The 243793-nt window shown below is 45.5% G+C and overlaps 6 protein-coding genes across 8 annotated transcripts; 3 read left to right on the top strand and 3 right to left on the bottom strand.

The window, feature by feature from the left end:
- The first annotated feature begins 4903 nt into the window (after positions 1-4903).
- Positions 4904-113340, top strand: micall1a (MICAL-like 1a). Its single transcript, XM_073033538.1, has 16 exons — positions 4904-5096; positions 34067-34115; positions 60529-60670; positions 63222-63322; positions 67736-67872; positions 73363-74153; positions 84341-84425; positions 91858-92174; positions 94820-95325; positions 96722-96856; positions 101548-101674; positions 103874-103964; positions 104296-104369; positions 105420-105534; positions 108112-108158; positions 111551-113340. The coding sequence occupies exons 1-16, from the start codon at positions 4957-4959 to the stop codon at positions 111673-111675; spliced, it is 2982 nt and encodes a 993-aa protein (XP_072889639.1). The 5' UTR covers positions 4904-4956; the 3' UTR covers positions 111676-113340.
- Positions 113341-121941: 8601 nt separating this feature from the next.
- On the top strand, positions 121942-138507 carry c31h22orf23 (chromosome 31 C22orf23 homolog). 2 transcript variants are annotated; one of them, XM_073034028.1, is made up of 6 exons: positions 121942-122093; positions 129285-129347; positions 130891-131070; positions 135944-136075; positions 137439-137539; positions 138176-138507. In XM_073034028.1, the coding sequence occupies exons 1-6, from the start codon at positions 121994-121996 to the stop codon at positions 138266-138268; spliced, it is 669 nt and encodes a 222-aa protein (XP_072890129.1). In that variant the 5' UTR covers positions 121942-121993; the 3' UTR covers positions 138269-138507. The 2 variants fall into 2 exon arrangements, with proteins under 2 accessions (XP_072890129.1, XP_072890128.1); XM_073034027.1 differs by having other exon boundaries at positions 129252-129347.
- A 12293-nt stretch (positions 138508-150800) lies between these two features.
- On the top strand, positions 150801-179487 carry slc16a8 (solute carrier family 16 member 8). The gene is made up of 5 exons (XM_073033953.1): positions 150801-150949; positions 165644-165881; positions 168184-168327; positions 173894-174724; positions 178767-179487. Exons 2-5 carry the CDS (start codon positions 165662-165664, stop codon positions 179162-179164), a joined length of 1593 nt encoding a protein of 530 aa, XP_072890054.1. The 5' UTR covers positions 150801-150949; positions 165644-165661; the 3' UTR covers positions 179165-179487.
- Positions 179488-188279: 8792 nt separating this feature from the next.
- pick1 (protein interacting with prkca 1) lies at positions 188280-211198 on the bottom strand. 2 transcript variants are annotated; one of them, XM_073033955.1, is made up of 13 exons: positions 211115-211198; positions 208364-208447; positions 205748-205859; positions 204136-204264; positions 202427-202493; positions 200560-200649; positions 199358-199411; positions 198101-198163; positions 197288-197421; positions 197032-197124; positions 191679-191729; positions 191089-191233; positions 188280-190006 (listed from the first exon to the last, which is right to left on the bottom strand). In XM_073033955.1, exons 2-13 carry the CDS (start codon positions 208402-208404, stop codon positions 189801-189803), a joined length of 1185 nt encoding a protein of 394 aa, XP_072890056.1. In that variant the 5' UTR covers positions 208405-208447; positions 211115-211198; the 3' UTR covers positions 188280-189800. The 2 variants fall into 2 exon arrangements, with proteins under 2 accessions (XP_072890056.1, XP_072890058.1); XM_073033957.1 differs by lacking the exon at positions 211115-211198 and adding an exon at positions 210973-211108.
- Positions 211199-212178: 980 nt separating this feature from the next.
- Positions 212179-230998, bottom strand: adsl (adenylosuccinate lyase). The gene is made up of 13 exons (XM_073033954.1): positions 230787-230998; positions 228148-228351; positions 225249-225293; positions 225082-225161; positions 224483-224654; positions 222746-222792; positions 221517-221607; positions 220744-220813; positions 219970-220117; positions 219773-219863; positions 215863-215952; positions 214205-214381; positions 212179-213206 (listed from the first exon to the last, which is right to left on the bottom strand). The coding sequence occupies exons 1-13, from the start codon at positions 230949-230951 to the stop codon at positions 213120-213122; spliced, it is 1467 nt and encodes a 488-aa protein (XP_072890055.1). The 5' UTR covers positions 230952-230998; the 3' UTR covers positions 212179-213119.
- A 2181-nt stretch (positions 230999-233179) lies between these two features.
- On the bottom strand, positions 233180-239523 carry tomm22 (translocase of outer mitochondrial membrane 22 homolog (yeast)). The gene is made up of 4 exons (XM_073033937.1): positions 239290-239523; positions 238171-238289; positions 235627-235744; positions 233180-234205 (listed from the first exon to the last, which is right to left on the bottom strand). The coding sequence occupies exons 1-4, from the start codon at positions 239506-239508 to the stop codon at positions 234128-234130; spliced, it is 534 nt and encodes a 177-aa protein (XP_072890038.1). The 5' UTR covers positions 239509-239523; the 3' UTR covers positions 233180-234127.
- Positions 239524-243793: the final 4270 nt, after the last annotated feature.

Genomic DNA, 243793 nt, shown 5'->3' with positions numbered 1-243793 from the left:
TTTTAAACTCGTTGATTGTACTTGCCTCTTCAACCTCCTCTGGAAGCTTGTTCCACGTCCCCACCACCCTCCCTGTGAGAAAAATCAGCGCAGAGATCTCCATCAGATCTCCCAGCAACGTTTCTCCTCACGCCGTTAATTTGTGTTTAGACGCCCCCCCCCCCCTGCCGTTGGATAAAGAGTGTGGCCGCCTATTCTCCCTACGCTCTTCAGAATTGTCTAAGGTCACTCCTCAGCCCCGTGAAAGCGATCCCTGCCGATCCAATCTCTCCTGCCGCTGTCTGTGAGGAGTTTGCACGTTCTCCGCGTGGCCGCGCGGGTTTCCTCCCACAGTCCAAAGACGTACCAGTTGGTAGGTCATTATAAATTGTCCCGCCATGAGACCAGGATTAAATCGGGTGTTGCCGGGTGGCGTGGCAATTGTGAGCTGTATCTCAATCAATTGATAAATCCGCCCAACATCTAGTAAATTTCTTTTAGTGCACCAACATCCTTTCCAGAGTGTGGTCACCAGAAATACATACAGTATTCCATTCCTGGTCTTGTACAGCTGCAACACATCTTATACTCAATACCTACCCTACCTATACAAAGGCAAGCAAGTTAAATGCCTCTGCAACACAGACAAAATGCTGGAGGAACTCAGCGGGCCAGGCAGCATCTGTGGAAAAGAGTGAACTGTCGGCGTTTCGGGCCCAGACCCCCTTTTCTGACCCGCTGAGTTCCTTGCTTTGGGTTTCCCGCATCTGCAGATTCTCTCCTGAAAGCTAAATGCCAGTGGCCGCGCAATCCGCTGCCCTGCCATTTCACCAGGGCCTGGCGACCAATGCACAAAACGCCAGGGGATCTCGGCGGGTCGGGCAGCATCTGTGGAGGAAAATGAACAGTCGATGTTTAGGGTCGGGACCCTGCATCGGGACTGGGAGTATTTAAATTCAAACACCCCCTGTTTGAGACACGCACCTCCCCAAACTCTCCAGCCTGCCTGTTTCCTTCTCGCTGGCGAATACTGACACCACGTGTTCATTCAGAACAACGCACGCATCCCCAATTCCACCTTTTATCCCTCGCTGCCCTCTTGCTTCTAATGTAATAATTATAAAACATTTTGTTCTTTTCCCCGAGTTTCTCTGTTCAATGTTACCACATCTCACCACATTTGCCTCTTTACCGAACCTGAACCCTTACTGATTTTAAATGGCGGCGGTTGTCCGAGGTTTCCGCCGATGGCGGAACTGTGCTGGAGTTCTTTAGTCCCGGTGAATGAATTCTTTATCTCTTACTTCCTTCTCAAACACGAGGAGTAAAAATCTATACGTTACGTCTCCGTCTAAACCTGCCATTTTTGTAGTCATTTGCAGTAAATAGTATGTACAACAGGACGGGCAATATAGCATAGAAATACATTTGTATCGGCGTGAATTTCTCAGTCTGGTGGAAGAAGCTGTCCCGGAGACCGGCTTTGATGTTGCGGTGACGTTTTAAAGGGGAAGAAGCCGTCACCCTGTGGGGCAGTTCCACTCTCCCGACCTCAGAAGCCCGGGTCCAGTGGGACGAGCAATCGGTCGCCGTGGCTGACCCTTCGCTCTCCACAGCACCGCCGTCCCATCCGCCCACTGACTTCGCATGCTGGGGCAGGCGTGTCCACATCTCACCGGGTCAGGAGGCCGCCGGCTGCCCCCACCTGGGTCTACCCCGGGCTGTGGCTGCCGTCGCCTTGGAGCCACAGGTGAGAGCTGAGTGTCCTCTGGGGACCAAAAGTGAGCCGGCTGCCCCGGAAGGGAGACGGGAAGCCCTTTCACCAGAGATGCTACCCCCCCCCCCCACCCCCCGGACAACCCATGTACCCCAATTAATTTTAAACTTAGAAAGTCAAGCAGCACTCCCCCCCGCCGCCCCGCGGAATCATTCACACAGCCAACTCAAAGTGGTCGCAGATACTCACCGATCTGCGAACCCACCGTGGATCCAAGCAGACTACCCGAAAGCTTGCGGATTGACCTGTGCTCACGGTTCCCAAAAGGTTCCGCCACCTGCCCATCTTCATTTTCCTACAGTAAGCCCCCCGCCCCCGTAAGACTCTGTATACACAACGTTTTAAAAAGAAACCTTCCTGGATGCATTTAAGAACAAGCACCCCATCTAAACATCTTCAAAGCTCAAGTTCAAAGTAAATTTATTATCAAAGTACATCTGTCACCAAATACAAACCCCGAGATTCATTTTTTGCGGGCATTCACAGTAAGTACTAAGAAACAAAATAGGACCAATGAAAGTCGGCACGTTAACAGGACGGACAACCAATGTGTAAAGGACGACAAACTGCAAATACTAAAAGAAATGACAGTAATTAATAAACAAACAAACAAACAATAAATATCGAGAACGTGAGATGAAGAGTCTCTGACAGTGATGTGCACACATTGTGGGAACATTTTAGGAAAATTATAGGAAAGATGTCAACAAAATAGAGAGAGTGCAGAGCAGATTTACTAGAATGTTACCTGGGTTTCAGCACCTAAGAGAAAGGTTGAACAAGTTAGGTCTTTATTCTTTGAAGGTTGAGGGGGGACTTGATAGAGGTATTTAAAATTATGAGGGGGATAGATAGAGTTGGCGTGGATAGGCTTTTTCCATTGGGAGTAGGGGAGATTCAAACAAGAGGACATGAGTTGAGAGTTAGGGGGCAAAAGTTTAGGGGTAACATGAGGGGAACTTATTTACTCAGAGAGTGGTAGCTGTGTGGAACGAGCTTCCAGTAGAAGTGGTAGAGGCAGGTTTGGTATTGTCATTTAAAGTAAAATTGGATAGGTATATGGACAGGAAAGGAATGGAGGGTTATGGGCTGAGTGCAGGTCAGTAGGACTAGGTGAGAGTAAGCGTTCGGCACTGGCTAGAAGGGCCGAGATGGCCTGTTTCCGTGCTGGAATTTCAGTGTTTCAGTGTTTGCTGTTGTGTGCTGGGGCAGCAGGCTGAGGGTAGCAGACACCAACAGAATCAACAAACTCATTCGAAAGGCCAGTGATGTTGTGGGGGTGGAACTGGACTCTCTGACGGTGGTGTATGAAAAGAGGATGCTGCCCAAGTTGCATGCCATCTTGGACAATGACTCCCATCCACTCCATAATGTACTGGTTAGGCACAGGAGTACATTCAACCAGAGACTCATTCCACCGAGATGCAACACTGAGCGTCATAGGAAGTCATTCCTGCCTGTGGCCATCAAACTTTACAACTCCTCCCTCAGAGTGTCAGACACCCTGAGCCAATAGGCTGGTCCTGAACTTATTTCCACTGGGCATGATTAACTTATTGTTATTATTTATGGTTTTATATTGCTGTATTTCTACACTATTCTTGGTTGGTGCGGCTGTAACGAAACCCAATTTCCCTCGGGATCAATAAAGTATGTCTGTCTAATTGTTATATGGTTATTTCAATGAGCGGTGGGTGAAGCAGAGTAAAGTTATCCCCTCTAGTTTGAGTCTGATGGCCAAGATCTCTGAGGATCTAACCTGGTCCCAGCATATCCATGTAGTTATAAAGAAGGCAAGACAGCAGCTAGACTTCATTAGGAGTTTGAAGAGAATTGACGTGTTAACAAATACGGTCAAAAACTTCTATTGACGCACCGTGGAAAGCATTTTGTCAGGCTGAATCACTGTCTGGTACGGAGGGGCTACCGCACAGGACCGAAAGAAGCTGCAGAGGGTTGTAAATCTAGTCTGCTCCATCTTGGGCACTAGCCTACAAAGTACCCAGGACATCTTCAGGGAGCAGTGTCTCAGAAAGGCAGCGTCCATTATTAAGGACCCCCGGCACCTTTTTTCACTGTTACCATCAGGTAGGAGGTACAGAAGCCTGAAGACACACACTCAACGATTCAGGAACAGCTTCTTCCCTTCTGCATTCCGATTCCAAAATGGACCCTTGAACACTACCGCACTTTTTTAACATACATTATTAATGTTTTTGCACGTTTAAATAAATTCAATATACGTAATTGATTTACTTGTTTATTTATTATTATGCTTTATTTTATTTATTATTTTTTCTCTCTCTGCTAGATTATGTATTGCATTGAACTGCTGCTGCTAAGTTAACAAATTTCACGTCACATGCCGGTGATAATAAACCTGATTCTGATTCTGAGGGGTAAATAACTGTTCCTGAACCAGGTGGTGTGGGACTTTAGGTTCCTGTACCTTCCTCCCGATGGCAGCAGCGAGAAGAGAGCTTGTCCTGGGTGGTGGATGCTGCTTTCCTGCGGCGGGCTCCGTGTAGATTGCGCTCAATCCCAGCCATTCTGGGGGGGGGGGAATTAAAATCACGGCATATCCCTATTACAGCCACATATTTGTTCTCAAACCCGTGTCATATTCCCACTTCACCAGCCGTACCACGTGATGCCAGGGGCGGCACCGGTGCTGTAGTACCACAGGATACCTGAGGCGGCGCTGGCGCTGTAGTACAGGAGATGTCAGGAGGTCTGTGGTGCTGCAGTACCGCGGGTTACCGAGGGGTGACGCTGCTGCTGCAGAATCGCGGATTCCCGAGGGCGATGGCTCTCCAGTACCGCGGAATGCCGGGGGGCGGCGCTGCTGCTGCAGACTCGCGGATTCCCGAGGGCGATGGTGCTCCAGTACCGCGGAATGCCGGGGGGCGGCGCTGCTGCTGCAGACTCGCGGATTCCCGAGGGCGATGGTGCTCCAGTACCGCGGAATGCCGGGGGGCGGCGCTGCTGCTGCAGACTCGCGGATTCCCGAGGGCGATGGTGCTCCAGTACCGCGGAATGCCGGGGGGCGGCGCTGCTGCTGCAGCCTCGCGGATTCCCGAGGGCGATGGTGCTCCAGTACCGCGGAATGCCGGGGGGCGGCGCTGCTGCAGTACCACGTGATACAGCGGGGGAACCGGAAGTGGTGCCAGGCGCTGCCGAGAGGCTCCGGAGCCGCTCCCATGGCGACCCGTGCGCTACAGGAATGGGCCCGGCGACAGGTCGACGGCTACCCCGGCGTGGAAGTGAAGAACATGACCTCGAGCTTCAGGGACGGCCTCGCCTTCTGTGCCATCATCCACCGGCACCGGCCCGACCTCATGTGAGTGTCCGAGGTGGGGATACAGGGAGCCTGGGGTCTTTCGGGTGATGAGGGGCCAGCGGGAGGCTGGGGGGATCAGGCGGACAACGAGGGGTCAGCGGCAAGGAAGTCATCCCGACCGGCGCTGTTTTCTTTCAGCCGGGGGGTGGTCAGGCTAAGCGGCTGGTTCTGTGACGGTGGAAGAAGTCATTCATTGCCAGTGTCTCTGCCGCAGGCGAGGTCTCTTGGCTGGAGTTCTGTCTGGGCAAAATGAACTGATTCAGCTGGCCACAGTCGTAGTTTGGAAGGTTCCAGTAGAGTGGGCGACCACAGCTTCTGCACCCGTCTGACCCGTGTTTTCCTTACTGTTAACTAAACCCTGGGTTGATCGGTGTTGCCATTAATTTGTTTTCGTTGTGTTATTGTGGCTGTAGAATTTCGGACAGGGGCGCAGGTTTTTACGGTGTTTTGCTGAGAGCGTCAGTTGGCGGAATGTTCTCCCTGCGATGCAGTGTAGAACTCCTGGGATGGTTATTGCTGTGGAGACTTCAGAGTCAGATGAGCATGTCAACACCGTGCTGTTGGTGTCGCTGCCATTTTCCGTGCAAGATTCACTCTTACCTGGAATCTGATGTTCTGGGAGTATTGGCACTGTTGCCAAGTTATTCTGATGTTGGAGCCGGGTGGCTAGCCAACACAGACTGGATGTGATATGACCCTTGTTTCTGGTTATTCATCTAAAACAATCGGCTGGAGAGTGTTAGTTGAAGTAAAATTCCAGGGTATTTTTCAACATCCTATAATTTGTTACCTTGGTAACCTAAGGCCAGGCCTTTAGCAGATTTAAGTGTGCAGGAGAGAAGTTAGTTTAAGAGGGCCAGTTCCAGGGCTGATCTCTGTGATAGTATTCAGATGGCTGATTTGATCACCAATGTTCTCAGGGAACTGTTCTATAGCCACACTCACACACGCACGCACACACTCTCTCTCTCTCTATCTCTCTATCTCTCTCTATCTCTATCTCTATCTCTAAATAAAAACAAACAGTTGAAGTTCCGGGCTGCGACCCTTCATCAGGACCCATGAAGAAGAATCTCGGCCCAAAACGTTGGCTGTTTACTCCTTTCCATGGTTGCTGCCTGGCCTGCTGAGTTCCTCCAGCATTTTGTATGTGTGGTGCTTTGGATTTCCAGCATCTGCAGATTTTCTCATGCTTGTGACTGTTGTGTAGCTGACTGTAAAATTAATTATAGGGTGTTCACACAGAAGGTGATGTAGGGGGAACTTCGGCAACCTGACTGTATGCTGCAGTAGGGTACAGACACATGTGAATTCCGTGCACAATACTTCCAGTGTTTCTACAATCTAGTCCCTGAGTGATCAGGACCAGGGCCAGTTTGGGACAATTGTGCCTTCTGTGAAAATACCTTTTGTGAGGGTATTTGCAGCTGCTTGGTCGGGTTCAGTCAGGTTAGCAGTGTCACCCCAGGGGCTTCTGTGTCACTGAGAACAAGGTGAAGGTACAATAACTACCTCACTACCCTGGTTGTCAATGACAGCTATCTTGGAATTGAGCCCGAGTGTTTGTGATGGTGTCGGTGTGGATGTTGGGTAACAGGTTTACGAGTTATTTACATCTGTGTGGTTTGAGGCTCTACAGCAACTCTGGGTCGATTTTGTCGGCTCCTGCTGGCTCACCCTGATCTGGCTGCCCTCAGAGAGTTTCTCAGTTGCTCTTGCAGTGCTGAGGAGAAGGTGCCTGGTCCGTTTAACCATATAACAATTACAGCACGGAAACAGGCCATCTCAGCTCTTCTAGTCCGTGCGGAACGCTTACTCTCACCTAGTCCCACAGGCCCGCACTCAGCCCATAACCCTCCATTCCTTTCCTGTCCAAATACCTATCCAATTTTACTTTAAATGACGAAACCGAACCTGCCTCTACCACTTCTACTGGAAGCTCATTTGTCAAGATTTGAAAGAGATGAGTACTCTTCCGGGGTCACTGCTCTTGGGTGGTCGGATTGTCAGGAAGTTATGAAGGTTAGAGATAAAAAGTAAGGTTATTTCAAAGAAACATTCTAGCACCCCCCATATTCCCAAACCTGGAAAATTGCATGCAGTTCTGTGCAAAAGTCTTAGTTAGGCACATATCTACAGCTGGGGTGCCTGAGACTCTTGCACAGTACTGTGTTTGTTAACTTGGAACAGGGAGCGAGTTTGTAAATAAAGGATGTTGGGAATGGTGAGGGCGGAGTGCCAAAGCAGGAATGTGGGCAGAGAAGGAGGGCCAGTGTCGGAGGTGCTGGAGTGGCTACAGGCACACCGAGCCCTGAGACAGCCGGCGAGGCAATTTGATCCCTAACAATTGGTTTATTGATCATTACAGTGTGTCTCTCTGGTGCTTCCCGCTCCCTCCCCTCTCCATTCCCCTTTTCTCAACCGTGATTTCCCTTCCCCCTGCCCCTTTCCCACTCTCAGTCCACAATAGAGACCTGTATCAGAATCAGGTTTATCATCGCTCACAGATGTCTTGAAATTTGTTTGTTTTTTTCTGTGGCAGCTGTACATAAAATTACTACAGTACTGTGTGAAAGTCACCACTTTAGCTATATATATGTGCCTACGATTCTTGCACAGTGCTGTATATTTTTAGATCTGTTTACAGCCTTGATTTATTACACAATTCTGAACATGGGACTGAATGTGACGTTAGGGATTTCAAAGGAAGAGAGCCATTCTGTCTCTGACATTAGTATGACTGTTGTTTCATTGACACTTTGATCTGGGAATAAAAAGGTAACCGTTTCCAAGTCCGGCCATTGAAAAGGGTGAATGTAGTCTGTCTGCCTGCCTGTGAGGCTCTGTATTTCACTTGCACCGCCTGGGTCATTCTCACTTGCACTGAGGTGGTTCTTTCTCACATGCCTCTATTTTTGTGCCCTGCACTTACAGTTGTCTCCACTGTTCCACATCGGAGCAGCTTCTCTTTACCTGCCGTACCTAAACCAGGTATAATCTTGCTCGCCTCTATCAAATCTCCCTTCAACCTTCGTCACTACATGGAGAACAACCCCAGCTTCTCTAGCCTGAACTTGTAGCGCCAATTCCTCATCCCTGGAACCTGTCTGGTAAATCTCTCAAGGACCCTCTAATCATTTCTAAAGTTTATCTATTTACATTTGTTGCTGAATCAGCCAAATAAAGTTTCTGCATAACTTCCTTACCTTTGTATTTGAGATCTCTCTTCGTGAAATCCGTGCTTCTTCAAGCCTTGCTGACTCCTTTCCCAGTATTTCCTGACACTTTATGTGACAGTAGAAGTCTTGGGCACATGTGTATTGTTAGGATGTCCAAAACTTTTGCTCAGTCCTGTATTTGTGGAGTGGAGGGCGAGTTTGTAAATCAGGCGGGAGCAAAGGATGTTGGGAATGACACCGCGGGAGGGGTGTGGGTCAGAGGAGTGCTGGGGTGAGGGGGTGGTGCGGGTGCATGCATACTTGACTTTGAGACACCAGGCACAATTGGTTTTATTGATCATTATAGTGTGTCCCCCTGGTGCTTCCCAATCCCTCCCCTCTCCCTTTCCCTTTTCCCAACCATGATTTCCCTCTCCCTGTCCCCTTCCCACTCTCAGTCCACAATAGAGACCCACATCAGAATCAGGTTTATCATCACTCACATATATCATGAAACTTACTTGTTTTTGCATCAGCAGTACAGTGCAACATATGAAATTACTACAGCACTGTGTAAAAGTCTTAGCTGTATATACGTGCCTAAAACTTTTACACAGTTCTGTATGAACATGACACCTCAGTCCACCTGCAGTGGGCTATTAAGCCTGTTTTGCTTCTCCACATCCCTTCTAGCAAAATGTGATGATGGTTTATTGTTGGCACAAGTGTCAAGGTTCATTGAAAATGTGTCAAATCATTACACAGTGCATTGACGTAGTATGAGGTAAAACAATAACAGAATGCAGAATATAGTGTTACAGTTGCAGAGAAAAGTGCCCTCTAGTAGACAAAAAGTGCAAGGTCATAACCAGATAGATTGAGGTCAAGGGCATAATCCTCTTTTACTAGAGAACTGTCCAATAGTCTGATAGCTGCAGGGTAGAAGCTGTCCTTGAGCCTGGTGGAGCATGACTCCTGATTGTATCTTTTGCCCTATCAGAGGGGAGAGATGAGAGTATATCCAGGGCGGGTGGGGTATTTGAGATGATAGTTGCTTTGCTGAGGCAGCGAGAAGTTTAGACAAAGTCCATGGATGGGAGGCTGTTTTCTGTGATGTTCTGAGCTCTGACTGCAACTCTACAGTTTCTCGTAGTTGTTGGCAGATCCGTTGTCATAGGATGCATCTGGGTTGGATGCTTTCTACAGTGCATTGATAAAAATTTTCCTTTGTGGGATGGGAGGCTGTCACTGTGCAGAACCTTGATGAAGGGTCTCGGCCCGAAACATTGACTGTTTTTATTCCCTTCCATAGATGCTGCCTGACCTGCTGAGCTCCTCCAGCACATTGTGTGCATTGCTCTAGATCTCCAGCGTCTGCAGTACCTCTTGTGTCTAAAGTTAGAAGTAAAACTGTTAAATATATTCTGCAGATCAGGTTATATCCGAAGGTTACACATTTACCTTGATGTTTCACCAGGGCTGGTTGAAAAGTTATCAACCCAGATCCTTAACTCTTTCTTTCCTCAGACACTGATTTAGTTGTTTCCAGAACTTCCTTGCTTCAACTTCAGATTTCTGTCTGGTATGGGTGGTATTTTGTAGTTACGGAGAAGATCAAGTTAATGAGGCAGTGAGTAGCTGACGCCTAGTGTTGGTTATTAAGGTTTGCACGTTGTAGCTGAAGGGAAGGGAGCAGTACCATTAATTTGATCCAGGTTAGACCAGATTCCAATGTGCTGAGTCTAGACGAGGGGTAACCTGCAAAGAGGAGCACTTTGTCTCTTCAGAGGACTAAGAAAGCTTAGATGAACAAGGGACTGCCTGTGATATAATTTATAAAGGCTGCTTGGGTTTGCCAAATGCTGTGGGAGGGGTTGAGGAAAGGAGGCTTTGGAAATGATGGAGCATTCAGAATTGTTTGATTTTGTATAAAACCCAAGCGGAAGGGAATTACATTAGTGCAGTTTTACCGGACACAGTTATGGAAATTGAAGTTTGTCTGTTTCAGACAGAATTGGGATTAAGTGCATTAACAGGCAAGAAGAGGAAAACATTCATGGGACATGCTGAAGAAAGAACATGGCATGAGCAGTGTTAAACTAAAGGTTTACATCTTTTACATATCTCCTTCTGAAATCCACATCCATGCTTTTGTTAATTTCAAACATTGCTTTCTCGGCCAGAATTCCACCACTTTCTGCCTGTTATGCCACTGGTGTTTAGGGCAGCAGTGAAAGTCCTCCATCTCTGGCAGTGTTCAGGGCTTCTCTCATTATGTCAGTAACTTCCACTCGAGTTTTCACTACTGTCAGTCATACAAGTGCCAGGTAGAGACTCAGGAATACCATCGTACTCAGATGTAGAAGGATTTGCCATTGCCATTTCTGTAACAATTGTCCTTTTGACCAGTTTGGCATGGGTGACACTACTGAAAGTCAAAGCATAAAGCCCTGATTCCAGCTAACTTGGCTTGCTGAGTCATTGAGGAACGGAAGCCTCCAAACCCTACAACAAGTTTGAGGTCCTCTTGGAGGCTCTAAAATTCAGCTCACATGAAAATCTATCTGTGTCACAATGTCTACCGAGTCTTGTCCATCAGTCTTTAATTTGGTGATTTCTGATCTACCAACAAATAACATATGCATTCTCACATCCTTTTCTATCCCTTTCTCTATAATAATCTTCAGACTCCCCAGCAATGCTAGATTCTTCAACACTGAATTTTCATACATGTCCTGCAGTCCCTACCACTGTTGGCTGCTTGACTGTAGTATCCACTGTGAAGTTTAAATCTTTCATCTCTTTCTCCTCTGATTATCACATTTTGCCCCCTCCCCACCTTCTTCAGATATCTGTGAAATATTTCTTTGAAACCATCTAACATTTCATTGGATTCTGACCGAAGAAACCATTCCTCCATTTTTCTCAAATTGTCTCCAGCCCTTAACATTATTAACTTTATCAGAATCAGGTTTAATATCACCGGCATATGTCATGAAATTTGTTAACTTAATAGCAGTACAATGCAATAAATGATAAATATGGAAAAAACATTACAGTAGTATATGTATGTATGTTAAATAGTTCAACTAACTAAATAGTACAAAACATAAATTTTAAAAGAAGTAGTGAGGTAGTGTTCATGGGTTCAATGTCCATTCAGAAATTGGATGGGAGAGAGGAAGAAGCTGTTCCTGAATCACTGAGTGTGTGCCTTCAGGCTTCTGTACCTCCTGCCTGATAGCAACAATGAGAAGAGAACATGTACGAGGAAATCTGCAGATGCTGGAAATTCAAGCAACACACACAAAATGCTGGTGGAACACAGCAGGCCAAGCAGCATCTATAGGGAGAAGCACTGTCGACGTTTCGGGCCGAGACCCTTCATCAGGACATGTCCTGGATGTTGGGAGTTTTTAGTGATGGATGACACCTTCCTAAGGCACTGCTCGTTGAAGATGCCTGTGATTGAGCTGAATAATTTTACATCTCTGCAGCTTACTTCAATTCTGTGCGGTAGCCACCCCCCCCCCCCCCAATACCTTTGGTGATGCAGCTTGTTAGAATGCTGTCCGTGGTACATCTGTAGACATTTTCCAAGTGTTTTAGGTGACAAACCAAATCTCCTCAAACTCCTAATGAAATATATCTGCATCGATATGTTGGGACCAGATTAGGTCCTCAGAGATATTGACACCCAGGAATTTGAAACTGCTCACTCTCTCCACTTCTGAACCCTCTATGAGGATTGGTTTGTGTTCCCTCATCCTACCCTTTCTAAAGTCCACAATCAGCTCTTTGGTCATTGAGTGAAACATTGTCAACTTTATCACCTTCTCATAATAGTTCTGCTGGGGTAACTACACCTGTCTGGTTTCATTATTAACTATCCAGCAAACTGCTTGCAATGGACTTCCCTTCGTATTCTCTTAACTTTGCTGCTATTGTCTTCCCAGGGCTGATCCTTGACTCCCTTAATTTTATACTGCCCCTTGGGAATATCATTGGAAACCACTTTGACTTCCACATGTATGTTGATGACCACTGCCCCCTGATACATCGTCCAGTTTTAGATGCACGTCATATTCCTCCAGCTCGTTATCGGGAAAATCAAAGTTAAGTTAGTCAGTTGGCTTATTAATGCATGTATCAAGGTACAATGAAAACTTGTCTTGCATGCCATCTGTACATTCCAACTGTTAAAACACAACAGCAGAGTATGGAATAACCGTACAGTTGCTGAGGGAGTGCAGTGCAGGTAGACAATAAGGTGCAAGGCCACATCAAAATTGATAGTGCACTCAAGCGTCCATTTAATCTTATAACAGCAGGATAGAAGCTGTCCTTGAGCCTGGCGGGACGTATTTGGTTCTTCCGTTTTTTCAGTCCAGTGGGAGGGGGAGCAGGAGGGAAGGTCCAGGTGGGAGTAATTTTTGATTGTTATCTGCTTTACTGGGGCAGCCACAAGTGTAGCCAGAGTCCGTTGAGGGGAGGCTGGTTTCCGTGATGTGCTGAGCTGTGCGTACACCTCTCGGCAATTCCTTGCAGTCACGGGCAGAACTGTTACCATACCAAGCTGCAAGGCACCAGCTAATTAATGTCTTTGATTCCTGGCAAAAATCCTCCGCAATTGTTCCAGTGCTTTCCTTGTTTTTTTTCCAGAAAACTGAGCCAGACTGTTCACAATGCTGGTGTAACATTTGATCACAAAATGAGTGTCTGTCTGCATGTATGCACTGTCATTAAGAATGCAGACTTCCTTCTCTGTAATTGTATCTGACTCATACCTACCTCAGACTGATCAGATGCTGAAAACCTTATCTTTGCATTTTTTCATTCGACATTTCCAAAAGTGCCTCTTACCAGCTTCCCATTGTCTATCTACCACAAAGTAACAGCTGTGCACGATGTCCCCTTGGCCCAAATGCAATTCACACAGAATCCAAATCAGGTTTAATGTCACCAACGTATGTACAGTCGGCCCTTCTTATCCGCGTGTAACACTCACGCAACAGGCTGGTATATGTCTAGGGGAAAAGGAAGATCCAATCACACACCACCCCACCTCCCGTACACGCAGGTGCTGTGAGAATCAAGTTTATGCCTCGCGCGCACACACAGTATCAAACTCACACCAGATACCGTTATGAAATACACTCTAAAGATTTTACTAAAACTAAAAGAGTACTATGCAATGCAGTATATATGAAAGAAAAGAAAAAGTAAAAGGCGCCAACTTATCAAAGTTCAGTCAGTTTAGTGCACATCGTTGGAGCTCAACCATCGAACCATTCGACCCCTCGTCGCTTGCCTCCGACCTCCACGTCTTCGCACCTGGGACCACCCCCGGTGGTCAACCAAGCAGTGCAGCGCACGTCCACCTTCCTTGGCGTCTTCTTCCTGACTCCCCTGAAAACCCGCGAAAACCCCCCAAGCTCCCAGCCTCACAAGACAAAATAACATTCCCCATTGGTTAACAAATGAATACAATCCCCATATCAGCAAGTCTAAAGCTAAACAACTGCGAGAGAAACACTTATCAGACAAAGAAGCATTCCTACTCTTAACAAACCAAAGAAGCTATCTTGAGTAACATACACAGGACATTGTACACGCGGATTCAACCAACCGCGGATCGGGAAAACCCGGAAGTTCTCTCTCCAGCACTCGTTGCTTGAGCATGTACAGACTTTTTTCTTGTCATTATTCCCTAAACAATACAGTATAACAACTATTTACATAGCATTTACATTGTATTAGATATTATAAGGAATCTAGAAATGACTTAAAAGTACAGCCAGTCCCCGGGTTATGAATGGGTTCCGTTCCTGAGTCCGTCTTTAAGTTGGATTTGAAGTCGGAACAGGTACATCAGATATTATTTAGTGTCAGTCAGTCAAACGTTTTTCTTAGTATATAGGACATAGTTTACCTTTCTATGCATATAAAACACTTAAGAAGCATACGTATTTCAATAATTTAACCACTGCGTTGCTTAGTAATAATTGTAGCTTTCATCGGGGCAGGGCCTTTCATATGCTCCATTAAAATTGTTCCAATCGTTGACTGACTGTAGCCTAATGCTTTTCCAATGACCGATGGCGTTTCACCTCTTTCTGATTGCTTTATTACTTCCACCTTATTTTCTATCGCGATTGTGATTATTTTCGTGAACAGAAACACCGCGGATTCAGAGCTGCACCGCCAGGTCCTAATGTCCACCACACGGAGACGCATTAAATAAAGTCCGGGGTTCCGCTGGGTCCTAAAGACCACCGCATTATACATGTTAAATAAGGGACTTGAGCATCCGTAAATTTTGGTATCCGTGGGGGTGGGGGGGGGGGGGGGAGTTCCTGGAACCAATCCCCCATGGATAAGGAGGGCTGACTGTATTAGAATTTGTTGTCTGGTGGCAGCAGTACAGTGCATTAGATAAAATTCAATAAGAAATATATTAAAAATAAATTTTAAAAGTAGTGCAAAAATAGTGAGGTAATGTTCATGCAACACCCATAAACTGCTGGAGGAGCTCAGCAGGTAATGTTCATGGATTGGTTCATTGTTCATTCAAAATTTGATGGCGGAGGGGAAGAAGCTATTCTGAAAATGTTGAATGTGTGTTTTCAGGTTCTGATTGTGGTAATGAGGAGAGTCCTGGATGATGAAAGGGTTGGGGGGTGGGACCTTAAAGATGGATGCCACCTTTTGAGGCATTGTCTTTTGAAGATGTCTACAATACTGGGGACGCAATTGGCCACGACGGAGCTGGCTGAGCTTGCAACTTTCTGCAGATTTTTCCATTCCTGTGCAGTGGCCCCTCCACACCAGATGGTGATGCAGCCAATTAGAATACTCTCCACGGTACATCTGTAGAACTTTGTGAGTGTCTGGGACATACCAAATCTCCTCAAACTCCTATTGAAATATAGCTGCTATCATGCCTTCTTCAGATTTTTTTTCAGTATTTTGAGCCCAGGATAGATCTTCAGAGTTGTTGACACCCAGGAACTTGAAACTATTCACCTCTTTCACTGCTGACCCCTTGAGTATGATTGGTGTGTCTTCCTTTGACCTACCCTTCCTGAAGTCCACAGTCAATTCCTTGGTCTTATTGTTGTTCAGTGCAAGGTGGTTGTTGTGACGTCACTCAACCAGCTGATCTGTCTCACTCCTGTACGCCTCTTCGTCACCAGCTGAACTTCTGCCAACAATGGTTGTGTCACTGGCAAATTTATAGATGGTGTTTGAGCTGTGCCGAGCTGCACAGTCATGGGTTTAGAGAGAGAGCAGAGGTTTAAGCACACATCTTTGAGGTGTGCCCGTGTTGATTGTCAGTGAGGAGGAGGCGTTATTTCTGATTCACACTGACTGTTTCTCTCAGTGAAGTCAGGATCCAATTGTAGAGGGAGGCGCAGAGGCCCAAGTTTTGAAGCTTGTTAGTACTGAGGGGGTGATGGTGTTGAATGCTGAGTGCCTTCTTGCTGCTCACTGACCTGATTTGGCTCCTGGTAAAGCGATAAATTTATTCCAGAATTCCCATCCCTTTTTCCAAGTGGACTCCTGACTTTAATTGCTCTTCTGTACAGCAATATCTCCTGCTGGTGGTGCTTGGAAATCTGTACCTGCCTCCCTAAGCAGCTCTTCCATCCTTAAAACCCTCCTTTTGCTGATCCCTTTTTGATTTAAGCTTGTTGTCACCTTATTTTCTCCTCTGGATTGGTTCCAATTTTTATCTCATTACTTTCAAGATGTGTGGAACTTTTTCTGCTGTTTAAGATGCTAAATAAAACCCCGCAGATAAAGAAAAATGTGCGAGTGATGTTTTTCAAATGTTATACCATAGTTGTTTGCAGCGTATATAAATGACTTGGGTGAGAATGCGGATCTGAATAGTAATTGTGTAGATGAGATCCTCCAAGAGGACCACAACCTTGTCATTAGGTTTGGAGGCTTACATTGCTCAATGACCCAGAGAGCTATGTTGGCTAGAGTCAGGGCTTTATGTTTTGGCTCTTGGTAGGGTCACCTATGTTAAACAGGTCAAAGGACAGAGGATAGACTCAGAGTGGCCCACTGATCCTCCAGGTTCAGGGGTTCAGCTCAGGGCCAACAAACTTGACCGGTAAAACAGAAACTGTTTTGGAAACAGCAATGAAGAACCCTTCTACATCTTTGAGCAGCAGTATTCCTGAGTCTCCACCCAAGACTTGCATGGCTGACAGTAAACCGAGAGGAAGCTACTTACACGGTGACAGAAGCTGTGAATGCCGCCAGAGATGGAGGATGTTCATTGCTGCCCTAAGCGCCAGCGGTGTTACAGGCAGAAGAAGAAGAGATGAATGGTGCAGCTATGGATAGTGAAGGAGCATAGTGGGACGTAGATCAGCTGGGAAGTTGGTTGGAATGGTGGCAGTTAGAGCTTAACTCAGACAAGGGTGAGCTAATGCATTTTGTGAGGTCGAATTCGAGTAAAGCATGGAGTAAATATCAGGAAGTCTTGGCGTACGGAGAGACCTTGAGGTGCACGTCCATAGCTCCCTGAAGATTGACGGGGTAATGTGAAAAGCATTGGCGGATCATGTTGCAGGCGTACAAAACACAGGTTGATCCGCACTGGAGGCGTGTATGGTTCTGAAAGCCACACAAAAGGATGCGGTAGCAGGTAGTGAGGGTGCAGAAGAGATGGAACCTGGAATGGAGGGCTATGATTATTGGATTGACTGGGTTTATTCTCACTTGAATGTGGGAGTCTGCCCCCCCCCCCATTCACCTACACACCTGGAATTTGATACTATCCACAAATTTAGAAATGAATCCCAAGTTTAGGTAGGCACCACTGCCCATCACCATCCACAGCATATGTGTATAACACCATGGATAGGATGAATTCACTCAGTCTCTTTCCCAGGGTTGGGGAATCAAGGACTAGAGCTCATAGGATTGAGGTGAGAAGGGAACATTTTTAAACAAAATGTGGTATATGTGGAATGGGCTACCGGAGGAGGTGATTGAGGCAGATGGAATAAAAACTTTTTATTAGTTTTTTTTATACATTTTCTACATAACTACAGATAAAAAAAAAACCCAGATCAAAATGAAGAACCTTGATACAGTGCAAAAATAAACATACAATAATAATATGATACAAAGAAAGATAATTGAGAAAGCACCCAAATTGAAGACATGTAAAATTAGTATCCTCCCCAAGCCCTGCAACAAAAAAAAACTCCAGACCAACCACAACACAATATAGAGAATATAAATCAGGACAATCAAACCCCCAAAACTGTAAATACACTTAGCAACAGAAGATATTAATGCCTACTACCAAAAAAAAAGAAAAAGGAGCTGAAAGCAAGGGACCGAAAAAAAACCCTAGCTAAGAGGAAGGTTATGAAAGTACTCAATAAAAGGTCCCCAGACCTTGTGGAACTTTAAGTCCGAATTAAGAACTGAATAATGAATTTTTTCAAGGTCTAAACAGGCCATAATATCGTTAAGCCATTGAGCATGCATGGGCGGGGCAACATCTCTCCATCTAAGGAGGATTAAACGTCTAGCCAGGAGAGAGGCAAAAGATAATATTCGACACTTAGTCGAACTCAAAAACGTAAATCTGTCTCACCCCAGAAACCGAACAAAGCAATTAAAGGGTTAGGTTCTAGGTGGTGATTCAGAATATATGATAACGTTATGAAGACATCTTTCCAAAATTTCTCCAAGCTAGGACAAAACCAGTACATATGAATGAGAGAGGCCTCGCCCCTTTTGTATTTATCACAAAGCGGACTGATGTTAGGGTAAAATCGAGATAATTTAGATTTAGACATATGGGCTCTATGAACAATCTTAAACTGTAAAAGGCAATGGCGAGCACAAAGAGAGGTTGAATTAACCGATTTGAGAATCGAGTCCCAAGTCTCATCAGATAAGGAGGTATTTAAATCATGCTCCCATGCCATTTTAATTTTATCCACAGGGGCACGTTGTAAGGCAGCTAATTTATCACGAATAAATGATATTAAACCTTTACCTAGTGGACTAATAGAAAGAAATAAGTCCGTAACATTTTTTTCAGGCATTTCAGGGAAGTTAGGGATTAAAGGAGTAATAAAGTGTCTAATTTGGAGATATCTAAAAAAATGAGCATTGGGCAGATTGAACTTAGCAGAGAGCTGTTGAAAAGAAGCGAAGATCAATAAAAAGATCTTCAAAATGTCTAGTGCCCTTCCTATACCAATCATGGAATGCTGAGTCATACGTAGTAGGTAAAAAAAAAGGTGGTTATGTAAGATAGGGCTAGAAAAGGAGAAACCATGGAAACCATAAAATTTCCTAAACTGAACCATATACGCAAAGTGTGTTTAACAAGAGGATTAACTATTAATCTGGACAAACTACTAGGGAGTACAGAGCCGAGAAGTGCAGAGATAGATAATTCTTTAGTGGAGCTCAACTCCATTGCCACCCAATTAGGGCACTCGGGTTGGCCATGAAAAAAAGACCAAAAGGTAGCACAACGTATATTGGCTGCCCAATAATATAAACGAAAGTTAGGTAAAGCCATGCCACCCTCCTTTTTAGATTTTTGGAGATAACCTTTATTAATTCTAGAGCGCTTATTCTTCCACAGATATGACAAAATAATAGAGTAAGGAATCAAAAAAAGATTTAGGAATAAAAATTGGGATTGGTTGAAATAAATATAAAGGTTTAGGGAGAACATACATTTTAACAACATTAATACGACCTACCAAAGACATAGATAAAGGTGACCGTTGTAACAGACTCTGTTTAATAGTATATGAAAAATTGGCAAAATTTTCATGAAAGAGATCTTTAAACTTCCTTGTGACTGTAATCCCAAGATAAGTAAATTGATTGTGGACTACTTTAAAAGGGAGATCACGAAATGTTAATTCTTGTGCTTCTTTATTAATTGGGAAAAGTTCACTCTTATGTAAATTAAGTTTATATCCAGAGAACTGGCTAAACTGATGAAGAAGTGAAAACATTGGAGGTAAGGATGTAGACGGATTTGAAAGAAAAAGTAATAAGTCATCAGCATAAAGAGAAACTTTATGCTCAACACCCCCTCTCCAAATCCCGGTCAGTTCAGGACAATTTCGAAAAGCTATCGCCAAAGGTTCTATAACCAAATCAAAGAGAAAGGGACTTAAAGGGCATCCCTGACGGGTGCCACGTTTGAGGTTAAATAACTGGGATTTCTGAAAATTAGTTAAAACAGAGGCAGTAGGACACAAATACAGCAATTTGATCCAAGAGATAAAACTTTGACCGAAGTCAAATTTTTCTAAAACTGCAAAAAGGTAGTTCCACTCTATACGACCAAATGCTTTCTCCGCATCGAGGGAAATAACACATTCAGGAATCCCAGTTGGAGGTGAATATAAAATGTTAAATAAACGCCGAATGTTAAAAAAAGGAAGATGGTTTTTAATAAAACCAGTTTGGTCATCAGAAATAATAGAGGGAATAACAGTTTCTAATCTATAAGCCAAAACTTTGGCCAAGATTTTAACATCAACATTAAGCAAAGAAATCGGCCTATACGAGGAACACTCTGTTGGGTCTTTACCCTTTTTTAATAAAAGAATAATAGATGCCTCATTAAAAGAGGGTGGCAATTTGCCGTAGTTAAACAAGTCAGATAATACCGAGAGTAACTGAGGAGAAAGAAGTGAAGAGAATGATTTATAAAATTCTACGGGGAACCCATCAGGTCCAGGAGATTTCCCTGAAGACAATGCAGAAATTGCAAGAGATATTTCTTCTGATGATATAGGCGCATTAAGTTTGGCTTTAAAATCAGATGAAAGCGAAGGAATATTCAGATTATTTAAAAAATGATCGATAGAGATATTGTCATTCAAAGATTCAGAGGAATAAAATTGAGAATAGAAATTTTTAAATGCGTCATTGATTTCTAAGTGATCCGATGTAAAGTCTCCATTCTCCTTCCGGATCTTTGTAATATGTTGTTTGGCTTTGGAACACCTCAGCTGATTGGCTAGAAATTTACCAGATTTGTCACCATGAATGTAAAAGTGATTCTTACTTTCAAGAAGTTGGGATTCGACACGTTGAGTAGACAGAAGATTAAATTTAGTTTGAAGTTCTACACGTTTCTTGTATAGTTCAGGATTCTTAGTTTGAGCATACAGTTGATCCAATTCTTTAATCTGATTAATGAGGTCTAATCGATCTGCACAGGACTTTCTATTAAGATTTGCTGTATAGGAGATTATTTGACCCCTTAAATATGCTTTCATGGCATCCCAGACAATCTGGGATGACACTTCAGGTGATGTATTGGTGTTAAAATAAAAGGTTATCTGATCCTTGATAAATTTTAGAAAATCATCATCCGATAATAAAGTCAAATCAAACCGCCAGTGTTTATTCCTCTGAGGGAGGCCACGAAAATTTAAAGACAGAGTAATTGGGGCATGGTCAGAAATCAGTATACTCTGATAATCACAAGAATAGACAAATGGAATGAGCTGATTATCGAGTAAGAAGTAGTCAATTCTAGTAAAGGTATGATGAACATGTGAAAAAAAAAGAATAATCTCTCTCAGTAGGATGAAGGAAACGCCATATATCAGAGATACCATAATTAGAGAGAAACGATTGAATAGCTAAGGCAGATTTAGTAGGTGGTCTAGTAACAGAGGACGATCGATCCAAACTAGGATCTAACCAACAATTGAAATCACCACCCAGTATAAGAGAGTATGAGTTTAAGTCTGGTAGTGAGGAGAAAAAACGTTCAAAAAAATTAACATCATCAAAATTGGGGGCATACAGGTTTGCTAGTACAACTTTAGTATTATATAGTTTACCAGAAACAATAATAAAACGGCCATTTGTATCAGATATCTTATTATGAAGTTCAAAAGGAATATTTGAATTAATAAGGATGGAGACCCCCCCCTAGCTTTGGCGACAAAGGATGAATGAAAATGCTGACCCGCCCACTTTGACAAAAGCCGGGAGTTATCAAAACAACGAATATGAGTTTCTTGAAGGAAAGCAATGTCAGCTTTGAGTTGTTTGATATGTGAGAAGACCTTCCTTCTTTTAACAGGGTGATTCAATCCCTTTACGTTCCAGCTCACAAATTTAAGTGTATTAACCATTATCAATTGTTAGTGCGTAGAAGGCAGCAGGCATATAAAAAGTCAAGCAGTACAATAACAGTCTGGGAGCAAAAATGTAAACATAGATTCGTAGAATCAAAACAGAAACATGTCCTGAGTAACAAAGGAAAGCAAAAGAAACAGTGAGTAGTGTTGGAACTGGAGAACCCACCCCACCCTCAGAATCCACCCCACCCTCGCAACCCAAAACTAGACGGCTACCTGAAAGAGCAGCTAGCTCTACCAAAAAAATTAACCCAAGTATGACTTCCAGTTCTGTGTCGTTAACAACAGCTCCGTATAAATAGTATAGCAAATGGTAACTAGTTTATGCACTAGAAAACATAATTACAAATAGGAACAACTTCAACAGAAGTATAAAACTTAATACGAAGAAAATCAGAAGAAAACCAAAACTAACCTACCCGCGAAAGATTATAGAAGATTAAAAGAGGAAAAAAAGGGGAGGGAGAAAAGGGGGAAATTATAGATTCGAAGAGAGTACTTATCAACCATTTACAGAAAAAAAAGGCAAAACTTAAACCATGAATCAACCAACAGGGAGGCCTTCAATAAAAACTCCAAACCTCCAAAACAAGTTAGAGTCAGTTGTAGATCTCTATAAATAAAGTTATACAAGAATAAAATAGATTACACATGTACAGTCTAAACGTCCGAACTCGGATTATCTGTTTAGAAAAAACGCACCAAGTCCAGGGAGAGATTGTCTACAGCACTTAGAGTTTCGATAGATAATGACTGAATTGTTCAAGTAAAGCCTGAGTCCGGAAAAAATATCTTTACTATGAGAGGTACTTATCCACCATTTTAGAGGTTCAGACCGGGTTCCGAAGGAGACGGAATGGCCGGAAGACTTCCAACAAATGCCTCAGCCTCCTTCACTGATTTAAACCACTTAAATTCTCCAGTAGCAAGCGTAATTCGAAGGTCGGCTGGGTTTCGAAGGGAGGGTCTAAGTCCACGATCAAAAAGCACTTTCATTACACCTTTAAACTCAGCACACATCTTCAGAACCTGGGGGGCAAAATCCTCCACAAAACGAATGACTGTATTTTGAAGAGCAAAAGTACTTCTGCAGCGTGCCTCCATAATCAAGCGGTTTTTCACCTGGTATTGATGAAAGCACAAAATTACCGGCCGTGGGAGGGAACCCAGAGTTGCACGGGGAATGTAGATCCTGTGTGCCCTTTCAAGCTCAGGTGGAGTCGGAAGAAGTTCTTTCCCAAAAATCTCACAGAGAAAATCGGAAAAAAACTTCACAGGAGAGCCCTGTTAGGTGGCCTCTGGCAAACCAAGAATTCGTAGATTGCAACGTCTGCTCCGGTTTTCAAAATCCACCATTTTGGGAAAAATGTTTACAATTCTGCTCCTGTAGGCTGGAGCAGAGGGTTTCCAGATATTGGACACGGCGTTTTAAATCTTCAGAAGTTGAGTCGATGCGAGATAAATGTTCAGCATGTTTGTCCACTCTTGCGATCCAATCCAATCCGATCCAATTTGACATCCAGCCGGTTGAAAGAAGTTCAAAATTCCTCTAAAATATCTTGTCGATGCTGTTCCAAAGCAGCGAGAATGTCAGCCGGCAGAGCCGTAGAAGTTTCCTTTTTCCCGGTTTTAGTACTTTTGTTAGACATTATAAGATAGATGTGTTCGCAGGCAAGTAAAAGAAACCTAATAAAATACCTAACTAAGATTTAAGAGTGGAGACATATAGTGCAAAGATAGGGAGAATGACGGAGCAAAGGTTCGGAGCAGCTAAACAGTCGCCATCTTACCGGAAGTCCCCCGGAATAAAAACTTTTAAAGACACTTGGACAGGTACATGGATAGGAAGAGTTTAGGTTATGGGCTAAATGGGACTGTCTTGGGTGGGGCATCTTGGTCAGCCTGGACCAGTTGGCCCAAAGGATCTGTTTTGATGCTTTATAACTTTATGACTGTATTTCATTAGGAGCTTGAGAGGAATTCGTTTGTCACCAAAGGCACTTGCAAATTTCTACATGGAGAGCACTCTAATTGGCTGCATCACTGTCTGGGGTTGGTCTGCTACACAGGGTTGAAATAAGCTGCAAAAAGTTGTAAACTTGGTCAACTCCATCCATGGGCACTAGCCTCCATAGTATTCAGGGAGTGATGCTTCAAATATGTGGCGTCCATCATTAAAGATGCCCATCACCTAGGACATTCTCAGTCCTGACGAAGGGTCTCGGCCCGAAACATCGACAGCGCTTCTCCCTATAGATGCTACCTGGCCTGCTGCGTTCCACCAGCATTTTGTGTGTGTTGCTTGAATTTCCAGCACCTACAGATTTCCTCGTGTTTGCATTCTCTGTTCTCATTGCTACAATTAGGAAGGAGGTTCAGGAGCCTGAAGGCGCACACTCCACAATTCAGGAACAGCTTCTTCCCCTCTGCCATCTGATTTCTGAATGGCCATTGAATCCATGAACGCACTACTTATATAACTGTATAATTATATATACTTACTGTAATTCACATGTTTTCTCTATTATCATGTATTGCATTGTACTGCTACCACAAAGGCAACAAATTTCAGGACATAAGCTGGTGATATTAAACCTGATTCTGATGACAGACATCTCAGCACCCACTCGGTTTTCTGTCCCGTTATTTACACGCTTTTCCAATCTGAAGCCAGCTGGCTGTCTCATTCTTCTTGCATTCTCCAAACTTACTCATTAATCGACTCTGAGGTTCCTCGTCAAAGACCTTCTGAAAGTAGACACATTACACCTGAACATTTGCTCTTCTCTTCGCCCTTCTCACTCAGTCTCTTGGTTATTGTTTCAATAAAGTTCAATCAGATTGATCGAACAAGGTGCAGTCTTTTGAAATCCGTGAATGGGAGTAGTATGGCAGGCTATGGCCCAGATGCTGGTGGTTCAGCATGGACTAGATGGGCCGAAAAGCTTGTTTTTGTGCTGTATGATGCTTTGGAATATCATTAATCTGAGAAGTTCTCTTTGTTTTACTGGGAATGTTATTACTTTCCTAGTACTGATTTGATCTTAACTTCCTTGCTATGTTTATTTCCTTTCTGAAATGTAAGTGTTACTTTAGCTGTCCTAACATTCTCAGGTATCACATTATATCTAAATACCTTTGTTATCCTCCCTGGATCTAAACCTAGAAATTTCCCTTATAGAGAGTTTTACATGTTGTTTACTGGATAGGAACAGCACCCTCTTGTCCTTTCACCCCTTCATCCTGTTTAATTAATATTAGGTTATTAAAATCTCTCACTATTTTCTGTCTCTATTTATTTCCCTAATTGGTCTGCATCTTTCTCTTCTCCCCTACTGTTAGGTGTTTCTAGACTGTGTTACAATTGATCCTTCCCTCTGCTGCTATTACATGATGCCAAATAAGTTCTGCCACTCCAGCTCCCACTGTATCCTTTCTAAACATGTTTACCCTGTAATTAATTCAGAATCCTGAATACTCCCTGGACATAGGTCAGTATCGTGGGTTTTTCCAGTCCATGGTCGCCTGCTTATTACAGACACTATTGCTGTTTAGTCAGAGAAGCTCATATTTAATAGGATTTCCTCTCACTTCATGGTTAGATGTCGTTTTGGGCTTCCAGTCTATTTGTTACCTAGCTGTCATTGTTCTCTTGTTCATTCCAATGGTGTTTTTCCTGTTGTATTTATATTCTGTCTGCATCTGTTTCTTGTTGATCCTTTGCATTTCTTGCTGGTTGAGAGCCTTTGCTACCTTCCTGTTTACTTTTTCTACTGAGACAGACATCCTTTGCTATTTCTGTGTGGATTCCCTTTCTTTAATTTTCTCCTAGTGCATATCAGTTACTTCCCTGGTTGTCTCAAAGCTTGCCCGTTAATCAATTTGACCTCTCCATGCGCCCTTTGTGTAAAAGGGCGTCACAGTTGAACCTCTCTTCCACCTGGTGAGGTTTGGAAATTATTTCACACCCTTCTGTATCAGAGGTGGCACTGAATTAATCTTAGACAAGCGGATTCCCTTGTAGTCAAAAGATATCTCCTTCAGCTATAAATTTCATTTAAATCTACAATCACTCAAACATGAGAAGGTCTGCAGACAGTTGAAATCCAGAGTGACACACACACAACGCTGGAGGAACTCAGCAGGTCAGGCAGCGCCTATGGAAAAGAGTAAACAGTTGACATTTTGGGCTGGGCACTTCTTCAGGACTGGAAAGGAGAGGGGAAGATACCTGAATAAAAAGCTGGGGATTGGGGGAGCTATCTAGAAGATGATAGGTAAAGCCAGGTGGGTGGGGAAGGTCAAGAGCTGGAATTACTCAACGTCACAGTATTCTACAAGAAAGAATTCCAGAAATTTCCAACCCTGAGAGAAATAATATCTCCTTATTTAATTGGCAGGGAGATAGCTCTACCCCTAGTTTTAGACACCTCCACCAGGGCACATATTCTTGCAACATCTTTCCTATCAACCCTACCAGACTTCAAAATGTTGTGCATCTCACTGAGATTTCTCATTCATCTAAGCCAGGAGTTCCCATCCTGGGGTCCGTGGCATAAAAAAGACAGGGAACCCTTGATCTAAGCACTAAGAGAGTATGTTTTTATTCGACGGAAATGCCTTTCATCCTAATATTGTGAATCTTTAATCGTTATCCCCAAAGCATACAAATAAAGGAAGAAACTAAAGGTGGTATAAGATCAGCCCTTGCTGCTACCGCATGTTTGGAATGACTGTGGAATAATCTCATTTACTCAGTGGCTGTAAGGGTTTGCCAGGTGAAAACAATAGTACTGAGAGCTAGTTGTCCTCTCATCACGGCACGTTGGCCACAATTAACACTCTCTCTGTGGTGTTCTCTGCTTTTAGATATCTGTAGCCCGGCTGTATTCAACTTCTGCTGTGAATACATGTAGAGTGCTTGTGATCCTCTTGCAGGGCCAAAATTCTGCGTGCTTTTTGATTTAAGTGCTATTAGCATTACACTCATAAGCAAACAGCTGGAGGAATCTTGAGGTCAAGTGGCATCTTTGGAGACAAAAGAGATGGTCAGTGATTCAATTTAATATCAGAGAATGTATATAGTATACAGCCTTAAATTCTTACTCGTCAGAGACAACCACAAAACAGGGAGAAAGAATGAATGACAGAAGAACATTAGGACCCCAAAGCCCCCCTTCCCCACCCCTAATTATTCCAGCAAAAGCATCAGCCCCATTATCACCCACCATGCAAAAGCAAGCCCCCATGATCAAAAACTACTGTCCATCCCAACACTTCAACATCTCAACTGCCCCTCCCCGTAACAAGGGAAAAAGAGCTATCACTTGGCCACAGGTTGCTGTTTCGATGTTACAACCTGCAGTATCGCTCATTCGCGATCCCCCAACTCAAGAATCAGCAAACTTGTTCTCACCATAGAGAAAGGGGGAAAGACTGACTGACAGCCCCACCCGCTGTTGAGATGGTTCGGTCCCCTGTGACGCTTCAGTCGGCAACATTGGCAAGGAATCGGTTGTCTACAGGGCACAGGCTGTTCCTGGAGATTCCAACACGCCAGACTGCTCGACAAGTTCTGAAGAGCGAAAGCTCACGGTCTGTGAAGAGCATAGTTTAAGCACAGCTGTAGGTCATGGACTTTGACATGATCCCAGCTCCCTCAAAAAAGGAGAAAGAGACATGAGAACAAGAGATTTAAACTGTTTCACAGATGAACTGGAAATCGCCCAGGTCCACAAAAGCCTCTGGCACCACCTTCAGCTCCTTCCACTCCATTCTCGATGTTTCAGGTACCGACACAGGGAGTCAACCCGAAGCATCAACTGTTGCTTTGTTTCCACAGATGCTGCTTGGTCCACTGTGTTCCTCCAGTAGTTTTTATTTTGCTCCAGGTTACTTGCATTGTGCCATCACTTGACTCCGTAGCCCTACGGTGGCATAATCATGCATACGGAGAAGCAAAATAGAAGTTTAAGCCAGAATGGAAAGAACGTTTTGTGTTTGTTTAAAAATAGCCGTCTGTTACCTTTTCTACAAAGCACAAAAAGAATCAGATTTTTTTCATTAGAAATGAGTAGAAACAAAGTAATAACGTCAGGCATCTATATTCCTGCCTCTAGTACACTTACTGCCTGTTACTCCGCTGGCGTTTAGGACAGCAATGAAGGTCCTCCATCTCTGGTGGTGTTCAGGGCTTCCTTCATCATGTCAGTAGCTTCATCTACTGTCAGTCACACAAGTCTCTGGTGGAGACTCAGGAATACCGTTGCACTCAGATGTAGAAGGATTCTTCATTGCTGTGTCCGTAACAATTCTGTTTTACCTGAGCTGAATCCACAAACCTGGAGGACCAGTGAACCACTCTTAGTCTGCCCTCCACCCTTTGAGCTGTTTGGCATGGGTGACCCTACCAAGAGCCAAAGCATAAAGCCCTGACTCCAGCCAACATAGCTCTCTGGGTCATTGAGGCACGCAAGCCTCCAAACCACAAGGTTGTGGTCCTCTTGGAGGTGTCTTTAGTATGGAATTTATCGGAAGGAGATGTTATTATTTCATGGAATATCACTTGTATGAGACATTAGTAGCGACATTTGAGACATATGAGTATGAGACATTTGGTAGCGAATTCTAGAATAATATTGCAGAAGTAAAGGCATTTTAATATAATAAACATAAAACCAACCAATAAAGCAAATCTAAATGTGTGTTCCACAGTACAGAGAGGCTTATCTCCCAGATCAGTGCTTGCAGAATGCAAAAAAAACTGAAATAATACTGTAGCTTGTAATCTCGCTCTTGACAAATCGAAGGCAATAAGCCTCAACTGGAATTGTGTCTTCATGAGTGAAACTGAAAGAACAAATGGTGGATCTTAAAAAAGAAACTAGTTGCAATATTGACGTTAAAGTGCACCAGACACAGGTTTGAAAATGATTGTGCACTGTTGCATAAACCTTTTGTTCTTTGAATAGATGCAGAAACTTCTGTGGCAGGCTGTTCAAATGTCCCAGATTTCTCCTGCCTACTACATCCTCAGTGAACATCTTACTGACAGATATCTGAATTACTTACTTGATCTTGAAATTATCAGTTTCACCTGTTCAATTGAGAAAGTTCATTGACAGTTCAAAAACAAACCCTAAAAAAGCTGACGCTTAAAGCCACAAATGCTGTGACATATTGTCAGATGATTATCAGCCAGCAGTGTTCTAAATAACTTTGTACCACTGTTGGAGCCTGTCGGTGCTTTCCTTAAAGAACGAGGCAAGTTTCATTGGCAGTTTGAAGATAAACAATAGATGCAGGGGCATACTTTTCTACTGATACTGTGAATCAACCTAGAACCTTCAAGTTGGGACTCCTAGGCATGAGAAAGATCAGAATCGGGTTTAACATTCCCGGCATGTGTCATGAAATTAGTTAACTATGCAGAAGCAGTACAATGCGATAATAACAGAGAAAATAACTGAAATGCAGTTTGAATATATACTAAATAGTTAAATTAGTGCAAAAAAATAGAAACAAAGTAGTGAGGTAGTGTTAGTGTGTTTAATGTCCATTCAGAAATCGGATGGCAGAGGGGAAGAAGCTATTCCTGAATCATTGAGTGGATGCCTTCAGGCTTCTGTACCTCCTTCCTGATGGTAGCAATGAGAAGAGGGGATGTCCTGGGTGATGGGGGTCCTTAATGATTGAGGCATTGCTCCTTGAAGGTGTCCTGGATACTACAGAGGCTAGTGCCCGTGATTGAGTTGGATAAGTTTTCAACTCTGGAGCTTACTTTGATCCTGTGTAGTAGCCCTTCCCCCACCATCTCCCAATACCAGGAAGTGATTACAGGTCCTCCCCAGGTAATGAACGCCAGACTTATGTCCACTGTTCGTACAAACAAATGAACTAGCAGGGTGGAGTTGCATGGCTGCAGGCATCTTTTGTCATGCGGAAGCCTGGTTTATGGCAGTAACTGAAAGGCTGAGTTAAACACCCTAGTGGTTGCCTCTCGTATTTAAATGTATTGCTGAGCATCTGCATTTCCGACTTGTAAACTGTTCCACTTACAAGATGTTCTTAGGTACAGAGCCCTGCTTATCTGATTTTTAACTCTGCCTTCACTTTCCAGGGCAAGTTATGGCAGCGTAGCAGTTTGCGTAACGCTCTACAGTGCCAGAGATCGAGATTCAATTCCCACAGTCTGGAAGGAGCTTGTGTAATTTCTCCGTGACCACGTGGGTTTCCTTTGCGTGCTTCGTTTCGTCCCAGGTTCCAATGATGTATGGGCTAGGGTTAGCAAGTTGTGAGCGGTCTGTGTTGGTGCTGCAAGAATGGTGACACTTGCAGGCGCATGACACAAAATGACGCGTTTCACTGTATGTCTTGATGCTTCGATGTACTTGTGACAAGTGAAGCTAATCTTGTCTTTAAAATGTCAAGAGGCTTCAATAACTTTGTCTGTCTCAATGAAAGCATTAATGAATTGCCGGAAAAAAATCAGAAACTTGAGGAAAAATCACAATCACTGCTTGATGCCTTTCAGGCCATTTTTGAAGAATTGGAGGTCCTGGGTTAATTTTAACTCTAAACCCATTCAGAGTTGATATATTAACGGAAGCGGCCTAATTTTCAAAATGTTCGGAATTCCAGAAAGTCCAGGCTCTAAAGATGATGCAAAGTCACACTACCTTTATATTGTGCAAGAAATGGTGCAGAATATAGTATCCCAACTGAAGTAAACAAATAAGCACAGCTTATTGTTGTCAATTGCTGAAGGTTATCAATAAAAACTTTGTGGATTCCTTGCAAAGTGTCACCTGAGCCACTTTCAATCAGATTGTTAAAGGTTTATGAATAGATTGGAGAGTAACAGCTCCAGCAGGCAACTGTAATTCTGTAGGGGAGGGTGAGGGAAGTTCAGATCTCTTTAAGGCACAGGATTGTGAATTATGAGGTAGGTTACTTAAGTGGTAACATTTATTGGGCTGAAGGAAAGAATTGAGGATTCAGTGACTGCAGAGAATCATAACCGTTTTTGAATTTTAAAAAAAGCTAGAAATGGTCACCACGTTAGGTCACATTTACAGAAAAGAGAACTCATTCATGATCTTTCATCCACTGAAAAATGGACTTTAAATTTGGAGAATTGGGAGGGAAGGGCAAACAGAAAAATCAGTGAAAGGTGGGGGGTAGAGACAAATTTGTTAAAGTAAAAGTTACCAAACCCTTAAAAAAATGAAAATAAAGAACAATTTTCGAATTTTCTAATCAGAGTTCTGATCATCTCAAATAAAGGTGCTAGAATTAATAACTGAATTGCTAGATATGCTAAGCCCAAAATTTTCCAGCAGGAAGATTTGTCCAAACTGTTCCTTCTACTTAAAACAAGTTTGCAGTGTCACTTCAGGGGACAGTAGCTGAAAGAAGAGTGGAGCAGAGAATTACAGCGACAGGAAGCTCAGGGTCGTATTTGTAGGCTGAATAGGATTTCTCTGCAAAGTATTCATCCAGTTCATGAATCCCCATTGGAGAGCAGATCATATCATACACCGATCATGTTAGTGTATTAAACTGAAAGGTGGCTGGCTCACCTGAGTGGTTTCTGGATGATGGGAGGCTTAAAGGGCAAGTGTTTTATCCAGTCTGTTAGGAAGGAATAATGATGCATAGTTCCCTGAAGGTGCAATCTCATGTGGATAGGGTGGTGAAGAAAGCTTTTGGTATGCTGGCCTTTATAAATCAGAGCATTGAGTATAGGAGTTGTGATGTAATGTTAAAACTGTACAAGGCATTGGTAAGGCTGAATTTGGAGTATTGTATACAGTTCTGGTCACCAAATTATAGGAAATAGAGAGAGTACAGAGGAGATTTACTAGGATGTTACCTGGATTTCAGCACCTAAGTTACAGGGAAAGGTTGAACAAGTCAGGTCTTTATTCTTTGGAGCGTAGAAGGTTGAGGGGGGACTTGATAGAGGTATTTAAAATTATGAGGGGGATAGATAGAGTTGACATGGATAGGCTTTTTCCATTGAGAGTAGGGGAGATTCAAACAAGAGGACATGAGTTGAAAGTTAGGGGGCAAAAATTTAGGGGTGACACGAGGGGGAACTTCTTTACTCAGAGAGTGGTAGCTGTGTGGAACAAGCTTCCAGTAGAAGTGGTAGAGGCAGGTTCGATATTGTCATTTTAAAAAAAGTTGGATAGGTGTATGGACAGGAAAGGAATGGAGGGTTATGGGCTGAGTGCGGGTCAGTGGGACTAGGTGAGAGTACGTGTTCGGCACGGACTAGAAGGGCCGACCGAGATGGCCTGTTTCTGTGCTGTCATTGTTATATGGTTATAAGGTACAAGTAGGGGAATGTGGCTGGTGGTGGATAAAGGAAGAATCAACCAAAGCGTTGGAGAATCAGTCCCTACTGAAGAGAAGAGAAATTGTGTCTGGTTGGTGGCACTGGTAGAGAGGGGTCAGAAGGTGAGGAGCGTGAGGGGAACTGGGGAAATGGAATAGTCTTTGCAGGAGGATGTTTTGAATGCAACTACAGGTAGAGTTGGGGATTTGGCTCTGTCCTTGCCCTCCCCCTCGTCCCTCAGCCTTGTCTCTGACAGTATCCACTCTCCCACACAGCTATTAGCCACCCTTTGTATCTTTCCGCACCTGTCCCTCACTTGTGATTCTCGCTCCTGTCCCATACAGCTTTCTGCCTCTCCTTTCCCCCTCCCCCTGGATCTGTCTGTCCTCCCCAACCTTCCTGACTGTGCCCACACCCCAAGTTAATCTAACCCTCTGCTTTACTTCTTTGGCTTCCGGCAAAGAAGGGGTGAGTTCACATTTTTGCATTAGTTGTCAGAAGTAGCTGTTGACAGAAATAGTATGACCTTGAGCTGTTGTAGTGCAGGTTAGCTTTGTGCAGAGCTGGTTCTGGAGGTGGGCTGTTGCAAAGGAATTTGTAGTATTGCTTCATACGGTGAATGCTGATCATGACATTCCTGATCGTATTTACTGTAAATAGTCTAAATGAAGTATATTTTTGAGGAGAAAAAAATACCATTAGCTGAGGTACCAAACTTTTGAGTGCATTTCAATCAGAAAGAAACTTCTTTTGGGTTAATTTGGTTTCTTGTGATCTTTTTGTGCTGTTTATATATTAAGCATGAACTATTTACAGTGTAATGGGCTGGTTTGGTCAGACCCAAAACACCCAAACCAATTTGAGTGTCCAGAAGATATGGTAATAAAGCGTACAAGCACAACAAAATAATAAGCTTCCTTTATTATCAGAAAACAGGAAGCACAAATAAACCACTCTAAATACAGTCAGCCCTCCTTAACCATGAGGGATTGGTTCCGGGATCAAATGTGAATAGTAAAGCGATCGGAAAGAGGTGAAACACCATCGGTCATTGGAAAAGTGTTAGGCTACAGTCGGTCAATAATCGGAATAATTTTAAAAGATAAATTGAGAAAGGCCCTGCCCCGATGAAAGCTACAATTATTACTAAACAACACAGTGGTTTAATTATTTAAATGTAATACGTTCTTAAGTGTTTTATATGCATAGGAAGGTAAAATATATACTAAGACAAATGTTTGACTGATGCTAAATAATACCGGATGTTCCGACTTACTTAGCAAGAGAACTTACGGTTTTTTTCGATCCCGATCCCTGATAACCTATGCAAATCCTCCCATATACTTTAAATCATCTCTAGATTAGTTATAATACCTAATACAATGTAAATGCTATGTAAATAGTTGTTATACTGCATTGTTTAGGGGAAAATGACAAGAGAAAAAGTCTGTACATGCTCGAACAACAAGTGCTGGAAGAGCACTTCCGGGTTTCCTCAATTTACAGTTGGTTGAATTCCCGCATGCGGAACTCGCGGATAAGGAGGGCCAACTGTACATAGTAAATTACAAAGATTTCCACAAAGATTTCAGGGCTCGTGATTCTTAGCCACCATTTGATTGCCACTGTGTCGGGGGAATTTTGAATCCTGGCTCATGAAATCATCCTTGGTCCTTCCTAGGCACCTATTTGATTGCAATTCTTCGGTCAAGATGAAGTCCCAAGAACCAAGGGAAAGGTGCTTCAATAAATAGGGTTTTGATCCAGAAGCATTGAGAGAGCCAGAGACAGATACATTTTTTGGTCTTTTGTTCTCATGCTACTAGCGCCTGAGGCTGTAAAGAATCCAGCCACTATTAGCAAACATGTAACAAATGTTTAACTTGTTTAGACACCTGACATGTTGCAAGCTCACAAAGAGTTAAAGTGCCACTTAGGATTGTTCAGACTTTCATCTGATATTTTCATAAAGTTTAATCCACCACAACACACACAGTGTGCTTCCTTTGCACTCTACCAAATTTTTCATGTTTAAATCATGTTGAAATGCTGCCGGGTACCGTCCAGTCCAAAGCTCCCAGTACAGAGTCAGAATCTCCTTTGTGAAATCCAAGCCACTGCTATGAAACTGAGTGGGACATATTGATTCTCTACATTGTACATCTAACCCACTACCTCCCTTCATCGCTGTCATTTCTACCAATTTCCCTCACCCTTCTCTAATGTCTTCAGATCATCTTCTTGTGTTTCAACTGTTACAAGGTATATGATGTCTGACATCTTTATCTCTTTCTGCAGAGACTTTGATTCGCTTTCTAAAGAAAATGTCTATGAAAACAATCGCCTGGTAAGTGTTATATTATCTTAACTATCGATGTTTTTATTGTTGGAGCTTCTGTTAGCCATTACTTTGAGTGGCATTTCTTAGATTATCACTGCTGTCCTCCTCCTAAAAGGAGGTGAAACAGTAAGTGATGGAAACATAGAAAACCTGCAGCTCAAATACAGGCCCTTCGGCCCACAATGCTGTGCCAAACATGTATTTACTTCAGAAATTACTGAGGGTTACCCACAGCCCTCTATTTTTCTACGCTCCATGTACCTATCTAGGAGTCTCTTAAAAGACCCTATTGTATCCGCCTCCACCACCTTTGCCGGCAGCCCATTCCACGCACTCACCACTCTCTGCGTAAAAAAAAAATACTTACCCCTGAATCTCCTCTGTACCTCCTTACAAGCACATTAAAACTGTGAAGAGAAAAGTTATTACCCAGGAACTTCATGTTCCCAATCTCCACATGTCCATGGGGTCCTCCTTATCTGCAATGGTTGGTCTCTGGCTGCTGGAGAGTTACCGCCCCTGCGTATTTGGAGCTCCTGAGTCTTGTACTGTTCCTTTTCAGTTGAACTCTAGGATCTCCATCCCATTGGCTCAGGGTCACCTTCTTACTGGTCATTGTACAGGGCTACAACCAACATTGTTTCATGGCTCTGCCCACCCCAGCCTTGTGTATTTGCGCCTTTACACGCTGACTGGTCCAGACCAGTTAAATGAGACAATCCAGACAGAGTCTAACGAGATTACAGATTGCTTCTTTGGTAGGTCCGGCATTTTACATAACAAGTGCTACTCTTCAGAGAATGGTCTCGGATTCAGCAGGTCATTGCAAGAATCAGTTCAGAGTCTGCAAAATGGGAGGAAATGAAGACAACTGGTTTGTCTGCTTTCCCTGTCCTTGATTAGATTGTAGTTTATGAGACATTTATGAATCACATTGCTCAGTGCTGAGGTGTGAGTCAGTGCGAGGTACACAGTGACTGCTCTGACCCTGATGATTACTGAGAGCAATTCTTAAAATCTTTCTCAATATTCAAGTTGCTTTACCGTAGGTTAAATCCAGCTTCTCCATTGAACTTAAAAAGATTTGTCATTCATTGTGACCTCAGATGCCATTGCCATTTCCTCATTAGACTAGGCCGGTGGTAACAGTTTTCCCTCATCGCTCCCATAACTGAAGGGGACATTGCTGCATCTAGTTCTGAAGAGTGAAATGTGTTGCCTGTCAGTGAGATACCAGTTAGGGAGTGGTGATTGTCAGATCGTGAGTGTTAGATTCATAATGGAAAGGAACAAGGAGCAATCGAAAGAAGAACGTGGATGGCTTGGATAAATGGGACCAAGTATTGAGAAAAAGTGGTCGCTGAGGCTCTGGCAGAATATGGCGCACACAAACAAAGATTGACGAGTAAGTCTATAATAGAGTGGGTGACTTTTAAAGTGGAGAGTTTTACAGTTCCAAAAGGGGAGAGAGAAAGATTTGGACTTATTTACCACTTGCACAGTACATGGAAACACACAGTGAAATGAGTCTTATGTGTTAACAACCAACACGCCACGCACTCCACCACGTAGTATGCTCACAATGCTCGGCAGAGCAACACCAAACAGAACGCAACAAGGCAACACCAGCCCCTTCCCCCCCCCCCCCACACACAAACAATACACCAACTCTAGGACAGGACTCCAGCGCCCAGCTTTCGCCCATCAGGCTTCGACCTTCTGCCTGCTGCTTGACCTTCAGGCTTTGATCCTCGGTATTGATCACTGGATCAGCTAATTACAGGGTCCCAAACTCCAGGCTCAAGCTCTGGGCTCACGATCTGACTGGCTGTCATTCCCCCTCGTGCACGAGGGCTGGTCAGAGGGCGGGCCCAGAGTTTGGATCACACAGACATAGGGAACAAAAGCTGGACGTGCCTGGAAGACAAACCTGGTAAAGTCATGAAGCAGAAGTAAATTAGTTGTGTAATGAATGATGTGTAGTTAAGAAGCAAGATTAATTATGTAAATTCAAGTTCCACCAAAGCCACTATAGAATTTACATTCATTTAAAATAGCTCTTGGTAATGGTGACCTCAAAACTCTTAAAACGCAGTCTCGTTGATTAATGCCCATGAGGGGAGTAAATCTGCCACCTCTATCTGGTCAGGCCTGTGGATGGTTCTGGGCCTTCCAGCTGGTTGAATGGGATGCCCTGCTGGGCAATCTTCAGTTCCAGGGCAGTCAGAGGTGGGCAATAATGCTTGGTGGGCAATGAGCCCAGATGTTGAAAAATGATTTATAAAAAAGATGAGGGAAAATCAGGCTGAACCTAGTAGCCTGAGAAAGAAGGTAAAAAGGAGAAAGTTCAAAGTAAATTTTAATATCAAACTACATATCTGTCAACATAAAGAACCCTGAAATTCACTTTCCTGTAGGCAGACTCAGCAAATCTATAGAATAGTAACTATAACAGGGTTAATGAAAGATCAACCAGAATGCAGAAGAAAATAAACTGTGCCAATGCAAATATTAATATCTCACAATAAATAACAACAACATGAGATAAAGAGTCCCTGAAGTGAGATCATTGGTTGTGGGAAAATCTCAATGGATGGGCAAATGAGGGTAGTTATCCCCTTTATTTTTCAAGAACCTGATGTTTGAGGGGTAGCAACTGTTTTTAAACCTAGTGGTGCGAGTCCTGAGGCTCTTGTACCTTCTACCTGATGGCAGCAGCGAGAAAAGAGCATGCCCTTGGTGGTGAGGATCTCTGATGGTAGATTCTTCTTTCCTAAGACAGCATTAATGCATTAAGACTGCGTCTCAATGTCACCAAGACCAAGGAGATGGTGGTGGACTTTAGGAGATCTAGGCCTCATATGGAGCCAGTGATCATTAATGGAGAATGTGTGGAGCAGGTTAAGACCTACAAGTATCTGGGAGTACAGTTGGACGAGAAGCTAGACTGGACTGCCAACACAGATGCCTTGTGCAGGAAGGCACAGAGTCGACTGTACTTCCTTAGAAGGTTGGCGTCATTCAATGTCTGCAGTGAGATGCTGAAGATGTTCTATAGGTCAGTTGTTGAGAGCGCCCTCTTCTTTGTGGTGGCGTGTTGGGGTGTTGGGGAGGAAGCATTAAGAAGAAGGACGCCTCACGTCTTAATAAGCTGATAAGGAAGGCGGGCTCTGTCGTGGGCAAAGTACTGGAGAGTGTAACATCGGTAGCTGAGCGAAGGGCGCTGAGTAGGCTACGGTCAATTATGGAAAACCCTGAACATCCTCTACATAGCACCATCCAGAGACAGAGAAGCAGTTTCAGCGACAGGTTACTGTCGATGCAATGCTCCTCAGACAGGATGAAGAGGTCAATACTCCCCAATGCCATTAGGCTTTACAATTCAACTGCCAGGACTTAAGAACTTTTTTTTAAAGCTATTATTAATGCTTTTTGAGTTATTGATTTAGATGCATATCATATTATTACTGAGTTAAGTATTGTATGTAATGAGTTTTTGCTACAACAAGTGTATGGGACATTGGAAAAAATGTTGAATTTCCCCATGGGGATGAATAAAATATCTATCTATCTATCTATCTATTTCATGTAGAGAGTATGAGATATTGAAGGGTTCTATTGTCAAGTAAATAGTGCAATGAGGGCTGAAGCTGATCAGGAATAAGGAGGTGATATAGCTAGAGCTAGCTTTCACAACAAAAGTTCAGGAAGAACCAGAAATAATGGGTGAAATTTGGCATGGATGAACTCTGCCATAGAACAGTCCCAAGCCCAACTACAAAACCCAGAGCTGCAGCAAACCCAACAGAATCTCCAAAGACCATCTCCCTGAGTGAGGAAGGATCTTTGCTGACAGCAAGAAACATAGAAACATGGAAAACCTTCAGCACAATATAGGCCTTTCGGCCCACAAACCTTAGAACTACCTAGGCTTACCCATAGCCATCTATTTTTCTAAGCTCCAACTTCTCAAGATATGCTATAAAGTATTCTAACAGTTTGCATTTCAGCCTGATATGGATCACCACAGAACTTGCAGACAATGTTAAACACTGCCCAGTCGCATCACAACCTTCCATTCAGTCCACCTTCGTGGTGCATTGCATCAGGAAGGTTAACTGCATTGTCAAGGATTAAGGCATACCCTGATCATTCCCTTTGCTCTCCAATACCTTCTCGAAATTAGAGGAGTTTGAGGACAGATTTGTGAACCAGTCACCTCTTTTCTTTTCAAATCTTTTTATTAGTTTTTTGAAAAAAAACAGAAGAAAAATATTGTTACAAGACATTTGAGAGTACATAATAGATTGATAAACATTCAAATATATATTGATCCATACATAGAATCTCTCAAACTCATATAATAATATAAATGATTAAGAAAAACCCCCCCCAAAACAAAAAAAAACAAAAAAACAACAACTAAATAGAAAAAGAAAACTAACCAACATGGGCAATCGCATAATGTTATATATATACAGTAGTGCCTATGACTCCCAACCTCCATCCACACAATTCAGGATAGTGACAATAAGGTTCAGGATCAGACCGTATAATTCATATGAAAATGCTGGATAAATGGTCTCCAAGTTTCCTCAAATTTAACTGAAGGATCGAAAACCACACTTCTAATTTTTTCTAAACTTAAACAGGAAATAGTTTGGGAAAACCACTGAGATACTGTTGGAGGATTGGCTTCTTTCCAATTCAGTAAAATGGATCTTCTAGCCATTAGTGTAATAAATGCAATCATTCGTTGGAATGAAGCGGATAAACACTTATTATCCATCATTGGTAGGCCAAAAATTGCAGTAAAAGGGTGTGGTTGGAGATTAATATTTAAAACTCTTGAAATAATATTAAAAATATCTTTCCAATAGTTATGTAAGCAAGGACAGGACCAAAACATATGAGTCAACGAAGCTATATCAGAATGACATCTATCACAGGTTGAATTAACATACGAGTAAAATCGAGCAAGTTTATCTTTAGACATATGAGCTCTGTGTACGACCTTAAATTGTATTAGAGTATGTTTAGCACATATAGAGGATGAGTTTACCAATAATAAAATTTTTTCCCATTGCTCAGTAGAAATAGGGCAATGCAGTTCTTCCTGCCATTCCTTCTTAATTTTTTCAGATATATCTGGTTGTAGATTCATAATCATATTATAAATGATAGCAACAAGACCCTTTTTACAAGGATTAAGAGCTAAAATTCTTTCTGTAATGTCCAATGGACATTCTTTCGAAAAAGACTTTAGTTCATTATATAAAAAATTTCTAATTTGTAGATATCTAAAAAAATGGGTTTTAGATAAATTATATTTATTAGATAATTGTTCGAAGGACATAATGTTATCATCCAAAAACAGATCACGAAAACATGTTATACCTTTTGTTTTCCATAAATAAAAGGCTTGATCTATGGAAGATGGTCGAAAAAAGTAATTAGCTGTTATAGGGCTTGACAGTATAAACTTATTCAAACCAAAAAATTTACGAAATTGAAACCAGATTCGTAATGTATACTTGACTATAGGATTAGTTATCTGTTTATTCATTTTAAATAACGAAAAGGGAAGTGAAGATCCTAAGATTGAAATCAATGAGAAATCTTGCACAGATTTACATTCCAAATTTACCCATTGTGGGCCAGCAACTGTAGTCGATTCTTGTGTCCAAAATATCAAATACCGTATATTAACTGCCCAATAGTAAAATCTTAAGTTTGGTAGAGCCAAACCGCCCTCCTTCTTAGGCTTCTGTAAATATTTTTTAGCTAACCTAGGATTTTTGTTCTGCCACAAATACGACGATATTTTAGAATCAACTGTATCAAAAAAAGATTTAGGAATAAAAATTGGTAATGCTTGAAATAGGTATAAAAATTTAGGTAGTATCATCATCTTAATGGCATTAATTCTACCTACCAAAGACATAGATAGTGGGGACCACCTATTAGCAAGTTGCTTAATTTGATCTATTAAAGGCAAAAAATTAGTTTTAAATAAATCTTTATGTTTTTTAGTAATTTTAATACCTAAATAAGTAAAATAGTCTGTAACAATTCTATATGGTACCCGATTATAAATTGGAGTATGCATATTTAATGGAAAAAGTTCACTCTTATTAAAATTCAATTTATACCCAGAGAAGTTACTAAATTGAGCAAGCAAAGAAGAAATAGCAGGAATAGATCTTTCAGGATCAGATATATATAATAACAAATCATCTGCATATAATGATACCTTATACATCGTCTCCCCGCGGGTAATACCTAAAATATTGGGTGATTCACGAATAGCTATAGCCAAGGGTTCCAAAGCAATGTCAAATAATAAAGGGCTTAAAGGACAACCTTGCCTTGTACCCCGAAATAGTTGAAAAAAAGGGGATCTTTGATTATTAGTGAAAACCGAAGCTAAAGGTTTCTGATATATTAATTTAATCCATGATATAAATTTTGAACTAAAATTAAAATGTTGCAAAGTATTAAATAAATATGACCATTCGACTCTATCAAATGCTTTTTCGGCATCTAAGGAGATGACACATTCTGGGATTTTAGATGAAGAAGTATAAGCAATATTAATTAATTTTCTAATATTAAAAGATGAATAACGATTTTTAATAAATCCAGTCTGATCCTCAGAAATAATCCGAGGCAATATATTTTCTAATCTAACAGCCAGGATTTTACTAAAAATCTTAAAGTCCATATTCAGCAAAGATATAGGCCGATAAGATGCACATTCAGTGGGATCTTTATCTTTTTTAAGAATTAAAGAAATAGAAGCTTCATAAAAAGATTGTGGTAGTTTACCTATACTTAATGCATCTTTAAAAATTTTACAAAGCCAAGGGGAAAGTATAGAAGAAAAGGATTTAAAAAATTCTGCAGAAAAACCATCTGGGCCCGAAGCTTTACCCGAGTTCATTAAAAAAATGGCCTTTTCTATTTCAGACTCCGTAATAGGTGTATCCAAAATTACACTATCCTCAGCAGTTACTTTTGGAATATTCAATTTCCTTAAAAATTCACTCATTATAGAAGAGTCTTTAGTACATTCTGATTGATATAAAGAATTATAAAAATCTTGAAAGGCTGTATTTATCTCTTTGTGATCAATCGTCAGAGTACCATCTTGTTTACGAATCTTAGTAATTTGTCGCTTATCCGAAACAATTTTCAATTGGTTAGCTAGTAATTTACCAGACTTATCTCCATATGTATAAAATTGAGCTTTCGATTTAATTAACTGACTTTCAATCGAAGAGGTTAACAATAAACTATGCTCCATTTGAAGTTCCACCCTTTCTTTATAAAGTTCTTTACTAGGGGTCAATGCATAAATCTTATCAATTGCCTTAATTTTATCAACTAATGTTGATATTTTAGAGTTAGTTCGTTTCCTAACTCCGGCAGAATATGAAATAATCTGTCCACGAATATATGCCTTAAAAGTATCCCAGAGAGTTCCACTGGAGATGTCTACTGTGGAATTTATTGAGAAAAACAAATCAATTTGCTGTTTAATAAAGTTAATAAAGTCAGAGTCCTGCAGTAAAACAGAATTAAACCTCCAACTTTTAGTACTAATATGTGAATCCGTCACCTTAATAGATAACTTCAAAGGTGCATGATCAGATATAACAATAGAGTCGTATTTGCAATCCATGACATCTGTAAGGAAGTGCTGATCAATGAAAAAGTAGTCAATCCTTGAATAATTATGATGCACATGGGAAAAGTATGAGAACTCTTTATCATTAGGGTGTAGAAAACGCCAGATTTCACAGATAGCTGAATCAATCATGAAAGAATTAATAAGAGAAGCCGATTTGTTCGGAAAAGTTTGAATGGGTTTGGATCTATCCATCAAAGGGTTTAAACAACAATTGAAATCCCCGCCCATTATCAATCTGTATTGATTCAGATTAGGAAAGGATGTAAATAAACATTTAAAAAATTCAGGACAGTCAGTATTTGGAGCATAAACATTAACTAAAACAACTTTTTGATTAAAAAGCAACCCAGTAATAAGCAAAAATCTACCTTGCGGGTCTGAAATTGTTTCATGATGTATAAAAGCAGTTGATGAGTCTATAAAAATAGAAACACCTCTCACTTTGGCTTGCGAATTTGAGTGATACTGTTGGCCCTTCCAAAACCTAAACAACCTCTGACTATCCACCTTCCTAACATGAGTCTCTTGTACAAAAATAACATTCGCATTCATTCTATGGAATACTTTGAATACTTTTTTCCGTTTAATCGGATGATTTAAACCATTAGTATTCCAAGAAACAAAGTTAATAGTCTTATCCATATTGACAATATATATTACAGTTAACATATAGGTTTAAAAGAAAAGTGAACTCATGAACTCGGAAGGGGAAAGTAAGTTCAAAGGGAAGCCGGAAGTCACAGCACCGCAGCCATTTTAGTAGTTTCATATAAGCCCATGAAGTAAAACTAAGCAAAAAGCAAGCAAAAAAAAGAAAAAAAAGAAAAATCTCCCTCCCACCACCCTCAAAACCCCAGGAAAAAAGCCAAACAGAGGCAAGCGAGCGATCTAATACTAAAATTACCCCCTTGTCTCAAGACGGCAACTCAGACGTAACAAAGTTAAAAAAAATACAAACAACCCACATTATAAAAAAAGGGTTGATATAGGAAAAATTAAAATATAAAATTAGTGTTATAAATGTATATTATCAAAAGGGTTAAAAAAATTAAAATAATAAATGAAGGTTTAACACTTTCGAACAAATCAAAACAGTTATGACGCTACAGACACTGGAGTCTGTCGGGAAGAAGAAACGCCATTTTATTCTTCCAAATCTTAATATTCAAATGCTAAAAATATAAAAAAAGAGCGTATATCGATTAAAAAAAGAAAAAAAAATAACCCTAATAGGTCATCTTCAACATTAATCGGTTAGTAATATATAAAAATATGAAATCGGAATAAACCCGGTAGAAAAAAGAGAGCTTTAATCATATATAAGAAATATATATGAACCGTATCAAAAAAGAACCCAAACGTCAATCTATACCAGATCCAAATCTATAGGCTAGATTACATTGATCAGCCCGATCAAATGTCATTGTTCCAGGAAACCTTGAGCATCCGCTGGCGATTTAAACAGCCGAAAAGATCCATCTTGAAGGGTGACTCTCAGGTGTGCTGGAAACAGCAACGCTTGCTTGTAGCCTTTCTGGTGAAAATTCGACATAACCGATCTGAAAGCCAGCCTAGCCCGTAGTACTTCGGGGCTATAGTCCTCCAGAATGCGAAAATTAAAATTTTGATAGGTTATCATACCTTTTTTACGAGCCGCACGAATCAGTCGTTCTTTGATGTGAGGATAATGGATCCTGAGAATTATGTGCCGTGGTTTCAGATTTGAATCTGCCCGATATCTAGAGACTCTGTGAGCCCGATCGATTAATGGGGGGTTATCCAGGACATCTTCGCCCAGGACATCCACTAGAAATTTGGAGAAGAAAACGGTCAGATCACCGCTTTCAAATTTTTCCGGGATTCCAATTAACCGAAGATTTTGTCTTCGAGAACGATTTTCCAAATCAGTAATTTTAGCTTTATAGCGTTCCATCTGTTGGGTCGTCGAAGTTTGCTCTTCTTGCATTTTTTCGATTATACGATCCTTCTTACGAGCAGCTTCTTCAAGAGCCAAAATGCTTGCTTGTTGTTCATTTGATTCCCGTGAAAAGGTCAGGAACTTTTCTTCGAGTGATCTCAAACGATTGTCATACTGTGCAAATCTTCCAAGTAATTTTTTCTCCAATTCATCAAATCTAGCGTCTATAAACTTCACAACTGTTTCTAAAGTTAACGGTTCTTTCGTCTGTTTCGGTTCTTTTGCTCTAGACATTTCAGCGGGTTGAGAGTAATTCAAATAGTTTTTAAAAAAATTCTATATGTTTAGACCCCTTTAAAATAAGTTTAAGGGGTGTTTGTAGGTTAAAAAAAACGTAAAAGGTTTGGAGCAAAGCCTAGATGCGGTTTACTCCATGAGCGCCATCTTGAGACTCCCCCAGTCACCTCTTTCACATCCCCTATTCAGTGGTGCTACCATGGGCTTCACTTGGGGACAACTTGAAAGACTGGCCCAGGATAGAGAATTCTGGTGAGCTGCTGTCAGCGGCCTATGCCCCAGTAGGGGTGATGGCCTGAAGTAAGCAAGTCAGCTAGTCTGCATGGGGTGCATCCTTGATGCTAAGACTGAGTGGGAATTGGTATTGTACTTGCCATAACATTATAAGAGATAAAAAAAAGGGGAATTTGCCAAGGACTGAATAACAGCAAGTATATTTATTGCCTTGTTCATAAACTTAAGCCAATCAACTCAGATTGGTCAGTTTTATAACCAATCAATGGAAAACACTATTAGGAACTTGAAAGAGATCAGGCATAGATTTAAGGCAAATTACATTTGACTTATCAGATAGATTTTACTGATGAGACAATTTTGATTGTCAATTGATATGGTTTACATAGTTTTTTTTTAAGACATTTGAGGAAATCTGGATTATATGCAGCTACCTAGATATACTCATGTAGATGGAGAGAGCAGTGGTAAAGAATGGTTTTATAGAATGGGAGGGTGGCACCTAATGCTGCTCCCTGGAGCATGGTATTGGAACCAGTGCTTTCTGAGTGTAGATGTGCAGGCTAGAATTTCCATATTTTGGGCTGACACCAAACATGGTAAGCTGTGAGGACAACAGTACACAGACATGGCGTGAATGTGCAGGGAGCATTGGCAGATGTGCTGCTGAAAGTTAAGGGAGAGAGAGATTGTCTGAGATGTCAAAGTGTTGAGATAGACAGTGTTTTTTTGATAAACTCTGGATCGTGGTCTCTGGTGGCTTTTGCTTGCATGGTGGGTGGCTGGGGTCAATGCCTTTGCTGGAGCAAGTGGGGAAGGAGGAGGACTGATGTGTGGGAGGGGGGCTGTGGGATTCTAAAGTTTTCTGTCATTCATTCTTTGGGTTTTTTTTCCTGTTTCGTGGATTTCTGCAAAGAGTAAGGATTTCAGGTTCTCAGATTCTCTGATATTAAGTGGAACCATTGAACCAGAGAAGAGTGAAATGATGCACTTTGGCAGAGAGAGAAAAAAAAACGATGGACATTCTGACAATTCAAAGGTGTGGCAGGTGTATATGTCTGAAAGATTTTTTTAATGTGGCAAAAGTGGTTGAAATGGTAAGTCATGTGTATGAGATCCTGGGATTGAGATTTAGAGGCACTGAGTACTAAAGCAATGGGGTTATAATATGGCCACTCCTCTCAGTGAATGCAAGCCTGGTCATACGGTTTAGGAAAGTGAAGGTCCTTGAGGGGATGAAGACAAGAGTCATTGGTCTGACTTGAATGAGAGCTATTCAGTCAGGGCATCAGTCAGCTTTGCTTTCCTGGTTGGATACAGAGACACATTGGGATTGATCTTCAAATCACTGTTCAGGAATTACCTCCTTGACCCCAGCTGTATTTCCCCACTATGTCTTCATGTTCCCTAGTCTGTAATCTTTCTCCTCATTTTATGAAATTTGGTTTATTCCTCTTGGTGTTTTAGACTGCAGTAGATGCTCAGCAGGTCGTGTTTAGTGTCTAATTCTGACCTTCGATACTGTTTTTGAACTTCTATTCCTATGTCTGGCTTGAAGTTTTTTATTTAATTGTGGTACATTTTTGAGGATTGGGGTGGGGAAGTTGTTAGTGTTGGCAAAAGTAGGTATTCTTTGTAATTTACTCAACTTCAATGAAGAAAAACAAATGTCAGTATCTCTAGACCGCGGTTAAATTGAACTCAGTAATAATAAGCATGTGAATAGTTTTAGCCAATTAATTTTTAAAATCTCTAATTACTATCCAGTACAGCAGTGCTGTAACATTTGGATTTGTAGAGGGTCAAGTCAATGTGATCCTGCAGTATTTCTTGATCATTATCCTGGATTGTGAGGCTGTCTGTTGGTCGGGGTTGACCATGGATATTGCGTCCCAGCTGTCTGTGTGATGCATGAGCCAGGGCAGTACGATATAGAGAGCAAGCTGTTGCCCATCCTGCAGGCTCTGCTCTGTACAGCTGCAGAGTCCAAAGGGATGGCAGAAACCAATACAGTGTGGTACCACAGCATCGCAGGAGTTGCCAGTCAGCGTTGAACTGCCTGAGGGACTCCAGCTTTGGATTTTTCCTCGGGGTGTACGCCCGAAGCCTTCTCCACGAGTGGATATAACTGCAAGGCAGCCGAGGTTTTCCTTTTAGATGAGCTGCCAGCTGCTACTGATGAGCCCCATCCGCCCAAAGGCACCAGTAACCCACCTTTGCCCCTTCTCCTGTCAATGGAAACGGTTCCACCGGGCTTAGTAGCAAAGCCACACGTGAAGGCCAGGAGCTGGACTTTGTTGTCGGAGGCTATTTGATATGCATGCATTTAATAAGAGCTTAACCTTAATACCACCCTGGATGTAACAACCTTAAGAGACCATCGTGGACTAAATCAGGGGTCGGCAACCTTTTTGCCTATGTGGGCCGGATCGCTATATTAATGAGCGGATGGTGAGCCAGATAAATGCCCTAAAAACTTGAAATATGGGAATTACCTACTTAAATACATCTAGTTATGTATTGCCTCAAATTAATGAATAACGCATGCTAGAAAATCATTTGTGCTTAAGGTTGCCTACCCCTAGACTAAATAGTTAAAAATTAAGCTGTCGTCATCGAACAACTGGAAAGATTGCTTCAAAGGATCTGTGACTTGCTTTATCTCAGAAATTGCACTGCCCAGTACTTTGTTTTGCCCTGCTATTTGGTAAATACATAATATAAAGGTTTGAAAATGTTCATACTGATTAGTTGGGAGTTTGGCAGAGCACAAGATCTATAGCCACCATTGGAATTTTAATTCTATTTTCAAGGGGTGTGGATATTACTTGTAACAAGTAACAGCAGAGGGAACACATATGTTCAGTAAATAGGTTTTAGCTCACAGAGCAACTTCACTGTGTCACTTGCGGATCAGTTCCTAGACAAATCATATTAGGCCCTAATGTTATGTGTTCAGAACCTCCCCATATAGTGTTGCTGGCGAGTAGGAATTCCTGCTTTCATTCTGCTTTTACAGAATATAAAAGGGACAGTCACCATTTATTTTAGGGTTTCCACCCAGGCAATGACTCTTTAATTAGCTTGCATGATATCAGCGCTAAATAAATCGTTCTCAAAAATCTCTGGCAAACATCTGCTGAGAAGCTGGTGTTCTTGTGGCAGTTTTCACCACAGCCCCTCTTCAGCAGCAGGCTCACTGGGGGGAAAGTTCTGTCGGTTCAGTGTTTTCCCAGATTGCACTCTTCCCCAGGGAAGTTGTGAGAGAGCCACCTCCACGTTTAAGGAGTTCCATTTACCCCTGGTGAATCTGTATGGCCGCAGATTCTTGCAGACGCTGGAATTTGGGGCAACGGGCAAACTGCGGGTCGAGCAGCATCTATGGGTGCGTGCTGATGGAATTGTCAATGTCTCAATCAAACCCCTGCATCAGATTCCCGAGTTGAGAATTCAAACTGAAACGTTGTCAATTCCTTACCTCCAGCAGGTGAGATACCTGCAAGATACGCACCTATTTTTTTTTATTCCAAATTCGCCTGCAAATTTCCAGCTTTTTTCCCCATCAATACCACACCACTACTTAACATATTCCACAAATAATTGTGGTTAATGAGTGGCCATTATGTACCTTTGAGAATTGCCTTTGGTATTCTTGAATGAAAATGGAAGTATTCCAATATTCTATGGACTTTCTGGCCAGAGGACTTCATCAGTGGTTTTAAGTAGGACTTTTTAGGTTGTTTTGAGATTTTATCAATTATAATTGCATAAATCCAAACCTAAATCAGAGTATTTTTTCTCAGATCTACAATAGTATCTTAATTAGTGCTGCTACTATTTTTGTTTTTTTTTCTCTCTCTCTTCTTTCAATATGCTGAGGTCAGGAATATTAATTTCCCATTCCTGCTCTTGTCGGAGCCAGAATTCAGTTACTGCCTCCGCAGCTTAATCCTATGTGGCAAGCTGAGTTTGCAAACTACCAACCCCTTTTTGTCATCGTGTTGGTAATGTATTCCTGACCAACATGTGCTTGGCATTCCTCCCTTGTCCGATCATTCCTCAATATTCCAACTGCTTATTTTTCCACTCCTCTGTTAGAATAGTGTACTTCCATACGTTCTATATTGTGATGCACAATTTTAGTAATGATTTTGTTTTAGCATTTCAGAGTCAGGTTTAATACCACCAGCAGATGTCATGGAATTTGTTAACTTTACAGCTGCAGTACTATGCAATACATGATAAGCATAGGGGAAAAAAAACAAATAATTTTGTTTTAAAGTAGTGAGGTAGTGTTCATGGGTTCAATGTCCATTTAGGAATCAGATAGCAGAGGGGAAGAGAGCTGTTCCTGAAAAACAGAGTGTGTGTCTTCAGGCTTCCTGTACCTCCTACCTGATGGTAACAATGAGAACCTGGTGGTGTGGGTCCTTAAAGATGGACATTGCCTTCCTGAGGCACCACTTTTGAAGATGTCTTGGGTACTATGGAGGCAGGTACCCATGATGGAGCTGACTAATTTTACAACCGTCTGCAATTTACTTCGATCCTGTGCAGTAGCCCTCCCCCCCATCCCCCCCATCCCGATCGGTGATGCGGTCAGTCAGAATGCTCTCCACAGTACATCTACAGAAGTTTTCGAGTCTTTTAGCTGACAAACCAAATCTCCTCACACTCCTAATGAAACATAGCCGCTGTCTTGCCTTCTTTGTAGCTGCATCAACATGCCAGAAAGTATTGACACCCAGGAACTTGAAATTTCTCACTCTCTCCACTTCTGATCCCTCTGGGAAGATTGGTTCGTGTTCCCTCGTTCTACCCTTTCTGAGGTCTACAATGAGCTCTTCAGTCTTACTAACATTGAGTGCAGGGTTGTTTGACGTAACAGCTAAATCGCCTATATTTGTTCCATTTAAACTGGGGTGTATCATGAAGCTGTTACCTGAAAAAGTTTCACTGATGCTTGAGATACAACCTGGGTTGCACTGGGACTCACCATCGGTGATGTAACCTGGAGTCACTGCGTGTTCCAGGTCTTTAAACATCAGGCACCCTCACCCAGGCTACCCAGCCAGGGTTGATCAGGTCCTGGCTTGTGACCCAGCAGCTTCGATCCATTGGTCACACCTCTTGATCAGTAGCCATCTAGAGACTCTGTGACGGTCCTGGTGGCTCTTTTCTTGGCAGCTCCCATAACACCAAGGAGAGAGTAGGTTCAGCACAGCGAGCAGCCAGCAAAACCTCTACCGGCTCAATCCGGCTCACATCGTGTCCTCCACCCGTCTCTATGGCACTGCTCCACCAGCTCCTAGTATTTGGCTTTCTTACTATTGTTGTGGTTTCTCGTGCCCCACAAACGACCAGGAGACGCAGAAGATTCTTACAGAAGTATTCAACTTTAATTTGCAAATCCAAAGCTGAGACAGTCATTGAGCTAGTTGCTGATTGCCCACCGATCCTTGTACATAGCATTTTTTATAGCAATCTCCTTCCTGGTTTAGTTGTATTAGCATATCCAATCGGTCTACAGTTGCGTATCACAAGTACATCCGCCACTATTGTTTCTACCCATTGACTTAATCATGTTCTAATCTGCATCTCTTAGCTACCTCATTAACACCCCATTATCTTCTACATTCTTAAGATTTCATTCTACTAAATTGGATACATGCATAGCAAATAGCAAGCTCAAAGCTGACTATATAGTTTTGGTTACACAGCAAACAATGCAACTTTTATACTCCAATACTATCAAGTAACCACTTCGTCTTCCCAAGGAACTGTCAGACTAGCATAACAGCATTGACCATAAGATTTGCTAAGAGCTGCATGCATCTGTTGGCTAATGTGCTAATGGTTTGCTTGCAGACATTGGGGCATACATCTTAAATGGATTAACTACAAATTAATTGGATTGAGTTAAGTGAGTTGGTAAAGACTTAATAAATAATCAGATAGAGTAGAATATGCTGACAGCAGACGAGTCAGGTGCATCCAGTTAACACCTAAGGTGAGAGAAGTTTCATTTCAATTTAAAAGTGACATTGAGACAGGTTAGCCATTTACCACATAACTAGTCAAGTGAACGAGAATTTGTTGAAATCAATTATGCTCCATGTACCCACATACAGCACAAACTCTCTGAGGTGCATTGAATAAGGTGTGTGACTGTATTTAATTATCCCACCTGTGATTTTATCATCATCAGTAGCGTTTTAGGGAGCTACTTAGTGAGGGGGTCAATGATGAGTCTAGCTTTTTCAGAACTGATGGTGTAAATGCTGTGGAAAGCATTGTCAACTTTCTACTCTTGAGAACTGGTTTGAGGAGAGCTTCCCACGCCGGACACAGTTGACAGGAACATCTAACTATTCCACCCTGGAATTTCAGTTACTTTTATCACCAACATTTTTCAGAGTGTTCCGTCGAATGTCTCCAGACAACCGCTGGATCAAATGGAGCTAATTTCCAGGATACATAGGGAATTGTTTAACCTGTGCCAAGTCCGCTCCAGAACTGAGGTCGCACCAACTTCAGTCATCGAGCTGCAGTATGCAGGTGACATTTGTATCAAGGGGGTTGGGCCTTGCATTGAATATGCACTAAGGTGGTCGACCAACCAAGGTGCAGAGTCTGGAACCCTGATCTAGAGTGGGTGTAATGTGCTTGCTGCTACACCATCCTAATCTGGCTCCTTCATGGCCAGTTTCAAAATCCTGAACTTCCCTCATTCCAGTTCAGTATCAGGATTAGGGTTATTATCACTGATATATGTTACAGAATTTGTTTGACATCAGCAGCACAGTGCAATGCATAAACATCGCTATAATTACAGAAATAATGTATTAAAATAGCACAAAAAGAGAGCAAAATATTGAGGAAGTGTATGAACTGTTCAGAAATCTGATGGTGGAGGGGAAGAGGCTATTCCTAAAGTGTTGAGTGTTCAGACTCCTGTACCATCTTCATGATAGTAGTAATGTGAAAAGGGCATTTCCTAGATGGTGAGGGTCCTTAATAATGGATTCTTGAGACACTTGCCTTTTGAGGATGTCGTCGGTTGTGGGGAGGCTAATACCCGTGCTGGGGCTGGCTGAGTTTACAACTCTCAGCAGCTTTTTTCAGATCCTGTGCATTAATGCCTTCGTACCAGTGATGCAACCAGTCAGAATACTCTCCTGTAGAAGATCTGCAATTTCCAAAATCTGTAGAAATTGTCACTGATTTGGTGGGAGTACTTTGACATAATTTGGGAGCACATAATTTCCCACTCGGGGTCGATAAAGTGCTTATTGTTATTATCATTATTGTGATGTTCTTTAGCAGTTCAAGAGAGCTGACTGACCGTGACCTTCTCTCAGACAGTTGGCACGAGCAGCTTCAAGAGTTGATCAGGGTGGGAATAGCACTGAATTAATGAGAAAATCCTGTTTGGAGAGTGGATATTCTTTTTTTAAAAAAGAGAAATCCTGATTGAGCATGCAACAAGAACTAGAATACAGCTGAAACTGAGGGGAATGTGTGGTGACGATTGGGAAATCTGGGAGTTCATCATCAGTTTTATAATCCAGGCCATTAATTATGGGTGAGGAGTGAGGTCATTGGAAAATTTGGCACTCTGTTCTCCATTGAGAAAATAAGTGACGGGCAGAGAACAGATTGTATTATGTTTTAATTGGAGTCAGGATTGAAAAAAGTCAGTGTTGGTTTTCACCGGATCGTTGGCCTTGATGTGTAGCTGAGGGATATTTCACACACGCCACCATTAGTTCTCCTGTCTGTTGAGTTAACGAATGGTTTGAATTTGTTTCGGTCCTGCTCACTAGTGTTGGAAGTGTTTTCAGGCACTGAACGAGCAGGGCTGTGTGCGACTTGCTGAGAGCAGCCGCTGCCAAACGGCCAGCCGTGCCAGGGAGCTCCAGCTTCTGACAGTGCTCACCACCCTCTTGGCAGCTGCGCAACTCATGACATCGGCCTTCTATTCCCCTTCACATCTATTTCTGAGAACAACGGCAACAGCAGCGTGCTTTGAATGTGGTTTTAAATAGGAACCATTATTTACAATCACGGGTTCATTTTGATTGATTGAAGTTGGTTCTATCTGGACTGAGGAAGGGACCAGTGTCAGTGTTCCTCTAAGAGATGGTAGTTAGTTTGACGCAATTGCTTACTGTTCGATGGGGTGCATTTCCCACTTCACTGCAACTGTCCCAGCTGTGATCCACTGGCCTGAATAAAACCAATCCCGCTCTCTTCTGCCCCCTCACATTTCTGCGGCCAAGTAGTGACTCAGTGGAGATGCAAAAAGCTCTTTATGTCACTGAATCTGTTTGCTATCCAGCAAAATATTGGCTGCTCGGTGACCTGACTCCACATATTTGGCTTTAGTGTTACTGGCTAACAAAAAATAAACTTGAGTTCCATATAAATTAATAGTGACTAGCACATCTGTTGCAGTTTGCGTAATAGTTTTTCAAATTAGCACTGTCCTCTCACATAGAAATGTTTCCTAATCACTCCTGATAGGATGGACTCTAATTTTTAAACAGTGCCCATTGTCTTACACTCACTACACAGGTGAACTATTCCAGGGGCTATAGCTCAAACTGGTGTTATTCAAATCCTTGTAGTCCAGGAATCCATTTTGTAATTGGATAAAGTGGATAACTTCACTCAACTTCATTTGGCCCATCACTGAAATGTTCCCACAACCAATGGACTCATTTTCAAGGACTCTTCTTCTCATGTTCTCAATATTTATTGCTTATTTATTATATACTTCTTCTTTGTGTGTGCACAGTTTGTTGTATTCTACAACATTATTGATTATGCCCACAAGAAAATGAATCCTGGGGTTGTATATGGTGATGTGTATGTACTTTGATATAAAAAATTACTTTGAACTTTAATTCAGTGAAACCCAGAACTGCTCGTCCTTTTGCGCTCGGTGTGATCTGTAAGTGAAGGCCAGAATTTCATCAGGCTTTTTCATAATGCCTGGACGTCAACACATTTTAACAATTGATGTGCATAAACCTCCAAGTCTTTTCAGATCTTTGCTGCCATTTAGAGAGAAAACTCTTTTATCCTTTTACAGGCTGAAATGGATGAGTTCACATTTGCCTGCACTGAGTTCCTTCTATTAATATCTCTTTATAGCTCTGAGCTTTTGTTTGGCTTCCATCTGCACTGCTTACAGCGTTGCATATCTTTGTCATTGGATCACGGGATAGAAAGTTACTTCTGAATATAGTCACCAGTTGTTCGCTCAACACAGTGTTGTGGCAAAGCACTTGTTACGTCCTGCCTTCCTACTGTCTTGATCAGCCACTTACCTAATCAATTAAATATTTTGCTTCAAATGAACAACTTTATGAAGTGGACTTGATCAGTTGAGTCCTGACGAAGGGTCTCGGCCCGAAACGTCGACAGTGCTTCTTCCTATAGATGCTGCCTGGCCTGCTGTGTTCCACCAGCATTTTGTGTGTGTTGTTTGATCAGATGCTTTCTGGTATCCATATCAATGACATTATAAACTCTTCCCCCACCTCAAAAACTTCAAGTACCTTGTATGATGACAGGTGCACACTACCTCTTACAGGTTATCTCTGCAATATCTAGGTGTTCATTTTCTCACTGTTTATTCTTAATTTTGTCGTGGTTTTTCGTGCCTCACAAATGACCAAGAGACGCAGAAGATTCTTCAAGAAGGGTTAAACTTTAATTTGCAAATCAAAGCTGAGACAGTCATTGAGCTAGTCGCTGATTGCCCACCGATCCTCGGACACAGCATTTTTTATAGCAATCTCCTGGTCCAGTTGCATTAGCATATGTAATCGATCTATAGTTGCATATTACACGTACCACACGTACATCATGTCCCTATTGTTTCTACCCATTGACTTAATTATGTTCTAATCTACATCTCTTTAGCTGCCTCTCATTAACCACCATTGTCTTCTACATTCTTAGGATTTCATTCTCTGGATTTCATTCTCCGACACATGCATATCAAATAGCAAGTTTCAAAACTGACTTCATAGTTTTAGTAAATTTATACTTTTATACTCCAATAGCTACAAGCTTAAAAAACTTGTTGGCAGCAGAAACTGTGACAGAAAATATTGTCAACGCTGAACAAGTCAGGCATTATCTATGGAAAGAGGAGTAGCTAATGTTTCAGCTTTAAGGTATGTTCATCAGAGGGGGAAAAGAAAAATGTTAATTGCCAGAAAGGTAAGGGAAGGGTGAGGTGGGAGAGATAACCCATTTCAGTTCCCGCTCCCATTCCGACATGTCAGTCCATGGCCTCTTCTACTGCCGTGATGAGGCCACACTCAGGTTAGAGGAGCAACGCCTTGCATTCTGTCCGGGTAGCCTCCAACCTGATGGCATGAACATCGATTTCTCAAACTTCTGGTAATTGCACCTCCCCCCCCCCCCTTCACCATTCCCCATTCCTATTTTCCTCCTCTCTCCTATCTCATTACCTATCCATCACCTCCCTCTTGTGTTCCTCCTCCTTTCCACGGTCTTCTATCCTCTCCTCTCAGACTCCCCCCTTCCCCAGCCCTTTCTCTCTTTCACCAATCAACTTCCCAGCCCTTTACTTCACCCCCCCAGTTTCTCCTTGTACTTCTTCCTCCCCTCCCCAACCTTCTTAATCTGACTTCTCATTTTTTTTCTTCAGTCCTGATGAAGGGTCTCAACCCTAAACGTCGACTACACTCTTTTCCATAGATGCTGCCTGGCGTGCTGAGTTCCTCCAGCGTTTTGTGTGTCTTGCCTTGAGATAACGTCCATGTTAGCTTAGGCCTGGGAAAGAAACTGAGAGAATTAGTTGGTAATGGGGACAATTAGAGGATGACAAAAGTCTGATGGGTTACTTACAACAGGTCGGTGTCCTAATGAGAGGTGGAGAAAGCAGAGTCCTCAGAACTTGGATAATTCTATATCAAGTCCAGTAGGCTACAGCGTCCTTTGATGGAACACATGAGTTGTGTTAGGCCTCATTATAACAGCGCAGGCCAGTGTGGGGTGGGGAGTTAACGTGGCAAGCAGCAGGAAGCTAGGGTTCTCCACAGAGTGGCCATTCAGTCTGCTTGTAGTTTCTCCAAATGTGAAGATCACATCGTGAACCGAATGTGGTGCACTAAATGAGAATTACACCTGAATTGTTGCTTCACCCTGAATGACAGATCCCTAGATGGCGGGGAGGTCAAGGGTGAAAGGTCATTGGCCACACTTGCTGTTACAGGGGAAGAGTGATCTGGGACACAAGTGGTTGGTGGTGATGGGGGAGTACTGGACCAGGACTCAAAGGGAATACCATTTCCAAAATGCTGAAGGTGTGTAGGAGTGAATATGTTCTGGTGGTGGAATGTTGGAAATCATTGAGGGTGATTCGCTGATGAATTAATCCGGTCTCGCAGTCCCATACTGACAAGTTGAAAAGGTCATGTGTAAGCTGTGGCTTAAAGCGCAGCCAGTTTCCTTGTTTAAGTTTACTTTTGGCAGCAGGGACCCACAGTCACAATTTCACAACCTCATCTTCCTGGAAGAGGAGAACATACCAGAAGATGTAAGAGGTGCTGATTTTCTGAAAGAAAGGAAAGAAATCTGATGTGTTAACCACAGAGAGGCCTTCAGGGAAAACCATTTGTAAGGATTCTCCTCCCAGAGGTTGAAGAGCTGCCCCTCTGGAGCATGGTGACTCATTGCAAGCTGCTCCCTGCAGAAATTCCTTCTATTATAATCGACCTCAGTGCACTGTGTAATGATTTTATCTGTCTGAACTGTATGCAAGACATGTGAGAATTATATCCCAAGACCATGAATCGCACTGCGAAACCTGTCTGTCTGGAGGCATGGACATGATGATCACTTTGTGACTACTCCAAAAAATAAAATACAGAGAGTGGCATCAACCACCATCCTGAGCTTTTTTTCCACACTCTCAGAGGACTTTGTCACTTAAGAGTCACTGTGATGAACCTCTCTCCAAAGTGGCAGTCTCTCAAAGATGTGTCCATCTCACGTCTACTGCACAACGCCATGCACGTAGTGATCCTGCCCAGTGGGTCCAAACAGACCACTGCAAGCTGGGACCGAGCAGGCTGCATTGCTAACTTTTCTCAATCTGTCTTGAAAGTCTCCTCTAACAAACTTCCTGCAGGGGTGAAGCTAAGGAACATGGTGAATGGCAAATTGCTAAATGAATGTCGTCACCACCACACCAGACCCATGCCCATTCCAACTCCAGTCAGCTGCAGGATGCTAATGATCACGTTCAGCAGCTCAGCTCCAAGTCAGTATCAGAATCAGGTTTAATATCACTGGCATATGTCGTGAAATTTGTTATTATGTGGCAGCAGTACTTTGTACTACATAAAAACTTAAATTGCAGCAAGAACTATATACACTAAAGATATATAGAGTTGATATATAGAGTTTATTAAGTAGTGCAAACAGAGGGGTTAAAAAATAGTGAGGTAGAGTTCATGGATTCAATGCCCATTCAGAAATCTGATTGCAGAGGGGAAGAAGCTGTTCCTGAATCGTTGAGTGTGTGCTTTCAGGCTCCTGTACCACCCCCCCCCCCCCCCCCATGGCAGCAATGAGAAGAGCACATGTTCTGAGCGATTGGGGTCCTTAATGGTGGATGCTGCCTTTTTGAAGCATCGCTCCTTGAAGATGTCCTGGATGCCGGGGAGGCTGGTGCCCATGATGATTGATTCATTCGTGGAAGCATACAGCAGGATGGGGCTTATAAAGTTCAGATTAATATCATTTTCATTTAACATGTGTGCATGGAAACGTTTTGTGAGATGTATACACAAACAAGAGGAAATCTGCAGATGCTGGAAATCCAAGCAACACACACAAAATACTGGAGGAACTCAGCAGGCCAGGTAACATCTATGGAGAAGAGTACAGTCGACATTTCGAGCCGAGATCCTTCAGCAGGACAAAGGGACTTCCACATCTACTGCACACCGTCCTGCTAGAGGCTGAAGTGCTGCCCCACTGGAGCATAGTGGCTCAGTGCAGGCTGCTCCCTCCATTATAATTGACCTCAGTGCACTGTGTAATGATTTTCTGTTTGAACTGTACACAAGGCATGTGATTTCTAGTCTATAAAAGTTCGTCAAAGTTTTAGATGGTGTGTCAAATCTTTTAAAACTTGTAAGAAAGTAGAGGCTTTGATACTGGAATAAAATGAAAGGCAAATTGGGCAAAGGCATCAGAGTTCCTTCCCTGAAGGATGCAGTAAACCAGGCTATGAAGTTCAGTCGGTGTCGTGGTCACCACAACTGAAACTGGCTTTTAGGAACAGGGTCTTAAGAGCTGGAGCATATTGGCGGAAAATCAGCTGTAAAGTTTGTTTAGTAAGCTTCAATCTAGCATGACTAATAAAAAGAGGAAGTACTTAAACAGTTAATGTTTCAGAGGTTGAACCAACTTTTCAGCATGAACAGATGCAAAGTTTAGCCTGAAGTTAGTAGACGAGCAGAGGACAAAAAAATATTAACAGAGTGGTATGCCAGAAACTCAATGATATTAGGAATGATACTGGAAGGAAAATGAAAATGGTTATGGGACGCATTAAGAACAAAAGATGAATTCAGCAAAGTTGTAAATGAGAATTTGCGAATCATCTGAACCTGAACTCTGAGCAGATTGTCCAAACAATCATTCACCAGCTCAACTAAATCTTAACAAGCATGCCAAAGTCCTGGCAGACTTCCATCTCTCCCACCAATGAATATTGCCCAATCGAGTGTGACTGTGTAACTTGGCTGATGACTCCGGTCTTCAAAATCAGGTTCTGTGATTATTAATTGGATCGATGGAGTGCACAGATAATCAATTGAATGTGGGGCTTTCTGCCAGCTGTAAATCCACCTGCACAGGGGTAATTGGGGGTGATTTGGTTTGCTACAGATGTACTTATTTGGGGGCACAAAGCTATTGGTGATGTAACCTGGAGCAGCAGTCAGTCCAGTGGAGGAACTCAGCAGCTTGAGCAATACCTGTGAGAGGAAAGGAATCATCAACACAGCATAGCAGTTAGCGTGATGTTATTACAGCTCAGGGTCGGAGTTCAAAGTTCAGTTCTGGCATCTTCTATAAGAAAAATTGTACAGTCTTCCTGTGAGCTTTTGGGTTTCCACCGGGTGCTCCAGGTTCCTCCCGCAATCTAAAGATGTGCCCAGTTAGTATGTTAATTGGCCATTGTAAATTGTCCTGTTTTTATAGGGTTTAATAGGTGGGTTGCTGGGCAGGGTGGCTCTTTGGGCCAGAATGGCCTCTTCCACTTTGTATCTCTTAATAAATTTCCACCCTGCATCGGGACAGTTCATCCTGAATGTTAACAGTTTCTTCCCCCACCCCCAGCAGATATTCATTCTGAACTTGGGGGTGGGTTGCTTTATATCATGAATTACAGGCACCATAAAAGCAGAGTACAGATGCTGTGAAAGGCTACTAGCAGATCAGTATCAAAGCAGGAGTGTGACTTTCAACAAAACAGGTTGAAACCAAACCCCTCAAAAAAAAGTTTTCAACAAATTGGAAGCACTATTTTTAAAGGAGCTGCAACTTAGAGGATGAAATTTTAAAAGCCACTGAGGCAAGAGACAGTACACATGTTTGCTACTAATAATGAAACATGTTTAATTCTGGAAACCTACAGATTGTAAAACTGGCACTCAGATATTCATTTGTAACTGTAGACCCCATGTTATTGTAATATTAACATTTTTCAATTGCCTTTGTGCTATTCTGAACATTCCCTTACAGCAAAGGTAATAAAGATGATTGAAAAGATCCAATATTACTGTGGAGTAATGATTACAATAACAAATGGAGATCTAAGGATTGGAGCTCTTTTTCTCATTGAAGTTGAAGATTGTGTTTACCTAAGAGGTTTTCAGCATTATAACTAAATGCAGTGGAGCAGTTATAACACTGCCTTCACTGGCTCAGGGAGATCACACACTCAAGAAAGTCAAAGCACATTTATTATTAAAGTAAGTTTGCAGTATACAATCCTGAGGTTTGTCTTCCCCACAGACAGCCAGAAAACAAAGAAAAAAACAAAGAAATCGTAGAAAAATGGCAACAAAAAAACGAACAAAAACACAATATAAAGCACAAGGAAAACCCGAATGGGGTCCATATTCAGTTCAGCTCAATGTTCATTATCCTGATTCATTCGCTCAAAAATAGCAGCAGCAAAAGGAGGAACCAGAAAACACGTCATAATGTGAACTATGGTCCAATCCACAAACCGTGTCGACTAAACCAACTCTGGTTTAAATAGTTTTTCAAAAATCTTTCCAAGTGAAGTACGATTAGAATTTAGAGCACTGTACCACCTAACTGCTAATATGGCACCTTTAAATTCTAAAGGAGAGCCCATGCTCTGAGAATGAGAACGGGGGGGCTAGTTGTTGGAGTTGAAGTTTATTGTTGTTATTGGCAGACTGTATGTAAACGGTATAAATGCCATGAGAGTTAGCTTTTTGCAACGGCAGCCAGTACATTGCAAAATGAGGGCATACGTGGGTTAGCATGAACTTAAATTAAGATGTACTTAACCAAACGTGTGTCGAATGATGAGAAAGTACTCTTAACACTTGGAAGATATAATTGGATAATAGTGAGTTTCCAAGTAAGCGCAGCCAGATTGAAGTAACTAAAGGAAACCTGAGAAGGGCTTCGGGCCCTTGAAGTTGACAATCTGATAACATTGAGAAAAAGGTCAAAGAAAAATGCCGGACAGACATAGGGTGAGATTTTGCCCTATACTGATCAAAGTGAGTTGTAAGACAGTTGGTACAGTTCCCCTCTATCCCTCCTGCCCTACCACACAGCCCCTCATAATATTAGAATTCTAGCTCCCAATCGGTCCCACACACTCAACTTGCCCAGTTTCCCTGTCATTCAGTAGTGTAGTGCACCGAAAAACTCTGTGGTCTATATAATTGCTACTGGAGGTGTGCCCCTAATGCAAAGACCAGGCGATTCCTTGCTCGATGCAACCAACAAGCAGGCAGTCATAACGTCTGTTTACTAGTGACTCGCAAGTGATTCTGACATGACTGCCCTCCTACCCTCTATTGAGTATGGGCTCTGATCTGCAGATGAGGTTCAGTTCCTCAGCTTTCTCAAGGTCCAGCAAGGTCAACTGACTTGTAGCGCTGAAAGAGTTCAATCCAAGCCGTTCCTGTAATGACTGAGCACCTTCACGAAGCATGTTTGTGTCTCCACAGGCATTTGAAGTGGCGGAGCAGGAGCTGGGAATTCCTGCGCTTTTGGACGCGGAAGACATGGTGGCGATGCGTGTTCCAGATCGGCTCAGCATTCTTACCTACGTGTCGCAACTGTACAATTACTTCACCAACCAGACCCACGGTACGGAGCCGCGGCACCTGCGCACACTTAGGAATGTCGATTCTTTTCTTAATTTATTCAGTTAGACCCTCAAAGATTAAGTCAATGAAATGAAGTAACTCAGCCCAAAGTTAAATAAAGACAAGTTACAAAGAATGGTTGCAGTGCTGTTCAAACTCTACAAGTTATGACAGGTTTAAGAAAAACAAACTTCAGAGATGTGATTACTAATCTTCTTGTTGAGCAATATCCAATATCCACTACAATACAGTACTGTGCAAAAGTCTCAGGCATTATATAGAGCTAGAGTGCCTAAGACTTTTGAAAAATACTGTATTTGTCAATGTGGAGTGGAGAGAGAGTTTGTAAATCTAGTGAGAGCAAAGGACGTCGGTAATGGTGAGGGTAGAGCACCCTGGGAGAGGTGTGGGACAGGTAGCAGTTAAGGAGTATCGAGACGGAGGGTGGCGCAAGTGCAGACACAAGAAGTCCCGAGACACCAGGCAAGGTCAATTGATTCAATTGGTTTATTAATCATTATGGAATGTCTCTCTGCTTCCTCTCCTCTCCCTTCCCATTTTCCCAACCATGATTCCCCTCTCCCTGCCCCCTTCCCACTCTCAGTCCACAACAGAGACCCATATCAGAATCGGGTTTATCATCACTCACATATGTCGTGATTTTTTTTTGTGGCAGCAGTACAATACAATGCATAAAATTATTATTGTACTGTACAAAAGTCTTAGCTTCTATACATGTGCCTAAGACCTTTACACAGCGCTGTGTAACAAGGCAAAGAAGTAGGGAAGAATCCTACTGAAATTAAAGGGATCCAAAGTTTTTGAAAGAAAGCTAGCAGCAGTGACACCAGTGTTAAAACTGGTCATGCAAGCTTTAAGGAGTTATTAATTTTATGAATGGGGGAATCCATGGACCCTATTACATTGAGGTTGTTGCTACACACTTTCTATCAGCTGGGTGGCTGGTTTCTGTGTCATTCTGCGGGTTAGGCTTACAGACCTCTGTTATGTTGTGTATTTTAGTGCGAACATCTATGTAAATAGTTTTCGCACTTTATGTCTACATTAAAATTCTACAGGTTGTTTGCACTGACATTCGTCTTCAACTTTGCATTTAAGATGTACTAGTTGATAGGGGAAAAGATAGGTTCATTTGTGGCTGTCTGCAGCAAAATGGATGAATGGCCAAAGGAGAAAGCATTGAGGGATGTGTTGTTTTTCAGGAGTGCCTGAGTGAATGGCCTCCTCCTGTCCTGAATTACTGCGCCTGTAGTTCAAGTTTAATTGTCGTTCAACCATGCATGAATACCACCAAATGAAACATTATTCCAGGACCAGGGTGTACAATGCAGTACCAATAGTCATACACAGCAGAAGGTAAAACACATATAAGGTGGTAGTAAAACACAATTACACAAAAATACAGTCCAGCTCCCTGAGTCCATGAACGTTGCAGCAGTCTGCAGTCAAGCTCAGTACAGTTTGACTTTTGCCAAGTGAACACTAGGGGGCAGCACTGACTGCAGCATGCCCCACTGGTGGTGTGCCCGACTCCACTGCCTCCCCCCAGGCTGCTGCAAACAGGTGGCACTGCAGCTTGAGGAATAGTCCTTGCTATGACCGAGGCCAGTAGCTCTCCGAATAGCGCAATAGAATCTTTTGGATCCTTCTGAAAAGCTAGGTGAAGCCTATGGTGAAGATTGACTCCTGGCTGTTCAGAGCTCACTTGTTCACCCAGCAACACAAGCGTCAGCCTAGAAAACATCCTGGACTTGAACCCATCTCCTGGAATTGTCACTGCCCTCCTGTGTAGTTTTACAATTTCCTGAAACTGTCAGTGAATCTTCTGAGGCAACAAATTGTTGAATAATATTGACATGTAATCATGTATTAATATATTAGACTGGAGACGAACAAATGAACCAGAATCAGGTTTATTATCACTGACATGTGATGTGAAATTTGTTAACTTAGCAGCAGCAGTTCAATACAATACATAATCTAGAATGGAGAGGAAAAAAGTAATAATAATAAAATAAAACATAATAAATAAACAAAGTAAATCAATTACATATATTGAATAGATTATTAAAAATGTGCAAAAACAGAAATACTGTATATTTTTAAAAAGTGAAGTAGTGTCCAAAGCTTCAATGTCCATTTAGGAATTGGATGGCAGAGGGGAAGGAGCTGTTCCTGAATCACTGAGTGTGTGCCTTCAGGCTCCTGTATCTCCTTCCTGATGGTAACAGTGAGAAAAGGGCATGCCCTGGGTGCTGGGGGTCCTTAATAATGGACGCTGCCTTTCTGAGACACCGCTCCCTAAAGATGACCTGGGTACTTTGTAGGCTAGTGCCCAAGATGGAGCTGACTAGATTTACAACCCTCTGCAGCTTCTTTCGGTCCTGTGCAGTAGCCCCTCCTGGATGACGGCATTTAGAAACCACTAGCCCGGCCAGGTGAATGTGAGACAGGATCCAGCACATGAGGCAAGAGATAATTATCCTGTCTGGATTTTGAAGACTCTCAGTAAAATCATTTTCTTTCCACAGCTGGTGTTCCCCCGACCATGAAGAGACCAGCTGCAACATCACCATCAGAACCATCCGTTAAGAAAGTGGTCACGGTGAACAAGCAAGTGCTCTCACCACATGTACGTCTGTTGGTAACGTGAAACCTGACTGGGTGACCTTAATTACCATTGAAATGACATTAACTGTGATGTTTTATTTTTGGCCGGGATTAGAGAACATGCCTTACGTGGAAAGGTTGAGTGAGCTAGGGCTTTTTCTCTTTGGAGCGAAAAAGAATGAGAGATGATGTGCTAGAGGTGCCTAACATTAGGAGAGGCGTAGGATAGAACAGAGAGTCAGCACCTTTCTACCCAGAGCAGCAGTGGCTAATATTAAATGAGTGGACGGGGGTTTAGGGGAGATGTCCGAGGTTGTTATTTATTAATGGGGTGGTGGTTGAGGCTGAACATTTAATTTTAAGTTAGATAAACACAGTGATGGAAGAAAAATGGAGGGTTATAGCTTGTGTAGGAGAAAGGGGTTAGATTGATCGTGATTTTTATAGATTGGTACACTGTCATAGGCGACGGGCCTGTACTGTACTGCACTGTTCTATTAGCAGCAATTTCTTTTGGAAAGTGTTTTATTATTTACTTATTGACGTAAAGCGTGGAAAGGCCCTTCGAGCTACGCTGCCCAGCAATCTCCGATTAAACTGTAGCCCAATCACAGGACAATCAACAATGACCAGTTCACCTACTTAGCATCTTTGGACTGTGGGAGGAAACCCACGTGACCACAGGGAGAACTCTTTACAGGCAACAGCAGGAATTGAACCCAGTTTTGTGTACTGTAAAGTGTTGTGCTAACCATGCTACACTACCGTGCTGCCCCAATCTAAATCTAAGTCTCTCAGCGATCTAAAAATCGCTGTCAGGGCCCTACCAATCTGTACCTTTAATCTGCCCCACCCACCCCATAGCAACTGTGTATACGCTTCAGGCCCCAAGGATTCATTCACCCTGAAGTTCACTCAGACATCTAATACTTCATTTTCAATAGTGACTTAGAACATTGAATAGCTTGGCACACGAATAGAATCTTTGGTCCACAATGTTCCGCCAAACTAATTAAATTGGTAATTCACTTCCTGAATCCCTTCCTCTCTGCCTAGGCAATGTCCAAATCCCTTCATTCTCTGCTCATTCATTTGCCTATCACCTACATCATACCGTTTTAGGAGGGGGAGATTTTCAAAAAGGCATCATGTTCCTAGAAGAAGTGCCGAGCTAAAGCAGGAGATCTCAGAATGGAAAAGGTTGGGTCCTGGTGAGGGAAGTGGTGAGGCTGAGGATAAGGATAAGCTGGGGAATTTCAGATGCGTGCAAATTATTTGCGCGATCTGATGCAAGAACACGAAGAAATGCTTGCCATTGATCGTGGCCAAATGTATAAGGCAACCAACAGTGAGGGACTGCTCCAAATCAACTCGACAGTGGTCTGTGGTGTCACATCTGTGTGCCTTCAGTACAATTCCAATGCTTCTTCACCAAATCTTACTGAGGCCTTGTTGTACACATGACTAGCATTTAAGTTTGTTCAGGAACCAAGGCCATTTATTGTCAGCCAGGATCACTTCTCACTGCTCTTAAAGAGCTATGCATGAATTGGAGCAGAATTGAGAATTGGTGAAAGTCCAACAGTGAATGGAGGTACTCAAAGCAGCTAAGACAATGCCATGGTATAGGAACTACAGAATCACCCTGAACAGAGCCATTGACAGTGAGCAATATATTGTATGATGCCCACCTGGAGACTTAGTAAAACACTGGAAATAAGGAATTTAGCAGACAATGTTTGAGATGATCAACAGATCAAGAAGCAGCTGTGGAAAGAGAATTACCATTTCATCAGAATTAATAAACTTTGAGTGCATTGTTGGTTCGATGAATGATGGAGGAGGGTAGGGTCAGAGTTGCAGGAATGTAACATTGATGAGGTTGTAATGTATTCTTAACAGAAGAGTGGGCAATGGCTTGTCATTCCGTAACCCACAGGTCAGATCGAAAGTCTGCCACGTTGAGTTGAGCGTCGAGTTACTCTAATCTCATTTGTGGCAGGGTCTAGCACGTGACACTAAAGGAAAGGCTGAAGCATTTGCAAGCATGGTCAGCCAGAACTGCCAGGTGGGGAGTCCCTCTCGGATTCCTCCTAAGATCCCAGACTCATACACAAGCCAGTCTTCAGCCAGTTCGAGGAAATCTGCAAATGCTGGAAATTCAAGCAACACGCACAAAATGCTGGTGGAACACAGCAGGCCAGGCAGCACCTATCGGAAGAAGCACTGTCGACGTTTCGGGCCGAGACCCTTCGTCAGGACTAACTGAAAGGAAAGATAGTAAGAGATTTGAAAGTAGAAGGGGGAAAGGGAAATGCGAAATGGTAGAAGACCAGAGGGGGTGGGGTGAAGCTATCTTTCCTTTCAGTTAGTCCTGACAAAGGGTCTCGGCCCAAAACGTCAACAGTGCTTCTTCCGATAGATGCTGCCTGGCCTGCTGTGTTCCACCAGCATTTTGTGTGTGTTGCTTCAGCCAATTCAGTGATAGGCGGAGAGCATTGTTATAGCAAATGCCATGAGATAATATAACATCCCACTTTGGGATTGCAACTCCAATGAAGCCAGTCCAAGACAGTTAGAACATTGGCAGCTCCCCAGCTATGTGGGGCATTATCCTAGTACATCTTGTTTATAAGGTACGGGATACCGCCCAGCCACCTCCTGTCCTCAGTAAAGTGACAGAAGCTATTACTGACAGTGCTATCAAGCAACACTCATGTTCCCTTTAAATATTTCACCTTTCATTGTTAACCCATGACCTCTAGTTCTCGTCTCACCCAACTTCAATAAAACAAGCCTGCTTCTATTTACTCTTGTGTATCTCCCTCATAATTTTGTATACCTTTATCAAATCTCCCCTCATTCTCCTGCCCTCCAGGGAATGAAGTCCTAACTTGTTAACTTGTCTTCACCTATAACTCAGGTCCTCAAGTCCCAGCAACCTGGTTGTAAATTTTCTCTGTACTTTTTCAGTTTTATTGACACCATTCCTGTAGGTAGGTGACCAGGACTGCACACAGCTTCTCGTAACATACCAACCCCGGTCCTCAATCCTCTGATTTGTGAATGTCACAAGCTCCTTTTATGACCCTGTGATGCCACGTTCAAGGAATTATGAATCTGTAATCCCAGATCCCTCTGTTCTGCTGCACTCTCGGTGCCCTAACGCTGGTCGTGAAAGACCCGCCCTGGCTTGGCCATCCAAAGTTCAACACTTTGCATATTGGACAGAACACAGTGCAACAATTTGTGCAGCCAGATTGTGTATTGGCACTATCATATCTGCAGGATTGATTTCCTTTAACTTGTGTAGTATTCACAAAATGTAACATTCATTGCTACGCAACAGAAGCCCATAGCCATTTCATATGATTACATTTTCATTGCTTTACAAGCTGCATAAAGCTGTAGTACTTACTGTGCGTCGTTCTGGCCTCTGCTATGAAAGGAATACAAAGACCAGGTGGGTTATACTTATGAGGACAAATTAAATGGATCTCTGGTCTCTTCTGAAAAAGCCTTGACTTTAATGGTGGGAGGAGCAGAAGGACCTGCTGGTTATCTATAAATGCTCTCAGTGGCCACTTTACTAGCTACAGGAGTGGAGCCCAGTGTGGTCTTCTGTAGCCTATCCACTTCAGGGTTTGACATCTTGTGCATTTAGGGATGCTCTTCTGCATGTCGTATGGTTATTTGACCTCCTATCAGCTTGAACCAGTCTGGCCATTCTCCTCTGACCTCTCTCATTAACAAGGTGTTTTTGCCCACACAACTGCCACTCACTGGATGTTTTTTTTTTCGTTTTTCACACTATTCTCTGTAAGGTCCAGAGACTGTTGTGTGTGAAAATCCCAGGAGATCAGTGGTTTCTGAGGTACTCAAACCACTCCATCGGCGCCAACAATCAAAGTCACTTGGATCCCATTTCTTTCCCATTCGGATGTTTGGTCTGAACAACAACTGAACCTCTTATCCATGTCTGCAGGCTTTTATGCACTGAGTTGTTGCAAATGATTGATTAGATATTTCCATTAATGAGCAAATATAAATATAAAAGTGACCATTGTGTGTATGTGAAAAGGTTAAGTGGGGTATCTTTGGAGAGGAAGTTACTAAATGTAATTGAGTATTACCCAGAGAGTAGTTAGAACATTGTACTCAATGCCACAAGTATTTGAAGCAGATATCACTGATAGAATTTAAGGGAAGGTCGATGAAGCACTTGATAGGTTACACATCAAGTCAAAAGGAAGTCACATGGGTCAAAAGGAAGTCTATGTGGTCATTAAATGTCAACAAAGCAGAATGAAGTCTGAATATTTGTACTTGTCCTGTGGTCAGTGTCCTGTTGCTGGCTGTCTGTTTGCTTCCTGCAGGATCTCTCTGAATTGTATCGTGTTGGCGTTTCTAACTTTCATGTTTTATTGCCCAGCAGAGTGACCCCCCAGTGGCAGCTGACGAGAGGCCCCAGCGGAACACCCTGAGCAGCACATGTGCAATTTGCAACAAGCACGTTCACTTGGTGCAACGATACTTGGTGGATGGAAAGCTTTACCATCGCAACTGCTTTAGGTAATGGGAAAGGACAGGAAACGTTGCAGTAACAGTAGTGCTTTTTGAGCATGTCTGCTTCCTGCAGTGAAGTTGGCCGCAATACCAATCCATTGTGAACAGTGTTTACAGATCCTAAACCTCACTGACATGTTACTGGAATAGAGCGGTGTTGGTGCAGCCATACTGGCCACCGCTTTGCTTTTCCTCTTATAGAAGGAGGTGGCATTTCTCCTTGAACCAGTCCAGTCTACGAGCTGATGTCATTGCCATAAAGTAGGCACATGAACTCCTAGGATTCCAGTCTAGCAACAATAGGGGATGGTGATAAGTCACCTGGTCAGGATGGTGGTGTGATTTGGAGCTGGTATTGCTTAATTGTTCCCCTCTTGGTGAATGTGGTGCTATTGGGAATCTCTGAAGAGTTGTAATTATGTCCTTTAAATTGTAGACCACAAGATATAGGAGCAAAGTTAGGCTATTTGGCCCATCAAGTCTGCTCTGCCATTTCATCATGGCTGATTCATTTTCCCTTTCAGCCCCAATTTCCTACCTTCTCCCCTATCCCTTCATGCCCTGACTAATTAAGAATCTATTCAATTCAATTCAATTTTTATTCAATTCAACATGAATACAGCCAAACGAGACAGAGTTACTCCAGGGTCAAGGTGCAAAACACAGTACCAACAGTCACACACGGCACAATGCACACATGGCACGTATAAGATAGCAAGCTCATAAAAATATCAGTAAGATGCAGCCATGCAATAAAGTCCAGACTTGAACCATGAATGGCGCAGCAATTGGCAGTCGACCACAATAGAGCTTGTCTTTTGCTGAGGGAACATGGTGGTGGGGGGGGAGGAGCGGAAGACAGCACCGGCTCCAGCGTGTCTCTCCTAGCGGCTGTAAACACACGACACCACGGCTTGAGGCTTAATCCTTGCACGTATAAGATAGCAAACAAATATAGGATATTGGTAAAATACAACCAAACTAAATATCAACCTCTGCCTTAAATATACCCAGTGCCACAGTCGCCTATGGCAACAACTTCCACAGATTCACCACTCGCTGGCTGAAGAAATTCTTCCTCATCTCTGTTCTAAAATGATGCCCCTTTATTCTGAGGCTGTATCCTCTGGTCTTAGACTCCCACGCCATAGGAGGCATCACACCAGTAGTGGAGGGGAAGGGTGAGAGTGGTACTGGAAGTCCAGCAGCAGCACTAGCCAATCTGCTGTGTTGTGTTTAGCATGGAGCTGCAGGAACATCAACTACACTTGCATCTGTGTGTCCTACAGCATTGACCCGTTTTGAGAAGTCACCTGATGAGCCACCTGTTTGAGAGCATGCAGCTTCTGATTGCTGTTGTGACTGGCGTTAATCTAGCTGGTCCAGTTAAAGTTCTGATTTTCGGGGGGGGGGGGGGGGGAATGTGCCCCCCCCCCCCCCCCCCGCTATATAGGTATTCATTCATATTGTGGCTCTTTTTTTTCTTGTTGAATCATAACTTTGCCAACAATGTTATCCAGGTCATGCCATAGATTATTATCAGTGAAATTGCAATTTGGGATGAATTGTAAGCTTACCTTATGAAACGCTGAAAATTGTAGAGTTGTGGACAGTGAGGAAGGTACAGCAGGAAAATATGGCAGAAACTTTTCAGATGGAGTTTAAGCTGGACATCTGTGAGTGTTACACTTTGGGGAGGCCACTGTAAAGGGAACGTGCACAGAAGATGGCAAAACCTTTAGGAACATCAATGTACAGAGGGGTCTCGGGGTACAAGTCAGTAGCCAACATTCCCAGTTTAAAAAAATTTTTTACAGCTACATGGACCAATCAATGCTCTAAGCAGGAAATTTTTCCATGGCCTGAAAACTACATGGCACTTACTCTTTTTTTGTAATATGCACATCAGACAAACTCAAGCCTCAACTCACAACACAAGTAAACAACATCAGCCTGTCAGAACACCTGACAGGCACAATTGCAAAAGTAGTATGTTTTGACTGGACGGTCTTGGCATTCAGCAAACTGGCAGTTTATTATCAATAAACTACCGACTTCCATTCTGTGTTTATTGTTACAATTTGTAACAATGTTGTAACTTGAAACAATGACAACATAAATACATTGAAGCTTTAAAATGTTTCAAAGTAAAGAATGTGGTATGTTTATTATTTAGAAAATTTATGGGGTATATTCATTAACGCAATTAATTACAAGGTATTTAACAATTATATTAACATGATTTCAAGATTATATTAACAATATATAAAAGAAATTTTCAGCTAAACGACAACAAAGGCAAGATGTGCAGCACCATTTTGGTTACTGCTCAGCCGTGCACCCGCACAGCTTAGAGGGAACAGTGTCCATAGCTCACTGAAAGTGACAGCATAAGTAGATCAGGTGGTAAAGGAGACTTACAGCATACTTGCCCTCATTGATCAGGGCATTGAGCTTAAGTTGGCAAGTCACGTGCAGCTGTATAAAAGTTTGATTATAAGATATAGGAGCAGAATTAGGCCATTTGGCCCAAAGCGTCTCCTCCGCCATTTCATCGTGGCTGATCCAATTTTCTTCTCATTCCCGGTCTCCTGCCTTCTCCCCGTAATCCCTCCATGCCCTGATCAATCAAGAGTCTGTCACCCTGTGTCTTAAATATACATAAAGACTTGGCCTCCACAGCTGCCTGTGGCAAAGAATTCCACAGATTCACCACTCCTTGGCTAAAGAAATTCCTCCTGATCGCCGCTCTAAAAGGGCATCCCTGTATTCTGAGGCTGTCTTAGACTCTTCCACCATAGGAAACATCCTCTCCACATCCACTCTATCAAGGCCTTTCACCGTTCGATAGGTTTCAGTGAGGTCACCCCTCATCTAAATCAGTTGCTCTTCAATCCTGGAGTCATTTTCATGAACCATGGTACGGCACATTTGGAGCAGCGTGTGCAGGAATGATCACCTTAATACAGGGAGGATCTGGGAACTCTGAAGGGGGTGCAGAGGGGTTCACCAGGATGTTGTCTGGATTAGAGAGTATCAGCTATGAGGAGAGGTTGCACAAACTGCATTGTCTTCTCTAAAACAGCAGAAGCCGAAGTGCAATCTGATAGAAGTGTATAAGTTTATGAAAGGCATAGAAAACATTTTTTTCCCTAGGGTGGAGACGTCAGGTACTAGGGGGATTAGCTTTATGGTGAGAGGGGAAAGTTTAAAGGAGATAAGTAAGTTTTTTTTACACTGTAGCTGGGGCAAGTGGTGAAAGCAACTGCTGTAGATGTCACCATCTCTGAGGTTCTATCCTAGTCCAACATATTGATGCAATCACAATTAAGGCATGCCAGTGGCTGTATTTTATTAGCGGGCTGAGGAGATTTGGTATGTCGCCAAAGACTAGCAAATTTTCTGCAGATGTGTGTGGAGGCCATTCTGACTGGTTGCATCACTGCCTCATTCGGGAAGTTCAACGCACAGGATCCAAATTTTAAAAATCTGCAGAGGGTTGTTAGCTCCATCGTGGGCAACAGCCTCTCCACCACTGAGGAAATCTTCAGTAGGCAATGCCTCAAGAAGACAGCATCCATCATTAATGACCTTCACCACCCAGGACATGCCATCCTCTCATTACTACCATCAGGGATGAGGTATGGAGCCTGAAGACACACACTCAACATTTCAGAAGTAGCTTTTTTCCCTCCATCATCATTTCTGAATGGTCTATGAACTCTACCTCACTATTTTGCCCTCCTTTCACACTATTTATTTGTTTGTTATATCTTATTGTAATCTACAGTAAATTTTTGTATCTTGCACCATACTTCCACTGCAAAACAAATTTAACGACATACACGTGATAATAAACTGGGTTCTTATTTGGATAACAAGATTTAAGAGGCACTTAGATACATGAGGTTGTGTATAGGAGGATGAGATTAGTTTAAGTTGGCATGGTCGACAAAGACGTTGTGGGCCGAAGGCTCGTTGCTATGCTGCACTGTTCCACGTTCTCTGTTGAATGGCTGGCTGGCTGAGATTGCATCACTGCAGCAGGATCCTCGTGCTGTGATGACTGGCCAATCAGTGCACTTTCTTTGATTGTGTCACGTGTATCCAACGCTGGACGAGTTGTCCTTTTGACCCACTCCACCAACCTGCTTGGTCTCAGCTTCGGACTGAATCCCAGACTCTACCATGTGTGTCCGTAATGAAATCAAGCAACCCCATTCTATCTCCTGATGCAGGATGAGAAAATGTGACCAAAGTCTCCTTGGAGTGCAAGTAGGCTGACTGAATAATGAGGTTATATTAACATTGATTTGGCCATTTTTCAAACAGTCTGAGGTGAAAACCTTCTACCTTTGATGCTTAGCTAAAGAAAAAATCAGGATTATTAGCTTGGGAATATTGGACACAAAGTTAACTCATCGGGGTGATTGATAAGTTTGTGGCCTAAGGTAGAAGGAGGTGCGTTATTAACTTCAAACTTTCTGCATAATCACTTAGAGTGGAACTGCATGTGCATGTAACGAGAGCTGTATAACTCATCTCCTTCAACCTTAGGCCACAAACTTATCAATCACCCTTGCTGTGAACACTTTCTGGAGGTCCAAGATCCGTATGCTCCATGACCACTGGACTAAGTGTGTAAATGTAGGAAGGGACTCTGCTGAAAAATAAATGTGCTAGGTTTTCTAAAATTGACTCCTTCTACCTTAGGCCATGAACATCAGTCACCCTCATACAGTCCCATCAAAAACTACTGTTTGTTCCAACAGTTTGACATCCCTCGGGCTCTCTCACCCTAGCTAACAAGGGAGAGAGAGCTATCTACTGCAAGAGGGGAGACCAACAGTCACTATTTCGATGTTACAGTCTGTAGCGCCACTTTTATTTCGAGTTCCCCGGACTTAATATTATTGTCTCACCATCGAGAGAGAGCGTGACCCCCGAGTACAGCCTCCGACAGCCCCACTTGCCGTCTCGATGTTCCGGCTCCCCACTACCGTTCAGTTCGTGAGACTGGCGAGAAATCGGGTCCACAGAGCCACCCTAGGCCACACCCCGAAGGCCCCCATCTTCCAGGCCGCTTCTGTAGACGTTGAAACCATGGCTGATCGGCAAGCACCAAGAACGGGAACATGCCGTTTGAGTGCAGCTGTAGATCACGGACTCCTCTGACAGGACCCCAGCCAGCTTGAAAAGGAAAATAGGGACATTAGAAGAAGAATTTAAACTGTTCCGCTGATGGGCTGGGGAAGATGCCCTCTGGCACCAATTTCAGCTCTGCCCACAGTTTCCTCAGCTTAAACCGTTCCTTCTGCCATTCTGGGACTGCTGTTAACTTTACTGACACATGATTTTAGTGGGGTAAAGTTCGAACCGCAATCAGATTCATTGATTTTGGAATAATTGTTTCTTTTCCAGAGTTATGTAATGTCCTACTTGCTCACCCTTGATCTGCCGTGTTAATTTGATTATTTCTGTCCTGTTTCTCTTCAGGTGTAAGGAATGTTCTAGCACTTTGCTCCCTGGAGCCTACAAGCCAGGTGCACATTCAGGAACTTTCGTATGCACACACCATCGCGGACGGGTCACTGGGCAGCCGCAGCGACCCGCGTCCGGTCCGAGCCTGCCGTCGTACCATGGATCTCTGCCAACTTCACCAGCTAGCCCACGGACACCGCATCATTCCCAGGTGCCGACAGAAGCATCCGAAGGCTATGGTCCCAGCCAGATGAAAAGAGCGGAGCTAAATGCGGAGGAAAGTAGTGAGAAATCATGCAGTCCAGGGAGCGGCCTTTCACCCTCAGTGCCTTCTGAGCACTATCGTCCCACTGCTGACAAAATCCCAAAACTTTCCAGCAGCACAGACTTAAAGGAAACATCAAAGCCTGGTGTGGAGTCTCAAATGCCAGAGTTAACGCAGAGGTCAGCGGACCATTCTGTTTGTAAAGATCAAACTGAGAATGGTATCAGTAAGCAGCCTGACCTGCTTGTTTCCCCGAATGAGCAGCGGCTGGCAGTAGTGATGGAGACGGACGTCGCTGCCGAGAACACCAACAGTTCAGAGCCTCCCGCCGGATGCAATGACGGAAGCCACACAGAAGCGAGCAAAGAAACTGCTGAAGAGCAGCTGAAAACTCTCCCTGTCCCCGTTCCGAGGAAAACCGTTGACTCTGCGACGTCGCCCGTGGCAACACCACGCCCCGTACCTCGGCCGCGGGTCAGCTTTGGCGGTGGAACGAGTGAAACCTCGGTCCAGAGATCGGAGACCGGTGAACTTGCAAATGGTACATAATGCTCCTGTATTAATGGCCAGGTGTGTTATTGCTGCACTGTTAGCGTGGGCTTCGTGCACCTTGGAGTGAGGTAAAGAAAGGGTGGCAGGCTGAAAGTTGAGTGATGGCTGTACACAAGCTCAGCAAAAGTGGCTTTGCAGGGGAGTTACAGTTAAAGTTGGGAGTGTTTAGGGGCTGGTTGAAAGAAGTCACCATTGCTAATGTTGTGAAGCAGGGAGTGCAAACATAAGGCACTGTAGTTAGATTTAATGTGGTGAGACTAATAAAGTTAATACATGCCAAGCCAGGGTAAATATAATGTCTGAAAGCCATCTAGGAGCTGAGGATGAAGGGGCAAACCTCCTCCCCTCCTTGCTCCATCAGTTTCTCAATTGCCTTCCATCTCCACCGCCCCCTCACCTTCCCTCCCCTAGCTGGTGCAAACAGTCCATCATCTTTCACTCTTCCTCAGCTCACCAATCACCTCAGGCTCCCGTCTCACCACTCCACTCTTCACTTTATGCTCACTGCCTCTGCTCTCTACGTCAGTCCTGATCCTGGGTTTCGGTCCAAGGTGTTAACAGTTCCACTCACCACCCCCACAAATGGTGCTTGACTCAGAGTTCCTCCAGTTGGTCCAGATTTTTGAGTCTGCAGTCCCTTGAGCCTCCAGCCTTTCACGTCAACCTGGAACAAGTTTTGCCCTTTATTGAACTTTTCACCGTTGCTGAAAGCACTGAGACTAATCTCCCAAACAGTGCTGAAGGAAGCTGCTGCAATCAAATCTGAAGAAAACAACTGGCAAGCGGCCATTCGGCCAAAAGGAAGTCCTCTAAATCTGGGGCTTGCTGACAGATGGCACCATGCCTGTCTCTATGCTTTGTTGCTATACTTCAGAGAGCAGTCTCGTTAAAGCTTTTTCATATTACACTGCAAAAATTACCTTGTAGAGGAGTGGATCCCTATGCATTTTAATCAGAATTTTTAGCCTGCAGATCAGGAGGCAAAGGGAAAAGCAAATTTTTCTATTAAAAAAAATTCTTAATGTCTTGATATGCTTACATTGCAGCCTGTGATGGGAGCCATAGTTCTACCTTTTGTCAAACCCTGTCAATGTATTTCCAGAGTAGAATGTCATTGCCTGAGGCCCAGTTGTCTAGACAATGTTGCACCCAATTCCAGCAGACACAGACGGTGAGATTGTTCCGTCTTATCGTTGAGTTAAGATGGCAGGCAGTGTTGGCTGCAGAAGAGTTGGTTCCTGATACACTAGATGATTTTGCAGTAATCCCAGCAAAGAAGTGGGACATTACGGCTGGATGGTCCTTGCTCTGGATACTGTTATCTCAGAGCAACTGTTTTCCAGATGATCCTGGCGGTTTCAGAAAGTACTGGTTTGTTAAGGTACAGTGAAAAGTTTGTGATGCCTGCAGTTTATACAGAACAAATCATCATACAGTGCATTGAGCTAGAATAAGATAAAACAATAGTTTTCCTATGCACGATGCGCCACTGGCGTTTAGAGCAGAAATAAAAGGTCTCCATCTCTGGTGGTGTTCAGGGCTTCCTTCATCATATCAGTAGTTTCCTCTCAGTTTTCACTCCTGTCAGCCATGATTGAGACTTCATTGCCGTCTCTGTAGCAATTTTGTCTTAACCACTCAGGGTTGTGAGCCCTGAGCTGAGCCCCTGAACCTGGAGGACCGGTGGACCTCTCTTAGTCTGGCCTCAACCGATTGCCCTGTTTGGCATGGGTGACCCTACCAAGAGCCAAAGCTTAAAGCCCTGACTCCAGCCAACATAGCTCTCCGGGTCACTGAGGCACACAAGCCTCCAAACTGAACAACAAGTCTGTAGTCCTCCTGGAGGAAAACAATAGCAGAACAGAATTACCGTAGTATGAAATCTACTGAAAAAGTGCAGTGCAGGTAAACGAAAATAGGCAAGATCATAGAGAGGTCCCTTGTGAGACCAAGAGTCCGTATTATTGTACAAAAGCTCCTTTCAAGAGTGGGATAGAAGCTGTCCTTGAACCTGGTGATACATGCTTTCAGACTTTTGAATCTGTTACCTGATGGGAGAGGGGAGAAGGGAGAATGTGTGGGTGGGTGGGGTCTTTGATTGTGCTGGCTGCATTACTGTAGCAGTGAGAATTTTAGACTGAGTCCATAGGGGAGAGGCCAGTTCCTGTGATATGCTGAGTGTGTCCACAACACTGCGGTTTCTTGCATTCAGCTGCCATACCGAGCCATTGTGAATCCAGACAGATATGGTGTGTCAATAAAAATTGGCATGAGCTGATGGAGACCTGCTGAATTCCTTTAGCCTCCTCAGGCTTCGCTGTGCTTTCTTGGCTGTGACATTGACTAGGACAGGTAATGTTCACGGCTAATATAGAAGAGTTGTTGAATTAATATGCTAGTTATTAATAACTAGGAATTGGTAATTTAACTAAATCATTAGCTATCTAGTGCATAGTTAGGAACTTAGTGGAATCTGTTAACAGTGGCACAATGACTGAGCAATTAAATTAAAGCAAAGTGCTGAAAATTTGTTAGGGGCAAATATAACATTACATAGTTAAGCACTTTAGTCACTGAGTGGATAAGGGAATTCCTATAGGTATTGTTTATCTGGATTTTTTTAGAAATCATTCAGCAGGATTCCATAGAATGAACATAATATTGCACAAATTGGAAGCAGTCTATTGGCTTGGACAGGGAGTTGGTTAGAAGGTATTGGAGAACATGGCCCAGTTGACATGATGCAGTCCTGATGAACGGTCTTGGCCAGAAACAACTGTTTATTCCTCTCTATAGATGAACATGGTCCAGTTGACATGATGCAGTCCTGATGAACGGTCTTGGCCAGAAACAACTGTTTATTCCTCTCTATAGATGAACATGGCCCAGTTGACATGATGCAGTCCTGATGAACGGTCTTGGCCAGAAACAACTGTTTATTCCTCTCTATAGATGCTGCCTGACTTGCTGAGTTTCTCCAGTGTTTCGTGTGTGTTTCTCAAGGTTTCCAGCATCTGCCAGATCTCTTATGTTAATGATGTAACTATCATTTTTTTAAAGCATTATTAAAGATTAATTCAGCTTTTTAGTCTTTCTACAAGTTATATAGTTGCTCCAGTGGACCTTGCTGTTGATGCATTAGGTGCATGATAAGCACCATGAAAGGGGAAGGTGGACAGGAAATGGGGAAGCTATGGCAGGTGCTGTTTTTTGCAGGGGAAAGTGCAAAGATATCTGTGATGGATCAGTCTGCTTCCTACAGGATAAAAGCTAGGAACTGTCCAGAAATCACTGAAAACTTAATGGACAGATACAAAATTAACTCTGAAAAATGTGTTTATTTCAAAAGGGGAGTTGTGTTGTAGCTGTACAGAATGTGGGTTAGACCACATCTTCAGCACTGAGCAGTCCTCGCCATTCTGTCAGCAAAGATACTTTAGTGTTATTAAAGGAACACGTAAGGAAACCTGTTTCAATTGTTTACCCCTTGCTTAATGATATTGGTCCCTGGCTTAAAAAAACTGGGAACCTCAGGTTTGGAGGGTTAACAATCAGGGGTATTAGTCTGAAGATTAGAGTCAAGCCAGTTAGGACTGAAGTTAGAAAGTTTTTCTTCTACACAGCAATCAATACCCAGTTAATTTACTCTAAATTAGATATTAAGCCTGTATAAACCAAAGGATAATGGCTTTGTAATACAATCTGGTGCTTGGCTTATTATGTCATTCTAAGTGACAGAATAGACTTAGAAGGTAAATGACCATTTTCATTTTTATCTCCTGGGAGGTTGGCTTTCAGCCCAGTAGTACTTAATGTAATTGATATGCCTGAAAAACTTGTTGGAATTGATAGGATGGATGGTGAGAAATTATTTCCTTAGTGGGGGAAGAAGGCATAATATTAGAGTTAGTTTAATCAGGGGCACTGGTAGGTAATGGCAATTGGGCACTCTTCAAAAAGTTGTTGAGGTTTGAGAACGATACCATATTTGAAAAAAATGAGATTGATTATTGTTTGTTAGCAGGCGTATCAAGGAGGGATGGGATACAATCAGCCTTTAGTTCCTTTACTACCTCAGGTTAATATCACAGCTGACTTTTTCCAAGGTAGTGTGTGAGGACAGAAGGACTAGACAGGGAATATCTTCACAGTTGAGAAGAATGAGATGAGACCTTTTTTTAAACATACAGTTCTTAAAAGACTTTAAGACAGGCCAGTTGCAGAGATGCTTTCCCCTGGCTGAGGAACCTAAGGAAGTAAGGAACCTGAGTGAACAAATTTCACGACACACCTGCCATGATAATAAAGACGTACAAACAAGCTGGATGAACTCAGCAGGTTGGGCAGCATCCGTTGAAAGGAGCAGTCAACGTTTCGGGTCGAGACTGTTCATCAGGACTAAAGGAGGGGGCAGGGGCCCTATAAAGAAGGTGGGGAGAGGGTGGAAAACCAATCAGGAAAACTAAAGAAGGAGGGGGCAGGGGCCCATTGGTTTTCCACCCTCCCCCCCACCTTCTTTATAGGGCCCCTGCCCCCTCCCTCTTCAGTCCTGACGAAAGGTTTGAAGAGGGTAATTGAGGAAAGGTGGTTTGTGGTAATTGTCAAATTACTATTGGATTGCAGTTTATTATCCATAGAATGAAGGAGGCTAGAAGGAATGTTTCTGCATAACATCTTCCTAGTACGGCTATTAAAGAGACAACAAGAGTATTTAAATGGCACAGTATAGGAATGGTAAAGGATGAATACTGAAGGGTCCAGGTAAATGGTGTTCACCAATGTCATAGCTAGTGCAGCCACTCACCGAGTCCCGAAGGAGGGCCTCGGCCAGAAGCGTCGACTGTTTATTCATTTCTGTAGGTGCTGCCTGATCTCCTGAGTTCCTCCAGCATTTTGTTGCTTTGAACTTCCAGCTTCTGCAAAATGTCTCATGTTACTGTGTTCTGAGTCTGTGAGATATTTCAATGCAATGAAGGTTTATGCCTTGGACAGACATTGGTTTTCTACGTGGGCGGTGAAGTTTCTGCACCCAAGCTACTCAGTCGGTCGTGTGATCCTATCATTAATGAGCTGGCAACTTGTTTTATGGAATGAGGTTATGAACAGAGAGAAATATGTGACTGGAGGCAAGGCCTTATATGGAATGGAACTCAGAAGACACCTGACCTCCAACTAGAACAAAGTGCTTGAAACAGCCTCGGTAATCTTCCCTGGGCGGTTCAGCAATTCAAAACCAACAGGGATCTCAGAGACAAGGCCAGAGAAGTGAACAATCTGTCATCAGCACTCAGTTTTGTAGGACAGATTACTTTTCTCTGTGTGGCCAACTTTTAAAAATTTGTTCTGAAGGGAATCTTGGAAAATATTTATTTTAAAACACTTAGTATTATTAAACTTTAGAGAAGAAAATTATATTCTAACTACATTAAATCATTTTAATATTGTAATTCTGTGACATCAGTTTACAATCTCAGGAGTTTCATTGGACTATTTGTAATATATAGTTGCTAAGATAATATAAACCCTGAAATAACCAATATACCTATGACAGAATTACGCATTAAAAGGGCCATTCAAACTTTATTTCCAGCATCTGCAGATTCACTCGTGTGGCCATTCAAACTGTTTATTTAATGAATGGTGAGGAGCAGGTTTTGAATCAAGATGTCAAGGAGAACTCCCCTACTCTTTGGAGCTGGAGTTGTGGGATCTCCACCTGAGGGAGTTAGACATGCAGTAATGCTTGTTCATATATTTAGGACAAGGTTCAACCTTGAGATACTGAGAAACCTGAAACTCAAAGTAGAAGATGCTAGAAATAGTCGAATCACTGTTTCTATAAAGCACAGGAACAGAATAACACCATTCATCCCATCAAGTCTGCTTCACTTTCGGGATGATGTTACTTCATAATTTCTGTTGCAGGGTCACTGAGCGTTGCTTTGCTTTAACAGTGTCATGTAGGCTGCAGCTTAGTAGCATCCTTTACCTCTGAGTCGGGTAAGAACTTGCATGTGAGAGCAGGAGCAGAACACTCAGCCCTCAGGCCTGCCCTGCCACTCAATGTGATCGTGGCTGATCTACCCCTAGACCTCAACTCCTCTCTCCCCAATGCCCATGACCCTCAATCCCCCTGATATTTCAGAAACTAATCTGCCTCCATTTTAAATGTTTCTAATGAGCTATAGCATCCACGACACCTGGGACAGAGAGCTCCAGAGATTTGTCATTCTCTACAGAAATTTCTACACACCCCTTTTAAATTAAACACCTTGAAACAGTGTCACCTTTTTTTGAGAATCGGGTCTTGTGAAAGCCCGAATGTCTATCTTGACACCACTGCAGTATTTGGGGAGTTGCGCACCACTGAAGGTAAGAAATAGAAGCAGGAGAAAGCCGTGAGAATCTTCTAGACTGCTCTGCTTTTCAAGGCAATTGTGGGTAATTCTCCATCTTGTCCTTTATCGCTTTTGAGCCTCAGATCTCTTGATTTTCTTGGTATCCAAAAATGTATTAGTCTCAGCTTTTAATGCAGTATATACTTAATTGAGAATACACAGAATTCCAAATATTTATAATCCTCTGGATGAAGTGATGAGGATCACCCTCAAATATTTCTCCTGAGATTGTGCCTTCCAGAATCCTGAACTGCAGGTAGCAGACTCTTGTCTTTTGCCCTGTGAGTCCCTCTCGGAATCTTGACCTTCCTTTTTTCCAAACTTAAGCTAGTGGAGGCCAGCTTCCCCTAATCTCTCCTCATGAGGAAACACTACAATCCATGAATCAATATAGTAGAACTCCAGTGGATCCTTCATAGGTATGAAGACCAGAGCCACATTCAGATCTTACTTCAAAAGCCCTGAATACTTTGTTTCCCCATACTTTTTCCTCAGTTCCTTATTTACATGTACCTTGTGAACATGTGAATAATTTGTTTCTCAGCATATGAATATTGTTATTCTTCAATTCATCTTGCCGAAGTGCATAACTCTATATTTTCCCACATTATACTGCTATGCCATATGTGTTTAAACTTAGCTGTCTTTTCATCTAACCCGTCGGTATAACTTGTTGGATAGCAAGTGAGGGTGGGTTTGGGTGGGGTGGTTGGTGAGGATGTGGAGAGGATATAATTAGTTAGGGTAGGGTTAGTATGAAAATTGGTGCTTAATAGGCAGCAGGGACGGTTTCCTTGCTATGCCTGTACAATTGTATTTCTGACTTGTGGTGGCTGGCATCCGTATGTCTTGAAGGACAATGGGTGATGATCATCATCACAAGCCTGGGCGGAAAGTATGGGGATCCTGAGATGGCCAGTCGTCCAGCTCCCCCTCTCGGCCTCACCAGTGTAGTCCAAAGGAAAGCTTATGAAGCAATACGTTTGGCACCAGCTTGGCTGCAGGAGCTGCTGGAAGGATGTTCAATGATGTCCAACCGCCTTAGGGGCTCCACTCCGGATTTGCTTTCTGGGTTTACTCCCATAGCCTTTGTCTCTCCCGAAGCTGCCCACAAGGCAGCGGGGCTATTTGCCCATAGCTGGGGACCTGGTTCACGAGCACCAGGGCGTGCCCACACACTGGTGGGCCTGTGTGTGGGCCAGACCTCCTCCCCACCCTCTGTAGCTCAGCCTGAGTCCAAAAGGAGTTCGGTTTCCATGTGTCACCAGCGAGGAAGCAGAACGCGAGGCTTGCTGTTGGAGAGGCTGTGTACTTGGCAGCGAGAAACTTAAACATTCAGCGCGCAAGACCGCAAGCCGGCAGTGGAAGCTGAAAGTGAGAACAACAAGCACTACCCCCTGCACTACCACACTAGACGCAGCACAACCACCATTTGACAACTCTATAATTAATGTCCAATCTGATCTTTATCCCTTTATCATTTGTAGCTGATCCCTAAAACTCATTTCTGAACTTGATTTTCTTGGCATCATTTAGACTTGTACTCTGCTTTACTTCCCTTCTCCTTCTGCTTCCCCTATAGAGTTACTCTTTTGCAATGGAATATGCAGGTTTTGTTAATCTGTTAGGTAATCCTTTAATTTAATTTCCTAATCTATCTTTGTCAAACTGCCTTTGTAATTGGATTTGTTTAGTCACGTTCTGATTGGACAGTGTTCTCAAACAGTGCGCAGAATTCTTTTTAAATTTGGTCATTTTCTTTACATGATTCCTACATCTAGATTGTAAACGAGCTTGCCTCATTACACAAGTTTAGGTCTAAGGTACTTGGTCTGTTCCATGGTGTATTACTCAAATCTCTCCTTTCATGATCCCCATGGGGCCCCTTGTATGTCTTAAAATAGTCTATTCAATCTTGCATAGTTATAAAAAGTTCTTAAAATAACATTGTTGTATTAAATAACTGTTATATTCAAGTCATGCCAGAATTTAGAAATACTTATTTTTAAATAGAACATAATCTCAAAATCTGTGTTTTCAGCAAAACATTTGTTTGTGGTTATCATTCCTGGGTGTCTTGGGTATTTCAGATCAATGATGCTAACACGTGAAATAATACATAAGAGTTCTGTACTCCCCAATTAACTGGCTGGCAAATGGTATACAATATAAATCTATCCTCGCAGCTAAAATTTAAGTGCTGTTATTATGGTGGCAAAGTGGAGCTATAGGTATCACAACAGCCTCTCAGCTCCAGTGACCAATCTCATGAAGATTAAGATTAAAATAATCCCTATTATCTTGACTACACACCATTCTAAAATTTTAGTTAATGCTTTCAACAAGTTATTGCTGCGGCTGGTGGGGGGAAATTTTTGTTTCATGTAACAATACTGGAGAAACTCAGCAGGTCAGGCAGCATCTATGGAAAGGAATAGAGAGTCGACATTTTGGGTCGAGATCCTGTGCCTTGTCGTTTTGTACCATAACAGCTCCTCACTATTCATGTGACAATTTGTTATGAAGGTTAACTCTCACTCACACACACACACACACACACACACACTCTCTCTCTCTCTCTCTCTCTCTCTCTCTCTCTCTCTCTCTCTCTCCCTCTTTCTTCTTCTTCTTCTTCCTTCTTCTTCCTTCTTCTTCCTTCTTTCTTTCTTTCTTTCTTCCCAATTTGGTTCATCCTTTCCAAATACTGGACTGTCAAAGAAAGGCACGCAAGTCTAAAATGTGAATCTAACTTTGAATTTACTTTAAGCGAGGTACTTAACACGTGGTAGCATGATGGCAAATGCAGTTCACATACTTTTACATATAAATCCTTAATTATTTAAACAAATGAGAATGCTTAATCAACAACATATTTACAAGATTGCTCAAATATTACTGAAATATTAAATACACAACCTGGGACAATCAGGAATATTTAATTAACCTTTGATCACCATGCTACTAATCTCTGAAACATCTATAAGATTAAACCCATTTTTCATTATTGGCGCTATCTTTAAGGTGACATACTTGTGAATCTTTAAGATGAAAAGCTTTGTGCTCCAAGGCAAGTGTAAAAGATCCCATAACTCAGTTTCAAAGAAGAGTGGTGGAATAATCCACAATCCTGGACAACATTAATCTCTCACGCTATATTTAAAACAGCAAGATTATTCTAGTCCTGATGAGGAGTCTCTGCTCGAAACATAGACTCTTATTCCTCCATAGATGCTGCCTGACCTGCTAAGTTCCTCCAGCATTTTGTATGTGTGTTGCCCTGGATTTCCAGCACCTGCAAAATCTCATATTTGATATTATTTTACTAATGTTTGTGGAAGCTTGTATTCTATTTCATCCATTTTATCAGTGGCTACACATAACAAGATCTTTAGTGACTGGAAATGAGCAGAGATACATCTATTTTTTTTGTATATTTTTGAAAGATTGGAACACATTATGACTACATCTGAGAGATTCAAGTACCTTGTTCCCCTAGAAAATTCACTGCTGACACCCATAAGAGACCTGATCACATTATATTGTGGATAATAGCAGTAAACTCTTTGAGAAACATTGATTTTACAGGAGTGATGCTGACCTGAGAGCTTCACTGGAGCAGGCGTATGCACAACCTGCACGAGGTGGCACTATTTAATGTTACACTGGTGACTATAAAGAGAAGCCTACAAGGGTTTTGTTGTACTTGTCAAAGAAACAAGTGTCACTGTTCATTGACTCTCCTGTGGAAGGTTCAGCAGTGTTTTTGCTGTTTGTTTAGGAGGCGTGACCGAGCAAACTACTCCAGTGCCGAAGCCCCGGGATCGGCCCCGGTCCCTGACAGAACGGTGCACTCCTGAGGCCAGGTACGTTGACCAGGGCCTTTATTTGTTTACTTAGAGACAGCATGGACTAGGCCCTTCCAGCCCTTCGAACCGCACCACCCAGCAACCACGATTTAACCCTAACCCAATCACAGGACAGTTTACAAAGACCAATTGGCCTACCCGCTACATCTTTGGACCGTGGGAGGAAACCAGAGCACCCGGAGAAAACCCACACATTCCGGGGGGGCGGACGTACAGACTCCTCACAGGGGATGCGGAATTGAACTCCCTGTAATAGCGTCACGTCAACTGCTCCACTACCGTGGAGAAGCAGAGTTTTTGAAGTGAATGTGACTTTGGGACCCCCGGGTAGGGTGCTAAGTGCATGTGGCTGGGGTGGGCTAGTTCTGCAGTTCGGTGGGATTTCTGCAGGCTGTGGGAGCATGCGACTGGGATGGGAGTGGTGGTCTTGTGATGATGTTTGTACAATATATGTACCACCACCTATGCACAGGGTTTTACAGGATTCCTGCAGGGGACAGGCATGTGTGGAAAGTTCAGGCTGTCTGAAACCGTCAGGGTGCCGACCCCAGGAGGATTTCTGCAGGATGACATTGGGATCCTGTTGTGGGTTACTGTGATGCCCCATATAAGCTCTGGTTTTATCTGTTAAATAGACACTCCAATGCCTTCTTCAGTGACTTGATGCGTTCACTCACACCGTTCAGCGGTAGTGCTCATGATACGAGCAAGGGTCAGCTGCTTGCCCAGGGCTTCACTGCTTTCTTTCTGGTTAAAAATGCTCCAGGTTCTACTCTTAGATGCTTGACTCAATAAGCAGCTACAATTTTTTTTATTTTTTTTAAATTTTTTTTATTAGTTTTTCAAAACATTTTACAAAATTAAAAACCCCAAATCCCAGTGAGGAGCATTAATACAGAGCAAGGTTAAGCATACAATAACAACATGCTACAAAGGAAGAGAATTTAACAAAAAAGCACCTAAATTAAAGACAAGTGAGCTTAGTGTCCTCCCCAAACCCCCACAACACAAGAAAAAAAAACAACAATTCCAGACCAACCACCACACAATATAGAGAGTATAAGTCCGGACAGTCAAACTCCCAGACTGTGAATACACTTAGCAACAGAGGATAATAATGCCTACTACCAGAAAAAAAAAGGGAGCTGAAAGCAAGGGACCGAAAAGAAAAAAAACCCTAGTCAAGAGGAAGGTTATGAAAGTACTCGATAAAAGGCCCCCAGCCCTTATGGAACTTTAAATCCGAATTGAGAACTGAATAATGAATTTTTTCGAGGTCCAAGCAGGCCATAATGTCGTTAAGCCATTGCGCATGAGTGGGCGGGGCAACATCTCTCCATCTAAGGAGGATCAAGCGTCTCGCCAGGAGAGAGGCAAAGGATAGTATTCGGCATTTGGTCGGACCCAGACATAAATCTGTCTCGCCCCAAAAACCGAACAGAGCAATTAAGGGGTTAGGTTCCAGGTGCTGATTCAGAATACCCGATAGTGTAGTGAAGACATCTTTCCAGAATTTCTCCAAGCTAGGACAGAGCCAGTACATATGGATGAGAGAGGCCACGCCCCTCTTACATTTATCACAGAGCGGACTAATGCCAGGGTAGAATCGAGATAGTTTAGATTTAGACATATGGGCTCTATGAACAATCTTAAACTGTAAGAGACAATGGCGAGCACAAAGAGAGGTTGAGTTAACCGACTTGAGAACTGAGTCCCAGCTCTCCTCGGATAAGGTGATATTTAAATCCTGCTCCCAGGCCATTTTAATTTTATCCACAGGGGCCCGTCGTAAGGCTGCTAGTTTATCTTGGATAATTGAAATTAAACCTTCACCTAGTGGATTAATGGAGAGAAATAGGTCCATAGCATTTTTCGCAGGCATTTCAGGAAAGTTAGGAATTAAAGGAGCAGTGAAGTGTCGGATTTGAAGATATCTGAAAAAGTGAGCATTAGGCAGGTTGAACTTAACAGAGAGCTGTTGAAAAGAAGCAAAGCGGTTATCAATGAAGAGATCTTCAAAATGTCTAATGCCCTTCCTGTACCAAACATGGAATGCTGAATCGAACGTGGTAGGTAAAAAAAGGTGATTGTGTGCGACAGGGCTAGAAATGGAAAACCCTTGGAAACCATAGCATTTCCTGAACTGAGCCCATATACGCAAAGTGTGTCTAACCAGAGGATTAGCTATTGATCTGGGCAGACTGCTAGGGAGTGCAGAGCCAAGAAGTGCAGATATAGATAATTCTTTAGTGGAGCTCAACTCCATTGCCACCCAGTTAGGGCACTCAGGTTGACCGTGGAAGAAAGACCAGAAGGCAGCACAACGTATATTAGCTGCCCAGTAATATAAGCAAAAGTTAGATAAAGCCATGCCACCCTCTTTTTTAGATTTTTGGAGGTGGATTTTATTAATTCTAGAGCGCTTATTCTGCCACAGATATGACAAAATAATAGAGTCTAAGGAATCAAAAAAGGATTTAGGAATAAAAATTGGGATAGATTGAAATAAGTATAAAAATTTGGGGAGAACATACATTTTGACAACATTGATACGACCTACCAAGGACATAGATAGAGGTGACCATTGTACCAGATTCTGTTTTGTAGCATATGAAAGATTGACAAAGTTTTCACGAAAGAGATCTTTAAACTTCCTTGTGACTGTAATTCCAAGATAAGTAAATTGATTATGGACTACTCTAAAAGGGAGATCACGAAATATTAGTTCTTGTGCTTCTTTATTAATTGGGAAAAGTTCACTCTTATGTAAGTTGAGTTTATAGCCAGAGATCTGGCTAAACTGGTCAAGAAGTGAAAACATTAGAGGTAAGGATGTAGACGGATATGAGAGAAAGAGTAGTAAGTCATCAGCATAGAGAGAGACTTTATGCTCAACACCCCCTCTCCAAATCCCGGTCAGTTCAGGACATTTTCGAAATGCTATCGCCAGAGGTTCTATAGCCAAATCAAAGAGAAAGGGACTTAAGGGGCATCCCTGACGGGTGCCACGTTTGAGATTGAATACTTGGGATTTCTGAAAGTTAGTTAGAACAGAAGCAGTAGGACACAGGTACAGCAATTGGATCCAAGAGATGAAACTTTGGCCGAGGTCAAATTTTTCTAAGACTGCAAAAAGGTAGTAAGCAGCTACAATTTGATGCTCTAAGTCAAGACTATGTGTCAGTAGACTGTTGGACAAAGAATCATAGGAAAATTCATAGCATAGGAGGAGACCTTTGGGCCCAGCATGGTGGAGAAAGAGTTAGTTAAACTGGTACATTTTCTAGCACTGAGCCTGTGGTCCTGCTCTGCATCTACAAAACCAAGCATATCTTAAGTGTTATAGGGATTCTCCCTCTACCAACCCTCTTATGCTCCCTCTCTCACTAATCCTGGCAATGACGTTGAATCTGTTTCCTAGTTTTTAGTTCCTCTGCTAAAGAAAACAGCCCTTTCCTATTTGCCCACACAAAATTACACATTCCAGATTAGCTCTCCTTCAGTTACCTCCGCTCCAAAGAAAACAGTCCTGGCTTATCTCAGCTTTTCCTTACAGTTGCACTTTTCCAGGCCTGTCAACATTGTTATAAATCTCCTCTACGCTCTTGTCAGTGAAATCACCTCTTCCCTGTAATGTGGTGATGGGAATTGTACTCAGCTTCTAACTTCTGTGTAGTAGCAGCGTAACCTCACTGTTCTGATGTCCTCCAGAGTGGTTCCAACAGCTGCCACAGCTCAACGAGATGACCTTCCTTTCCTGCAGCAAGCAAGTGAGAAGTTTGAAGCATCAATCAAAAAATTAACACTTCAGTTTCTGTGTTGTGAGGCTCTACTACTACATATAATCCTGCACCTTAGGGTGGCCGTTCTGCAGCCTTGGCTCTGCATAACTTCTGCCCTGGAACACTAGTACATTTCAGGCAGACCACTGTATCCATGGTTCTCCAACAGCAGCTGATATTTGTCTCAGTGTGTCCCTGGCAGTAGCCTGTTGAACAGTGTTTAGTGTTTGGGATGTACCTCAACAAATACTACTTCATCACTTCCTCGACCTTCCACCGCAGATGAGCAACAGTCTCACTTCCCCAGCAGTGTAGGTAATAATTCTGATCGTACTCAAGATCTGATCGAGGAAGCCTTCCTCACCACCAGCCACGCAGGTGTTAGTGCTTGTGTGAAGAGCTTTGGTGATGACGCATCCCCTTTGAGAGTCTGCTTGGGAAACCGCCATTCTCAGTCATCCATCTCCTTCCCCTGCAGGCCGCTGATGCCATTTCATGCCTGCAGTTGGCGCACGATCAAGAACGATGCTCTGGATCAGGGGTTCCCAATCTGGGGTCGACGGACCTCTCGGTTAATGGTAGGAGTCCATGGCATAAAGGAAGATGGGGACCCCCTGCTCTGGATGGTATTCTACGAGGACATTGAAGCTCAGCATCCGCCATCTGCATTAACAGGGTCCCTGCACAGCTTGCTGCAGCCAACAGATTGAGAGCCGTGTTTGATACATTTTCCCCCTTTTCTGTCACATTATACATTGAAGCTTGCAAACACTCTTCATTTCTGAAGTCTAGTTGAAGCTGGAAAGATCTCCGGCGATATCTGCAATGCAAGCCGATATCCATGTATTTAATGCCCCTTTGACCTACCTTCTGAGAATGTGGAGATACCGAGGACAGGGCTCACTCTTCCTCTTGCAGGACTGGAAGAGAGCCTCCACACTCGGCCATTTCCTTGCCGCCTCACCAAAGGATCACGGCATCCTTTTTCCCCAGAAGGTTATGTTGCTGTCCGCACTGTGAACATCCCCAGTCTGAAGCTGCATGCCCAAACAAGATTATTTACTGAATCTTCTTTGCTCTCATGGCGCTGCAGCTTCTCATCAACACCCAGGTGTTCTGCTCACATTACTGACTCATATTGTTGCACTATCTAATAATAGAATCTTGCCCTGCCCCCTAAAGAGCTGTCGACAGAACTATCCACTTCATGGCAAAACACACCTCCTTCCCTACCGAATGAATTGGGGTCTTGTCATTAACCTTCTCAAGTACAAAGTACACAATGACAACCAAAACCACCACAAACTTCAACTAAGTTGTAAAATTCACCCTTATGGAAAGCACAGTGTAAGTGTCTGTCAGTGTAGCCATACTGATCACGTCTAATGGCCCCTTGCACCAACTTTCTGTTGCCTGCCGTGTTAATGTTCCTGTCATTTCCTGGTTCTATTTAAATATTTCTATATTAGCTTCCCTACAGTTCCTAGGAATAATTCCTGTTTCCCAAAAAAAAGGCTGTTAATGTCTCAATTTCTAAATTAGATTTTGCAATGAAAAGCAGGGTGACAAAGGTGGATGATCTGAAAGCTGAGTCCAGACTTGCCTTTCGGGTGTTAACTTTCTTTGTCACATTTGCATCGAAACATATAGTGGAGTGTGTTGTTTGCTTCAAGTCAAATCAGCAAGGATTGTGTTGGGGGCAGCCCACAAGTGTCGCCACACTTCTGGTGCCAACATAGCAGGTGTACAACTTACTGACCCTAACTTGTATGTAATATGGGAGGAAACTGGAGCACTCGGAGGAAACCAACACAGTCACAGGGAGAATGTACAAGCTCCGTACAGACAACAGCGGGAACTGAATCCTGCTCAGTGATTGCTAGTACTATAATCGCATTATGCTAGCCATTACACCACCATGCTACCCCATTTGACAATGCTTATTTTCTTTTCTCATTTATCTAGTCATTTTCATCCAAATTCACAGGCCCTTTCCAGTAATCCTTTCAATAACATTTGCTTTATAAATATTCAGAGCCCAGGACTGTTGTGTGCATCCCGACCATTACTTGAGGCACACACCAGAATGAGACTTGTGCCTGTAATGCCACCTTATGCTCATAAGTGTTTACTACAGCGGCTCTACATCTCTCTGACTTTGGAGTATTGGTCTGGATTTTGCTGACATGGGTCCGTCACCTAGATTTGCTGCTGCTTTTTCCCCTTCAGTGTGTTTCCCTCTTCTGCCCCAACCCATATGAAAGCCTGAAAGTACATACAGCAAACGCTATCCTGCTCATATAAGACTATTAGACTATCCTTTAGTTGGAAAAGATTAACTCTTGACCTTTCAGTCCTCGTTATGACGCTACACTGTTACACCTGCATAAATTAAACACAAGTTTTACAAGAGCACAATTAGAACAAAAAAAACACAAGTCCATTTTAGTGAAGTCAAGTTTATTGACATTTAACTATATGCACGTATACCATTAAACAGGACAATGTTTCTCCAAACCAGGGTATAAAGCACTGTAGTACACATAACGCACAATAACCTGTGAAAGTAAGGATGAAATCTACAGATGGATTATACGTAAATAAACAAACTAAAGTTCATAAATTAAATATTGTAAGGTACAGGACAGTGATACTTTGAATACAACACAGCAAGGAGCTCAGAAACCTGATGGCCTGAGGGAAGAAACTGTTTCCCATCCTGATTGTTTATGCATCGGAGTCTCCTGCCTGATTGTAGAAAATCAGAGAGTGCTGGATGGATGGGTGGGATCCTTAATGATAAATGTCCCGACGGATGGTAGGGAGACCCCTATGTTCCTCTCAGCCATTCTCACAGTCCTTTGTAGGGACTTCTGGTCCGATGCTCAGCTGCTCCCAGACCAGATGGAGATGCAATTTGTCAGAATGCTCCTATGAAACACAGATAAGATGGAGGTGGGGGGGGTGGGGGCCTTGCTTGCCTCAATCTTCTTCGGAAGTGGAGACACCGCTGTGCCTTCTTGTTCAGGGAGGTGATATTGAGGGACCAGGTGAGGTCATCCGTGATGTGAACTCCCAGGAACTTGGTGCACTTAACTCTCTGTGAAGGAGCCATGTATTCGCTGAGAGGGATGGTTCGTCTGTTCCTTCCTGAAGTCCACAGTGATTTATTCGGTCTTCTCCACATTCAGACTTAGGTTGTTGTTCTCACACCAGTCGACCAGCTGCCCCACTTCCTCTCTGTACTCCGTCTCATCATGGTTGAAGAGGCCAACCACTGTTGTGTCACCCGCAAACTTTAGTTCAAATTGGTCACAAGGTAGTGAATAAAATTTACCGGTTGGTTCAAGAACCAAACAGTTAAAGAGAAGTAGCCATTCTTGAACATACTACACTGGTATTTATCGACAAGGATTAGAACTATATGCAGTGACCATTTTAGTTTTAAGATCTGTTTGGGTTTGTACTTCTGCCTTCTGCATTGCGTCACAAGACACATCCTGATCCTGTAGCTTCTCATATTTTTCACTTGTAATTATTAAAGTTAAGTTCCTTGAAAAGAATTTGCCTGCTGAAAGGAAGTGTGTTCAGTTTTAAAGGAGGTTCAGTTGCCTCCTAGTTCCTGATGCATTATTTGATTCAAACAGAAAAGGAGACACCAAGCCTAAGGACCCTCCTTGGCTCTCGTTGGTAAATTCTGAGCCAAAACGGAGGCCTGCTCCACCCCGGCCTGGAACGCGGCCCCAGCCCAGTAACACTCAGCAGGAGGCAGTCGAGACTCGCTCCTTAAACCCATTTGAGGTGGACGAGGAGGAGACAAACGACACATCTGAGCAAGTGCCCAGTGCAGCGTCGACTGAGACCGTTACCAAACCAAGCCACCCGTGGTACAGTATTCAGGTAACTAACAGCCCACGGAGCAAAAAGCGGCCAGCGCCTCCAGCACCGAACGCATCGCCGTCAGGTGAGCCTACTCACTCTGTGTGTTAACTCATGGAATACACTTGAGAAAGAATCTGTCCATAGAAGATAAATACTATTTCTCTGTTTATTTGAGGTTGACTTGCAGAGATATATATTTACTGATTGAATAATTATTTATTAAGTTTGTGATATTTGAAAAGCATCTTAATAAGCCATCATTATTCGGTTGATAAAATAACCATTTTTTCCTCTAGAACAGGAGTTTCCAACCTTTTTTATGCCATAGACCCCTACCGTTAACCAAGGGGTCTGTACACCCCAGGTTGCAACTCCTGCCCTGAAAGTTGTCAGCTCTGTATCTTTTTTATCACTGAATAGATGTGTCACATTTAGTAGGCACAATTCAGACACATCTATCCCCATGAGGTTGCAGCTGTTCCATAACTGAGCCAGGCAGTATGAACAAACTGCTTCAAATGCTGGAATTCCAACATAAAAACAGAGTGTAGATGCTATCCAATCTATTGGAAGTGCTCAACAGGTCTGATAGCATCTACGAAGAGAAATAGAGTTACACTTCAGGTAGACAACTTTTCGCCAAAAATTAGGAAAAGTTGGGGCAAAACAGGTGTAAAGTGACTACAGAGTCGGAGAGGGAGAACACACAATAAAAGAGTTGTCTACAATAGAGTGGTGTAAGATGTGGTGCTTCAGATTGTGGGGCTTTGGAACGAATTCAAGGGGAGGTGGGACTAATTGCATTCCAGCATGTCTTGGGAAGCTTCACCGGTGCCTTTAGGTGGGGTTTTAAATAATTTGGCTGAGATTTGGGCACTGGAAGTTGCCATTGAAAAGAAGAAAAAAGTGCAGAAGGGATTGGAAGAGATAAATAATTTTGGAACAAGAAATAAAAAGCTTTTTTGGAAAGGACTGCGTTAAGAGTATAAGCTAGTCTACAGTTTACAGTTTATGTAAGTACTGTAGGCTTATTAACCATGTAGGGTTATACTACAGGCTTCCAACTGGTGGGAACAAATTGGAGCAAATTTCAAGGAATACAAAAGCTGCAGTAGTGATAATAGGGGAATACCATTGTCTAATTGGATATGGATAACGAAGAAGAGTTTTTGATGGCTGTTCAGAAAAACTTGATCAGTGCATCTATGGCTCAACAAGTAAGAATTGGTGGACTTGACTTCAGGAAATGAGCCCGTCCAACTGGAGCAGTTATCAGGGGAACATCTAGGAAAGAGCAGTTGTAAATTTGGAATGGCAATGGGAAAGGAAATCTACCATTCCAAGATAAAAAATGGTCAATTAGAAACAAAGCTTGACAGGCAAAATTCTATTGAATCTTTTATTTATTATCAAAGTACATAAATGTCATCATATATAACCCTTGTAGATACACTCAATAAATCCATAATAGAATAATAACCATAATAGAGTCAATGAAAGGCCATCTCAATTTGGATGTTTAACTAGAGTGCAAAAGACAACAAATTGTGCAAGTACAAAAATAAATAAATAATAATAAATAAATAAACAAATAAGCAATAAATATCAAGAACATGAGATGAAGAGTCCCTGAAAGTGAGTCCATGGACTGTGGGAACATTTCAATGATGGGGCAAGTGAAGCTGAGTGATGTTATCCCCTTTGGTTCAAGAGCCTGATGGCTAGGGGGTAATAGCTGTTCCTGAACCTGACGATGTGAGTCCTGAGGCTCCTGTGCCTTCCTCCTGATGGTATCTGTGAGGAGAGAGCATGACCTGGGTGGTGCATGGATCCCTGATGATGGATGCTGCTTTCTTGTGACACACTTCTTGTAGATGTGCCCAATGGTGGGGAGGACCTTACCTGTGATGGACTAGGACACATCCACTATATTTTGTAGGATTTTCCATTCAGGGGCATTGGTGTTTCCACACATCTATAGAAGTTTGTCAAAGTTTTATGTCATGCCAAATCTTCGCAAACTCCTAAGGTGGTAGAGGGGCTGCTGTGCCTTCTTAATAATTGTACTCGTGTGGTGGTCCCAGGACAGGTCCTCTGAAATGATAACACCATTAAAGTTGATGACCCTCCCCATTTCTAATCCTCTGAAGAGGACTGGCTGATGGACATCATGGAGGGAAGTTGGGAACTTACAGCCAGAGTTCCCTTGATGACCAGTCCAGATGTTGCCTGTCTAACTCCTTCCATAAATGATCCCATCTTGAATACAGAAAAGATAAATGGTACTGCAGCACGAATGTATACAAATATGTTCAGAGCTCACAGTACCCTGCACCATTACTTATACCATTAAGGCATTGTGCTGGCTAAACTTTTGTAACTTAGGGTTTATTCAGGTAAACCCTGCAGATTGCATTTGGTGTTTATTTAATCCTTTGGTGTCATGCACATACAGTGTGGTAAAAGAAAAACCCTGTTTATTATTTTAAAGGTTTTTCCAGACTTCCTGCGGACTCTTCATAACTTATTGAGTGGTACCACATTGTGCATCTGGGATTACATACAGTGGAGAATGCTAATTATCACTTCTAACTGAATTACATTTGAAATTTAACAGCACATTGTGTTTATTATTTGGATAAATGAAAGTAGTGTTTATCTCCTTCTGGTATTTTTTAATTTCTTTCCTGAACATCAAAGACAAATTAAGTTCTCAATCTCTTTCAGCTCTTCGCTCAGCCCAGTCTCCAGCCCCCAAAACAAGCCCTTCCCCATCCCTTAGCATGGAAAGTATTACAGGGGACTCTGCAAAGTCTACTCCGGAACTACACAGAAAATTTGAAGATGGTCCTGCTATGGCTGCCAAGAGCCCAGAGGCAGCCTGCAAGACTCCAGTAGGAGTCGGTGGGGCTCCAGAGGTGGTCATTGAGACTGGTGGGAGCCCGGAATCGGCTAGCAGAAGCCCATCTGACACCAGCAGGATTCCAGAGACGGCCAACGAGAACCCAGTGATGGCCAGTGAGAGTCCAGAGTCAACTGGCGGGAGCGCGGAGGTGGCCAGTGGGAGCCCAGCGACCAAGGAGACTACCACAGCATCCAGTGAAAGTCCAGCACCATTCAGCTACCACCGACCTCCACCTAAGCCACCGTCAGCCCCTAGTCCTGTGCCGTCACTTTACCCATCCTTTGAATCAAGCAGAGTAAATGCTGCCAGCACAGATCCTCAGTCAAAGGTAGGTGTGGAGGTGTTGCACAACCTTGCGTACATTAAGTGAAAATGTTCAGCTCATGTGAGAGAGCCAGAGGGAATTTGTGAAGGAGGCGTCATGCCTGATGAAGCTGGTTTCGTTATTTACTTTGGGTGGAGAGATGACCAAAGGAATGTCAGTGAATGCAGAAAGTGTTCTGCTTAGTAAAATACTTGGCTACGGTGGACAGCACTGGTATGGTAAGCAAAATTATTGAACTGTCAGGCAGATGCTATGTGCCAGAAGGCAGTTGGGGTAATGAGCAGGATGTGACTCATGGTCTGCTGTAAGGATCTGTGTTGTACCTGTGTATTAACGCTCTAGTGGATGTAATTAAATTGCATCTAGGTTTGTTAATGATACAAAATTAATGGCATCGTAAAGGTGAACAGTTCTAAATTACAGAGGCACTGCTAGGTGAAGCAAATAGGGAAACTGTAGGAATTGGATTTTGCTAGCCGTGAGCTCAACTACATTCCTGTCACAGAATCCTCTTATTCCACTTCCATCTCTGCACTGTGTCTGCTCATCAACTGCTGAACCTTTGCTGCACCCACTGACTGTTCTACCACGTTCCTGGCCAGCCTTTGCTTGTCACATCCCAGCTAATACTGTACCTGAACCCCCACGTTCATAGACCCTGGATCCTGTCATTTATCAGAGGCAAGTTCCTTACTGAGTGTTGAGCTGTCTCACCACAGGTTCTTCAAAGTGAGATTAATAATTTGTTTTTAGCCAGTATGGACACAACAGTCTTTGTTTAAAAAAACTAATTCTGTGATCCATCGGTTGCTGCTAATCCATTCAAGATCTTGCTTCCATTCTATGCCTGTCTCCAAACTCATCCACTTCAGATCTGATGAGCAACGTTTTGGAAATTATTTATTGGTTGAATGACTCAGAAAATCAGATGCCTGATTGTCAGCCCAATCCAACACTATACATTTGGACTTGTTCTTAGTATCCAGGTGCCACTCCCTGTGCTACCTTTGCATGCAGCTTCTATATGTATGAAGGTAATGCTTAGAAGAAAGGATTGCTCTAGACAAGGGATTCCCATGCACTGGACTCCTACCATTAATCGAGAAGTCCGTGGACCTCAGGTTGGGAACCCCTCTCTATACTGAGTTCAGTTCCAACTATTCACTGAACCTCAGTGTGGTTTTTCTGGTGCTGGCTGGAAGTAACAAGTTTACTTGATGTGGTTCACCGTCGAGAATGTCAGAACATTGGAATGCCATGATGAGTGGTCTTAGCAGGTTTATGAGGCAAAAATCTATTGAAGCACTAATGGTAAACATCCAACACACAGCCAGAACTCTCTCTCCCTTACGTTATTCCCGCTAACTTTGATCAGGATTGATTTTTTTTTTTTTTGCAGTCATCTTGCAAAGAAAATCCATTCAATAGAAAATCTTCCCCCGCCGGAGGAACTGCCCCACACAGGCCACGGAAAGGGCCAAAGCCAGCTCGTCCACCAGCACCCGGCCATGGATTCCCACTGATTAAACGCAAGGTAGGTACCAAATCAGGAGTTTTCAGCCTGATGCCAATAAACCTTTCCCTTTATCTTTTCTTAATGAAGCCTGAGCAGATATTTCTTCGTGCTTGTCAAGTTTTATCAGTGTCATGTTCCTGGCAGTGGTTTGTGGAAGGTGTAAAACACTGACAAATGTTCTGTAATGTCAGCATATTAAAGCTTTTCAAAGTTTTTGTTTCATTATTCTTCACTGAATACCCACTACTAGTCATCCAGACTACAGCAAGCCAAACTGAGTGCAGGGTAATCACCATTAACTAACTAAATACTATCTGTGGCTTTGTGGTCATATACTTAGGAAGGTGCAAGTCACAGTGTGATAACAGTCGGGAAATAATCTCAATATACTTAAGCACATTTATCAGTTTGTGTACAGTACTGTGCAAAAATCTTAGGCACACATATATAGCTAGGGTGTCTTAAGACTTTTGCACAGCAATGTATTAATTTTATGTATTGCACTGTACTGCTGTTGCAAAAAAAACAAAATTTCCTGATGTATGTGAGTGATGATAAACCTGATTCTGATATGGGTTTCTATTGTGGACTGAGAGTGGGAAGGGGGCAGGGAGAGGGGAATCATGGTTGGGAAAAGGGGAGGGAGCAGGAAGCACTGGAGAGACGTTCTGTAATGATCAATAAACCAATTGTTTGGAATCAAATGACCTTGCCTGGTGTCTCAGGCTGGGCATATATGCACCTGTGCCACCCCCCTCCCCACCTCTGCCACCTGTCCCACACCCTTCCAATGACACTCCACCCTCACCAGTCCCAACATCCTTTGCTCCTGCCAGATTTACAAACACTCCACGTTGGCAAATACATCACTGTGCAAAAAGTCTTAGGGACCCTAGCTATATATATGTGCCTAAGACTTTTGCACAGTACTATACCAGCCTGATCCCTGACCTGAGAAGGCAGCACAATTATTAAAGCTACTGCCTCAGTAGCACTGACCAGGGTTCAATTATGATGATACAACCCTTATTGGTAGAATCTCAGGTGGTGACGAGAGGGCGTACAGGAGTGAGGAGTGAGATATGCCAACTAATGGAATGGTGCCGCAGCAACAAACTGGCACTCAACGTAAGTAAGCCGAAAGAGCTGATTGTGAACTTCAGGAAGGGTAAGACGAAGGAACACATACCAATCCTCACAGGGGGATCAGAAGTGGAGAGAGTGAGCAGCTTTAAGTTACTGGGTCTCAAGATCTCTGAGGATCTAACCTGGTCCCAGCATATTGATGTAGTCATAAAGAAGGCAAGACAGTGGCTGTACTTTAATAGAAGTTTGAAACGATATGGCATGTCAACAAATACACTCAAAAACTTCTATAGTTGTACCGTGGAGAGCATTCTAACAGTCTGTATCACTGTCTGGTATGGAGGGGCTACTGCACAGGACCGAAAGAAGCTGCAGAAGGTTGTAAGTCTAGTCAGCTCCGTCTTGGGTACTAGCCTACAAAGTAGCCAGGACATCTTCAGGGAGCAGTGTCTCAGAAAGGCAGCATCCATTATTAAAGACCTCCAGCACCCAGGGCGTGCCCTTTTCTCACTGTTACCATCAGGTAGGAGATACAGAAGCCTGAAGGCACACACTCAGCGATTCAGGGACAGCTTCCCCTCTGCCATCCGATTCCTAAATGGACTTTGAAGCTTTGGACACTACCTCACTTTTTTGAATATACAGTATTTCTATTTCTGCACATTTTTAAATAATCTATTCAATATACATAATTGATTTACTTGTTTATTTATAATTAAGTTTTATTTTATTTTTTTTCTCTCTGTGCTAGATTATGTATTGCATTGAACAAATTTCAAGTCACATGCCGGTGATAATAAACCTGATTCTGACCTCAGGTGCTGTCTGCATAGAGTTTACACATTGTCCTTGTGATGACTTGGGTTTCCTGAGTTCCAGATTCCATATGGTCCACTGTAGATTGCCCCAAGTGTGTAGGATGTGGGGAGAATGGACTGGGGTTGTGTAGATGGATACCTGATACGCAACGTAGATTCAGTGAGCTGAAGAGCTTATTCTTGTGCTCGATGACTCTGCATTTCTTTTTGGACAAGGCTGAGGTTCCTGTATTTGAGGTCTCTATGTTTTCCTGATTCAAAGTGACACTCTCCTGTTCCTAATTATTGACTTAATGTAAACCGCTGCCTACTTCACTGGCTATGACATCCCCCGATGCAAAGTGTGCAGCCTACACTTGCTGTCACCACTTTGTAATGCTACTGGAAGCTAGATTTAAGCTGTAGATACTGGAGAAAGACCTAATGGATCGTCTTCCACTCCCTTGTGAATGCCCAAGTTAGTGGGGTCTTTCATTCACTTTGTTGTTGTTGTTATTATTATTCTGTGCATTTATTGAGTATGTCCACAAGAGAATTGGGTCTCAGGATGTATATGGTGACATATATGTACTTTGATAATACATTTACTTTGAACTTTGAGTGACATGTGCAATCTTCCATTCCTCTGGAACTATTCCAGAATCCATGAATCTTGGTTGATCCCCTCTTTTAGAACAGTGGGGTGTAGTCCATCTGGTGCAGGTGATATATCTACCTTCAGACCTTTCTGCTTCCCAAGCACCTTCTCCTTAGTAATAGGAACAGCACTCACTTCTGCCCCATGACGTATTGCTGGTATCTTCCACAGTGAAGACTGATGCAAAATACTTAACTCCCTCCCTCTGCCATTTCTTTGTCTCCCCACACCCCCCCCCCCTTATTGCTACCTCTCTAGTGTCATTTTTCACTGGTCTGATAGTCACCCTTGCCTCTCTTCATCTTTGAGGCATATCTATCCTCCGCCTTTTGAATTGTCCCCACAAACTTCAGCTGTTATTTTTCTGCTGTCATCCCTGTTAGTGTCTCCTTTCAATCAACTTTTGCCAGCTCCTGTCTTATGCCTCTGTAATTCCCTTTACTCCACTGTAATACTGATACATCTGACTTTATCTTCTTCTCGAACTGCAGGGTGAATTCTATCATATTATGACCACTGCTTCCTTGGGGTTCCTTTACCTTAAGCTTCGTAATCAAATTTGGTTCATTGCACGACACCCAATCCAGAATTGCCTTTTCCCTAGTGGGCTCAACCACAAACTACTCTAAAGAGCCATTTAGTAGGCATTCTACAAATTGTCTTTTAGAATCCAGCACCAAACTGAATCCCAATCTTTTTGCAAATCGAAAACATCATAACATTGCCCTTTTTACATGCCTTTTCTAGCTCCTGTTATAATTTGTATCCCACTTCCTGGCTACTATTTGGAGGTCTGTATTTAACCCCCATCGGGGTCTTTTTACACTTTCAGTTTCTTAACTCTACCCACAAGGATTTGACATCTTTCAATCCTATGTCACCTCTTTCTGAGGATTTGATTTCATTTTTCACAGAGCCACCTCATCCATTCTGCCTACTTGCTTGTCCTTTTGATATAATGTGTATCTAAGATGTTTTGCTCCCAAGCCACACCATGATGCCCACAACGTCAAACCTGCCAATTTCTAATTGCACTACATCATCATCTACCTTATTCCATATATTGTGTAATTCAAACACAACCACACTTCTCAATTTTGCCCCATGTTGTACTCCAGCTTATCCCACTGACTGCAATTTTGTCCTATTATCTGTCTGCCCTTCCTCACAGTCTCACTACACACTGCATCTACTTGTGTACCAGCTGCCCTGTCACTCTGGTTACCATCCTCCTGCCCCCCCCCCCGCCCCCATGCACCCCCTCCAATTAGATATTGGTACACCCGCCCCACCCCACCCCACCCCGGGTTCAAGTGTAACCCATCCTTTTTGTACAGGTCATACCTTCCTCACAAGAGATCCCAATGATACAGAAATCTGAAACCCGGCCCCAATTCCTCAGCCACACATTCACCTGCCAAATCATCGTTTACTTACCCTCACTGGCATCTGGCACAGGCAGCAATCCAGAGATTACTACCCTGGAGGTCCTGCTTTTCAGCTTTTTGCCTAGTTCCCTATTCTCTCGCTTCAGGACCTCCTCCCATTTCCTACCTTTGTTGTTGATACCAATATATACCACAACTTTTGGCTGCTCACCCTCCCCCTTTACAATGCTGTGGACCCCATCCAAGACATCCCTGACCCTGGCACCTTGGAGGCAAGCACTTGGAAGTGTCTTTTTAAGTCCACATAATCTCCCGTCTGCTCTTCTGCTTATGGAATCCTCTATTACTGCACTCCTCTTCTCTTCTCCCCCTTTCCTTCTGAGCCACAGAGCCAGACTCAGTGCCAGAGACCTGCTCACTACAGCTTCTCCCTGGTAGGTCAAACTCCCCCCCTCCCCCCCCCCAAGCAGGATCCAAAGGATGTAAGAAACATCCTGTCCACGTCTATTCTAAATTCTATTGTATTTCTTTATTTTACTTTAAATGCCTGCAGGAAAATTAATCTCAAGTTGTATGTGGTGACGTATGTACTTTGATAATAAATTTACTTTGACTTTGAGATGGAGCCTCTTTGAAACTAATTTGAGAATGAATAAACTTTTCAACTGATCCACGACAAATGAGTAATGTTAACCTGTACTTCAGGGTAGGGATTCACCCTCCTCGAGATCTAATTTGTTGACTTTCCTGATCTATGGTCGTTGTCGTGTGATTTTTCAGGTACATGCTAATCAGTACATTCCAGAGGAGAGTATCCAAGGAGAGTTGGAACAACTGGAGCAGCAGCTTGACGAACTGGAACTCCGCGGAGTTGCTCTGGAGGAAAAACTGCGCAACTGTGAAAACGGTGAGTTCGGCAAACCCTCGTTGAACTAGGAAAGCTAGGAAAACTAGGAAAGTGCTTGTGTTTATTTGCACTTTGAAGGATAGTAGAGAGTCCACTAGAACGAAAGTTACTGCAAAGTAAGGGAATCTGGGCTGCTTGTTTCTACATGTCAATCTTGAGCAACATGATGACCAGACTTTATCTGATTTGAATTAGAGGACTTGCATTGGATCCGTCATGGGGATACATCCCCTGCTGTACTGTGACCTCATAGCCTGACGGGGCCTCAGTTTAACACTGCACAGAACAGTACGACGTTTTTTTTTGACCAGCACTGATTTAACAGCCTACATTTGTATGTTCGTTTGTGAATGGGGGGGGGGGGGGATCTCATTGAATCCGGTCAAATATTGAAAGTCCTATTAGATACAATGGATGTGGAGAGGATGTTTCTTACAGTGGGAGAGTCTAGGACCAGAGGGCACAGTCTGAATATAGAGGGACATCCATTTAGCACAAATTCAGAGGTAAGAAAACTGTCATGGCTGAGACCAAAAGGTGGCAGCAGTTTAGACCCCAGGTTAACTAGTTCCTACCCATTTCAAGCAGCTGGCACCACATGCCTGTGCTTCAGTTTTTGCTAAAACATCTCCACATGGAATTCTTTCAGATATCTTCTTGAAGCCACTTGAATAACATTCAAAGCCACTCCTGCAAAATAGGAATAAGTCTCATTGCGTGGAATACACAGGAGAAATTTATACAGCCCCTAGTTAATTATCAGCTCAAATACTTTGTCACTGCTTTCCCTCATAACAAACTCTATGAACTGATAGCAGACTAGAAGATCTTATTTAAAACTCTTAATTTAAAGTCATAGTGATGGTTCTGAAAGCCACAGGGAGATTTTCTGAGCTGAGTATTTTCAAAGATACAACCAGATCATTATTCAGTTCCTCAAAAGTGACTGGTAAGCATTGGTGCTGGAGATCGAACTGTGTTTAACCCCTGTCATTACGCCATTTTTTTCAACCTGCTTGGATGATAGCTTCCTCCTTTTCTTTAACTCTGGTGCTTCGTTTCAGTTGCCAGATCACCTGGGACTCTTGAAAGGGAAAACTGTCACAATCCATCGAGAACACACATGGGTTCTTCCCTCCTTCTCTTCCCCCCCCCCCCCCCAGCTTTCTCTGTTCCACACTTCAGATCCTCAAATCAAAAATAATTATCGTTCAGCCAAACGTCTGAGGCCAAGGTGCAAAACATACACAGCACATTCAAAGTAGCAAGCACACATACAGTCATGCAAAAAAAATATAGCCTAAGCCCCTGAGTGACATGTCCCACAGATTGACGGTGCAGTTCCCGGCAGTGCGCAGATGAACACACGCATTCAATCCATCTTGTCATTCCATTGATCAGACACTGGGGGACAGCACCAACAGGAGAGGCCAGCCCCCAATCGAGCATGGTTGCCACGCCACACTCCCCACGGTGTCTGCTCTCATTGATTAGTATTAGAGGTCAGCAGCACAGAAACAGGCCCTTCAGCCCATCCAGTCTGTGATGAACCGCTATTCTGCCTAGTTCCATCGACTCTCATGAACCGCAGCAGCAGGCAAGCCTGTGGCTTGAGGCCTTGTCCTTGCTACAACCGACGCCACACAGCTCCCCCGCCGTCTGTCGCACCACCAAACAAGGGAAATGGGCCTGTGGCACCTTACATCATCAATGTCCAACAGAGTCTTGTGATCGCAAGAGAAACGTTCAAAACAATCACCCGCGGTTACGCTGCACGCCACCTTCCTGTGGCAGGCCGCAATTCGGTCTCCACCAAGTCCAGCTCCTCTGCCTACAAGGAGCTGCAGTACCCAGAGTTCTTGGAGTCCAGCATTGTCTTGCTAAAAAAAAAATACATTTAAAAACTCACCTTGGCTTGGTGCCTGAGAGACAACTGGGTCCAAAAGCACCACCATCTTACCCCAGTACCCTTCTCTGCCCCCACGCCCCTCACGATTACACCCGCTATCTCTTTCCACACAGCTCAGAGAAGCCCTTGACTCAGTGCAACCACTGCATATCCCCCATACTCTGTTGCAGCCCGGCCTGCATCCCCTCCACCTGGGCCCCTGTTTGTGGAGCTTGAGGAGGTAGGCATAGTGGGGAGGGAAGAAGGCTTGTCACAGCGTCTGTCAGAATGCATTTTGTTCCCATCTCCAGATGATGATGAAGATGATCTTCTGGTCGACTGGTTCAAATTGATCCACGAGAAGCATTTGTTGGTTCGCCATGAATCAGAGCTTGTCTACACGTGAGTTATCGGCGTCTCATTGTGTGGGGATCAAAGCCTGCATCCCAGCACAGTTCTTTCTGAATGTTTCCAGCTTCCCTTTTCCCACATGGGCTAAGATTTACCTCCCCACCCTCCTCTTCTATCCCTCCCCTAGGTTATCGTCAGCATTTCACCCCCTGCGCCACTCCCTGTGCCCCTTCCCAGCTCCTCTCTCCATACTGTCCCATTTGTATTACTGAGTGATCTGGTGATTTGTTTTTTGACAAGCTGTTGCTAATACAAGCAGAAATTCTTGAGTCCCCTTCCCATTTGCTGACATCATAATCTGACACCCATCTTTACCCCCTAGCTTTAAACAGCAAAATCTGGAAGAGCGGCAGGCAGACGTGGAGTACGAGTTGCGCTGTCTTCTTAATAAACCAGGTGAGTGCCCGCGGCGTGCCGGACCCAGGAGCTTCCTTACCACCAGTGGTCCCCAACCACCGGGCCGCAAAGCATGTGCTACCGGGACGCGAGGAAACGATATGATTTGGCAATATGAAACGATATGAGAGTCAGCTGCACCTTTCCTCATTCCTTGTCATGCCCACTGTTGAACTTGAACGCATGCGAGGTCATTATGCACAGAAAGTCATTACCCACGTGAGGTCATCAGTCGCCTAAACGCAGTAATACCGTAGCGCCAGGGATCGCTGGTCAGCCTCGGGTAACCGGCTGCCTCGCACGCCCAGCGAGAAGTGCCATTGCTACTGGCCTGGAGCGCGGACAGATGAGCGCCGCCTGTAAACCTGTTTAGCCCAGCAAATGCTCATGTGGAACCCGGTGCTAAAATATTTGCAAATGACCTAATTTGGGCTCAGGGTTTCATAAGTAGCAGAGCAGCTACCTCGCTGCAATCTACTGAAAATCATCCCTCGAGCCAAACTTTTGTCGGCCATAGATCCTATCTACCTACAAGAGGGGCAGGTGCACGCCCTGTCACACTCCTCGCTCAGTCGGTCGCTCTCTCTGGACTGTGACCACCGCGGGGGGTATGGGGGCCTTGGGGCCCTTATCTTGTCCTCTCTCTGGTGTGTTGCAATGATTTAATGTTCATACGAGGAAAATATGTGCTGTGTGTTTAACATCCAAACATTACTTAAAATGTTATGATGCTATTGACGTATAAGTGAGTTATAATTGAATTATCACTATATTCATACGAGGAAAATATGCGGTGTTTAATATTAAATTTGTTAGATAAACCCTTTTAGAAACAAAATTGAGTGTATTAGCCACGTATAAGCGAGTTATAGTTGACTTGTCACCTATATTCTGGTCGTGATTAACACCACCCACCCCTCCCCTCGTCAGCCGGTCCGCAAGAATATTGTCAATATTAAACCGGTCCGTGGTGCAAAAAAGGTTGGTGACCCCTGCCTTACCACAGTCCCAGCTGCCTGAGGCTGACCGTTCCTCTAACTGTCCCCACAGAGAAAGACTGGACAGATGAAGATCGAGCCCGGGAGGCAGAATTGATGCAGGAGCTGATTACAGTCATTGAACAAAGGAATGCCATCATCAACAGCTTGGATGAAGACCGACAGCGGTAATCTGCAGATGAATGTGGTTATGTGATGACAGGCTGTGGGAGAGTGACACAGCAAGGTGGAGCACAAGCCCCTCACATGTGGGGTACCCATTCAGAATAATTGGCTGATTGGCGTATTATGCCTAGCAGATGAAGATTAGGGGGTTATGAGACATTTGTGGAAAATAACCTACTGTGGAATTTAGGCATAGTTTAGAGCAGTGGTTCCCAACCTTTTTTTGGCCATGCCCCACCTAATCACCTCTAAAATCCTGATGCCCCCTGTGGTGATATATAATTCTTATTATTCAAAAAGTGAACTCCTATTCACCTGGAGGAAGCCTAAAAGACCATTAACTTGGTTTAAACAAGCTTCCAAAGAACATGGCATTCATGAAAGAGAAAAATAAAAGAACCAAAGGACTATTAAAGTTCTGAGGAAGAAATTACTAAGAAACTGTAAAAAAAAAAGAACATTAAGTGATATTAAAATAATAATAATGATAAATATAATAATAAAAGAGTATTCACTGGTAATAAAGAGAGAGAGCGAGAAAATAGAATATTGAAATATATGTGGATTGTCTCATATGTGGATAATAATAAATAAATAAAACAATGCTGATTCGTTTCTACAGCATACAAAGACAGATACACCGTTTAAAAGAGATGACGCAATGTACACACCTTCACACCACCAAGAACCGAAAGCTACTGCAAAAAGCAGCATTGGCGCGACCTCGTACGAGTTTCTTACGCGTTTGGACTTGTTCATTCGTTCCTTCCTACATCAGTCAATTCATTAATTTAATTATGAAAGCCATTTGATGGTTGTAATGATGGTGATACACTATATATACAGTACATACGCAATTACACATGTACATACACACAAGTATTTTTATGTATGCATACTGTATATACACATATGTATTAACTCACACACACACTCATACTCACACAGACTTACTAGAAAAAATTCACTGTTAACTCATTCTCGAATTGCCCCCCTTAAAAATCAAATTACCCCCCTGTGGGGCATATGCCCCACGTTGGGAACCACTGGTTTAGAGAGTGTCTTCATTTGTCTATATATGGTGGATACAAGGTAAAAGATATGAATATTTTGTAGTCGATTATTTTCTGGGGTACTGTATCGTAGAGTATATTTACAGTTCAGAAATAACCAGCACAGAATACAAAGTTCAAAGTAAATTTGTTATCAAATACATACTGTTTATGTCACCATGTACAGACCTGAGGTTTGTTTTCTTGTGGGCATACTCAGTAAATCCAATAACCATCACAGAATCAATGACAGACTGCACCCAGTGTGCAAAAGACAAACTGCAAGTAGAAAAATAAATAATAATAAGCGATAGATATCGAGAACATGAGATGAAGAGTCCTTGACAGTGAGCCCAGAGGTTCTGGGAACAGTTAAGCGATGAGGCAAGTGAAGTTATCCCCTCTGGTTCAAGGACTGGATGGTTGAGGGGCAATAGGTGTTTCTAAACCTGGTGGTGCGAGCACTGAGCCTCCTTTACCATCTTCCTGATGGCAGCAGTGAGAAGAGAAGACGTCCTGGGTGGTGGGGGTCCCTGATGATGGATGCTGCTTTCCTGCAACAGTGCTCCTCACTGGTGGGGAGGACTTTACCTGTGAAAGACTGGGCCATATCCACTACTTTCTGCACAAGGGCATTGGTGTCTCCATACCAGGCTGTGATGCAGCCAGTCAGTATGCTCTCCACCATATAACTATAGCTATTTGTCTGCATTTTAGATATCATGCCAAATCTTCTCTAACTTATAAGGAAACAGAGGTCCAGCCATGCTTTCTTCATAATTGCACTTGTGTGCTGGTCCCAGGAAATGAGAACGCAAAGGAATTTTAAACTGCCGGTTGCCTACCCCACTGGGTGCAGTCTGTCATTGATTCTGTGATGGTTATTGGATTTATTGAGTATGCTCACGAGAAAACAAATCTCAGGGTTGTATTTAGTGACATATATGGAATGTGTTTTGATAATAAATACCCTCTCCACCTCTGATCCCTGGCTCATGGACTCCTCCAGAAGTTAATTATCTGCTCCTTGCTGACATTGTTGTGGCTCCGTTTACCCAAACTTTCAATTTCCCTCCTATTTGCTGATTCGTCACCATGTTTGATTCGGCCAACAACAGTGGTGTCACCTGCAGACTTAAGTATGACATTGGAGCTGTGTTTGGCCACACAGTCATGAGTGTAAAGTTTCTATCTGGATGTATAGGTAGCAGATTGTTGGTTACAGATATTTGGATCATGCTTATGTTCTGTCTGTACATGACAGACAGAATAGTGGAGGACAATTTTCCTCAGTGGTTACAGGGGCACAGGCTTCTTGTGGATGACGGGCAAGGATCATAAGGTGAAAAGCTCAGGGTACCAGGGTACAAGCTGCCTGGAAGAGACACACGGGACAGTTGGGTACAAAGTTCTTGCAGATGATGGGACAAGATAGTGTGGAGCAGGCAGAGGATGGTGAGGTACATTTTGAGACGAGTAGACCCGAAAGGGGAATGGAAAATAAATTCTCATACAATTGTCTTACAGAGAGGAAGAAGAGGACAAATTGTTGGAAACAATGATTAAAAACAAAGGTAAGATTATTGTTTGCATTTAATGTAATGGGGGAGTGGTTTAACGTAGAACAATACAGTACAGGCATTTCGGCCCACAATGTTGTACCGAACTTTTAACCTACTTTCAAGATCAATCTAACCCTTTCCAACCACATCGCCCTCCACTTTTCCTGCATCCACATGCCAAAAAGTTTCTTAAATATTTTTAATGTATCTTAACAGCTCTGGCAGCATATTCCACGCACCCACCGCTTTCAGTGTGGAGGAAAAAAAACTTGCCTCTGACAAACCCCCACCCCATCCTTTCCTCAAATCACTTTAAAATTATTGCCTTTGCATATTAGCCATTTCTGCCCTGGGAAAAAGGAGATGGGGCTGTTCACTCTTACCTAATACTCTTACCACCTTGTGCATCTCTATCAAGTTACCTCATCCTCCTCCATTTCAAAGAGAACATCCTCCATCAATCCCTCTGATTCCTCTTGCAACAACCTCTACCCAAGAAATAATTTTAGGTAGTGGGCGGATACATCTTGATCAGTAGAAGTGTAAGCAATGTTCCCTCTAAGGTGTGCGCATGTGCACGCTCGCACATCTTTTACTACTAGTGCTCAAAGGAAATTAAACTGTGCACAAAAGGTTGTCACCCTCCACCTCATTGGAATGTAAGGTATATTTCATGATCATACACAATCACATTTCCTTTTTCTGGTTTCTGATGCGGACAGTGTTGACAACGTGGAGTTTGTGATGATTTCTCTGCAGATTTTAGAACCAGCTTATTTAAACCCTTTTTATTGAAGAAATTATTCAGTGCACACGTGTTGTTGTCACTGGGCATAACAATTGCACGGCACAATATTTTTGTGCACGCTGCTCATTGCAGATTAGGGGGAATGTTGGATGTAAGGTGCTCCTTTTCCGCTAGCCTGCAGGTCACCCTTGGGCAAGGTGTAGCACTCGCTTAGCCCCCGATCAGGGTCACGTGAAGCCGTGGGAGCAGGTGGCAGATGGTCGTATGAGCAGCTGGTCCTGGTTATGCGACCACTGCCACCAGGCCGACCGTCTCAGAGGAGTATTGATAATGGCTGGGGTCACCCATCTTGTGAAGACACTGCCCAGTAGAGGGCAATGGCAAACCACTGCTGTAGAAAAATTTGCCAAGAACAATCCTGGTCAACACCATGACTGCCCACGTCATAGAGCACAGCACATGGTGATGATGATGATGGAGTAATTTACAGTGGCCATTAAACTACTGGAATGTGGGAGGAAACCAGACCACACCAGAGACTCCGCACACACACAACCAGCCTCCAAGGTCAGGTTCAGTCGCGGGTGCCTGAAGCTGACGGGCAGCACAATTAACTACTGCAGCACCATCATTTGATTTTGTCATTTTTATCCTGTTCAAATCCATGCTTAGCCTCAGCCCTGTCCACATCTGTAATCTTGCCCAGCCTTAAAATCACCCTCATGTGTTCTATTATCTAGAAATTACACAGACATGCGCACACACTTCATCACTAGCTGTAACTTCAACTACATGCATTTCTATCTATAGGATTCGCTCTCTAAACCTTGCTTTGAATTATAACCTAAAACAATTTTTTTTTAAATTATTTGGTCTAATAACTCCTGTGGTCTAGCTTTCTGTGTAGCTCACTGTAACGTTTATCTGTGGGGAGGGTTCTCAATAATGCAAATGACCCAACACATTGGCATGTAGCATTCATTGTGAATGCCCTTTCATTATTAGCCTCCACCTCCTCCCCAAAGTGCATCACCTCACACTTACCAGTATTAAATTCAATCTGCCTTTCCTCTAACAATTTACTAGCTTATCAATATCATTCTGTGTTTTAAGAATACCCTCATGATCAACAGGACCAATTTTCATGTCTGCAAACTTGCTAATCATACCTGTGCTACACCACTGTCATAGCCACAAAAGCAACCCTTTGACATCACCCACCGTCTCCTGTTACCAAAGCGATACTGAGCCCAATTTTTCCACACTTGCTGTTCTGATCTTTAAACCCTTTGCGAACACATTGGTCCTGATATCTTACTACTTTTAGTTTATAAGATTTTCATAAGACCCCCCACTTCCCAAATATGAATTTATTGGTATGTAGCTGTTCCCAGTCTATTTGCCAGGTACTTTTTAATGTTGAAGTTGATCTCTCCCCCCGCCCCCCAACCAAGTCAGTCACTTAATTTCAGAACTATCTTTTCCCTTTCTATAACTGCTTTGAAATTTAGAATGACACTTTATTCACTTGTCTGGCTTTATATTCCCTCAACTGCATCTGGCACTCCCCCATCCCGAGTGATACTGTCTGTGTTCTAGCACTATAAACTCTCTTGAGTTCTGCCCCTATCTAATCCTTTCTCACAAAGGTGATTCAGGTTATTGGGGAAGTTGAATCAGCTACTGTTGTAACGCTAATCTCGTTTTCATCGCTGTGATTTGCCTACATTTCTGTTTCTCTATCTCCTGTTGACTGTTGGGAGGCCTGTTGTACAATCCCAGAAAACTGTTCACTCTTTTTATTCTCAAGCTCTTACCATATGGACATACTGGAAGTTCTATCTAAGACGTCCTTCCTCATTAGCGATGGTATCCTTGATCAGCAGTGAACTGAACTCCCCACCCCCCCACTTTGAACTCCTGACTTCCGTACAGCCTGTAGGTACAAACTCGTGTTTGGGTGAGCAGCAAGATAGATTTGCTGACTGCTGACTGCTCACAGCCCACGTTTTCAACATGAGTACTTCTCAGATTATGATCAGTTCACTGAACCCCGCCCTTACCTGACGATGACCTGGGCTCTGGAATGTTGATTTGACTGTCTTTAGAATTCCAAACTTGAAATCACTTTCTCTATAAGGAGTTGAAAGACCAGAGCAGTTTGTTTGTATCTTAAAAAAAGAATTGCAGATCTTTACATATTTCATAGGGCTGGTCTGTTGTTGAATAATTTTATCAATAGAATCTTTGTCAGAGGCGGAATTGAGGTGGATGAAAATGGCACTGGAAGCTACACTAATCGTGGAACAGGCTTGAAGGGCCTACTAGCTGATTTTGTGTCATTAGGTGGTCCAGCTTCTAACCCTAGAGCAGCATCTCAGCCGTCTCTAGAGGCTTAAAGGCCTTATGTGTGGTTCCAGGGTAGGATTTGATCCCCCAAACAGACTAGACCTCCAGATCTTGTAGTCCCAAAGACCATGGCCCTAATCTGCCCTTCAGACTCCAGCACACCCCCCACGTATGACGTGTCCTCTGCAGACTCTGCCTCCTCTGGATCCAGGCTTCATCCCTCATACAGGCTGCAGTCCCGAGGCTGTGTGGGCTCTTTGTCGGCTTCAGAAATGTGATCTCTAATCACTGATTTTTTTTTTAATAGATTTCCACAAAGATCCGAACAGCGAAATGAAAAAGAAGGCAAAATTCAAACCAAGCAAGATGCTGAAGTTTCTTAGCAACAAACCAGAGGGAAAGTCTAAGAATGCCAAAGAGAAGAACTTGTGATGGAGAAGGAAGTGCTGCAGGTGTGGCTGGCAAAGCTGATCGTGCTGGGAGCAGTTCTACTCCCGTGTCTGGTGACTGGCTCATAGGAGTCTCGTACTTGATATTAGGCAGCTCCTTCATGTGCTGACTGAGGTTGCTTATTATATATATGTGCAATAGAAACCACTACAGTACTCTCTTTATTTTTGCTTAGTGCGGTGTTATCTTACTGGTTAGATGTTCTGTTCCTTTTGCTAAAGTTGACTCATTTCCACCATGTGGTTTTCTGCAAAGTTTCACAGCTGCAGAGTTGAATGCTCGCTTTCGACTTTCTTGGTGCTCATTCACCGAGGGCTTGCTTTAAGGTCAAGCCTGGTTGTCACCCAGAGCCATGGACCAGAAACGTTCCTTTCCTGTGTGAAGATCGGCCCGCTTCCTGCTACGTTCTGCTGCTGTTCAGCGTGGTGCGTGTACACTCGACGACCCACTGGTGATTCAGAATTCTGGGTTATTTTGTGCTATTTATCTATCATCAACTTCAACTGAAATCTTTGCAAAGATATTAACGGCATTGCAAGATGCCGTATATAATTCAAAAGATTGGTTATAATAGTTCCTCTGAAGCATTGAGAACAGGACCTGCTAGCACTTAATAGCATGGTGTGACGGTGCAGTGTGTGGAGTCCGACATGCAGACATGGTGTGATCTATTACACCGCCATTTGCTTCCTACAAATCCTCTGGAGGCTTTGCTTCAAGTGGAAATATGTCCAGAGCACTTCTGAATAGCTTAGGACTGGCTCCCCAATCCCACTCTTAGTCTCTCAGTAGATCTCTATGCAACAAGAAGTTTCAGTCTGTGAAATTCGTCCAGACAGAACTCACCAGATCAGTTTGACTTCCGTCATCTCAGTTCTCTCACTCCTGTGCCACAAGATAAGCATTCAACTCTGCCCTGAAGGATGTTGAACGTAGTGATGTAAAGAGTAATCCTGTGCCACTGTGAAACATTGCAGCACTTCTTTAAAAACTGGTAGAAAATGTCCTTGTGACTAAGTGTATGCATAAATATGCTCTCATGTTTATTTCTTGAGTGTGTGCACACCACATAGATCCAGTTACTGAGACCAACTAATACAAATGTGCTTCCAAACCTAGTTAATTCATAATGAAGTATGCTTTCAAACATAGTTGTATCATTTAAGATGGTGGTGAATATTGGCAACTTAGGTCAAGGCATTTGATCTTGTGGTGTTCGCCGAGCTTGGCAATTAACTTGCAGACGTTTCATCGCCAGCTGAGGTGACGTCCTCAGGTCACAGTTGTTGGTGTTTCTCTCTGGGAGTGCTCACGTTTATATAGCCCCCCCCCCCCCCCCCACAATTCATTTGTTTGCCTCAGTCCTGATTAGCTACCCCTTCCGTTGAACTCTGAATTTTATTGGCTCGCATTTCTTTGGCTGTTAGGGGTCCATTGACAATGATCCATTGTCACAGTACAAGAAGGATACCAGTTCAACTGAGACACTGTGGAGGCCTACTGCACGGGCAGACACGAAGTAGGCACGAGAATTCTTAGGAGTGCGGTTCTCTTTTGATAACTCCAAAAACAAACATATCAAAATAGATCCCATCTATGAACCCGCTAAGAGCCATAGAAAACACCAGCCAATAGAATTCAAAGGTCAACTGAAGGGGTAGCCAATCAGGACCGAGGCAAGTGAACGGGGGCCGATATAAACGCAAGCACTCCCAGAGAGAAACACCAAGAACTACACACTGAGGGCGTCACCTCGACTGGCAATGAAACATCTGCAAGCTAATTGCCAAGCTCGACGAACATTGCAACATCAAGAGTGAAGTCATAATGAAGTACGCTTTCAAACATAGTTTAAAAAATCATAGTGAAGTGTTGCTATTAATATTGCACTTTAATTGACCAGTGAGGTTTTGTGCTGTTGATATTTTTCAACAGGTCCTTTACACAAGCTTCAAACTAAAATTTAGTCATCTCCGTTTGAGTCAGTCTCCAGCCAGTCTTGAGTGCACTTTGGCCATGCTCAGCCTACGTTGCAATAGGCTGCATTGCCGGCCAGTGAGCTCCCCGCTAGGTGCTGTTCCTAGGGGAAGTTCGGAAAGCCAAGGGAAGTTACCAGTCTGATCCATGTACTTGCAGTACCAGCTTATCAAGGGCGACTTGCAGACAAATGTGTTCCAGCAAGAAACAACTTCAGTTTGGAATTCGTGTATGATCCAAACTTTCAGGGACTCTTCAATTTGTTTTTGAAACTTAACCCTTCAGTAGATTGGATAAGGACAACATATTCTATTAGCCTAAATGCTGGACTGACGCTTGACATTACCCTGATTAACATAGTGTGTTGAAGTTTTGTCAACTCTTAGCAATAATTGTATCCCTACTTAACTTACAGGAACAGCTGCAAAAAAGCCTTAAACCAATTCATTGTCAAATCTTCAGTTTAGAGTCTTTTTAATACTTGTTGTAACTGCATTATTGGTGCCATGTCTTTGTATTAGTCATTCAATTATGGTATTACTTTCATAAGTTCATTCAGATCATCTTGCTGATCCAAATCTTTGACTTTTACTGTATCTTACCTGTTTGTATATAATATTTATTGAAACACAAAAGAACTGTTCTAAAGCTATATTATTCTGCTAACAAAATTGATAAAACTGGGTCTTTTAAAATGGAAGGTTGTCCAAATGTGTGACTGGTGTGTGCGACAGTTGATTGTGATGGAGAATCCTACCTGCATGTTACTCCAGGTGTCCTGCGAACAGTCATTGCCCCGCTTTAAGCAATGTGTTTCTGATGCCTGGCAGATTTTATTGAGTGGTCTGTCATAACCATTGGTTTCTCAAGCACTAAGATGTGCATTGTCCACAGCTTAAAATTGAATTCCAGTTTGTTGGGATTGAACTCCAAAGCAAAATGTTTCTGCATCTAGTGAATGCATGGGGCCCTGAACAGGTTGAGGAGCTAGTCTCATTATATCTGGTCCCATTTCATCTGTTAGTGGATCCAAGTGATGACATCTATTTTTATATCATCTTGCACTGACTAGAGCAGGGGTTCCCACTTGGGGTCCATAGACCGCTTGGTTAATGGTAGGGATCCATGGCATAAAAAAGGTTGGAAACCCCTGGTAGGGTAATCCTAAGTTTTTACATATTTGATCCAGTCTGAATGGCTTCCATTATCATCCTTCAATGAATCCGGGAAAAACAAACATTGCCATCAAGCTGAACTGTAACCAATGACTGGCCGCTGTTGAGTCACCCAGCGACAGAGGTATTTCCTTATCTAAGAACTTTATATCTTACTGTACTGAATCTAGAGCAGGGGTTCCCAATCTTTTTATTCCATTAACCGAGGAGTCTGTGGACCCCAGGTTGGGACCCCCTGATCTCTTCCTCTATCCAGTGCAGGTGGTGTTACACAACCTGCTCCAGTGACATCCTGCTCTCATTTTATCCTACACTGGATCTGTTCTGACTGTATTTCAGACTGGGCAGCTCTATCACCATATTCTGAATCCAGTGTGACTACACTGTATGGGGTTACTTATACCTGCAGTGGTATCATTCAGTACTGGGTCCAGGCTGTCTGTATCAGCCTGAACTAGTTAAATAGATCCAGAGAAACTTGAACTGCTCCGTCACCCTGCACCATGTCCAATGTACGTACATCTGTTAGCCATGTGACTGCCATTCTAATCAAACCTCCTAGATCTAGTGAGACTCTACCTACAGATACTTAGCAACCACTCAATGCTGCCAAGTGCACTTGCACCCGATCACCTTGCACGTGATCAGAAGATAGATACATCATGTGCTTCCATATTTTCCTTCACTGGACAGTACGACTTAATAAAGCACTGGTGAGGCCTCACTTGGAGTATTGTGAGCAGTTTTGGGCCTCTTACTCAAGCTGTGCTGAAACTGGAGAGTTTCAAAGGAGTTCACAAAAATGATTCCAGGATCGAATGGCTTGTCATATGAAGGGCTCTGGGCCAGTATTCACTGGAATTCAGAGGAACAAGGGGTGACCTCATTGAAACCTAACGAATGCTGAAAAACCTTGACAGAGCGGATGTGGAGAGGATGTTTCCGATGGTGGGCGATTCTAAGACCAGAGAACACAGCCTCAGAATAGAGAGGCATCCTTTTAGAACAAAAATGAGGAATTTCTTTAGCCAGAGAGTGATGACTCTGTGGAATTCTTTGCCACAGGCGGCTGAGGAGGCCAAGTCATTATGTATATTTAAAGCAGAGGTTGACAGACTCTTAATTGGTCAGGGCATGAAGGCAGGATATTGGGATTGAGAGGAAAATTTAATCAACCATAACAAAGTGGTGGAGCAAACTCAAGGGGCCAACTGATGATATCCTGAGCTGAATGTAGGTTGAATGTACCAGGTCAGTCTCCCCTGCATTGGATTCAGTGAGAGAGGCTAAATAGTTGTGGTTGAGTTAGTAGACTAATGTTCTGGATATAAAAATTCAATTCCCAACATGGCTGGAAAGAAGGGACAAGCCCAAGTTCAGGTTTTTTTTAACTAGTGTATTTCATATTGCCATCCCCCAGTGTGTTTAGCTTCCAGCTGCTGACTGAAATAGTTTCATGAGACATCAAAACATCGAGATTAAAGCAAGAATAAAACCAGATGGACCACCCAGCCACAGCCCACATTCTCTCCCGTCTGCTTCTCTGTCCTTCCTACCCCTGGCGAAGAGTTGCAGACCCAAAACATTGAATTTCCCGAGTTGCAGCCTCCCTGCCAAACTCTCCCAGCAGTTTCTGTTTTTTCTTAAAGTCTGGCGTATCCACAGGCCATGGCAGAGGATTTTGAGATGTTGACTGTCGAGTGTAATTATGTTAGGTTATTCCTACCAAGCACCACTCAATTGAAACATCAGTCTTCGCCTATTTCCTGCCAGCTTGTATCCCTCCACCCCCACCTTCTTATTCTGGCTTCTTCCCCCATCCTTCCCAACCCCGATGAAGGATCTTGGCCCAAAATATTGACTGTTTATTCCTCTCCACAGACGCTGCCTGACCTGCTGAGTTCCTTCAGCATTTTGCCAAGGCAACAGATTCAGACAAAGTAAGTGTGGCCTTGCAACAAAGAACTGATGTATCGATTGGCAAAGCTGCCTTCATAGCAACAGCCTAACACAATCACACTCTACAGCCAACGTCCCAAAATTATCCTCCGTAATCCCTGGATACGCCAGAGCTTTAAAAACTCACAATGCCGGGAAAGCTTGTCGGGCAGACTGCATCTCTGGAAAGTCAGCTACCCTTCATCAACATTGGGAAGGAGAGAAGTGCAAGTTAGTTTTCAGCAGGAGCAAATATGTGGGGTGGGAAGGTATAGAACAAGGGGAATATCTGTGATAGCTCGAGTTGGGATGGTTTAATGGTGGCATTTCATCAATATGTTAAGCTTCTCAGTCTGTCTAGATTGTTAATATGTCTAGACTTACTAGCAGGACTGGCCTACTAGAAGGAGTGATGCAGTAGTATATTGGTGGGCAGAAATTACCACAACAGGTCAAACAGATGCAGGGAAACCACTTACCATCATCTCCCCACTGAAGGCAGAGTTCCTCCCTGTTGACCAGGCAGATGGGAGAAGTGTTGCAATAATAAGAATCTGATATTCTTCCACCCAGAGTACATTCTATGTCCATTGTCAAGCGAGCTGAGCCCTGAAGGATGTGGGGACATAATTTGATCTGTTGGCAGGTGGTGAGGAAATCGAGGAACGGAATCTCACTTGCTCTCCCTCATACTGATGTATCTCTATGTGTTAGGATTGACCAAGTACATTAGTTCCCAAGGCAAATACAAGGAAATCTGCAGATGCTGGAAATTCAAGCAACACACACAAAATGCTGGTGGAACACAGCAGGCCAGGCAGCATCTATAGGGAGCAGCGCTGTTGATGTTTCGGGCCGAGACCCTTCGTCAGGACTAAACATTAGTTCCCACCTTCACACCAAAGGCAGATTTCAGATGGAGATTTATTTAGCACATGATCCATCGAAATGCATCGTTTGCGTTGACAACCAGCACACTCGAGGATGTGCTGGGGGCAGCCCGCAAGTGTTGCCCCGCACACTCTGGTGCCAACGTAGTATGCCCACAACATTCCACAGAGAACACAAGCAGTGACAATAACAGCAAATCAAGTCCCTTTCCCATCCCTCCCACCTACCCACTCACACACGCAGACAGCCACCAACCCTGGGATTGGCCACCTCTGGGTCTCCAGCCCTTCTCCCTGGATTCTCAGACTCTCAGCTATCAACTTCACCCCAGGGTGTCAGTCACGGGCTTGACCTTCAGGCCTTGACTTCTGGACTCGGGAAGAAAACAACAGTCCTGGCCTAGTTCTTTAAAAGAAGTCACAACAACTGTATCAAAAAATGTGGAATATTTCCCAGCTGTATCTAGTCTACACCCATGTGTTTTTAAAGTTAATCACTTCTAACCTCTGAGAATATTGCTACAGGAGATCTTTTGGGCTGTGTCCTAAACAACTTCGACTTCATTTGCTTGATTAATGATTTTCCTTCTGCAGCATTTGAATGAACAGAAAATAATTAAGTAGGTAATGGGATGTTGATGCTTATTGTACGGGTTGTACGGGAAAGGGATACAAGAGTTAAGAAATCTGGCTTCATACTGTATGTACAGAGCTTTGGTAGGACCAGACCTGAGGTCTGTCTGTCTGTCTAGGTACCATATTCGATGTGGACATTGGTGACCATGGTTTTCCATACAGATCTATCCCTTGTTCTTTGGATGATTTCCATTTCCTCGATGTGTAGCCACCTGGCTAGGCTTTTGATGTACATAAGCCGAGGTCTTCCTCTAGGTTTGCTCCCCTCGATCTTTCCAAAGAGTATGAGATTTTCTAGTTCATCTTTCCGCATGATGTGTCCTAGGGATCTGAGTTGTTTTTCTCTTATTGTCGGTTTGAGTGATCTAACTGCTTGGGCTCTTCTGAAATCTGAGGTATTTGATTTATCTCAACAAAGGATGTGTTTTGCTTGGAGCTGCTTCTTGCAAAGTTTTGCTGAATTGGTTCATTGGAAGCGAAAGATTGAGCAGTCTGAACCTATGCTTATCAAGGAGTGGTGACCTTGTTAAGACATGATTCTGAGGGAACTCACTGCATCTGATGAAGGGAGAAAGTTCTCCTAGTGTCTAGAATCAGAGAGTGCGGTCTCAGGAAGTCACCCACTTAAGACGGAGATGAAGAAGAATTTTCTCCCAGAGGTTGTGAAGCTTTGGAATGCTCTATCCTTGAGAGCCAAGTGGTTAGGTACATTCAAGATGACCAAGAAAGCAAGGTTTTGAAAACTGGGCAGGAAAGTAGAGTTGAGGACAAAGGTAAAACCAACACCTCTCCCTCTCTCTCTCTCTCTTTCTATCTCTATCTCTCTATCTCTCTCATCTCTATCGAGAGATACTAAAACATTCAGTTCCATTTGGAAATCTTACAAAATGAATAGCTTCTTGCTTAAGTGCAGTAGGGTCACAGTATTCAGGCCTGGGGTGATAACTGGTGTAACATTATTTTGCCATACAAGAGCCAGACAATAACCATCAATGACCTACCTTACTGTTCAAATGGCATTTCCATCCCAAATCCCCACCATCCTGGCAGCCTCTGGGGACCAGAATCTTGGTGGACTGCCCATGTCAATTCCAAGCTTCCAGGACAGACACTGGGCTTCCTGCAGTGATTTCGCCAAAACCTCTCTACTACCAGATGCAAATTGTAATGCTCTCCACGAGTAGAGTGAGACTTAGGAAGTTCAAAGACAGGATAAATATATGAAACTGCAGATCTGGAAGGTTGATGCGAAAACAGAAACCCTGAAAGAAATCAGCTCGTCAAGTTGCACTTGCAGAGAAGAAAAACACGTTAGCATTTTGGGTTGGGGACCCATCGGCACAGCTCTTCCGGTTCTGAGTTCTTCCGGTGTTTGTTTTGCTACCATCTGGGACAAAGCAGCCCTCTTCATCGGCACCTTATTCCGCTGCCTTACACACTTAGTCCTTCCTACACTGGTCAGTACATCATGGCTATAGAGTGAGCCACATGCAAAATATCCTGGTTTAATCACCAAGACTCCTGCAAAAGCTCCTTCACCAAGGATGCAGACTATAGGAATGTAGGAATGCTGCCATCTGCTGGTTCTCTTTCAAATCTCGAGAAAACCTGACTTTATCCTGAGCCTTTGTCTCCAATGGCGCTGGGAGCACCTTCGCCCAAAGGACTCTAGTGATTCATAAAGGCAGTCCTCCGCTACATTGTCATGAACAATTCAAATGGAAGGTAAACGCGCACACAAACACCAAGTCCAATCTCATATAAAAATAATTGCCCTTGCCCCTCATAGATCCTTGAAAGGTCGGTAAAGGGGCCACACCTGTCATAGGAAAATCCAGAATGCCTAGTGCTCTATCACCTGTCATTGAATGTTACGTACCTGCCCTCATCACCCTGCAGTGGATCTGGTGAGGTGCATCTACCCCCTTTTCACCCTGCATTGCATGGTTTGCTCAGTCAGGGTTTCATGTCACTCAGTTACCATGCACTAGGTCCATTGGGATCCACCCACCACCCTGTAACCTCACACTGGATCTATTAGGGTACAGCAATCTACACTACAATCCTGCATTGGACCTACACAGCATCCTTTCGGCCCTTCATTCCACAGAAAATCCAGGTGAGGCACACCTACCACCTATCACCCTTCACTGGATCCTGAATGTGGTGGTGGTACGCAACCCCTTCCCACTTCCATACAAGGTTTAAGGAGATGAGCCTGCTATTCTAAAACCATGCAGTGGATTTACAGTCATGGAAAAGTACAGCGCTGAAACAAGCCCTTTGGCCCATCTAGTCCTTACTGAACCATTTTAAACCCCCATCAACCTGTACCAGAACTACCCTCCATACCCCTACCATCCATGTACCTATCCAAATTTCTCTTAAATGTTGACATCAAGCTCACATGCACCACTTGTGCTGGCAGCTCATTCCACATTCTCACCACCCTCTGAGTGAGATGTTTCCCTTAAACTTTTCACCTTTCACCCTTGGGCAATGACCTGGTTGTAGCCCCACCCAACCTCAGTGTAGTGGTGGGGGGGGGGGGATTGTCTGTTTGCATTTGCCCTATCTATGCATCTCAAATTTTTATATATCTTTATGAAATCTCCTTTCAATCTTCTACATTCTAAGGAATAAAGTCCTAATCTATTCAATTTCTCCTTATAACTCAGGCCTGGCAACATCCTTTTAAATTTTCTTTGCACTCTTTCAACCTTATTTACATCTTTTCTGTAAGTAGGTGAACAACACTGCACACAATACTCCAAATAGGCCTCACCAATGGCTTATACAGCTTCCACATAACATCCTGTCTCCTGTACTCCATATATTGATTTATGAAGGCCAATGTGCCAAAAGCTTTCTTTACAATCCTGTCTATGATGCCATTTTCAACTAATTATGGACCCGTATTCCCAGATCCCTTTCTTCTACCACGCTCCTCAGTGCCCTGCCCTTCACTGCATAAGACCTACCCTGGTTGGTCCTACCGAAGTGCAAAACCTCGCGCTTGACTATGTTAAATTCCATCTGGCATTTTTCAGTCTATTTTCCCAGCTGGTTCAGATCCCAATGCAATCCATGATAACCTTCCTCACTGTCCGCCACACACCCAGTCTTGGTGTCATCCGCATATTTGCTGATCCAGTTAACCACATTATCATCCAGATCATTGATATAGATGACAAACAACAATGGACCCAGCACCTATCCCTGCAGCACACAAATAGTCATGGACCTCCAGTCAGAGGCAACTTCCTCGAAAAACTCTATAAATTTGTTTAGACGTGACCTTCTAGGCAGGAAACCATGCTGACTATCCTTAATCAGTTCATTATCAATTCAAATACTTATATATCCTGTCCCTCAGAATACCTTCCAAGAGAGACCCTATCAAGCCTCACTGGATCCAGGACTGCTAAATGGCCCTAGTTATCCCCCCCTTGAATCTAGGGGTCCTTATTACGCAGAAGGAAGCCATTCTGGTCATCGTGTGGCTGCTACCTGTAAAAGTATGACAAACTCCTCAGGATCCAGGTGCTGCCACGCCCCGCCCGCATGGAAAGGGATGACGCAGCACGCTGACGAGCTGATGGCGTCGCGTTTCCATAACAACAAGGCCTAACGCCTGTGGTGGGTCTGGGCCGAGCCCGAGGGACGGCGTCGAAGTCGGGCGAGATGTCTGGTCAGCAGGGAGCGGAGAAAGTGCACACGGGCAGTGGGTTCTGGAACTGCGCCAAAGCCTCGTACAGCAAGGAGACTGTGGACGCGCTGAGGGGTGAGGGCTGCAATTAAACCGCTTTATGCAGATGGCAGCACATGGAGAGGACAGCAGTCTGAGCCGGTGCTGGTCTGGGTGCAGTTCATTTCACCAACTGATGTTCGACAACTTTTAATTAGCAGAAACAATTCCAAGTTTACTATAGTGTTTTATGACATCGTCTCAACTTGTCACGCCTTTTTGATTATAGACTCCCCGACTAGAATACCTCTTATTCCTCCGAATCACTGAGTTACATTTGTTGTTTCGCAGCAGCAGTATGGTCCAGTGATATAAAATTACTATAATTTCAATAAATAAATACGGTAAATAGCGAAAAAAGAAATCTCAACATTCAGTGGAATATAAATATGGTTCACAGAGCAACCTCATAATTCTTTTAATCCCTGTATTATCCTGGTGAATCTGCACTCCAGCCATTCTAAGGCCAGTAAATCCATCCTAAAGTATGGCGTTCAGAACTGAAAGCAGTGATCACACTTGCCCTTTATCTGATGTTAGCGAATACCACCCCTCAATTAGTTTTATAAACTTTTTTGTACCTGCCTCTTAAATCTCAGTGATTCTTAATCCCCCCCCCCCTTTATTGACAGTTCCTCGCATGTCACCATCAAGAAAGTCAGCTGTTCATACTGCCTTGGATCCAAAGGTCTCACACAATAATCAATCCACTCAGTTTTTCATCATCCTTTGGCAGATTTTCCTTTCCATTAACATTGTTGACTACACTGTCACCTCTAGTTATATATTGTCAAGTGGAGAAAGGGAAATAGGAGATAAATAGAAGTGAAAATATGAGTGAGGGAGCATTACTAGACCTGATCTTGGAGAATGTTAAGTAGTCAAGTAGAGGAAGTGTAAATAGAGAATCTTTTAGAGACCATGTCCAGAACTTAACTTTACTTTTCTCTTTCTTTCCTTCCTTTCCTTTCAAGCAATGTGGTCCACAATCACCTGATTTAATCCTAGCCTAATCACAGGAAAATTTGCAATGACCAATTAACATACTGACCGGTACGCCTTTGAACTGTGAGAGGAAACCAGAGGTCGCGGGGTGAGCGTGCAAACTCCTTACAAGCAGCAGCGGGAATTGAACCTGGGTCGCTGATACTGTAAAGCATTGTGCTAACCACTACGCTACTGTGAGATCCGGTTATGGAGAAAAATAGGGATAGACCAGAAAGAAAGGCCTCGAACTGGAAAAGGCCAATTTCATTAAAATAACAGGACTTGATAAAGGTAGACTAGGAGAATCGACTTTCAGGCAGGTCTAGTTCAAATTTATTATCATGACCACACATAGCCATGGTATAAATGCCACAAAAATTTGCTTTTCACAGCAGCAGCCCAGTACATTACAAACATGACAAATATGAAGTACATAAGCATAAATTACACATAACTTGCATGACAAAATAACATAACAAACTTTTTGCAAGTTAAGCAAAATATAGTCTGAGGTAGACTTGGGCGGTGAGTAGGAGCTGTTAACTGAAAGATGACAAATGTAGTTCTGCGTTTCAAAAAAGACAGCGAGGGAAAAGCCCAGAATGACAGACTAATCAGTGGCAGCCAGCATGGCTTTGCCAAGGGCACATTCCGTCTGGCCAACCTGACTGAACTTTTCAGAATCAGAGTCAGGTTATTTGTCACCAGCATGTGTCGTGAAAGGTAATAAAGTTCATGTGGTTGAGAGGAAACTTGAAAGCCTTTGACAAGGTGTCATGTGGGTGACTCATCCAACAGGTTAGGGCCCATGGGATCCAGAACAAGTTGAGACCAAAATAGGCTGGACAATAACAGACAGAGGGTCATAATAGAAGGTTATTTTTGTGATTGGATGCCGGTGACTAGTGGTGTCTTAAAGGGACTGGTGCTGTGACCCATTTTGTTATTAGTGCACATGAATGATTTGGATGTGGATGCAGGAGGCAAATTTAGTGAGTTTTTTGTGATACAGTGTGAAATAGGCCCTTCCAGCCTTTCAAACCACGCTGCCCACCAACCCCCGATTGACACCTAGTCACAGGACAGTTCACAATGACCAATTAATCTACCAACCGGTTCGTCTTTGGACTGTGGGAGGAAACCGGAGCACCTGGAGGAAATCCACACGGTCTCGAGGAGAACGGACAAACTCCTTACAGGCAGTGGTGGGAAGGGAACCCGGGTCGCCAATATTGTAAAGCATAGTGCTAACGACAGGCGTCAAAGTTCAAAGTAAAATTTATTATCAGAGTACATACATGTCACCACATAGAACCCTGAGATTCTGTGGGCATACTTAGCAAATCTATGGAACAGTAACTGTAAATGAACTGTGTAAATGCAGATATAAGTAATAGTAATAAATAACAAGCATGAAATAACAATATAGCAGAGATCTTAAATGAGTACGGTTATCCCCTTTTGTTCAAGAGCCTGATGGTCACTGTTCTTGAACCTGGTAGTGCAAGTCCTGATGGCAGCAGTGAGAAAAGAGCATGGCTTGGGTGATGAGGATCTTTGATGATGGATGCTGCTTTTCAATGGCAATGTTTCATGTACACATGCTCATTGGTTAGGAGGGTTTCACCTGTGATGTACTGGGCTGAATCCACTATCTTTTGTAGGATTTTCCACTCAAAGGAATTGGTATTCCCATACCAGGGCATAAGGCAGCCAGTCAGCACACTTTCCACTACACATCTATAGAAGGTTTTCGATGACATGCTGAACCTCCACAGACTTCTGAGGAAGTAGAGGTGCTGTTGTGCTTTCTTCACAATTATATTTATATGATAGGTCCAGGACAGGTCCTCTGAGATAGTGACACACAGGAATTTAAAGTTACTGACCCTTTCCACCTCTGATCCTCTGATGATTACTGGCTCATGGACCTCTGGTTTCTGTCACCTGAAGTCTACAATCAGTTCTTTGATCTTGTTGACATTGAGTGAGAGGTTGTTGTTATTGCACCATTCAGGCAAGTTTTAAACCCCCCTCCTATATTCATCACCCCCTTTGATAAAGCCCACAACTGCAGTGTCGTCAGCAAACTTGTATGTGGTGTTGGAGTTGTACTTAACCACACCGTCATTGGTGTCAAGTGAGTAGAGTAGGGGGCTAAGTACAAATCTCTGTGGTGCTCCTGTGCTGATGGAGATTGTGGAGGAGATGTTTTTGCCAATCTGAACTGACTGGGGTCTACAGGTGAGGAAATCCAGGATCCATTTGCACAAGGGGTAATTAAGGCCCAGATCTTAGAGTTCACTGATCAGTTTTGAGGGGATGATGGTGTTAAATGCCGAGCTGTAATCAATAAAGAGCATCCTGATGTATGTATCTTTGCTGTCCAGATGTTCCAGGGCTGTGTGAAAAGCCAACAAGATAGCATCTGCTGTAGACCTATTGGAGCAAATCCAAGTCACTGTTCAGACAGGAGCTGATAAGTTTCAACACCAGCCTCTCAAAACACTTCATCACTGTGGATGTAAGTGCCACTGGGCCATAGTCATTTAGACAGGTTATCATGCTTTTCTTGGATACCGGTACAATTGAAGCCTACTTGAAGCAGATGGTACTACACACTGCCGGAGTGAGAGGTTGAAGGTATCTGTGAATACACCAGCCAGTTGGTCAGCATGGGTCTTCAGTACTCGGCCAGGTACTCCATCCAGACTGGACGCTTTCCTTGGATTCACTCTCTTGAAGGCAGCCCGCATGTCATCTTAAGATACTGAGACCAAAGGATCATCAGGAGACTTGGGGATGCGTGATGGTCCCTCCCTGTTCTGGTGGTCAAAGCAAGCGTAGAAGACATTGAGCTCATCTGGAAGTGAAGCTCTGCAATGTGCAATGTCACAAGATTTAACTTTGTAGGAGGTTATAGCATTCAAGCCCTGCCACAGTTGTCGAGCATCCCTCGTTGATTCCAGTCTAGTCCAGAATCTCCACCTTGCCTAAGAGATAGCTTTCCAGAAATCATACCTGCACCTCTTGTGGTGTTCTTGATCTTCAGGCTTTAATGCCTCTGATCTGGATCTCAGCAGGTTCCAGCTTTCATTCTTCATCCAGGGCCCCTGAACAAATTTGTGAGGACATACTCTTCCACAGCTGTTTTAATAAAGTCTGTAAAGACCCTGGTGTGATCATTAATGTCTTCAGATGAGTTCTTGAACACGGCCCAGTCCACTGACTCAACACAAACCTGTAACTGTTCTTCAGCCTTCTGTGACCACTTCTTAGTTGTCTTGATATCTGGAGCCTTGCTGGTTCGGCTCTGACTGTATGGAGGAAGTAGGAGTACAGCTAAATGATCCGACTTGCCAAAATGTGGTTTTGGGAAGGAATGACAGGCATTCCTTATCGTAATTTAGTTGCGGTTTAGTGTGTTGGGACCCCTGGTGCAACAGGTTATGTGCTGGTGATAAATGGGCAGGATTTTCTTCAAACAAGCCTGGTTAAAGTCAGTGACTACAATTTGAAATAGATAGATAGATAGATATTTTATTCATCCCCATGGGGAAATTCAACTTTTTTCCAATGTCCCATACACTTGTTGTAGCAAAACTAATTACATACAATACTTAACTCAGTAAAAAAAATATGATATGCATCTAAATCACCATCTCAAAAAGCATTAATAATAGCTTTAAAAAGTTCTTAAGTCCTGGCGGTAGAATTGTAAAGCCTAATGGCATTGGGGAGTATTGACCTCTTCATCCTGTCTGAGGAGCATTGCATCGATAGTAACCTGTCGCTGAAACTGCTTCTCTGTCTCTGGATGGTGCTATGTAGAGGATGTTCAGAGTTATCCATAATTGACCGTAGCCTACTCAGCGCCCTTCGCTCAGCTACCGATGTTAAACTCTCCAGTACTTTGCCCACGACAGAGCCCGCCTTCCTTACCAGCTTATTAAGACGTGAGGCGTCCCTCTTCTTAATGCTTCCTCCCCAACACGCCACCACAAAGAAGAGGGCGCTCTCCACAACTGACCTATAGAACATCTTCAGCATCTCACTACAGACATTGAATGACGCCAACCTTCTTAGGAAGTACATTCGACTCTGTGCCTTCCTGCACAAGGCATCTGTGTTGGCAGTCCAGTCTAGCTTCTCATCTAACTGTACTCCCAGATACTTGTAGGTCTTAACCTGCTCCACACATTCTCCATTAATGATCACTGGCTCCATATGAGGCCTAGATCTCCTAAAGTCCACCACCATCTCCTTGGTCTTGGTGATATTGAGATATTGATAATGCGTCGGGATGGGCTTTTTCTTGTTTACAGACAGCATCGTGCAGTTTCACAAATGCGTACTTATAATCAGCCACTGGCAGTATGTAAACTGCAGTCAGAGTCACGCATGAGAACTTCCAAGGCAAGTAGAAGTGTCTACATTTAATCGTTAGTTGTTCTAAGTCAGGGGAACAAGAAGTTGACATAACCCCAACGTCCATGCACCAACGAGAATTAACCAAAAAGCACACACCACCACCTCTTATCAGAATTGGTGGAGTTGTTGACAGAGTGGTGGGTAGTCTTGGGTTACAAAGTGTAATTGATGTGTTGGTGAAATGGGCTGAGAAATGGCAGATGGAGTTTTAGAAGTACTAATGAAATTAGGACATACAAAGTTGGGACATAGTTTGCAGGGTCTTGGGGAAATTTGGGGGAACAGGGGGACTTTGGTGTAAAGTCCAAAAAGTCCTTGAAGGAGGCAGTGCACATTGTTAAGAAGGCTTATGGGATACTAACTTTCATTAGTCAGGGCATTGCATTCCACTGGTCAGTCCTCAGCTGGGATACTGTGTGGAATTCTGGTCACCATGACATGAAAGAAGTGATGGTGCTGGAGACGGTGCAGAGGAGATTCACTGGGGTGGAGTTATAAAGAGAGGTTGGAGAGACTAGATACTTTCATTGGACATGTGGAAGAAAAGAGAAGAACATAATTGAAATCTATAAAATTATGAGGGATATAGATAGAGTGGATTATAGGAAACCTTTCCCCATATCATTGGTGGATAAAACTAAAGGATGTGGATTTAGAGGAAGTGGTAACAGATTAGAGGTGATCTGAGGGGGGGGGGGTTCTTTTTCACCCAGAGTCCACCTGGACTACATGGCCTGAGAGAGTGGTGAAAGGAGGGTTACTGGCAGCACTGCCAAGTGTTTAGGCAAGCACTTGAATTACCTCGGCATAGAAGAACACTGGCAAAGTGCTGAAAGATGGGCTTAATACAGATCGGTGTCCACTGGTCGGCATGGGTGTGCTGGGCAGAATGGCCTGTTTCCATCCTGTATAAGAAAGGGTGAGGAAAGCTTGGAGCAGTTAAGACAAGAATGTTACTGAATTTCATTCACAGAATTGGGCCGTGGCATCAAACACAGATACTCTTGAAAAGAAAATGGATATGAAGTTGTTTTGGTTTTACCTTTACAGTACACATGCACAGAAAGAGTGGTTCAAAATCAGGGTAACAGAGAGAGAAGTACGTGTATGAATAGAAAGAAGATTTCCTGTACATCCTGGAGGATCTATCCTGGGCCCAACACAGTGATGCAGTCATGAAGTAGGCATGCCAGTTTGAAAAGATTCAGTATGTCGCCTTGGACTCTTACAAATGTCCACAGGTGTACAGTGAAAAGCATTGCCACCTGATATGGATGCACGGGGTCATAGGAGACTGCAGAGGGCTGTAGACTCAGCCAGTCCATCACAGGCACAACCCTCCCACCACCAAGGACTGTGCCTGAAGAAGGTGGCATCCCTCACCATCTGGGACATGCCCTCTTCTTGCTACTACCGTCAGAGAGGAGGTACAGGAGCCTGAAGGCACACACTCAACAACTTAAAAGCAGCTCCTTCCCCTCTGTCGTCAGATTTCTAGATGTTCCATCTCATTATCCCTTTTTTAGAATGTAGAACATCAAATTTTCTTGAGCACTATTTTTGTAACATCGTAATTTTTGGTGTTTGCACTGTACTGCTGCTGCAAAACAGCAAATTTCACATAATCTTAAGTCAGTGATACTAAACGTGATTCTGAGGATGCAAACATACAAACGTTCAATGAGTGGATGCACAGCCGCAGAAAGAGAGAGCAACATAATGGAGCAGGCCAGCTCCCCACGGATATATTTTGTACCCCTCCTATTGCTGTTGCAGGATTTCTGACTTTCCTCATCTGTCTTGACACAGTGATGATGCAGGAATCCAAACTGAATCTGTTCCAACAGAGGCAGCTAAACAGAAGGCTCCAGGGTGAGTACATTCACACACGTTCCACACTCTCTGTTTTGTAGTAAATAAATTCTCATGTGGTGCCTGTCCTGGGAGATTTTTTTATGGGTTAGGGTTATATCCTACAGTAATTTTGTCTCTGTTTCCAAATGATGATTGACAGTGATTGGTGGAGCGGGATAGATTTATTCTTTATTAAACTCTGCCTCTAGAAATGTTTGTTACTGACCCAATGTACAAATTGGAAAAGCTGTCTTGTTCTTCACTTTGCCTTCTTCAGGCAAGGCAGGCTTCTGGCTTTAATTGGTTCTGTGTTTAGACCTGGCCCTCACAAGCTGAAGGTTGCATGAGCTTATCAGAGGTTACGGCATTTGTTCAGAAATTCCTATGTAAGGATAACACATTAGCCCCTTGACCGGGGTAAGCTACATTGAATTAGGGTACAAGCTTAACCAGCAGCACAAAATACTAGAGTAGATATCAGAGGTAGGTACTCAGACTGGGAGAAGATTCCATGTGGATCTGCACCTTACAGGATTTGTCTGATTGGGAAGCAGATCGTAGGAGGCTGGGCAAGGAGCCAGCTCCAACTCTAGGCAAGCCAAAACTAAAGGGTTAAAGGGTCAGATGGCCCTAATGTCAGCAGGTTTGAGTACTTCGGAAAAATGAAAAGATATATGAGATCTCCAACCTGAAGACCGCTCCAGATCACTTTATACTGACAGTCTGCCTTCTATTTTCAGTTCAGGTTGACTGTCCATTCCCTACTGCCTCACACTCTGAGCCCCTCCAGTGTGTTCTTCCAAGTTCCCCCCTCTTCAGTCTTCTATGTCCTCAGGTGCAAATTGAATCCATTTATTACAGGAGCAGTGTAGGACCTATGTATCTATTTTCTGTCTGTTTGTGTTATATTTTGTGTTTCATGTTTATTATGGGTAATTTGTCAGGTGGGTTGAGGTATGGTAGAAGTGAGGACTATAATTATGTATCCACGCTTTGTCTTTGGTCAGCTTTTAGTCTGGTTAGAGTAGGGAGTAAGTCAGGGAATTATTTTTTTTGTTAACGGCATATTGTTTAAGTACATTTAAAAACTCTTGGCTTAGAACATTTAAATTTGCTAACTCTCAGGTGTGTTTAAATATGCTTAGACCATTTTGTTATATTTTACTTTTGTCATTACAAGATCGTTTGCTTTTGCTGCTTTCTTAATAAAGGATCGAACATACAAACGTACTTTCTTCAACTTAGAAATTGGTCATTTTGGAGCACATAATAGTGTCACCCCCTCCCCCCAATGCTGCTGAGCGGTTTTAGTTTGTTTTTAAAGTAGCCACTATAGGCAGTGATAGCTTTGATTTAAGGTTTGTTTTTCAGACGGGAAAGAAAGGTACAATGGAATGCCCCCCAGCAGTCAGAATTAGGAGCAAGACTCTTTTTAAAGGACATAATGATCTGGGCTTTAGTATATAATTTTAATTGGTCAATGATATTAATCTCATTAGGGCCATCATAGGAATGATCAGTTGTGTTTATTATTTTCCTTTTTCTATGGTTTTTTTCCCAGAGGGTGATTCTTTACCAGTGAATTGTAATCCCACATCCAGCCGGGTGTCAGAGCCCACTCCACTGCCACCAGCTCCATCTCTCCGAGCCGACCTCTTCTCCAAACCACAACTACGTCCTGCGGAAAGTTGTCGTGCCGGTGGCGCATACCAACGGGAAAAATTTAGGCCTCGACCAACAAGTAGGTGATCAGATGTACCGAATGTGATAACATTAGCGACAACTTGCTAAACATCCAAGTTGGTTGTGAAATAAGTTATTTGCATGGATCCTAAAAGAGGAGACATCAGTAAGAATTTAGTTGTTTAAATTCTAAAGCAATTCCAAATAACTGCAAGTTGGCAAACTTAGACATTTGAAGTTTACTGTTATTCCAAGTTTAGGCATTTATTTAAAATTATGCAAATGGGCTTTAATGCAGTAAACATCTTTGGATCTAAAGCAAAGGACAATTTGAATAATGAAAAGTTGGAAGCCTAAAGAAGAGGAGGTTTTTCTGCAGCTGTGATTAAGTTGAAGCACTGTTGGTTGTTCTGGGAACCACATTTTAATAAGAATATATTGGTCTTTGCTTTGCAACATGATACTTTGATAGTAAAGTTCAATCATAGAATATGGATCAGTACAGCATAGAAACAGGCCTTAGACCCACAGTGTCTGTGCCAACGATTATGCCAAATTAAATTAATCCCTTCTGCCTGTACATGGTCCAGATCCATCTATTGCCTGCATATTTAGATGCCTATCTAAAAGCCTCTTAAGTGCCACTCGCATATCTGCTTCCGGCACCACACCTGTCAGCGCTTTACAGGAACCCACCACTCTCTTTGTAAAAAAAACCTGCCTCGTATATCTCCTTTAAATTTTCAAAGAGAATAGATGTTCTGCAGATGCTGGAAATCCAGAGCAACAAGCGCAAAATGCTGGAGGAACTCAGCAGGATCAGGCAGCTTCTATGGAAAGGAATAAACAGTCAACATTTCGGGCCGAAACCCTTCATCAGCACTGGAAAGGAAGGAGGAACAAGTCACAATAAGAAGGTGGGGTGGGGGAGGGGAAGAGTACAAGCTGACAAGTTTCTTATTAGGCCTAATTCAGAGTATTGTTTGCAGTGTTGGTAACCCACGTACAGGAAAGATGTAAATAGGATTGAAAGAAGACGGAGAAAATTTATAAGGATATTGCTGGGATTGGAGGACCTGAGTTATAAGGAAAGATTGAACAGGTTAGTTTATTCCTTGGAATGTAGAAGATTGAAGGGAGGTTTGATAGAAGTATATAAAATTATAAGGAGTATAAATAGGGTAAATGCAAGCAAGCTTTTTCCATTGAAATTGGGTGGGACTACAAGCAGACGTCAGGAGTTAAGGGTGAAAGGTGAAAAGTTTAAGGAGGACATGAGGAGAAACCTCTTCACTCAGAGGGTCGTGAGAATGTGAAATGAGCTGCCAGCACAAGTGGTGAGAGCAAGCTCTATTTCAACGTTTAAGAGAAGTTTGGTTAGGTACATGGTGTATGGAGGGCTATGGTCTCGATGTAGGTTGATGGGACTAGGCAGTTTATATACAGGTGTCATCGCCCCCCCCTTTACAAAGGTAGAGCATTCCTACAAAACCTTTCTTAAGCCAAAATGGCGTAAAGCAATTTATATGGGAAAAAATTTCTTAAAAAGGGGAAATCCTCTTTGTAATGTGGAAACAGGTTACTAACTTTTGTAACAGGGAAGTGGCGTAAAGCAAACATTCGTAAAGCAGGGGACGCCTGTAGTTCGGCATGGACTAGATAGACTGAAGTGCTCGTTTCTATGCTGTACTTTTCTATGACCCAATGACTGTAAGTGATAGGCGAATCCAGGTGAGTATTCCTTTAAATTCCCAGGAACTGGTCTCCCAATCTATGTTGGGCCTCACTGATATACAGGAGACCACACCGGATACAGTAGATGACCCCAATAGACTCACAGGTGAAGTGTCACCTCACTTGGAAGGACTGTTTGGGGCCCTGAATGGTAATGCGGGATCCAGTTGAGATGGCCAGAGTCACTGAGAATTACGTGCTGGACGTGGGGGCTGGTGGGGTGGTAGCTGAGGACAAGAGGAATTCTATCCCTGGTGGGGTGGTGGGAAGATTGCCTGAGGGCAGATGTGCCCAGAATGGAAGAGGGCCAGTTGAGGGCATCATTGGTGGTGGAGGAAGGGAAGCACCCTAATGTCAAGTGACATCAGCTTACCAGGGTTCCTACCCCTACACTTGGTCCAGTGTTGCTGTGATGTCAAAAGCAGTCGCTCAGCTCATTTTATTCCTGAAATTTCAGCTGTGAGATGTAGATTTCAGACACGTCTACAAAGAGGTCTGGAGCAAGGCAGTCCTGGTGAAGCCCAACCTGGCCATGGGTGAGCAGGTTGTAGTCAATGCCATTTGATAACACTTGACATTATTAATGAATGGATTTGTCATATTTCTTCTGTTCAAGATCAATGTACATTTGCACAAAAGAATTAGGAGTAGGAGTGGGTAGCTCACCTTCTAGCCGGTTCTATCATCCAGTAAAACCATGTAATCTGAATGCTACATTCCCATCTGCTCTGGTAAACTTTCACCCCCTTGCAGATCAGGAAACTACCCACCTGTGCCATGGGAATTTTTTAATTCAAAGAATCTGCTGCCATCCCTCTTTGAGAAAAAATCTGAGGGTTCACAAGCCTCTAAAGGGATTAATATAATCTCACCCGGCTTAAAAAGAATGACCCCTTATTTTTAAACACAGGTCTCTAACTAGACTTTCTGAGAAGAGACCATCCTCTCAACATCCACCCTTGTCAAGTCACTTGAGGGTTGTGTATGTTCTCACCCAGATAATTCCTTATTCTTCACCTGTTCTGAAGGTTCTTAACCTGAAATGTAAAGTCTCTTTCTTTCTCTACAGATGCTGCCCAACCTGCTGGGTCCTTCCAGCACCTGCTGTTAGTTGATTTACATCACCTAGCCGTTTTTATTAAGACCGTACGATGAAATCCATCAGGAACAGTGACAGTAACAACTTGTTCAGTACTCCTTCCCTGGTGATTCTGTTTTTCCTAAATTCTTCCTTCCCTTTCAACTCCTGTTTAACAACTATTTCTGGGATGTTAGTTGTGTCTGCTAACGTCAGTCACAGCATGCAAAATTCCTCTTTAATTCATCTACCGCCTCTTTGTTTTCCATTATTAGTTTCTCAGACTTGCTTGTTCGTGCTTTTGGAAAAAGGCAACCAATGCTTATTGAACCTGTGAATACTGTTTCAGAAATTAGTAAAATTTTGATAACTAAAGATATGAAGAGATATGGGAAAGGAGAAATGTGAAGTTAGATCACAGATTGTACAAGTGACAGAAATAACCAGGAGCTAAATGGTCTGTATCTGTTTCCATGTTGAAACACTTAATTGTTTAACATTCCTGCTGTACTCTCTCACAGTCGCCTTTTCCCATCCACAAAAGCCTACCACCATATCTGACTTAGGCTCTGTTTCTCACTTTCTCCCACTCTCAACACATGCTACTACGAGCCCTGTTATTCTGTTGCTGATTCTGTAATTCTGAATCCCAGTTTCTTATACCTTACCCTCCACTCACCCTTTGTCACTCTTGCCTTGTTGCCCTATCTCTCATGCCTGCCTCTGTCACTGTCATTCTCTGATGTGCTTGTCTGAACACACCAGTCCACCACACTGTGATCTTCTTGTATTCACACTCTCTGGTATTATCCATGTCTGTCGTTATCTGTGTCTTCCATTACCTCTGTCTCTCATTATCCTTGTCTCTGATTCTCTGTGCCTCTGACACTGTCTCACTCCTCCTTTAATGTTTCTCTCTTTGACATTCTGACTCTTGTCTATAAGTCTGTGCCCCTTTCACTCTGCCATCAGTCTCACTCATTTTAGTCTTTCTTTTTTTAAAATAATTTTTAGATTCTGCTGGGATTTTGCCCAGCTTTGTGGGGACATTGTCAGCTTCTGCTGGGATTTTTTCCAACCGTGCGGGGCCATTGTCTGTTTCTGCTGGGAGTTTGTTCAGCTTTGTGAGGACACGTTTTAGTCTTTCTGATTTACTAACTGTGTCTCCTGATTTGCTATTTCTTGGCCTCATTCTAACTACCTCTGCTTGACTGTCCCCACAGGTTCATGCTAAACTTCAAGTTATCACTTGCACCAATTCCACTTTCTAGCACTTGGTTCATAGCCTTCTATACCTTAGTGATTCAAGTACACGTCTAACTACTTCTGAAATGTTGTGAGAGTGTCTGCCTCCCCCACCCACCCACCCAGGCAGTGCGTTCCAAATTCCAGCCATCCCCTGGGAGAAAACCTTTTCCTTAGGTCTCCTCTAAACCTCTTGCCTGTTGCCATCAACCTTGGTCCTTTAGTTTTAGACACCTCTGCTAATGGAGAAGGATTTCCTGTTATCTACTCTATTTAAGCCCCTCATAATTTTGTATACCTTTACCAGGTCCCTCAGTCTCCTCTGCTCCAAAGAAAACAAACACAGCTTGATAACAGAAATACTCCAAACCATCAATATCCTGGATCCTCTCTAGTTCAGTCATATCCTTAGTCATACAACTTTTATACAATAGATAGAACCAGAATTGTTCACATCCACCACCGTGGCCTAACCAATATCTAACAAAGTTGTACTATTACTCCATGTTCTTATATCTGTCACTCAGCCAATGAAGGCAAGTGTCCTGTATGCCTTCTTTACCACTTTATTTATCTATCCTGCTAACTTCAGGAATCCTTGGACTTGTATGCGAATGCCCCTCTGTTCTTCAATGCTCCCTTCAGCCCTACCATTCAGTGTGTATGTGCTGACCATTACACTCACACTTACTTGATTGAATTCCATCTGTCATTGCCCTGCCCAGTTTACCAATTGATCAATGCCTTCCTGCAGCCAATGACTATCCTTTTTGCTCCTAAAACACCACCAGTTACCAAGTCACCTACAAACTTATCATTGTACCTCCTTCTTGTGCTCGTTCTCTAACTCGTCCGCTGTGATGGTTAACCTCAGGAAACTTAGAGAAGGAAAAGCAGCGCCTGCAGAATATCATGGCTACTGGGAAGGATGGTCCAATGCCAGACAAGAAACAAAGACCAAAGGAGGAGGAAGAAGAGAAGCCAGAAATTGACCGGTTCGACGAGCGTAAGTACTTCTGCCACCAGCAACTCACCAGCACGCACCTTTAATGCTAATCTAGAATCTGGCAGTGGTCCTGCTCATGATCCAGCGCCTGTTTCCTGTACTGGTTGTGATTCTGGTGTTCACCTGTTTGGTTCTGCTCCCCTTGTGTCTCTGATCCTGGGTTGTTGAAATTGTTGCTCAGGATTTGAAGAGTAGCTTCAGGAGGCTGACAGCAGGGGAGGCCATTCCAGTTTATTTTCTCTCACATGCCCCTCACCTTTCAGAGTTAACCTACTCTAAGGGCAATTTGCAGCAGCCAGTTAACCTACCACCACATCATTGGAATGAAGGAAGGATTAAGAGTATGCAGAGGAGCTCATGCACCTCACTGTGATCTCGGACAGCAACTGAGGTCTCTAGAACTGTGAGACAGCTGCACCACCATGCTGTCCAGTCAAGCCCCACACCCCCAACTTGTTGAGATGCTGGAATGTGGGCAGAAACGAAAGTGGCAAGAATGCTCTATTGAATCAGAATCAGATTTAATATCACGTGCGTATGTCGTGTCCTTTGTTAACTTAGGGGCGGCAGTCCAATGCAATACATAATAAATATATTAATTATAGTAAGTATATACATGTATATAAAATAGTTAAATTAAAAATAGTGCAAAAACAAAAATAATTTAAAAAATTAGTTGGTGGGTTTAATGTCCATTTAGGAATTGGATGGCAGAGAGGAAGCTGTTCCTGAATTGCTGCGTGTGTGCCTTCAGGCTTCTGTACCTCCTCCCTGATGCAATGAGAAGCGGGTATGTCCTAGGTGATGGTGACAGGGATCCTTAATAGTGGACACTGCCTTTCTGAGGCACCGCTCCTTGAAGATGTCTTGGATCCTATGGAGACTAGTACCCATGATGGAGCTGACTAATTTTACGACTTTCTGTAGCTTCTTTCAATCCTGTGCTGTAGCATATATCCCATATCAGACGGTGATACAGCCCATTAGAAATGGGTGTTTGCACTAATTAAAGTGGACGAAGTTGAGAGTATACTGCAGGATGGTGTGCTAGATGTTGTCAGAGAATGGGAGTTTATAGTCAGGAACGTCTAGGTTGGGAGAGTGGTGACTGCTGACTGAGGGTGAGAGCAAGTGTCAGGATGTTGTGTTGGTGAGGGTGGAGAGAGAAGACTGGAAGGCGTGGTGCCTGAGGATGGAATAGTTTGGGAAAGTACTTTCCAAGTTAGTGATAAAGAAGGGGATAATTGAGGGAATAGGGGAGTACAGTATCTGAGAGTGAGGCAGAAAGTGATGCGGGTGGCCAAGTGCTGTCAGGGATGGGAATGGCCATTACTATTTTGTCTTTCTCTTCCCTCCTGTTCAGTATGTAATGAGATTGAAGAGAGAAGGCAGTTCCTGGAGCAAATGGAATCCTTTGGCCGAGGGAAGGAATTCCGTGGAATCATTCACGCAGAAATTTCCCAGGTACTATGGGGAGATACTTGCAGAGCAACAAGTAATCCCAAACATTTCCATCTAGTGCACCTGAACTCCACTTAATCATAGATACAGTTGTGGAGAAGCCTAGTGTGGGCTTTATCCTCACTGGACTGAGAAAGGTACTGTCTGATCATAACAGAACTGGACCCACTCACTGTTCTGGATAGATCATGTTGAATTTTTAACTCTTCCCCTTGGCTGAGTCCAAGGATTGTACCTTCACTGCCCATCATCTTGTTCACAGTTCTTTCTGTAGTTCACCTCTTCCTGTCATCTCCTATCTATCACATCCTTTTTATTTCCTACAGAATCTCCCGTCTCCATATCCCCTATAGGAACTCTTCATCTCTCACAATCCCTGTAAAACCCCTCTCATTCCTTTTTGAACCATCCCACTTCTTCATTCCTTTTGTACTCTTTCTTCACTCATTCACTCTTTTCTCTCTATCCTCCCGTAAAAGTGGTCTTACTCACTCCTGATTGTTGTCAGCTATTAGTTATGCAAAAAAGGAATTGTATTCGCCAGTGTAGTGTGCATCAATCAGCAACGTCTTGTTGAGCGATAATGATCTTCACACTTCAGTCATCTCTTGACTAATATCTGTTGTGTGTCTGTTACAGAAAATCCAGGAGATGAAGGAGATCGACAAGAAGAGGAGCAGTGAATTGAGGCAGCAAATAGAGATGGATAAGAAGCAGGGGGAATCTGCTTGATCATAGTCTTATACTAGATATCAAAATAGTGTCTAAAGAATTAAAAATTACCTGAAAGACTCATTTCATAAAAACATTTACAGCTCCACCTTCCTCAGGCAGAGTCTGATCCCATGCAGGAAGTGCCCTCTCTGTATGAATGGGATGGGAGAATGAAAGGTTAGTGCTTGTTCTTTTTCCACCTGATATCATTTGTAAAATAAGAAACACAGAGTTAAAAAAGCAATGAACATCGAGAAGTTTTCTGTCGTCTCTTTTATTTCAGGTGATACAATAAGGAGCACGTGGCCAAGTGGTTAAGGCGTTGGTCTAGTGATCTGAAGGTCGCTAGTTCGAGCCTTGGCTGAGGCTGCATGTGTGTCCTTGAGCAAAGCACTTAACCACACATTGCTCTGCGATGACACCGCTGTATGGGTCCTAATGCCCTTCCCTTGGACAACATCAGTGGCATGGAGAGGGGAGACTTGCAGCTTGGGCAACAGCCCATTAAAAAAAAACCTTACCCAGGCTTGCGCCCTGGAAACTTTCCAAGGTGCAACTCCATGGTCTATCGAGGCTGACGGAGGCCTACACTACTACACAATAAAGAGCTGCTGCTCCTCTCCCTCATCAGTCACCGAACCATTCCTGCATCGTGACAGTTCACCAGTTACTCCATTCCCCTTGGCCTCACTGACTTGGACCAGACCCTTGCAACTGTCATAGGCCAGCTATGATAGTCATAGCTATCATACGAGCTGCCTCACTCCAGTTCTCGCTCATGTCTCTCTCTCATTGCATACCTAGAAGTTTAAAAGCTATTTCTAAACTCTAACCTTCTTACAGTGAAGGCCACTTCACTTATCTTTATAACTACTTTCTGGAACTACCCGTTAACCATTTGTGATTCATACACAAAGATCCCCCAGTACTGCATTCATTTCCATTCTCTCTCTATTTACAGTATAATCTGCCTTGTGTTTGGTGGCTGTCCAACGTTTCCGACCATGACAGGGAATCTGTGTGAGAGAGTTTTTAAAGGGAGGAAAGGTCCTTGCATTTAGGCAGTTCCACTCTCTTGACCTCAGAAGTTGAGGTACAGTGGAACAGATAAACATCACAAACTGGGGACTTCCTTGGTTACAGTGGATGACCATGATGTCTCCCGTGCCTTTTGTGTTCTTCGCTCTCCACCGAGCATTGCTGTACCACCTTCTTGGCTGTCAGATCTCACTAGAGATCTCACCTGCCCAGTCTGCCAGAGCTGACTTCACATGCTGGGACAGGCATGTCCCTAACTCACCAGGGTACGAAGCCTGCTGTCTATCCTCACCTCATTTAGCCCACCTGTCGAAGCGGTGCGGTCGCCGTCGCATGCAAACAGCTACTTAGAACCACAGGTAAGAGCTGAGTGTCTGGTGGGGATCAAAGGTGATTGAGCTGCCCCAGAATGGACACAACAAGCCTCTACACCAGAGGTGCTACCCCTCTCTAGACCCCCTATAATCTTACTGAATTGTATGACTTCACACTTTCCCCACATGAAGCTTCACTTGCCAAGTCTTCATCAATTCACACATGTCTCTTACCATAGAATCTTCACTGCAACATGCTCTCTGAAATATTCTTGTGTTGTCAGCAAACTTGGCCACCTTACGTTCTGCTCCTCCTCCTCTATGTCATTAGTGAACATGTGAATGAAGGGTAGAGATCCTTAGGACACTGCAGTGTTTACATTCAGCCTAAAAAAAACAAGTTAATCTCACTCTGTCTTCTATACAATAATACTGGACAACACATTTTTTCGTAAGTGTTGCTTCCTTGTAATTTTTTTTTGTTTATGATCGCTTGAAGCTGAACACAAATATAATTTCAGACTACTTGTATTACGTAGGAATTTGGAGGAGCAACAAATTAACTTACTGAATATAATGCATTTAATTGCATAACAGTGCTAACACTTTGCAATAGTTCAACTAAGCTAAAAACGTTTTTGTTGATGATTTTTGTTTGTACTCAGTGTCTGAGGCTTCTCGCTTAAGTGTCCAACAATAATCACCCGGCATTGATGGACTCCAGTTGCCCTGATACTGTTTCTTCTTGTTTGCAATGTCCTGGTGAAACCTTTCCCCATGCTCGTCACTGACAGCGCCAAGATTTGCAGGGAAGAAGTCTAAATGGAGATGCAGAAAATGAATATTTAGCAACATTTTGCACTTCATGGTTTTGTATGCTTGAAGCACGTTGTCAACCAGCTGCACCTAGTTTGGTGTGCTGCAGTTGCCAAGAAAATTTTCAACAACATCCTTGAATGCCTTCCATGTGATTTTCTCGGGAAGTTCTTTGAATTGCCTGCCATTAATGACCTGTTTAATTTGTGGATCAACAAAATTGCCTTTCTTAATCTTAGCATCATTTATTCTGCCTTGAATTATGAATTGAAATAACAAATATAGGTGATTTTTTAAAAAATTAGTGCGTAATGGGAAAATGTTATAGCGATTTTCATGATCAGCAGCCCAAATTCCATAATATACACCAAAAGTATTCAGGAACTAGGATTGGGCCAAGCCAGCATGGATTTACCAAGGGTAAATCATGCTTGACTAATCTGTTGGAGTTTTTTGAGGATGTAACCAGGAAGTTAGACAGGGGAGATCCAGTGGATGTAGTGTACCTCGATTTTCAGAAGGCATTTGATAAGGTCCCACATAGGAGATTGGTGGGTAAAATCAAAGCTCAGGGCATCGGGGGGAAGACATGGACATGGATAGAAAACTGGTTGGCAGATAGAAAGCAAAGGGTAGCGGTGAATGGGTGTTTCTCGGAATGGCAGGTGGTGACTAGTGGGGTGTCACAGGGCTCGGTATTGGGACCACAGCTGTTTACAATTTACGTCAACGATTTGGATGAAGGCATTGAAAATAACATCAGCAAATTTGCTGATGATACTAAGCTGGGTGGCAGTGTGACATGTGATGAGGATGTTAGGAGAATTCAGGGTGACTTGGATAGGCTGGGTGAGTGGGCAGATTCTTGGCAGATGACGTTTAATGTGAATAAGTGTGAGGTTATCCACTTTGGGAGTAAGAACAGGAAGGCAGATTATTATCTGAACGGTGTAGAGTTAGGTAAGGGAGAAATACAATGAGATCTAGGAGTCCTTGTTCATCAGTCACTGAAGGTGAATGAGCAAGTGCAGCAGGCAGTGAAGAAGGCTAATGGAATGGTGGCCTTTATTACAAAGGGAATTGAGTACAAGAGCAAGGAAATCCTGTTGCATTTGTACAGGGCCCTGGTGAGACCACACCTGGAGTATTGTGTACAGTTTTGGTCTCCAGGGTTAAGGAAGGACATCCTGGCTGTAGAGGAAATGCAGTGTAGATTCACGAGGTTAATTCCTGGGATGTTTGGACTGTCTTACGCAGAGAGGTTAAAGAGACTGGACTTGTACACGCTGGAATTAAGGAGATTGAGAGGGGATCTGATTGAAACATATAAGATTATTAAGGGATTGGACAAGATAGAGGCAGGAAATATGTTCCAGATGCTGGGAGAGTCCAGTACCAGAGGGCATGGTTTGAGAATAAGGGGTAGGTCATTTAGGACAGAGTTAAGGAAAAACTTCTTCTCCCAGAGAGTTGTGGGGGTCTGGAATGCACTGCCTTGGAAGGTAGTGGAGGCCAATTCTCTGGATGCTTTCAAGAAGGAGCTAGATAGGTATCTTATGGATAGGGGAATCAAGGGATATGGGGACAAAGCAGGAACCGGGTATTGATAGTAGATGATCGGCCATGATCTCAAAATGGCGGTGCAGGCTTGAAGGGCTGAATGGTCTACTTCTGCACCTATTGTCTATTGAAACAAAATCTTTGTTGTCCAGTGTAATCAATCTTCAGTCCATGTTTAACACATTGCCCCTAATACTATGTGCTCTCTTGCTTGTCCTAGCAATGCATACTCACATGATGCAAAAGTTGTTCTACCTTAACCAAATATTTAAACACTAAACTTGTAACACTTCCACCCACTTGCAATCTCCAAACCATATCCAGCTCATTCAAAGATTTGGTGTGAATCGTGAGAGAGAGCGGGTCTTGGAATTAACGAGATCTGGAAAACGTCCAGCTCCCTGGATTTACCTCTGAATATTGTGTGTTTCAGACAGGATTTAAACAAATTGAAATATTGAGGATTATGCTGTGCATATTACTGAGGATTAAGGCGATTTTCCTTCATTGTGTGTAAATGCAGAGAGCACTAATCAATGGAGGAATGTAAGTGGGGGGGGGGGGGGTTCACAGCTGAGACTGAACCAACAAGTTCAGTGTCCTTTTTGTGCTGATTCTTTCTGCCCAGTATCCCTAATTTAGTTTAAATAAATTAGTGATGGATCTGAATGCAGTTCAGTCTCTGATATTAACCACTGATTGGGTTGGTGTAAGTAGGGTTGTTGCAAGCAGTTAGGGTAACCAGTGTCATTATCATGGAAATGAAACAAGAACATTGAGTACTACAGGTCTATCCCACTGGTGAGTTGCTGGATAGCGATGGAGCTGCACTTGTGCACTATGTTCAAATGTATTATCAAAGTACATACTGTATATGTCACTATATACAAACTGAGATTCATTCTCTTGTGGCCAGTGCTTCGGGTAGATGGAGCTCATCAGCCTGGGATGGCAGTCCATCATTTAGTATAAGTGAAGATCTAAAATACCTGAGGGTTTACTGAGTGTTCTCTCATTTTAAACCTTTACACATTACTATTGTTTTAATGATCAATAAAAATTCAGGTAGATGGAGTTCGTCAGCCTGGGAAGGCAGTCCATCTAAGAGAGGGAAAACTCTGATTTCAAACCTCCGCTGCCTTGCGGTCATACCCACTCATGGGAAAGGCTTCGGGAGTAAACCCTGAGGACAAATCCGGAGCTGGAGTCCCTAAGGCAGTCCGACGTTGTCTTCAACCTCGCTCTGGCAACTCCTGCGACGTCACTGGTACCAAACTGTATCGGCCCTTGCCCTTCCCTGGGACAACATCGGTATCGTGGAGAGGGGAGACTTGCTGCGTGGGCAACTGCCGGTCTTCCATACAACCTTGCCCAGGCCTACGCCCTGGAGAGGCTCGACCTGAAGCAAGACTTTCCAGGCACAGACCCATGGTCTCGCAAGACTAACGGATGCCACACAGGAGGAGGAGGAGGGTATACTCAAGAAATCTATAGAATAATAACCATAACCAAATCCATGAAATACCACCCAACTAGGGCGCTCAACCAGAGTGCAGAAGACAACAAACTGCAAGTGCAAAAAGAAGAAATAATAAATAAATAAGCAATAAATATCAAAACATGAGACGAAGAGTCCTTGAGAGTGAGTCCATTGTTTGTGGGAATATAGCAATGATAGGGCAAGTGAAGTTATCATCCTTGGCTCAAGAGCCTGATGGTTGAGGGGTAGTAACATCCTGAACCTGGAGAGCCAGAGGAACACTGCTTCATGTGTCTGACTGAATGACAATTAAACTTGAGAGAGTGAGCAATTTCAAGTTTCTGGGTGTAAAGATCTCTGAGGATCTAACTTAATCCCAACATATAGATGCAGCTATAAGGAAGGCAAGACAGCAGCAATATTTCATTTGGAGTGTGAGGAGATTTGGTTTGTCAACTAAAACACTCAAAAACTTCTATAGATGTACTGCAGCGAGCATTCTGACAGGCTGCATCACAATTTGGTATGGGGGGGTGGGGTGCGGCTACTTCACAGGACCGAAAGAAGCTGCAGAAAGTAATAAAGTTAGTCAGCTCCATCTTGGGTACTAGCCTCTGTAGTATCCAAGACATCTTCAAGGAGCGATGCCTCATGAAGGTGCCGTCCATCATTAAGGACGCCCACCACCCAGGATATGCCCTCTTATTGTTACCAGCAGGAAGGAGGTACAGAAGCCTGAAGGCACTCATGCAACAATTCAGGAACAGCTTCTTCTCCTCTGCCTTCCGATTTCTGAATGAAGGTTGAAGCCATGAACACTGCCTCATTTTTTAAATTATATATTATTTCTGTTTTTGCCCTATTTTTAAACTATTCTATATATATATATAGATATATTTACTGTAATTGGTTCACTTGTTTTTTTTCTTCTATACCATGTATTACATTGTACTACTGCTGCTAAGTTAACAAATTTCACGACATATGCTGGTGATAATAAACCTGATTCTGATTTTGACTTGAACTTTCCATATATAGTACATAGTGATGGTGTAAATTGGACTTGTAGGACTCATGGAATGCTCCAAAAGTAAGATCCAGTCAGTCCGAAGCATCCTTATTGTAAAGTAAATGAGCCCATATCTCTGAGCAGGGTTAGGGAGAATGTCTCCTGGCTTTATACCTATTTTTATCCTCAGTCTGCTAATGTGGTTGAATCACATTGTGGAGTGTGATGTGTTTAGTGAATACACAGTATTCAGGCACTCTAGGGTGCCTCCATTGTTTGTAGCTGTAATCATAAGATGATGTTAACCCAGTAACTGCAGGATGAACTGTGCTTGTGAGACAATGATGCAGAAGCCTGTGAACCATTGATCATTGGTGACATCAGTTAGTCTTGCGAGACCATGGATCTGTGGCTGGAAAGTCTACTGGAGTGTCCTCTCCAGGGCGCAGGCCTGGGCAAGGTTGTATGGAAGACCAGCAGTTGCCCAGGCAGCAAGTCTCCCCTCTCCATGACACCGATGTTGTCCAAGGGAAGGACAAGGGCCGATACAGCTTGGCACCAGTGTCGTCACAGGAGTTGCCAGAACGAGGTTGAAGGCAACATCGGACTGCCTTAGGGACTCCAGCTCCGGATTTGTCCTCAGGGTTTACTCCTGAAGCCTTTCCCATGAGCGGGTATGGCCGCAAGGCAGCGGAGGTTTGAAATCAGAGTTTTCCCTCTCTTAGATGGACTGCCTTCCCAGGCTGATGAGCTCCATCTACCCGAATTTTTATTGATCATTAAAACAATAGTAATGTGTAAAGGTTTAAAATGAGTGAACACTCAGTAAACACTCAGGTATTTTAGATCTTCACTTATACTAAATGATCTGCATTTATAGATGATTTTCTGAATTAGTTTGCAGCTTGACCTATAAACATAGCAAAGGTGGGATAATTTGGTTAATTATTCTAACACGTGGTTGAAAATTTCATTTTTGGTCCAGATTTGAAATATGTTGTACCATATTTGCAGATTTGGGAAAATAGAAATGAGTGTTTAATGATATTGTGCCTTATCTATGACCATAACCCATATTCCAATTTCCTTATTGCCTCTGGTTAACATTGGTTTTGGCAGTATATCGGGCTGCAATTATTTTGCTCTTTCCTTAGTATTTGGTTTTTTTTACAAGGCTGAGTTGCTAGCTCAACACTCAACCCAGTAAGCACGGAAAGCGTGCAAGGAACCCGGGACCATTCGCCTCGAAGTCCAGCGCTGGTACCACTACACCACCAGCCGGCTATTGGTTAACATCTAACAATCTAAAGCATCTTGGACACAAGCTTCAGTTACTTGCTGCAAAAGAAAGTTCCCAAGTGCTACCAATATTTGCAAATAGAAGTGTTTGGTAACTTCCCTCCTGAAAGGCAGCTTCTAATGGCTTCCTCAAGTCAGAGACAATCATGATCCACCATGAACACCAATTCTATATTAATCCCATTTTTAATTTTTCTCACATTCTCATTAACTATCCACCCCCCCCCCACAGATTCTACCCCTCTCCCACACAAGGGATATCTGGTTTCCGAATGGATATAGAACCCTACCTCACTACTTTTTATTTCTGTTCTTGCACTACTTATTTAATATAACTAATAAACATATACAGTATATACTTACAATAATTTACAGTTTATATATATACGTACTATGTATTGCATTGTGCTGCTGCTGCAGATATAACAAATGTCACAACATATTGGGGTCTGAGTCCATAGGACACTCAAAGCTGCTGCGCAGGTTGACTCTGTGATTAAGAAGGCATTTAGTGTATTGGTCTTCATCAATCGTGGGATTGAGTTTAAGAGCTGAGAGGTAATGTTGCAGCTATGTAGGACTGTGGTCAGACCCCATTTGGAGTACTGTACTCAATTCTGGTCGCCTCGCTACAGGAAGGACGTGGAAACCATAGAAAGAGTGCAGAGGAGATTTCCAAGAATGTTGCCTGGATTGCCTTATGAGAATAGGTTGAGTGAACTCGGCCATTTCTCCTTGGAGCAATAGAGGATGAGAGGTGACCTGATCGAGGTGTACAAGACGATGAGAGGCATTGATCATGTGGGTAGTCAGAGGCTTTTCCCCAGGGCTGAAATGGCTAGCACGAGAGGGCACAGTTTTAAGGTGCTTGGAAGCAGGTGCAGAGGAGATATCAGGGCTAAGTTTTTTTACACAGAGAGTGGTGAGTGTGTGGAATGGGCTGCCAGCGGCGATGGTGGAGCCGGAAACAATAGGGTCCTTGAAGAGACTTCTGGATGGCTACATAGAGCTTAGAAAAAAAGGGCTATGGGTAAAGCCTAGGTAGCTCTAAGGTAGGGACATGTTCGGCACAGCTTTGTGGGCCGAAGGGCCTGTATTGTGCTGTAGGTTTTCTATGTTTCTATATGCTATTGACATTAAACCTGATTCTGACAAGTTATGTTGGCCAATTAGCCTACTAGTTGCACATCTCTTTGGGATGTGAGAGGAAACTGGTAGTATCCATGAAAAAACACCAGGTAGTCACAGAAAGAACATGAAAGCTCCATACAGACAGCATTCTAGGCCAGGATTGATCCTGGATTCTGGTGCTCTGGGGCAGTAACACTACCAGCTGTGCCACTATCTTATCCACATCAGCTAGCATTAGCCTCTTAAAGATAAAGACTAGTTTTATTTGTCAGGTATAAATCAAAACCATGCACTGAAATGTATTGTTTGCATCAAATCAAATCAGTGGGGTTTGTGCTGGGCAGCCCACAAATGTTGCCACATTTCTGGCACAGCTTAGCATACCCACGGTTCCCTAACCCAGTTTCACTCTATCATATCAATTCCACTTAACATTTTGAAAACTGCAATCATATTTGCCTTTATTTTCCAGATACCAAGAACGATAGTCCTGGTTAGTGCAGCCTCTTACACTTTTAACATTGGGTATCAGTTACCATTTGACATATTTACAATGAGGTTTCAGTGTACGTGTCCCAGTGAACCAGGGAGGTTTAGAGGGAATGGGAAAGACAGACCCAGGTCAGTTGAAACAGAGTACAGAAATGGGATCTCTAGTGAGTTGGAAGAGGTCTCAGGAAGCCTGACTCCGGCGAGTCAGAGGGAAGTGCATGAACTGGATCTCCGGTGCAAGGAAGGGGAGTGTGGCAAACAGTAGCCAAGGAAATTTGCAGATGACAGATCATCAGACTTTGCTGTATTCCTGTGGTGGTCCAATGAGAATATAGCTTTGCATAGCTATAGTATAACTTCAGTGTCCCTTTGCCCCGGTGCAATTTTCTAAACCTTTGTGATATCGTAACAATCCAGCTTAACGGTCCTCAAGTCCCTCTTGACCTCCATTGTTCCTTCTTTTCATCATTTGGGACATTCTATCCTATTTCAGTTCCAAAGAGGAACAGGAGTAGGCAGTTTAAACGGTTTGACTTGGACTAGATGGGCCAAAGGGCTTGTTTCTGTGCTGTACTTTTCTATGACTCACTGGCTCGGGTCTGCCTGCCCTGAAATGCACATGGCACAGTTTTTCCAGTTCGATTATTTATACCTTTGCAACAATATTTCCCTCTATGCTTGCAATCCTTGTATTGTTGGCAAATGTTTAAATATGGCTTTTTTTGTTACACCGTCATCTATGTCATATGTAATTATGATGGACAATTAGAGCTTCAATACAGATCCTTGCAGAAATCCATTAATCATTTTCTGCCAATTTAAGTACCTGATCTTTTTTTTCTCTTGCACTCTATCTCGTGCTGCCAGCTAATTTATGTAATTACCTTCCACTTCACGAGCGTAAAGCTCTGGGTCTTATGAGGGTCCCTGAAACTCGATATAAACTACATTCAGCAGCATCCTCATCAGCTCCAAGCATCTGCTTAAAAGATTTAATCAGGTTCATCGAGCATAACTTACACATTTAACAAGTAATGCTGACTTTCTTCAGATTTTCACGATGACTGCACAGACTTACAGCTTCAGCAGTTTATGTAAGAGCACGTGAGGCAGCAGCAGGGGGCGAGTCGCCCCCTCGGACCATCTCTGCCATTTAATAAGGTCGTGAATGATCTGATTTTTGTCTCAACATCACTTTCCAACAGTCTCCCCATAACCTTTTTTGATTCCCTAATAGTTTAAATATCTGTCTGCATTCAATGTTTCCTTTTCCATAGCTTTCTGGAGGAGAGAATTCCAAACCTTCTGCGAGGGGAAAGAATTCCCATCCCTGTCTTCAATGGTGAATCCTTTGAAACTCTGCTCTCTAGTTTCAAGTACCCACGCTAAAGGACACATCCCTTTATATTCTGCTAATCCCTCTCTGAAACCTGTGTGTTTTGAGAAGGTCACCTCTCATTCTTCTAAATTGCCCAAAGTAGTCAACTATTTTCATACACCAACCTCTTCGTTCTGGGAATCAACCCAATCACTCTTCCCTGGACTACTTCAAATGCACAGATATAATTCCTTAACTATGGAGACCATAGTGAGTGGGGGAGGCCTCCGATGGTCAGAGTTGACCATGGATAGTTGTATCCTAGCTGCATATGGAGACCATAACTGTTGGCACCACTCCAGTTGTGGTCCAGCGAATGTCCTGTACACAATGCACAAGATCAGAAGAGACTGCACAGGGTTATAGATTTATGGGCCCTTTCCTGTCCACCATTAAAGGCATCTCCAGCAGGTAGTGCCTGAAGAAGGCAGCATTGATCAATAAGGACCCGTACCATCAGGAATACGCCCTATTCTTATCTCTCCCACAAGGTAGAGGAACGTGGAGACTCACACTCAATGATTCAGAAACACCTTCTTCCCTACATCCTCAGATGGTCCACAAACCTATGAACAGAACTTCAATATTTTGTGCTATTCATTTATTTTTGAAATTTGTAACTTTATGCCTTTGCACTGTAAAACAACAAACTTCACATAAGTCGGTGATAACAATTGTACTTCTGTAAAATGCATCAAAACATTTCTACTTTTGGACTTCATGCCCATTGAATTAGAATTTTATTTCTTACCTCCATCTCACAACATGAGGGAGTAAAGATCGTTAGTTGCACCTCCATCGCTATGTGCAAGCAGTGAGGAAGGGAGATGTGGGAGGATATTGCCCACACACTAAGATTGTATACATAATTGTTTTGTACACGTGTATGTACAGTCAGATATGCAATCAGGTCAATGTGTATTGATAAATCTGGTGAAAGTAGCTGTCCCGGAGCCCATTGGTTCTGGCCTTAACGTTGTGGTATGGTTTGCAGCTGAAACAGTTTATGGATGGGGTGGCTGGAGTCCCTGATGTTCCTCCGGGTCCTTTTTATAAAGAGCAACCTTCCGATTGCTTCCACCTGAACACTAACATTTTGAATTTCATCACCACGACCCCCAGATCCCAGCGGACCGAAACATTTTTAGTCTTAACCCTTACATTCTGTTCGGGTCAAATTTGATCCGTTATGACATTTGGCAGCAGTAAAAACACCCTAAATGCCAAATTTTTTTAAAGCTAAAATTTGATGACTTTTCCTAAAGTGACCCAAAATGCACAAAAATGAAAATATTTAAAAATTTTATACTTTTGTACAGGTGCTACAATTTTTTTGTACATTGAGGCTGTTCCGGGTCAAATTTGACCCGTACCTATTGAAATGGATTTTAGATCTCTGAAACATTGATTAAGGATTAAGTACCCATTTATTAATGTCAATAGGCTATTTATACATTCTAAATAGATCTGTGGTTCAAAATTTGTTATAGAGACTTGTTATGAGGGGATTCTTGGGCCGGGTCACAACTGACCCGGACTGTACTGTGAAGGTATAGAATATGAACAGTATGTAAGGGTTAATAATGTTAAATAATTATTTCTCATTCTGCCTTCAAAAAAAACGCCCCCACTCATCGTAAAATTCTCGTTTATCTTTCCCACTTTTCTCAAGCATCAGAAGGACAAACATAATTTCCCTGCATGAATGGAACAAGCCTCCAGATTCGCTGGAAGATCACAGAGCCCCAACGTTCTCCTCAAACGTCCCGTCCTGGTGAGGTTCCTCTCGTCTACAGTTAAATGTGGATTTGGCGCGTCCCAGACCCTGGCTGTGTGAGGGGTGGTCAGTCTGCTGGGTCGAGTGAACTGAGGGCGCATTGAATCCGGGTGGATTAGGGTGCGTTATGCACGTGTGGGAGGTCGGATTAGAATTAAGGTGGGCTGCGTGAGAGTTGTGGAGCGGGTTTGGCAGAGAGAAGTTGACGGTCGTTGTGAATGCCGAGCTCTGATCACCTCCGACGTGAAATCTCTCCGCCCAGCTCGGGGGGCTTTGTTGTCGGTCCATTCTCTCTCAGCCACAGAGGAGCTTCCAGGGGCGACCGGATCACAAGCAGTGGCCTTGGATCGGGAGCTTAGCGGCAGGAGAACGAGCTGCTAGAGAAGTCTCGGCTGCGACTCTTGGGTGAGTAAGTGAGAGCCCCGAAAAGTTGGAAATCGCCCTGGTCTGCTCCCGGCACCCAGTCCGAACCGACCGGTGCCTACCGTGACCGCGGCTGGAGAGCAGCTGGAGGGGGAGGGGTGAGGGAGAGCTGGATGGTCATCAGGGAGGGGCCAGAGGGGAGAGATGGTCGTGAGAGAGGAGCTGGAACGAGGAAGAGATGGAGGCGAGGGAGGGATGAGATGAGGGAAGATCGGTGAGAGTGGGAAGAGATGAGGGAAGGAGGGATGTGGTGAGGATGAAGATCTGGAGAAGGAAGGGCAAGGGTGCTGGAAGATCAGGACGGGAAGGTGAGTGAAGATCTGGAGAGAGACGGCAATAATCCTATTTTAACGTGAATTTGTTCACCGTCTTGTAAATGCTTGATCGTATTTTTTTTTTGTTAATAAACTTTTGTAGTATTGTAAAATAAAAGGTCTGGAGAGAGGTAGTCAGGAGGATGTGTGTGAGGAGATGTGGAGAGGAGGGCATAGAAGGGGCTGTGTGGATCTCTCAGTCTGTCGTAGAGTGGGCAGGTCCAGGTTGGTCAGACCCGTCGGACTTTGAGCTGGATTTGGGCTGGTCTGGTGCTGGTCAGCCTGGGCTAGGTTGGGCAGGACTGAGGTGATTTGCCCTTTGACATGAAGGAAGTATTGGGCCAGATGCAGCACCTAGGAGAAGGTACTTCAATATTTTGCACAAAGGAAAAAATGGTTGCATTTGTGAGAGGTTATTTATTTCAGCCCCGGGACATTACTGCAGGAGTTCCTCAGGGCTATCACCTACCCAACTACCCTCAGCTGCTCCAGCGATAATCCTCTTTCATATGGCCAACGAGGATGGTCTATGATACTTGTACAAAGTTGAATTCCACCGCAACTCCTCGACAAATGAAGTACGAAGACATGGACAACCTCGTGTGGGGCAAATGTTGTGTCACAAACCAGCCCATACCTGCTAGGTAACATGTTACATTTTCTCCACAAAGTTGTCAAGAGTAGGGAGACTAACATCCAGTGAGGTTGCTGGGAAGTTAACTGGCCAGCCAGGTGAATGCCAGGACGATAAGACTAGGTCAAGAGGCGGATAATCTGCGGCAAGGTGACTCAACTCTCCACACCAACCAGCAGCCGTCAGTTCAGAACCATAGTGTGGTTCCCCAGCCTCCGCTTGCCGTCCCGATGTCATCTCCAGCACAACGCATCTTGCTGGGCTGGCACTCCGCCAACTACCCCAAACGCTTAGTCCCTCCACCGCTGCACTTTGGACCAAATACAACATACAGCGTGTTCTGTCAAATACTTTGCAGTTGGGTGTCTCGATACTTTGACAGCATGGAATTAGCCCGCAGGGAATTTTGGTCAGCATGGACCACCGGGAACCCGAGCAGCAGGTACACAGGAAGACCAGCAGCTGAAAGTTGCATAGATCGTGATGGGCTGAAGAAGCTGCAGAGTGCTGTACTGTTTGATGTTATAGTCTATGATATGATGGTGTGCTGAATTTTTAACCTCCAAGATTGACCCGCCCACATCGACCTCCATTCTTCTGTCATCTGCGTGTCTATCTAAGAGTCTCTTAAATGTCTGTAATATATTTGCTTCCACGCACCCACCATTCTGTGTCATCACCCCTATACTTTTCTCCAATCACCTTAAAATAATGTCCTCTTGTCTTAACCATTTCCACCCTGGGTAAAAGGCACTGGCTGTCCACTCTATTGATATCTCTAATCCTCTTATTTGACTTTCGTCCTCCTTTGTTCCAAAGTGAAAAGTCCCAGCTCACTCAACCTTTCCTCATAAGACATGCCCTCTAATACCGGTAAATCTTCAATGCACCCTTTAAGCTTCCACATCCTTCCTATAATGAGGCAGCCAGAACTGACCACAATACTCTAAGTGTGGTCTAACCGGAGATTTATAGAGTTGCAACATTACCTCATGGCTCTTGAACTCCATCCATGACTGATGAGGGCCAACACACCATACAACTTCTTACCCGCCCTACCAACGTGAGTGATAACTTTAAGGGATCGATGCATGTGGACCCCAAAATCCCTCTGTTCCTCCGCACTGCACAAAATCCTGCCAATAACCCTGTACTCTGCCTTCAAATTCAACCTTCCAACGTGAATCACTTCACACTTTTCCTGGATTGAACTCCATCTGCCACTTCTCAGCCCATCTCTGCATCCTGTCAATGCCCCTTTGTAAACTACGACAACCTTCTGTGCTGTCCAAAATACCACCAACCTTTGTGTCATCTGTAAACTTACTGAGCCACCCTTCTACTTCCTCATCCATTTATAAAAATCACAAAGAGCAGGACTCCCAAAACAGATCTTACAGAATACAAAATGATGAAGGATATAAGGAGGGTGTATGCATGATGGCTTTTGTCCCTCAATTGGGTGAGACTAGGACTAGAGGTCATAGGTTGAAGGTGAAAGGGGAAATTTCTTCACTCAGAGGGTGAAGCAAACTGCCAATTGGAAATGGTAGATGTTGGTTCAATTGTAAGAGAAGTTTGAATAGGTGTGTGGATGGCAGGGGTTTGGATCGATATGGTCTGGGTGCCACTAGGATGGAACTAGGCAGAAGATCAAGTCAGCATGGACTAGATAGTCCGAAGAGCCTGTTTCTATTCTGTAGTGCTCTAAGAATCTCTGACTCTATAACTCTAAGCTCTGGCCATCCCAATGATGAAAAAATAAACTGAAAGCAAGCGAGTCATGGGTGGGCCAGAGTCCCTCACAAAAGGTGAGTGAATGTAATGGCATGACATCAGTTCCACCCCATGGCATACCCTGTTTTGCTGTTCTCCTGCAGTGATGTTCAATGATATTTCTGCCCACATGGGATGCCAATTAAATCCTTATAATCCAGCATGTCCGGGACTTGGACGATTTTCCCAACAATTGGATAATCCTTCTATAAATACCAGCGACCCAAGTGAATTGAAGGGGGCCTCAGGATCTCCTGTTTGTTGTGCTGGAACAGCCCACAAGTGTCACCATGCTTCCAGCGCCAGCCTAACATGACCACAACTTACTAACGTCTTTAAAACGTGGGAGGAAACTGGAGCACCTGGAGGAAACCCACACAGTCACAGAGAGAACGTACAAACTCCTTACAGAGAGCAGCAGGGATTGAATATAGAAGATTACTCAAATATTTTTGAAGTACTAAATACACAACACTCTTAATGAGCTAACTTCAACGGAAGGAAAGAGGAGGCAGCCCAGTGGGCCAAAGACTGGGTCAGTAGGACTAATAAAACAGTGGGAGATGTTTATCAAGAATGTCAATAAGTTAGAGCAGGGGCCCATGAACCCATCACTTAATGGTAGAGGTCCATGGCATAAAAAGGGTTGGGAACCCCTGGGTTAGAGGGTCACAGAGCCTTGCAGGCCCTTCAGCCCACCATCCATTCTAACCATCAGATACCCATTTATACTAATGTCCCTGGTGGTCCATGGTGATTTCACATTTCAAGAGCTTGCCCAGATGTTTCTTAAACGTTCCGAGATGCTCAACCTCCAACCACTCAGGCAGTGTGTTCCAGAGTCCACCAACCCTCTGTGTAGAAATATTCTTCCTCCGACCCTTCTAAACCTCCGTCCCCTCACCCTACGCTTCTGTCCTCTGGTGTTAGACGTCTCTGCCAAGGGGAATTTTTTTCTACAGCCCCTCATAACTTTGTACACCTTCACCAGGACACTCCCCCATCACCTTTATGCTTGCCAGCTTCAGAACCTCAGTCTATGTTTGTCAGGTTTAGAATAATATTAAAGTTGCCCTTCCTCCAATTCAGACTCCCAGTCTTTGTCGCTTTCTGTAACTACTTTGAAATTCAGAGTGAGGACCATTCTCCGCAAGCTGCTGGCTGCTCTCCCTGGGGTTCATCCGCAGTAGAACAATCTGAATCTTTCAGATGAAGCCTGGGTGCTTCCCCTCAGGGTAAGCGAACGGGAACCCAAGGCGGGTTTCCCTGTTTGACAAGGGAAACGAGGAAAAGTAAGAGGTTGTGTCACACACCACATCCAACAATTCCGGTTGTGTAGGATAAGCTGAGGCAAAGTGTCGTTGATAGATGGAGCATGGCAGTTACTAATGAGCTTAGAATCTCCCCTGGGTCAGTGAACAGTAAGCTTTAACAAGAGTTGGAGTGGGGCCCATCAGGGACCAAATAAATACACAGAAATGAGTTCAGGGAGAAACACTTCAGAATTGGGATATGGATTGTGTATGGACAGAGAGAGATTTGGTTTAATTCTGCATCATGTTCGGCGCAGACACCCTGGATGGCGCTGTCCTGTGTTCCATTGGGATTGGGCTTTACCAAGGAAGGGGTCACTCTGCGGATGGAGAGATTGTGGGACAACAGATGGGATGAAGATTGACAAGACTGTGCCCTTAGGCTAAACAAGGTCCTTTTTCTGGAGGAGAGCCTGCCCAGGCTGTTGTGGGGAGAGGGTGGTGAACATTGGCTATAACCCTCCGACCCACCCTCAGAGGGAGCTGCCGGAAGACTGTCAGGTGGCCTGTTTGAAAAGGCGTGTGAGCACACAACGGGACTGTGACAAAGTGCTGACGAAGGGTCCCAGCCCGAAACGTCGACTGTGCTTCTTCCTATAGATGCTGCCTGGCCTGCTGTGTTCCACCTGTATTCTGTATGTGTTGCTTGAATTTCCAGCATCTGCAGATTTCCTCATGTTTGCATCTTATATCAAACACTGGTTCAGCCATGGCGGGAGTACTGCGTCCGTTTCTGAGTGCTTCACCATAGGAGAACTTGTCGGCGTCCCGGATCAGATGCAGGGCGGGATGGCTGAAGGGTTTCCTGGGATCAGGGGAATCAGATGTACATCTGAACCTGAGAAACTGCAACTGTTCGTGTGGGAGTAGGGAGGTGACTGAATGGAATTTAGCCGCATCAGGACTAGTGACAGAGGTGATGCACCATCAGTAACTCTCGGAGACGTGAGGCGAGAGATAGGCTTTTATTAGCTGGAAGAGAGCACTGTCAGCAGCAAGAGACCATCACACAACATCCTGGAGACTGAAGGAGGAGCAGTGCCTCCAATCGCCTTTATACAGGGGTCTGTGGGAGGAGCCACAGGAGCAGTCATTGGGGGTGGGGGGGGGTGGTGTCCAGACAGGTATATGTAGTTCACCACAAGAGGGTAAATCAAGAGCTGAGACTACAAGGTTCAAGATTGTTTAATTGGTCTTTATTCTAATGTTTAAAACACAACATAAAAATATTAAAACACAATAAAAGAAAATACACAAGATAGCTCATGTATGTAGATTGATTATATGTCCATAAAGTGACGCTAGGTACAGGAGTGTTTGTATAGAAGATGGCTGACCGGAAATGATAAAGCAATGGTGGTTGGGGTTGTGGAGTGGTGAGTTAGTGACAGGCGGTGTTGATTGGCTTTACTGCTTGGGGAAAGTTACTGTGTCTGATGCAACGTAGCCTCCTCCCTGGTGGGAGCGGGACAAACTCCCATCCCCAGCGAACAAGGCAGCATAGTGGTTAGCACAATGCTTTACAGTCCCAGCGTCCCGGGTTCAATAGTTTGTATCTTCTCCCTGTGACCGCGTGGGTTTCCTCTCCCCCAGTCCAAAGACAGATTAGTTGATCATCGTAAATTATCCTCTGATTAGGCTACGATTAAATTGGGCGTGGCTGGGGCACCCCCAGGCTCCAGGAAGGGCTGTATCTTGGTAAACAGCCCACGGGCAGGGTGGGATCCTTCACGAGGTTACTGGCCCTTTACTGGCACCTTTCTGTATACATGTTCTTGATGGTGGGTTGGCCGGTGCCGGTGATGCATTGGGTAGTTTTGACTACCCGTTGTAGAGCCTTCCTGCCCGCCATGTTGCAGTTTTCGTACCAAGCGGTGTTCTCTGCTGCGCGGGACGCGAGCGTGGGTGTGCTCAGTCCAGCTCTCCTCAGCCTCCGCTGAAAGTAGAGGCGTTGGAGAACTTTTACCTGGTTGTGTATAACATTATTAAAATCAAGAGGATACGCAGAGAGTAATCTTGGTCTGGAACAACTGCCTGTTGGGGAGGTGGAGACAGTCAGGGTTAGGGCTACAAAGGGTAAATGAAGGATTCACGAGCAACCCAGTCCTTCAAGCTGAAACGTCAATCTTTCCCCGTGCAGATTCTGCTCCACCCGCTGAGTTCCTCCAGCAGATTATTGTGGGGAAATGGTCGGAGCGATAAGCGGAAGGGGACAGGCTCTGCAGGTAGCCAACATGGACCAAGAAGTCTCATTCTGAGCTGTAACGATTTTAACATTACAATATAACCACTATTTGTATAGTTTGCAATATGGCCTCCTGAATATCGGCGAGACCCGACTTAGATTGGAAGATCACTCCACCGAGCACCCAATTTTAACTCCACTTCCCATTCCCATTCTGATATGTCCATCCACGGCCTCTTCCACTGTCGTGATGAGGCCACACTCAGGCTGGAGGAACAATATTCCGTTTGGGTAGCCTCCAATCTGATGGCATGAATATCGATTTCTCAAACTTCCGGTAATACACCAACCCTCCCCCCACCACCATCTTTCACCATTTCCCCATCCCCTTTCCCCTCTCTCACCTTATCTCCTTGTCCGCTCATCGCCTCCCTCTGGTGCTCCCCCCCCCCCCCACCTTTCACCATTTCCCCATCCCCTTTCCCCTCTCTCACCTTATCTCCTTGTCCGCTCATCGCCTCCCTCTGGTGCTCCCCCCCCCCACCTTTCACCATTTCCCCATCCCCTTTCCCCTCTCTCACCTTATCTCCTTGTCCGCTCATCACCTCCCTCTGGTGCTTCCCCCCCCCCCCCCATTCTTTCTTCCATGGCCTTCTGTCTCTTTCCCCACATCAAATTCCCACTCTTTACATCATCCTTCCGTCTCCATGTTTCACCTGTCACCTTGTGTGTGTGTCTCTCTCTCTCCTCTCCCTCCACTTTTTAAATTTACACCTCAGTTTTTTTTTCTCTAGTCTCGCTGAAGGGTCTCGGCCCGAAACGTTGACTGTACTTTTATCCATAGATGCTTCCTGGCCTGCTGAGTTCCTCCAGCGTTTTGTGTGTGTTGCTCGGATTTCCAGCATCTGCAGATTTTCTCTTTTTTGTGATTTGTATAATCTGCTCCGCGTCGGTAGGTCGGCCTATGATGTAGAGGCGTCTGCACCAGACTTCGAGGCGAGCGGTCTGGAGTTCGAATTCAGCTGGCTCCTTGCGCACCTTCCATCCGCGCTGGGTTGAGCGTCGAGCTAGCTACTCGGCCTCGTAAAAAGAACAGTTAAATGCTACGGAAACGGCAAAACAAAAATGCCGCAAGACGTGAAGAGGACATTGGAGGGCAAGTAACATCCTGCCAAATTCACGCTACCTTTTCTTCAGGGTATAAGCGATGTGCTGTCCCTCCCTCACACTCCAGCCTACCTGGTGGAAGGCCATCAATTTATGCACCTTTTGGACTGTCTGTTCCATTGCGGGCACAACCCTCCCCGCCTTCAAGAGGCAGCGCCCATTACCTTCACCACCCGGGACAAGCCCTCTTCTCGTTACTACATCAGGGAGAATCCATAATCAGCAATTTAGGAGCAGCTCCTCTTCCCCCTCTGCCATCAGATTTCTATATTTTTTTGCGCGATTTGTTCGGGGCTCGGCGGCCTGCAGTCAATGGACAGAGAACGCTGTCCTGAACACTGCCCGCCCGTTCTGAGGTCTCTGCGGTTTCATGTCAAATATCCTCGGTGTTCTTGCCGTTTGCGCGATTCATTCCTTGCACTTGCACACTGGGTGTTTGTTGTTTTGTTTGAACGGTTCCACGGTGTTTCTTTGTTTCGTGGCCGCCTGTGGGAGGACGAATCTCATTGCTGTACATTGATAATAAATGTACTTTCAATCTCTGAAATGCATGAACACCACCTTGTTAATCCTCGTTCACTGTACTGCTGCCACGATATAACACATTTCACCACCTTTGTCTGTGAGAACAGACATGACACTGATTCTGGTAAATGTTAGCGGCATTCCTAGTTCTCAAAGTTTCACCAACAAGCAATTAGGTTGAAGGGTAATAACTGCTCCTGAACCTGGTGGTTTGGGACCCAAGGCTCCTGTACCTCGAGCCTGATGGCAGCAATGAGAAGAGAGCATGGCCTGGATGGTGGGGGTACCTGATGATAGATGCTGCCTTCTTGTGGCAGCGTTCCTAGTAGATGTGCTCAGAGGTGGGGAGGGCTTTGCCTGTGTCAGACTGGACCGTACCCATCACTTTCTGTAGACTCGTGCATTCCTGGGCATTGGTGTTTCCCTAGGGGACACCAGATCCCAGCCTTTGCAACCTCTTGTTTCTTATCCCTTGAAGCTCTTGGTCCAACCAGAGGAATCCCAGTCGCATCTTTCAAACACAGCTTCGCTGATCCTCGGAATGCCCCCGCCGACCTTCCTCACAGCTGGAATTACCCATCCGCTTCCCCAGGGGAACCTTTCCCTTCAAAGCTCATCCCAGTGACCGTTCTAAATGTTTAGGGTCACAGAGACATACAGCTCAGAAGCAGACCATTCAGCCCATCAAATCCATGCTATCAACCATCCATTTACACTCATCCTACATCAATCCCATTTTTATTTTCCCACATTCCCACTTGGACAGCCACCCACATGGATAGGGAAGGTTTAGAAGAATATGGGACCAATGTGCGCAAAGACGAACCTTTGTCAGCATGGACCAGTAAGGTTGAAGGGGCGTTTTTTTAATATTTTTTAAAATATTTATTGACATACAGTGTGGCATACAGGCCCTTCCAGCCCTTTGAGCCCAGAAATTCCCCGATTTAACCCTAATCGTGGGAGGATTTACAAAGACCGATTAACCTACCAACCGGTACGTCTTTGGACCGTGGGAGGAAACCGGAGCACCCGGGGGAAACCCTCGCGGTCTCAGGGAGAACGTACAAACTCCTCACAGGCAGTGGTGGGATTTGAACCCGGGTCGCCTGCACCGTAAAGCGTTGTGCTGACCGCTGCGCCACCGTGCCGCCATTATCTCTGTCACGAGGACATCAAAACAAACGGTGAAATACGTCGCTGGCTTCAACGGCCGACACAGTGCCAGCATGCGCTGGGGGCAGCCCGCAAGGGTCGCCAAGCTTCCGCCACCAACGTAGCACGCCCACAACTCACTAACCCGAATCCACGTCTCTTGAATGTGGGAGGAAACTGAAGCAGGAAACCCACACGGCCGCGGGGACAACGTACACACTCCTTGCGGGGGTTCTCAATCTGGGGTCCATGGGCCCCTCAGTTGTTGGTAAGGCTCCACGGCATAAAAACCCCTGCATTACAGGCAGCGGCAGGAATTGAACCGTGATCACCGGTGCTGTACAATGTCATGCTGACTCTGGACTCTACAACTCCCCACCCCACCCCGTATTCTGTCTCTCACCTACACACTAGGGGCAATTTACAGCGGCCAGTTGACCCACGGACCCCCCCCCCCCACCTTAGAGGTGTGGGAGGAAACCCGTGAGGTCGCAGGGACTGTAAACACTTCACATACACACAGCGGCAGAGGTCAGGATTGAACCGGGGAGTCTCCGGCAGCATCCCTGCCACGGTGTAAAAACCAGCGGCTGAGCCAAACTCATAGCGCACCTGAGCCACAGCCAACCTCTCCAGATAATCATACCCGTTTCCTGTTTTTCATCCAAGTCGGCAGATTTAAATTCTGTAAAAGCACAAAGGATCATTGAGTTCTGTAAAATGGCTTCTTTTGCCAAAAGTTAGGATAATTCTCCAAAGCTGCTTCTGAGCTTGTGGAACACTAGTGCTTTGAGGGCAGATTGGGTTTACACTAATACCTGTCCTTTTTATACTGAACTCTCTTCTTCATTGTAAAGCTGCTCAGTCCCCATAGATGCAGGGGAATTCTGTGTTAGACCAAGGGCTGGTGAGTTCCAACTCATCTCTCACTCCTCCTTTCATTGTGGCTCTTCGGATTTCACTTTCTTGATGTCCAGTTCTATCTTTTGTTGCCCTGTCTTCGCTGACGTTGAAAGTCAAAGTCAAGTTTACTGTCGTATACACAAGCCCATGTGAGCACAGGTGCAATGAGAAACCTACTTGCAGCAGAATCACAGACACGATTTTTACAAGAAAACACAACTAAAAACAAAAAGTCAATTTTATTGCAAAGTCGTCATTATCGTTGCTGTGCTGTAGTGATTAGAGTTGTGCCTGTTGGTTCAAAAACAAAATGATTGTGGGATAGTAGTTAGTTCCTGTCTGTTATGCCATTGATGTGCAGTGAAGGTCTTCCATCCTTGGCCATACACCGTCGCACTCAGATGTAGAAGGATTCTTCATTGCTGTTTCTGTAACAATTCTTTTTTGACCAGTCAGGGTTGTTAGCCCTGAGCTGAACCCCTGAATCTGGACGACCAGTGGACCACTTTTAGTCTGGCTTCTACCCTTTACCAACTTGGCATGGGTGACCCTACCAAGAACCAAAGCATAAAGCCCTAACCCCAGGCAGCATAGCTCTCCAGGTCGCTGAGGCTCGTAAGCCTCCAAACCCTACAACAAGGTTGTGGTCCTCTTGAAGGCTTGAATAGCTGTTCTTGCATCTGGTGGTGTGGGACTTCAGGCTTCTGTACTTCCTGCCTGATGGTGACTGCTAAAAGATGGCATGGACCAGGTAGTGGGGATCTTTGATAAACGATGTTGCCTTCTTGATAATGGTGTGGAGGGATGTGCCTGTGAGGTACTGGCAGAGCCTATTACTTGCTGAAACTTAATACAGTTAACATTCTTTCAACAGTGCATCTGTATAAGTTTGTTAGTGTATGACAACAAGTTGAACGGCCGTAACCTCCAAAGATGCCAACACACTTTCCTTATGATTGTATCTACATGCTGGGCTGTCTGATATGTTCAGGCCTATTCTCAAGCATCATACACCCATGACTCTCTTACTTTTGCCTCTCACAATCTCACACTCGAGACCTCTCCCTTTGGCTCCACCTCAGCCGTCTCACTCCAAACACCTCCACTGCTCTGTATGTGAACTCACTCAGTCTGTTTCCCAGGGTTGGGAATCGAGAAGTACGGGGCAGGGCTTTATGGTGCGAGGGGAGAGATTATTAGGAATCTGAGGAGCAACTTTCTCACCTAGAAGGTGATCAGTACCTGAGGAGGTGTTTAAGGAAAATGCATTGAAAACTTTTAAAAGACAGTCGACAGGTACATGGATAAGGACAGATTTAAAGAGACACAGGCCAAATACACTAGCTTAGGTGAGCATCTTGGTCAGCATAGCTGTGTTGGGACAAATGGCCTGTTTCTGTGCTTTATGCCTCTGTAAATTCCCTACTCTTTCTCTCTACCCCTCAGTGTTCTGTGCTCTCTATTCCAATGCTGTATCTGTCTTTGCTCCCCTCTTCCTTGAGTTCACTCCCTCCAATTATTACCCACATCTCTGACTCTCCCTCTCCGTCTCTCTTGCTCTCACAGTTTCTCTCCAGACAGTGCTTGTGTTTATTTTACCTTTCATTCTTCAGCTCCATCTGTCTCTGCACCCCACTATTTTCTCTGAGTTTCCCGTTACCGTTTGGCTTTCTTTGTCTCATTCAGTCCCTGATTTGCTGTCTTTCAGTTTCTTGCCCTCTCTGTTTTTTCCTCCCTCAATTTTCTCTCTCTCTCTCTCCCACCCTCCCCCTTCTACCCCCCCCCCCACCCATTCTGTTGTAAACTCAGTCATTTCCATCATTGGCACCAGCCTCCATGGTATCCAGAACATCTTCGAGGAGCGATGCTTCAAAGCTACCATCAGGAAGGAGGTACAGGAGCCTGAAGGCACACACTCAGTGATTCAGGAACAGCTTCTTCTCCTCTGCCATCCAATTCCTAAATGGGCATTGAATGAACACTAATCACTACTTTTTTATTCTGTTTTATATAACCATAACCATATAACATTTACAGCACAGTAAGGCCTTTGACAAGGTTCCACACGGAAGGTTAGTTTGGAAGGTTCAATCGTTAGGTAGTAATGTTGAAGTACTAAAATGGATTCAACAGTGGCTGGATGGGAGATGCCAGAGAGTAGTGGTGGAGAACTGTTTGTCAGGTTGGAGGCCGGTGACTAGTGGTGTGCCTCAGGGATCTGTACTGGTCCAGTGTTGTTTGTCATATACAGTACATTAATGATCTGGATGATGGGATGGTAAATTGGATTAGTAAGTATGCAAATAATTTTTTGCAATACTTATTTAATTCAACTATTTAATATGATTAGTGTAATTTACCCTTTTTTCTCTATTATCATGTATTGCAAAGTGCTGTTGCTGCAAAGACAACGAATTTCATGACACATGCTGGTGATATTAAACCTGATTCTGATTCTCTCTCAGTGCCATTTTCACTCTATCTCTGACACTCTCTGGCTTTGTGCCCAAGCTCTCTGATTTAAAAGCTCATTGAAGGGGCAAGAGAGGGGTGGAGATGTACTCAGTGGCCGAGAGGCAGCCACCAATTCCAACCCTCTCCTGGGAAGCCAATTGACGACACAGGGAATGTAGGAATGTGGAGATGGCATGTCAGTGTGGGGTAGGGATCAGCAGACATGTGAGGCCAGAGATACATTCCCTGGGGGACCACAGGAAGAGCAGCCTTCAACAAGAAAGAGTTCGTCTCTCATTGGCATCGCTTCCTCCACAAACAACATCTGGAGGATGAGCCACTGTTCACCTGAAATTTAAAATGGACTAGCCGCAGAAATACCGTGGTTGCAAGAGCAGGTCAGAGGCTGGGAAATACCATGGTCAGGTCAGAGGCTGGGGATCCGGTGGTGAGCAACTCTTAACATTCCAACACGGGGATAGAGAGTAAGGGTGAGATGTGTTTGGGAGTTGTGGTGTTTAGGATGAAGTGAGGTGTGTTTTGAGGGTTGTGGGTGTTTAGGGTGAAGGTGATGTGTGTTTCGGGGTGGGTGTGTTTACGATAAAATGGAGGTGTGTTTGGGGGTGGATGTGTTTAGGATGAAGTTGAGGTGTGTTTGGGGTTGGATGTGTTTAGGATGAAGTTGAGGTGTGTTTGGGAGTGGATGTGTTTAGGATGAAGTTGAGGTGTGTTTGGGGGTGGATGTGTTTAGGATGAAGTTGAGGTGTGTTTGGGGGTGGATTTGTTTAGGATGAAGTTGAGGTGTGTTTGGGGTTGGATGTGTTTAGGATGAAGTTGAGGTGTGTTTGGGGGTGGATGTGTTTAGGATGAAGTTGAGGTGTGTTTGGGGGTGGATGTGTTTAGGATGAAGTTGAGGTGTGTTTGGGGTTGGATGTGTTAAGGATGAAGTTGAGGTGTGTTTGGGGGTGGATGTGTTTAGGATGAAGTTGAGGTGTGTTTGGGGGTGGATGTGTTTAGGATGAAGTTGAGGTGTGTTTGGGGGTGGATGTGTTTAGGATGAAGTTGAGGTGTGTTTGGGGGTGGATGTGTTTAGGATGAAGTTGAGGTGTGTTTGGGGTTGGATGTGTTTAGGATGAAGTTGAGGTGTGTTTGGGGGTGGATGTGTTTAGGATGAAGTTGAGGTGTGTTTGGGGTTGGATGTGTTTAGGATGAAGTTGAGGTGTGATTGGGGTTGGATGTGTTTAGGATGAAGTTGAGGTGTGTTTGGGGGTGGATGTGTTTAGGATGAAGTTGAGGTGTGTTTGGGGGTGGATGTGTTTAGGATGAAGTTGAGGTGTGTTTGGGGGTGGATTTGTTTAGGATGAAGTTGAGGTGTGTTTGGGGGTGGATGTGTTTAGGATGAAGTTGAGGTGTGTTTGGGGTTGGATGTGTTTAGGATGAAGTTGAGGTGTGTTTGGGGGTGGATGTGTTTAGGATGAAGTTGAGGTGTGTTTGGGGGTGGATGTGTTTAGGATGAAGTTGAGGTGTGTTTGGGGGTGGATGTGTTTAGGATGAAGTTGAGGTGTGTTTGGGTTGGATGTGTTTAGGATGAAGTTGAGGAGTGTTTGGGGGTGGATGTGTTTAGGATGAAGTTGAGGTGTGTTTGGGGTTGGATGTGTTTAGGATGAAGTTGAGGTGTGTTTGGGGGTGGATGTGTTTAGGATGAAGTTGAGGTGTGTTTGGGGTTGGATGTGTTTAGGATGAAGTTGAGGTGTGTTTGGGGGTGGATGTGTTTAGGATGAAGTTGAGGTGTGTTTGGGGGTGGATGTGTTTAGGATGAAGTTGAGGTGTGTTTGGGGGTGGATGTGTTTAGGATGAAGTTGAGGTGTGTTTGGGGGTGGATGTGTTTAGGATGAAGTTGAGGTGTGTTTGGGGTTGGATGTGTTTAGGATGAAGTTGAGGTGTGTTTGGAGGTGGATGTGTTTAGGATGAAGTTGAGGTGTGTTTGGGGTTGGATGTGTTTAGGATGAAGTTGAGGTGTGTTTGGGAGTTGTGAGTGTTTAGGATGAAGTTGAGGTGTGTTTGGGGGTGGATGTGTTTAGGATGAAGGTGAGGAGTGTTGAGGATTAAGCTGAGGTAGATTTTGGGGGTCTGGGTGTTTAGAGTGAAGGTGAGGTATATTTGGGGGGTGGGGTGTTCGGGCTGAGGGTGATAGTGGGTCTGCCGATCGTCACTGTTTTCCTGGGGTCACATTCTGTTCGTCTCTCACAGCCGCTGACTGGCGTCAGGATGGGTAACCCAGGCCGCAGGCTCGCACAAACAGGCGACCCCCCTGATGGAGGGTGGGGCTGGATGGTGTTGGCTGGCTGCTTCGTGGTTACCGGCTTCTCCTACGCTTTCCCCAAGGCCGTCAGTGTCTACTTCAAGGAGCTGATGCACGATTTCCACATCGGCTACAGTGACACCGCCTGGATCTCATCCATTATCCTTGCCATGCTCTACGGCACAGGTGGGTCATGGAGCCCAGCACTACCCCCGAGCACCCACCCCCACCCTCACCCTCACACACCAATCCTCACCCTCAACCTCCCCCTCACACCAACCCTCCCCCTCAACCTCCCCCTCACACCAACCCTCCCCCTCAACCTCCCCCTCACACCAATCCTCACTCTCCCCACACACCAACCCTCACCCTCACTCCCCCTCACACCAATCCTCACCCTCAACCTCCCCCGCACACCAATCCTCACCCTTACCCCCACACACCAACCCTCACCCTCCCCACACACCAACCCTCACCCTCCCCACACACCAAACCTCACCCTCCCCACACACCAACCCTCACTCCCCTCACACCAATCCTCACCCTCCCCACACACCAACCCTCACTCCCCTCACACCAATCCTCACCCTCAGCCCCCACACACCAATCCTCACCCTCAGCCCCCACACACCAATCCTCACCCTCAACCTCCCCCACACCAATCCTCACCCTCACCCCCACACACCAATCCTCACCCTCAACCTCCCCCTCACACCAACCCTCCCCCTCACCCCCACACACCAATCCTCACCCTCAGCCCCCACTCACCAATCCTCACCCTCAACCTCCCCCTCACACCAACCCTCCCCCCAACCTCCCCCTCAACCTCCCCCTCACACCAACCCTCACTCTCCCCCACACACCAACCCTCACCCTCACTCCCTCTCACACCAATCCTCACCCTCAACCTCCCCCTCACACCAATCCTCACCCTTACCCCCACACACCAACCCTCACCCTCCCCACACACCAACCCTCACCCTCCCCACACACCAACCCTCACCCTCCCCACACACCAAACCTCACCCTCCCCACACACCAACCCTCACTCCCCTCACACCAATCCTCACCCTCAACCTCCCCCTCCCCCACACACCAATCCTCACCCTCAGCCCCCACTCACCAATCCTCACCCTCAACCTCCCCCTCACACCAACCCTCCCCTCCCCCACACACCAACCCTCCCCTCCCCCACACACCAACCCTCACCCTCACCTCCACACACCAATCCTCACCCTCACCCACCACTCACACCAACCCTCACTGAGTTCTCTCTCACCCAACCCCTCCCTCACACCACTCCTCAGCCAACACCCACCCTCATAACAATCCTCACTCAACCCCTCCCTCACACCAATCCTCACTCACCCCCACTCTCACACCATTCCTCACCCAATCCCTCCCTCACACCAAACCTCACAACCCCCACTCCAATCCTCACTCAACCCCATTCTCACACCAATCTTCATCCAACTCTCAATCACCCAACCCCACCCTGACCCCAACCCTTCCACCAATCCTCACCCAGCTCTCTCTCTCACCTCCACCCCATCTGCACACCGTCCCTCCCCTACCCGCATCTGCACGCTCATCCCACCCTCGCTCTCATCGTCACCCAAGTCCACTTTCATCCCCACCCTCCCGGACTTCCACCCTCACCCCACACCCAACCACACTTCCCTCCACCAACTCCTCATACTCATCCTCTCCCTCCCTACTATCCACACCCTTGCATCCAGCCTCAACCCCACCCACTTCCTATCCTCATCCTCACCCCAAACCCACATCCATCTCCCCTTACCCCCTCACTCCCTACCACCCACACCCTTGCATCCAGCCTCAACCCCACCCACTTCCTATCCTTATCCTCACCCCAAGCTCACATCCATCTCCCCTTACCCCCTCCCTCACTCCCAGCACCCCTACTCTGTCAACCAACCCCCAGAGAGAAAAACGACTGGAGAGCTGGTGCAAAGTGATGCTGAATGCTCCCTACTGTGAGGTTATGCAGAGACACGAGGAATCCTGGGAAGGTCTCCTTGGAGCGGGAAAGGTGAAGAGGGTCCAAAATCCTGAAGGTCTTGTTAATGTCAATAATGGTGGTGGTTCCAATGACTGTAGTGTCAGTAACCAGACCGATACGAGTTTGAGATACTTAAAATACACGACACGGTTTCCACCTCTAAACCTTCTCACTGCCTCGCAAACCCTCGGACCTGATGAAATCGCGCTGATCTAAACGTTGACTGTTTTGCTCTCCCTGACCCACTCTGTACTCCAGCCATTTCCCATTTGAGTGGGAGACTGAGGTCTCTTTAACCCACCCCTCACCCCACTCTGAAACGTGTCCACCGTGGAGTTGTTACCGATTAAGCCTGGGTTCTCAGTTCCCCGTTAAGTCCCGGTGGATTGGTCAGAGTGTCAGGCTTGCTGAAGGTTCCCGGTGGGTGCTTGGACTGTGAGCTGACTCCTGTGATCTCTGTCTCAGGGCCCCTCTGCAGCATCACGGTGAACCGATTCGGCTGCCGGCCGGTGATGCTGGTGGGCGGTTTGCTGGCCTCGTCTGGAATGATCATCGCCTCCTTCTCCATCAACATCACACAGCTCTACCTGTCGGCGGGAGTGCTTACAGGTGGGTGACAACCCAAAGAAACGCTGTTTGGTACTTGTCCCCACACACCACCAACTGACGGGAGGACAACTCTGACAACTCTGTGATAGCCATCCACTAAAGCTTGGATCGTCCCCAAGGGTCTGTCCCAACCAGTCAGCAGCTGCGCGAGTTGAGATCAGAGTGAGCAATTTCAAGTTCCTGGGTGTCATCATCTCTGAGGATCTAACCTGGTCTCAGCGTATCGATGCAGCTATAAAGTAGGCAAGACAGTGGCTATATTTCACACAAAGTACACTGCAAATGCTGTGGCCTCACCTACCACCCCACCAGCCTCCAGATCCTGCATATTATCCTCCGCAACTTCTGCCACCTTCAACAGGACCCCACCACTAAGCACATTTTTCCCTCTCTACCCCTCTCTGCTTTTCGCAGGGATCGTTCCCTCCGCGACTGCCTGGTCCACACGTCCCTCCTCACAGATCTCCCACCTGGTACTTATCCCTGCAAGCGTAAGTGCTACACCTGTCCCTACACCTCCTCTCTTACCACCATTCAGGGCCCCAAACAGTCCTTCCAGGTGAGGCAACACTTCACCTGTGAGTCTGCTGGAGTTGTCTATTGCATCCGGTGCTCCCGGTGCGGCCTCCTCTACATCGGTGAGACCCGACGCAGATTGGGGGGCCGCTTCGTCGAGCACCTATGATCCGTCCGCCACAACAGACAGGATCTCCCGGTTGCCACTCACTTCAACTCTGCTTCACATTCCCATTCGGATATGTCCATACATGGCCTACTCCACTGCCATGATGAGGCCAAACTCAGGTTGGAGGAGCAACACCTCAAACACCATCTGGGTAGTCTCCAGCCCCTTGGTATGAACATCGAATTCTCCAACTTCTGGTAATTCCCTCCCTCTCCCTTCCCCCATCCCACTTTCACTCTGCCTCCTCTTCCAGCTGCCTATCACCTCTCTCATGATTCTGCCACCTTCTACTACCCATAGTGCTTTCCCCTTACATTCCTTCTTCACCTCTCTTGCCTATCCCCTCCCTGCCTCCCCTTCCCCACCCCTTGATCTTTCCTCTGATTGGTTTTTCACCTGGCACCTTCCACCCTCCCCCCACCTTCCTTATAGGGCCCCTGCCCCCTCCTCCTTCAGTCCTGACGAAGGGTCTCGGCCCGAAACGTTGACTGCTCCTTTCAACGGATGCTGCCCGACCTGCTGAGTTCCTCCAGCGTGTTTGTACGTGTTGAAGTGGCTTTATTTCATTAGGAGCTTGCGGGAATTTGGTATGTCACCAAAAACACTTGCAAATTCCTACAAATTCTGACTGGCCACATCACCATCTAGTATGGGGAGACGGGACTACTGCACGACATTGAAGCAAGCTGCAGAGAGTTGTAAACCGTCAGCTCCATCATGGGTACTGTCCTCCACTGTACCCAGGACATCTTCAACGAGCAGTGCCTCGGAAAGGCGGTGTCCATCATTAAGGACCCCAACCACCCAGGATATGCCATCTTCTCATTGCTACCATCAGGAAGGGGGTACAGAAGCCTGAAGGCACACACTCGATGATTCAGGAACAGTTTCTTCCACTCTGCCTTCCAACTTCTGAATGGACATTGAACCCATGAACACTACCTCACTATTTTTTTATTTCTATTTTTTGCACTACTTCTTTAATTAAACTATATAACTATATATATATTTACTGCATTTCACTCTATTTTACTTTATCATTATGTATTGTGTTGTACTGCTGCTGCAAATATAACAGGTTTCATGATTTATGCCAGGGATATTAAACCTGATTCTGAATGTGGTCTTCTTGGGTAGACCCCCCTTCAACATTGTCACCATCTCTTGGCCCTCAGAAGCTGCTGCTGAATGTCACCCTTAACTCTTTTTCCAACCTGCCCTTCCCTCCGAGCTCCTGTACTGTCGCTTCCCAAGTCTTTTCCCCCTTCCTCACAGCTCCAGTCTGATCTTCAACCAACATGTTCCTCTTCTCTTGGCAGTGCCTTCTTCAAAGTTACAGCCTACAAAGCTTGTGAACGTCCCTGCCCCTTGAGCTGATGAATACCACACCCCTCCCCACTCCTCCAACAGCACCGACAGGCAGTGTTTCACCTGGCAAAATCACAAAGGGTGTTTTTCAAAGCTAATTGAACATGGAAGGTGTCACAGGAACTGTCTATAGACCTGGTCAGAGTCAGATCTTGAAGAACCTTCTAGAGACTCTGCGGGGAAGGAACTTGCGACCTTGGCAGAAGACCAGAATGCAGCAGTGTGCAGATCTCGGAGGGAGGTGAAGCTGGAGGTTACAGAGACAGCGAGGGCTGAGGCCAATAAGGGGAATGAAAACATTGGACAAAAGTCTTAACAAGAGGCTTTGCTGCGTTTGGTCACGGAGGCTGCAGTTTAGCTTGGTGAAGGGAACCAGTGTGCCTAGAGTGAGACAGGTAATGGTGGGGCCTTCAGCAGTGGGGAGAGGCTGAGGGAAAGAGGGAGATGTTTCTGGTATGTGGATGGAAGTTCATCACAGGGGTCAAACAGGCCACTGGATCAGGGTGAGGGCCAGGGCCAGGGAATGGAGTCCGGGGTACCTCTGAGCACAATTCTGACTATCTGCTCTGGCCTCTCCTGCAGGGCCAGTTTCGGGAGGGTGGGAGAGAACAGGTTCCATCTACAGCCATAGAGCACTAAACCAGAAACAGACTGTTCAGCCCATCTAGTCTGTGCCAAACTATTATTCAGCCTAATTCCATTGACCTGCACCTGACCCATAGCCCTCCATACCCCTCCCATCCATGTACCTATCCAAACTTCTCTTAAATGTTGAAACCAAAATCACATCCGCCACTTCTGCTGGCAGCTCGTTCCACACTCTCACCACCCTCCGAGTGAGGATGTTTCCCCTCATGTTCCCCTTAAACATTTTACTCTTAACCCATGACCTCTCATTCTAGTCTCACCAAACCTCTGCCTATGCCCTTCATAATTTTGTATACCTCTTTCAAATCTCTCTTTCTCCTACGCTCTAGGGAATAAAGTCCTAACCTTTTTCAATCTTTCCCCATAATTCAGGTCCTCAAGTTATGGCAACATCCTCTTAAATTTTCTCTGCACTCTTTCAATCTTACTAACATCTTTCCTGTTGGTAGGTGACCAGAACTGCACACAATATTCCAAATTAGGCCTCACCAATGTCTTGTACAACTTCAGCGAAACATCCCATCTGTGTTGACCACGGCATTGGTCCAGTGATCTGAAGGTCGCTAGTTCGAGCCTTGGCTGAGGCTGCGTGTGTGTCCTTGAGCAAGGCACTTAACCACACATTGCTCTGCAACGACACCGGTGCCAGACTGTATGGGTCCTAATGCCCTTCCCTTGGACAACATCGGTGGTGTGGAGAGGGGAGACTTGCAGCATGGGCAACTGCCGGTCTTCCATATAACCCTGCCCAGGCCTGCGCCCTGGAAACTTTCCAAGGTGCAAATCCATGGTCTATAGAAACTAACGGAGGCCTACAACATCCCATCTCCTGTACTCGGTACTTCGATTTATGAAGGCCAACATGCCCAAAGCTCTCTTTATGACCCTGTCTACCTGTGAAGCCACTTTGAAGAAATTATGGATCCTTAAGCCCCACCATTCACTGTGTAAGTCCTACCCTGGTTTGTCCTCCCAAAGTGCAACACCTCACATTTGTCTGCATTAAGTTCCATCTGCCATTTTCTATAGAATCCCTGTTTCCTCCCCCACTCCCATACACAGACACACACATCCCCCTCTGAGACAAGATACTTAGGCAAACGAGAAAAGCCCCCATTTAATGGCAAGTTCCCAATGAGGGGCAGAGAGAGGGAGGAATAAGGAGACGGCAAGGAGAGAGAACCAGCAATTTCATTTCCTTCCCCATTCCCACACCAGCCTGTCTGTCCACGGCCAGGGTGAGGCAAAGTGCAGGATAGAGAAAAAACAGCTCATATTCCGCCTGGGTAGTCAGCAACCCAACAGCATGAAACATTGAATTTTCCAATTTCAGGTCAACCACTCCCCCGTGTTCCTTCCTCTCTCCTCCACCTGATCCATCCAGGTTCTCCCAAACCCCCACCTCACCCAGTCTCCCGTCTCTCTTGATTTTATTCCCCTTCCCCACCCGATCTCATCTGCCTCTCAGTCCTTCCTTATCTGTCTCCACTGTCACCCGCCAACCTCTGTCTCCCAGCTCCACCACTACCACCCCCCCTTCCATCTGCCCCTCATTCCCCTATCACCTGCCAGACCCTGGCTCAACCCTCTCCTCCACCCTTCTGTACTGGTCACCTGCCCTCCAACACCCTTAGTCCTGGCGCAGGACCTCAAACCCGAACATCGAGCACGTCTCCACCTCCAGACGCTGCCTGACCCGCCCCCATCAGTCTGGGTGTCGTTCCCGGTTCCAGCATCTGCAGTCCCTTGCGTCTCAGATGATTTGAGGAGAGTTGAATGTTCGCGGGCACTGATGCCGGGGTTTCAACCCAAAACGTCGACTCGTCCTCCTCATATCTGACAGTTGTTGTTTCTGAATCTTTAGGCTCCTGTACCTGCTCCCCGTTGGTAGTAATGAGAAGAGGGTGTATCCTGGAGGCTGAGAGTCCTAGTCAAGTCACTTTTTATTGTCATTTCGACCATAACTGCTGGTACAGTACATAGTAAAAATGAGACAATGCTCCTCCAGGACCATGGTGCTACATAAAACAACACAAAAACTACACTAGACTACAGACCTACTTAGGACTGTGTAAAGTGCACAAAAACAGTGCAGGCATTACAATAAATAATAAACAAGACAATAGGTAAGGTGTCAGTTCAGGCTCTGGGTATTGAGGAGTCTGATAGCTTGGGGGAAGAAACTGTTACATAGTCTGGTCGTGAGAGCCCGAATGCTTCGGTGCCTTTTCCCAGACGGCAGGAGGGAGAAGAGTTTGTATGAGGGGTGTGTGGGGTCCTTCACAATGCTGTTTGCTTTGTGGATGCAGTGTGTAGTGTAAATGTCTGTAATGGTGGGAAGAGAGACCCCGATGATCTTCTCAGCTGACCTCACTATCCGCTGCAGGATCTTGCGATCCGAGACGGTGCAATTTCCGAACCAGGCAGTGATGCAGCTGCTCAGGATGCTCTCAATATAACCCCTGTAGAATGTGATGAGGATGGGGGGGGTGGGAGATGGACTTTGTCGCCTTCTTAAGGATGTCATCGAGGGTGGGGAGCGTTTTGTCTGCGATGGAGCTGGCTCTGCTACCTTCTACTGTCTTTAGCAACCCCACAGCAGGCAGGCAGGGGTGCAGGCAGTATGCTCTCCACAGGACGCTGGCAGAAATTAGCAAGGCTGTGGTGACATACCAAACCTCCTCGGACTTCTGACAAGCAGAGCTGCTGTGGTGAGTCGTTTGCGACTGCATTAATGTGTCGGGGTTTGTAGAGACTGCAACCGTCTGCAAAGCTTTGAAGGGCACCTGTAGCCCATGTGTATGTGTGGGGATGCCTGTGAAGTGGTGTTGGTTTATGGCGGTGACCTTTCCTTTGCCCCTCCAGGTCTGGGCCTGGCCCTGAACTTCCAGCCCTCCCTCATCATGTTGGGCAGGTACTTCGACAAGCGGAGGCCGCTGGCCAACGGGCTGGCGGCGGCGGGCAGCCCAGTCTTCCTGAGCGCCCTGTCCCCGGTCGGCCAGCTGCTGCAGGACACCTACGGCTGGAGGGGCGCCTTCCTCATCATGGGCGGCCTGCTGCTCAACTGCTGCATGTGCGGAGCCGTCATGCGGCCACTAGAGAGCCTGAAGGCGCGGCGCGACGGCCGGCCCGAGGCCAAGGAGATGCTGCCGCCAGAGAAGGGCAAGGGGAAGGCCGAGCAGGCGGGTGCCCAGCAGGGAGAGGACAAGCAGGGCCGCAAGCTGCTGGACTTCAGTGTGTTCCGGGACCGCGGTTTCGTCATCTACGCCGTGGCCAAGTTCATCCTGGTGCTGGGCCTCTTCGTGCCGCCCATCATGATCGTCAACTACGCCAAGGACATGGGGGTGGCAGACAGGGACGCCGCCTTCCTGCTCTCCATCATCGGCTTCATTGACATCTTCGCCCGGCCGCTGAGCGGGCTGCTGGCCGGCCTGCCCCTGCTCCGGCCCCGCATCGCCTACTTCTTCGGCTTCTCCATGCTCTGCAACGGGCTGACGGACGTGCTGAGTGCCAGAGCGGCCACCTACCCCGGCCTCATCGCCTTCTGTATCTTTTTCGGCGTCTCCTACGGCATGGTGGGCGCCCTGCAGTTCGAGGTGCTCATGGCAATCGTGGGCTCCCACAACTTCCCCAGTGCCATCGGCCTGCTGCTGCTGATCGAGGCCATCGGTGTGCTGATCGGGCCCCCGTCCGCAGGTCAGTGCCGCGCACCCCCCCTCAGAGACACACCAACACCTCGGCCAGCGGTCCCGAGATACCCCTGACAACTAACCCCCATGAAAAATGAGTGCTCGGATACTCGACATCCCAGATAGTAAACACCCAGAGACACCCCACTGATCCAGAGACACTTGAGTGACCCAATATCACCCTAGACAGTCAATGCCCAGAGACCACGCAATCTAGCCAACACTCGGAGACTCTCCCATGGCCTGCACTTGAATCCAATGGGGGACCAATATTCCTGTGGGCAGATTTATTAGGACTGTTGGGAGCGGTTTAAACTAATACGGTGGGGTGGTGGGAACCAGGATGATAGAGCTGAGGATGAGCCAGCAGGTTGACAAGTAGATGATGGCTGTAACATGAATGTAAGGAAGAACAAGCCAATGATTGGGTACAAGTGCAGACAGAGCAAAGAGTTAAATTGTACCACAGAGGCAAAATTCAAAAGGGTGAAGAATGCAAGACAGAAGGTGCTGTATTTAAATGTGTTTAGCATTCAGAATAAGGTGGATGAACTCGTGGCACGATTAGAGATTGGTCAGTATGACGTTGTGGGCATCACTGAGTCGTGGCTGAAAGAAGGCCATAGTTGGGAGCCTTTGTATCGAAAGGATGGCAGGAAGGCATAGGCGGTAGTGTGGCACTGTTGGTAAGAGATGGAATTACATCTTTAGAAAGAGGTGAAATAAGGTCAGAGAATGTTGAATCTTTGTGAGTGGAGTTAAGAAATTGCAAGGGTTTTTAAAAAAAAGCATAATGGGAATCATATATAGGCCTCCAAGGAGAAGCCAAGATGTGGGGTTGAGCTTTCAAAGGGAGCTGGAAAAGGCATGTGACAAGGATAATGACACAATTATAATGGGGGACTTCAGTATGCAAGGGGATTGGGACAATCAGGTTGATGTCAGATGCATGAGTGGGAATTTGTTGAATGCCTAGGAGATGGCTTTTTAGAGCAGCTTGTGCTTGAACCTACTTGGGGAAATCCTATCTTAGATTGAGTGTTGTGTAATAATCCAGATCTGATTAGGGAGTTTAATGTAAAGGAACCCTTAGGAGGCAGTGATCATAATATGATTGAATTGATCTGCAGTTTGAGAGGGAGAAGCATAACTCGCATGTATCAGTATCACAATGGAATAAAGGGAATTACAGAGGCATGAGAGAGGAGCTTGCCCAGGTGGATTGGAGGGGGATACTGGTGGGGATGACGCAGAGCAGAGATGGTTGAAGTTTTTGGGAATAGTTCAGAATGCGCAGGATCGATATGCCCCACCGAGGAAGAAGTTCTCAAATATTAGGTGAAGGCAACTGTGGCTGACAAAGGAAGTTAAGGACTGCATAAAAGCCAAGGAAATGGCATATAAGGTAGCAAAAGTGAGTGGGGAGTTGGATGATTGGGAAACTTCTAAAATCCAACAAAAGGCAACTAAAAAAGCTACAAGAAGGGAAAAGATTAAATATGAAGGCAGACTAGCCAATAATATAAAGCCGGATACCAAGTTTTTCAGTTATATAAAGGAAAAAAGGGAGGTGAGAGTTGATATTGGACCACTGGAAAATGATGCTGGTGAGTTAGTAATGGGGGACAAAGCAATGGCAGATGAACTTAATGGGCACTTTGCATCTGTCTTCACTGTAGAAGACACTAGCAGCATGAGTGTCAGGGAGCAGGAGTGAGTGCCATTGCCATTACAAAGGAAAATTTTCCAGGCAAACTCAAAGGTCTTAAGGTGGATAAGTCACCTACACCAGACAGACCACATCCCAGAGTCCTGAGAGAGGTTGTTGAAGGGATGACAGATGCATTGGTCATGATCTTTCAAGAATCACTTGATTCTGGCATGGTCCCAGAGGACTGGAAGATTGCAAATGTCAATCCACTCTAAGAAGGGAGGAAGGCAAAAGAAAGGAAATTAAAGGCCAGTTAGCCTGACCTCAGTGGTTGGAGTCTACCATGAAGGATAAGGTTTCACGGTACTTGGAGACTAATGATAAGTCAAAGTCAGCATGGTTTCTGTAAAGGGATATCTTGCCTGACAAATCTGTTAAAAGTTCTTTGAGGAAGTAACAAGCAGGGTGGACAAAAGAGGAGCAGTGGATGTCATTTACTTGGACTTTCAGAAGGCGTTTGATAAGGTGCCACACATGAGGCTGCTTAACAAGATAAAATCCTGTGGCGTTACAGGAGATATACTGGCATGGACAGTGGTATGAGTGACGGAGGAGGCAGCGAGTGGGAATAAAAGGGGCCTTTTCTGGTTGGCTGCCGGTGTTCCACAGGGGTCAGTATTGGGACCACTGCTTTTCACATTGTTTGTTAATGAGTTGGATAATGGAATTGATGGCTTTGTGGCAAAATTTGCGGATAATACGAAGATAGGTGGAGGGGTAGGTAGTGCTGAGGAAGCGATGCAATTGCAGCAGGACTTAGACAAATTGGAAGAATGGGCAAAAATGTAGCAGATGGAATACAGTGTTGGGAAATGTATGATAATGCATCTCGGTAAAAGGAACAGTAGTGCAGACTATTATCTAAATGGGGAGAAGGTTTAAACATCAGATGTGCAGAGGGACTTGGGAATCCTCATGTAAGACTCCCAGAAGGTTAATTTACAGGTTGAGTCTGTGGTAAAGAAGACAAATGCAATGTTGGCATTTATTTCAAGGGAAATAGAATATAAAGCAAGGAGATAATGCTGAGCCTTTATAAGACACTAGTCAGGCTGCACTTTGAGTATTGTCAACAGTTTTGGGCCCCGTATCTCAGAAAGGATGTGTTGTCATTGGAGAGAGTCCAGAGGAGATTCACGAGGATGGTTCCAGGAATGAAAGGGTTAACATATGTGGAGTGTTTGGCAGCTTTGGGCCTGTACTCACTGGAATTTAGAAGAATGTGGGGGGGATCTCATTGAAACCTACCAAATGTTGAAAGGACTGGATAGGGTGGATGTGGAGAGGATGCTTCCTATGGAGGGGGTATCCAGGATTAGAGGGCACAGCCTCAAAACTGAGGGGCGACACTTTAGAACAGAAGTAAGGAGGAATTTTTTTTAGCTAGAGTGTAGTGAATCTGCGGAATGCTCTGCCTCAGACTGTGGTGAAGGCCAAGCCTGTGGGTATATTGAAGGCTGAAGTTGACTGTTTCCTGATGGGTCAGGTCATCAAAGATGTGACAAGAAGGCAGGTGTATGGGGTTGAGTGGGATCCGGGATCAGCCATGATGGTTTGGTGGAGCAGACTCGGGCTGAATGGCCTAATTCTGCTCCTGTGTCTAATGGACCCACATGCACCAGCCTCTACTCTTTCAGTCCAGATGATGGGTCTTGACCCAAAATGTCAACTGGCCATTTCCCTCCGTAGATGCTGCCTGACCTGCTGAGTTCCTGCAGCAGTTTCCTTTTGCTCCAGATCCCATGATTGTAGTCTCTCACATCTCCAAGCACACAGTGTGCGCGAAGACACACATACACTGACATCCACGGAGACACACACACACACACACACGCACGCACGCACACAGGTATCGGCATACACACACAGACATGCCCACACTGACACACACGTGTGTAACACATAGATATGCACAACACTAACATACACACATTAGCACACACAGGCATGTAAATATTGATATGCAGACACCAACACACACAGATACTGACACACACTTGTCTCCCACACACGGACACAAACACTGAAATGCAGATCTCACACACACGCAACTGATATACACAGGGACACACACACACACACACTCACACACACACACACACACACACACACACACACACACACACACACACACACACACACACACACACACACACACACACACACACACACACACACACACACACCATTACTAACGTGTTAACCGAGCCCGTTCCTGCTCGTCACCACAAATCCTGAGCTGTGAGAGCTCAGCCTGAGGATCCCGGTGATTTTTGGCAGGAGGAGACGGAAGAGAATGTTTCTAAAGTACGGCTTCTCTGCTTGTCTCCCTGTGTAGGGCGCCTGGTCGACACGTTCAAGAACTACGAGCTCGTCTTCTACATGGCGGGGGCGGAACTCATCCTCTCGGCCTTCATCCTGGTGGGAGCCTTCCGCTTCTGCCTCAAACAGGAGCCGCCCCGCAAGCAGGAGGGGACAACAGAGGAGGAGGGAGTGGTTCTGGGAGAAGTGTCGGTGGGGGCAGGGGGCGCAGGGAGAGAGGAGGGCAGCCCGCCAAGCGGAGGGTCCTGGGACCAGAGGTCAAACGCAGTGAGGGAGAGTGAAAGGGAAGGCCACAATGAAGTCGTGGTGGAGGATAGAGCTGAGGCAGGACCCGTAGAGGAACAGGAGGAGCAGAAATATGAACAGTTACACAGGGACGAACAGCCTGAAAACAACGAACCCCAACTCAGTTAACCTGAAAACAACAAACCCTTTCTCAACTAACCTGAGAATGGCAAACTTCACCTCAATTAACCTGAGAACTGTGAACTCCAACTCAATTAGGCTGAGAAGGGCAAACTCCCAATCTACTCCGGCATGCCTCTCCTATCATCTCCAAACTACAGCCTCAGCAGTCCTTTGTAACCGTTCTCTGGTGAACACACAACGTACCACACACTGCCCTGCTCACTAGGCAACACAATTCACATCTTTGCTCACTAGACAATACACAATTCTCATCCCTGCTCACTAGTCAACACACAATTCACATCCCTGCTCACTATTCAATACACTACACACCATTCACTCTCGGCTCACTGGTGAACCTATAACACATGGCACATTGCCCAGCTATGAACATACAAATAGCTTCTCACTGCCCTGCTCATTAATGAAGACATGACACACCATTCACTGCCCTGCTCACGAGTGAACACACACCACTCACTGCCCTGACACTAGTGAATACAGAACACTTTGCTCACTGCTTTACCCGCTAGTAAACACCACAGCTCAATGCCCCACTTACTAGTAAACACATAGCACACCTCTCACTTCCTGCTCACTAGTGTATACACACACCTCTCACTTACTGCTCACTAGTGTATACACACACCTCTCACTTCCTGCTCACTAGTGTATACACACCTCTCACTTCCTGCTCACTAGTGTATACACACACCTCTCACTTCCTGCTCAGTGGTGAACACACAACACACTATTTTCTGCGCCACTCACTGATGAGCACGCAACACTCACTTTACTAGTGTTCACTAGTGTCCACACAAACACACTGCTCACTGGTAAAGACAACTTACTGTTGAACAGTTGGCACACTGCTTTCTGCCTTGCTCACTAGTAAAAAAGGGAACATACTGCTCACTGCCCTGGTCACTAGTGAGCACTCAACATACCATTCACTGCCCTGGTTATGAGTGAATGCACAACACACCTCTCTGCCATAGAACCATAGAACATTACAGCACAGAAACAGGCCTTTTGGCCCTTCTTGGCTGTGCCGAACCATTTTTCTGCCTAGTCCCACTGACCTGCACCTGGGCCATATCCCTCCAAACCCCTCTCACCCATGTACCTGTCCAAGTTTTTCTTAAGTGTCTAAAGTGAGCCTGCATTCACCACTTCATCTGGCAGCTCATTCCATACTCCCACCACTCTGTGTGAAGAAGCCCCCCCCCAATGTTCCCTTTAAACTTTTCCCCCTTCACCCTTAACCCATGTCCTCTGGTTTTTTTTCTCCCCTGGCCTCAGTGGAAAAAGCCTGCTTGCATTCACTCTATCTATACCCATCATAATTTTATACACCTCTATCAAATCACCCCTCGTTGTTAAAGTCCTAACCTATTCAACCTTTCTCTGTATCTCAGTTTCTCAAGTCCCAGCAACATCCTTGTAAACCTTCTCTGCACTCTTTCAACCTTATTAATATCCTTCCTGTAATTAGGTGATCAAAACTGCACACAATACTACAAATTCAGTCTCATCATTGTCTTATACAACCTCACCGTTACATTCCAACTCTTATACTCAACACTTTGATTTATAAAGGCCAATGTACCAAAAGCTCTCTTTACAACCCTATCTACTTGTGACACCACTTTTAGGGAATTATGTATCTGTACTCCCAGATCCCTCTGTTCTACTGCACTCCTCAGTGTCCTACCATTTCCCTTGTATGTTCTACCTTGGTTTGACCTTCCGAAGTGCAATACCTCACACTTGTCCGCATTAAACTCCATCTGCCATTTTTCTGCCCATTCCTCCAACTGGTCCAAATCCCTCTGCAAGCTTTGAAAACCTTCCTCACTGTCCACTACACCTCCAATCTTTGTATCATCAGCAAATTTGCTGATCCAATTTGCCACATTATCATCCAGATCATTGATATAGATGACAAATAACAATGGACCCAGCACTGATCCCTGTGGCACACCACTAGTCACAGGCCTCCACTCAGAGAAGCAATCCTCCACTACCACTCTCTGGCTTCTTCCATTGAGCCAATGTCTAATCCAATTTACTACCTCTCCATGTATACCTAGCGACTGAATCTTCCTAACTAACCTCCCATGCGGGACCTTGTCAAAGGCCTTACTGAAGTCCACTGCCTTCCCTTCATCCACTTTCCTGGTAACTTCCTCGAAAAACTCTTAATAGATTGGTTAAACATGACCTACCATGCACAAAGCCATGCTGACTGTTTCTAATAAGTCCCTGTCTATCCAAATACTTGTAGATCCTATCTCTTGGTATTCCTTCCAATAATTTACCTACTACCGATGTCAAATTTACCAGCCTATAATTTCCTGGATTACTTTTAGAGCCTTTTTTAAACAACGGAACAACATGAGCTATCCTCCAATCCTCCGGCACCTCACCCGTAGATACCGACATCTTAAATATATCTGCCAGAGCCCCTGCAATTTCAACACTAGTCTCCCTCAAGGACCGAGGGAATACCCTGTCAGGTCCTGGGGATTTATCTACTCTGATTCGCCTCAAGACAGCAAGCACCTCCTCCTCTTTAATCTGTATAAGTTCCATTACCTCCCTACTTGTTTGCCTTGTTTCCATAGACTCCATTCCAGTTTCCTTAGTAAATACAGATGCAAATAACCCATCTAAGATCTCCCCCATTTCTTTTTGTTCCATACATAGCCAACATCTCTGATCTTCAAGAGGACCAATTTTATCCCTCACTATCCTTTTGCTCTTAATATACCTGTAGAAGCTCTTTGGATTATCTTTCACCTTGACTGCCAAAGCAACCTCATGTCTTCTTTTAGCCCTCCTGATTTCTTTCTTAAGTATTTTCTTACTCTTTTTATACTCCTCAAGCATCTTATTTCCTCCCTGTTGCCTATACATGTTATACATCTCTCTCTTCTTTATCAGAGTTCCAATATCCCTCGAGAACCAAGGTTCCTTATTCTTATTCATTTTGCCTTTAACCCTGACAGGAACATACAAACTCTGCATTCTCAAAATTTCTCTTTTGAAGGCCTCCCACTTACCAATCACATCCTTGCCAGAGAACAACCTGTCCCAATCTACGCTTTTTAGATCCTTTCTCATTTCTTCAAATTTGGCCTTTTTCCAGTTTAGAACTTCAACCCTAGGACCAGATCTATCTTTATCCATGATCACGTTGAAACTAATGACATTATGATCACTGGAACCAAAGTGTTCCCCTACACACACTTCCGTCACCTGCCCTAACTCATTTCCTAATAGGAGATTTAATATTGCATCCTCCCTAGTTGGTACATCTATATATTGATTTAGAAAACTTTCCTGAACACATTTCACAAACTCTAACCCATCTAGACTTTTAACAGTATGGGAGTCCCAGTCAATGTGTGGAAAATTAAAATCCCCTACAATCACAACTTTCTGTCTCCTGCAGTTGTCTGTTATCTCTCTGCAGATTTGCTCCTCCAATTCTCACTGACTATTGGGTGGTCTATAATACAACCCTATTAATGTGGTCATACCTTTCCTGTTTCTCAGCTCCATTCATATGGCCTCAGTAGACAGGCCCTCTAATCTTTCCTGCCGAAGCACTGCTATAATATTTTCCCTGACTAGCAAAGCCACCCCCCCACCCTTCATCCCTCTGTCTCTATCACGTCTGAAACATCGGAACCCTGGAACATTGAGCTGCCAGTCCTGCCCCTCCTGTAGCCAAGTTTCAGTAATGGCTATGATATCATAATTCCATGTGTCAATCCAGGCCTTCAGCTCATCTGCCTTTCCCACAATACTCCTTGCATTGAAATATACACACCTCAGAAGATTATTACCAGCACACACAACCTTACTATTCGTGATTTTGCATGAACTACTAACATCATTTATTTTTACCCCCGTTCCACTATCTACTCTGGCACTCTGGTTCCCATCCCCCGCAAATCTAGTTTAAACCTCCCCAATAACACTAGCAAACCTTCCCGCAAGTATATTGGTCCCCTTGTAGTTCAAGTGTAACCCATCTCTCTTGTACAGGTCCCACCTGCCCCAGAAGAAGTCCCAATGATCTAGAAATCTGAAACCCTGCCCCCTACACCAGTTTCTCAGCCATGTGTTCATCTGCCAGAGCATCCTACTCTTACCCTCACTGGCACGTGGCACAGGCAGCAATCCGGAGATTACTACCCTCGAGGTCCTGTTTTTCAACTTCCTACCAAGCTCTCTGTACTCACTCTTCAGGACCTCCTGACTCTTTCTACCTATGTCATTGGTACCATGACATCTGGCTGATCACCCTCCCACTTCAAAATGCTGTGCACGCGATCAGAGACATCCCTGACCCTGGCACCCGGGAGGCAACAAACCATCCGGGAGTCTCTGTCACGACCACAGAATCTCCTGACTATGGGGTTCCCTGTGGAGTGCCCATTTCACTAGTGAGCACACCACACCACTCATTGCTCCACTCTCTAGAGAACACACATACACCATTCATTGCCTGCTCACTGGTGAATACATAACACACTCACTGCCCTGGTCACAAGTGAGCACAAAACACAGCTCTCTCTGCCCAGTTCACTAGTGAGCACAACACATCACTCACTGCCCTGCTCACTGACGTACACAGTTAGTCCCCAGCGAATTGAAGAAGAGCAGATGGGGGTGTCTGTGGATGTAGTTGTTGGGTGGCTTGTGTCCTCCCTGATGCAGAGAATTCTGAAGGAGGACGTTTGCATCCTCTGCTGGTGGTCTGTGGGCGCACGACTTGCAGGGAGAGGTTCAGGGTTTCGGCAATAGATTACTAAGCTGGACTTTACTCACCGTGCCATGGATAAACAGCGGACTATACTCATATACACACGGCTGGAGAGGTGGGCCATGAGTAGGGCACTGGGCCAGTTCTGAAAGAGGTGGCCTCTAGCCCAAGAGGCCGTGACCAACCTCTAGACAATGGGCTCAGGAGGATCACAGGAGCAGTGGGTTTGGGAGAGGTAAGTTGCATCAGAAAGAGAAAGAGGAGGATTTTCAGGCTATGTAGATTCACCACATATGGATGTAAATGCAAGAAGTGTACTTACAAATAATGCAGAGCTGCCCTTCTCATCTCTCACTATTCAGTAAGGTCTAGATACCTGTCCATGACCTTTCACCCTCTCACTTGCCAAGAATCATAGAACATAGAAACATACAGAACAGTATAGACCTTTTGGCCCGCTATGTCGTGCCAACCTTTTAACCTACTCCAAGATCAATCACTCTTCCCTCCCAGAGCCCTCCATATTTATTTCTCCTCTTTTCCATCCAATTCCTCCATAAAAATATGAAAAATCTGTGCCCATAAGAGCAGAATTAGGGCATCTGGCTCATCGAGTCTGCTCCGCCATTTCCTCGCGGCTGATCCACTTTCCCCCTCATGCCCTCTCCCCGTATCCCTTCATGCCCCGACCAATCAAGAATCTATCAACTCCTCCCTTAAATGTACCCAATGATTCGGCCTCCACAGCCTCCTGTGGCAACAAATTCCACAGATTCACCACTCTCCGGCTAAAGAAATTCTCCTCATCTCCATTCTAATGGACGTCCTTCTATCCTGATGCTGTGTCCTCTGGCCCTAGACTCCCTCACCAGAGGAACCATCCTTTCAACATCTGATAGATCCCCCCTCATTCTTCTGAATTCCAGTGAGTACAGGCCCAAAGCCATAAAACACTCCTCATATGATAAGCCTTTCAATCCTGGAATCATCTTCGTGAACCTCCTTTGAAGCCCCTCCAAAGTCAACACATCCTTTCTTAGATAAGAGGCCCAAATCTGCTCACAATACTCCAGTGAGGCCTCACCAGTGCCTTAGAAAGCCTCAACATTACAAACTTGCTAGTCCTCTCGAAGTGAATGCTAACATTGCATTTGCCTTCCTCACACTGACGCAACCTGCAAATTAACCTTCGGGGAATCCCACACAAGGACTCCCGAGTCCCTTTGCACCTCGGATTTTTTAAAATTTTCTCTCCATTTAGAAAATGGTCTACACATTTCTACCAAAGTGCATGACCGTACACTTCCCGACACATTCCATCTGCCATTTCTTTGTCCATTCTCCCAATCTAAGTCCATCTGTAGCCTCTCTGCTTCCTCAGCCCTCTGTCCACTACCTCTTAAAGCTCCAAAAAATCAGAATCCTCTGAGATTTTAAAAAAACCCTCAGTTTACGTGTTAAATGGCCAACTCCTTATTTTGAAACTGTGACGTTGTTTCTCGATGCATCCATCAGTCTCTCCACCCCCCCCCACCCTGTCGAAAGCCCTCAGTCATGTCACCTCTCACTCTGTGTGGCACGATGTTAATGTCATGCCACGTAGAGAAACTCCTTTATACCCTCTGTTTCCTGATGCCTGTTTTCCTCTACGCCACGGGTTCACAACCTGGGGGTCCATGGACCGCTTGCTTAATGGTATTTGTCCGTGGCATAAACAAGACTGGGAAGCCCTGCTCTGCACCAACACTGCCTCCTGCACCACGAGCTTTCATCTTATTTGGAGACACCATGGTAACAGGCCCTTCTGGCCCCTGTTGCCCAATTACACCCATGTGACTAATTAACCTACTAGCCTGTTTGTCTTCGGAATGCGGGAGGGAACCGGAGCATCCCAAGGATACCCGTGTGGTCACGGGGAGAACATACGAGCACCTTACAGGCAGCGGTGGCAAACTGCTGGCATTGGAGAAGGCCCAGAGCCGGTTCACGAGAAAGATTCCAAGAACGAAAGGGTCAGCGTATGAGGAGCGAAGGATGGCCCTGGGCTTAGAAGAATGAAGGGTGGGGGGGGGGATTCTCATTGAAATTTATCGAAGTTATTGTATTGACCTGTGTCGCACGCTCAAAGGGCCAAACGGCGACTTATCTGACTTTCAGAGTACAGTGTCTATGGTCATCAGTGCAAAAGGGAAAGGAGGCAATTTAATACTGAAACTAAACAAACATTTAAAACGAAGTCACAGCCCTGTTCACCGGTAGACATCCCACAGACACAACGATGATTCCGGGAACGAGAACCTTCAGATCGGTAGATGAGGACTGAGGTTGGAGTTATCCTCCTTGGGATAGCGAAGGTGGCGAGGAGGCATTTGAAACCACAAAGGTTAGAGACTGGGGTGATAACGAGCTAGTGGCCACTGACAAAGAGCTGGTGCAGACTCGATGGGCTGAATGGCTGCCTTCCATGCTGGGGTACAGGATCCACCCCAAGAGGCTGCTCACAAGGGAAGGATGACCCCACAGCTCAATATGGTGCACCAGGCTGGCTAAAACACAGCCTGTCTACCCATCTCCCTCTCCTGCTCACTAACAAACTGTCCCAGACTGATCCCCTTGGCTCTATCAGCCCAAAGGCCTGGTTTCTCTGCACCGCTGGCTGTAGTTGTTGTGCCTTGCCCCTCGTCCTCCCTCCTCTCCCCTGCCTTCTCCATTTCACTCTCCCTCCCCTACATCCAGCCCCTTTGACCTACCACATTCCTGCCTTTCCCTTTATCTTCTCTCCATTTCACACTTCCTCCTGATATCTTTCTCTCCTGCCCTCCCCCTCCTTTCCTCTGCTTGCCCTCTTCTCTGTGAGCTCTTTACCCCTTCCATTAGAACATCGCCAGAGGCAGCATCAGGCCCTACAACCTCCTGGGTCTGCCCCATCACCCAGTATCCCACTCACATCAGTCCTACAAACCCCCAGATCCCCCCCACCTTCCCCTTGTTGTCTGAGGTTTGATCTCGGCTGTGAACACACTCTGCAGACAGCCACAGTGGTCAAACTCAGCAGGTCCGGCGACATCTACGCAGGGGAACAAACAGTCAACTTTTGGGCAAAGACTTTTCATCAGGACGGGAAAGGAAGGGGGCAGAAGCTGGAAGGTGATAGGTGGGGAAGGAGTACAAGCTGGAAGGTGATAGGTGGAAGAGGTAAAGAGCTGAGGAAGAAGGAATCTGATTGGAGATGATAGTGGAGTAAAGGATAGGAGGGAAACTAGCACGAGTCCTGATGAAGGGTCTCGACCTGAAACACATTTCTCTGCACTCTTCTCTCTCTTACACAATTACACAACTTTATCACTCTTCTTGCCCCGTCCCTCATTCTTTTCCCCAATATCGTTCCCTTTGGCTTTCACGTCCTGTTCTTTCCCATTCCCTCATTCCCATCCCTACTTTGTTCTCCCATCTTCTCTCTCTCCTCCCCTTTCCCATTTTCCCTACCCCTTCATCCTTTCCCCTTTATTTACAAAAATGACTCCAGGATGGCCCTGGGCCCGTATTCACTTGAGTTCAGAAGAATGAGGGGGTGACCTCATTGAAACCTATCAAATGGTGGAAGGCCTTGATAAGAGTGGATGTGGAGAGATGTTTCCTATGGTGGGAGAGTCTAGGACCAGAGGACACAGCCTCAGAATAGAGGGGCATCCATTTAGAACAGAGAAGAGGAGGAATTTCTTTAGCCAGAGAGTGGTGAATCTGTAGAATTCTTTGCCACAGTGGAGGCCAAGTTTTTATGTATATTTAAGGCAGAGGTTGATAGATTCTTGATTGGTCAGAAAATGAAGGGATACGGGGAGAAGGCAGGAGATTGGGGGTGGGAGGAAAATTGGATCAGCCAATCAGCCAACTGGCGGAACAGACTTGATGGGCCAAATGGCCCAATTCTGCCCCTGTATCTTATGGTTTTATGGCCATGTGCACACTCGATGGTACACATTTCTTCCCTGATCCTAACAAAGTGTCTTGGCCCGAGATGTCAACTCTTTATTTCCCTCCATAGATGCTGCCCGACCTTCTGAATTCCTGCAGCATTTTGTGTGTGTTGCTCAAGAGTTCCAGCATCTGCAGAGCCCCTCGTGTCTCTGACACTAACAGTTAGTAGTGTACCGCTGTGGGGCTGATATGGAAAACCATATCAATAAAAACTTGGTTCCGACACGAACTCCTGTGACAAAAATTACTTCCCGTGTGATTTTCCCTTTGCTAAGTTACTCGGTAAAGCAAACACTGAGCCAGAGACTGACACACCACACACACCGTCTCTGTTTCAGTCCCACAGATGGAAGTCTGCGACCGTGAGACAATGAGTGATTTTATTGGAAAAAAAGATGTGAGAGATTTCACCAAACTGGTGGAAAACATTCACCACTCCCTCAGTTGTGGAAGCAGCAGCAGAATACGTTCAAAACTGAGCATTTAAAAGTCATCGGGAAACACAGACGCGTCTAGAGTATAGGACCGAAATGTCCCACGGCCCCAGAATACGGTGATTAACAGAGAACGGCCCACATCCCTAGAACACAACACTGGAGAATGGTCCCACATCCTCAAAGTGTCAGAGTTCCAAGTTTAACCGCGACCTCAGGTGCTGTCTGTGTGCAGTTTACTGACTGGGTTTCTTTCCATATCCCTCTGCCGAGCGGGTTGGTGGGTTAATTGGTCGCTGTAAATTGGCCCTGGTGTAGTTGAGGGGTAAAATCTGGGGCGGATATGAGAATGTGGGGAGAATAAAAAATGTGATTAGTGTAAAGTAGTGATTAGTCCAGGGCCTTTTTGTGTGCAGTAGGTGTCACACCAGCCCACAAGGAAGACTAATTTCTACACCCAGTATATGGCAGTGTTTACTTGGGATTTTCTTAATCTGCTGTACGACTTCTGTGATGATGAGTGTGACCACTTGTCCGAGGTAAAGGGATGCCCCACACAAAAACATCCAGGGGATTTGACAGGTTCTCAATCCACCGCAAACAGTGCATATACTGCCCTGTGTGCAGAAACACGGATCTGCACTGATCTCTTACATCCTGGATTCCTGACCCTGCTCCATAGAGTGCTTGATATTCCGGGGGTGAGGTGAGTTCACACTGTTTTCCGTTCATTTCCATAACTCGGGGGTGGAGTGACATCGTCTGTTACTTTCAACGTGCCCCTATGCACTCCAAAATGTGGAGAGTGCCAGTTTACCATTTGGCTCAAGGTCAAGGGGAACTCTCTGACCCAGAGTGCAGAGGTCAGGGGGAATTCTCAGACCCAAAGAGCAAAGATCAGGGAGATCTCTCTGACCCAGAGTACAGAGATTGATGTGGAAACCTGTCAACAGAAACCACCCATCAGTAACACTCCCAATACCCACACAATGCAGCGTTCAGTGATTGTGACACAGACTAGAACATGGAACTAAATGGGGGAAATGCCATACCATCAGCATACAGGCCTGAACAGGAAGTACCTCCACAGGCAGTAAACCGTCACCTCCTCCAAACACAGAGTGGGAGGGCAGACTGCGGAGGAGGGTCCACGACCGATTCCCGGTAGGTGGATTTCACTGGATCTTCCGCTGGGGGCTGCCCGAGCGAGGGCGCAGTGCCCGGAGAGCAGGGACGTGGACCTGCAGCAGATCGGAGTACTACACAGGCCACCTCTGGAAACTGTGACACAGGAGGCAAGAACAGATTCCAACAACACAACCAATGTCTGTACCACAGGGATTCCCTGTGACAGGACAACAGTCTCATCACAGGAGACATAAATACGAGTATCAATCCAATTATAGACAACCTACTTTGGTCTTATTTAACAATAAGGGTTTCCAAAAGAATTCTATTCATCGTCGAAGAGTTTCTCTCCGTTTTCCTCCTCCTCTTCTGCATCGGGATAAAGGTCCTTCGGACTGTAGTTCAGCATGGTTTTGGTCAGGTCCACCTCGATTGGAAACACGTCGGCGTCCTTCAAGACGGCGTAACACTCGTCGTAGTACTTGGACATGGCGGAGACGAAGCGCTGGAGCTGGAACACGATGTCCTGAACTGCGAATGGGAAGAGATGGTTACCAGACTTGACAGAGAGAGGGAGAGTGGGTCTGACAGGGTTTGAATCACTGACCACAGGGCAACATCGCTTTTCACAAGCCTCAGTATTTCATTATTTTGTTTTAGATTTCTAATTCCTTTGCTTTTTAAAAATCTCTGGCCAGTTCCCATCTCCATAAATGCTGCTCGATTCGCAGGACTGTTACTCCACACTCACAGTTTCAGCTTGTTGCCAGTCTGTCCTTCCTCCGGACAGATTAGTTGCCGTTAAGAAGCATCTCTGGCCAACACTGATCTTCGTCACCCACACTCAATATTCTAACAACAGCTTCCTCCCCCCCACCCACTGCCACTATCATATTTCTGAACGCTCCAGGAGCCCACTACCTCACAATTGCACCATGCATTTATTTAAAATTACAGTAATTTTCATATCTTGCACTGTACTGCTGCCACAAGTTTCATGATATACGTCAGTGATTATAAATATCATTCTGATCCTGTCTTCCCCCTCACAGCTCACCCTATCCCATCCCAGATTCTCTTCACCTTTAACTGTACCTGGTTTTCTATACTTGCCCTGTTCTTCAGTTCCCTGACCGCAGATGTTGACTCCCGGATGCTGACTGACTTGCAGTGTGTTTTGAGCATTCTCTGATTCCAACATCTGGACATTTTTTTATATTTTGCTGGTAATTTTCATCATGATTCACGATAGTGTCCTCTAATCACTGCAACCCTTTGCCATCTTTGTGGGGGCCCTTGTTGCCTGTTACAGCTACTTTATCTTTGCTATTTCGTTGAAGACTTCACTGCGATTAGTTGAGTATCTGTCTCATTGGGAGTTTCTGTATTTGCACTCCGATTCAATCACAACTGGGACAACACCGTCACACCTGACGCAGCACTGTCACACCTGGGACAGAATCATCACACATGGGATAGCATAGTCACAACTGGGACAACACCGTCACACCTAACAAAGCACCTGATCCCAAGCCCTCTTGACCTGGAACACACAAAGCCGCCAAAAACAACCCCAAACCACGGCGTGTGCGGCACAGAAAGTTAAAACCAACCATGTTTTTGGTCCAGTAGTTCGATCTTCTCCAGGACGTCTTTCCTCATCTTGGCAAATCGCGCTCTGGCCTCCTGCCGACAGCGGAGAATCAGGCGATACTCGTAGTTTCCAGTGCCAACCCGGTACAGGGGCTCCTGAAGGGCCTGGTGTGGGGCAAAGAGGAAGGTTGTGTGGTCAGAACTCCTGACATTGCTAAGAGCAGCACGTACCGTCGGCAGTGTGGGGGGGGGGGGGGGGGAAATGGCTCCAATGGCCTCGTGTCAACACACAATCCCAGGAGGATAATCCAAACCCTGTACCAGGAATCCCTTCCCCTTTCCAGACACAGCTGAACCCATCCATGATCATGCTGCAAGTGGCCATAATCGCCAGTTAAAGCCATTCCAGAGTGTGTCAGAAGCCCCTGTCCACCTGGTATCTGCCCCTCAAACCACCCCCGCTCCTCTGAACAGCTGCCTCCCAACCACTTTCCAGTCGCAACAACTGTGGAAGGTGGCAGGGAGCTGCCCAGTCTGACATTGTACCCCGATCATTGCCCTGCCCGGCCGCCCTCAGCCACCAACCCACCAGCCCCCTGCCATCACTCACAATGCAGCTGTACTCCTCATCGTCCATCTCCTTCACCTTCAGACAGTAGGACTGTGCGGAACAAGAGAGAGAGGTTACAGATCAAGGCAGCTGCAGCCAAGGGGTTTAAACCAGCATCCCAATCACTTCCGAGCAAGACGAGGTAGCCAACACGATTAACATTTGTACACCCCCTCAGCAAAGGCCAGTGGTTGACACGGGGACGTGAAGTGGGGTGGAAATGTACACTTTAGTGACATGCCAGTAAAAACCAATGGGGCGAGGTTTCTGGAAGTGGGACGGGCAAATCCCATCTGGGCAGATGGCAGAGTGAGGTTTGGTTAATTAGTCCAGCACATCTGACTTTGAAACGATGGAACACCAGGTCACTGCAGGCACTCACCAGGGTTAACGTGGTCGGCGAGGTCGCAACTGGCTCTAGATACAACTCAAAGTTGGCTGAACAACTCCAGCCCTGGGCAAGGTCCACAGTGCTGTCAGGGACCCAGCTGCCCCTGTCTTGGGCTCTCACTGTCTGGGACATCTCCTCTGGATTACACCTCTGTCTGGGATATCTCCTTTGGACCATCCCTGTGTTGGGCCCTCACTGTCTGGGATATTTCCTCTGGATCTTCCCCTCTGTTCTGGGCCCTCACTGTCTAGGCCATTTCTTCTGGACCATCCCTGTCCTGGGCTCTCACTGTCTGGGACGTTTCCTCTGGACTATCACCTCTGTTCTGGGCCCTCTCTGACTGACATATCTCCTCTGGATCTTTCCCTTTGTTCTCAGCCCTCACTGTTTGGGCCATTTCTTCTGGACTATCCCTTGTCCTGGGCCTCACTGTCTGTGACATCTCTTCTGAACTGTTCCTTGTCCAGGGCCATCTACTCTGGATCATCCCTTGGCCTGGGCCCTCACTGTATTGGATCTCTTCTCCAGATTATCCTCCGTTTTGGCAGTGCATCATCACCATCTGGGCCATCTCGTCCAGACCATTCCTTGCCCTGGGCCCTCAGTGTCTGGAACTTCTCCTCTGAAAGCTCTGACAAAACCCAATGCTGCCAGTGCAGTCAGTGGCTCCTGAGTGTTGCTGGTAACAGTTGATGGGATGGATCTGTGCTCAATCCTCCACCGTGACCACTTTTTCCCAAGGGTGGAAGCAAGTAGGGAGAATGTGGGACTTGGGATACAGGGGCCGGACAGGTGGGAGAGTGGTGTCTGGAACAGAGGCAGAGGAGTACCTAGAGAAGAGGAGAGGCGGGGAGGATCTATAGTTCTGGAGTCAGTGTGGGGGGGAGACAGAGTCCAGTACAGATATTCAGACAAGCAGAGGACCTCACAGTAACACCCTCAATCCAGGCCATGGAAGTGACACTTCCATCATCACCGCTGACCGGGAAGACTGTCCGAGGAGCTGGTAGCTTGGCCAAGTGTGGTTCTTGTACACGTTAGTGTTTCTCCCCACCACCCATTCCCGTCGCTGTCCAAGGACTTGCTCTGACCAGCCCGCGTGCTGTTAGTGCGTGAAGCTCATCACCCCGCCAACATCCTCTCCTCCAGCAGCTGCAACGTCGGGACGTCATCTCAACAGTGACAGCCCCCGCCCACCGCTCTGTAATCGTAGTCCCGTCAACCAGGCGGGGAGTGCGGGCTCTCTGATGTTGGTACCGCAGCCCTGGCCAAGATACGCGACTTCAGGCCAAGGACACTGTAGCGGATAAAGCAACTGGGCTTGGAGGCAGGCCAGAGGAGGTTCACCAGGTAGATTCTGGAGACGAGGGGGTTGGCCTATGTAGAGAGATTTCAGTCACCGGGGACTATATTCACTGGAATTCAAAAGAATGAGGAGGGACCTTATAGAAATATACAACAATTATGAAAGGAATAAATAAGATAGAGGCAGGAAAGTTGTTTCCACTGGTAAATTATACTAGAATTAGGGGACATTTATTTCTTTATTGACATCAAGTGCAGAACAGGCCCTTCCTCCCCTCGAGCATGCTGCCCAGCAATCTCCGCGATTTAACCCTAGCCTAATCATGGGACAATTTACAATGACCAATTCACCTACCAACCGGTACATCATTGGACTGTGGGAGGAAACCCACACGGTCACGGGGAGAACGCACAAACCCTTACAGACAGCGACGGGAATTGAACCCGGGTCTCTGGTACTGTAGAGCCTTGTGCTGACCACAACGCTACCATGCCAGTCATAGCCTCAAGGCTTGGTGTGATTGATTTAGGATTGAGATGAAGAGGTACTTTTTCCAGAGAGCAAGGAATCTGTGGAATTCTCTGCCCAGGGAAGCAGTAGAAATTACCTCACTCGATATATTTAAGACATAGCTGGATAGATTCTTGCGTAGCAGGGAAATTAAGGGTTATGGGGAAAAGGCAGATAGTTGGAGCTGAGTCCACAGCCGGATCAGCCAATATCTTATTGAATGGCAGAGTAGGCTCAACGGGTCAATTCCTGCTCCGATTGAAGTTCTTATGATCAGCTTCAGTCCGGCTCCTCTGACAGCCGGGCATGCCCTTGTTACTGCCCCTTTAACAGCGTGACGCTCCCTCACTCCTAACAGTGTGACGCTCCCTCACTCCTAACAGGGTGACGCTCCCTCACTCCTAACAGGGTGGTATTTCTTGAGTTCTGTTTCCCCTTCAGGGCTGGACCCATGACAGTGGAGGGCAGAGATCTGTCGTGAAGCCTTGGACAGGGCCGTGAGAGGCACGGGCCGGTGACCTGCTGGCCCTTTGGTCAAGAGCACTTGGCCACCGCTGTTCAGTTGCATGGGGGTGACAGCGGCCTACCTCAGCCAGTAGCTCCTCAGCACCCAGTTCTCCAGCTTGCAGGAGACAAAAGAGATCAGATGTAGAGAACACAACTGGGTCCTTTGCAACGCTCACTTCAATTTCAAAGCAGAGTCCATTTCTAACAACTCGTGTTCCATTAAACCAGAAAAAAATGGGCGGGAATGAAGTTTAGTTAGGACGAGAAGGGAGGTGGGAATAGCTGGAGTTAGGATGAGAAGGGATTAGCTGGAGTTAAGATGTGAAGGAAAGTGGGAATAGCTGGGGTTAGGATGAGAAGGGATTAGCTGGAGTTAAGATGTGAAGGAAAGTGGGATTAGCTGGGTTAGGATGAGAAGGAAAGTGGGATTAGCTGGGTTAGGATAAGAAGGAAAGTGGGATTAGCTGGGTTAGGATGAGAAGGAAAGTGGGATTAGCTGGGTTAGGATAAGAAGGAAAGTGGGATTAGCTGGGTTAGGATGAGAAGGAAAGTGGGATTAGCTGGGTTAGGATGAGAAGGAAAGTGGGATTAGCTGGGGTTAGGATGAGAAGGAAAGTGGGATTAGCTGGAGTTAAGATGTGAAGGAAAGTGGGATTAGCTGGGGTTAGGATGAGAAGGAAAGTGGGATTAGCTGGGTTAGGATGAGAAGGAAAGTGGGATTAGCTGGGTTAGGATGAGAAGGAAAGTGGGATTAGCTGGGGTTAGGATGAGAAGGAAAGTGGGATTAGCTGGGTTAGGATGAGAAGGAAAGTGGGATTAGCTGGGGTTAGGATGAGAAGGAAAGTGGGATTAGCTGGGGTTAGGATGAGAAGGAAAGTGGGATTAGCTGGGTTAAGATGAGAAGGAAAGTGGGATTAGCTGGGGTTAGGATGAGAAGGAAAGTGGGATTAGCTGGGTTAGGATGAGAAGGAAAATGGGATTAGCTGGGGTTAGGATGAGAAGGAAAGTGGGATTAGCTGGAGTTAAGATGTGAAGGAAAATGGGATTAGCTGGGTTAGGATGAGAAGGAAAGTGGGATTAGCTGGGGTTAGGATGAGAAGGAAAGTGGGATTAGCTGGGGTTAGGATGAGAAGGAAAGTGGGATTAGCTGGAGTTAAGATGTGAAGGAAAATGGGATTAGCTGGGTTAGGATGAGAAGGAAAGTGGGATTAGCTGGGGTTAGGATGAGAAGGAAAGTGGGATTAGCTGGGGTTAGGATGAGAAGGAAAGTGGGATTAGCTGGGTTAGGATGAGAAGGAAAGTGGGATTAGCTGGGGTTAGGATGAGAAGGAAAGTGGGATTAGCTGGGTTAGGATGAGAAGGAAAGTGGGATTAGCTGGGGTTAGGATGAGAAGGAAAGTGGGATTAGCTGGAGTTAAGATGTGAAGGAAAATGGGATTAGCTGGGTTAGGATGAGAAGGAAAGTGGGATTAGCTGGAGTTAAGATGTGAAGGAAAATGGGATTAGCTGGGTTAGGATGAGAAGGAAAGTGGGATTAGCTGGGGTTAGGATGAGAAGGAAAGTGGGATTAGCTGGGGTTAGGATGAGAAGGAAAGTGGGATTAGCTGGGTTAGGATGAGAAGGAAAGTGGGATTAGCTGGGGTTAGGATGAGAAGGAAAGTGGGATTAGCTGGGTTAGGATGAGAAGGAAAGTGGGATTAGCTGGGGTTAGGATGAGAAGGAAAGTGGGATTAGCTGGGGTTAGGATGAGAAGGAAAGTGGGATTAGCTGGGGTTAGGATGAGAAGGAAAGTGGGATTAGCTGGGTTAGGATGAGAAGGAAAGTGGGATTAGCTGGGGTTAGGATGAGAAGGAAAGTGGGATTAGCTGGGGTTAGGATGAGAAGGAAAGTGGGATTAGCTGGGGTTAGGATGAGAAGGAAAGTGGGATTAGCTGGGTTAGGATGAGAAGGAAAGTGGGATTAGCTGGGGTTAGGATGAGAAGGAAAGTGGGATTAGCTGGGTTAGGATGAGAAGGAAAGTGGGATTAGCTGGGGTTAGGATGAGAAGGAAAGTGGGATTAGCTGGAGTTAAGATGTGAAGGAAAATGGGATTAGCTGGGTTAGGATGAGAAGGAAAGTGGGATTAGCTGGGGTTAGGATGAGAAGGAAAGTGGGATTATCTGGGGTTAGGATGAGAAGGAAAGTGGGATTAGCTGGAGTTAAGATGTGAAGGAAAATGGGATTAGCTGGAGTTAAGATGTGAAGGAAAATGGGATTAGCTGGGTTAGGATGAGAAGGAAAGTGGGATTAGCTGGGTTAGGATGAGAAGGAAAGTGGGATTAGCTGGGGTTAGGATGAGAAGGAAAGTGGGATTAGCTGGGGTTAGGATGAGAAGGAAAGTGGGATTAGCTGGGTTAGGATGAGAAGGAAAGTGGGATTAGCTGGAGTTAAGGTGTGAAGGAAAATGGGATTAGCTGGGGTTAGGATGAGAAGGAAAGTGGGATTAGCTGGGGTTAAGACGTGAAGGAACGTGGGAATAGCTGGGGTTAGGATAAGATGGGAGGAGGGACTAGCTGGGGTTAGGATAAGAAGGGAGGAGGGACTAGCTGGGGTCAGGGCTGAGGGGTTGCTATCCAAAGAAAGTTTTGCCAAGTACGTACCAAATATTCAAACTTGACATCGAGGTATTTTTTGATGGTGAGTTTAGTGTCAGGAATGGCCTTGTTGAGGTACGTATTCAGGTCGCTGAGCATCTGCAAGTAGAAATGTCAGCCATTACTCAGTGAGAAGGAACAAATCGGGTGGTTTGGTGGCTCAGCGTCTCCACCTGACCATTTCAAAGTGGATCGGAACCCACTTTGCAGCGGTGTCTTCGCTGAGCAAAGGGACACGTTACCGCCGCGCGCAGGGACTTACCGGCTTCACCGTCTTCAGGAGTCGGATGCCAAACTTCTCGATGCTCCGGTGAGCATCTGCGAATTTGACAAAGGCCTCGCTGGCAGAGGGCTGCGGCTCCCTCACCCCGATGATGGAAAACACGTCGCCGAACGCTGAAACGGACCAAAACACCGGTGAGAGTGCCAGCCTGAATGACAGCAGCCACACCTCACGGCTCATCCAGATTAACCTCCCAATCCATCCTAACCACCCCCCGGCTCCTGCCCGAAACAAATCTATCCAACTTCTTCACCCACGACCGTGGAACAAGCTGACAGATAAAAGAATTCAGTTGTAACATTTAAGGGTAGCTTGGTTAGATTCATGGCTGGGACAGATTTTGAGAGATGTGGTCTGGGTGCAGGTAGATGTTACAAGGTAGAAGATCAGGTTAGCATGGCCTAGATGGGCCGAAGAGCCTGTTTCTGTGCTGTAGGAATCCACGTCCTTGGAGCTTGGTGTTTAGTTTAAAACAACGCACCATATACACCTTTCCCTGGCTCCCAGTCCACAGGAAGCATCTTCCAGATTTTAGTTTCTAATCGTCATCACCCAGTCCCTGAGGCAGGCAAAGGACACAACTCTCCCATTATAATGTACACAGTCCTCACCTGCGTTAGCTCAGGGAGGCATTTGTTGGAGTAATATAATGTGGGAGGGAGGTTAGGGGATAAATGAACCAGGCTGAAAGGGTGAAGCTCCTTCCCCTGTTTCTAGTGAAGATCAGAGCTCTGAGCTGCAGCACAACACGTCCTGCCAGCCCAGGCCAAGTTGCCGATGAACGGGTCTTACCTCGGTGCGTCTGTGACAGCTCGAAAAACGCCCTCAGCAGCCTCTTTGTGTGTTCCATCAGTCCTGCCACACGTTGGGAAGGGGGAAATGTTTTAGCACTTCGAACACAAAGCTGTTAAAGCCTCTCCTGAGCGTGGGAACAGTGAACCTCATAAACGGGCTCTGCCCTTGCTCCCTGCTGTTCCTCACATGGACAAGTAAAGGCTCTCACACGTCCACCTTGCATGCACTTACACCCAACTTGCCCTGCACAACCAACCCTCAGTCTTCACCTCTACACACACAGCCAGCCCCTTGCCTGCATATACACCCAGACCTCAATTGTACACACGCCAACCCTCACTTGTACACACACCAGCCCTTGCCTGAATACCACACACAGACCTGTCCTTGTCTGTACGTGTGACGTGTGTGTACACACACACACACACACAGAGACACACACACACACACACACACACACACACACACACACACACACACACACACACACACACACACACACACACACACACACACACACAGAGCCCCTTGCCTGCATATACACCCAGACCTCGCTTGTACACACATCAGTCCTTGCCTACACACACACAGACCAGCCCTTGCTTGAATACCACACACAGACCTGTCCTTGTCTGTACGTGTACACACACACACACACACACACACACCAGCCCTTGCCTGAATACCACACAGACCTGTCCTTGTCTGTACATGTACACACACACACACACACACACACACACACACACACACACACACACACACACACACACACACACACACACACACACACACACACACACACACACACACACACACACACCAGCCCTTGCCTGAATACCACACACAGACCTGTCCTTGTCTGTACGTGTACACACACACACACACACATCCTCACTAATGGAGATGGGACTCCACCGATCTCGAGCCCCACACACCTTTGCACTCGCACCCTTCACTCATTCCACTCCCACATCTATCCTGACATCCACACTCCCTGCGTCCGCCCTAGAACCTGACAACCACATCCACAGTCCCCAAACCCAGGGCCCACCCGCACCCCCAGCCCATGCCACCTCACTACCGCAACCTCCACACCCAAAACCCTATCCCCCGCACCCCCACACATCGCTGCTGTGATAACCTTCCAACGATCACAGCTTTCTAGCCACTCAGTCCCCTGCCACACCACCCTGAGACAGTCTCACCCCGGCTCCCCAGCCTTACCACCCCGCCACTCCCCCCACCCCTCACCTTTGTACAGCTCCGCCGTTCTCTCCAGTTCCTCCAGTTTCTTCACAAGCCCGTCTGGAAGAAAGGCCATCCTGTGAATTATTGGCGCCAGGTTTGACCTCCATAACCCCTGGTCTCAGCCCCGTTAACTCTGACCTCTGACCCTGAACAAACCTCCATTCCTCGATGAGCCCCGAACAAACTCACAGTATCCTTCTCCTTTTAAACCCCGTCTCCCTCTCCCACCACACGTGATAAACTCTAGTCATCACTCCCTTCTTACCCCAAATAAAACCCCACCTCATCCCTCAGAACCCCACAGGTTAGAAGGTTGGACCAGGTAGTGAAGCTATACTTGAACAAGCACAGATGTAACGGGCTGAATGGCCTCGTTTTGTCACTGAACCCTTAACAACCACCCTCCCTCGTGAGGAGCCCTCTGTTTGTCGGAGTCAGCCATAGACGTTGTGACCCAGCTGTCTACACGGTACACAAGCCTGGGCAGTACGATATGGAGAGCAAGCTGTTGCCCATGTAGCAAACTCCCACTCTCCACACAGCTGATGAACCCAAAGGAACGGCAGAGACCGATACAGTTTGGCACCAGCAGCGTCACAGGAGTCGCCAGTCAGCGTTGAACTCAACGTAGGACTGTCCGAGGGACTCCAGCTCTGGATTTTTCCCTCGGGGTTTCGTCCCGAAGCCTGCCCCACGACTGGGTGCAGCCACAGGGCAGTGGGGGTTTGAGATCAGAGTTTTCCTTCTCCTAGACGAGCTACCCCGTCTGCCCGAAGGTGCCAGCAACCCGCCTTTGCCCCTTCTCCTGTCAGTAGGGATGGGTTTAGGAGCTGAGCCATGCTTGAAGGCCAGCAGGTGGACTTGGCTGTCAGAGGCTATTGAAACACACACCAACAGGAGCATTAATAGGTAGTGGGAGCTGATCCCCATTACCACACAACTCCCTCCACAGGCTCTATCAAGCATAAGGAGCCCACCCTCCCTTACCCCTCCCCAATTAAAGCCCGGCCGCACTCTCAGATATCAATAGACTTTGGCATTTAATGGGATCGGCGCAGGTAGGTGGTGCTGAGGTAAAAAATCGGTAACAATCTTACTGAATGTTGGAACAGGTACAAGGGGCCGAATGGCCTGGGTCTGCCCCGGTTTCCAACGTGCTCGTGTCATGTGTCGACCCTGGATAAATCCCCCCACCCCACACTCACCGTTGCACAGGATGGCCCGGCTCAGGCCCAGAGCGTCGGCCGTACCAGAGCTCATGTTCTCCACCAGCCGGTGCTTCACCTTCTTCAGAACTGTAAAAAACAGCACAGACCATCACCCTGAAGCAATGTCAGCACCCCGTCGTCTCGCTCCTGCCGGATCCCTGTAGAGCTGTGGGCTCCGTGCCAGGAATACTGAGGAGAACTAAACTGTCCAGGGAAGAATTCACCCACTGACAGCCACTGAACCTGTGGCATTTAGCAGAATTACACCCCCTCCTCACCCCTGTACCTCATCTTGTCCCACCTCCTTCACTCAGAAACAATACGCTGCTTCACGAACGCGGGCCGACAGTTCTCCGTGAGGGAGGCCCATGGATCTCACTGGGTATCCGGGAACAGAGATGAGGAGGAATTTCTTTATCCAAAGCGGTGAAGCTGTGGAATTCATTGGGTCATAGAACGCTACAGCACAGAAACAGGCCTTTCAGCCCATCTAGTCTGTGCTGAATTGTTACTCTGCTTAGTTCCCTTGACTATGGATAGTCACGGCCTTCCATACCTCTACCATCCATGTGCCTATCCAAACTTCTCTTAAACATTGAAATCAAACCCGCACTCACCACTTCCACTGCAGCTCATTCCACTCTCCGATTAACGAAGCTCCCCCACCCAGGTTCCCCTTAAATATTTCATCTTTCACCCTTAGCCCCCTGACCTCTGGTTCTAGTCTCATCCAACCTCAGCGGAAAAAGAGTGTTTGCATTTTCCCTATCTATACCCCTCATAACTTCTCATACCTAATGCAACATGAGACTGCAGATAATTTGAACACAATTACTTAAATACACCCCATCCGCTGATCAAGTTATATACAAGTAAATTGGGATTGCCACAGATGGCTGTGGAGGCCAAGTCATTGGGTATATTTAAAGAGGAGCTTGATAGATTCCTGGCTACAGGGAGGAGGCAGGAGAATAGATTTGGGAGGGAATATAAATTAGCCATAACCGAATGGTGGAGCAGACTCGATGGGTTGAATGGGCTAATTCTACTCCTATGTCATATGGTCTTAATGGTCTAACTCAAAAACATGGGTTTCTTAGGGAAGGATACAGTCAAATCCAATTCAGAATGAGCAATAGAGAGGGAAACAAAAGGCAAAATAGACTGAGAAGTAAATATAAAATACTAATAATTTCCAACAATAATTTATTTCACATAGGAATGACAATATAGAGTTTAAATCAGGGTTTCCCAAACTTTTTTTAATGCCATGATCATTAACAGAGGGGTCTGTGGACCCTCTGGTTTAAATGGTTCTGTATCCAAGCCAAACTCTGCACGAATGGTCCCAAGCCCAGCTTCAAAAGGAGGAGGGTTTGGCATGAGGTCGGCAACCCCATCCCATAAAAACCCGGTGCTCTAGGAACACCGACGGAAGCTCTAAAGGCCTCGTCCCTGGGAGAGGAAGGATCTGCGATGGGCTACGCACCTTGAAAGACTGGCCCAGGACAGGCCAGAGGACTTTGGTGGGCTGCTGTCAGAGGCCGATGCCCCAGTAGGGGTGATGGGCTTAAGAAGAAGATCCTCACAGTTACAGCATCTCTTCACGATCAGTTAAAAACCCCGATCTTTCTGCCAGGAGTTTCAACAGGAGCAGGAACGGTCACCCTACCCAGAGGGAAATATCAACAACAACAGGCCGCCTCCAAAACAGACGGTGTCGGGCTCCTCAGATCGAGGAATAGGAGGAGCTCAGCGGGGCAGTTGTGGGTCCCAGACGATGCCGGGGGTGACGGTGCGTAGGGAAACACTGAGGGGAACGAGGGGGTAAACATCAGCTTACTAGACAGGTAATACTACTTACCAATGTCTAAGGTTTTCCCTTGCTTTGGATCAGCCTGGAGTTTGTTGTAATGAATTGTAACTTCTCCCTTTCAGGACATTAAAAGGAGAGTTCAAAAAAATAAGTTACTTAATTAGCTCAAAACCACAGTTCATCATGAGAAACAGAGGAGATTCTACAGACGCTAGAAAGCCCAAGTAACACACACGAAATGCTGGAGGAGGCCACACACCAGCACGTCGGAATGGGAATGGAAATCAGAATTAAAAACATCGACTGTTTATTTATTTCCATAGAGGCTGCCTGACCTGCTGAGTTCCTCCAGCATCTTGTGCGTGTTACTCTGGATTTCCAGACTCTGCGGAACTTCTTGAGTTTTTGAAATGCTGGAGAAGCTCAGCAGGTCGGGCAGTATCTACAGAGAGGAATGAACTGTCGACGATTCGGTCCGAGACACTTCATCAGGTCTGGAAAGGAGGGGGGTGGGGAAGAAGCCAAAAAGAAGGTGGGGGAGGGGGAAGGGGTACAAGCTGGAAGGAGGTAGATGAATCCCAGTGAGGAGGGGGCGCTGGGTGTGACGGGAAGGGGGGGGGATTAAATGGAAAACATGGAGGTGATAGGTAGAAATAGCTGAAGAAGGAATCTGATAATAATAAGTGCTTTATTGATCCTGAGTGGATAATTGGATAGGAGAGGTGAGTGGACCATGGGAGAAAGGGAAGGGGAGGCACAACGGAGAGGTGATGCAGAAAGGAAGGGGTGAGAGGGCAGCAGAGGAGACCATGGTGTGACCTGTCGGAATGGAAGTAAAATGGCTGGCCACTGGGAAATCGCCTCTGTTGCGACAAAGCGGTCCCCCAATCTACTTCGGGTCTCATCGAGGTTGGGCGAGACCCGACGTAGCACTGGATACAGTGGATGACCCTGACGGGTTTGCAGATGAACTTTTTCCTCACCTGGAAGGACGCTTTGGGGTTTATCGTTCCCATGTGTCACCTCCCAGCTTTTCACTTCATTCCTCTCCCCCCCACCCCCACCTTCTGGAGGAGCTCAGCAGGCCAGGCTGAGACCCTCCAGCACTTTGTGAGCGTTGCTCAGCGTTCCCCACATCTCTTGCGTCACCTCTCCAACTCTCGGTCCCGAGGTAGAGATTTCGACTTGAAACATTGATGATTTCTTCCCTCCTACTAATGTTCCTCCCGCAGGGAGACTCTAAATTCAAGGGGAGCTGCGCTGAGCCTTGGCAAACGGTGGCCCGGCCTCACCTGGGGTGGTGTGGTCAGTTCTGCTCACCCAATGATAGGAAGGGGTGGAATTCCCTTCCAGGTGGCGAAGGATTTCTGGGTATAGAAGGAATCGGGTGAAATGGGGACATCAACGTTTGGCGAAGCAGACTCGATGGGCCAAATGGCCTACTTCTGCTCCTATATCTTATGGTCTTATGGTCAAATGATCTTACTGAAGGGATGGAATAAGCTCAAGGGGCCGAATGGCTCATTCTTTCCAACAGGCAGTCTCCGGTTCCATGTCAATTTTTGGTCTGTTATGGGGATCGCTGCTGCAGTAATGGACGTAATTAAATTCAGACTGCGCTCTCTCCCATTCACACGGCCTCACCCACCTCCTGTACCAACCACCCCCTCCCTCTGTGGCACTACCCTCCACTATCCTACCCCACCCAACCCCCCTCCCCTGCCGTGAGATGCACACGGCGTCCTCTTCCCTCTGACCTTCACAGCCTGGATCATCTTGGCCACTTCCACTTTCGTCTTCCCTTTGACGGACTTCCCGGTCACGCCGATGATCTCGTCGCCCGCAGCCAGCGTCCCATCCAGGGCAGCGGGAGTGTTATCGAAAACCTGCCGGCAGAGACACGGGTCAGAGTTCACCCGTAGATCCAGACTGGGAGCGGCAACAGGAGCACCAGAGCGTGGATTAGGAGCGGAGGGTGCGGGCAGAGCGGAAGTGGAGTCACCCCCAGCACAAGCAATCCTCTCCTCCGGCACTGAGACCCAGAGGGGCTTCAGACCTCTGTAAACGTGCAGCAAACCCCTCTTACCTCGACTCCAGTCACCTTACATATAAAATGGCCTGATGTGTCCTCACACACAACAACGTAACATATCCACCAGTAGAACTGTACAGCACAGAACAGGCCATTCGGCCCACAATGTTGTACTGAACCAGAACCACCCAAACGCTAGTCCCTCCTACCACGTCCCTATACCTCCATCCTCCTCACATCCATGTACCTATCCAAAAGCCTCTAATGTATTTGCCTCCACCACCGTACCAGGAAGCACATTCCAGGCATCCACCACTTACCCCTCACACCTACCCCCTCTCTCCTTCAATACGCCAATAATAAGCCAAGGACGGTATTCCCACTGTGGATTCAGGGATGGAAGTCGCATTCCCTGAGTAAATAATTACCCTTCCCACCAGGTCAGCTGTGGGCTGCCCCTACAATGCAGGGGAGAAGTATTCAGTCTGAGACACGACCCTAGTGTAAGCTGGGCTTTGGAGAGTCTGTCTGAGGCAGTGTGCCCCCTCAGACTCACCTCTCTGTAGCCCGAAGAGAAATTGTGTAGGCCTCCGTTAGTCTCGACAGACCATGGATTTGCACCTTGGAAAGTTTCCAGGGCGCATGCCTGGGCAAGGTTTTTTTTAAATGGAAGACCAGCGGTTGCCCAAGCTGCGTTTCCCCTCTCCACACCACCGATGTTGTCCAAGGGAAGGGCAAGGGCTGATACAGCTTGGCACCGGTGTCGTCGCAGAGCAATGTGTGGTTAAATGTCTTGCTCAAGGACACAACACGCTGCCTCAGCCAAGGCTCGAACTAGCGACCTTCAGGTAACCAGATGAATGCCTTAACCACTTGGCCACGTGCCACACCCGAAGAGATTAATGCAGAATAAGCGAATGGAGGGCCAAAGTTAGCTACAACAAATGGGAGGGAAACATTTAACGCTGCAGGTGGGAAAGAGAGTGAACTAAGCTTCAGCAGGGCAGGTCTGCAAACAGAATTCCTTTAAATTCCCAGAGACCCAACCCCAATGGAGAAGTGGGCAAATGAGGAAACCAAACGGGGCACCACGGCAGCGCAGTGCTTCTGCAGTTGGATTTCAGAGTTCGACTCCAACGCCCTCTGTAAAAAGTCTGTATGCTCTTCGAGTGTGCTTGTGGGTTTTCCTACCACAGTCCAAAGATGTGCTGGTTAGTAGGTAAATTGTCCTGGGGTTAAATCGGTGGGTTGCTGGAGACGGGCATGGTAGAGGGTGCCTTACACTGCAGCGAGAGACGGGTTACTTTCTGTACAATGGATGACTGAGGGCGTCTCACCTGCACAATGTACAAACAGGGGCAGTACTGGGCACCTCCGCCGATGCTGATTCCAATTAAATTCTGAGAGTCCTTTTTAAGCGTCACAGTCCCAGGCACAGTCGGAATTCCCCTGCAACAGTTGACATTTTTGTATCATGCTTAAGATACTAAAATTTCATTTCACTGGATACAGCTATGATATTAACCTTCTGAATCAGTGGGTGACACCCACACCCTCTCCAGTCAATGGGTGACACCCTTCACCCTCTCCGGTCAATGGGTGACACCCTCCACCCTCTCCAGTCAATGGGTGACACCCTCCACCCTCTCCGGTCAACGGGTGACACCCTCCACCCTCTCCAGTCAATGGGTGACACCCCATTGGGTCCCCCCACCAATGAATATTGACTCAGTGACAGTATGATGAGGTTTGCTCTCTCTCCTGAGACGGACTTGGGAAGGATCAAACTCGGTCATGTGCAAATTTTCCAGGAATTGGGCACAGGGAAAGCAGCAGAGAAGAAGAGGGAGAGGGAGTGGATGTGGGAGGAAGGGGGGGACCTGATCTGAAAATCAAAGGATCGGCCGGGAATCTAAAATCAAAACAGAAAGCTGGAAACACTCAGCGGGTCAGGCAGCGTCTGTGGAGGGTGAAGCAGAGTGAATATTTCAGCTCAGTCAGAAGTGGGAATAAGAGAGAGAAGAGATGGTTTCTTGCTGCCGAGAAGGAGGAAGGATCAACAGGTCAGCCACAGGAAATGTGATGGGGCGAGGCCAGATATGCCATGGGGGTGAGTCATGGGGTCCAGAGGGTTAAGGACCAGTTCGAGAGGGATTACCCTTCTTGCTGTGCGCTCGGTGTGGCTCACAGCAGGGCAGGCAGAGAGAAAATTATCATTGTGGTAATTGGCTGAGTCACAGCAGAAATGGCCGATTCAGGTAAACACAGTTGGAGAATTCAATATTGAGCCCAGAAAGCTGCAATATTTTTATATTAAAAAAATAAAATTCACTCATCTCAATAAAAAATACCAAAGAAAAGAGTGCAAAACTTTTACATTCAGTATGTTAACTGCTTTTTTTTTTGGAAATACCATAAAATAAAGGTGCAGAATTAGGCCATTTGGCCCATCGAGTCTGCTCTGCCATTTCATCATGGCTGATCCAATTTCCTCTCAGCCCCAATCTCCTGCCTCCCCCCACCCCCCGTATCCCTTCATGGGCGAGAGAGGAGGGGGGGAGAGGGGGGAGAGAGAGACCGATCGACCCCAGGCATGCCTGTAGATCAGAAAGTGAAGGCTGTAACAGGCCCACACAGGAGACAAGGCACTTCACTGGGCCTCACTCTAAGTGTGTAGAGTAGGAATGGTTGGAAAATTAACCTGACAAGTTCACTCCTGCAAAGCCATCACCCAACCTGAGTTTGGTCAACCTAGGTTAGTAGAACTATCTTTTCCACTTGGCCAGTGACCTTAAAGGCTCCCATTCTCTTTTTAAAGCACCAAATGGCTTTTAGAGCATGGTTTGTTTGTTACGTGTTGTGTCAAATGACGCAGCCAATCACGATCTTGACCATGATTGTTCTTGGCAAATTTTTCTACAGAATTGTTTTGCCATTCCCACTTTCTGGGCAGTGTCTTCACAAGACGGGTGACCCCAGCCATTATCAATACTCTTCAGAGATTGTCTGCCTGGGGTCAGTGGTCACATAACCAGGGCTGCTCATACGACCATCCACCACCTGCTCCCATGGATTCATGTGACCCTGATCAGGGGCTAAGCAGGTACCACACCTTGTCCAAAGGTGACCTACAGGCTAGCAGAGGGAAGAAGCACCTTACACCTCCTTTGGTGGAGACCTATCTCCACCTCTCCAGCCAATTTAAAGCAGCAAATCGCTCCCAGGCTCTTTTTAAAGCACCAAAACCTCTCTCTGATTGGTCAGGTTCAAGGGTTCCTATTGGATTGGCTCCATCGATATCAGCAGGTCCACCAACACAGACCACATAAAAGCTTATCAGAGGCGGGGATGCCCCAAAATGGACTATACATGCAAGACTAACCACGAGGCTTGAGGTGGTCTAACTGGTGTACATGAGGCCCTCATGAGGAGTTAGTTGTTTTCTATTGATCGAGTGCCTGTCTATTGATCGAGTGCCTGTCTGTTGATCGAGTGGGTTGTCTATTGATCGAGTGCCTGTCTATTGATCGAGTGCCTGTCTATTGATCGAGAGGGTTGTCTATTCATCGAGTGCCTGTCTATTCATCGAGTGGGTTGTTCTTTGATTGAGTGCCTGTCTATTGATTGAGTGGGTTGTCTATTGATCAAGGGCCTGTCTAAAGCGCCTGTTAAATGAGTCCAATCTACACTGATTACAGGAAGTGCCAGACAGGAACCTCAGCAGAACAGCTTGGTGTGCACCCAAGGCACACTGGACTATCCGCAGGTGAACTACACAACTCCAGGCTGTCTCAAAGCAGTGGGATTTGCTTTCAGCTGTGGGGTTAAGGCACCGTCACTGGTCACGTTCAGTTACGGACAGATTATAAACGTGAGCTTGCGACAGCCCACCCCAAACACGAGCAACGGACAGTTACTAAAGTCTTGGATCGCTCAAAGTGATGATTACTCACAACTTATCTTCTTCGATTTCAAAATCCATGTCACCGAACATGATGGCCGGCTGCTCGAGAAAGTCCTGCCGCTGCTCCTGGTCTCTGTAAAGTACATTTAGTCAGCGGGGCCTGTCGTACCTGCTCACCAGCAATAACTGCATTCCCATCGTATTTGTAACATCGCAAATGATCCCGAGGAACCTCACAAGAACAAGGGCAATCATTCTGATACTGAGATGTCCGAAAGCTCAGTGCGAGACTCTATTAAGAGAGAAATGAGACGCAGAGAGGTGTAGAATGGAAAATCAAGCAGACACGGCCTCGGCAACTGACGGCAGAAAGAGGAGGTGGGATGGCAGGAAAGTGACAATATCGAGGTTGAGGTTTGGGCACACGGGGTTAAATCGTACATTGTTTTAATGTAGAAACACAGTAATGGGAGGTTTGAGTATTGTAATCAACAAGAAATGGTTGAGCACGTACTGGTGAGGTGTCCAAGACATAATCAAGAGAGGGGATGGTTGATTTTAAAGTTATCACATAATAGAATGCAGCATCAACAATATTGTGCAGAAAAGATCACAGGATTATTGATGTAAACATATAGTGCAGTTCCTTAACAATGCAGGTCTTTTTTTTTATAGATTTGATACAAATACTAATACAGTACTGTATATTAGATTCAGCTGTCCCAAGCCACACTCCAGTTCAGGAGGTGGCAGTAACACGCCGGAAAACTTCAGGAAAACGAGGAGGAGGTCAGGATGCCAGGGGTGGTGCAATTCAGACTGGATGTGTACTGGATGCCAGGGTGGGAACGAGATTCAGACTGGATGTGTACTGGATGCCAGGGTGGGAACGAGATTCAGACTGGATGCCGGAATTGAAGGGGAGCAGGGAAGTGCAGCACCTGAGGGAGTCGCAGAGATAACCTGAGGGGTGGGGACTGCAGTAATGGACTGAAAATGCCGGACCTGAACTTAACCAGAAGACAAATCATCAGCAAGCAAAGGGCAACAAGCAGAACTATAGTGAGATGTTAGGATACTGGAAGCATAACACAGGAACAGAATTAGGCCATTCAGCCCATCGAATCTTTTCCGCCATTCCATCATGGCTGGTTTATTATCCCTCTCAACCCCATTCCTCTATATCTTCTCTGTAGCCTTTGACACCCTGATTAACCAAGAATTTATCAACCTCCGCTTTAAATATACCCACCGACTTGGGCTCCACAGCCATCTGTGGCAATGAATTCCACCGATTCACTGCCCTCTGGCTAAAGAAATTCCTCCAATCTCTATTCTAAGGGGACGGCCCTCCCTCTTCCTAGACTCAGCCACATAGGAAACGTCCTCTCCATCCAGGACTTTCAATATTCGATAGGTTTCAATGAGATCCCTCCTCACTCTTCGAAACCCCCGTGAGTGAAGGCCCAGAGCCCTCAAACACTCCTCTTACATTAACCCCTTCATTCCCAGAATTATTCTCATAGTAGATTGATTGACAGATGTCTGACAGAAGGTGGGAGACCAGCCAGGAATAGTTGTCTAGAAGTTAACCAAGACATAGCTGAGGGTTTGAGTTACCACTGATTGAAACCAGAGGCAGGGCTGGGCAGTACCTCGGGTGAAAATGAGTGTCAGGGCAATGTGTCGATGTGAGGTCAGAGTTTATTTTAGGATTAGTCTGGTTGAGACCACAGCAGGGCCAAGGGAGATGGAGTCTGAAGAACAGAAGCATTATCTTTGGGCTTCCTAATACTTAGTTGGAGAATGCTGATCGGAACTGAGTGTTACGACAACAGCAATAAAAACAATTAGTGGTAATGGAGGAGTGGAGAGATGGGAGTGAGGGGGTTAGGATAGGGAGAGAATGGGGGCGAGGGAAGGGATGGGGAGAGAGATGGAAAGAGGAGGCGGGAGATGGAGGACTGGCCACCATGATGGCATTGTAGGGTAATGTAACTGGTGGGAATGTAAGGGTTAATGTTTGAGGGCTCTGGGTCTGCACTCTCTGGGGTTTAGAAGAGTGAGGAGGGATCACAATGAAACCTATCGACATTGAGTTGAGGTTCACTTTAAGGGGCTGGTGATTGCGTGAAGATGTTTTCACCCCACTTTGTGTTCAGTGTTTGGACTACAATAGATGAGCTGTTGCAGTTATTCTTAAACATACAACGCCTGACACTGTTTTATTTGTGACAACCTACAACATCACTGAGGGGCAGAATGCAAAGGAGGAGGCCATAAATGGGTTAATGTTCCACTCATCAGCCCCACATATGTGTCAGATTTAGAAAGACACAGCACAAAACGGGCCCTTCGGCCCACTGAATCCATGTTGATCACCCAGCACCATCTTTACATAATCCTGTGCTTACTATTTCCTCTAAACATTGACATGCCTACATTCAGAGAGGCAAGAAAGTTGCAAAAGTCAATAAAAGGTAGGGCTGCAATATTGTGACTGGAATCAAAAATGTCAGAGTCACTGCGTTACAGAGCACAACCACCAGCCCTCGGAGTCCATTCTGGCCATCCAACACCCATGTATATTGACTTTGTATTAATTCCAATTTATTTCCCTCCCCCCACCTTCGGCCTCCCCCAGGTAATGTCACTCACCCACACACTCTGGATCCCAGATCTTTAGATTACAGGCTCTGGACCTCAGTCCCTGAGTGTCTGAATGGCAGATCCCTGGACACAAGCAAGAGATCCGAGCCCAGAATCCCAGACCCCGCCGACCCCACGGCGTTAACTTCACCTGATTCACCGATGCTGTTCCAATGTTGTCTTAGATGACGTCACCTACGTGGCAAATTGTCCCCTCACATCCTCTTCCGCCAGGATGACCCGGAACCAATCGCCCGCGGAGAAAACTTCGGACACTATCTTGTGTTTGCTGCTGCCATCTTTAGTACTGGCGAAAGGCTGCTGCGCTTGCGCAGTGATATAACGAGGGGCCATTAAACTGGTACTCAGTTCACGCTCTTCCCTCCAAGTTGAATCACCTCGGGCGCCGGAGAAACCAAGGTCCCAGCCCTGTCCCCTTACACTAGAGTCTCCAACCTGTCGGCACCGCTGTTGTTACCGAATCAGTATACAGGAGGGAGGGTTGTTTCAGGAAAGCAGTATCCATCATCAGGGACCCCCACCACCCAGGTCATGCTCTCTTCTCGCTGCTGCCATCAGGAAGAAGGTACAAGAACCTCAGGACCCACACCACCAGCTTCGGGAACAGTCACTACCCCTTAACCATCAGGCTCTTGGACCAGAGGAGATAACTTCACTCAACTTCAATCGTCCCAACACTGAACTGTTCCCACAACTTAAGGTCTCACTTTCAAGGTTCTACAGCTCCAGCTCTTGATAGTTATTTCTTTTTAAATTATTTTTTCCCCCTTTTTTGTATTTGCTTAGTCTGTCGTTTCTTGCACATTGGTCGCCCAGATTCGATTGCTTTTTTGTATTTACCCAAACTCACCAAAATAATCTCAGGGTTAGTTTATGGTGACGTGTATTTTGATAATAAATTTACTTTGAACCTCATCCATCCCCATCTGCCTCCTCCCCCTCTGCATCTCAACTTACATCATTCCTCCCCATTATCGCAGAACAGCATAGCACTGTACAGGCCATTCAGCCCACGATGATATGCTGATCTTGCAGTGAAGACTGATGCAAATACTTCTAATCCATCTACCACCTTCTTGTTTCCCCATTCCCTTTCTAGCTGGGTTAATTGGTGGAACTAGAGATGCTTATTGAATCTTTTCAATGATTACTCAAATCGACATTGAAACACACACAAAAAAAATCTGTTCTGAATGTCATTTCAAGAGGTCTTTATTTTAAAAAGATGCAGCACAGAGCTATACAGAACCAACAAGAATACCTGTTTGGCCACTGATGACACTCCAGCTCCCAGCTGGAATCCCATCACTCATGTTTTACTGGGATCACCCAATGCTTTTCAGTGACATTTGGAGTGGAAATTGGTGGAGATGTTTCTTCAATCACAGATCCATGTGAATTGGAGGTGGGGGCGAGATTACCTCCCTCTGAAATGGGAAACAGACTTTCTATCCTGTTTGTGCTTCACAGGCAAAGTAACGCTGAGCTTAGGCACATCTAATATTTTCAATCACTACTTATCAAGACCTGCTCAGAGAGAGAGACAGGCCCTCCCCAGGTCCTGATCCTGATGGTGGACTGTCCATTACCCAAATGGTTCTCCATCAGAAATATGTCTACCTGGCAATATATTAAAATAAAAACACAGGCCAATGTGTAGTCAAACCAGAAACAAGAGTTTCAACACACACAAAATGCTGGAGAAACTCAGCAAGTCAGACAGCATCTGTGAAGGGAAACAGTCAAAGTTTTGAGCTGAAACGCTTCATCAAGACAGTTTATTTCCCTCCATTGATGCTGCCCGACCGGCCGATATCTCCAGTATTTTATGCATATCGACAAACCAAGGTGTTTAATTCAACCACTCTGATTTCCCTGCAAGATACAATGATGAAGTTCCCACAAGGCAGAGGACTCCCGCTGTCCCACAGCAGCCGGCAAATCCATCCCACCAGTCTCCAAAACCGTACAGGCTCCCAAGTCGGGTGTTTGTGACCTGGGGAGGATCCGTCCTCATTCACACACTCTACTCAAATGGAACACAAAGTCAGAAGCACAAATCCCACACGCACCCTGTTCCACACAGAGTCTTCGATGAGCTGCAGCACCGGGTGTGGGGACCAGCTCGCCGCTTCTCACAGCTCCAGCTCAACCTTCCCTTCCATTTGACTCGCGTAGGGGACCAGCATCGGGCGAACCTCCCGCTCCAGGAAATTGATCACCTGTCAGGGCAGAAATCAAATTCAACTAATCCCAACACAGACTGTGACACTCACCAGGTGCTTGGGGTGTAGAGTCAAATGTGGAAGGGTGCCTCGATTCACCCAGGAAAAACACTATTACAGAGAGACAACAGGAGACTGAGAGAGGATCTAGCTCAGTATCAAGAAATGGGTGCAGAACATAGAACGGTACACCCCCAGAGAATTAACTGTTTTATAGACTAATAACCATTTTTTAATTTGACTTTGTTCACTGTCTTGGAAATACTTGCTTTGTACTTTGTGTAATTCTGCCCTGAATACACCTTTGTAGTTTTTTTGAAAAAAAACCTAGCTCGGGGCATCGTTGTTCAGAGTTCAATTCTGGCACTGCCTGTTGGGAGTTTGTACGTTCTCCCCGTGACTGTGAGGGTGCTCCAGTTCCCTCCCACAGTCCAAAACTGTATTGGTTAGTAGGTTAATTGGTTTTTGCAAATTGCCCTGTGTTTAAGCTAGGGTTAAATAGGTGGATTGCCGGGTAGCATGGGTTGTTAGTACGGTGCATCCCTGAATAAATTTTTAAAAACATTTCTGCATACATGTGTAAAGGTACCTTAAGGAACGATGTGACTGCAGTAGGGTTCCGGTATATTGTACAAGAGAACTGGGATTCCCTATCCACAATCTTGCTATTTGTGCATGCATCATCACAAAAATAACTACATTGTAATAGTAATGATGGAGAAGGGGCATTGCTGCTGAGAAAGGTGGTGTGACAGGCACTTAAAGTGAGGGGAAGAGAGAGAGAATACGGTTCTCTAGTTACAGCTGTGGGCATGTTGGGTACATCAAGGAGACTCAGCTGTCAGCCACGTGAATGTGTAGTGGCACTCTGAAGACAGGTAACAATGACAGAGCAAGGAGTGTGGGTGGATCCCATCGAGATTTGTGGGGCACCGGGCAGTGCCACCCTGCAGCACGACCGATTACTTTGCAGAGACACCGCTGTCCAGTCTCACCTGCTGCGGGGCGCACCCGACGAAGGATTTGGGGTCGAGCAGGGCCTGGAGCTGCTCGTGGATCGGGCTGAAGTAGGGGTCATTTTTTATCCTGCAGATCAGGTCGTTGTCGCCTCCCTCCTGCTTGACCACGGCAGCTGCCTGCTGAGAGAGGACACGGATCCGCTCGTGGCAATCCTGTAGGAGACAGGAAGGGTGTGAATCGCGGAGGACGTCATTACGCTGACAGGAGAGCCACATCAAACACACTTGACGTGACCGGCGGCCAGCGCTCACATTCACCAAAACATCGCTCCCAGGTTAAAGACGCCTGACTTCCGTACAGTGCTTACATACGAGCAAGTATTGGGGAGGCCGCCAGGATGAATTTCCCAGCTGCAGTGGAGTTAGGAGGCACCCTCTGCTGTGGGAACTTGGTTTCTGGCTGCATTCTGACTCACGACTATATCAGGCTATGAACAGCTCTCAGGAACGAAACACTGCCGTAACTGGACTGCAGACTGAATCACGTCTCATTTCCCATTACAAAAGCTTCTGCGGCCCACGCAATGATGGTCCTGATCAGTCTCTTGAACCAGAGGGGATAACTTCACTCGCCCCGTCACCAACTGTCCCCACAACCTACTTTCAGGGATTCTCCATCTCATGTTCTCAAATATTTATTGTTTATTATTAATTTTTTTCTACTTGCAGAGTTTTTGGCTTTTTCGCATCCGTCGGTTCTCTGTCCTGATGAGTGCGGTCTCATTGATTGCTGCCTTGTGGATTTATTTTCCACAAGAAAATGAATCTCAGGGTTTATACGGTGATATACACTGTATGTACTTTGATAATAAGTTTTCTTTGAACGTGTGCTCAGAGGACTTGCCCAAGTGTGACCGCAGCAAACGCTGCTCGTGACGCCTGCCAGCCCTCAGCCTGCTTGCTCACTACGGTGTTGGGGGGGTCACCCTGCCTCTGTACTCACCGAGAGACTTCACCTACTGTTCCTGTAGCCCACAGCAGCCAGCACAGTGGGCAGTGGCTTCCCCAGGGAACTGCCCGAGCAGTTTCCTACAGCGACTTGCTGCCTTATGAAGCAGTGCTGGCTGCATTGTCAACATTTAAGCCACATTAATGCAATTTTACAAACTGCATTTCAGCATTATAATGCAGTAATGCAGTTTCTGCACCAGTGCACTGATTCTCAAACATCTAAAAGGACACAAACTGCTGCAGAATGACAGATTTGCCAAATTACAACCAGAGTGAACTGGTCTCACTCTAACACAGGTAGAAAAGTTGCCCGTTCTCCACTGATGTTCAGGGGATGATCTGACTATCTGCTCAAATACACATTGGGACTAAATTCTCCCACCACACCGACCCACATCACCACCGACCATTTCCTCTCCCCGGACCGTCACTACTGACCGTTCCTCTCCCCGGACCGTCACCACTGACCGCCCCTCTCCCTGGACCGTCACCACTGACCACTCCTCTCCCCGGACCGTCACCGCTGACCGTTCCCTCTCCCCGGACCGTCACCGCTGACCTCTCCCTCTCCCCGGACCGTCACCACTGACCGTTCCCTCTCCCCGGACCATCACCGCTGACCGTTCCCTCTCCCCGGACCATCACCACTGACCGTTCCCTCTCCCCGGACCATCACCACTGACCTGCCGGTTTCCGCCGGCCTTCACCATGGCCATGATGATGTTTTCAGTCGCCATGAACGGCAGCTCCTGGCAGATGTGGCGTTCAATCACCTGCAACAGAAGAGGACATGGGATGGGAGCCGACCGCAGGCAGTGTTGTGGGGCCCGGGATTCGAGGGGGAAGGACAGTCAGCAGCAAGGACGTAGCTGGGGAAGGTGGAGGGGGTGTAAGTAGAGCAGGAACCCAGGCGGAGAGAGGGTGGGGAAGGGGAAGGACTATATAGATAATGAAAGACAGAACACCAGCAGTTCACAAGCCATTCTGCCATCACACACTGATCCCATATCCCACTGATAACCTCAGGCCATGCACAGTAAGTACGAATACCAGGATATTCCCAGTGAAAGCCTGGCAGCGATACACTCTTCATTGGAGCCCTTTGTAGGGCTCTCAGTACCAGTAACTGTGGTGTTAACTGTTCAGGCTAACAAATTGGCTTCTCTGTAATGTCACTTAATGCTGTAATGGGTTTCTGTAGCTGGAATGTTTGGGTTATAACTGTAGATAAGTGGGGTACTAACCAATGGAGAATTGTTATGCTATCTTGTATGTGTGAGCTGAGCGGGAGTTCGCGGTCTTTTTCGGGAGGCGAGCGAGGAGGACGGACGTGTGAGGAGCGGTCAGCGGTTCCAGGGCGGCGGATACTGGACATCAGCGGTTCGGACAGTGGCCGAAAGTTCAGAAGGTCGTTGTGGATGGAACCGGAGGCGTGAGCTCCAACATATTAAAATATTATGTGCACAAACTGATAAACTTACTGATTTGGCGCCTTTAGGTTATCTATTTCTACTAACTCATCACTAAGAAATAACTATAAAGTTGCAAATATTTACTCGCCTTTGGTGTATTGTCCAATACTTGTGTTGCGAACGTGTACTGGGGGGGGTATTACACCGTATTTACACCGAAGTATTGCACTGTTGGCGGGGCGGCGGCAGTTCACCCTAGGTGAACGGGGGGGGGGGGGGGGGTGGTAAATTGGGGGCACGGATGCTACACACACACACCAGGTGTAGCCACTCTGTGCAACTGTTCCTGGTAGGTGGGTCCATCTCTTTCTCCACCCACGCGCTACTGTGTGCTTCACATCACAAGATGCCTGACTTACACAGTCTGCAGTTTTAAATTGCGGGGAATGTGACTTAATTTTGATAGTGGCATTTACTCGGCGCCGCCCTAATATTATGATCCATTGCCTTGAAACAAAGCTCACCATTTCCTTTAAAAGGCTAAACATCCCACTTTCTTTGCCTCAAGGTGAAGAAGCTTCAAGATGGTCGGCTCCGTTTTGCCGATTAAAGCTTCAATTATTCGCTGATTAAATCGACGAGGGAGATTGAGGCGTCGAGGTGCATGCAGAAGGTGAGCGAGGGTTCTCTGCTGTTGGAGAGGGAGCCGGTGTGGCCTATTGCTGTGCCCGGAGGGTAGGCCCGTGTGCCCGGAGGGTAGGGCCGTGTGCTCGGAGGGTAGGCCCGTGTGCCCGGAGGGTAGGGCCGTGTGCCCGGAGGGTAGGCCCGTGTGCTCGGAGGGTAGGCCCGTGTGCTCGGAGGGTAGGCCCGTGTGCCCGGAGGGTAGGCCCGTGTGCCCGGAGGGTAGGCCCGTGTGCTCGAGCCGTGTATCTCACTTCCCATGATGTTGGGGATCGATGTGCTTTTGGATTTTTTTAATGTGGGGAGGGGATGTAGGGCCAATGTCCTTATTGCTTTTTTGTGTGGGTGGGGGGGATTGGGGAGGGTGATGCTAGAGTTTCCACTCTATTTGTGTGTGGGGGGTGGTGGGTTTGCTGTTTCTCTTTGGACTGACTTTCGTGGTTTTCTTTGTTTGGTGGCTATCTGGAGAAGACAAATCTCAGAGTTGTATGTGACATGCTTACTTTGACAATAAATGAAACTTTGAACCATCGCCTGTCATTCCAGTCTTCTGAACTCTTTCTCAGGTGGTCTATTCCATCGGAATTACATTTCACGTAGTTCTAGTGTTGACATGGGCGGCAGGATGGAGCTGCATCTCTACCAAAGAGGGTACAAGGTGCTTCTTCCCTCCGCTAGCCCGCAGGTCATCCTTGGGCAAAGTGTAGCACCCGCTTTGCCCCCGATCAGGGTCACGTGAAGTCACAGGAGCAGGTAGGTTGTGTGTATCACAAGTCCTGGTTATGCGACCACTGACGCCAGGCAGACAATCTCTGGAGAGTATTGATAATGGCTGGGGTCACCCGTCTTGCAAAGGCACTGCCCAGAAAGTGGCAATGGCAAACCACTTCTGTGGAAAAATTTGCCAGGAACAGTCCCGGTCATCACGATCACCCATGTCATACAATAGGTGCAGAAGTAGACCATTCGGCCCTTCGAGCCTGCACCGCCATTCTGAGATCATGGCTGATCATCTAATATCAGGTGATCTAGTATCAGCCCTAATAATACAACAGGGCTCATGATGATGTGTGTTGATGAAAGCTGGCCTTACCACCTGCAACACTCAAAAAGAAAGAGTTGTGGTCTCTTAGAGAGCAGTACGATCTAGGACTGTCCCCACCGATCTGGTTCACAGGTCTCCCTCCTCAGAACAGGAAGAGAATTCGCTGTCTGTAGGGACCAGCTACAAATGCGCTGTAGAAGCAAATTCACACCACAGTGCTGGGTGTGAATCAACAGCTTTGACAACAGACTTTCAATCGCCAGACCCTCCAAAAGAAAACTTCCACAGATGTCCTGTTGGCAGTGGTTACATCACAGGCTGGTACAGCAGTACAAACGGGCAGGAACGCAAGCAGCTGCAGATTGCAGTGGGCTCCGGCCAGCAAGTCACGAGGACATCCCTCCCCACCATCCATAACATTTATAAAGTCAATATCCGAAGATTCCCACCAGCAGGGCCATACCGTTGTCTCACCGTCACTACTGGGCAGGAGGTATAGAGGCATGAAGACTCACATCAACAGCATCAAGAACAGCCACTCCCCTTCACCCAATTGGCCTAGAACCAACCTGCACACCACTAACCACTACATATTCCAACACTATGACTCGCCTCTTTAATTACCTTTCGCTAAAAGTGGACTTCTTTTTTGTTCCAATTGTGTTCTCACTTGTAAAATTGTATTTATTTTAATGTTTAATTGTTACCTGCCTGTGATGCCACAAGTTTTCCCCATTACACCAGTGCCGTGGCTATAAATGTAAGGAGTCTGTACACTCACTCTCCTTGTGAGAGTGTGGGTTTCCTCCGGGTCCAACGACCCAGCGGTTAGTAGGTTAGTTGTAAATTGCCCCATGATTAGGCTAGGATTAATATTTATTTTTAGTTAATGAAGAACAGCATGGAATTCGAGCCTCACAGTAATCCCCCAATTTCATCCTAGCCTAAATCACGGGACAATTTACAATGACCAAATTAATCTTCCAACCAGTACATCTTTGGACTGTGGGAGGAAACCAGAGCACCCAGAGGAAACCCACGCAGTCACGGGGAGAACATACAAACTCCTTACAGGCAGCTTTGGGAATTGAACCCGTGTCCCCTGCACCGTAAAGCGTTGTGCTAACCACACCACCTCCATAAGTTGATAATAAACTCCAAGTTGGCCATTAATATAGTTGTAGCAGCTCTTTAGCCAAATGGAGACGCAGGAGACTGCAAAGCTGGAGCAAAAACAAAAATGCGGGGGATGAACTCGGCAATATCACTGGGGGGGGGGGGGGGGGAGAGGAATCGTAAGCACTTCAGTTGGGTTCTGATGCTGTGTTGCCAACTGAAACACTGACAATTCCTTTTGCCATCTCAGATGCTGCTCGACAAGCCAAGTTCCTCCAGCCAGTAGCTTGTGTTCATTACTTTAACCAAGCGGCCCAACCCCCCTCGCAGAGATCATACCTTAGGGTACACAACTAGCCCCTCCGTGATGTTCTGCAGTGTGCTCAGGATTACATCAGCAGTGAGGAATGCTTCCGGCAGGCAGATGCGCCTGGAGGGTAGAGAGAGAGAGAGAGAGGGGGGCAGTGGTGAAGTGTAAACACGCGGGAGCCCGTGTCCCGATGGAGCGGCGGGGCGGTACGGAGCGTGGGGGTCACCTGTTGGCGCTGTCGTCCAGGGTTCGCTCGAACCACTGCACGCTGGCAGTCTGCAGGGGATCCAGGATCAGCGTGGTGAGGTGGCGGGCCAGGCTGCAGCAGCGCTCGCTGCGCATCGGGTTCCTCTTGTAGGGCATCGCGCTGGAGCCTGCAAACAGCACGCGCCAGTGAATGGGCTGCCCTCGCCCGCTGCAAAATCCCAGCCAACACCCTCTACAACCACCCCGTCACCCACCCAATACCTAGCCAGGTGAAGATAGCCCAAGCAGGGAGCTCAAAATGGAGGCATCCATCATTAAGGACACCCATCACCCAGGACATACCCTCTTCTCACTGCTACCGTACAGGAGTCTGAAGACCCGCACTCAGCGTTTTAGGAACAGCTTTTGCCCCTCGGCCATCAGATTCCTGAAAAGTCAATCAACACTACCTCTTACGCACTATTTATTATTTATTGTAATTTATAGTATTTTTTAAATAATCCTTCTCTGTGCAGTAGACACAGAACAGATTTCTTGACACACGTCAATGGTAACACGCCCGATTCTGACCCAGTGGCTGGAAAACCTACCATCCATTCTGGGGCTCCCGAGGGCAGAGTTGCTCTCGGCTGTGAGGTGGAGTCACAGCCGGTTGGAGGAACGCACGTAGCCCCCGACCACTGCCATGTGCAGACATTATTCCAACCCTCCTTCTCCCCCCCCCCCCCCCACCCCGCAGGGCTGCATACAGGCCCCAAGTTGCACAGACCCTTCTCATCGCTACGTTACTCACCAATCTGCTCCTTCTCAAAGGGCTCTTCGATCTCCTTCAGGTTCGCCAGCAGGCGGATATCGGTGCAGATCTGCAAAGATTATCTGGGAGATCAGTCATCGTGCCATACAAAGAGGCCCTCTGTATGACTGGTCCATGCTGACCAAGATGTCCACTTAAGCTAATACCATTTGTCCACGGTTTGGCGTACCTCTCTCAAAACCTTTCCTAAACATGTAGGCGTCCAAGTGCCCTTTAAATGTTAATGTACCTGCTTCAACCACTTCCAGCCAGCTCCTTCGCTATACTGATCTATAAAATCTCTCCCCTCCCCACTCCCAACAACATAGACTCAGTGACCCCCACCTCCACAGGACAGGGACAGCTCATCTCTCGGGCCACGGGCCTTGCTTTCCTTGCCACCTACACACCGTTTGCCAGGACAGGAAGATCCCACAGTGAAGTCGACGTTTCCCAGGCTGAGCACAGGTAATACCTGCCCCCCCAGCACCGGTCCCAGGTTATCTCAGTCACAAACACAACAAAATCCAAAGCAGTACATACAAAATGCTCGAGGAACTCAGGCCAGGCAGCATCTATGGACATATCGGGCTGAGACCCTTCATCAGAAGTGGAGAGAAAGAGGACAAGCCAGGGAGTTTCCCACAGAGGCTGCCTGGCCTGCTGAGTTCCTCCGGCATTTTGTGTGTTACCTGGCCCGCTTTCACGCAGTGCATAGCTCCCGGCAGCTGTGCTCCCCACCCGCCCCACAGCCTCCCCCCGCCCATACTGACCTTGTGTACTGTTGCCCCAAGGCTCGAGAGGACAGCCAGCGAGTCGACATCCACTTTGCGGCTGTACGTCTGCCCTGTCACCATGTAGGTCCTGAGGGGGCAGGGCAGAAAACGCTTAAAATGATGGAGCTGGGGGGTATGAGGGTGGTTCCTGCTGCTGGAAGGTTCCTCGCGAGGAGTCGAAGGAGAGTGGGTAGAGCAGGGAGAGGAGAGCAAGGGTGCCGATTCCAATCACGTGGGGATGGAGGATACCAAGTCTCCTACAGATACACTGATTTTATTTACTTATTCACTAACGGGATACGGGTGTCGCCAGCTAAGCCAGCATTTATTGCCCATCCCAGAGACGGTGGTGAGCTGCCTTCTTGAACCGCTGCTGCCCCTGAGGTGCAGGTACACCCACGGTGCTGTTAGGGAGGGAATTCCGTGACATGTTTCCAAGTCAGGATGGTGTACCATCTTATAGATGGCACACATGATGCAACTGCTGGAAGTATCCTAACTTAGTTGTATCATGGTCTGGTGGTAACTGTTCTCGAACCAGGTGGTGCGAGTCCTGGGGCTCTTGTACCTTCTATCTGACGGCAGCAGCGAGAAAAAAGCCTGGACTGGGTGGTGGGGATCTCTGACGATGGATGCTGCTTTCCTGCGACAGGGTTTCACGTAAATGTGCTCTGTGGTGGGGAGGGCTTTACCTGTGATGGTCTGCGCCGAATCTATTACCTCTTCCGTTCCAGGGCTTTGGTGTTCCATACCAGGCCGTAATGCAGCCGGTCATTACACTTTCCACTACACATCTATAGAAGTCGGTCAAGATTTTTGACGCTGTGCTGAATCTTCGCAGCCTTCTAAGAAAGTAGAGGTGCTGCCGTGCTTTGTACTTGTTTGCACACTTTTCTCACACATAACCTACGCTAAGTTACGGGTCACACAGTGTGTGTATCATTGTACCCGTACCTCATCACACATCTCTACATGACGATAAACTCAACAGGACCTGACTTGAAAGGCAAGAGCGCACACGTTAATGGCACGGGGACAGAGAGCAGACAAATATATTGCCCACTTTGTGCAGACAGACCGATCACATGAGGGGAAGCCAGATCAGATATGGTTCACAGGGGGTGGCAGGCCGGGAGGGGCGAGGGGAGGCCTGCTGGTGTGCGGCAGCGGTGACCGCAGGTGGACAAGGAGCCACAGGTGTCATTGGCGGACGGACGATGACTTACTGTTTAAACCCTGCCATCTCAGTCACCAGGCGATCCAGCTCCTCGACCTGAAAAAAGAGGGAGTGTGAGAAGCAGAGCAGCGCACTGAGGAGGGAACCCGCCTGAACATTAGAAACAGGAGCAGGAGTCGGCCATCTGGCCTGTCGAGCCCGCTCCGCCATTCAGAAACGTCAAGGCTGATCTGGCCAGGACTGATCTCCACCTACCTGCCTTTTCCCCTTAACCCTTAATCCCCCTACTATGCAAAAATCTATCCAGCCTTGTCTTAAATATGATGATTTATTGGGCAGAGAATGCCACAGATTCACCACCCTCTGGGAAAAGCAGTTCCTCCTCATCCCCGCCCGAAATCTACTCCTCCAAATCTTGAGGCTATGTCCCCTAGTTCTAGACTCACCCACCGGTGGAATCAACTTTCCTGCCTTCACCTTATCCATCCGTTTCATAATTTTATATGTTTCTATAAGATCTCCTCTCATTCTTCTGGGGCCTGGGGCCCCCGCTGGGCAGCGAGGGTGGGGTCAGAGGAGGGTGACCAGCTCTAGCCACAGAAAGGTCAGTAAATTGTTCGCTTCCATGCTGCATGCTTTCGAAGATAAGATCTACAGCAGAGGTCCACAGAAAATGGAGTTACAGGAGATACCGCTTGCATTTTAAAAAAGTAAAAGTAAATTTACAAAAACCATTTCACAATCAGAAATGTTTCACAGCCAATTCAGTGCTTCTGAATCACATTCAGAGTTGTACTTCAGCAGCCTGTACGTTAACACAGTGCAAGTCCTCCCGAGATCACCTACGGACAAGCATTTGGGAGACTGGATGGATGGATCTGTAGTTGCCGTGGGGCTGTAGGCGCCTCCTGTCATGCGGGAACTCGGTTTGGGGCAGAGGATACCTTTCTGACTCGCAAACTGTCTGCAGGATCGGAACCTGGGAAGGGCCTGTTGTGAGGGTGCCCACTAAATTTGTAACGTTTAGGGGAATAAAGTCTGAACGGGGAGTCGGGAGAGCAAAGCTCCTCTTCACCAGAGTAGTGTAGAATCATCCAAAAGGCAGCATTCAAGCATTCAATTTTCTTTTTTTATTTACAGGCGTCTGCAAACCTTCTGATGCAGAAAGGAAACAAGGTCCAGCTGACCGACTGCTGACCCAGGGTTGTGAAACCGTAGGTTGCCCTGAGGGTGAAGTGCAGGAAACACTGAACAGGTCTGGTAGGCTGATGAGGAGATCAGTGGTAAAACAACCAGTTGGGATTTAAATACTATCCCACCACGGGCACAGCAGCTCGAGTCCTACTCACGTGACTTTGCCGCACCACTTAGGAAGTTAAGTGATGTCAAAATGAATTGAATTGACTTTATTACTTATATCCTTCATATACATGAGTAAAAATCTTTACACTACGTTTCCCTCTAAATGTGCAATGTGCAATTTATAGTAATTTGTAATCAATAGTACGTACAACAGGACAGTCAATATAACACAGAAAGACAATTGTATCAGCGTGAATTAATCAGTCTGATGGCCTGGTGGAAGAAGCTGTCCGGGAGCCCGTTGGTCCTGGCTTTTGTGCTGCGGTACCATTTCCCAGATGGTAGCAGTTTGTGGCTGGTCATCTCTGGAAGCAGAGGTGTTGCTCAGTCCACAGGCAGGGCAGGTGGACTGGGCAAACTGTTCATGGATCAGAGTCCTCACTGCCGTTTACAACAACACTGCACACCTCCTACGGCCACTCACCTTGCTGTAGTCGCCCTCGAAGAGTTGCAGGAAGCTGGCTTGGGTGCCGGTAGTGCCTTTCACCCCCCGGAATCGCAGCTCATTCCGGGCACGCTCCAGGTTCCTCAGGTCCATGCAGAGGTCCTGGATCCAGAGGCAGCAACGCTTCCCGACAGTGGTCAGCTGGGCTGGCCTGGCCAATGACAGAGCAGAACCCGCTGAACAAACCAATCACACAGTGTCCCAAACCCACCAGTCACAGAAGAGTTGGGACAGGGGAAGGAGGCATCGAGACACGAGGCAATAGGAGATCCAGCATTCTGGAAGGGCAAGAGGATTCAGATAATTAACCCGTGCAAAAGACGAAAGATGGGGCAGCGTTCGTGGAGAGTTTACAAATCTGATGGTGGAGGAGAAGAAGCTACGCTTAAAAAGTTGAGATTGTTGGGGAGCGAAGGAAGAGATCCTTCAGCAGAGGGAAGATGCAAACAGACTGGGCACATGAAAAGCTTTAATTGCAGAATGAAGGTCACAAAATGGGGACGATTCCAACAGGAGTAGACCCCAGCTGGCTGAGAAGTCACGACGTGATGCCACCAGCTCGGGGAACTGCCACTTACTGGTAGTGGGTGAAGCCGAGGGTCGGGAGGGCAGCGTGCTGCTCGGCGAAGTCCGCCAGGCGGCCAACGACTCGAGCCAACTGCGGCAGAGGGATAGAGAGAGTCAGTCAGCAGCTCACGCTCAGCAGAAGAGAAACTGCAACCATCAGCATTCAAAACAGCCTCACCTTGGGCAGGAGGATGTCGAAACCATCGCGGAGAACAATCAGATCCTGGCGAGGAGAGAGTCAATCATTAACAAAAAAAAGTACCCGAGCCACAGGGAGGTCATGGGGCAAGAACCAGTCCAGGCGCTTAAAAGGCCACGGCAAGGGGAAGGACAAGAACACTATATTTAGAGGTAATCCTACCAGCACCAAATAGACAGAGCAGCTGGAAGCATTTCAGAAGACACCAGCTTGAGCTTATATTTCACTTTAACATAGCAAATATTAATTTAAAGCTTGGAATTCTCTGCCGATGAATTTGGTGAAATTGCAGTCTGACAGGGCTTTCAAGAGTAAATTATTAGAATTGTTTAATTGCAGCTATAACAGTTAATACACATTTGGACAAGAACGTGGATAGGAAAGGCTCAGTGGAATACAGACCAAATGCAGGCATATTGGCTTAGCTCAGGCAGGCAACCCAGCATGAACTTGTTGCGTTGAATGGCCTGTTTCCATGCCTCAGGTACAACTCTAAATAAACTGGGCTAGCACTAGCAGGACTACAGGGAACGACCAAGGGAATGGGATGGATAGATTCCTCGACAAGGTGCCAGCACAGACTCAATGGGCCAAAGAAAACTCTCATTCCCTGATTTCCCCATAGCAGAAATACAAAATCCTAACGTGCTAATATTATTTTGCGACTGCATGGGCCAATCGTAACTAGTTGTGCTGTGTGTCGCTGTATGGACAGTGCTTTGCACCCTGGTCCCGGAGCACTGCAGTTTCATGTATGGTTGAATGACAATTGAACTTGAACTAATTAACGGGACAGGTTTGACGGAAAAGAGGGAGAAATGCAGGGACAGATCTAGAGAGGAACTCAGAGCTAACAGCCTCAACACTGGCATACAGGAGATTAGGAATAGATGAGTCCACGCATCACCAAGGTAGCAGGGCTGGAGATAGAGCAAGGAAAATCTAAAATTCAAGCAATGCCCCGTGACTTTAATTTTCATCCCAATCCCACTGATATACAGTTCTGTGCAAAAGTCATAGGCGCACGCACACACAATATATATAGAGCTAGGGTGCCAAAGACTTTTGCACAATATTGTAGTAATTTTATGTATTGCACTGTAGTGCTGTCGCAAAAAACCCCCCACAAATTTTATGACATATGTGAGTGAGGATAAACCTGATTCTGATATGGGTCTCTATTGTGGACTGAGAGTGGGAAGGGGGCAGGGAGAGGGGAATCATGGTTGTGAAAAGGGAAGGGAGAGGGTAACGAGATTCTGTAATGATCAATGTGAGTTAGGTGCAAAATAAACCTTCCTTTACTTCTCCCATCGGACCGAGAGCAGAGTTATTGCGCCAGTGATCTGGAGACATCTGTAGAACAAGTGGTGACCATAAAGCTGTGGGATTATTGTAAAAATCTATCTGTTCTCTTGATGCCTTTCAAAGAAGAATATCTGTCATCCTTACAAAGTTTGGTTTGTATACGATTCTACACAGTTGTATGACTCTTAATCTTCCCCTGAAATGGGATAGCAGCACACGCGATTGCTTCACAAGGTGGGGGGGGGGGGGGGGGCGGAGATTTAAAGTCTGGGCTGAATGGTGTAAGAGGGTATGAGGAAGATCATTTTTCATTTAGTGAGTAGCTGCAAGCCACAAGATTTTCCGCAAGAGATCTGCATCAGAACTGATGGGAGAATAACGTGCAGGGCTTTGGGGAGTGATCGGGGACTGGCGGCATCTGAAACGTGCTACCCGAAGAGGTGGTGGAGGCGAGAGGGTAGGAACGTGCGGGTAGGTCGCACTACTTGACAGATAGACCTCAGTATGTGCGGTTGGGAGACTGTAGGTCTGACACGGTGGTCAGCAGCACAGGAGCGCCGCAGAGGACCGTGCTCTCTCCGGTCCTGTTCACCCTGTACACATCAGACTTCCAATATAACTCGGAGTCCTGCCATGTGCAGAAGTTCGCTGATGACACGGCCATAGTGGGGTGTGTCAGGAATGGACAGGAGGAAGAGTATAGGAAACTGATACAGGACTTTGTGATATGGTGCAACTCAAACTACCTGCGTCTCAATATCACCAAGACCAAGGAGATGGTGGTGGACTTTAGATCTAGGCCTCATATGGAGCCAGTGATCATTAATGGAGAATGTGTGGAGCAGGTTAAGACCTACAAGTATCTGGGAGTACAGTTAGACGAGAAGCTAGACTGGACTGCCAACACAGATGCCTTGTGCAGGAAGGCACAGAGTCGACTGTACTTCCTTAGAAGGTTGGCGTCATTCAATGTTTGTAGTGAGATGCTGAAGATGTTCTATAGGTCAGATGTGGAGAGCGCCCTCTTCTTTGTGGTGGCGTGTTGGGGAGGCAGCATTAAGAAGAGGGACGCCTCACGTCTTAATAAGCTGGTAAGGAAGGCGGGCTCTGTCGTGGGCAAAGTACTGGAGAGTATAACATCGGTAGCAGAGCGAAGGGCGCTGAGTAGGCTACGGTCAATTATGGAAAACCCTGAACATCCTCTACATAGCACCATCCAGAGACAGAGAAGCAGTTTCAGAGACAGGTTGCTATCGATGCAATGCTCCTCAGACAGGATGAAGAGATCAATACTCCCCAATGCCATTCGGCTTTACAATTCAACCGCCAGGAGTAAGATATGTTAAAGTGCCGGGGTTAGGACTCAATGTATTTAAGTAAACTACTTAAGAACTTTTTAAAAGCTATTATTAATGCTTTTTGAGAGGGTGATTTTAGATGCATATCATATTTTTACTGAGTTAAGTATTGTATGTAATTAGTTTAGCTACAATAAGTGTATGGGACATTGGAAAAAATGTTGAATTTCCCCATGGGGATGAATAAAGTATCTATCTATCTATCATCTAACCGTGTTGTCCCCAACATAACAGGAGGTGGCTCCCAGGTGTATGATGGCAGCGGCCTTTGGGCAGCAGTGACCAAACGTGTGCACGTGGGCCATCACGTCGTGGCGAAGCCGCTTCTCCTCCTCAGCGGCCATCTTGAAATCAATGTTGTCGAGGTTTGACTCCATTTCCCGGAGCTGTTCGTCCGTGATCGGCAATCCCAACATCTGCAGAGAGAGACGCGAGAGGTGAACAGGGCACACTCCATCCCAGGCTGTGGTCAGGGGAGAGGGTAAGAGCATTCAGAAGGTTCACGGAAGATGCAACCTTCCAAATTAACAAAGATCTAGATAACGCACCCAGGATGAAACTATTTCCTCTGGAAAGTATACCAGACATCAAATATATCAATAAAGATCTAAAGGGGTAGGATGACCATTTTTGGGGATCACAAAATGGTCACCATATAAAAGGATTACCATCTTCAGCAGTCAGCTAAAACCAGAAACTCAATACCCAAAAAGGTCGCAGAACCAGCGCTCACAGGAATGTTCAACAAGCAGCTCCGATATTAGAAAAAACTCCGGCAATACGGACACTTTGGAACAGAGGTGCCCAACCCTGGGGTCCATAGACCCCTCGATTAATGATAGGAGTCTATGGCATAAAAAAGGCCAGGAAACCTCACTTTACAAGATCTCTTTCCAAAAGCCAGCACACTCACAATGGGCCAAATGGCTTTCTCCATTACCAGATTTTACTATTTAATCTAACAGACCCTTTCACCGATTCACAGATTTTAATCTGTAACCAACACTGCCAATGATCTTGGCTCCTTGACGACCTCTACATTTATAACGAAAGTCTCAGGTGTGGGAGTTTTCTAATGTAGCTCTACAACCTGCAGCTAATTGGCGCAGAAATATCTCTTAAACATTGAATTCTTTATATATTTATAACTTTTGTAAAATGTAATGTGACAAAATGGAACCTGTACAATCTCAGAGTGCTGTGCTGGTTTGTTTAGATGGAAGGCTTGCTGGGGGCCTGATTTATAGCAGGGTGTGTGTTTTATGGCAGAGAATGTTTCGACAACAGAGAAAAACAGGACAGCTGTCATGGGGGTGGGGGGTGGAGGACAGAAGCCTCCAAATGGACAAAAGGACTAACTAAAGACAGACGCAACTCATTTAAAATGGATGCAGTTAAGAAAGGAATGCAATTAAGGATGAATTATTCAAGCCTGTTAATGTTCCATTTTGAGCTGCAAGACTGAAGCTACCTACCAACATCTTAACGCATGGAGGTAGATTCCCCTTGCAAAAGCACTTGTAATTTGATCCACCGAGTTTGTTGTAGTCTATTACTGTATACTTAGAAGACCTAGCTGAACGGTACACAACATTGGGGAGATTTTAAGATTTCATTACCGATTGTGCATGCACTATCTAACATTGCAACTAAACGACATAATTCCAATTTAAAGGATATGCTCCCATGTCCAGAACTCATTCACAGAGGAAAGTTTGTCCAGTGTACCATAATAAAGTCTTTGATCACGTTAAGTTTGTTTAGCTCAAACTTCAATGCCTTAAATCATCATCAAATATTAACCCATTAGCCCAGGTATTGTGTTGGTGAGTAAGTCCCTTCAAGGGAGTCCAGTCTAAATGGACAGATAAATCAGTCTGAAACGTTTACAAGGCTGCAAATTCAGTGACTACACATCATTAACACTGTAGTATGCCGCATCCCCATCATCTTACACAGCCAGCTTTCCCCCCTCCCCACCCACTGACAACCTGCATTCCTCCCGAGTCCTTGCTCAAGCAAAAAACCTCAGCTTTAAATATACCCAGTGACTTGGCCTCCACAGCCGTACTTGGCAATAAATTCCACAGATTCACCACCCTCTGGCTAAAGAACTTCCTCTGCATCTCTGTTTAAAAGGACATCACTCTTTTCTGAAGTTGTGCCCTCTGATCCTAAACTCCAACTGAATTCTGCAACAAGGTATCACATAGGAATTCTGCAGTACTGACTGAAATGTTGACCCAGAGGGGCCCTTTCCAAACAGCCAGCTCCCAATCTTTGCCTCTCTCTGGAAAGACACAGTTAGATTCTTGTCAATTCAATCACTGAATTGGAGAAATCACAAGACAGGAAATTGAATTACATACTATGAAAAGGAGGACAGTCAAGTGACAAAGACGAGAAAATCTGCAGATTCTGGAAATCCAAGGCAAAACACATAAAATGCTGGAGGAACTCAGCAGGTCAGGCAGTATCTATGGAATTGAATGAATAGTCGACAAGACACTTCATCGGGACATTCAGGTGGGGCAGGACAGAGCAAAAGAATTAAAGGTGCACAGGGGTTTAAAGAAAAAGCCAAGAGTTGGGTAGTGATGACAGAATCGAACAGGCCAGTTGAGAAGGGATAACAAACTCTCCAAATCGCGCTCTCTTTGGTGTCAGTATAGATTTAAATTCTGTCTAAACTCAAGAGCTCGCTAACCCCTGCAATCCCCTCCTCCACAGTACATCCCACCGCCAGCCTTTATACCCCCACACCCTTAACCCCGAACTCCTGATTCTGACCTCTGCCTCCTCAATCTGACCCCCACCCCCCACCCTCCGGGCCTGACCCCTGACCTCTCACCTTCTCGCCCCTCGCGAGGTACAGCCACAGCCGGCGCCACGTGCTGAACTTCTTCACCTCGCTGAAGTTAAAGGCCATCTCGGGAGACGAGTACCTGCTGACCAGGGGCGAGCGATAGCGCCCGAGGTCCGCGTCGCCCCGCTCGCCACTCGCCGGCATCGCCATCTCTCCGGCCGCGTCCAGCCCGCCGCACGCCTCCGCCGACGGCGGCCGCTGATTGGCGGACGATCGGCCAACGGGCTCGCAGCGCGATGTCACATGGCCACGGGCGCCGGGAGTGGGGGTGTCCCCGGCAGAATGGAGATGTTGCGGCGGCGTGTGACCACACGGAGTTACTGCAGTTACAAAAAGATTTTATTCCAACTGATGAACTGCAGTTACAAAAAGATTTTATTTCAACTTCGCGGCCTCGCTTTAAAGCCTTCCTGATCCCGCCCTCCCCGGGATTCACAGCCCTGTCCCTTGCTGGCGAAGCAGGCTCAGCGTCCTTTTGGGACTGGCCTTTATGCCGGTGCGAGTGCGCTAGGAAGTGGGTCGCCACAATGTATCCTTTAGCATGAAGACTGCGGGGATCACCAAACTCCCGAGTTTGTTTCGTTATCATTGTGTTGTTTTGCCTGTAACCCTCTATTACAGGTTGGGTCCCTCTTCCGCCACGTTGTCCTCTCCCTGCTTCCTTAAATAACGGGATCACGATGTTGCCCCCAATCTTCAGGGACGGTTTCGGAATCTATTGAGTTCTGGATAATTGACCACAGCATTCACAATTTGTACACACTTTTCCATCCGAATCTCCGGGGTGCAGACATGCATGTCGTGGAACTTATCAAAGGTTTTTGTCTGGATTAGAGAACATGTCTTATGTAGAAACGCTGGGTTTTTTCCTTCGGAGCGAAGAACGGGAGACGATTTTAGTGGGTTTTTTTTAAACTTGATGGAGATAGATAGCATAAAAGGCAGAGATAGAATAGACAACTATTTTTTTTTCAATTCCTTGTTTTCAGGAGACACTTAGTAGGATTTTGTGCCTTCTGTGAACACAGGTACAACCGGGTCGTTTACTCCACCTGTCGTTATCTAATTATCTATTTTTTTAAAAAAATCTATGTTAAAGTACCCAGCTTTGTCTCTGTATTTCCTGTTTATATTCCAATAAAGCACACATGCCAGGTAGCAACTGTGCCGAGGGTACGATGAACTGGATATTTTCCCTGACATTGGCAGAGCTGGAGAGACTGAGTGTGGTGAACGACATATACCTGTCTGGACACCCCCCCCCCCCCCCCCCCCCGCTGACTGCTCCTGTGGCTCCTCCCACTGACCCCGGTATAAAGGCGACTGAGGCCTGGGCCCTGCCCTCAGTCTCCAGGATGTAGTATGGTGGTCAATTACTGCTTGTTCTTCCTTCCTTCCAGTCAATAAAAGCCACTATCTCGCCTCACGTCTCGGAGTTATTGATGGTGCATCACCGAGCTCATCAGTTTTATTCAGAGATGCATTGTGGAGTCAGTCCTTCAAGCCCCACCACACACACGACTCCGATTTAACCAAATCACGAAACAATTTGGACTGTGGGAGGAGACCGGAGCACATGGGGGTGGACATAGACGCCTTACAGAGGATACTAGGATTGAACCGCAGACGGCCCCCAGCTGTGTCACACTAACCACTACGCACCTGGGACTAACTGGGAGAAAACCCAGCACTGAGCAGACTGGGCATCAAAGTCATCCATTTGGCATAGACTGGTACATTCATAGACCCTGTTCATTGGTGGAGAGTGGTTGCACAGAGCAGTCCTATGCAATTCGTTTCAGACACCCAGACCGCTGATATCAGTACACACGGGGGAGCTGTTGGGAAAGGGCATGGGAGGAACATTCTTTGATCTTCTGCTCCTGGACCAGAGCAAGGTGCTTTGTCCATCTTCTGAGAACGCTTGTAAGCAACTCTTGTTGTTCCTAATAGTTATTTTAAAACATTAATGGGGAGGGGGGGGGTCTCTAGATAAAGGAAAAGGGTTACAGAGCAAAGCTCTCTGCAATTTTCTTTTACGTTCTCAAGGCAAGGACATTTTAGGTACAGGAGAAAACTCCCTCTAAACTTTGTCAACTGCAGCCACAGCAAGATTACAAGTTGGTCAAACTAACATCATTATGGCACTGGGGTCAATGGTTGCTCTTAAAGTGGGGGAAGTGCACAGAGAGACTAAATGCCATTATATCATAATTACTGAAAAGTCCCACCGGAGCAGTGCAACCTCTGTGGTTTCCATGCAGTATCAGTGAGCCGGTGGGAAAAGGCCAGAATCGGAGCCTGTCTGCACTCACTGAGCCTGGACGTAACTGCACTAATTTCCAAGTGTGTGTGTGTCCTCTTAAAATAAGATTAAATTGTTCACAATCCAGCACCAGATGTTTATTAAACCACAATACAATTCAAACAGCTCCGTGTTAACTTGTCACCGTTTCTGCAGGCAGCACGTTCAGGCTGGCCTCTGTACCATCCAATCACCCAGAGTCAGGTGTAAGCCATGAAGTTGGAACCTGCTCAGTCTCTTTCAGCCTGCAGCCTCAGCGAACCCATTCCCACCTCACCTTACACACTGGTCGCCCAATACCCTGTGGATAATTGGTCTGGAGCTGGTGTTGAGTCGCAGGCAACAGTCTCTCCCTTTGGTGAGAGCTCATTCCCCGACTGTATAAGCTTCACTGCCCCGAGCAATGCGTCACTGCAGGCACTGAACGTGCCTGTCTTTGCAACAGCTGGCAGGATTTTTTGGCTTTGCAATACTTGGCACTGTAAGGCAGACAGATGCAGGGTGAGCTTGTTTTGTGTTTAGAGCAGGGATTCCCAACCTTTTCTTTTATGCCAGGGACCTCTACCATTCACCGAGGGGTCTGCGGACGCCAGGTTGGGAACCCCTGGTTTAGATGGAGCTCAGGACTGGTAGAGGTGTCCCTCACACCCCTCGCTGAACCTGGTGAACACAACGACACACATAAACAACTGGAGCAGAACAACTCATACACTTTGATGATAAAAGATGCCGTGAACAATCACACTGCAGTTTATGAATAACAGGGCTGGAGCACTCACTGAGCTGCCTCCTCCTTCTCCCATGAACTATCCAGCAGATTTTAGTTCATTATCCCCAACCCTCCCCCTCCCACAACCAGCAGACGCGATGCTCCATTCATCGGACTTGGACCAGCTCGATCCTCCTCAGCGATGGGCTGCAGACTCAGAGTCGGTAGGTGCTATCAAATTCCCTCCCCAAGGTCCGTCCTTTAATCCCTCCTCCACCAGCAATTCCTGTTCGGAGGGGAGGGTCAAGTCCATTATATTTTCCCTGGAAGTGGTGGCGGCAGCATTCCTGGCATTCCTCCGGACATCCCTGTGTTCGGACCCAGTAGGATCTGTGAATTATTTTTTTTTTAAAAAAGTCAGATCAGGAAGTGAACAGTATAAAATAAGTTTGGGTTGAGTTGTTCTCCGATCTTGGCAATTCACTTGCAAACATTTCATCACCGCATGAGGAGAGATCATCAGGGCACTGTTAATTGTGGGGTCTTGTGGGTTACGCTGACAAAACGTTTACAAGTAAATGGCCAAGATCACAGGACAACTCAACCCAACAATCAACCACCCGAGCCACACATTTTCCAAATTATTTCCGATACATTCAGATGCAAAGCAGCAGGCCCATCCCCATGATTGGGTTACTGTCACATTCCTGCCAGCTTGAACCAGTCTGACCAGTCTCCTCTGACCTCTCTCATTGGCAAGATACTTCCACTCACAGGACTGCTGCTCTGGATGCTTCTGCTTTTTCACGCCATTCTCTGTGAACTCTCTGTGCGTGAAAATCCCAGATGATCAGCCGTTTCTGAGATACTCAAACATTCCTGTCTGGCACCAACAATCATTCCATGGTCAAGGTCACTTAGATCATATTTCTTCCCCATTTTGATGTTTGGTCTGAACAACTGAACCTCTTGACCATGTCTGCATGCTTTGATGCATCCAGTTGATGATTGGCTGATTTGATATTTGAATTAACAAACAAGTGTGCCTAATAAAGTGGCCACCGGGTATCTTATGAAGGCCCAGAAGTGCTTCCTGTCTGGATTGAGGGCCAGATTTCCAGAATGCCTAACTTGTAGATTCAGTGCTACATTCCTTGTCCTAGTTCAAGACTGTTTAATGTCACTTCCAGTGCACAAGTGCAATGGAGAACAAAATAATTGTTACCCCCTCATTTAATCTCATTTCACACATTGTCTAACGTCAGAGGAGACAGACTGGCCAACTACTCCAGAACAGAGAGAGGGACCTGCTGTGGGTTCACCCACAACCACTCCTTTGTTCTGTGGTACAATGTTGGTCACGCTACTCCTTGCATAGCTGTACCCTGGCCAATGTTCCCACTCATTTCATTTTTACACCTGCATGGACCAACCAAGAAATTTTTACACGGCCAGAAAACCATGTGGCATTTTAAATGTTTCTATATGTAATATGCATACTATGAATATTTGGAAAGAAAATGGAAAAATCACCTACTTTTGAATTTATTTATTAATTGGAGGGTATTGGATCTATCTATCTATCTATCTAATCAAATGCACGTCAACTGAAAAAATATTTCACATTTCAGTTACCGTGCCGCCACACAGCTCAGTGGGAACAGGGCCGTGGCTCTTCCAGCTTCACCCAGTCCCCCCTCCTCTGAGCCGTTCCTCACACAGCGGGCCCAGTTGCTTGTCACTTCTCCCCAGCACTCCCGGGCGCAGCGTCCCCCTCCATCCCAGGGCCCAGCCCACAGCCGAGTCCTCACCTGTCTCTGTTGCTGGATCTGTTGTTGCTCCAATTGTAGTTTTTCCGTTTCAAAGACTACTGGGAGAATCAGGATCATGAAGGACGTTGTCCCCACCCACAGGGCCGAGCGAGTGAAGCTGTAAAACACATCAACTTAACGTTACGACTCCATTTCCTCTATGTCCATGACCAGCAGGCAGTCCGGTCTGTCCAACTTCAAACCCATCACTCAAACCGTTCCACTTTCCTGAGCAATTTGGAGCACGGATCTTTTGTTACTAAGACCCAGGCGGAGCACATTGAGAGTTTTATCTCATTGCAATAATAATAAAGTCCCTCCCCGCACACTGTTTGGCACATCGGGCAGCAACCTTGCCGTTTCTTTTATGAGGCTGAGTTACCAGCTCGACACTTAACCCAGCACAAATGGAAAGTGTGCAAGGAGTTGGCTGGATTTCAGCAAACCACTTTAGTCAGCTATCAGCAAAGAAGGGGTACACTTCCTCTCTTCCTTCCTTTAGAATCTTGGGAAACAGTCTGCCAGGGTCTAGCAGCTCACACGTCTTAAAGATGCCACATCATACTCAGATTTAATATCACTGACATATGCCAAAAAGTTCAAAGTAAATTTCTTTGACTTCCCCATCCTCAAATCCACAATCAATTCCTTGGTCTTACAAATGTTGAGTGCAAGGTTTACGTTGTGACACCACTCAACCAGCTGATTTTATGATACAAGATCATAAGACACTGCTCCAGTTCTTCCAGTCATCCCCACTCCCCTGCTTTCACCCCATACCTTCTGATGCCCTGGCTAATCAAGAACCTGCCTTAAATACACCCAATGACTTGGCCTATATCATAAAATGGAGTATATTTTACTCCATAACCTCTAACTTTACTTTTATATAATTCTTTGTTATTTATAGTTGTGTAATATAGCTGTTGTTTTGTTACAAGTCACAACCACCACAGCAAATTCCTTATGTAAATGTATGTGGTGAATTAAATTGATCCTTGATATTCCTCTTCTATGGAGCCTGAAGGCACACACACAGCAATTCAGAAACAGCTTCTTCCCTTCTGCCACCTGATGGGCACAGAACACATGAATACCATCTTCTTCAAAAAATTTACTATTTGCTTTTGCACTTTTTAAATCTATTTTCAATCTAATATACATACACATGTAAATTTACTATAATTGACTGCTTTATTTCTATATTATCATGTGTTGCATTGAACTGCTGCTGCTAAGTTAGCAAATTTCACAACACATGCTGGTGATAATAAACCTGATTCTCATTCTATGTACAGTATTTATCTTAATAAATACGTCTTAATAAGCTGGTAAGGAAGGCGGGCTCTGTCGTGGGCAAAGTACTGGAGAGTTTAACATTGGTAGCTGAGCGAAGGGCGCTGAGTAGGCTACGGTCAATTATGGATAACTCTGAACATCCTCTACATAGCACCATCCAGAGACAGAGAAGCAGTTTCAGCGACAGGTTACTATCGATACAATGCTCCTCAGACAGGATGAAGAGGTCAATACTCCCCAATGCCATTAGGCTTTACAATTCTACCGCCAGGACTTAAGAACTTTTTAAAAGCTATTATTAATGCTTTTTGAGATAGTGATTTAGATGCATATCATATTTTTTACTGAGTTAAGTATTGTATGTAATTAGTTTTGCTACAACAAGTGTATGGGACATTGGAAAAAAAAGTTGAATTTCCCCATGGGGATGAATAAAGTATCTATCTATCTATCTATCTTCCATGAAAGCAATATCCATTCCACTCCTACGGTATTGATCTACCTTCAAGTCGCAATCTCTAATGTACTTTCATTAAATTGTCTCTCTGCATAAATGATCTTTCCCCATTCGAAGCATTTCCAGTGTGGCTCTTTTTCACACCAACACTAAATCAAACTGAATTATGGCCATAAAAAGAGAGTGCTGGAGGGATCCAGTGGGTGGGGCAGCACCCGTGAGGGTGGGCTAGGAACAGTCTGCGTTTCAGGTCAAGGCTCTGCTCTAGTCTGAGACAGCCAGTGCAACTATCACCCACTGGCCCTGTCTCACCTACCCACCCTCCTCTCTTCATACTGACCATCTTCTCTCCACAGCAAGGGGCTCCAAATCTTTTTTCATACCATGAACCTTCACCACTAACTGAGGGGTCGGTGGACCCCAGGTTGGGAACCCCTGCTCTACACTCTCGGGCTTGATGCTGGGCCTCAACCCAAAACTTGCAGCAGTTCCTCGTACCCCCCCTTTCCCTACAGATGCTGTTTGACCCAATGAGTTCCCACCCCCCAGCAGATAGACCATTACTCCAGGTTCCACCACTTGGAAGTGCTCTCCTTCCACCACTTCCCACTTGTCCAGGATCACTCTCTAGGTATAAGTGCAGCTGAACGATAACACACTTTTAATTAAAACTTCAGTAATTCCCCAGCTTTAACACCTTCCACACTGTTGCAGTCTCTGCGAGCTGCTTGGTACCTCCAGCACACACCGCCATTTCCAGAAAACGCACAGCGCTGCCCGCTTCACACCTGTACAGCTTCTTGGCCAACGTCAGCGAGCAGCTGGCGGCTACCCCCGAGGCGTTTCGTACTCCCTCAGGGAACATCTCCGTCAAACCCCACAGTCGTTCCGCAAGGGACTCATCCAACTGCAAGCATAGCATGATAAAGCAGAATTAAAACCTTTATCACCAGCGCAATGGAATGCTAAGATTGCAACACAGATCATCTGTGTTCAGTTGAAGCACAGGCCAAAGTGCTAAGGTGCTCAGGGAGATCACAGGCCACAGCACTTCATTTAGGTTATTCACCAAATATGATGACCCAAATGTTAACTGGGCACCCCAAAATCAAAGCCTCATGCCACTTACACATACTTCAATCCAAAATTGGGGCAGAACAGTACCACTATGGCTAGCACAATGCTTTGCAGTACTAGAACCGGGGTTTAATTCCAACCGCTGTCTGCAAGGGGTTTGTATGTTTTCCTTGTGACTACGTAGGTTTCCTCCGGGTGCTCAGGTTTCCTTCCACAGTCCAAAAACGTGCCGGCTACTAGGTTAACTGGTCATTGTAAATTGTCCTGTGATTAGGCCAGAATTAGAGAGGTAGGTTGGAGGGTAGCTTGGCTTGAAGAGCCTACTCCGCGTTGTATCTTAATAATCTCTCCCCCTACAACACACACTCGCAAAACGTGTTAAATTAGGGGGAAAAAAATACACTAAGGATTAGTTTTGGCAGGAAACCAGCCAGATGCAAAGACAGACTTCAAGTGGGGGAATCTCCAAAGTTTCCGGGTCCCAATGGGGGATGATTAGGATCTACAACGGGAGGAGCCTGGAGAGCCGTGGGAAAAGAGATGTCCGGGAGAACCAGGATTAATCTAGACCGGCGTGGAGCGTGGCCTGGGTACCAGGGCCCGGCCGCTGGCTCCAGAGAGCGGGAAAGGCTCCGGTAGCCGGGCCGAGGGACCACCGTAGAGATCGGTAACAGGGCCGGGCCTGGCGGGGGGAAACGGGGCGGCCGGACCGGGCGGGGGTCACGGGAACTCTAACTCCAGGCCTCGGCCCACACTCCCGCCCGGCCCTGGACATGGACACGGACACGGACACGGACACAGCCACCCCACCCCAGCTCCCGGCTCCTCACATCGTCATCATCATCGTCCTCGATTTCGTCGCCGGCATCAAGCCGCCGCTCCACACTCAGCTCTGCCGCCATCTGACCGCCGCCGCCGCGCTCCTGCACTAGGCCGAGGACGCCGCGCATGCGCGTCTCAGCCGGCAATGCCGCCACCTGTCGGCCGGAGGACTCTGCAGCGAGTGGCGAGACCGGGGGCTGCAAGATCCTGTGTCGCGTCCTGGGCATCAGCCAAGCGGCAGAGAACCGCTTTAACACTTGGAAAAAAAAGTTGGAAATTATACCCAGGTGAGGGTAACACAGCTCTGGGGCGCTACTTCGGCCTGGATGAGTCCACGATCAGAAGCATAAAGAAAAATGCTGAGAAAATAAAAAGTGCAGCGATTGATTCATGACAAGTGTCTCTAAGATTGTTACCCGATTATGACAAAAATGGAGAAAATGTTGAGTTTATACATTGAGCATGAAACAAAGAAAATAAACAACACTCAGTTCCGATCATCTTCGTGTGAAATTTATGGTCGCCTTTGTTCAGTGATATTGTTAGCTTTAATGCGAGTAGGGGCTGGTTTTCTAAGTTTGTTAATCGTCACAGGCTTCACAACTTAGCTGTGCGCGGTGAGCAGGCCTGAGATAGCTGACCACGAAGCTGCTGAACGCTGCCCTTCGCAGTTGCGGACTATGATAGCTGAGTTACCCTCACCACTCTCTTCAGACACCGGTGTCATCTCCTGCTGCCGGCAGTTCCGACAGTTCTGTGAGCCTTCCTTCACCCCTTGCTGTCCCTTGATGATCCTGACGACCCACAACCATCCACCTCATCCATGTAAATCGGCCCAATACCACAACAACCACTCATCTCCCGGAGCCAACACACCTGAGTTCAGCACAGGTAGTGTAAATCCGAATTAACTCTATCAACACTGAAATATATGCCGTGGAATGTGTTTTGAGGCAGTGGCACAGTGCAAAATATAAAAATTACTATGAATTACACAAATAAATAGATAAATAATGAGGTAGTAAACACAAGCGATTCTCCGGATGCTGGAAATCCAAAGCAAGACGCACAAGATTCTGGAGGTGCTCAGCAGGTCGGGCAGCATCTATGGAAATGAATAAACAGTCGACGTTTTGGACTGAGACCCTTCTTCAGGACTGGAAGAGGAGAGATTATGAAGGCAGGGTGGGGGAGGAGGGCAAGCTGGAAAGTGATAGGTGAAGCCAGGTGTGTTAGAGAGGACGGAATCTGAAAGGAGAGGAAAGCGGACCATAGGAGAAAGGGAAGAAGGAGGGGCACTAGGTGGAGGCGAGGAGAAGAGGTAAATGGCCAGAGTGGGAAGGGGGAGCAAAGAATTACCCAAAGGAGAAATCGATGTCCTTGCCGTCAGGTTGGAGGCTGCCGAGACAGAAATGAGGTGTGGCTCCTCCACCCTGAGAGTGGCCTCATCGTGGCAAAAGTGAAGGAACAGAACTGAGGAAAGGGGTTAAAACGGTTTGCCACCCACGGGGAAATTCGGCTTTTGCTGGATGGAGCAGACACGCTTGACAAAGCATTCCCCTAATTCACGTTGGGTAATGAGGTAACGCTCACAGACTTAAGAAATTGGATGGCAGAGGGGAAGAAGCTGTTGCTAATCGTTGAGTGTGTGCCTTCAGGGTCCTGTACCTCCCTCCTGATGGTAGCAATGAGAAAGAGCCACGTTCTGGATGGTGAAGGTCCTTCATGAAGGTGCCACCTTTCTGAGGCACTACCCCTCGAAGACATCGGGCAATAGATATAAAAGCCTTAAAGCATGTATACCAGGCACAAGGCAGCTTCTATCGCCCTGTTATAACTAAGCAGACTACTGTCGACTTGCAATGCACGTTCTCTGTACTACATCCTGCTTTGTTTTACCTTCTACTACTTCACCGTGTAACAAATTAACCTGTAAGAACAGCATGCAAGAGAAGCTTTTCACCAGACCTTGGTACACATGAAACTAATCATTCGAATTCTAGTTGATGTACCGTCAAATTTAAGGGCACAATTTTAAGATGCTTGGAAGTAGGTACAGAGGAGATGTCAGGGGTAGGTTTTTTACGCAGAGAGTGGTGAGTGCGTGGAATGGGCTGCCAGCGACGGTGGCGGAGGCAGAAACGACAGGGTCTTTTAAGAGACTCCTGGATAGGTACATGGAGCTTAGAAAAATAGAGGGCTATGAGTAACCCGAGGTAATTTCTAAAGAAAGTACATGCTTGGCACAGCATTGTGGGCCGAAGGGCCTGTATTGTGCTGTAGGTTTTCTATGTTTCTACGTTTCTATATCTTTGACGATGGGCAGGGTTCTGCCCGCGGTGGAGCTGGCCGAGACGAGAAGCTCTTGCAGCCGCTAGTGAGCCTGTGCGTTGGAGCTTCCGCACCAGGCTGTGATGCAACCGCTTTCCACTGGACACGCGTAGATACTCGTGAGAGTCTTCGGCGGCAATAGGGTTAGCGCCTGGAGGGTCGAGCAGCATCTGTGCAGGTGGAGGCGGGGCATGGAGCATTTAGAGAGGTTTGGGAATACACACAGGTTGGGCTACTGGACAAGGGACTTAATATAATTGGCCCTGGATGAACTCGTAGATGGGTGAGTTAATAAGTTTGCAGAAGATACCAAGATCGGTGGAGTTGTGGATAGTGTAGGAGACTGGCTAAGAATACAGTGCAGTATAGACCAGTTGCAGATGTGGGCAGAGAAATGGCAGATGGAGTTTAACCCAGATAAAAGTGAGGTGTTGCACCTTGGTGGGGTAAATGTAAGGAGACTGTTAAGGGCAAGATCCTGAACAGTGTGTCTAAGCAGAGAGATCAAAGATCTTGGGACGGGGAGGAGCTGAAGATGGTGTCAGAGGATGGCTTCTCCCAGTCCATCTCCGGAACAGTTTTAAATTCTTCTCACTAACATCTCTTCTTTCCTTTACAAGGCGGCTGGGGTCCTGTCAGTGTCCGTGCTCGACAGCTGCGCTCAAACTGCGGTTCTCCACGGCAGTGGGTTCCCGCTCTCAGAGCTCGCCGAGCGGCCTGGCGTTTTCCATATCTCCAGGAGCAGCCCGGAAGACGGGCGCTTTAGGGGTGTGGCCGAACCGATCCTGAGCCGGTGTCACCGACAGGAGATCAGAACATCGAGGCAGCAGTGTACGCTGCTGCCAGAATAAGTGACACTGCAGACTGTAACCTCGAAACCACGAGCTGCTGTGGCAGGAGCGATACCTCTGTCTCCCTCAATTAGAGAGAGAGAGCCTGTGGGATGAACGGCGGTTTTCGATGGACCCTAGATCGTGGTCTCTCTGGGAGCTTTGCTACTCCGTGCATGGTGGGTGGGGTGGGGGGGGGGGCTGTGGCTTTTTGCTGAGGCAGGTGGGGGAGAGGGTTGATCCTTTGCTGTGTGTGGGAGGGAGGAGAAGGGGTTTGGCATTTTCCTGTCATTCATTCTTTGGATCGTGGAAGTCTGTGAAGAGCAAGAATTTACAGGTCGTGTACTGAATACACTCTCTGATATTAAATGGAACCATGGAAGCATGAGGGAGATGCTGAGTCTGCAGTCACTCCCGTTTTATGGGGCTCGACGGGAGATGCCTCTGGGGGGGTCTCGCTGTGGGAGCGGGGAATGGGTCACACTTGCGCCAAGCACTGCCACGTGGAGAGCATCTTGCACCCGATGACCAGGGTCTGGCCTTGCCTTGAGAGGAAACGTGGCTCCCACGCCCCTAATTTCTGCTTCACCTTGTCTGTCCTCTCCAGCCGGTTCTTGCCGCATATCCTGACCCGGGGGGGGGGGGGGGGGGTCAGAACCAGACCCCAGAGAACCAGATCTCCAGTGCTTCCAGATAGTCTGACATGACGATAAAGAGGACGCTGGATCGGTCAGGCCAGTTGCCGAAGAGCATGGCTTCACTCTTCGTGCGGTTGACCCTGGCCCCCCGACGCCTGCTCGAACTGTTCGCAGATGCCGATCAGCCTGCAAACTGACCTCGGATCAGAGCAGAAGACGGTGATGTCACCCATGTACAGGGAGGTTTTGACTTGGGTCCCTCCACTGCCTGGCAGCGTCACCCCTCTTCTGCCCCCATCCCTCCTGATGGCTTCGGCAAAGGGTTCTATGCAGCACACGAACAAGACAGGGGAGAGAGGGCAGCCCTGCCTGACTCCAGGGGAAGCTGTCTGTTTCCCACCCGTTGACCTGGACTACGCTACAGATGTCTGTGTAGAGCAGTTTGATCCAATTCCGGATTCCCTCCCCAAATCCCATTCTGGAGAGTACCTCCACCATGTACGTGTGTGATATTATGTTGAAGGCTTTCTCCTGGTCCAAGCTGACCAGGCAGGCGTCCACCCCTGACCCAGATTAGTCTGCCAGAACATTTCCTGTGAGATGTTGCCCAGATTTGGTGCAGGTGGATCACCTGTCCCAGAGTAGACTGGACCATGTTGGTGATGGTCTTCGGCAGGATCTTATCATCTACAGATGGTCTTCAGAGGATCCTG

The sequence above is a fragment of the Hemitrygon akajei genome, chromosome 31 (genome assembly GCF_048418815.1).
Source record: "Hemitrygon akajei chromosome 31, sHemAka1.3, whole genome shotgun sequence".
Classification (NCBI taxonomy): domain Eukaryota; kingdom Metazoa; phylum Chordata; class Chondrichthyes; order Myliobatiformes; family Dasyatidae; genus Hemitrygon; species Hemitrygon akajei.
Note: the sequence above shows the minus strand (reverse complement) of the source record. Positions and strands in the feature narration are given on the sequence as shown.

What these genes read in the sequence shown, in the direction of transcription:
- c31h22orf23 (XM_073034027.1), top strand. Translation starts at nt 121,994, where the DNA reads ATGTCTGGTCAGCAGGGAGCGGAGAAAGTGCACACGGGCAGTGGGTTC. An exon ending in GACTGTGGACGCGCTGAGGG is followed by an intron (nt 122,094 to 129,251) that starts GTGAGGGCTGCA and finishes TTGCTGTTGCAG; the next exon opens with GATTTCTGACTTTCCTCATC. An exon ending in GCTAAACAGAAGGCTCCAGG is followed by an intron (nt 129,348 to 130,890) that starts GTGAGTACATTC and finishes TTTTTTTCCCAG; the next exon opens with AGGGTGATTCTTTACCAGTG.
- pick1 (XM_073033955.1), bottom strand. Translation starts at nt 208,404, where the DNA reads ATGTTCGGTGACATGGATTTTGAAATCGAAGAAGATAAGTT. An exon ending in GAAATCGAAGAAGATAAGTT is followed by an intron (nt 205,860 to 208,363) that starts GTGAGTAATCAT and finishes CAACTGTTGCAG; the next exon opens with GGGAATTCCGACTGTGCCTG. An exon ending in ATGAGGAGTACAGCTGCATT is followed by an intron (nt 191,234 to 191,678) that starts GTGAGTGATGGC and finishes GCCCCACACCAG; the next exon opens with GCCCTTCAGGAGCCCCTGTA.
- adsl (XM_073033954.1), bottom strand. Translation starts at nt 230,951, where the DNA reads ATGGCGATGCCGGCGAGTGGCGAGCGGGGCGACGCGGACCTCGGGCGC. An exon ending in CTCGGCTTCACCCACTACCA is followed by an intron (nt 224,655 to 225,081) that starts GTAAGTGGCAGT and finishes GTCATTGGCCAG; the next exon opens with GCCAGCCCAGCTGACCACTG. An exon ending in CTTTGAGAAGGAGCAGATTG is followed by an intron (nt 220,118 to 220,743) that starts GTGAGTAACGTA and finishes TGCTGTTTGCAG; the next exon opens with GCTCCAGCGCGATGCCCTAC.
- tomm22 (XM_073033937.1), bottom strand. Translation starts at nt 239,508, where the DNA reads ATGCCCAGGACGCGACACAGGATCTTGCAGCCCCCGGTCTCGCCACTC. An exon ending in TTGGCCAAGAAGCTGTACAG is followed by an intron (nt 235,745 to 238,170) that starts GTGTGAAGCGGG and finishes TGTGTTTTACAG; the next exon opens with CTTCACTCGCTCGGCCCTGT. An exon ending in AGATCCAGCAACAGAGACAG is followed by an intron (nt 234,206 to 235,626) that starts GTGAGGACTCGG and finishes AATAATTCACAG; the next exon opens with ATCCTACTGGGTCCGAACAC.
- slc16a8 (XM_073033953.1), top strand. Translation starts at nt 165,662, where the DNA reads ATGGGTAACCCAGGCCGCAGGCTCGCACAAACAGGCGACCCCCCTGAT. An exon ending in TGCCATGCTCTACGGCACAG is followed by an intron (nt 165,882 to 168,183) that starts GTGGGTCATGGA and finishes TCTCTGTCTCAG; the next exon opens with GGCCCCTCTGCAGCATCACG. An exon ending in GATCGGGCCCCCGTCCGCAG is followed by an intron (nt 174,725 to 178,766) that starts GTCAGTGCCGCG and finishes CTCCCTGTGTAG; the next exon opens with GGCGCCTGGTCGACACGTTC.
- micall1a (XM_073033538.1), top strand. Translation starts at nt 4,957, where the DNA reads ATGGCGACCCGTGCGCTACAGGAATGGGCCCGGCGACAGGTCGACGGC. An exon ending in TCCCACTGATTAAACGCAAG is followed by an intron (nt 96,857 to 101,547) that starts GTAGGTACCAAA and finishes GTGATTTTTCAG; the next exon opens with GTACATGCTAATCAGTACAT. An exon ending in GAATCAGAGCTTGTCTACAC is followed by an intron (nt 103,965 to 104,295) that starts GTGAGTTATCGG and finishes TTTACCCCCTAG; the next exon opens with CTTTAAACAGCAAAATCTGG.